Here is a 288358-nt window from a genome sequence, read left to right as displayed (position 1 = left end):
TCATTACCATCATCACCACCATCATCACCATATGCAGGTCACTCAGGTACATATCAACATCTTTAGATTAATTTATTTATGCACCTAAAAGAGTTGCCAAAAAAGTGTTGTACATCTACACTCAACAGTGAGTGCCCACTTTTCTCAGTAGACTGGGTTCTGGATGTAGGTTTCCCATTTCTTTTTTTCCACAGGTATTTCACAAAAGAGTTGGAAAGAGTTTTAACAGTATGCATCAAACGCATTAAATATTTTGCGTGAAATAACACTCTCTGTGACAGCACTTCACTCTGAAAACAGCACACAAGAGTCAAGGGAGCGGCCCATTCTTTTTAAAGCCAATCAGAAACACTTTCTGCCTAACAATCTTTGTGCATGTTCAAGTTTGCTGACATCTGGCTTGTTGCCATTACTTTGGAGGGCTCAATTATAATGTTGTTGATTTATTAAACATTTGTGTTGTTTCTTAGCTTTGATGACAATCCCAATTATTCTAAAATGTGGAAAATAATCATAAGACAGAACGAGTTGGTGTGTCCAAACTTTTGACTGGTAGTGTACATCTTGTTGGATAACTTCTGAGATTGTAATAGAACCCTAAAGAGCATGAATTTTCCATCACTTTTCCCTGCTATTGATGTGGGCTGTGTGAGGTTTGGATAGTGATATTGTAGTAAAGAATGTTGATGGCTGTGACTGGTGGATGTCTGTCTAAATGTGGAGCATCGCTATGAGATTATAATAATATCTGCTATTATTGTGATGTAATCCTGATCAGTGTCACTGTCACTCAGTCAGATTATGCTGTATGGAAATGCACTGACAAAATCACTGATGCACAAAGACATGCACACACTATAGCTACATCTATATCAGAGCAAAATATACACCTGCAAATAGTCATATCATCTCCATTCATAATTATCAAAATTTCACAACAGATAATGAAAATGCATCACCATCAGTCATGTTCCTTATCTAAACTTCCTTACATCATTAATTCTCAAGATTAGTTCTTAAGCAAATTGCCATTCTTAAACCTTAACCTAAAATGTACAGTATATCCTGCTGTTTTAAAACTTAGGGGGGAATTCACTAAACACCTGTGTCACTTTTGCACACTTTATTCCGGTGCAAAAACCAGCATCTTATTCATAAACCTTCCACAATCCAGTTTCTCCAGGTGGTATCTGTACTAGATTAGTTCTGTGCCATGCATTTTTAGATTAAGTCAATGCCATTCTTTTAAGCATGAACACACATAATTCCTTATTAGTATATTAATAATATATAATTATTTTAGTCCTATTATTGCCTAATTCACCTGTTTCAGTCACATTACTTTTTCCTCACAGCCACCATATTTATGACCATAAGTGGCAATGGCTGTGAATTCAAAAACAGCCAAAAAACAATTTCAAGAAAAAAAAATATCTGGCAACGAATATTGCAAATTCGAATTTCACTGACATTTACATATCGTACTACAGTAAGTCTGATGTGTGACCATTGAGTACTGCCACATCATTGACAACATGTCTCATTCAAAAATTACAAATGTTTTTGTGTTGTTTTTTTGGTCTGATTTGGTCACAATATTACAAAACTTCTGTGATGATCCAGTCTGTATGAATGTAAGAAAATAACAGCTAATGAAGAAAACACAGAAAGCAACCAAGCATAACACATCTGTTGATGAAGAATAGAGTTAAACCACATTTGAGTTCTACTTAATGTTGTTATGCATTTAAAAACTCTTTTAAACTCATATAAAAGTTCATGTAATTATACGTTTATTTAAAAATATACAGTATTTTAATATAAATGCATCATAAATAAGACCACTACTGCCTAGGGAAAGCAGACAATAAAGAGAATTTTGTTTGAAAGAAATGTTTGTGTGCATTTTATTTTGATCATGGCAGCAGTAATTCATCAAGTGAAACAAAAGAGCATTATAACCAAGCATATATCCAGTGTAGTCAAGCACACTTTCAGCATTTTTAAGAGTTGATTCAGGTGTCTGGATCGCAGTGGTGAAGTGATGCTGTACAGTCCCAGTCAAGCATACCAGATTTTTGGGCATGTTTGAACTGTTACCTGAGAGTTTGATTAACCTTTATTTGAAGTGCATATAACATGATGACACATGACCACTCTGTAACAATTCTCTCTGTGGCTTCTTTCTCTGTCTCTCTCTCTCTCTCGCTCAGTGTGGAGTGGATGAGCGTTTTTCCGATGAGCAGCTGGTCAGTCTGTCCGTGCGTGAGCTGAACAGACATTTGCGTGGAGTGAGCAAAGATGAGGCGGTCCGTTTGAAACAGAAGCGCCGGACACTGAAGAACCGCGGTTATGCTCAGTCCTGCCGTTACAAACGACTGCAGCACCGGCATGCACTTGAGTCTGAGAAACACATTCTCACACAGCAGGTACACTATACTATATATACTGTACTACAAACACACTGATGTGTGGCAAAACTGAGACATACACTCACCTAAAGGATTATTAGGAACACCATACTAATACTGTGTTTGACCCCCTTTCGCCTTCAGAACTGCCTTAATTCTACATGGCATTGATTCAACAAGGTGCTGAAAGCATTCTTTAGAAATGTTGGCCCATATTGATATGATAGCATCTTGCAGTTGATGGAGATTTGTGGGATGCACATCCAGGGCACGAAGCTCCCGTTACACCACATCCCAAAGAGGCCATTTGGGGGCCTCTTTTAGTACAGTGAACTCATTGTCATGTTCAAGAAACCAGTTTGAAATGATTCAAGCTTTGTGACATGCTGCATTATCCTGCTGGAAGTAGCTATCAGAGGATGGGTACATGGTGGCCATAAAGGGATGGACATGGTCAGAAACAATGCTCAGGTAGGCCGTGGCATTTAAACGATGCCCAATTGGCACTAAGGGACCTAAAGTGTGCCAAGAAAACATCCCCCACACCATTACACCACCACCACCAGCCTGCACAGTGGTAACAAGGCATGATGGATCCATGTTCTCATTCTGTTTATGCCAAATTCTGACTCTACCATCTGAATGTCTCAACAGAAAACGAGTCTCATCAGACCAGGCAACATTTTTCCAGTCTTCAACTGTCCAATTTTGGTGAGCTCTTGCAAATTGTAGCCTCTTTTTCCTATTTGTAGTGGAGATGAGTGGTACCCGGTGGGGTCTTCTGCTGTTGTAGCCCATCAGCCTCAAGGTTGTGCATGTTGTGGCTTCACAAATGCTTTGCTGCATACCTCGGTTGTAACGAGTGGTTATTTCAGGCAAAGTTGCTCTTCTATCAGCTTGAATCAGTCGGCCCATTCTCCTCTGACCTCTAGCATCAACAAGGCATTTTCGCCCACAGGACTGCCGCATACTGGATGGTTTTCCCTTTTCACACCATTCTTTGTAAACCCTAGAAATGGTTGTGCGTGAAAATCCCAGTAACTGAGCAGATTGTGAAATACTCAGACCGGCCCGTCTGGCACCAACAACCATGCCACGCTCAAAATTGCTTAAATCACCTTTCTTTCCCATTCTGACATTCACAAGCAACTGCCATGTGATTGGTTGATTAGATAATTGCATTAATGAGAAATTGAACAGGTGTTACTAATAATCCTTTAGGTGAGTGTATACTGGACTGTACAAACCCCAAACAACATAAGTTGAAAACCCAGAAGCTCTGTTACAAAACCTGGTGAGCTGCCAACAAGACAGCATTTCTAGGTATCATAGGCCATTCTTTTGGCCAAGGCAGGATTACATGTCCATTGATACATGCATGCCACAAATGCTGTTGATTGAGCTTAACATGTATTGAACCTGGAATATTAATTTAAAGACAACTGGACCCTCTGTTCTAAAGTAAAAAAATTACCTATTCAAGTTGTTGTTGTTTTTTAGCATTTATAAGGAGTATATATATATATATATATATATATATATATATATATATATATATATATATATATATATATATATATATATAAACAATAATTATCACTTATTATTGATTTTAATAAGAATTTACTAATTCATTGCTAAAAAAAAAAAAGATAAAACTGACCGTATTAAGTGAAAGTTTAACCTTATTGGTTTGCATTGCACTTTAGCTGGTATTTTACGTTTATTTAACTATATTAAGCCAGTAATTAAGGCTAAATATATTGTCTTTACAAAACTGTTTCTAATGAATTACTAAAATCATTAATTAAAAGTTATTAATTAATGTTTAGGTGTTTACAGTTTTTGCATTAAATTAAAAAATGTTTAGAGAGTTTTATTATAATGAAAACATGTGAAAAGCAAACCAATAACTTGGTAGTCAATTAAAAAAAAGATTTTAATCATTTATAAGTAATAGCTTTCTAAAGCCAATACTAATTAACTTAAAAGACTTACTTGATATGATCTCTGAACCATAGCATTAATTACATAATTTTCTCTACACAAAATTAAGATATTTAATAAGTTGCAAATTATGGCTTGGATAGCCTTACTATTCATTCAGCTAATTAGAAATATTGCATTAATTACATTACTTTCTACACAAATAAGATGTTTAATAAATTGTATGTATTTATTTAAAAAGCATCTGCCAAATGCATAAATATTTATGGCTAAGCTAGCCTTAATCTACATTTAGTTCATTATTAATTACCTTCTTTTTTATGCTTAACTAGTGAATTTTGCAGACCCTTAAAAACATTAACATTTACTTTACCATTAACAATTTTTCTTATCAAGTAAATGTATATTGTTTTAAGGGTGTTTTTGAGTGTTTACTAAAAAACTAAACATAAATACTGATCACTTTTTTCAGTGACGTAGTAGACGGTGAGACAGCTCACTAGGTTTTGAAATAGAGCTATTGTTTCTTGTGAAGTCAATATGACCATTTCTCTATTGAAATGATTAATCAATATACCATTATTTCAATATTTTTAATAAAGTCTCTCTGTTGATTTTTCTAGCTGGAGCAGTTGCAGTGTGAGCTGTCTCGCGTACTGCGAGAGCGTGACACATACAAAGCTCGTTACGAGAAGCTTGTGAACTCAAACGAGACTCAGCCTTCGCATCCCAACACCTCATCCTCTCCTGCTCCTCCAGATTACTTTTTGTGACAAAATGAACACTGAATGGACAAGAATGAAAGAAGAGCTTATTGCATTAATTAAATAGAGCTGTAACTTCAAACTGACTACAGAATGAGCTATTTAACCAAAGCGGGTTGATTGTGAGGTTGACTGGATCCTTGATTGTGACGTAACGGCGCAGTGTTGAGTGATGCTGATGCAATTTTGTTTTCTCCATTATGAGCTTGTGTAGCACCAACACGATATCATTAGTGTTCATTGGTATTTGTATGTAAAGTGTGGCACCAACAAACGTATAGTACTCTCAACCTACTGACAACATCTAAAATGTAAACCCTTTTATGTATGAACAATTTTATACATTTAAAAATGTTTAAAAATCCTTTGGGGTTCATATAATATTAATTTGTCAAGAGTTGATTTTATTGTATTTATAATAAATGACATTAATTAAACATCTCTAAAGGCAACACATTTATTTGACATAGTAAACACATTCAATTTGACATTACAATGTGTAATAACCAGTCAAAACCACAAGCGACAGGACATATTTTAAGAGTTGTCCGAGTCTGAGCCAGTGAAGCTCTTGGAGGTTCTCTATAAACATTCTCTATATTTTGTGTGAAATTTTAAATTACAATCATTAAATCTTTTAAATGATGTATTTTTGATTGAATGTTTACTAATGTTTATTGAAAGTAGTACTTAATACATTTAAAGTTAACTATTAGATTGATCAAAAAAATGCAAAGAGTAATTCAAACATAATCAGATGACTTTATAGTATATTTAAAAAATATTACATTACTGATTATAGTTTTAGTTTATGTGTAATTTTTAATCAGCACTGGATTACATTTCAGAAGTAATCTACCCAACACTGTATGTGTACACTTTATGTATATATCTATGAATAGTAATGAGATCACTACCAGCACAAAAGACTTGCTGACTCACTGTGTTAAGATATTTGTTATGAATTTCATTAGCAACACTCCACAATGAGGTTCCATTTGTTAATATTAGTTAACAACATTAGTTAGCATGAACTAACAATGAACAATACTTGTACAGCATTTATTCATCTTGGTTAATGTTAATTTCAATATAAACTAAAATGTTTTCAAAATCAAAAGGTGAATATGTTAACATTAGTTAATGCACTATGAACATGAACTAATAATGAAAAATGGTAGTATTTGTATTCACTAACATTAACAAAGATTAAGAAATTCTATATAAAATATATATATATATATATATATATATACCAAAAAAAAAAAAAAACAAACAATATATATATATATATGTTGGTAATTGTTTGTTCATGATACCTAATAAATTAACTGAATGGAACCTTATTGTAAAGTTTTACCATTTTGTTATCTCAAGAGATTAATGAATATGTTTTTTTTTTTTTTTTTTTTTTTGGTATTCACCAAAATGGCAGAGATGTAACTCTTTGAGGAAAAACATCTAAGGTTTTGAGAAGGAGAAAAATACATCTAATATTTATGAGTGTGAATAAGCCATCTGTGTGAATTGTGTGGTTTTTGTGGAGGGATTCATGCAATAGTAGCTACAGCAGAAAAACACAACACAAGGGGAAACGATACAATCAACAACCAAAAACAAACACAATCACTGAAAAAACATCATCGCTGCATGATGATGCAAGACTAGTGACATCACGAGTGACTGTCAAAATAAAATTAAAAAAAACATTGTAATGGCAAAATTTGTTGTAGTTAAAAACTTAATTGAAAATGATGTTATCATTTACTAACTCTAATGTCAGAACACAAAAGGAGAAATTTTAAAGTCTTTTCTATTGTGTGACTTTAGAAGACTGACAATAATAGCGAGTATGGACCACTTTTATGAAACTTTTGTTTAGTTTTTTTGTCATTTTGGACATAGATAGCCTCAACTGACTTTCGTTAAGAAAGGATTAAGAGGCCAGTGTATTCCTCAAAAGGGATTCCTCTCCTTTTGTGTTCCATGGAAGTCACAAAGTTTTGGAAGGACATGAGGGTGAGGAAATTATGCTAGAAAAATGAAAATTTGGTTTAATTTTGGTCCTATGTAGGTGTAAAAAAAAAAAGCATTCCATTTCACAGAGCTGGTCAGTAGATGCCTATTTAGAGAAGAGCTGACTGCAAAGACTTTTCTGGCAATTTACTTTGCTTGAATTAATCCAATCTCTCTGGTTATTATTTATTCACAGAATTTATTCAGTGTTAGTAATGTGATTATTGTTTTCAGTTGATAGTGTGTATTTATATAATTATTAAATTGTAGCCTAATATAACAAAGATTATATTTATGAAGAAAGACTATTTTTTATTTGTGCTCTGTTTGTAGTGGTTTCCTGTGAAATAAACATACCTTTAACATCAATATTTGCGTAAAGCATTTTGGACAGCAGGGGCAGTTCTAGGGTCATTGTATTTTGGGGGCTTAGCCCAGATCTCTGTGGATATGTGTGAGGCCATCATTTGATTAAATATCGGAATATAATAAAATGTATGATAAAGGTTTAAATGTAACATTTGTGAGGTGTCATTTATATAGTGAATCTACTGAAACTAAAACGCCCCACTAACTTTTGTTAATTTGGGCCAGTGGTGGCTCAGCGGTTAAGGCTCTGGTTTACTAACTGAAAGGTTGGTGGTTCAAGCCCCAGCACTGCAAAGATACCACTGTTGGGCCCTTGAGCAAGCCCCTTGACCCTATCTGCTCCAGGGGTGCTGTCTCATGGCTGATCCTGCACTCTGACCCCAGGTTATTTGGGATATGCGAAAACAACTGCATTTCATTGGCTCTGCACAATGACAATAACATTTACATTTACATTTATTCATTTGGCAGACGCTTCTATCCAAAGCGACTTACAAAAGAGGAGTTGAATCTTTATCTAATATGTGACTATTTTGTTCCTTCCAGCTTTCCGTAGTTCAACGAACACAGGCCCCTCTTTACTAAAGGTTTGCATGTATAAAAACACGTCCAAACAATGTCTGAGCTGATCCACTAACACAGTCTGATAAGGATTGCATCTTTCAAATGTGCAAAATAGCACGTCTTGGCAATTTTTGCGCATTTCCCCAAAATTAATATGCAATTAAGATGTGTACCTCCAAATGATCAGAAAAATGGTGGTGTCGATGCAAATGAACAGACACATGCAGAACCAGCCTGATCTCACATAAAATTCTGCAAGTGTGTGCCCATTTTTCCTTAGCCTAAATCGATATACGTTGACCAAATTTGAAAACACTGCCTCCATAGGCTAAAGTGGTAAGTGTTTCAGAGCACATAAACAAGTGTGACATCCATTTACACTATGTGGACAAAAGTATTGGGACACCTACACATTACACCAACAGGAGCTTTTATGACATCCCATTCTAAATCAATAGGCATTAATATCGAGTTGGTCCCCCTGTTGCAGCTATAACAGCTTCCACTCTTCTGGGAAGGCTTTCTACAAGATTTTGGAGTGTGTCTGTTTGAATTTTTTCCCATTCTTCCAGAAGAAAATTTGTGAGGTCAGACACTGATTTTGGACGAGAGGGTCTGGCTCACAATCTCCGTTGTGGTGTTAGGTGTTCGATAGGGTTGAGGTCAGCCCTCTGTGTGGGCCAGTCAAGTTCTTCCACACCAAACTCATCAAACCATGCCTTTATGGACCTTGCTTTGTGCACTGTGGCACAGTCATACTGGAACAGAAAAGGGACTTCCCCAAACTGTTTCCACAAAGTTGGAAACATAGAATTTTCTAAAATGCCTTGGTAAGCTGAGGCATTAACTTTTTCCTTCAGTGGAACTAAGGGGCCTAGGCCAACCCCAGAAAAATAAAACATAGCATTATCCCTCCTCCACCAAATTTTACAGTTGGCACAATGAAGTCAGGCAAGAAATGTTCTCCTGGCATTCGCCAAACCCAGACTCATCCATAAGACTGCCAGATAGAGAAGTGTGATTCGTCACTCCACAGAACACGTTTCCACTGCTCCAGAGTCCAGTGGCGCCGTGCTTTACACCACTCCATCTGATGCTTGGCATTGTGCTTGGTGATGTAAGGCTTGCATGCAGCTGCTCGACCATGGAAACCCATGCCATGAAGCTCCCGGCACACAGTTTTTGTGCTGATGTTAATGCCAGAGGAGGTTTGGAACTCCGTTATTGAGTCAGAAGAGCATTGGCGAATTTTACGCACTATGCACCTAGGCATTTGGAGACCCCGCTCTGTAACTTTATTTGCTGTGGTTCCTAAACACTTCCACTTTGAAATAATACCACTTACAGTTGATTGTGGAATATCTAGGAGGAAAGAAATTTCACGAACTGACTTGTTGCAATGGTGGCATCCTATTAAAGTACCATGCTTGAACTCAGTGAGCTCTTTAGAATGGCCCATTCTTTCACAAATGTTTGTATGGCTAGGTGCTTGACTTTATACACCTGTGGCAATGGGACTGAATGAAACACCTGAATTCAATGATTAACAGGTGTGGCCCAATACTTTTGTCCATATATTGTATATCCTGAGAGGTTGCCAGAAGCCAACTGTAAAAAGAAACAGTGTAAAACAGTGAAGAGAAATGCTTATTTTATTTAACCTATTGATACGCAATTCCCCACATGCGGTGGTGACGTCACTCTGCTTACATTTAATATATAATTTACCATCTATAAATGTAATGAATATTAGCAAATTATACATTTTTTCAAAGGTCTAAGGGAATTGATATTCGATCTCTATTTCACGATAGCAATGCACCAGAAACAGCAATTTAGTTATTTTTGCCAGGAGTACAAATGAAAACGGGATCAAAACGGGTCTTCATATCTTTGTTATGAAAACCATAACAATATCCATAATTGTTCTGATATATTTCAAGAGAAGAGTGTAATACACAGGTATTCTCATCAACTGCACTACATTTGCTAAATATAGAATAAATATTAAATACAAAAATAAAATATTATCTAGTGAGAGCCATCATGTAGGTGAGCATGCATTTGGTGCAATTATCCAATGCAAAAGTCTCCTTTTTGAGGGCCTGTCTAGTTATTTGCACAATTTGTCTTCGTAAATCACCTGCAACATGCCCAAGATGTGGACACGCAATTTTATAGTTTGCACAAGCTAATTGGTACTCTTTATTTGGGGCTTAGTAAATTGGGGCTATAGTGTACAATTTAGTTTTATAGCCTATTCAGTAGTTCACAAGTTAATGTAATCCTGATTAGAGGATAGTGTAAACGTGTGTGGCTTGCTGTCCTGGGCGAAGGGCTCAAGACTTGACCTGAGCTCGAATACCCTCCAGACTTAGATTAGTTATTTGTAAATAGATAGGAGGAGAAAGGGGAGGGGGAGGGATGCTGAAGACTTGACACCATGTAGAGGTAAGAGGCTGTTTATTTACACTTACTTTGGTGATGTGATTGGTCGGATTAAATTACCTTGCTCCTCCTGAAAAAATAGTTGTAGCAACATTTGCAAACGTTTGTGAGGTTCATGTTGAGATCTGTGATAAATTCCTTTAGCACACATTACTCTTGGGTATTAACAATACTGTAGAAAGAAGAGTCACGTGACGGTATGCGAAGTTCAGATGCGAGCTCTGCGCACTTTGCTAGTTTTAACACTATTATTTTCACAAACCAGTAGATCAGATACACCCTGTTCCATAACAGTTCTAGGAAGACAATATGTTGAAGAATTAAAAAGACACTTACGTCCCATTCAAGATGCTGACGCAGAAATACATTTTGGCATGCATCCAGCATCAAGATTGGTTCGCTGTGGTAGACCTGAAGGTTGCGTATATTTACGTCTCAGTTTGCTTTCAACGGCTGGGTGTATCAGTACAAGGTCCTCCCCTTCAGCCAGTCCCTGTTCCCTCGTGTCTTCATGAAGGTCGCAGAGGCAGCTCTTGCCCTGTTAAGGGAAGTGGGTGTATGCATACTCGACTATCTTGATGACTGGTTGATCCTAGCACACTCTCGAGAGTTGCTGTGCGCACACAGGAACTCTCGAGAGTTGCTGTGCGCACACAGGGACCTGGTGCTCATGCACCTTAGCCGTCTAGGGCTTTGGGTGAACTGGGAAAAGAGCAAGCTCTCCCCGGTTCAGAGCATTTCTTTTCTCAGCATGGAGTTAGATTCGGTGTCGATGATTGCATGCCTCACAAGCAAGCACGCGCAGTCAGTGCTGAACTGCCTGAACTCTTTCAGACCTAGGACAGCGGTTCCACTGAAAAACTGTCAGAGGCTCCTGGTTCATGTGGCATACTTGGCAGCAGTCATGGCGCTCGGGTTGATGCATATGAGACCAATGCATTGATGCATCTGTGACGCCATCGCATTGGCCTACCAGACCCAGGAAGTATAGCATCCTTGTGGGCACTGGCCAATGGCACCACTCTAGCAGACATCTGCAGAGCAGCGGTCTGGGCAACACTCGATACTTCGCGAGAATTTACAATCTCCGGGTTGAGCCAGTTTTGTCCCGTGTTCTTTCAGGTATGAACAGGTAGAGTTTGGTAATATGGAAAAGCTGGCCGCGTGTGTCGCTTGCGTATAGCGCCTTTCCCCTCCCCTGAGGTGAAAAAGTGCACTTTTACCCCCAGTCGAGTTCATGAAGTCGTGGACCCTGGATGTCCCTCATTCCTAGCCCTGTGGCTCGCGAATTTGGTGGAAGAGTTCGCTGCCAGACCCACTACGGGTACTAATATGCCCTGTACTGGGACAGGTGCATGTCACATTTAAAAATTTCAAATGTTAATATGAGTGGATTGTCTCTCTCCACGTGGAATATGAACGGGTTGGAGCACCCCATAAAAAGAAGGAAAGTTATTTCTCTTCTTAAGCGTAAGAAATATGATATAGTGTTTCTTCAAGAAACACATCTTTCCCCGCAGGAAGCTGACATTTTTTGGAAGATATGAAGTGGACAGGTTTCTTTAGTGCTGGCTCAATTAAAAGCAGGGGAGTCATTAATCTGATAAGTAAACATCAACAATTCAAATGTCTCAAACAGATTAAAGATAAATTAGGAGAGTCATTATTGTTTTAGTAGAAATTCAGGGGCAAAGTCTGACAATTCAGGGCAAGACAGTCATACTTTGAGTTGGGGGATAAGGCAGGAAATCTTCTGGCTAGATATACAAAACAGAGAGAGTTTTTTTCTACCATTCCCTCAGTGAAATCTGCTGGTGGTGAAATATTTACCTCAGCCATTGATATTAATAATGCTTTTAAAGAATTCTATCTTGATCTCTATAGTTCCATGTCTTTGTCTACTGGTGAGGATATTAGAAATTTTGTGGAACCATAAGATCTTCCTAAACTGACGGCTGAGCAAAACAATTCTCTTGATTCTGAGATAACCTTGGAGGAGCTTGGCGAAGTAATTAAGGCATTGCCTACATGCAAGGATCCGGGGCGAGTGTAAGAGTTACAGAGTCATTTAGAAGACTGGGTAACATAGATTTGTTTGTTGGGAAATGGGTCAACTATTTGGAGTATTTGGAGGGCAGTGGAAAGAGAGGTATAGGTATAAATGTGTGCGATTATTTTATATATATATTTTTTTTGTGCTGTTTTGTGTATACACATTAGTGACCACAAGAATGTTTGTTGAGGGTCAGGGCAGGGTTGGGGATTGGGGGGTAATTGTGGGGTTTAAATGTTGATTCCCCGTCTGTTGCTCTCTTCGACTAGGGGTCTTGAGCACCAAATATACCTCTGATCTATGAAAAAAGGCCAGTGAGAAGTTGGCAGATACCCCACCCCCAGACATACGGGGATACAGGCGAGGAAATTCTAGAGTTCATTCAGAAAATTTCTTCGCAGCCAATGGTTGTGCATGCTGTTCGCGCGAGATCATACCAGTTCCAGTAATCCTCTGACGCTCTGCATGCTGTTGGATTAACGGCGCATTACAGCGGCGATTTCTCCTTCTTTACACGGCAGTGCAATTGCCCCTGGGCGCTTCGACAGTGCAGAAACCCAAACTCTAAGAGAGTTCTTTAAAAGAGTGATTTCCTCTAAAAGAGTGATTTTCTCTAAAAGAGCAATACACAGCAGCGTCGAACGTCCTTTTTAGGACGCGTCTTTATAAAGATGCCCTTCCGCCCCTGTGTAGTTCCTGGATGCGGTAGAATGCTCTCCGCTTCAGACGGCCACAGGCGTTGTCTCGCTTTCAACCTAAAGCAAGCCACTCCAGCCGCCACCCGCATTGCTCCTTCTTCCCACGTGATTGAGGACGGTGCGAGTGGCGCTGGAAGCCATCTGGGGATGGCAGCGGGTGCGGCTCCGTCGGGTACCCCCCCTCGGACCACCCGGCAACAGCAGCTCGCCTCACAGTCAGCCTGCCTGTCCTCTGGAGCTCGGAGCAGATGAGCTCACCGCTGCATCAGAGAGCACGGCGTCTGACGAGGATGACTCCCTTGGGATGCCGCCTTTGGGCCAGCACGCCCAAGCTGAGGCTGACGCTCAGATGTCCGACATGCTTTCCCGGGCCGCCGCCAGTGTGGGCTTGGACTGGAACCCTCTGTCCTCCCCACAGCCATCGCGGCTGGATGACTGGTTCCTGGGGTCCGGGCGCTGCTCACGGCCGCACCCAACCCCCCCGGTCCCGTTTTTCCTGGAGGTGCATGATGAGCTGACATCACTGTGGAGAGTACCTTTCACCACCCGTCACAAAGCCACTCGCTCATCCGCTCTCGCAACCCTCGACAGCGGAGCGGCCCACGGGTACACGGGGACCTTTGGAAACTCCACTTCTGGTCCCTGGACGGGACACGGAAGATCTAGCTGGTCTACCACCTACCGTCGTAGACACGATCAACCAAGCCAGAGCCCCTACCACCAGGAAGCTCTACGCCCTGAAGTGGCGCTTGTTCGCAGATTGGTGTTCGTCCCGGGCCGAAGACCCACAGAGGTGCGCAGTTATGTTAGTGCTCTTATTCCTGCAAGAGAGGCTGGAGGGGAGGCTGTCCCCTTCCACCCTAAAGGTGTATGTCACTGTTATCGCGGCCCACCACGAAGTCCCTTGGTAAGCACAACTTAATCATCAGTTTCCTAAGAGGCACCCGGAGGTTAAATCCCTGTTCCCCTGACCTACCTTCGAGCCACTAGAATCAGTTGGACTCAGGGCCCTCTCCCTTAAGACTGCCCTGCTGATTGCGCTCGCTTCCATCAAGAGGGTCGGGGACCTGCAAGCGTTCTCTGTCAGCGACACTTGCCTGGAGTTCGGTCCGGCAGACACTCGTGTGATCCTAAGACCGCGACGTGCCCAAGGTTCCTACCACGCCCTTTAGAGACCAGGTAGTAAACCTGCAAGCGCTGCCCCGGGAGGAGGCAGACCCAGCCCCTTCATTGCTGTGTCCAGTACGTGCTTTGCGCACCTATCTGGACTGCATGCAGAGCTTTAGACATTCTGAGCAGCTCTTTGTATGCGTTGGGGGACAGCGGAAAGGAAATGCTGTCTCCAAACAGAGGCTTTCCCACTGGGTAGTAGACGCCATTTCATTGGCCTATCACACCCAGGCCGTAACCCCCCCCCTTTGCGGGTCCGAGCTCACTCAACAAGGAGTGTTGCGTCCTCGTGGGCACTGGCCAGGGGTACCTCCCTGGCAGACATTTGTAGAGCAGCGGGTTGCGCGACACCCAACACCTTTACGAGATATTACAATCTCAGGGTTGAGTCAGTTTCATCCCATGTTTTCTCAGGTCTGAGCCAGTAGAACTCGGTAACACGCTGATGGGCTGGCCGGGTGAATCGCTTGCATATAGCGCCCTTTCCCTCGGTTGAGGTAAAATTGTGCATCTTTTTTTCCCAGGAGATTCCACTCCTCGAATCCCAGGTCGATTCCTCCCTAGCCCTCATGGGTCCGCAGTTCAGCGGAGGAACTTGCCGACCCAATCCACTGCGGGTACTCAATCTACCCTGTACTGAAATAGGTGCTCCACAGGGTGAGGACTCCTACTCGGACTATTTTTGGATTGTTTTTGAGGACTTTGATGACTGAACTTTCCTGATATCTTTTGTATTTTGTTATTTTTGACTGATTTTCCACCAAGCTTCAAGAAAAGCCTTACCTTTGAGGATTAACATCTGTGTCAAGTGTTGCATCTGCACACTGGTACCTCTTCGCTCTGGTCATCTCTAGTAACATCTCATCTCGGGACAGACGTGCTGGCACACAGCTGGCCCCGGGGGCTGTGCAAGTACGCATTTCCCCCAGTGAGCCTACTTGCAAAGGTCAGGGAGGACGAGGAAGAAGTCATTCCGGTAGCCCCCTACTGGCCCACTCGGACTTGGTTCTCTGATCTCGTGCTCCTCGCGACTGTCCCTCCCTGGCGAATTCCCTTCAGGAAGGACCTTCTTTCTCAGTGACGAGGCACCCTCTTGCATCCGTGCCCAGACCTCTGGAACCTCCACGTCTGGCCCCTGAACGGTATGTGGAAAATCTAAGTGGCCTACCACCTGCCGTCATAGACAAGATCAACCTAGCAAGAACTCCCTCTACCACTTCCATCAAGAGGGTCGGGGACCTGCAAGCGTGCTCTGTCAGCGAAGAGTGCCTAGAGTTCAGTCCAGAAGACTCTCATGTGATACTGACACCCCGACCGGGCTATGTGACCAAGTTTCCCACGACCCCTTTTAGGAATCGGGTGGTGAGCCTGCAAGCGCTGTCCCCGGAGAAGGCAGACCCAGCTTTATTGTTGCTGTGTCTTTGCGCATTACTCTGAGCAGCTCTCTGTCTGCTTCAGTGGACAGCGGAAAGGGAACACTGTCTCCAAACAGAGGCTTGCCCACTGGATCGTGGACGCCATTGCTTTGGCCTACCAGACCCAGTCCATGCCCGCCCCCTTGCGGGCATTACATTTACATTTACATTTATGCATTTGGTAGACGCTTTTATCCAAAGCAACTTACAGTGCATTTATTACAGGGACAATCCCCCAGAAGCAACCTGGAGTTAAGTGCCTTGCTCAAGGACACAATGGTGGTGGCCGTGGGGATCGAACCAGCGACCTTCTGATTAACAGTTATGTGCTTTAGCCCACTACACCACCACCACTCCTATAGAGTGTGCTCTACTCCTTGTAGAGCACACTCTACAAGGAGTGTGGCATCCTCGTGGGCACTGGCCAATGGCACCTCCCTAGCAGACATCTGTTGAGCAGCGGGCTGGGCAACACCCAATACCTTTGCAAGATTTAACAATCTCCGGGTTGAGCCGGTTTCATCCCGTATTCTTTCAGGTATGAACAAGTTTCGTTACGTGGGGCAGTTGGCCGGGTGTATCGCTTGTGTATAGCGCCTTTCCCCTCCACAAAGGTGAAGCCTTGCGCTCTTCTCCCCCATGCGTGTTCCTGATCTTGAACCCTGGATGTCCTTCTTCCTAGCCCTCTGGCTCACGAATTCAGTGGAGGAATCCGTAGTCAGACCCAGTATGTGTGCTAACGTGCCCTGTTCTGGGGTAAGTGTTCCACAGATCATGGTTACCCCATTATCCTCATGTGATGTATCTTCCACGATATGGTCTCTCTTTTTTCCGGTAGACCCGCATCTCCCTTGGCAGATTCCTCTCTGCCCTGGTCGCTGCGTTTGTAGAGCTCCTCCCCTATGAAGGGCAGGACCTACCGCTGCGCCTCTCCCATGTGCACCCTTAGGCCTATATGGCGTATTCACTACTTTTTACCCTCCCCTTCAGGGCAGGGTGTGGCCTTCACGGGGTCTTTTCCCCCTGAAAGAATAGAAATGGAAAAGAACGCCTTCCCCGGCGCGTTTTATGAGCATTTAGAGGCTGACGCGGCCTGCTCCCATACTAGATACGTCCCTCCATCAGGGAACAGATGTTTCTACACACAAAAAAGAACATGTCCAATACATTTTCCAAAATTAACTGCATATTTGGACGTTTACGATATCCCTTCCTAGTTGTTCATTTTTATCTCACATATGGCCTAAAACATGCTCTGGTTCAACTGCTCATTCAGCATTTAAATAATCTGTTGCATCACCCTAAACCAATTACAGTACAGTCCTTCTAATTGAATCTGATGAGTCCGATTGATTACTTAAAATGTCTGTTCGCCATATCGCCAAAAGCAAAACTCAAATCAGGAAACAAGAACAGGAAATGTTTTATTGCAACTGAACTATTAAACTCATTCTGCAGGAGAAAAAAATGTTATTCTCCTGAAGGTGTCAATTGTTAATTAAATTATTACAGATACAATTTTAAATGCTCTGTCTTACAAAAACCTGGTTTAAACCAGATGAGTACATTGATACTCATTAAATCAGGATATAGTTATCCCACTACCAACTTGGTCACATAAAATCACGATAACTACATTTTTGCAAAAAAGGTTTTAAGTTCCTGGTGAAATTAACTCTAAAGGCATTACAATGACTGATATAGTAAAACAGCAGATTTATTTATATTTTCAGCCTTGTTCCTTACGCAATCCCATTTTATGACATCAAAACACTTTTACTATATTGCATAATTTGAAAGGTATTAATTTTTAATGTTTGCATTACATAACCAACAACATTTACAAAGTTTTTCCATCTTGATTAGGTTGCTTGGTAGCTTTACTGATAGACCATTGTACTTGCAATTTCAAAGACTGGAAGTCCAGCAGAGGACTCTCATCGAATTATTAACAAATAGTGTCATAGAAGTACCACGAAATGCATGTTTGCATCAGCAATTGCATTTTTCACCTCACATTTGTACCTCACCTCACACCTATATTATCATTTAGGTTTAGGTATAGGGTTTAGGGTACGGATGATGGTTTTGTTTATTTAAAACTCCACAGAGTATTAACATTTAGAAACATCTTTCTCACATTTGCTTTTTGTGTCTACTGTATATTTAGGTTGAAGGTTTAGGTTGTTGGGGTAGGTTTTGTTCATGTAAAACTCAGTGGAGCTTAACCTCATCTGCTTGGGTGAACATTTAACTCCTTCAGTGCCATACAGTGGACATTTCACCTTGAAACTGCATCGATACATAATGAGCCATGTTCACTTTGCAAATAATTTGCCAAAGTCATGTTATTTTCTTAAGATCAGGCTTCCCACTACTGTGTAGCAGTAATGAGTTTATGAATGTGTTCAATAAAAAAAACAGAGAACATGCAATTGCCAATATATTCCAGATAACATTCTACATCACAACCCAGGAGCAGCTTCAATCTTTTTCTATTAAAGGGCAGGATGAATTTATCACAATTTCAAATTGTTCCTATATGACCAGACTATTACAATTTTTGAGCCCTATTAAATATATCTGTTCCTCCCTCTCCCTATGTCATGTCCCTAAAACTTTTAAACTTGAAGGTCATGTCCAACTATTAGAGAAGCAGTTATTAAACCATTTATAAAAGAAAAAAGCAAAATCATGTCCCCAGTCAAATGAATAAGTATAAACCTATTTCTAATTTTCCTTTTAATGTAAAAATACTAGATTAAGGAGTGTCTACTTAGCCTCTACCTATTTGGCATGGAGGGTCTTCACCTCTGAGTGGAGTATTGGTGCTTCCCGCACTGAAATGATTGCATAACCATTCCGAATGGTTTTAAAACCCATTAGGAAATACCTGCAGCTCACCCAAGGCATCTGCGTGGAGCATGAGATGGTATAAAATCTCTGTTTCTATCTGAGAACATGTGGAAGATGTGTCTACAGCATGGTGAGGAAAAAGCTCTTTTTTTGAGTATGTGATTGCATTCGTCACAACATGCAACAGCTTTGCGATGTATACATTTTATTTGTATTCTTGAACATGTCATTGAATCTCTCCCAGCAGTGGTTGCGGGGAGAAAAGATGTGAACCGAGCCTTCTTCTGGGCTTGGGTAAACAGTGGCTTGAGCTCTGACTCCCTCTTTGCTGGACTGACACTGCCAGGAGTGCTTTTGCTGGCTTGGGAGGTTTCTCCCACCACGTCAAATCAAAATCAAATCAAATCACTTTATTGTCACACTACCATATACACAAGTGCAACAGTAGGTGAAAGTCTTGTGTGCAGTTCCGAGCAACATAGCATTCATGACAGAGACGAGGCATATACCAATTACAATAAACAACATATTTACACAACACAATTTACATATCAAATGTACACATACTTGCACAACACAATAATAATATACAAGGTACAGTAAACAATACACACAATATAGAATACACATACAATAAAAATAAAAAATAAGACTATATAAAAAATATATATATACAGTAGTTATATTGTGGAGAATATATTTGACAGTCCATTGTGAGATAAATCATTAATAAAGTGCAGTGCTGATTATTGATCGTCAGAGATCAAGTGTTCAAAAGTCTGATTGCTTGGGGGAAGAATCTGTCATGTAGTCGGCTGGTGCTTGTCCTGATGCTGCGATACCGCCTGCCTGATGGTAGCAGTGAGAGCAGCCCATGACTCGGGTGGCTGGAGTCTCTGATGATCCTCCGAGCTTTTTTCACACACCGCCTGTTATATTTGTCCTGGAGGGAGGGAAGCTCACCTCCGATGATGTGTCTGGCAGTTCGCACCACACTTTGCAGGTCTTTGCGGTTGTGGGCGGTGCTATTGCCGTACCAGGCGGTGATGCAGCCAGTCAGGGTGCTCTCTACAGTTCTGGTGTACAACCGTGTGAGGATGTGGTGTTTCATTCCAAACTTCCTCAGCCGTCTCAGGAAGAAGAGGCACTGGTGAGCATTCTTCACAACGGCCTCAGTGAGGACAGACCATGTGAGTTCCTCAGTGATGTGAACACCGAGGAACTTGAAGCTGCTGACTCTCTCCACCGGTGCTCCATTAATGATGATGGGGCTGTGTTCTCTGTCTTTCTTCCTTTGTTCTTTTAGTTTTATGCTGTTGGTTAAAACACACACAAAACAATATTATTACAAATATGTACTTCTCTGGGCACCCAGGGAACAGAATGTCATCTGCTGCACCTTGTAGCCAAAAACTTACACTGCTAGGCTGGAGGGAAGATGACTCTGTCCATCTGAGCACAACTCTCAACGAAGGGAGTGATCCACATAGAGAGAGAGAGATCCATTCTAGACACTGAAGACATTCTGAGGCTGTCTTCCGATCCACTTTATATATGCTCGCTGAACATGGAAGGTGGGTCTTCAAAAGACATCTGCCAATTAAATTTTTGTGATGGAAAAGCATTCAGAGAAATTGGGGATCTCGTGAGCGACACCTAGCACAAGTTCACTGACGTAACATCGAGTAACTGACTTGAAAGGGAACAATTCTTTATTTAAATATTTTAATAATTATTTTTTACAAATTACATAAAAAATGTAGCCTTCATGTGTTTATTAAGTAAACATTGCTTCAAGCATTAAAAGTAATTATTCAAGAGCCAGAAAAAAATAGAATTATAAAATAGAGAACAGAGTAAACAGTGCTGTAAATTGTTTTAGTAACAGCAGCAATCAAGCATTAAAAATCATAATAAAAACATTTTTAAAAAGTAATATAATCCTAAATAAAACTACTTGATTTATTGACATAATTTTTACTTTATAATTATTAGATATACAGTACATAAATACTGATTGAATGCAGTCAGAGTTTGAATGAGAACCAGACTTTCATTGTAATTTATTGGACTATTGGCTACTAAAGTCTAGCCAAGGAAAGTGGATCTCATTCTCTAATAATTGTATGCATTTTGCATATTTTATTCACATTAAACACATATTAGAAAAAGTTTTCATGCAAAATTTCCACCTGATTCACACAGATGCCTATGCACAGTTAGGGAATTATAGTGGCCCAGCTTTTCTTTTCTTGTCAATGTTGCTGTTTGATTAATATTAACAATAGACCTGTAACAGACAGCAACAGGTCTATTAAGCTGCATTTATTCATCTCACAGATCCGATATTTTGAGATATAAGATTTTTGTCCTGTCCACTTACACTCACGTAATACATTAACAGCTGTTTTTACATCAATATTTCATCAAGATGGTGCAGATCTTTGTCCCATACACTGTATATGGTAATATGGTAATAAATTAATGGGTGTGTTTATATTAATATTGGGTCACGGCTGGCATTTTGACTAAGAAGCGCTCAAAGTGTTGAGTGTGATTGTGTTTATTATGGGGACGTGAAACTCAAAATGCTTGCTCTTGACTTGCTTTTGTTCTAAAAGCCGAAGTCACTCTCCTTTTCTCCTGCTATACCCCTTCTGCGGCTCCCGAGGGACCACACATGGGAGGTGTGTGAAGGTGAGATATAGAGCATGGAGATTTGATGATGATTTGTCTCCAGCTCTGCTTCTCTCCTTTTCTCCATCTTAAAACAGCTTGGCCTGTCGAGTATGGCCGTGATGATACAATCACGTTTGGCAGAGATTATGGGGAGGTGGATGCTATATTGCTGACAATTACTCCTACCAGTCACGCTGTGCTTGATGAGATCAATTGTGTTCATGGAAAGCATGATACTCAAAGCGCTTGGCTCTCAGCTTGCTTCTGGGGAAGCTGACACCGCTTCCCTCTTCTCCCTATATCTAGCAAGGATGGGATACAGAGCACGGAGAATATGAGGATGATTGCTGGCGGCTCAGGAATATACGTCCTTACCAGGGATATAATTTAAGTGCAAGCAGCCAGAAGCACATGTTAATATGTAATATACTGTACATGGTATATCAAATGACAAACAGCTCCATATTTCCTCTAGACCAGATGAAATTTCCCAGTTTTCAAAGATTATGATTATGGATTGCGTGTAATGTCCTGTAATGACTTGTAATCTCCTGCTGCTAAATTTCAATTAAACAGAAGTTCTCTTCATGCGCCTATTGCTTCTAGAAATAAGCTCAATTGTAATCTCTGCTCTGCCTTGATGGCACAACTGATATGTCATCCTCTACATTTACCTACCTGGGTATCTATTAAAGATGCGGAAAAGTTAGTGCATGCATTCATAACTTTCAAGTATTTTAATACAGTTTTGGCAGGATCTCCATAAACAAACTGCAGCTTGTTCAAAATGCAACAGCTAGAGTTCTAAAATGTTACCATATCAATCCAATATTATTATCACTACACTGTCTACCTGTTAGCTTCTGCCAATATAACCAAATCCACTAGAGAAAGAAAAGCATTTTCATACATGGCTTCTAAGCTTTGGAATTGCCTCCTAACAATGTTCGAGACTCGAGATAATTTTTTCCACCCACACCATGTGCTGTCCACCCCGAGGTTTAAGTCAAGCCAAGTCATTTTTATTTGTATAGTGCTTTTCACAACATAGATTGTTTCAAAGCAGATTTACAGAAAATGATCTTGCAACAGAAAATGAAGCTGAAAGTCATCCTTGTTTTCCGGCTCTATGTCATGCCCAGATCCACCCTTGGATGTTATGGACCCTCACCTCTGCCCCATCATGAGTCTCACCCAAATTCAGCCATTAGTTTTGTCTGACATACATCAACAACAGCCCTAATAACCACACATATCGATTACCATATGGATTCCAATAGTGTCATGAATTATTTAACAAAAAATTAGTTTGTTAACAGATGTAAAGCTGAATTACATCTGTTAATATTAACATTGTGCAAACATGTGCACACATTGTCATTCCAATCAAAAATGAAAGATGGCACTACTATGATTAAGGTCCATTCCCTCCTAAGGCTGCTTTCAGTGCTTCTGGTGTGCACCCAAGTCCATTTGACATCAGAGTTTTTTTTTTTTTTTTGTCTTTCTTTTTGGTACAAATTGTGTTGTTTTATTATTATTAATATTATTCAGAACTGAAATAGACTTCAGAGAATATCTTAGATTCCTTGCATTGGTAGATAAAGCATGTGTTGTTCAGTGCCTGTAAAGTTGTGGTGGTAAATCCAGAGGGACAAAAACATGAACAAAACAGTAAAACATGTCTTTAACAAGTTACAGTGGTAAACAGCTGCTAGTTCTCATGGTGTTATTCACATTAATGGTGCAATTATAGCCACCTAAATATAATACTGAAGGGGTGGTGGAATCGAACTCAGGTATGAACTAAGAAACTGAACCAAATGTGAACACAGCCTAAATGTGGTTGTCACTCACAAAACTTTGATGTGTATACAGTGCGTGGCCAGTGTATTGCACAGCCTCTTGTGGATCACTGATTTATCTAATTTACGCTTTTATCAAGCATTCTTTTAAACCATACATTTGTATTTTTGCTTGCCTGCATTTTCATTTCAAACATTTTCTGTTCCTGTGTGATTGTGTCTCTTCCACCTCTCTCTCTCTCTCTCTCTCTCTCTATCTCTGTGTCTCTCTCACACACTCTTTCTCTCTTTGTGTGGATCTAGCTCTGATGAGAGTTGTTTAGGATGACCTCATGTTTGCACCCCTCCCTCTCTCTTTCAGTCTCTCGCTCTCTCTCTCTCGGCTGAGCACAATGTCGGGGGGATTATATGTATAATAGTGTGCAGTCTGTTCACTGCCGGAGCGCATTGTCAGTGAGAGGAGCACTATTGTGAACAGGACATGCACACACTCACCCCACCGCTGCGCTAAACACACACACACAACCACACAATACACACAACAACAAAACTCAGGTATACATATTATTACATTTAGAAAATACATCAGTATATGGGTATGGTGAAGCATTAGTCCATGAACTAGTTTTAAATCAATGTCAAGATTTTAAGATAGAAATTTATATTGATGTAAAAGAGAAAGTATATATGTTTAGATGTTGTAACTGGCCACCATTTCTTTTAAGTGTTTCAACATTTTTAAACACTGGTTCATTTTAAATGATCCTGCGGTGTGACACATATTATACATGTAGTCAAAACAAAAGTACAAATATCTCATGTAGTCTAACAAGTAACATGAGCTCATAAAACATGAATAATAAAAAAAGAAAAAAGAAAATAGAGATTGAAGCATATAAAAATTGTTTTAGAGTATAGCATATCAAACTGCAAGACATGTCAAAGTCCCCAATATATTTCATGTCAAACTATTTATATTAATGGCTAATAGATCACATGATAGTAAATTATACTTTATATATGATCTTTTCTTAAAACACATGGCAGAATGTGTTATTTTATACAAACTCTGGTCCAAAAGTCTGTGACAACATTGAAAATCTGATCATTTAAAACCTGGAAATAGACCGAAAGTTTAAGGATTGTCAAAGTGTTAAGTTATAAGTAAAAAATGTTTTTATCACTAATCAAACAAGCAAATTTGTGGCATTGATCATGTTAACTTATTAGATTTCTTTGCTTCCATTGAAGCACACAAGATGTTGTTTGAAATATTCAAACCTTCAGAGCTATTATCCATGCCAGCTCAAGTGCTTGTGGTCATTAAAGCAAAAGGGTGAAAAACCAGGGGTCAAGGTTTAGCTGGTTAGTTTCTGCAGTGAGCCCCTGCTGGTAAATGCTGTGGCTACACCGTTCTGTTGACATAAAAACAGTCTTTCTCCTTTGACAGCCATTCAAAATTAGCAGCGTATTCTAACAAATCGACATTTAGTTCAAGTAAAATATACATTTCTAGTATTTTATATTAAACAAGGTGTTTCCCAAATTACTTTTTAGATCATTTAGTTTTTGTGTGTTGTTGTTGTTTTTTGTTTTTTTGGAGGGTGTGAAATTAGCTGTGTTTGACTTCATGCAGTGCTGCACAGACCGATCGGCACCTAACTTGAAGCAGTGCATGTCAGTTAGAAATTTTGTTCTCACTGATGACGATATCTCTGATGACGAAACAACTTATTCGTAATTGGTGAGACTCTCTGATGACAATGAATATGTGCCTTTTTTGAGTTCAGAACGCCTTACTTCCAGGGCTGGCCTGGTAATCTGGAATTTTCCCGGTGGGCTGACACAATTTGGGCCGATAAGGGATGGACTGGCTATCGGGAGAACCGAGCGGGCCAATGGGTCAGTGGCGAAGTGGTCCGAATGAGTCGCAATAAGCTAAAATGAGCTTTCTGCAAATGCGCCGCAATATGCAGAAAAGGACAGCAAATTGTTTTAGAGAGATGAAGGCTATTCCATGCATTACTGTTTTGAAAAAGAATCTCTAACCAGGAAAGAGAGGGAAGTAAAAGTAAAAGTACTATTATTTATTTATACTTTAAAAAAGTTTAAAAATGTGAAAAATTTACTCAAGTACTATAACGAGAATAGTTGTAATTCGTTACTTTCCACCTCTGGTAGTATGCCATTACCAAGGTGTTTTTTCAACTTCAGTTCTGCTAAAACAATCTGTTTTATATCAGTACAAATCTCTTTTCATATAATCCTAATCTTATTTATCATGTTTATTCCTTAAAACAATATAAAATTATAAAAAAATATGAATTTATTTATTCTTTATTTATATTAAAATAATACAGGTTTATATCGGACTTTCTTCTTGTAAATACAGGCACTGTATTAAGCAGCACGTAAACAATTCAGGTGAATGTTATGGTTATGATAAAATTGAAACATCTGCCTATCTGTGTTTCTATCACATCCACATGCAAAGATTGCGTGATCTGCTGTAATTGTTGAAAGTTCAAAACACGACAGGAAACACAAAGTTTCTTGAAGGCTCTCTTTTCAACTCCTCCCAGTAATAGCTTAATGGATAGTTACCTTAAAATATACAGCAAAAAAACAATAAATAATAAAAATAAATTTTATATATATATATATATATATATATATATATATATATATATATATATATATATATATATATATTTAATTTAATTTAATATTTTTAAGATGTAAAAGGTATGATTTTCCAATATAATTTACAGTAAAAAATTATATTATGTTTAACAAGAGAGTACCTGTACTTTTTACTGTAAATTATTGTTAGAATTATGGTAAAAAACAAGAATCGGACATTACCAGACTTCTCTGCGTGACTCAGTTCATTTCATTATATTTTATGGGAATAGTTATGTTTCTTCTTATTTTTAATATCAGTTATGTACATTGGGGTATTCTGTGTTATATTCTTTGTAGTTTAATTAATGTTTATTGCATTATTTTAATTTCAGATGTGTTACCTTGATGGTTTGTGTGAGTGACACTATGCACTGTATCTACATGTTTATTAGGCATTGCTTCTGGAAGGGCCACTACTGATGAACTTCATCATGTGCCCTTCTGTACTTACTATGGTGATTAACAATACATTACAAAGTGAAAAGCAGATTTTTAGAGTTTCGGAATGCTAACATATCAAGTTTATCATTTAATTATATAAACAATGGTAATGCACCGTGAATATACAGGCATCAAAATTACATCACGTAAAGCCAGAAACATGGATACTGTATTTTTATGAGGAATTTCTGGCAATCACAGCTGCCAGTTTTTTACTGTAAATTTAACAGGATTTGTTTTCAGTGTACAGAAACACTACACCTGCACCTACCCCTAACCCTTATCTTAATCCTACCGCTAAATCTAACCCAAAACCTAACCTTAGTAACACCGAATGAGACTTTTGCAAGACTTAGGCTGCCAGTTATGGAGGAACAAGTCTGCCAATATTATAAATAAATAAATAGATTTGCAAATGTGACATAAATAAATATTTATACTTTTCTTTCCTTATTTATTTATTTATAAATGTATATATTTCCACATTTATATATTTCCAAATGTATTAAATTTTAAATTTATTTGTTTCCAAATGTATTCATTTCTGCAGTTCTTTTTCACAAGAATCGGAAACTCCGTCATTGCTGAGTGAATCTACTTCTGCTACTGTTTGTGGATATTGCTTTAGTTTACATTTGCCTCTAATTATGTTTCTTGCCTCTTCTGTATGGTCTGTTAATTTAACATAATTTCCAAACTGATTCAGCTATTCAATCCGCAGTCTCTTTAGAGTTTATTTGCTCAAATGCAGCGCTGCAGTGGTTTCTTTGCCAGTTCCCATCTCGGCAGGAATATTCATTCAACCATTTCCCTCCTTTTCTCGTCACCGTATCATGGAAATACATTTTAAAAAGCTATATATACTCCCAGCACAGATGTAAAAATACAAATACAATTAAATACATCTAACTGAACCTCTCATGAAACTCCCAAAAAATGAAATGCAGTTTTTAAAAGTAGAAATAATCAAAATTAGTACATTTACATTTACCAGACGCTTTTATCCAAAGCGACTTACAGTGCACTTATTACAGGGACAATCCCCCCGGAGCAACCTGGAGTTAAGTGCCTTGCTCAAGGGCCCAACAGTGGCATCTTGGTGGTGCTGGGGCTTGAACCCCCGACCTTCTGGTCAGTAACTCTGAGCCTCAACCACTGAGCCACCACTGCCTATATATATAGTACTGAAACACTAAAATGTGGTTACCTATTTGTTATTGTAACGTTAGCAGGAGGAGGCAGATGAGGGGTGAGGATCTAAATGCGGATTTTTATTGATCAAAGTGAAAAGAAATCAGACAGGAACAAAGGAAACGTCCACGATGGGAAAATAAAACCAAAACATGAAAACATCAAGGGTACACGAACAGGGTGAACAAGGCAAGACTTCTACTTCCAGATATCCACAAACAACGATCGACAAGGAATGGAGGAACAGCAGGGTTTAAATACACAGACACAATAACGACTAAATGACATGCAGGTGAGAACAATAACAAAGTGCTGGCAGTGATGAGGGCCGGGAATTATGGGAGTTGTAGTTTATGAAGGTGACACGAGAAACACGGGGCAGACAACTGGGGATTGTGACAGTTATAAATGATATACAATGTACATTAACCCCGCCATCTAAATGTAATAACCACTGTATTTAATACTAATTATAACAACATTGTGTACTTAACGTGGCATAAGCACTACATCGAATATTACAGTGCAGGTTTAAAGACTTTAAGAAGATGATGAGCTGTCAGAAGAGCATTACAGTTTAAGAGAGTAAGAATATTAGCTACATTTATATTTATATATATATATATATATATATATATATATATATATATATATATATATATATATATATATATATATTGACAAGAAGAACAAAAAAACAAAAAGAAACAGTTACGAAATTGATATTTTTCCGGAACATTTCAGTCATTGTTCCATTCTTTTATACAGTCAGGTCCATAAATATTGGGACATCGACACAATTCTAATCTTACTACATACTAGTCAAGCCCTGCAATCTACATTGTGTTTATGTTTGACACAGTTAAAACATTGCCTACCTTAAAAACAATTGAAGTTTTTAAACAAGTGTTTAAACGTGTTCCCTCGTACCTGAATTAATGGATCCTTTCCAGAATAAAATGAAATATTCTGAAAATCACAGCATTAAAGTTCAACTCACTTTATAACACATGGCTCAAATATCAAAATAATATACATGTTTTTATTGTCATTTTATCATCCTAATATACAGTCAGGTCCATAAATATTGGGACATCGACACAATTCTAATCTGTTTGGCTCTATACACCACCACAATGGATTTGAAATGAAACGAACAAGATGTGCTTTAACTGCAGACTTTCAGCTTTAATTTGAGGGTATTTACATCCAAATCAGGTGAACGGTGTAGGAAATACCACAGTTTGTATATGTGCCTCCCACTTTTTAAGGGACCAAAAGTAATGGGACAGATTAACAATCATAAATCAAACTTTCACTTTTTAATACTTGGTTGCAAATCCTTTGCAGTCAATTACAGCCTGAAGTCTGGAACGCATAGACATCACCAGACGCTGGGTTTCATCCCTGGTGATGCTCTGCCAGGCCTCTACTGCAACTGTCTTCAGTTCCTGCTTGTTCTTGGGGCATTTTCCCTTCAGTTTTGTCTTCAGCAAGTGAAATGCATGCTCAATCGGATTCAGGTCACGTGATTGACTTGGCCATTGCATAACATTCCACTTCTTTCCCTTAAAAAACTCTTTGGTTGCTTTCGCAGTATGCTTCGGATCATTGTCCATCTGTACTGTGAAGCGCCGTCCAATGAGTTCTGAAGCATTTGGCTGAATATGAGCAGATAATATTGCCCGAAACACTTCAGAATTCATCCTGCTGCTTTTGTCAGCAGTCACATCATCAATAAATACAAGAGAACCAGTTCCATTGGCAGCCATACATGCCCACGCCATGACACTACCACCACCATGCTTCACTGATAAGGTGGTATGCTTTGGATCATGAGCAGTTCCTTTCCTTCTCCATACTCTTCTCTTCCCATCACTCTGGTACAAGTTGATCTTTGTCTCATCTGTCCATAGGATGTTGTTCCAGAACTGTGAAGGCTTTTTTAGATGTTGTTTGGCAAACTCTAATCTGGCCTTCCTGTTTTTGAGGTTTACATCTTGTGGTGAACCCTCTGCATTCACTCTGGTGAAGTCTTCTCTTGATTGTTGACTTTGACACACATAAGCCTACCTCCTGGAGAGTGTTCTTGATCTGGCCAACTGTTGTGAAGGGTGTTTTCTTCACCAGGGAAAGAATTCTTCGGTCATCCACCACAGTTGTTTTCCATGGTCTTCCGGGTCTTTTGGTGTTGCTGAGCTCACCGGTGCGTTCTTTCTTTTTAAGAATGTTCCAAACAGTTGATTTAGCCACACCTAATGTTTTTGCCATCTCTCTGATGGGTTTGTTTTGATTTTTCAGCCTAATGATGGCTTGCTTCACTGATAGTGACAGCTCTTTGGATCTCATATTGAGAGTTGACAGCAACAGATTCCAAATGCAAATAGCACACTTGAAATTAACTCTGGACATTTTATCTGCTCCTTGTAAATGGGATAATGAGGGAATAACACACACCTGGCCATGGAACGGCTGAGCAGCCAATTGTCCCATTACATTTGGTCCCTTAAAAAGTGGGAGGCACATATACAAACTGTTGTAATTCCTACACCGTTCACCTGATTTGGATGTAAATACCCTCAGCTGAAAGTCTGCAGTTAAAGCACATCTTGTTCGTTTCATTTCAAATCCATTGTGGTGGTGTATAGAGCCAAACAGATTAGAATTGTGTCGATGTCCCAATATTTATGGACCTGACTGTATATTAGGATGATAAAATGACAATAAAAACATGTATATTATTTTGATATTTGAGCCATGTGTTATAAAGTGAGTTGAACTTTAATGCTGTGATTTTCAGAATATTTCATTTTATTCTGGAAAGGATCCATTAATTCAGGTACAAGGGAACACGTTTAAACACTTGTTTAAAAACTTCAATTGTTTTTAAGGTAGGCAAAGTTTTAACTGTGTCAAACATAAACACAATGTAGTTTGCAGGGCTTGACTAGTAACTCACTTTATAGGTCATGGCTCATATATCAAAATAATATGAGTTGGTTTGGCTTCATGTTTTGAAAAGCACAGAATTGTATTAATATTATCCCAAATATCGATTCAAACATTAACTTTATCACACTCAGTTTTATGATGGTCTCAGAAGCATGTGAATGGGATGAAATATCGGAAAGAAAGAGAGAGAGACAGAGAGAGAGAGAGAGAGAGAGAGAGAGAGACAGAGAAAGAGATGACAGAACTGTCACTGTTTATTTAAGCGTCCATGGTGCGAGTGCTCAGACGTGCTGTCTTATTCTGGAGCTGTACAAGGAGGGGTGCAGGAGCTGGCTGTCGATGATTTTTTCCACATACAACATGCACTTCACTTGCAATATGTGATATTCTCAGTTGACTTTTAGTTTGTGTACTTTTATTTTGAAATTTCCTGTTAAGTTCCTGTTTCCTAGTCTTGTCATTTCCTGTTTTCCCTTGTTCATGTGTCTGGTTTTCATTTGTTCATTGTTTGATTACTTTGATTCAGTTCTAGTTTGTCATTGGTTTTATTTAATTGTCTTGTTATCTTGTTTTAGAGTTCTGTTTGTTTATTGGCCTTTTGTTACCCATGTCTTGTGTATTTATACCCTCATGTTTGCCTTTGTCATTTGTCAGGTATTGTACGTGTAACCTTGTTGTTCTGCTATAGTTTAGTCTAGCCTTTGTATGTGTAACTTTGTTGTTCACCCATAGTTTAGTCTAGCATTTGTATGTGTAACCTTGTTTGTTCTGCCATAGTTTAGTCCAGTCAGTGTACATGTACCTTGTAGTTTTTGTTCAGGTTTAGTCAAGTCAGTGTACTTGTATCCTCGTGGTTTTGTTTTGCTTTAGTCGTAGCCATAGTCAAGTTATGTTATATCAAGTCTAGTTTTGTCATGTTTAGTTAGGTCCTTGGTTTCCTGTTTTTGTTTCCTTTCTTATTTATAGTTCGGGATTCTGGTTTCACATTTGGAAGAAATAAACTGCACTTGGGTTCATCTTCACTTTATCATCATCGTCTCTGCCTGTTTTGTCAACACCGTTACACAATAATGCAGAGCTGACCCAAACAGACACAGAGAAATTTAATTAGTTAATTATTATCGGTGTAGTAAATGACCATTAGCAGCTTGAATTTCTCACTGAATATGCTGGATTCAGTCACATTATGCCTTCCTTAAAGTTTTCAAAATGTTCTTTTACCATAATCAAGCTCGCAATTAGAGCTTTGTAGAGTCGACAACAAAGCAAAAAGTCAGATTATACATATAACAGATCTTGCTCACATTTCAATGGCCGTTGTTGATACCGGAAGTAAGTTTTCCCAGCGAGGGGCACCCCCGGAAGGGAGAAACGCAAGGGGGCATGTTTTCTAGGTTGGAGGTCACAGTAACTACGTTTCCATCCAAGGATTTTTTGCAAAAAAAGTTTTAGCGCATCAAAATAAAGCTGATGGAAACGCATATTATCGCTAAAATGTCACAAATGTGGACATAATATTTTTCTGTTTAACTAAAGTGCATAAACTATGTCGATACATCAAATGTCGCGAAAAAATGGTTTGGAAATACTTTTTGTCGATAAAATTTGCATTAATGCAAAAATTTAGTGTCATATGACAGAGTTTGCCCCAATCGTTAGCCTGTGTTAATTTAATGACAACAGTATTGAAAGCCAATTTATTGTACGCGATTATGGATTGATCTTTATGGCATATAGAGCAGATCTGCAAATGTGACACTTCCAGGAGTGCCAACACAAATATCTCCTGCACATTGAACAAATGAATGGCCACTGTTTGCGATTAATTTAATCACAATATTCATCTGTTTATTTATTATCCACACCATTCAGAATAATAGACGGCAGTCAAGGAATTAGCCCACAGTACAAAAAACATATCATTTCTGTGCATAAAGTTGTTTTAAATTAAGAATAAATACACAAAACTAGGTAAAAAGTAATTGTTTAGTCTACTTTTGAAAAAATGCTGTAAAAAGCCCCTGTATTAAATTAAATAAATAATTATTTATTATGAAAAAAGCATTCAATTAAAAAAAATTATTACCAAACAAAAAACAAATGTATACCTATATATGCCTTTTCTTCTCTCAAACTTAAATTAGCCGTACCCTGTTCTGTAGATGAATAAAGTTGGCTGAATGACATTCTCTCTGACTTTTTTCAAGACTATAAACTATCAGAACTATTTGTCCAGTGCTGACTTCACTTTCAGAAAACGAGCTTTTGAACATTTTTAAACGTTTAAATATTTTAAATCTAACCATCTTTACCTCTGATCGCATTCGCTGCTTCTTCAGAAAATATCAATTTTGAAGCTAAAATAAATTATATATGATAATCAAGTTCAGTTGGTCATTAAAAGTTGCTGGAGAAATATGAAGGACATAATGCAGTTGTGATGACGATGCTTTTGGAAGTCTACATACTTGAAATATATGTACCTTTGTACCTTTATTATTTTTTCACATTTATTTGGAAATATATTTATATTTATTTACTTTATTTATTTGGTATTTATGTATTTATGATATTGACAGACTTGGTCCTCCATAGCTGGGGTGTTACCTTCTAGACACAGTCCTACTAATGAGCTGTGTGTTAAACAACGGAGACATCTAAAATGCACAGTGCTGGTCTTTCCAGGACTATGAATGAGAACGGCTACATTAATTCACTATTAGGCAAGAGGGCCTTGAGACCATGTTATATTCTTAATATCGTCACGGCTTATAGTTGTTATGCACGACACACAGCAGAGTATTTTCACTGTATTCAAAATGTATGATTGAAAACGATGGAGCAGGTCAATACGCTTAAGGTTAGTTGGTCTCGTCTCTACGGCTGCTGTGCAGTAATATACACAAAAGCTTGCTGAACTAGGGTGACCATTCGTCGTTTTTTCCTCTTTTTCGAACCTTAAAAAAGCGTCCAGCCGGGATTTCTAAATTTGCGGAAATGTTATGATGTGCATCTGATCTAATACTTCATTGTGTGCGCGCGCATATTTACATTGCTTTAACCCCCCTGTAAGTCCCGCCTTCTTGCACACCAATTGGTCGATTATAAGAGATTTGCAACAACTATTGGCCAAATTCCTACCTGTCAATCTCTCCGCAAACGCATGAAGCGCTGTTGTGTTCGGCATCAAACGGCTGCTTGACAGTAGCAGCAAATGAAAGCTGAGTGGGAATAAAGCCCAAACGAAAGTGCAAATTTACAGAATACTTGCACAAAAAATGTCCATGCTTTCGTCCAGGTCGAGATCAGCGGGAAGCAGAATGTATGACATGTAAAGCTGCCACTTATGTGTCAGTTTTTAATAAAGGTGCTAGTGATTTAGAAGCACCCATTAACTAATTTATGTGAAGCATAAAGGGTCATCAAAAGTTGAATGTTCATCGGGCAAATTAGCGGACTTTTTGAGACCAGGTAAAAGTTTTATCACATTGCTTCATTTTCCATGGCCATTCAAAATAATAGTAATAGTAAATGAAAGTACACTCATGGCATCAAATATCAAATATTTTATTTTAGCACATGGGTATTCAAAAGAATGTTGGACAAAAAAAATATATATATATATATATATATATATATATATATATATATATATATATATATATATATATACAAAAATAGTACAGAATCTTATATATATATATATATATATATATATATATATATATATATATATATATATATATATATATAAAAATAGTACAGAATCTTATATATATATATATATATATATATATATATATATATAAGATTCTGTACTATTTTTGTGAAATTTGGTGAAGGATCAGTGATGGTCTGGGGAATCGCAGAGTCTTTTTTTAACCCTATTATTCCACAGCAACCCAATCCCCCCAGGTGTTTAAAGAAATAGCTGTTACTATTTAGCAAAATTTTTATTGTGTATTTTGGGTCGCATCATCATCATCCTCCTTTTATAGTAGACAGGGTGCCTCATGGTGGCTGCCATCTTGAGATCTCATAACCAGCCCTGTTATTGAACATTTTCATGCACAGAATAAATTAACCATGACTTGCAGTAATGTCATCAGTAACTGAAAACTTGCTGGTGTGATGTTGCATATACATCACTAGATGTCAGCGCAACACAAACCAAACAATTACTGAGGTCACCTTTAAGGTAAAACGAAGACCATTGGAGAACCTAAGTCTTCATTACAAATAAATACCATTGTACAGCTTAAGGTAATACTATGTTACTTTGATGTTAACATTGTTTTCAAATAGATTTCCCCAGTGCTCCCTCATACTGGATTGGCAAAACAATTTTTATTTATTTATTTATTATTATTTTATTTTTACGCAACTGGTCTGTTAAATTATTAGGTTTGTTATGCATGGATGATGCTCATAATATAGCCTACATTTATGCAGCAGTGCTCTACTCATTTCACTTTGGTATCTTTGTTTTCTAAAACTGCATTACAAGACTCAACTCAAACTTCCAATAATTTAATTATAAATCTAGGAGTTGAATAGTTTTGACTGCTCCCAATTGGATTACTATTAATGATATTATTAATTAATAACATAATAATAAATATTCAGATTTAAAACCTGTTATTCTAAATGTAATAAAAACTTGTGAATAAGAATTTAATCCTAAGAAAATGTATAGGGTAATTTTCAGTAATTTTCAGTAGTCCCCCAGACTTTTTAAAGGTGCACACAGTAATTTTTACCCCATTAAAAATGTACTCCTAAAGAAATTAATAGTAATTTTGAAACATATGTATAAAATCATGACCACTCACATGAGATGAGGACTCTTAGTCATAAGTAACCTTATAAAGCTGTTTTATTCTACAAGAGACAGGGGTGCCCTCATGGGAGCTGTCATTTTAGAATCACATGGCCAGCTGAATACTTCTCGTTTAATCTCAGTAACTGTCTTGTTATTGGACACTTTCACTCTTGGATTATATTAATTATGGCTGATTGTGAACTGTGAATTTGGCTACAATGGCATCTCTAACTGAAAACTATTGATTTTGTATGATGCTGCATCCACACCACTAGTCCAAGATGACATGAGCAAAACGATACTTAGTGCTCCTTTAAAGTGGTGGTTCACTAAAATTAAATGTTAAAAACTTTTTACAACATGTTGAAATGTCCATTGTAATTAATTAAATGAATTTTTGCTTTAAAATAATCTTTATCATGAATGAAAGTGTTCTATTTTATACCAAGCATTTTGTCATGTCTCTGAGGCACTTCACAAAATTTTTACCTAAAATTTTACCTATTAATAAAATGTGCACACGGTCTATAATTTTTGTCACTAATGTGTATATTAAATTGTGTTCCTTAGCTGAGAAAGATCATTTAATCAAAACAAAAAATGCATGAAAAAAGAAAAAAGAAATGGTTATGGTCAAGCTTAACAACTCAACCCTGTCACATGAAATTAAGATATTAAATCAGTACTTTTCCAAATTAGGGCTCTATTCTCGTGAGAGCACAAGTGGGCATGGCTGGGAGTGGTTGCGCTATCTGTGGGTGTATGCACACAAACTGTGGGGGGTATTGTATGTTAATAAATCGGCGCAAAGCGCAATTAACACATTTCCTGAGACATAGGTAATTGTGCTAAGATGTTTTAAAACCACCTCTGTTTTCAACGCAATGTCCAAACTCAGTTCCTACATTTGTAGTTTGGAGATTTCCTCAGCAGGTGGTAATAATGTTCAAACTCTGAAAATATAGTGGAACATCAAATTATATCCATGACGATCAGAGTTATAGCTGTCATATGAAACAAAAATTTAGGAGATTTTGTGTTAAATTCTCTATAGGTCTTGGTTTATTTTATTTTTTCAATTATTATTATGTTTATATTATTTGTTTATATCACTGGAGCTTGATTGAATGGACTACTGTATATAATTGGATGCATTAACCAGAGAAAAGCCTCAGAATGAAAATGCAATTGACCCAGCCCATTTGTCCCTAGACTTAGCAAATGCCTGCACAAAAATACCAAAACTTCATGGCCATGCCAATTGACTTTGCACTGATGACTTATAGCATAGCACTGGGCTTAGCACTAGCATTCTAATAAAAGGGTCCTTGGTGTCAAAAAAATTTGGTTGCAAGTAACCTAGTGGTGTGAGAGTGTGACGACGTTGAGACGAGAGTGACAATATTGGATAGTTAAAATGGGAACACAATTAAAATGTATTGTTTTCCAAGTACAGCTTGACAGTAAAGGGCTAGCACAAAAAAGTTTAGTTTTTAGTAAAAAATCTGAATTTAAATCATAAAAAAGAGAGGCTACATTTGTAGCTTTATCACATAAAATTAGAAAACTGTCATACATGCTATATTTGGAGTCATTCAATTACTATGAGGGACAGACAAGCAGTAGGGAGATGTTTATTTTGTAACCAGTATTGTGTAGAATAACTTTCAACTCCCCCCACCAAAAAAATTATAAAAGGGCTTTAATGCCTGAGGTGGGAAAATTATGATCTGTTAGAGGTCTAAAATGTGCCTAATGTTGTGGAGTATTCACACAATTAAAAAAATGTAGTTGAAATATTATAGAATCCCAATAATAGGGTGACCAGATGTCACAGTTTTCTGGGGACAGTCCCGGATTTTGGTGGTCCAAAAAGTACATAAAGGCAGCATTAAAGTACATTTATGCATTTGGCAGATGCTTTTATCCAAAGCAACTTACAGTGCAGTTATTACAGGGACAATCCCCCCCAGAGCAAACTAGAGTTAAGTGCCTTGCTCAAGCGCCCAACAGTGGCATCTTGGTGGCGCTGGGGCTTGAACCCCCAACCTTCTGGTCAGTAACCCTGAGCCTCAACCACTGAGCCACCACTGCAAACAGACCAATATTTGTCATTTTTTGTCATGTGAATCAAAGAAAGTCATACACTATGGCGTTTAATGTTGGACAAAACAGCGCAAGTGCAAAAACACAGCGCGCAAGTGAATTTCAACAGTGTGAGCATCATGACACAAATTAACAAGTCCCACACGCACGCAAGTTATTTTCTGCACGCGCGCAGATCTGTACACACGCGCAAGTTATTTTCTGCACACAACTCGGTTTTGACACTCAGGGGTGGGGCCCAATCCTTTCTGTTAACAAACGCTATTGGCTGCTGACCAAATACTGTATTGATTGGCTGCATCTCTTCGAATCTCTCGTGATTGGCTGTTGTTGGACGAGAACAGACAGAAAGCGGGAACTTTTTATTTTTGACAAGAATAAACGCACAAAACATCTTACAGCTAAAAGAAATTAAAGGGTAACTAAACACCTGCTCAGAGTCTGACTCCACCCACTAGAAATATTTGAAAATGCTGGAAAAGTGGGCAGACCCCGGCGGGGATAGAGGGAACGAACCGAGTGCGGGGCAGCGGGGGGGTGTTGGGGGGCACCTGAGACTCGTAGTGACGGATTAATTGACAGCTGCTGTCAGACTCTATGTTATTATTCCTCACACGGTCGCAAGACGACATGTACATGAATCTGGCGTGGTGAGCTGGAACCTGCTTACATCAGGGGCACGTTCAAGTTCAAAACGGTGCGCAACGTTTTGCTACGGTTTCCGGGTTGAACGTCATGTTTCCTGGAAACGGCGTGCACCGGTGTGCAACGGGGTTTGAGATGCGTTTTCTCTTGTTTGGTGGGTGTGTCAGAACTGCAGTCCAATCAGCAGCAACATGTATATAAAGCACGCGGAATTAAAGTGAACTCACACAATGGGTTCAAATAAAGTATTTTACAAATGTGTTCGATGCAGCTCGGTTTACGCATCAACTGAGGATATTAGAAGACATGTTTGTCGTAAGTTTTATTGTAAAATATAGGATATCAACATAATGATGTAGTTGTTTAGGCTATATTTTTAGCTTCATTGCAAGTGTATGACATTTGGTATAGAAATAAACAATGGTAATTAAGTGCTTTTCCTAAAAAATGAGAAAGAAAATACAGGGTATTAAAACAGTATGAACTACAAATCAAGTCAGTATGTGAGGCTAAATAGATGTTTTAGTCTGAATTAGGTAAGATGTGTGCTTCCATTTCAGTTTCCACAAATCCCTTCACTCGATTGGGAAGTTCTCTCGTGTTCTGGGCGGCAAGTGCAGTAACCGTAACATCGGGCATATTTTGCAGTATTAAACACATATTTATATCGACTTCATCAGGCTCCGAAAATTCTTCACAAAGAACACAAAGAATGGCCTTCTCAGCTGCCATAGTTGCAACTCTTGCGTCATCAGAACAGTGCGTTCAACGCATCACCGTTTCTGTTTAAAAAACGTTGTGCAACGTTTTGTCGGCGCTGAACGCAGCCCAGCTGTCACCGGTTATGTCACGAAGTACCGCAACAGCCAATAGGAAAATTCAACTGCAGTAGCCACCGTTCAACCTGAAGAGGGCAGCACTCAGACGTTTTTACACCATATATTGTAGAATTAAAACACTTTATACACAAATGTCAAAAAAATTACTTGAATCAATGACCAGTACTAATAAAGCCCCATGCTTACAGATCATTAACTAAAAAAAGTTGGTTTAGGGTTTAGTTACCCTTTAAGGAGGAATTTAGAAAGAAACCATAACCTCTTTACTGTCTGCCATCATCCGATTCCCAATCTTCCCAGTTCCCTCCTTTGTAAAAATAAAACCCATTATATTAGGAAATCACAGTTAGTGAAAGAGAATGATAAGCGTGGTATCAATGCCTTGGACTTTGAATACATTTTTGGGGCATTTACGTGTAAATGGTTGAAATCATACTTACTCTATGTGATAGATCTCTAGATTTCTATTTAATAAAATAGGTGGGCCTGAATTTCTTTTAAAATGTGATTGAGGTATCTAAGATTCCTATAAAATTATCAAACTTCCACAAACAACTTCTCCAATACTGTAAAATTATATTTACCCACAACTTTTTCCACCCTATGGAATAACAGGTTCATTACAATTAATATGAAATCATTGTTTAAAAATGGATGGATGGATGGATGGATGGATGGACATCCTGATGTTTGACTTATCACAAATTCTCTTTTGTATGGATCCATAATGTAGATTCATCCCTTTCTGATTTGGTTAATATGATTGACCTCATGTGTAAATAATATATAAATCATTCATTATAGTAAGTGGAGTTATTTGAATCCTTCTTTTTCATGGTTTATGAAGGATTATAAATTGTATTTTCCTCACTGAAATAAGTAAAGTCTAGTAAAATTGCAAGAAAGATGTGTAGTGATATATCCAGACAATTGTTTCTATAAATATCCACTTGTATGCTACGTCTAAAGGATGCTTTTATTTAAATTTTTTCTTTAATATTACATTTTTTTCTCAAGCATTTTGATCTCGAGACTTTTTTTTTTTTAAGCCAATATCCCCTTGTTGTTTGCTTTTTATTGTTCAGTATTGTGTAGGGGACGCTTTTTTTTTTTTCATTTACACTGACAATAATTGTATTGTTCCAATTGATGTATATCTCTTATTTCTCCACTAAGAGAGTTTTGTATGTTTTTTCTTGTCAAAAATAAAAAGTTCCCGCTTTCTGTCTGTTCTCGTCCAACAACAGCCAATCACGAAAGATTCAAAGAGATGCAGCCAATCAATACAGTATTTGGTCAGCAGCCAATAGCATTTGTTAACAGAAAGGATTGAGCCCCACCCCTGAGTGTCAAAACCGAGTTGTGTGCAGAAAATAACTTGCGCGTGTGTGCAGAAAATAGCTCGCGCGTGTGTACAGATCTGCGCGAACGGCAGAGCAAAAGGCATTTACACTTAACTTGGATGTTTACATGGATTTATACAGTTAATCCACCCGAAATAGCTGCAATAGTTTCCAGTGAAAAGATGTCATAAGAGCCCATATTTACAGAATCACCCTAAAAATGACCATCGCATTGCACAGAAAAGCACACGTTATGATTAGATCCACAACTCACCTCAGCGGTCTGCATTAAATTGGAGCTTCAATTTTAATCTTGAAATGTCCACTTGTCTTCGTGTTAAATTAAGCCATTGCATGACAAATAAAATAAATTTCATTAGAAATGTACTTGAGTGAGAGTAAAATGTACCCAGTTTTAAACCTACTCTGAAAGTAAATTTATTTCCAAAAAAGTTACTTAAGTAAATGTAATGGAGTAAATGTAGCGCATTGCTGTAAATGTACCCGCCACTGCAAACTAGAACATGCTGGTGAAGAGTATTCAAATTAATCCCTGCAGATGAACAAATAAAATCAACAATTGTATCTTTGTATTGGACTGTAAAACCAATCAGTGTGATAATCTCTCAGTGTGATCAGTGTAATATTCACACACTAAAGGAAGCACCTTCTCACATATTTTCTCATTTGTTGTTTTACCATATACCCTAAATACATTTCAAAGAAGAATTTGACATTAATAACATGGAAAAATAAATAAAAATGTAGAATAAAATATCTGTAAAGATATGTACAGTAATTCTGTACATTACAACATAGATTACATCACGCCTTGCAGGGAAACAAGTGACTGATAAGGAGCACCATAATGCATAAGACTTGATCAAAATAAATAAAAGGTGGTAATTAAGAAAAACAGGTCCATATGAGATACGCAAACATTTAGGTAAAATAGCATTATAATAATTATTATGATCATTATTATACAATATTGAATATCTTTGTGTAGTATGATAAAATATGTTTTAGATGCTAAATGTTTACATTCTTCATCGTATTCCATGTCATGATTAAGATGCTCAAAGTGCAGGACCCTTGTGATGTAGCGTCAGCTGCAATAGTTCCTCATTGTTTACACATGTTTGTGTAGTTCACTTTTAAGTCACAATGTCATCTGTACAGCATAGAAAAGAATGAACTCATTAAAGATGAAACAGAAGAGCATTCAAAATTATCAACTTTACCTCTGTGTTTTAATTTTATTAATACAAAGGCTACAGTATTAAGTAGAGCATGATACACAACACCATCAAAACTATTTCCATAAATGTGTTAACTTTTGTATGTTTTGCCAAATCAACTTAGATACAACTTAGAAGTTGTTCAAATAACATAAGATACATAACCATGGCAACATAACATATTTTTATTGAGTAAACTAATGTTGCAATGTCAATGTACAGATATAATGTTACATTAACATAACATGTTTTTATTGAGTAAACTAATGTTGCAATGTCAATGTACAGATATAATGTTTAAAACAAATAATAATAATTCCACATATTGTTATTTACTGTACCTTTTTATTCAAATTATTATTTATTTATTTTATTATCAAGGCAACCAGGTTACTTACTTTTTAAAGGTGCAATATGTAATATATTTACTGTACTAAAGCATAACATTTTCATAATATGTTATCAGAGATTTAGGAAACATGCTAAGTTGAAATACTGGCTTCTCCAAAAACAATACTACAGCCAGTATATTTTACTTAGAAATGTGTGTTCCGGGCCAGAATTTCTGTTTGTGTTTTGGCCTGTGTGATCCAGCCCACTGCCCATTTCCCAATAGTATTTAGATACCCAGGTTGCCAGATTTGAAACAAGTTAGCGGACAAACACAGTACGCTGCATCCATGGAAGCCAGCAATACATCTAGCTAACATTGACAGAGTTTTAAAAAAAATCCACATGAGCTGGTTTATAATTTGCAAACAATAAAAACATTGCAAACTTATATATTAGCTGATCAACATACAGTGTAAGGCTCGTCACTTGCCATTGTCAATTTGCTCATTCCTGTTGTGTGTCCTCAACCTGGCAACCCATGTGAGCATGAAGTCTGGGGAGGAGGGGGCAGGGAGAGACAACTCTCTCCAAAATGTTTAATTTGGACTGCAGTACCCATTTTAAATGCTTGATGTCAATGTTACATATTGCTCCTTTAATTTAAACCAAAATAGTTTCTTACAGTGCATATAGTTCAGCACATTATCACATCCACCATGGTCAAAATACATACAATCCGATTTGTCCCCTTTTTTAATATGTAACATGAAATTTCAAGTACCTGTTGACTGGAGTTATGTGATGGCATGTTCAGGGGAAGTTCGGGGTTTGATTGTTGCACTGATGGGGAATGTGGTTTTATAATTTTATTTTTGACACACAATCAATTTTTTCTAATATGTAAAAATGTCAAATGTTAATATGAGTGGATTGTCTCTCTTCGCTTAGAATGTGAATGGGTTGGGGCACCCCATGAATAGAAGGAAGGTTATTTCTTTTCTTAAACGTAAGAAATATAATATTGTGTTTTTTGAACAAAAACATATTTCCCCACAGGAAGCTTTTACTGCTTTTACTTTTACTGGATAGATTAAGTTACTTTATAGACACCCAGTAGCAGCAGTACAAACAAATTGATTAATTTCAGATTATTTTACTCTGGATAGGGGCACCCGGCAGGGTTGCCGTCTTTCCCCATTATTGTTCTGTCTTGCCCTGGAACCATTAGCAGCCGCCTGGAACCATTAGTAGCTGTGATAAGAAGGGAAGATGATTTTCCAGGGGTGGTGGTGGGAGGTATGGCACATAAGCTTTTGCTTTACGCAGATGATATTTTATTCTTTTTTTCCGACCCTACTAGATATATGCCTTGCCTCCATAGAATTATTAATTCCTTTTCTAAATTATCAGGATTAATTGGTCTAAATCCGAAGCTTTGACTCTGACAGCGTACTGCCCAGAAACGGCTTTTCCGGGTGTTTTTCAGTGGCCCAAACAGAGCATTAATTATTTGGGTATTTTATTCCCAGCAAATTTATGTGATTTAGTCAGAGTTCATTTTGACCCTTCAATAAAAACTTTTGAGCGATGTGGACGGGTGGGCTTCACTACATTTATCTATGACTGGAAAGGTTAATGTTATAAAAAGGAATTGTATTTAAAAATTCAACTACTTACTACAGTCTCTGCCCATTGAGGTAAGACTTTAAAAATGTCAAGTCTGCATTTAGAGCTGCAAGGGTGTGCCTCAATCAATTTAAGATTCTGCATAATTTTTATTGGACTCCCTCCAGATTATATAGGCTTGGCCTTAAAGACACACCCACTTGCTGGCGATACCAGTTGGAGGATAGGGACATAGTGCATATTTTTTTGTCCTGTACTAAGATTCAAGAGTTTTGGTCAAAGGTTCAGAATATTGTTTGTGAGGTCTTGGGCACTAGGATCTGATTTTGCCCCAGACTTTGTATTTTGGGTGATGGGGCAGGTATTAAAATAATTAATAAACATGTAATGAGCTGGGTCCTTACCAGCGTAATGATCAGCAGGCAGGTAATACTAAGGGGATGAAAGTTGGCTGATGTGCCCTCATTTCATGAGAGGTGCACCGAGTTGGGCAGAGTGGCAGTGTTTGAAGAGATGGGACATAGACGGCTGGGCAGTTTGTGTGCATTTGGGAAGAATTGGGGCAATTATCTGGACTTCTTAGAAGGTTGCCTGGGAGGAGCAGTGGAGAGAGATGAGTTTTATAAAAAATGATAATCTATGTTAATTAAGGGTCAACCTCCGAAGGGGCGAAAGTCCCCTATTGTTTTCATTAACTTGGGTTCCCAGACGAGCCCCCATTATAACCCCCAAATTATAATCCTGCACCAATAAAGACCAGATCATAATCCACTGACATTCCTCTCTCGTATGTATAATCATAACCAGCGTCTTAAGAGATGGTCTTTATTGGTGCAGGATTATAATTTAGAAATTAGGCACAAGAAGGGTATCAATAATGTTTTTGCCGATGCATTGTCTCGTGTCTAGTTTAGTGAATGCAAACCTTTTAAGTTTGCTCTTGTGGAAGGAGGTGTTACGCCCTCTAGATGTATGTGTTTTGTTTTCTCTCTGTTGCAGGAGCCTGGCCCATTGGTTCCTCCATTTGCCTTTGTTCCAGCCAATCACTGCCTGTCTTGTGTGATCAGCCCGTGCAGTATTGCACGTGGAGTCTTGAGATCACTTAGGTCTATAAAATCCAAGATGGCTGTGATATGAGGAGACCTGTTTTGTATTGCTTGTGGTTTTTATTGACAAGCCTCTCAGTTTGTTTTTGTGATTTGTTTTCTTTTCTTTCAACTTGTAAGGTCCTTGGACCTTTCAGGAATCATGTTATATTTTTGAATTGGGAACAGTTTAGGGGCCCTGCACATGTTGCAACATGTAGACCTTAACACTGTCTAGTAACACCAGGTAAGGAGTGGTTGCCACCAGTTTTAGCTAGAGTATGCAGATTTATTTTGTGTTTTTGTTTTCAGTAGGCCTAAGCCTTTTCTGCCTTTGGTTAGTTGGTTTTTGGTTTTCCTTGTTTCTTTTTGTTGGCAACACTCTCGTTCCCTTTTCACCATTTTTGTGTTTTCTTTTGTTTGATCATATGTATGTAAATGCATTTAATTATTCTCAGTAAATCCTGCTTCTTGCGCTTCAAGCCTTGTTGGTGGTATGCTTAAGCTTCTTTCTGTTTATTTATATAAGGTTGTTCTAGTTGGTTCTGTTCTGGTTTATGTTGATGTCCCTTCGATACCACTAGATTAATAGGGATGTAACATAAAATGGGGGCTCGTCAGGGATCATCTCTCTCATTGGCTTCTGCTGCTACTGAAGGTGATAGTGTCACATCAGGAGGGGCCATTTCACATAAGGGGGAGTCGGTGGAATCTTTTCCCGTATTGTGCCGGAATGCGAGTAGGAACATGGAGCGAGACTGGGACAATGGATCGACGGCTTCGTCCATCACTTCTGTAGCAGAATACAATGGTCCCAGGTTATTTAAGGAGCCGAGCTCTAAGTCCAACAAACCCATTATCCAGAATGCCATTTCTTACTGCTTGGGGGAAAGTCAACGAAGCCCAGAAGAATGCCATTCTAGAGGAAATCGAACGTTGTGAATCCAACCACCTGATAATCCTTTTTCGTGATGGTGGATGTCTGTTCAGAACGCTGTACTCATATTCCCCCGAAACGATTCCTATTGGATCACCATCCTCATCCTCCTGTAACAGCACCGCACCTGCACCAAAAGCACTTGCATCTACCTCAATCTTGAATGGTAAATCAAAATTAGGAGAAGCAAGTACAGGGGCAGTACACAGTAAAGCTTTCACATTCACAAATGCCTGCTGGCACTCAAGAGTCCACGCAAAGTTTTTAGAAGGGCTCAGTAGATTGGCTACTGGGCTATATTCCAGTCTCCAATTGAATTGAATTGCTCTTGAACTGCTCTTGCTGACGAGCAGGCCTCCCGATCTAATATTGGTCAATGAGCTTCTTCATGTCATGTTTCATACTGGATTCCTGCTTTCCTATTGGATCACCAGCTGCTGCGCTTCGATTGGCCACTGCGCTGTGAAACAGCAGAGCTGAGGAGATCCAGAATGGGTGGAACCTGTTTGATTGACATAGTAAATGAATGTGTTGTAGAATTATTTCTTTGTTCAGTGTTTTTAGGCAGTAAACTGCATGTGGCACTTTTCTGTTGGGAGAGCCCTTTGAGCATGTTATGGTTGATTGTGTGGGTCCATTTCCCAGGACTAAATCTGGTAATTTGTTCCTGTTGACAGTAATGTGTATTACTACTAGATTCCCAGAGGCTATTCCCTTACGAAAAATCACTGCTACTTCAGTGGTAAAAGCACTGACCAAATTTTTTCTCATAAAATTCTACCCTTAAGATTGAGTATCTTGATTAATAATCAAAGTAATCAAAAAGGGAAGAAGCTAGTCAAATTATTGCCATATGAATCCAACAGAAATCTGGTTACAGTTGGCTTCTAACAACAACAATGTAAAAATACTTAAGTAATACTGGACGAGGCTGGCTTCAACACAATATTCAAACAAACAACTAGGAGTACTTATATAATATAACAAGATTTATTATAATCAAACAGAAATGAATGAACACTGCCAATACTAGATGAATATAACACAAAAACATAAAATGGAAATCCTAACTAAATTGTGGAGCTATGTGCTAATGTATGTGTGTGTGTGTGGGTGTGTGTCTAGATTCGGTAACAAAGACACAAAATGGCAGACTAAACTCCACGTGTGGAACCAGTTTCAAAATGGTGGATCGGTTTCAACATTGAGAACTAGGTTCAAAATGGCGAACTGAATTCAAAATGGAAACTAGTTTCAAAATGTAGGCTTAGATCGTAAAGGGCGGAGCCAACGATTATTTGAATGTGTAGGGAAAGAAAGATGGCTGGATCAGATCCAGAACAACAGAGCTTATACCACATGTGGGTGGTAATGAGCAGACACTTAAAGGAACTGAACGAAACAGGCGGGAGAATTTGAAAACACCAGGCTGATTCAGACATAAACCGCGGTGCTGCTCGCTCCGTGAATATCAGTGAGTGTGAGAGAGAGCGCGAACAAACAGGGGTTCTGGTAACAGCGCGATTGAATCATTATTCAGATCAATCAATAAAATAACATTTCACACAAAAATTACGATCTCACAAATCAAAACAGCAATAAGCGATCGTAGTTAAACATAAAAATGTAAACAAAACATCAAACATTCAGCAATCAAATATATATGATTTAGTTTTATAAGAAAAATCACAGTTTCTAAACTAAATCTGCCCAGATATCAAGCCTTACTTGGGAAATCCTGTGTGATTTCAGCAGGGTTGTCCATTTGAATTCCTGTTGCTTTGAGCGGTCAGGAGAAAACGATCTGGATTCGGTCCTTTGTCTTATGGTTGTCAGCGAAAAGACGCATCTCTGCGTTATTTCTCGGGTCCGGTGATGGAGAGAAATGCAGGGAGGTAGTCAATGTTGATAGAAAACGATTGAGAAGGGAAGCTGGTCACATTTTCTAAATAAATTCACCGTTGTCTCGCAGTGAAAATGAAATGAACCGGTTGTAATAAGTATACTACATGACTGGAACAAAGCTAAGTTAATCTTACTCTACCGTGGTCAAATGGTGAGGTTAGAACAACGTGATCTCTCTTTGTCCAGAAGGAGGGAAATTCCTTTGTGTGTAGATACAGTCTCTTTAGACCGCATGCTGGAGCAGCTATAAGCAGAGAGAGCAAAATCAGATCTGTCTGCTGGTTTTGTTAAGAAGATGACGTCATCGTTCATAGGCCGCTTTTGACCAATGCCGTTTGAGATTGGATCCATGGGTGGGACTTCCCGTCCAGCTGTGAAGCATTCTGGGAAACCGACTTCATTGTCTCACCTTTGATCATAGAACAAAGGGCCATGCTGTCTCTGCTGCCATTTAGAGTGGGGCAAGGCCCTACATTCTTCTAAGGATTATTATTAGGGCCCAATCATTGAAAGTGCGAAGCCCTATTGTTCTTCTAAGGATTATTAGGGCAGAGCACTGAAAGTGCAAAGCCATATTGATCTTCTAAGGATTATTATTAGGGCCCGAGCACTGAAAGTGTGGACCCCTTTTGTTCTTATTAGGGCCCAAGGTCTGAAAGTGTGGAGCCCTATTGTTCTTCTAAGGATTATTCTTCTTTTCAAGGTTTTCGGTACTTTTGGGGTGCATAACATGCGTGAAAACTCTTTTGTTTGCACACACATCAGAGTTGTTGGCCATTAGGGCATGGCAGAGTTACAGGTGGGTGGTGTACTGAAGGGGCTCTTCGGCGCCACCTAGAACATGGGCATTATAGGGCCTCATGTATTCAGATACAAGACAAAGGCAGGCCTAACACAGTCGTAAAGCCTGACTGGGGCCCACAAAATCAAAGTCATAAATCATACTGATAAAAACCGTGCCAAAATCAAACAAAGGGAGTACAAAACAGACTACAGCTCCCAAGAAGCCTTGCTCACTTTACAACTCATCAAGTTAACGTCGCTGATTTCTCCGCCAGCCGCCGAGAATCAGCAGCCGCCCGCCAACAGAGCGAGATAACGGTCTCCCGTCAGTACTCAAGCCTAAAAGAACCGAGTCGGAGTCGAACGACGGATGAACACACGTTCTACATGCGCCCTCAAGCAATTCAAGTAAGAGGTTAACATCTGGGCAGAGATAGGATATTTAGGTGTGTTATTCTTGTGGATCAAGTTTATTGTTTGTACAGTTTACGGACCGCAAAGTCCGCTCATTTGTTGCTAATAATAGTCAAGCTATTGATGTAACAAACTGTTATCACAAAAGAGAGTTTTCTGTGTTGTAATCCAACTACGTTGGACTGTTGTGTTTTTACGCCATCGCGGATGAGACCGGCAAACTGTTTATCCATAACAGTTGCCTTCTCTCCCACGATCGCGAAACCGGCTTCGGCGCCACCACATTCTCTCTCTCTCTCTCTCTCTCTCTCTCTCTCTCTCTGTCGTACTAACACACACACACACACACACAGGACGTACAAGCTAAAGACACGCTGCACACGGGCAGACGCCATTAACCGGCTTCACTCCGCCCACATTCGCGGCCATACTCTCTGGCCGGAAATCTCGCGTGACGTACACTCCATGAGAGTCACGTCCGCCATTTTGTGCGCGTCACTCCTCTCACACACACACACATACATACCGTCCTCTCATATGTTATAGGCTTATTTTGTTTACTATATCTAATCATCTCACTGTTTAGTTTGTCGTTGAATGACGGAAGTTTATTGACTGCATTGTATTGATTATTAATTGATATTATATTTTCAATAAACTTTGTTATAATTAAAAGAGAAGTATTTTGGTTTGTTTTGCATTCACATGTGTCAAAGGCTGGCAGGGGATGCCAGTGCTCGAATTCACACCTTCGTTGTTCACCCATTCTTGATGATCTACGGACATCAGTCTTCCTAAGAGAACAATCTAACATTGAGACTGTTATACGGTCTGGTTATTAGTCCCTGATTCCAGGGTGGTGCCCCGTCTACATTAATCCTAATCAATATTCTATCAATTTTAATAATTAATTATTATCTTTGATAATAATTAATATTCTGTTAAATTTGATGATTGTTCATTTAAAGGATTTAAGAAGCTAACATTGATTCAAATCAATGTTTTATTGATTTTAATAATTAATATTATCTATGATAATTATTAATTATTGCTAATAACCAAACCCGCTCGTAAACTGTGAGCCCTACAGCATGTACAGGGGGCTTTCTAGCACATCCCTTTTGAGGTAAAGTCACCAAACTTTGGGGAGGAGTTGCTACAAACATGGCAACCAGGAGTCTGTGAGGACTGCCAAAGGGACCGTACTGCGGAAAATACACACAGGGGGATGAGTCCACATAGGGGCCCGTCCTGTGGAGCACCTATTCCAGTATTCCAGGATCCTGTGGAGCACCTATTCCAGTATTCCAGGGTAGATTGAGTACCCGCATTGGATTCAGTCAGCAAATTCCTCGGCTGAATGTGACCAGAGGGCTAGGGAGTAGTCATCCAGGAAGCCGAGTTAGTGGGATCTCCTGGGATAAGAGCACACGATTTTACCTCAACGGAGGGAAAGGGCTCTAGGAGCAAGTGATCCACCCGGTCAGTTGTCAGCGCGTTACCGAGTTCTACCGGCTCTGACCTGAGAAAACAAGGGACAAAACCAAATCAACCCTGAGATTGTAAAATCTCGTAAAGGTATTGGGTGTTGCCCAACCCACTGCTCTGCATATGTCTGCTAGGGAGGTGCCTCTGGGCAGTGCCCACGAGGACGCAACACTTCTTGTTGAGTGTGCTCGGACCCGCAAGGTGGGGGGGCACAGCCTGGGTGTGATAGGCCAATGTAATAGCTTAAACTACCCAGTGGGAAAAGCCTCTGTCTGGAGACAGCGTTCCCTTTCCGCTTTCCACCAAAGCAGACAAAGAGCTGCTCAGAACGTCTAAAGCTCTGTGTGCGGTCCAAGACACAGCAACGAAGGGGCTGCGCCTGCCTCCTCCCGGGGCAGCGCTTGTATGTTCACTACCTGGTCCCTGAAGGGAGTTGTAGGGACCTTGGGCACGTAGCCCGGTCGTGGTTTTAGGAGCACATGAGTGTCTTCCGGACCGAACTCCAGGCAGGTGTCACTGACAGAGAACTCTTGCAGGTCACTAACCCTCTTGATGGAGGTGAGCGCGATCAGGAGGGCCGTCTTCAGGGAGAGGGCCCTGAGTCTGACTGATTCTAGCGGCTCGAAGGGAGGTCTCTGAAGGACAGAGAGGACCACTGAGAGATCCCAGGAGGGGAACAGGCTTGGCCGGGATGGATTTAACCTCCGGGCGCCTCTTAGGAACCTGATAATTAATTTGTGCTTACCCAAAGACTTGCCGTCTACTGTGTTGTGGTGGGCCACGATAGCGGCTACATACACATTCAAGGTGGACGGGGACAGCCTCCCCTCCAACCTTTCCTGCAGGAATGAGAGTACTGACCTAACTGTGCACCTGTGTGGGTCTTCAGCCCGGGAAGAACACCAATTCTCCAACAAGCGCCACTTCAGGGTTGTAAAGTTGCCAGGTAGAGTGTGCTCTGCCTTGGTTGATTGTGTCTACGACGGCAGGTGGTAGACCAGCTAGATCTTCCACATCCCATCCAGGGGCCAGACATGGAGGTTCCAGAGGTCTGGGTGCGGATGCCAGAGCGTGCCCCGTCCCTGAGAAAGAAGGTCCTTCCTCAGGGGAATTCACCAGGGAGGAGCTGTCGCGAGGAGTACGAGATCCGAGAACCAAGTCTGAGTGGGCCAATAAGGAGCCACTAGAGTGACTTATTCCCCGTCCTCCCTGACCTTGCAAAGCACCTGTGCAAGAAGGCTCACTGGGGGAAATGCGTACTTGAGCAGCCCCATGGGCCAGCTGTGTGCCAGCGCTTCTGCCCCGAGGGGAGCCTCCGTTCGGGTGTACCAGAGTGGGCAGCGGGCAGTCAGGTCTACCTGAGCCTTGCTGAACCGTTCCCAAATCAGCTGGACCGACTGGGGGTGAAGCCTCCACTCTCCACTGGGCAAGTGTTGTCGTGATAGCGCGTCCACCACCATGATGAGTTTGCCCGGGATGTGAGTGGCATGCAGCGACTTGAGTCGGCGAGTTGTGACATGTGACGGGAGAGTACGCCGCCTTGGCGATTTATGTACGCTACCATAGTGGTGCTGTCTGATCTGATCAAGACGTGTTTGCCCTGAACCAGCGGGAGAAACCTCCGCTGGGCAAAAAGTACAGCCAACAACTTTAGGCAGTTGATGTGCCAGCACAGCGGGGCCCCTTTCCTACGGCCCAACCCAGTTTGGAGTTGTCGGTAGTGATCAGGACGCATCGGGAAAAGCAGAGGTCTGTCCAGGATTTGAACATTTGGTGGCAGGCGGGGGTGATGATCACCCGGCGCGATGCTCGTCTCGGGACTCGAGTCTCATATGCATCAACCCCAGCGGCATGACCCCGTGGCGTGGCTGTTAGCGCCGTGCAGACCCGAGGAACCAATCGTCAAGCCATGAAGGCTGTGAAGGCAGCCCGGGCAAGCATGTCGGACATCTGGGCGTCAGCCTCAAACTGGGCATGCTGGCCCGAAGGCGGCAGCCCAGTCGAGTCATCCGCGTCAGATGCTGGACCGCTATCCGATGCAGCGGTGAGATCATCCAGCTCGGGGGGCTCAAGAGGATAGGCAGGCTGGCCGTGAGGTGAGCCGCTGTTACCTCGAGCCCAGACAGAAGTCAACGAGCGTGCCGGGGGCGGGTGGTTCGTGGGGGCGTACCCGGCGGAACCGAGCCCGCTGCCATCCCCAGATCACCTCCATCGCCAGCTGGGTCGTCCTCAATCCCGTGGGAAGAAGGAACAATGCAGGGGGCGGCTGGAGGGGCGTTCCTTCTGTTGAAGGAAAGCCGCGACCGCAATGTTGCCATGGTAATATTCTCGCAGTGAGAACATGAGCCATCCACAAACGCTGCCTCGGTGTGATCGCAGCCCAGACACACGAGACAGCGCCTGTGGCCGTCAGAAGCGGAGAGCACTCTACCGCATCCAGGAACTACACAGGGGCGGAAAGGCATCTTTCTGAAAAGGCCAGCTGTGTTATTGCTCTTTTAGCGAAAATAACTCTTTTAGAGAAAATCAACACTTTCAGTTGCACTGTCGAAGCACCCAGGGGCAAACTGCACTGCCGTGCAGAGAAGGGAGAGAGCCACTGATATGTGCTGTAGATCCAACAGCAATCGCTCAGAGATGAGAGGAACAGTGTGTGACTCGCAGATCGCCGCAAACACAACCATCGGATCCAAAGAAAATTTCTGAATTAAATAGATGCATTTCCCCTCCTTTATACCCATATGTCCGGTGGCGGGACATGCAAATTCTGTCTGCCAATTTCTCATTGGCCTTTTCTCATAGATCAGAGATGCAAAAGGCGCTCAAGAGAGACCCCTAGTGTCGCTTCTTCGACACAACGTCGATGTGACCGACAGATGGGGAATCCCTGTTATGTTAGCCTGAATTGCTTCAAAAAAATACAGATTAATGTCAAGGCATTGCACATTTTAAATTCTAAAGGGTTTCTTGATATCTTAAATACTGTTGCCATGGCAATGCATTAAATGTCATGATTCCTTTTTGTGCATATTCACATGTTTTGAGTTATTTGGCATAATTTAATTTTAAATTTTTATGTTAATAAACATATTTATTACATTTTATATAAATAAAATATAGTAAAAATATCAACTGAAACGTAAAAATACAAGAAACCCCATGTCTAATCCACTGTCTGTTAATTCTCTGACTGGCAATTACAAGAAATGTCCAATAGAGGGAATCCAAGCTCCTTTGTTCTTAGTCTCAGTCCAGAATGGGCGGGGACTGAGTTCATGAGTTGGTCGAAGTCTTTTGCAGTCGAATCCCTTAAAAATGTGTCCCCACTCAATATATATACATCAACTGAGGTGCGGATGCAATCTTTGTTAATTAAAACATATTGTTTTATATGGACGGATTAGAACCTTTTACCTTTTCTAGCCGGAGCGTTCACATATGGGAACAATTATTCCCATGGTTCCTGTATCCTTGTCTGTATTGTCTATTGAAAATCAAAACGTTTTAGTTACAAATCATTTATTTGTACGAGAAATGCTGGTTATTTCTGGAAGAAAAAAATGACATGACCATCTGCGTTCATCGGACAGGCAGCTAGCCTCTATTATTAAGCACATTTCTGTGTATGTAAATATAACGAAATATAAATAAAAAATGTTTGCCAATGTTGTCGCTTGTAATAAATCCACCTGAAGTAATGTGAGGTAGAGAGCAGACGTTCAGTCCTTTTTTTTTTACGCTGTTCAGAATTATTTTTACGCTGTTTTTTAAACCCTCTTAATGCCCAGATGTTCGTGGTGTCACACGAAAATGAATACTGAAGAAACATCACCTGACACACGAAAATAAGCTGAAGAACAAGAGCGAAAAGAAAAGCACTAATCAAGGCACAGACTCAGTGTAAATATTTGATTTATTATGCTGATTAGACAGCTTTGCTTTTAATGAGAGCATTCGTGAGAGTGCAGAACATTGTGCGGAGCGTCACTGCGCTCGTGTCGAAATGCAGATCTCAAACAATGTTGGATCCCTCTTTCCATCTTGGATCCAAGATGGCATCCTGCTAAGTTTGCCTTTTTCGGGCTCCGCTGACAAATCTACTTTTAACAGCCAAACTTCACTATTTACAACCCTGTTACGTGTACTCTTTTACATAAATACTTCATAGTGCCTCTCGATAACTTAAAAATGAAATCTGCTGCAGACAAAAGGAAAGAAAAAGAGATGTCGCGTGCTTCACGTGTGTCCGATAGATAATGAGACCTTCCACAGCTATTTGTCTCCCGGTGGGATCCTCTTATCTACTCCGCTTCCGGAGAGCCCAGGTAAGCCCCCTTCAAAGAAAGGCAAAGCAGAAGACGACTCCGTGATTTCCACTCTCTCACAGCTGATTAATAATCGCTTGGATGCCCTGGAGAAAATAGTGGGTGACAACGCTCTTAAAATTGAAGGGCTTAAAAAGACGGTGGATTTTGTATGTGCCGAGTTGAATGATATTAAGGGGAAAGTCGGCCACATCGAAGCTAGACTAAATACTGAAGAAAAGAAGATGGAGATATGCGAAATAAGAATTGCAGAATTGGAGAGGTACTCTCGTCGTTGGAACTTGCGTTTGTATGGAGTACCTGAAAAGGAAAATGAAAATGCCAGAACCGAATCTATGCGCATTTGTGCGGCCATCTTTCCAGAGGAGAGCAAAACTCTTCCAGATAAGATCGACTCAGTCCACCGCATTGGGAAAAGGCTTCAGAATACTTCAAGGCCGCGCGCAATCATTGTTCAGTTTTCCTCACGCGTGATGAGAGATGGTGTGTGGAGAGCGGCAAAATCGTCAGAGTTCCTGGGGGCGAACGGTCTTCGATTTACTGAGGATCTCACTGCTTTTGACCGAGAAAGGAGGCAGTTGCTGTGGCCGGCTGTTGAAAAGGCCCGCAAGGAGGGGAAAAGGGCGCATTTTGTCGGACACCGCGCATTCATCGAGGGCTCTGAAATTAACCCTATGTAAGCCTGTTCCAACTCTTCTTCTCATTCCAAGTGAGCTTTTTGAGCTCTACCTTTTCGTTATGGAGCAGGACTATTGATGGCTGTAAGCGCACCTGACTTTGCCTTGTCGTCAGCTGCTTGTGCGTTGTCAACCTCAGTAAGCTCGTTTTTTTGCTGTTCTTTGTTAAAAGAGTTCGTTTTGTATGTCTATTTCTGTCATTTCTCTCAATGCCAGGGGTCTAAGAGACATTACTAAACGAAAGGCTTTGTTTCTGTATGCCAAATCGTTCAAGACTGATTTTTGTTTTTTTCAAGAGTCCCACTCCGTTGCCAGCGATACCGGTTTTTGGAAAAATCAGTGGAACAATGATGTTTGGATGGCTCACGGTTCGGAGCGTTCAGCTGGAGTTCTGACTTTGAAAAACCTTTTTGCTGGGGACGTTTTGCACTACTTTAGTGACCCGAATGGACATTTTATGCTTCTGATTATTTGTTTAAACAATACTGTGGTAATACTAATTAATATCTATGGGTATAATAGTTCTCGTGAGAATGATCTACTGATTGATGCGATAGAAGGGAAAATTCTGCTGTGGCTTAATGCATACCCAAATGCCTTAGTCTTCATTGGTGGGGACTTTAATCTTGTACCAGATAATAATCTTGATAGACTGCCACCTAAACAGTCTGCCTCTGCTAATCTTAAATTAAAAATATTAATGGATAAATTTGTTATTATTGATATTTGGAGAGAAACATTTCCGAATACTAAATCCTCTACTTGGAGTAACAAAAATTGTTCTAGACAGTCACGAATAGACCACTGGCTTGTTTCACAATCTGTTAGGGATTTTAATGTTTCTGTTAGCATTATCCCTTCACCCATGACTGATCATAAAGCAACTCTTATCCGATCCCCTCTATCTTCAGTTATCTTTTCTTCAAGACCTAGAGCCTCTTATTGGAAGCTCAATTCTTCTTTGCTTAAGCATGATCAATTAAGAATTTTTTTTTTTATTTTTGATTGAATTTTACTGGATCAAAGCACAAAAGGAAAATAAATACAGCCTCAATTGGGAACTTCTTAAACATGAAATCAGCAAGTGTGCTAGGAATTTTGTCAGCCTTCTAGCTAAACGTAAAAGACTTGAAGAAGAGACTGTCATTTCCAAAATAATGACACTCTCTGGGAAAATGCAGGATGGTTTGTCAGAAGTTGAATTGGCTGAATCGATTTATCTACAAACTCAGTTAGATTCAGTGTATAAGAATAAGGCAGAGGGCGCTTTTATTCGCTCTAGAAGAAAGTGGTTAGAGCAAGGAGAACAAAGTACAGCATATTTCTTTAGGATGGAAAAGAATAATTTTAGAAATTTAACTATTAACTCTTTAAATTTAAAAGGTACGGTTATTTATGATCCTAAGGAAATCGGTACATTTTGTGCAAACTTCTACTCAAATCTTTACAATTCTAAATATTGCAAAGACTCAGCTTCGTCTTTTTTCCAGTCTTTGAAAGATGTTAGGACATTATCTGATGCAGATAAGAGCACCTGCGATCGTGATTTATCCATTGATGAAATAATTGAGTCTATTGAAGCTCTTAAGAACAATAAGTCACAGATGGGCTGACAGCCGAATTGTACAAATGTTTTGCTTTAGAGTTAGCACCTTTTCTGCTTGAAACTTATTTGGAGAGTATTGCTTCTGAAACACTTCCTCCTACTTTATCACAGGGATTACTTACTTTAATACCTAAACCTAAGAAAGACATTCTTTTGATTGATAACTGGCATCCAATCTGTCTGTTAAACTGTGATTATAAGATACTAGCTTTGTTACTGGCCAAAAGACTTAAACAGGTTCTGGGTACTATAATAGACGAAAATCAGTCAGGTTTCATCCCAAAGAGGCATATTGCTAACAATATACGCCTTGTTTTAGATTTGTTGGACTATGATGAACTGATTAGAGATGAAAGTTTTATTCTCTTTTTAGATTTTTATAAAGCCTTTGATTCCCTTGAACATGAATTTATTTTGCAGTCCCTGTGTGAATTTGGTTTTGGTGATTTCTTTTGCAAAACTGTCCGAACTTTATACAAAAATGGAAATTGCTCAATTAATCTGAAATCTGGCACTTCTCCTAGGTTTAATGTGTTTAGAGGGGTTCGCCAGGGTTGTCCGGTATCACCTTATTTGTTCTTGATGGCCGCTCAACTTCTTACTACTTCCCTGTTGAATAGTCAGTTACAAGGGATTAATATAGCAGATAAACACATTATTATAACTCAATTAGCTGATGATACCACACTCTTTTTAAAAAAGGTCTCTCTTTGAATTTAGATAAATGTGAACTTCTTCCTTTAAAGTCTTGTTCTGCTCCATTCCTGCACAACATTCCTGTAAAGTCTCAAGTGAATTATTTGGGTATAACAATTTGTAAAGATGTCAATGCGAGAAGGAAATTAAACTTTGATCTAATAATTACTAAAGCTAAGTTAAATTCCTGGCTCCAAAGAGACCTGTCTTTACGAGGTAGGGCTCTCCTTGCCAAAGCGGAGGATATTTCTAGATTGACCTACCCTGCTCTTTCTTTGTATGTGGACAAGAAAATTTGTGTAGAGGTCGATAGAATGCTTTATGATTTTTTATGGAAACACAAGAGACATTATATAAAAAAATCTGTTGTCATAAATACCTTTGAAAATGGTGGTTTTAACTTTCTTGATTTTGCTTCTTTAAACAATGTTTTTAAAATCAATTGGTTGAGGCAGTTCTTGAATGATTCTGATTCCATATGGAATGCTATTCCCAATTATATTTTTTCTAAAGTTGGTGGTCTGTTAGTATGTAATTATAATATCTCTAAATTGCCCATCAATTTATCCAATTTCCATAAGCAGATGCTTTTGGCCTGGCACTTAATTTACAAACACAATTTTAGTCCCCACAGGTATTTTATTTGGAATAACCATGATATCCGATATAAAAATAAAACGCATTTCTTTTCAGATTGGTTTAATAATAATATTCTTTTGGTCTCTCAACTTGTAAATTCAAATGGTCATTTGTTTTCTTATTCTGAATTCTTAACTAAATATTGTATTCCTGTTACCCCACGAGACTTTGCCATAGTGATGGATGCCATCCCAAGTGGAGCTGTTGCACTTTTAAATAACTCCGCGGATTCCATACTCTCTTCTACCTCTTGGATACATCCTTGCGAGACAGCAATAGGGAAGATCTGTTTTTTATCTAATCCCTCTCTAAGGAATAGTAAGATTAGACAACTTTTTCAGAATGATATTATTACTGCAATATCATATTGGTCTCTATCCAACAAATATTTAATCACTAATAAGGTTAAAGAGGTATTTTTCAGTTTGTTACATCGATTTTACCCAGTCAGTATTTATATAAAAAAAATGTTTCCTGAGTTGGATCCCCTATGCTCCTTCTGTGGAGTTGAAGACGAGTCTGTACCTCACCTTTTTTGGGATTGTGTTTATGTAGCTACTTTTTGGAAGAAATTTTGTCTGTTTGTACGTGCTTCTTTATTAGTCAATTTTTCTTTGGTATTTAAGGATGTTTTATTTGGATTTTACAATTCTGACAAGAATCTAAAGGACAAGTATTTTCTTATAAATCTATTTATTTTTCTAGCCAAGTTTTTTGTACACAAGTGTAAATTTTTGTCCGTCAAACCTCTTTTTATTATTTTTTGCAAAGATCTGAAATGTTATTTGGGTACTATCTCTTCTTCTAACAATGCCAAAGCTTTATGGTCTGTTACATTGTGCACAAAAAATTATATTTATGCTTTTTTATAATGAAAACCAAAAGGGACTCAAGGCATTTCTCACTCTCTTGAATTTATTTTAAATTATATGTTACCTCTGGCTCAAATATTTTTTTTTTTTATTTATTTTTTTATTTTTTTATTTACATTTTTTTTTTTTTTTTTTTTTAAATATATTATTTACTTATTTATTTTGTTTTAAAGTTTTGTCTGTTTATTTTACTTGATTTTACTATCTTTTTTGCTTACTATTTATAAGTATGTTATTGTTTAATTCTGTTTTGAGATATATGTGCGGTTATATTTGTTCAATAAAAAATAAAAAATCTCAAACAATGTTAACCTGCAGTGAGTGACAGCAGTCATTGTAATGGGGAGTTTGTCGCGTTGTTCGAAAAGTTTTGTTTTATCATGTTATTAAGTAGGCCAGTATGAATTTGATTTGAACAAAATAGCAATAAAGTAATTCGGTTTAACTGTTCTAAGTGTGCCCGAATAGAATATGTCAGGAATCACCATCATTGTTATCACGCCTGCTCTAATGTGACCCATTTGCCACGCAGCTGGTAAGCTAATTGAAGATTGAACATTTTCACGAATCGCACAAACTCCGACAGCAAATGACTGTTTTTAATTTCAAAGTGCAACCACTAAGGCCAAAAATTATCTAACAATGATCTTACATGAACAAGATCACCATTGAAGATCTAACGGCATTAATGGGCACCCTTCTCGCCACCAAAGATCTTACTGAACAGAGTAACTTGGTCGATTTAAATAATATTTGAATAATGAATATGCCATATTATTTACTGTATGTGAACTAATAATTTAAGCAGTAATTTTAGCAATAATTTAATTTATTCCATACCATAGATATCCATTTAAAATATTTGTTTTTATTTGCCTTACCTTAACAAGCATTATTACAATATAAAATACAATACAATATAATGCTTAAAAGAAACTGGAGCGCACCTAATCTCCACCATTGAAATCTGGTACTCCGAAAAACCACACGGTTGCTTACTTTGTGACACCACGGTAATTTAATATTTTAATCGACATTAATAATCGCTATTACAATATCAAGTGCAATAATCGACAATTATGATTTTTGCTAAAATCGTGCAGCCCTAAACTGGGTATGTATGAATGTGTATGTATGGTTTGTTTCTATTTCTCATATGACTGATACTCACATTAACACTAACACTGTTACTCTTATGATTTGGGGTATGGCTGGCCATTCTCACACTGGTCCCAAATTCGTTAGAAAGTATAAACGCTTCTGCCGCATTCGCCCTAAGGGGGCGATACAGGCCATGCACAAAAGTCCCATTTTCAAAGTGATAACATTTCCACCCCATTTGTCCAATTCATCTGAAACTGGGTGTACATGTCTCATTTCTCATGGGGAACTAAAAATCCTCAAGGATCCATAATTTCCACCATGATGAATTTTTCTGTACAATGAACATTTGAGAAAACCCTACAAAAGTAACTTTGTTACTTAGCAAAAATAAATACAACACAAAATGGCTTAAAGGGGTGTATTTATGTAAATGTCTACATTGCTTCAATGTATGTGTGTAAAAAAATTAAATGTCATTTTGGCTGATGGTTTTTCAAACCTAATATGTTTCAAGATGACATCACTCTGAAGTACCGTGCAAATAATGGCCCACATTCGCCCTTAGGGTGCACTACATGCCATGTCCAAATGTCACATTTTCTGGTCAAAACTTTTTTAATTTTGTACATTGATACTACAGGCCAATGGGAACCCCTACACCAGGAATGGCCCACATTCGTCCTTAGGGGGTGCTACAAGCCACGCCAAAAATGATAATTCTCTGATAAAAAATATTCTAATTTGGTACATTGATACTACAGGCCAATGGGAACCCCCACACCAAGAATGGCCCACATTCGCCCTTAGGAGGCGCTACAGGCCACACCCAATTGTCCCATATTCAAAGTGATGTAATTTCCACCCCATTTGTCCAATTCTTCTGAAACTTGGTGTACATGCCTCATTTCTCATGGGGAACAAAAAAACGTCAAGGACCCATAACTTCCACCATGATGGACTTTCCTGTACAGTGAAAATTTGAGAAAACGTACAAAAACCATCTTCTCCTGAACTGTAGCTCCAATTGACTTGAAATTTGGTACACTTGTGCAGAATTGATGTCTTTCAAATCTTTACTTAGCAAAAATGAATACAATACAAAATGGCTGAAAGGGGCGTGTTTATGTAAATGTCCACAGTGCCACAATATATGTGTGTCAATAAATCAAATGTAATTTTGACTGATGGTTTTTCAAACCTAACATGCTTCAAGATAATATCACTCTGAAGTACTGTGCAAAGAATGGCCCACATTTGCCCTTAGGGGTGCTACAGGCCACGCCCAAAAGTCCCATTTTCTGGTCATAAGTTTTCTAATTTTGCACATTGATACCACAGTCCAATGGGAACCCCTACACAAAGAATGGCCCACATTCGCCCTTAGGGGGCGCTACAGTCCACGTCCAAATTTCCCATTTTCAAAGTGATGTCATTTCCACCCCATTTGTCCAATTCTTCTGAAACGTGGTGTACATGCCTAATTTCTAATGGGGAACAAAAAAGCCTCAAGGACCCATCATTTCTGCCATGATGGATTTTTCTGTACAATGAAAATTTGGGAAAACCTATATAAATCTTCTTTTCTTGAACCGTAGATCCAATTGATTTGAAATTTGGTACCCATGTGTAGAAATGATGTCTTTTAATTTATTACTTAGCAAAAATTAATACAATACAAAATGGCGTGTTTATGTAAATGTCCACATTGCTGCAATGTACAGGTATATGTGTCAATAAATCAAATGTAATTTTGACTGATGTTTTTTCAAACCTAACATGCTTCAAGATGACATCACTCTGAAGTACTGTGCAAAGAATGGCACACATTCGTCCTTAGGAGGCGCTACAGTCCACGCCCAAAACTCCCATTTTCTGGTAAAAGAATTCTGATTAGGTACATTGATACTACAGGCCAACAGGAACCCCCACACCAAGAATGAACAACAGGAACCCTTAGGGGGCGCTACAGGCCACGCCTAAATGTCAAATTTTCAAATTGATGGCATTTCCACACGAGATTTACGATTAAAGAGAAGAAGATTTTTGTAGGTTTTCCCAAATTTTCACTATACAGAAAAATTCATCATGGCGGATGTGATGGCCCACGAGGCAGCCACACATCAATGAGCGGTAATGTTACACACTCGCACATACATACCACATACACACGCACATGCATATGCTTTCTTTCATTTATCCGGCACATTCTTTGAGCTTCTCGTTTTCGTTCTCTTAATGGTCTCTGTATTCATGCTCGCTAATCAGAAACGCCATTGTCCAAATCGATCAATAGGGGGCGCTACATCGATCAATGAAGTTTAAAATTGGTATGCATCTTGTCGGTGCCAAATGCTAACATGTACTACAATATCAGTTGGGCAAATCAAAAACATGGCAGCCAGCAGCCAAACAAATTTCAGCAGCTAATAACATCAAATATGGCCGACCATAACGAAAATTTAGATATTTATAGACAGTGTCAGAATGAGGCTCTGTACCAAGTTTTATGAGAATCGGCCACAAGGTGGTGCTATAACAAGGACATTTATGTTTTCACCAACAACTCACTAATAATCTCAAAATAATTTTTTCCTCTAATTCCTTGTGCCAAGACCTACTTTATATCTTCGTTTTATTGCATTTTGTTAAATGTTTTCACTACTCTAATTTTCTAAATAAGCAATTTATTCAAACTCTTCCTAGGCCATATATCTGATTCTCACCAAAAATTGTGTGTGTCTACTATGAACCCTCCTGACAAAAATTTAACAAAGGAATTTTGATTCATCAAAGCATTGCGGAGATCAACAGATAGGTCAGGCGTCATCCATTTTTGTGCGTATTGACCAATATCTACCAAACGAAAAGGCCAAATGTTACGAAATTTGACACACATATACAACAGCACATTTTGAGACTTCATACACTATTGCAAAAAAAAAAAAAAATGCTTATAGGGGGCGCTACAAATAAAAAATGCTCATAACTCCGCAACTGGATTATCCAGGGCTAGGTATCGATCATATATATATATATATTAGGGTTGCAACGTATGAGATTTTCACGGTATGATAACCGTCTCAGAAAATATCACAGTATACGGTATTACACAATTACTATTATCAGTGAAAACAGAAGGGTTATTTTATTTATTTTTGAGCAAATACTTGAAATAATTGAAACTTGAAACCATTTATTTTATTGAAGTATGTGTAAAAAAAAGTCTCCCTTTTGAAAATAAAATAAATATAAAAAATCAGAAAGCTAACAGAATTATAATAATAAATCGAATTATAAACATGACAAAAAATAGCATGTAACTATAACATGTTATATAACTAAAGCATGTTAGTTTATATGTTAAATTAACTACTAAATGAAAAATAACATCAGCTGTGTGAGCGCATAACAGTGAAGCCAGACTGCTCTTGTCTGTCCTTTTAACTCAGTGGTTCTCAACTGGTTTTGCTTCAGGACGCAGATTTTACATTGGACATCAAGTGGCGACCTGCCATAGATTAAACATAACCTGTATTTAATGTATCTTGGGTTGCATTTCCTTTTATGTTGCATAGTTTTGGTTTTCCAGTACAAGGACAGGCATCAAGTGACATTATTTATGTTGTTGATGTCAACGTTTGACTTTCAGCACACAACTGAATAACACAGACAGCATGACTATGATAAATTAATACTGCAAGAGTTAGATTAACATACGTTGCGCGAAGGGACTTCAACATTTCTAAATTGCACAAATTATAAATAAATGTACATATTTGTCTCTGGCTTGCTTTTGCTCGCATGGCAGTGATTACTCCTCCGTGTGTCAATGATGTCAAGATCTACTTTTATATTTAATTTAATCACTGAGAAGGTTTACCTGCAAAATTAGCAGCACCAAACATCACAAGCAGCCTCAAGAATGGACACAGAGTAGCCATATAACACTTTTCCTTGAGCAGAATATTGCACAACAGAACGCTAAATTTGTTCAAAAGAGAAACCCAGATAGAAATAGCGCACTCGCGTGCATGGTTGCCAGATTGCACGAAATAAGTATAACATTAGGCGGAATATTTCCAATTTGCGCAAGTATAAATCTCAAACTGGGGGTGTTACGTTTCTTATTCGGCAACCATGAGCATGGTAAACGCTTGTGGTGACACGTTATGTCCCAATGCAAGTTAACTGAAATATCCAATGAAAAATAAAAACGCTTTTACGATAAATGAGCCGCGGGCCACATTAAACCATGTGGAGGGCCTGATCCAGCCCGCGGGCTGTAAATTGCCCATGTCTGCTTTAGCTGTTTGCGAGATTATCATTAAATCTGCCTCAGCCGCCGAAATATCTTCAATGGGAGAACCATGGCATTGCTCTTTCCCTGCTGTCGTGAATATTCTGAATAGACCAGTTGAGAAACACTGCTTTAACTCACACACACGCTTATGTCAGACCCCCTCGCCTCGCTTCTCTCTGACATTTTCTCCGCTGCATTTGTGAGTATTTGTGACGCAAGTTGATGAGTCTGACAGGCAGACAAGGAGGAAAGGAGATGCGCAAGCGCATGTGAGATTCTCCGTCTGGTTGCATTTTTTTCTCAATACCGTAGTAAGCAAATGTACATGGTATGATAACCGTCAATTTTCAAACCGTGGTATACCGTGAAACTGGTATACCACTGCAACCCTAATATATATATATATATATATATATATATATATATATATATATATATATATTTATTTATTTATTTTTTTTTTTTTTTTTTTTTCACGTAACCACCTTTCCATTTACCGTCAGGCAAGAATCCTTCTAAACATGCAGGCGGAAAATTACCTACACAAATGAAGACATAAAAACTATTATACATTTAAAAAATAATCAATGAAATATAAATAATGGTTAGAGTTGAACGTGTTTTTGTATTATTTTATACATTTTGTATTATTTTATATAGTTTGTATTACAAACAGGCTGCAGAGTTGTGTTCACAATAAACTGCTCTGTGGAAATAAAGTGAACTGAACTCAAAGCACCTCCTGAACTGAGATGTCTGAGGTCATTTGCAGCAAAAAAATAAATAAAAAAATCGGAAGGCAGAAACAAAGTGTGTGGATGCATGTGTTCCATGAGACTGCATACCTCTATATCAGCGCGTCATATATGCCCATATACTGCTTTTCTGTCATCTGTACTTAATAATATAATAAAGAGTGTTTCTTCAAATGCGTGTCTTTGTGTCTACGGGCGAATGAGTTGTAATATTATTTTGATAATAATAATAATAATAGTCTAATAATAATTGTCAGAGTCGGGACTAGAACTCAAATCTCTGTCGTGAAAGTCAGACTCTCAATCCCTGAGCCACTGAACCCAATCATTGAGACGCACTATCAAGAAGAGGAGATGCAGAAATAGTTTTAATACAAATAACAGAAGTCCACAGCTGAAGCAAATATCATCAAAATTAATTCTCAAAAAAACAAAAACAATCCAACTGGGCTTTTCAAAAAAAGATACAAAAAATGTTCCCACGGGTATTCAGCAAAAAAGGTCCAGAGGAGAAAGTCCACAAAAAATAATACAGAGAAGGGAACAATCCACAGGCAAGAGAAATTAAATGTCTCAGACTTAGAGGACACTTACTTGGGCAACCGGCTTAAGAACCTAATAACACTAATTACAAATAGAATAAGCAGGGCACGATAGCACCATGAGGACCTCTAGAGGCCAAAACATGATATAACAACCAAAACACTGACAAATAATAATAATAATTTAATAGATTAATGGGAAAACGAGCCAAATATCGTCATGACATGGTCAAAGGCATCAGCTATTGGCGATCCCTCTGACCATCATTGATCCTGAGATCATCGTCTGTTTGCTCAACCTGAATGTGCATTTCTCTCTATAAATTAAAAAAATGTTCAGACAGTCTCTTGCTGTTTTTTCCGATACATTTAGAATCATTACCATTTACATCCCTGTGTCACTGGTAAAAATTATATATTAAAGGCTCATTATAATGGTTTAGTATTTCTCTGTAATGTAGAACAGTGTTAGCAATGTTACTGCTAACATTCTTTCTCAGCCCTGGAACTCAAACCAGTGTTCATTTTATTTTGTATTATTATCTCTGTCTTGTTGCTGTGTTGTATTGTTGTGTAATGGAAGCTCCTGTCAACAAAACAAATTTATTGTATCTGTAAGCATACCTGGCAATAAAGCTCTGATTCTGATTTCTGATTTCCTTGTTTCCATTGAAGCAACTGCTGTGGCAACATACTGATATTATGCTGATAATATACACTGGTGGCCAAAAGTTTAGAATATTGGAATAATGTACAGATTTTGCTGTTTTGGAAGGAAATTGGTACTTTAATTCAACAAGGTGGCATTCAACTGATCACAAAGTATAGTCAGGACATTACTGATGTAAAAAACAGCAAAATCTTAAGTAATTTTCGATCAAATCTAGACAGGCCCCATTTCCAGCAGCCGTCACTCCAACACCTTATCCTTGAGTAATCATGCTAAATTGCTCATTTGATACTAGAACATCGCTTGCCATTATATCAAACTTAGCTGAAAGCTGTTTGGTACATTAAATGAAGGTTAACCTTGTCTTTGTGTTTGTTTTTGAGTTCCCACAGTATGCAATAGACTGGCATGTCTTAAGGTCAATATTAGGTCAAAAATGGCAAAAAAGAAACAGCTTTCTCTAGAAACTTGTCAGTTAATCATTGTTTTGAGGAATGAAGTTTATATGCTTGAAATTGCCAAAAAAACCTGAAGATTTCATACAAAGTTGTACTCTACAGGCTTCAAAGACAAAGGACAACTGGCTCTAACAAGGACAGAAAGAGATGTGGAAGGCTAGATACAGTATATAGCTAAACAAGAGGACAAGTTCATCATAGTCTCTAAGTTAAGAAATTGACACCTCACATGACAGCTTCATTGAATTATACCTGCTCAACACCAGTTTGATGTACAGCAGTAAAGAGAAGACCCCTTTTGAAACAGAAAATCAAAAAGAAAAGGATAGAGTGGGCAAAGAAACACAGACATTGGACAACAAATAATTGGAACCGAGTGTTGTGGATCTTAACCCCATTGAGCTTTTGTGGGATCAGCTAGACAGTAAGGTGCATGAGAAGTGCCAAGACAGCCACATCTATGGCAAGTGCTGCAGGAAGCGTAGGGTGATATGTCACCTGAGTATCTCGACAAACAGCTAGAATACCAAGGATCTGCAAAGCTGTCATTTCTGCATGTTGAGGATTTTTTTTTTTTTTTTTATGAGAATGCTTTGAAGTAGTTTAATAAGTTCTGAAATTTATTTTCAAATTGTAAAATAATATTTTCACGTTATTAATGTCCTGACTATAAGAAAAAAATCTGTACATTATTCCAAACTTTTGGCTGCCGGTGTAATTTGAACAGGGGGAAAAGCATTGTCACAAGTTGACTTAGACTTTTGAGGTCCTTTTTTATTAATATTTAATCTAAATAAATTGAATTAAATACAGTAGTAAATACGGACAAACGAATTTAGTGACTGATGTTGCACAAAAGTCCTGGCGGAAGTGACTCAGAATATGCCTCAATAGCTTTTCGTTGTGCTAAGTAACCATGTAAATCCGTTCAGTTTCATAAAGCTAATGTTTTATTAAGTTAATGTTGATCTGACACACAGATCGATTGATTATCTTTATTAATAGTTACCGCTGTAAGACGGATATTTTCATTTTTCACTAGAGTAAGAAGGATTTCTTTACGTTTGGACTGAAGATGGACTAAACACACACACACACACACAAAGCGATTTAATTTGAAATTATTTAGATTGAGATGTAAACACGCGAAATCAAATTAAAGTATTGTAGTGATTTAATGAACACCTGAAGTGAAGTGCGCGAGTTAAAACTCTGCGGTGATGGATGAATATGGCTTATAAGAAAAGCCTGTTTATTGAAGGTAAGACACGATTTATATGCGTTTATTTTATGTTTTTGTTTTGTGTTTGTGTGGAAATGTGTATGTTTTACCTCCTTTTTTATGAAATGTGTATTAGCTCATGTGCTAACCGAGAAGCTCCCTTCAAACTGTATTAATACAAATCTCTGAGGTGAATAAACATTATATGTGATGAAAATAATAATAAATACTATTGAATATGTGAAGTTTGATAGGTTTTGTTCATGTGTTAGCACCAGGTTCTGTACATGGATATTTGACTGAGGCCTGATGCTAATGTGCTATCAGACGATTTAAACAAACTCAACAAAACACTAAATAATAAAGCCGTAATTTCACAAAAAATATTAGTTTATAATGCGTTTTGTCTTCGAGTGATTTTGTTTCATTTTTGCATCGGCCACTGCTGTAATTTATAACATGTATTTGTCAGGTTTTCATTTGTTTAGCGCGGGCCTTAAACACGAATATAATATCAAATATATAGGCCCACTTTAAAATAATATGTTCCTATCAGATGCTGATATAATATATGACATGCAGAATGCATGAATGCTGATGTTTTATTATGGGAGAGTGTTCTGGTAACATAATGGTTAGTTGTTGGAAACTGGTCTAGATAGGCTAATAATGAAACGATGTTAATGACAGATATACAGTTGAAGTTTACATACACTTAGGTTGAAGTCATTAAAACTATTTTTTTTTTTTTAACCACTCCATAGATTTCATATTGGCAAACTAAGTAGTTTTGGACATCTACTTTGTGCATGACACCAGTCATTTTTCCAACAATTATTTAATTGACTATATCACAATTCCAGTGGGTCCGAAATTTACATACACTATGTTAACTGTGCCTTTAAGCAGCTTGGAAAATTCCAGAAAATGATGTCTAGCCTTGAGATAGTTAGCTTCTGATAGGAGGTGTACCTGTGGATGTATTTTAAAGGGCACCTATTATGGCATTTAAAATGTTCCTAATATTGTTTTGGGAGACCCCAACAACAGTTTTACATGCATGCAATGACAAAAAACACTTTTGTTGTCTTATAATATGCATTTATGTTTACCTGATTTGCTCACCGACTCCCAAATGATTCGTTCAACGACTCATTTTCCAAACTCCTCCTTTGCGTGACGCTAATCTGCGATGATTGGTCAGATGACCCAATCAGTTGTGATTGGTATACTCTGTGCAGAGATTGTCAGAAACGGAACGCCCATCACCGCTTTGTAGTAAAAAAATCAAAATCAGAGAAGGAATTTGAGTTGATTTATGTTAGCGATCATAGCCCAAAGTTCGGTGGTAAACACCCAATCAGTTATTGTTTGCGTTAGCCCAACGCATAAACATATTGATAAAGCACTGCATTACTACAAGTTATTGCTCTATTCTTTATGACTCCAATAACATCGACAAACATTTCACATATTTCAAAAAAATTGACATTGGAGACCTAGAAGCTGCACTGAGCGTAACTTACACAACACACACAAATACTTATTAAGCATGCTAAAAAACACATAAAAGCAACAATTATTAATAATACTTACAGGTTGTGATTCGGAGGAGGAAGCTGATCCAAATAACTTGGTACTGAACCTTACTTCAGTATCAACCGGCTCGCGAATCCACACTTGAAAGCATTCATGTTTGTAAAGCAATCGTCATTAAAATGACGCGAACACAGCACAAGGTTCGGGCTATACTTGTGTGGTATAGCCTAGTTGTAAATATAAACTCTAGCCACTGATTCTTCACATGCTCGTCCCTGGGCAGTGAAAAAAAGGTCGCTTTTGATATGCACTTCAGAACACAGTGTCTTGTTGTCGACATGATGTTTTCAAGTTTTCCCTGGTGTGTGCGCGCGCAATGAGTGGGAGCGGACAATTTGATAATTTTTTGTCTTGACGTCACAACGAAAAGGAAAATGACTCGTTGGAAAAACGATTCATTACATTGACTCAGAGTCGACTCCTACATTTGAGAGACAATAACTTTTTTTACGGTGAACTTTCATATATAAAACTTTGCAGGATGTTTTTGTTCACTTAAATCTATGTTACACACTGCATGAAAGGTAATTTAAAAAATTCCATAATAGGTGCCCTTTAAGGCCTACCTTCAAACTCTGCCTCTTTGCTTGACATCATGGGAAAATATATAGGGTTGGGCGATGTCCCCTAAATTGGCAGTTGACGATGTTGACAGTAAAACATCGCGATGGACGATGATATCGTCGGTGGAGGCGGTTTAATATAATTTCATATAATTTTCAAAAATGATATGAAAAATTATAATTTCACTATTTTACTAACCCAACTAATGACTCGGCGCTTTATCAGTAGGTTGCACGACACGTGAAGCATTTTTTTTTTTTTTAGCTTTCACTTAAGAGTTGTGCACTTTTTATTTTAATATATCTCTTTACATAAATACTATTTTCCACTTAAAAACTATAATTTCATTATTTTACTCACTGATGAGCAAAAGGTCGAGGCAGAAATGACCATGTACCTGCAGGAAATGGCCATTGATGGGGAAGAGGACCCGCTGACTTGGTGGAAAACAAATGACAAAAGGTTTCCGTTCATGGCAAGATTAGCACGGAAATATCTGTGCATATGTGCTACCAGTACTCCATCAGAGCGGGTCTTCAGCACAGCGGGTAGTGTAGTTACCCCAATCCGCAGCTTATTAAAACCAGATAAAGTGAATATGTTGGTATTTCTGGCCAGAAACATCGAAATTTAAACATGGTCTATGGTGAAAGATATTAGACTTCTTTACGCATTTTTCAGCCATCCGTTCTGGAGCTATTCGATTTTGCATATTATTTTTTAAACGTTCATTTGTGTAGTTCATATGACCACTTTACAATATTTCAATAACATAATTTGTTTTGTAGCCTGTGCTGAAGTTAATTGTGCTGCTAATTATAAGTGAAATGTTAATGCCAAGTTTCGGTCTGAGTGTTGTACCCATTTCATTTGTTGTTCTTCTATGTTTTAATAAATGTGTGTTATTCATATTCACCTTGTTTCTTTCATTTGATTTGACATTATGGATTTATGGCCAAGGATATTTTTCTTTAAAAGTATTAACCAGACAAAAGTGATTTGACGTTCGCTGGTCTGGGTTTATCTTAAACTGCCGCTTCAGTGTATATAAGAGCTATGTGACAATGAGCAAGATTTTCTGAGACACTACAACTACTAATAATTAATTAATAAAGTCTATTTTCTAGTAGCCTACAACATAAAATATTTTAATCTAAATGTACAGTGTAAGACATGTAAAAAAAAAGACAAGAAGCTAACAGTGTCAAGATCAATATTTGTGCAGCCTGCCTGACACGGTATTTTCACAGACTAACACGTCACGTCTCTGGCATATACTACAGTATTTAAAATAGCATATATGCATTCGTTATATTCTCAATTTAATTTACAGAGCAATCCCTGCAAAGGTTTTAGGTTAACTATAGAAGAGACTAGGATTAGTGAGTCACACTAGCAAGACTCGCAAAAGGGGGCGTGGCATCACGATGGTGGCTCGACATCGTGATGTTGGTCAGCCATCACGATGGACGATGATATCGTCCATCGGCACAACCCTAAAAATATATAGAAAATAAATCAGAACCTCAGAAAAAAGTGTAGACCTCCACAAGTGGTTCATCCTTGAGCAATTTCCTAATGCCTGAAGGTACCATGTTCATCTGTACAAAAAATAGAACGCAAGTATAAACACCATGGGTAGGGTTGAGATTTTCACGGTATGATAACCGTCTCAAAATGTCATGGTATACAGTATTACAAAATTATTAGTTACTATGACATTTACAGGAGTGAAAACAGAATGGATTTTTTTTTTTGGGTTGAGCAAACACTTTATTATAATTTAAATTTGAAACCATTTTTTTTTTAATTGAAGTATGTGTAAAAAAATTATCTCTTTTCAAAATAAAATGCATAGAATAAATACGAAAGCTAACAGAATTATAATAAACATGATAAAAATAATTGTATGTAACTTTAACATGTTATATACTAAAGCATGTTAGTTTACATGTTAGCATAGCATGTTAAATTAACTACTAAATGAAAAATAACATCAGCTGTGTCAGCTTTTAAAGTAATGTCATATGATTATTAATAATTAACATATACTGTAGGTGCGTGACTGCACAGCCAGACTGCTCCTGTCTGTAACTTTTTAACTCAGTGGTTCTCAACTGGTTTTGCTTCAGGACAGATTTTACATTGAAAATCAAGTGGCGACCCACCATAGTAAAAATGTAACCTGTATTTAATGTATCCTGGGTCGCATTTCCTTTTTATGTTGCATAGTTTTCTTCATGGTTTTCAAGTACAAGGACATGCATGAAGTGACATTATTTTTGCTGTTGACATCAACAACAAAATCTACAGGAAGTTTTCTCCCCCCTTTTAAAAATGTAATAGCATATTTAATTACAGTGCATCTGGAAATTTTTCATAGCGCTTCACTTTTTCCACATTTTGTTATGTTACAGCCTTATTCCAAAATGTATTAAATTCATAATTTTTTTCAAAATTCTACAAACAATACACCATAATGACAATGTGAAAGAATTTAGTTTGAATCTTTTCAAATTTATAAAAAAAAGAAAAACATAAGTGTTCACAGCCTTGCCATGACACTCAAAATTGAGCTCAGGTGCATCCTGTTTCCACTGATCATCCTTTAGATGTTTCTACAACTTGATTGGAGTCCACCTGTGGTAAATTCAGTTGATTAGACATGATTTGGAAAGGCACACACCTTTCTATAAGGTCCCGCAGTTAACAGCGCATGTCAGAGCACAATCCAAGCCATGAAGTCCAAGGAATTGTCTGTGGACCTCCGAGACAGGATTGTATCTGCAGAAATGTCTGCAGCATTGAGGGTCCCAATGAGCACAGTGGACTCCATCCGTAAATGGAAGAATTTTGGAACCACCAGGCCTCTTCCTAGAGCTGGTCGCCAAGCTGAGCTATCGGGGGAGATGGGCCATAGTCAGGGAGGTGACTCAAGAACCCGATGGTCACTCTAACAGAGCTCCAGCATTTCTCTGTGGAGAGAGGAGAAACTTCCAGAAGAACAACCATCTCTGGAGCACTCCACCAATCAGACCTGTATGGTAGAGTGGCCAGACGGAAGCCGCTCCTCAGTAAAAGGCACATGACAGCCCGTCTGGAGTTTGCCAAAAGGCACCTGAAGGACTCTCATACCATGAGAAACAAAAGTCTCTGGTCTGATGAAACAAATATTGAACTCTTTGGCCTGAATGGCAAGCGTCATGTCTGGAGGAAACCAGGCACTGCTCATCACCTGGCTAATACTATTCCTACAGTGAAGCATGGTGGTGGCAGCATCATGCTGTGGGGATGTTTTTCAACGGCAGGAACTGGGAGACTAGTCAGCAAAGTATAGAGACATCCTTGATGAAAACCTGCTCTGGACCTCAGACTGGGGCAAAGGTTCATCTTGCAACAGGACAACAACCCTAAGCACACGGGACAACTCTGTGAATGTCCTTGATTGGCCCAGCCAGAGCCCAGAATTGAACCTGAGTGAACATATCTGGAGAGATTTGAAAATGGCTGTGCCAGAGACTAGAGCAGATCATGATCGCGAGCTGGTTCCGTTACACTCGTGCAAAATTGCAGATGAGAAACCTTAAGCTGATTGCGAGATTATCATTCAATCTGCCTCTGCAGACCTAAATAAGCTATCACTTGGGCACCCGCCGAAATATCTTCAATGGGAGAACCATGGCATTGTCCGAATTGAACTATAACCAGTTGAGAAACACTGCTTTAACTCACACACGATCACTTATGTCAGAACCTATCGCTTCGCTTCTCTCTGACATTTTCTCCGCTGAGTGTGTGTGTGTGTGTGTGTGTGTGTGTGTGTGTTTGGGGCAAGCTGACGAGTCTGACAGGCAGTCGAGGTGGAAAGGAGATGCGTACACGCAGGTGAGATTCTCCGTCCGGTTGCATTTTTTTTTCAATACCGTAGATTAGCAAATGTACATGGTATGATAACCATCAATTTTCAAACCGTTGTGTACCGTGAAACCGGTATACCGCTGCAACTCTAACCATGGGATCACGCAGCCATCATACCGCTCAGGAAGGAGACGCATTCTGTCGCCTAGAGATGAACATAGTTTGGTGCAAAAAGTGCAAATCAATCCCAGATCAACAGCAAAGGACCTTGTGAAAATGCCACTTCCCGGCTGCTCAGCAGGGAAGAAACCACTGCTCCAGGACCACCATTAAAAAAGCCAGACTACAGTTTGCAAGTGCAAATGGGGACAAAGATCTTACTTTTTGAAGAAAAGTAGCAAAACACCAAATGCAAAATATGCATTATACCATTAAAAAATGGTATAATTTCATTATACCAGAGGACATTTGGTGTTTTGCTGCAGGAGGGACTGGTGCACTTGGAAATGTATGTGGATATATTAAAGCAACATCTCAAGACATCAGCCAGGAAATTAAAGCTTGGTCAAAATGGGTCTTCCAAATGGACAATGACCCCAAGCATACTTCAACGGTTGTGGCAAAATGTCTTAAGGACAACAAAGTCAAGATATTGGAATGGCCCTCACAAAGCCCTGACCTCAAACTGGGCAGAGCTGAAAAAGCGTATGCGAGCAAGGAGGCCTAAAACCCTTTTTTCAGTTACACCAGTTCTGTCTGGAGGAATGGGCCTTCAGCCTTATTAAGTTGCTGATCACAAAATTACTATTGTAATTATGGTCCGACTCCATCATGTTTTGCAGTTAAGTTTCAATAAAGTCAGTTCATCCAGAAATGTAATTTCTCTCATTATTTAAATTATTTACTTACTTGGTTTCCAAACCTGTTTAACTGTCATTCGTTTGTGGTACAAAAATTAAGAAATTTTGAATAGAGCTTGACCATCTGATTTTCTTCACGATAATACACACTGTTAAGCATATACCGATCAGCCACAACATTAAAACCACCTTTTATACTTTTTATAGAGATTATATTCTTCTCACCACAATTGTACAGAGAGGTTATTTGAGTTACCGTAGACTTTGTCACTTCTAACCAGTCTGGCCATTCTCTGTTGAGCTCTCTCATAAACTAGGCATTTCCATCCGCAGAACTGTCGCTCACTGGATGTTTTTTGTTTTTGGCACAATTCGGAGTAAATTTTAGAGACTGTTGTGAGTGAAAATCCCAGGAGATCAGCAGTTACAGAAATTCTCAAACCAGCCCTTCTGGTACCAACAATCCATGCGATTACCTAATCAGCCAGGTTTTAATGTTGTGGCTGATTGGTGTATATTATTATTCACTACGTCGCAAGCCATCACATTATAATCTAGATGCAGCAAATACACGTGAGGGACGAGCATCTCCACGTAAGTCATTGTATCAGCTGGGAGAAGTTTGAAATTCTCTTGTGCTGTTTTTCATGCGACTCATATAAGCTGCTCTGACCGTGCAGAGAAATGCCAGTTTCGGAGTGTGTGCTTCTTTATACAACCTGCTTCCTTATTATTTGAACTTTAATAAAAGATGCATTTCAAACTTCTATAATCATGTTGGAGAAAGAATCGTCATTGGCTAGTAAATTTTAGTTTTTACTCACCAGACTTTTGACGAAATGTCAGCAAAATGTAACTTAAAAATATATTAAGCAAAATGAAAGGGGGCATCTTCATATATATTCACTCAATATAGTATATTGTAAATTTTGCTTTGATTTTAATCACATTTTAGCTTTTTAAAAATGAAAACATTTCACATTCTATCAATTCATATGATGTCATGAAATCACATTTTTAATAATGATACAAGCTGTTGTCACTGTTTGAAATTCCGTACGCATTTTTAACAAAACATTTCACAAGGTAGGAGCCTAATAATTAAAATTAGGGGTCATGATTGTAAAATTTGGCTGACAATTAATTGTGATTATGATGATTAATTGTCTATTTTAGGTTTTTCACGAATATGACGATTAATTGCCATACTCACTATGTAATAATAATATTTTATTTGTGGATGCCTTTCAGGACACTCAAGGACACCTTTCATGTACATTAAAATACACAAACATTATCTAACATAATAAAAGAAACTAATACAAAATACACTAAGACCAACAAATGCAATTCTTAAAAAATCAGAAATAAGATCACCTAAAATATTGGGTTTTGATACGTGATTTAAAAGTTAGCAGAGTAGGGCTATTTCGTACATCTTGTGGTAGAGAATTCCAAAGACAAGGAGCAGTATAACTAAAAGCTCTAGACCCCATATTAGTCAAATGTATAGAGGGTACAGTAAGAGTAAGGGAAGAAGATCTAAGGGATCGGTTTGGTGAGTAAACATGAAGATCACGTAGATATGAAGGTGCTAAATTATGAAGAGTCTTGTAAGTAAAAAGTTCAATCTTAATTTCTATTCAGTTTTTGTAGTACCGGATAAATGTGCTCTATCGAAGGTGTTTGCATAATAATTCGAGCCGCAGAATTTTGGACCATTTGAGGTTTGTGCAGAAGTTTTTGTGCCACACCGCAAGAAGGGAAGTGCAATAGTCTATACAAGATGTGACTAACGTGTACAAGAACAGCAGTGCCATTAGCCGTTATAAATTCAAGGAAAATGCACAAATGGATTACTGATAATGCTGAAATGTGTATTTCTCAACTCAAACATACAAACTAGCAACAACAACAACTATAAATGCACAGTGTTTTCAAATTAAAATAATATTTTTACAAAATTAAAATATCTTTGCATTACTGCAAACATGTTATTTTCTCAATATTACACCTACATAAAATAGAACAATAAATAAGAACATACAAATTTTAATGAAAATAAGATTGTCCAAACAAACAGGGACATTTACGCAGGATGTAACATGTACTTTCTATAAACTCTTCTGAAAAGGAAACTGGATATAAAAGTGTGGTTCACTCAAACCACTAAAACTGTTGATGTTGTTTTTTTTTTTTTTTTTTTTTTTAAATGACCAACTGGTATTTCCAAATCCTCTTTCTAAAAAGTTCTACTTATCGCTGGTACCTCTTGTCCAGCGTGTGGATCATTTTCTGAAATCCCACTTTGCTAACGGTGCATCGTGTCTCTTTATATCTCTGTGAAGACTTGTCATATGGCGTGACACTCGCAAACACATCTGTAATTGTGCTTTGTTTTGTTTGTCTTACTGGGCTTTTTAATGTAGTTTTATTCAATGAAAACTGTTGACATTTTAGTCATATTTTAGTAACATTTAGTCATATTGACATTTTAGTCACTGAACACTGTAAAAAGTTTAGCCATGAGTATTATTGATAAGAATTTATCAATCTTGTCTATCAAAAAACAATTCAAATTCCTATATATATATATATATATATATATATATATATATATATATAATACAGTATCTCACAAAAGTGAGTACACCACTCACATTTTTGTAAATATTTGATTATATCTTTTCATGTGACAACACTGAAGAAATTACACTTTGCTACAATGTAAAGTAGTGAGTGTACAGCTTGTATAACACTGTAAATTTGCTGTCCCCTCAAAATAACTCAACACACAACCATTAATGTCTAAACCTCTGGCAACAAAAGTGAGTAGGTCCAAATTGGGCCCAAAGTGTCAGTATTTTGTGTGGCCACCATTATTTTGGGCATGGAGTTCACCAGAGCTTCACAGGTTGCCATTGGAGTCCTCTTCCACTCTATGACGACATCATGGAACTGGTGGACGTTAGAGACCTTGTGCTCCTCCACCTTCCATTTTAGGATGCCCCACTGATGCTCAATAGGGTTTAGGTCTGGAGACATGCTTGGCCAGTCCATCACCTTCACCCTCAGCTTCTTTAGCAAGGCAGTGGTCGTCTTGGAGGGGTGTTTTGGGTTGTTATCATGCTGGAATACTGCCCTGCGGCCTAGTCTCCGAAGGGAGTGGATCATGCTCTGCTTCAGTATGTCACAATACATGTTGACATTCATGGTTCCCTCAATGAACTGTAGCTCCCCAGTGCCAGCAGCACGCATGGAGCCCCAGACCATGACACTCCCACCACCATGCTTGACTGTAGGCAAGACACACTTGTCATTGTACTCCTCACCTGGTTTCCGCCACACACGCTTGACACCATCTGAACCAAATAAGTTTATCTTGGTCTCATCAGACCACAGGACATGGTTCCAGTAATCCATGTCCTTAGTCTGCTTGTCTTCAGCAAACTATTTGCGGGCTTTCTTGTGCATCATCTTTAGAAGAGGCTTCCTTCTGGGATGACAGCCTTGCAAACCAATTTGATGCAGTGTGCGGCGTATGGTCTTGAGCACTGACAGGTTGACCCCCCAACCCTTCAACCACTGCTGCAATGCTGGCAGTACTCGTACGTCTATTTCCCAAAGAAAAGAAAATCTAAAAAAGTAATCAATATTTTAAATAATTAAAAAAAATAATGTTTGTCCTCTGATTTAATGTTATCAATGTTAAAAGTTGTAGAAAATAACTTCCAAGGTCAAAGTTCAGAGGAAGAAAAGGTTGCTCAAATGTGCATACAGTGAAGATGTTGAAAGTTATTAATTTACATTTTAGATGTTCATATGAAAGCTTGAAAAAAAAAAGTATTGATTTTATGGTATGATTTCTTGATTTTAGTCTGATCAGTGGTGTATGTTTTGTGATGCTTTTGACATCATCTATTCATATAAATTAACCTTCATTAAAGGGATAGTTCACCCCAAAATGAAAATTCTCATTGTTTACTTACCCTTTGTCATCCCTGGTGTGTGTATGACTTACTTTCTTCAGCAGGACACAAATTAAGATTTTTAGAAGAATATTTTAGCTCTGTAGGTCCAAACAATGCAAGAGAATGGTGACTAAATCTTTGAATCTCCAAAAATCACATATATGCAGCATAAATGTAATCCATGCGACTCCCGTGGTTCAGTACATGTTTTCTGAAGTGATATGATAGGTGTGGGTGAGGAAAAAGATCAATATTTAAATAATTGTTACTACAAATCTCAACTTCTGACCAGTAGGTGCGGATATACACAAAAAATGTGATTCGACAAAAAACAGAATGTAGAAGTGAAAGTGGACATTTATAATAAAAATGACTTGATGTATATCTGTTTCTCACCCACACCTATAATATTGCTTCTGAAGACATATTTAACCTCTGGAGTTTTATGTTGCATTTGTGTGCTTTTTGGAGCTTAAAAGATCTGGTCACCATTCACTTGCATTATATGGACCTACAGAGCTGAAATATTCTTCTAAAAATCTTCATAAGTGTTCAGCAGAAGACAAAGTCATAAATATCTGGTATGGCATGAGGGTGAGTAAATGATGAGAGAATTTTAGTTTTTGGATATAACGCTGAGCACGTGCACTCAACTTCTTTTGTCGACCATGGCAAGGCCAGTTCAGAGTGGAGCCTGTCCTGTTAAACCGCTGTATGGTCTTGGCCACCGTGCTGCAGCTCAGTGTCAGGGTCTTTTCCATCTTCTTATAGCCTAGGCCATCTTTATGTAGAGCAACAATAATTGTTTTCAGATCCTCAGAGTTCTTTGCCATGAGGTGCCATGTTGAACTTCCAGTGACCAGTTTGAGGGAGTGTGAAAGCAATGACACAAAATTTAACACACCTGCTCCCCATTCACACCTGAGACCTTGTAACACTAACGAGTCACATGACACCGGGGAGAGAAAATGGCTAATTGGGCCCAATTTTGACATTTTCACTTAGGGGTGTACTCACTTTTGTTGCAAGAGGTTTAGACATTAATGGCTGTGTGTTGAGTTATTTTGAAGGGACAGCAAATTTACACTGTTATACAAGCTGTACACTCACTACTCTACAATGTAGCAAAGTGTCATTTCTTCAGTGTTACATAAAAATATATAATCAAATATTTACAAAAATGTGAGGAGTGTATGCACTTTTGTGAGATACTGTGTGTGTGTGTGTGTGTGTGTGTGTATATATATATATATATATATATGTGGATATTACACACACACACACACACACACATTTTATTGTTGTTGTCATTTTAGTGTTATTTTTCACATAAGATTGATCTCATCATGATGATGACGTTGCGAGCTGCAGACCGCAGGGTTGAGAGATGAGCGTCTCCGTGTTAGAGTGTGCATCACCCAGCAGAACTTTAAATCTCTTCCATTTCTCGACTCCCGCTCAGATTGGGTCTCTTCCGTGACTGATTGAAGCAGCTCTGACCGCACAGAGAATGACAGTTTTGGAGTTTGTGCTTATTTACATGTCACACTCCCGTATTATATGAACTTTAATTAAGGATGAAATAAAGACATATCGCCAAGCTGTGATCTGTGTTTCTGTGTTATATTTCTGGCCACCAGTTCAGTGTTGGTCTGCTCGGCGTCCATCTTCACCTGATTTCCACGCTGCACACCGGAAACTCACGTGACATGAATGCACGTGCCACTCCCTAAACTGAGACTGACTGGTCATCTTTTTATTAGCGTTGTAGAAAATGGGCAAACAGCTCTTAGAGAGAATGGGCTGTCACGTCCACACATGCACTTATTTATTTAATAAAATCGCAGCATTTTGCCGTCATATAATCGCACTGGCTGACATCGCGATTGTGATATTATTAATCGTTCAGCACTAATATATATATATATATATTTTGTGATCAGTTGAATGCCTCTTCTGTGAATAAGAGTACCAATTTCTTTCCATAAGAGCAAAATCTGTGCATTATTACAAACTTTTGGTTTGTATATATTAAATTGTTTTAATCTGAGTTGTGCGTTTGAATTCAATAGGTATGAACAGTTTGAACTGCAATCTGTCTTAACTCATGGAAGTGAAGCACTGTTGATGACATTCATCTCTGCAATGTCTTGGTCACACTTATGCATTTCTTATAGCTGCTTACTGTCTACATTATGCATATAAAAATTAGGTGGTAGTGACAAATTCGGTACATCAATAAGACTGTGAAACTGGGTCATGATCGAGCAACATTGATAAACAGCTGCCAGTGGTAATCACATTGATCGCACAAACACTGTGATTCAAAGCCAAATGTACAATGTGAAAAGAGGTAGCTCTGTACGAAGCACCACCAAGAGGTTACTGCCAAACTTCCTATTGGCCAACACAGCAAAAGTCAAAGTTTACCAAACTTGATGGGAATTTCTTTGCCACCGGAAGTCCATTGCGTGAAATTCATGGTTGCGCATATTCCCATTAAGATGGCTGTATTGCGCCCACAGAATTTTGCAGTGTGAAGGTAAATGTGACACGCTTCAAGGAACTCTGATTCTCTTGTTTTCCTATAGAGCTGCCCTTGTGACTATGGAGCGAGGTGGTTGCCAGCAGGAGCTTCCCCCCAAGGGGATGAAGGTATCAACTCCTCCCTCTTAATAATTTGACCTTTTGGAATAATCTAAAAACATGTCAGGAAAATGTTCTGGTAATACTTGACCACAAATAAACTTAAAATTACCTTTTGCATAAAAAGTGAAGCCTACATTTAGGGCCTTCATTCCATTAAACTCTGTGCACAGGGGGGTGCTATATTGTGAAAACATTTTTACACTTAAAACGTCAACGTATACGTAGGTCAGGCATATGAGGTATCATTTGAAAGCTTAGAATATGAACTTTTCACAGAGTACAATCACTTTTGCATTTATGTTACACAATAAGGCCTGGAAATATTTGCGTCACAATTTAGCACCCACAAGTGGTAATGGGGTAGAAATATGAAAATCTATTCAAAATTCTTTCACATGGCACTTAAGTCATATATCAAGGGAAAGCTCTCATTCTCAGGAATGTGACTGTACTATTTATTGGTGTCCCTGATACTACAGATCGGAAGATTTTCAAAAGAATCCCAAAACGAAATATGATTTCTATAAGTCATCAAATATATACAGTCTATGTAAGAAGTTTACATGCACCTTAGCCAAATACATTTAAACTCAGTTTTTCACAATTCCTGACATTTAAGCGTAGAACACATTCCCTGTCTTAGGTCAGTGAGGATCACTACTTTCACTAGAATGTGATATGTCAGAATAACAGAGAGAGTGATTTATTTCAAATTGTATTTCTTTCATCACATTCCCAGTGGGTCAGAAGTTTACATACACTTTGTTATTATTTGGTAGCATTGCTTTTCAATTGTTTAGCGTTGGTCAAATGTTTTGGGTAGATTTCCACAAGATTCTCACAATAATTTGCTGGAATTTTGGCCCATTCCTCCAGACAGAACTGGTGTAACTGATTCAGGTTTGTAGGCCTCCTTGCTCACACAAGCATTTTCAGTTCTGCCCACAAATTCGGACTGAGGTCAGGGCTTTGTGATAGCCACTCCAATACCTTGACTTTGTTGTCCTTAAGACATTTCCACAACCGTGGAGGTATGCTTAGTATTATTGTCTATTTGGAAGACCCATTCACGACCAAGCTTTAACTTGCTGGCTGATGTTTTGAGATGTTGCTTCAATATATTTTGAATATATTTCCTTTCTCATGATCCCATCTATTTTGTGAGTCACCTGACCTGTTACTTTATAAGTTCATGCTATATTCTTTATGCAGACTACACATCCAACACAAGCTGAGATCTGTTTAGCTGAATTACTAATTTGCTGTTTTATACATCAGTAAATCAACTTCACATTGTAGCATGACAAAATACAAAAATTTTTATTCTACTGAGAAAATATGCAATGAAACAGTAAACAGGCTCTTCCATTATAATGACCGTAGATGAACATTGTCATTCATCTGGGTGGGTCAAGTTGCTGAATACTGAATAGGCTTTGATATATAAATGTTGGTGGTCATATGTTAATGAGCTCATAGATGAGATGTGTGGTATCAGATATGTTAAGTTGTGACCTCATAACCTGATCACCCTGATCTCTCTTTGCCAGACTCCAACCGTCAAACGCTTTGTTCCTAATGCATCTATAACAACTCATGAACGGCATCCAAATCAATTAAAGCCACTCAGCAGAACCGGCAAGCTTAGGTATTGTAATGTTTGTTTGTTTGTTTGTTTGTTTGTTTGTTTTCAGGTTTTAAAGAAATGTTCCAGGTTTAATTCAATTTAAACTATGTACAGAATTTGTGACATGCTGTTAATTATTACTGAAAATTATTTTGACACTTCCTTGTGTACGAAAATGTTTGCATTAAACGTATATACGTTGCATTTAAATAAAGCAAAGATACAAGAAAATGGGGTGAGTTTAAGTTGTGTAATGTGCAGTAGGGACACTTGCCTCATAGACATCCACAGTAAAATGCTTTAGTGTAAACATGCTTTTTTTTTTTTTTTTCAAAACTCTAAATTATGTGTGTGGTAATCGACAGCATATCGAACTCAAACATTCCTTTAACAGTTTTATTGAACTGGCATTTTCCTTATCAACAAATACATTTTCAAACAATTCAAGAATTATTACATTTTATTGAGCTGCAAAGAATGGACCTCATTCATGTTACACATGCAGAAAGAACTAAATTGTCACAATCATGAAAGTTTTAATTTTTTCAAAATGTTATTATGAAATGTGAACCGGCTGACATTAGAAAAAAGTAGTTTTTTTTAGTTTTAATTTAGGTTTTACTAATTGAGAATACCGAATGGAGTGCGTACTCCAGGTAGGGAATGAGGTATTGCCCCAAGGAGTTGAAGTACCTCGGGGTCTTGTTCACGAGTGAGGGGACAATGGAGCGGGAGGTTGGCCGGAGAATCGGGGCTGCGGGGGCGGTATTGCACTCGCTCTATCGCACCGTTGTCACGAAAAGAGAGCTGAGCCGAAAGGCAAAGCTCTCGATCTACCGGTCAGTTTTTGTTCCTACCCTCACCTATGGTCATGAAGGCTGGGTCATGACCGAAAGAACTAGGTCGCGAGTACAAGCGGCCGAAATGGGCTTCCTCAGAAGGGTGGTGGGCTTCTCCCTTAGAGATAGGGTGAGGAGCTCAGTCATCCGTGATGAGCTCGGAGTAGATCCGCTGCTCCTTTGCATCGAAAGGAGCCAGTTGAGGTGGTTTGGGCATCTGGTAAGGATGCCCCCTGGCCGCCTCCCTAGGGAGGTATTTCAGGCACGTCCAGCTGGGAGGAGGCCTCGGGGAAGACCCAGGATTAGGTGGAGAGATTACATCTCCACACTGGCCTGGGAACGCCTCGGGGTCCCCCAGTCAGAGCTGGTTAATGTGGCTCGGGATAGGGAAGTTTGGGGCCCCCTGCTGGAGCAGCTGCCCCCGCGACCCGACTTCGGATAAGCGGTTGAAGATGGATGGATGCATGGATAATTCAGAATAGACATCTAGACAGGTGTTTTGAACACAGTCAATTCAAAGACCAAAAATAGAAAAATCCCCTTTCAAATCTTTATTAGATTATGTTTCAGTCAAAGACCTTCTTCAGACATTCAATTAATGGTGCTTAATGCTGTAGTGTGTAAATTTTTTGGGGTTAAAATCAGGGACTAAAAACTAAATGTTTTTTTACTTCATTCGCTCTGAGCAGAAACAGTTTTTTTTTTCGTTCTGTTTCATGTTCCTCAGCCTCCTTTCCATATTGTAACCGGTTAGAACTAAATAAAACAAGGGCATGGGCTCTTTTTAAAATGACAGTACACTGTGCTAAGGGTGGGTGTAATACCTGTTGCAGTGTTTCCAGATCTCACAAGAGAAACAAGCTCAAAACAACCCTTAACAAATTAACCCAAAATAAGCATAAGCAAAAATAAAATATTATTATGATTTTTTTATAAAGTAATGTATTTTAAATAAATATATACTTAACATTAAATATTTGTCCAAAAATATTTCAAATATTTACATAATATTTAAAATTAATTAATAACCATATAACTCTCATGCATGCACATACAAACTGTGTGTGCGTTGACTTAACGTCACCTTTGGTGGGTCGAATACATTCTATTAATTAAGCTTTTTTTAAACTAGCAGTTCTTGTTTTCGTTCCATTAACAAATTTTAGTCCCTGGTTAAAATACTTTCTCCAATCCCAGCTTAATATGCAGAGACAACTAATAAAGAAGCCATTCATAAGTTAATTTCCTCAAACTGTAAACAGTATATCTCTGTGGCACTATAAAATTCCTCTGTTTTTAGCATCAGTCCAGCCCGACATGACATCACTGACTCATGGTGTGATTCAGGGGTGGGATTATCTGTTTGTTCGATCAATGACAGACAGGGCATTATAAAAAAAGGCTGTATGACAACTAGAGCCCTACCGATATGAGATTTTTGAGGCCGATATCGATTTTAGAGGGGGAAAATTCACCGATTACCGATATGGTCGCCGATATAGTTTGTCTTTGAGCTTGAATGAAAACAGACCTTTTCTATGTGGATTGTGCACCGATATGATGGCAAAGGTACTCCAAAGGCTGCTTTCTTAAATATTTTTATCAAGGACTATTTTACATTATTATTCATTGTCAACAAAATCAAGAAATTAACACTGAGAAAGTAATGAATAAATAAAAATACAATAAATAGCTTATTAAACATTAGTACTGTCTGTTCAGTATCATTCAGTTGCTGACCATTTAAATAAAAATACACCTTACAATTACTGTTTAGTTATCATTCAAATGCTGACTATTTTAATACTGCCAGTTAATAAGGTTCAGGTTGTAAAACTAGAAGCATTTACGCCTGCCGAGTCAAGAGATGAACAGCGTCAGCGGTGTTACACTGTATTCTGCTATACAAGTTCAGGGGAAACTTTCAAAAGTGGAAAAACAGACTTTTAAACATTTTATAAATGCAATGACTGGAATTGTTCAGTTGAAGGGGGTACCAAACTGCGAATCCTGAGCAAAACAGTTTGCTGACCACTCAGTTCACAAGCAATGAAAGTAGCTACATTGTTAGCTAGTTAGCTATAAGCCCATTGTCACGGAGAGTAAAAGATTGACTGTTTATTTTACTTTCCAGCATTGCATTTCACCAACTAGATAACTACTTAGCATGAAATCAACACTCAACAGACACAATCCACCACCGCACCGTTGTCTGCTGAGCTGCAGAAAGATGCTCTGATGTTTACATTTCAATATGCTACTTTACTTACTGCACTGACAAGCTATAGCTGGCTAACAGCAAACGAATGTGATAAACATAAGTGACATGGTTGTCAGGGACAGGGTTAACGTTATATTAGTTATATTGAAAAGGCAAAATTATGGGGTTATTGTTTATTAACTTTCCAGTATTTATTTCACAAACTAGTTAGCAGCTAACTGAGAAGGCACTGCTTTACTCTGCACCGCTTAACTCCTCCCTGTCTGCAGAGCCACCGGCAGCTCAGCTATGTAAACAGTGGAGTCGGAGCACGTTCTGCTGGACAAACTGTTATGACAGCAATTCAAGCATTGTTTTCTGCATTATATGTTCTGAAAAAAAGTTTTCATATCTTCGCATATCAGTAAACGTATACGCCGATAACGATATATCGGTGAAAGATTTATATTGATAAATCGGTCAGGCACTAATGGCAACAGTAGGTCTACAATACGCTTTACAAATAAAACATTTTAGAATTATTAATATAAAGTGCTAAATAGGGTTTACAGAATGCTTGAGGTATGCGGGAAATGGACAGTGATTCTGCAAGAATAAATGTAAATTACAGGGAAAAAACAATAAACTATTTATAAATGGTTGGAACTCACTAACATACACAGTAGCTAAGAAAGTAAATTTAAAATTGTTCTCTTAAATATTACCAAAATTTTAATTAAATTCAAATTTGAAAGACATTTAGGATGAGTTAAAAGCTACAAGATAATTGTTTTTTGGAACTCAATTTTTAAGTTATTTTTGGAAATTCTCTTTGAAGCAATCTTACAGCATGACTATCATGTCTGTTCTCCCCTACAAAGTGCCCTTCAGAGGGTGATTTATCCCATTTGGAACACAGGGTTAGCCAGCTTAATTTCTAAAATCTTAAGTTAAAAAGTAAATTGGCAAAAGAAATGCTATACAATAAACATTTCTGTGTTACCATGGTGCACTACCAAAGACACAAGCTTCATAATACCGGCAATAATAACAAGTGTTTCTGATTAAATACAGTTGTATGTGCGTACCTAACGCTTATGCAGCGAGGCACTGATAAAAGAGCAAGACACAACAGCGAAAGACCTCCACCCAAGGGGTTGTTCACTATGAATGTGTATTTTTACAATGTAAGTTTGCACTAGATGGACTGTCAGCCTCTCGTTCAGGAGCGCTGCGTTGTTAGACATAGTGTCCATGTAAAATGAACATTCACCATTTTAAGCTCCTCCCAAGACACCTCCGTTCTGTTTTAATCAGATTTTAGCCCTAAAATGCAATTTGGTTCATTTTGTGTGTCGCTGTTGTCACTGCTTGGCACACATCCAAAATTCGAATGCACAATTTTAGCATTGAAGTGTTTTATTTTACATTCTACAAATATTCTAATTTTAATTTGACAGCCCTAATACACAAATCCCACAGAAAGTCCTGGAAGGTCCAATTTATGCACAGATTACTTCCATTTAACTTGTATATTTGCTTCATCAAGTTTCATTAAGGAGACCTAATGCTCTAGCATCGTTTGTTGTTGTTGTTGTTTTTTATCTAATGCAATTACATTCAGACATTTTTAAAGGAAAAGTTCACTTACCCTGATGCCATCCCAGATGTGGATGACTGTCTGTCTTCAGCCAAACACAAATAAATATTTTTAGAAACGTATATAGCTCTGTCAGGTCCTTATATTGCAAGTAAAAGGCTGCCAGCACTTTGACTGTCAAAATCACATTTTGGCAGCATAAAAGTAATCCACACGACTCTGAAGCGAATCGATATTAACTTTAAATAGTCGCTTCCGTCCAGGACTCTGCTGTTTGAAATGGCCAAAACACTCGCGTTACTTTCATTCTTCTGTTGTAAATAAGTGCCGCTTCCTAATTCTAGCGTGAACTCGCCGACATGCTTATGTCACTCAACTGCTACATGATGCGTCAACTGCTGGGAGGATGCGCTTTTTAAAAGTAAATAATGTTTTAACTTATTTATTTTTCACACAAACGTATCGATTTGCTTCAGAAGACATTAATTGATCGACTGGAGTTGCATGGATTACTACTTTGCTGCCTAAATTCGACTTTTGTACCAACACAGTGCTGGCAACCGTTTACTTGCATTATAAGGACCTGACAGAGCTCTGTCTTTTAAAAAACTTTATTTGCGTTCTGCTGAAGAAAGACAGTCATACACATCTGGGATGGCATCAGGGTAAGTAAATAATGAGAGAAGTTTTATTTTGGGTAAACTATTTCTTAAAGTGCAACAATTATTAAGTGACCAAAAAATGTCCTGGGCTTCTGAATATATTTGTCACCCAGGATAAACGGACAAAAACATCTATGTATAAAATGTATATAAAGATGTATATTAAATGATGGATTTTTGTATAATTCTCATACCGTTTGTTATTGTTGTACATGGACTCCCAGTGAAGCAACACACTCAATGAGTGAGTCGCCGCTCCCCAATCGAACAAGTTATCTGATCATGAGTCCAGCTCCAACACAGGGAGTCGTGGTTCAGGGCCGTATCTTCCAGCATGCACGCGTCTCTGCTCCAATCAGAAAGCTGGAACAAAGGTACAGCTCTGACTTTGCATAATCAAAATTAGCCAATTAAATGAGTGATAATTAAATTTCAGATATTTGATACCTAATAGGCTGTTATGTGCCCTACTAGAAAGAAGAGCATTGACAACAGTGCCATCTTGAACTTTAAAAAGTACAGCTTTACACTGTGTCCAGACTGCAAATTTTATTTTTTTTTATGTCTTAATTTTGTTTATAGAATAGTTTTTTACTTCATAATTGTTTTACTTTTAATTATAATGATTTTGTTTTTTAATTTAGAAAACAAACCCCTCCATGTGTTTTTTTATTTTTTTATTTTATCTGTCCATTGGTTACTGTAAATTGTTTTGGCTACTATATACTAGATAAATTGAGGTCATTTACTCTGAGGACACAGCAGTTTATTCACTTTTTTTATGAAGTTCTTCCTCACTTTCTCTTGGTGATGTTCATAGTAGCAAAATCTCTACCGGTTGACACTTTGGGTTCCAAAACCTAGTGAGCTGCCTTGCTGTCTCCTGCCTACATAGGCTACCTGAAATGGAGCCTCATAAGAGATTGATTTGGAACACTCTACTCTATATGTGTGCAACATTTCAAATAGCACTCCTCACACTCAGCACACGGGATGCCTGATTCGCAATTGTTTTTATTACAGGAGGCGCTAGAGGAGCAATGAGCATATTAAATAAACATTAAATAAACAACGTGCACACATTATGGTGATGGTCATTTTCAGGTTGAATCTGTAATCTGCTCTTATGACCTCATCTTTTAAGTGTACATTTTTATATTGGTGCTACTATATATCAGTGAATATGGTATAAATTCATGTAAACATCTGTGTTAAGTACAAATGCCTTTTGCTCTTCCTATCACATGCTTGTCTACTTGAGCACGAGTAGACAGCATTTCTGTGTGTGCACAGCAACTTAACGCATGATAGATGCGGCATGCTTTTGTTATGGACTACAGAGAATAAGCTCTAAACTTAAAAAAAAGCCTGATAAGGTGCAGTTTACCCTTAGTGTAAAGTAGTAATAATCTAAATTCTTTCAACACTGAAAATTCTGTAACTAGACTGAACCATGAATCAACGCATGACTTTAAATAAAGCTTTGAAATGGATACATTAGGCATTAATAAAGCATGATCTTGCTTCGGTTTAGAATTCAGCATTATATATAATTAGGGCTGTGGGACATTGTTCACGTTTTTCACAGTAATAATTACTAAGGTACCCCTGACCCTTTCCTAACCCTAATTCTAACCCTGTCTTCTAATTGACAGATTCATACAAATATGTCAAGCGTCCTTAAACTTATAGTTCAGCTGTAAACCATTTTCTGTCATAATTTTCCCACCTTCCTGTTGTTCCAAATTCTTGTGACTTTCTGTATTTTGTGGAACCCAAAATGTTAGGGACTGATAGTTTGTCACCATTCCCTTTCAAAATATGGAGGAAAAAATCTAACATTGTAAAAATTGAGGTTTCCATTTTACAGCAACCATTAAATGAAGGAAAGGAAAACCGTCATATAAAACCTTTTTTACATCAGAACAAAGCTAAGATGTATATACGGTCTACGGCAGGGTGGTCAAACACAATGGATGACATGAGGAAAACATTTCCTGAAGTGTATTTAATGTATCGTTCTTATGCTGTGTGTTGATGTGTGTCTCCTGCAGATCTGATTTGATCCAGCGAGTGGAGATGGAAAGCATTGTTCTCACCTGTCCTGAGATTATAGGTAAGTTTTTGAAGCACTCCTATGTGCTCTTGAGTTTCCATAATGGACAATGAGTACTGTAGTGAGTAGAGTAGTGTACGTGGATGGTAAGCTACCAAATTATTGTATGTATACTTCATGATGTTTACATTGCAAAGCCATTGAAATAATCATTAAATGCTGTTGAAAAGACCAGTTAAAACCAGCATATACTGGTTGGCTTGTTCTAGCTTGTCGCCCAGCCTGATCATAGCTGGTCAGGCTGGTTTTAAAGGGAGTTTTAACCCTTTTTTTTTTTTTTTAGCTGGTCAGGCTGGTCATGCTGATCTTAGCTGGTCAGGGTGGTCTTAGTTGGTCAGTCTGGTTTTAGGTGGTCAGGATGGTCTTAACTAGTCTCCCAGCCTGACCAGCTAAAAAGTTTTCAAACTCTCTCTGAAACCAGCTAAAGCCAGCCAACCAGCTTTAGCTGGTTTTAGCTGGTCTTTTCAGCAAGGATGTACAGCAGGAGTCTGCAACATTTTTGACATGAAGTAACATTTTTAAATTCCATTGTAAATCTCTGCCAAATCTCCTCCATAATGAAAGAAATAGATAGACATGCAGAATAAAACAACTTTTTTGATTCTTCATCTCGTGTGAGTGATCGATTTTATACTTGCATTTTAAAATGACTGTTGATTTCATTGAGTGCACCTTAAATTATGTTGATTTGAGTGTCACTGTCACTGTGTGTGTGGAGCGTTAAGGACCGTGTATGCCAGATTGATAATCTCAGCAGTTACCATTTATTTACACCAGGCAAGTAGGCTATAGTTCTGAAAGCAGGCTGTCATCTGCTCAACTGCACAGCTCGATCAATGCAAAGCAGATGCATTTACTCACACGACCCTCCACTGCAGCGCTGCTAAACCTGGTGTATGCCGCTCATTGAGTGGCTCATGATAAGCGGTGACCATGCTGCGAGCTTCTACTGACTAGCGCTGTTTAGTCACACTTTAATATTTGGCATGCAGCTACGAAGGACTTCAACATGTCAATAATTCATACTCTTGTGTGCGAGTGAGTGATTGTTACAAATGCAACCAATGGTGGATCAAACAATAATTTGCAGACCCACTGTGGACCCCCTGATGAAGACCCTTGATTTAAATTCAGCAACCTTGTGGTATATTATATATTAATTAAAATGTGACATTTTAATGCTTTTCAAATTTAAGGGAAAAATATGCACAACATTTGAATGCTAAAACTAGAATCTTGATATGTGCCAAGCACAGACGACTTCAGACCAATCACATTCTTGCACTATATAAGGCTAGACTCAAAGCAACAAATATGTTTAACAGAAAACATGTGCCTGGAGACCAGTTTTAAAGGTTGAATAGTTAATTTTTAACTCATCACAGCATCTAAAAAAAAAACAGTGCTCATGCACGTGACACTGAATAAACAACATGACAAAACAATCAAAGAAAATCAGCTGTAATGAATGAAAATCACTGTGGTAACACTGTTATTCTGAAGCTTGAGTCTGGGGTTGTAAACTGTGGCACCTGTGCAACACTATGTTAACGTTGCAGCCTCGTGAACTCTGTCAATGTCTATTTAGAAATAACAATTTTTAAAGACGAAAAAAATGATAATTTAAAGGAATATTTCGGGTTCAGTACAAGTTAAACTCAGTCGACAGTATTTGTGGCATAATGTTGATAAGCAAAAAAAAAGAAGCAGAAATCGAGGTTACAGTGAGACATTACAATGGCCGATTTTTTTTTTTTTTTTTTTGGGATGTTTTAAAAGCAGAAATGTGAAGCTTATAATTTAATGAAACCAATTTCATGCTTTTATAATTCGTGTATTTGAGCTGTTTTAGGGTTTGTTGAAATTTGATTGTCATGGCAACGAAGTTGTAAAATTTTATGTAACTTTACACAGAAAAGGTTAGTAAGTGATTTTATCACACTAAAATTATGTTTACAAGCATATTGTTTATGTCTTGTGGCTATACTGAAAAGTTAATATATTAAAGTAAAAAAAAAAAATTGGCACCATTCACTTCCATTGTAATGCCTCACTGTAACCCACATTTTTTTCTTTATTTATTTTTTGGTTTTATCTTTTTAAAGAAAGTCAGTCAAAATATATTTTTGTGTTAATCCATATTGTGCCATAAATGGTGTTGAATGAGCTTAACTTTTATTTAGCCCGAAATATTCCTTTTAATTCAAATTTTGGAAATATCAAAGGTCACTTGCATCGCCACCTGACCATAATAAAGAATATGGCTATGTCTCGTTTGGAAGGCTGCATCCTCCAGAGGTCGCATTTGTTGGCCGCATACATCATTGAGGCTGTCGAGTAGCACACTTTGTATGCGACCTTCTTTCACAGGAATTCTGAGGATGCATGAGTTGTATCTTTTGTGGGCACTCACAACCCACAGTTCTTTGCTTCAACGGAAATGTCTAAAATTTGCCCATAAATGTGATTTTCAAATGCAAGGAATGTTAATTCCCAAGTTGAAGTACCTCAGTAGATGAGTTCAGAGTATATAATATGTATAATTATATTAATATATAATTAAAATAAAGTATTAGACTAAATGTACACCTGTAAAGTCTATTTTCTTTTCTGTCTGTATCATTATAAATTTGACCTCATATATTCCCTTCCAAAGAGACTTTGTTACCTTCTCACTCAAAGCACTTGTGTTGTTAAAGTGTGGCGTGCTGTCATGGCAACTATGTACGTTTCCATTTTTTCCTACGAAGGCCGTCTCGTTAAAATGAGACTTGTTTAAAGGTGGACGCTCTGTATACTGCAGCCTTCAAAGGACACGTCCTACCTAGCACGCAGCCTTCGAAACGAGTGACGGCTTAAATCTGCCATCTGTGCAATTCAAGTTTGAAGTACCACCGGTTTTCACCAGGGGGCAGTAATCGAAACTCCAGCTGTATAGGAAACGTGCAGCTGTACTAACAACAAAACCACATCAGGCTTTCTTGTTGCTAACGACAGCACAAGAAGAGAATGCTCTGTTCAAACTCAGCTGGATGGAATGCAATTCTCAAGATTAGTTTTTCTGAGTTTCATAATATTTAACTTGACACAGTGACCTAAAAATGCTATTTTTGACACAACCAATGTGAGATGCTCCAAATGCGTCCATCTGACATACGTGTACATTGATATGTCCTTAGAAAAGCCCTCATAATAAATCTATATTGGACAGTTTGATGAATTCAGTCACAAAATGGGTTGCTGTGGACTGTAGGCCAATGCCAGACTTATGTTCAATAATTTGGAACTAAACAATATATTGGATTCCAAAGCCACTGGCTTATATATAATTATATAAATATAATTATATATAAATATGTAATCATATTATATTGAATTATTGTTAATTGGAGGCCATTTCGACAAAAAGTTTGTGATTTAGTTCAATGAATTAAGCAGCATATCATGTAATTAATTTGATTAAAAATGTATCAATTGACAGCCCTAATATTTGTAATACAGTGCTGCTTGAAAGTTTGTGAACTCTTTAGAATTTTCTATATTTCTGATTAAATATGACCTAAAAGTCCTAAAAGTAGATAAAGAGAACCTAATTAAACAAATGAGACAAAAAAAATTGTTTACATTTTCTTGAGTCTATCATCAGGAGAACACTGAACAACCATGGTGTGCTTGGTAGGGTTAACAGGAGAAAGCCAGTGCTCTCCAAAAAACAACATTGCTGCCCATCTGGAGTTTGCTAAATGTCACGTGAACAAGCTAGAATGGTATTGGAAACATGTTTTGTGGAAGGATGAGACCAAAATCTAACTTTTTGGTTTAAATGAGAAGCGTTATTTTTGGAGAAAGGAAAACACTGCATTCCAGCATTCCATTTGTGAAATATTGCAGTGGGTAGTATCATGGTTTGGGCCTGTTTTGCTTCATCTGAGCAAGAACAACTTGCCATCATTGATGAAACATTAAATTCTGAATTATACCACTGAATTCTGAAGGAAAATTTCAGAACAATTTGTTTAGTTGCAGTTATTGTTGCACAAGGGGGTCTCAAAGCCAAGGTTCACACACTTTTGCCACTCACACATATGTAATATTGGATAATTTTCCTCCATAAAGAAATAACCAAGTACAATATTTGTGTCTCATTTGTTTAACTGGATTCTCTTTATCTACTCGAGAAAATCTGATGGTGTTTTAGGTTGTATTTATGCAGAAATATAGAAAATTCTATATTTCAAGCACCACTGTATACTGGATATGTACAGAGTCTCCTGTCTCTCCTCAATAGTGTAGGAAACCTGGCTCTACTTAATGACTGTTCAATGCTTGATCTTCTGAAATAAGCCCTCTGAGATGCTGGAGATGTTTGATGAAAGTATGCATGTCTCTTTTTTTATGGTTTGTTACTAGATTCAGGAGACATCAGTGTGAAGAGACGTGTCCAGCAGAAACGCCGGCAGATGATTAATAGTCCTCCTCCTGAGGGCAAACCAGTCGAGGTGAGACCTTATACCCATGCATTTACCACATTCACTGAATGTGTTAAAGGGATAGTTCACCCAAAAATGATAATTCTCTCATTTATATACTATTATCACTGGCTTCCGGTAACGGCTGTCCGCACATTCACGAGAGAGTCGAGTTCTGGTGTATGGCGTAGCGTAAGCTCCGGTGAGAAATGACGAACGCGGGAGCACAGATGATAGATGAAGCCAGCGATTTATTGTTAATGAAGTTATAAATATGGATATTTTTCTTACAAAAAAGCATCGATTTGCTTCAGAAGGCCTTTATTAACCCCTTGGAGCTGTATGGATTACTTTTTTGATGGATGGATGTGCTTTTGTGGGCTTCAAAATCTAAGGTACTATTCACTCCCATTATAAAGATTGGATTATTTTTTAATATAACTTGAGAGAAGAAAGTCATATACTCCTAGGATGGCTTGTAGGTGAGTAAATTATGGGCTAATTTTCCTTTTTGGGTGAGCTAACCCTTTAATGTTAATCATTGTACATTGCAAAGGATAGGCTAAATGGAACTATTTACATGTGCAAAATGACACGTCAAGATAAATAAATTAAACCGATTAATGGGGTGGGTAAAAATTTAGATCTTGACACCGATTCTTAAATCCCAAGATCGATCTATTATTCTATGCGCAACCCTCTACTACTATGAGAGGAAATGACTCGCATTTGCAACCAAATTTCATGCCATGCTACTAACATGTTAAATAGGGGGCTGTTTGGCAACTGGGTGTTAAATATTAAGATTCAACTCATCGACGCTGGCTACCACCCCTGGAGTTTGCTAATTAGATTCCAAGGGCATGCTGAGTGACTTCAGCCAGGTCTCCAAAGCAACCAAATTGGCCCGGTTGCTAGGGATGTTCGTCACATGGGGTAACCACCTCGTTATCGCTATAATGTGGTTCGTTCTCGGTGGGGCGCGTGGTGAGTTGAGCGTGAAGTCTCCATACGCGTTATGTCTCCGTGGCTACGCGCTCAACAAGCCACATGATAAGATGCGTGGGTTGACGGTCATAGACGCGGATGCAGCTGGGATTCATCCTCTGCCACCCAGTCGCGTAGAGGCGAATCACTACGCGACAACGAGGACTTAAAAAGCACATTGTGAATTGGGCATTCCAAATTGGGAGAAAAAGGAACCCCCACCCCCCAATCATCTGTGATTGTGTAGTATAGTGGTGAATTATTCAGCATAGAGATCCTTTCACTGCATGTTAAGAGTAAAAGTTGTTCCGTGTAATGTCCAAAGACATTACAATGTCCCTCTGGTGTCCAAAGACGAGATCCACACGACCCGTTTGTCTCTGAAAAATGTCTGTTTTACTGTCTATCTGTTCTTTACAGTCAGTTAAAAACAGATAGATACCAACAAAAAAAGAGACATGTAATGCCATTCCAGCATAGCAGGAATGAGGTAAAGCCTTTAGAGTCCTCTTTTATTAACATATGCTCATACAGGTGCACTTAACCTAAATGCTGGTTTTCTTAAAGTGACACTACCAGTTTGTATCACGTGTTCAATAAATCAATGTATATACCTGTAAAATGGTCAAATTATGCATTAAACACATTTTTTTTTTTCACAAAAATAATATATGCTAAATGATATCATATTTATTGATTTAATAAATACATTTCAAAAAATCTAAAATGTGACAAATTATGAAACTAAAAAACAATTAGTAAAATAAAGATTCTTGTAATGTACCTTGTCCCCTGTGTTCAGTAATTACCAGAATTAGCTGGAAGAGAATTTCTTTCATATGCAAGCAAAAGGGAATTTATAACTGAAATAAACCTATTTGAATCAATATCGATTCGAATCAAGAGCTTGTGAATCAAAATCGAATTGAATCAGGATATCTGTATCAATACCCAGCCATACTGATTAATGTAGTTTTATGTAGCCTTCTGAACAAAGGGTTGGCTTTAAGTATACAACTAGTGACAATTTTGATCATGATTTATCTGTCGATTATTTATTTGATTTATTGATTAATCCGATAAAGGTCTAATTTTATTTCATGTCTTGTATTGACAAAGGATGTTTTTTTTTTTTTTTCAATCACGATTTTCCAATCTCCAAATTGAAGGCTGCAAAATAAGTATTGGATCAATGTATGCCATATATTGCGTGCTAGAAAGATCAAATATTTGTTTCAAATTCAATCCTTGCAATATCTTTTGCAGATAGCTTTTCATTATTAAAACAAAAACAACTGTTTGTCCACAATTTGGAAGCAGCAGGTCAACTTAAATTACTAAATTATAAATGGTATTAAAGAAAAAAACAAAAGCACACAGCACTCCATTTTGTTGTCACGAATGAAAACTCACTCACACTATAGAAGTTTAAAAATTGACTCGCTTTCTGTCAGGACAATCTGTTTTGAGAAATGGAAATTCTTGCTTTGCTTTATAACATTTACAGAAGAATGAGAGCAACAGCTCTCAAAATGCATTATACGTACTGCAGAAAGCACGTTGGGCCATATTTTCGTGGCATTTAATGCACTTTTAGCTCAAAAGATCAAGGAAAATGTGATTCTTCATGATATGAGCCCTGTTTAATGTTTAAAGTGTTTGTTCCTTTTCTCACTCAGAAGCACCCCCTTCTGCCTGATGATTACCTCTCCGTCTGTGGTAAATGTGGCCAGCCCAGTGAAGACCATGTCAAATGTGACTGCTGTGGATATGTCCTTCCCATTGAGACTCTGCCACCTCCTACCTCGCCCCTTGCCCCTCGCCCATCCATACGCTCGCAGCCCTCCCCTGCTCCACCCAGCCTTCAGATCAGCAAGACCTTCTATGGGCCCACCTCCGGGGGGCATTCACAGCAGCTGGATATTATGAACCCAGCAGTGCGGATCAGCCGCGGGAATATGCTCGTATCGCACAACGGAAGACCCGGTTCTGGCAGCTCGCCGTCTAATGGAGACAAACATGCCTCAGGCAAAAAACAACAGATCACCAAGTCGTGTGAATTAAACGACCCCAGTAAGTACACTATTCTTAAAACTTGTATTTTAGATTTTAGAGTTGTGACACAATAAATGACTTGCCAACATGTTTGCCTTTTTCTACTAATCTCTTTCTTGATTCATTCATTTGTTAGACTCCCAAATCTTAGTTTTAACAAAATTGAAATACAAATGCAAAATAACTGTTTATTTCTAAGATGGGGGGCCAGGCACAAAGGCGAAGCCAGATCCCCTCTGGCTTTTTGTGCCTTAAAAACTTTTAAAGCCATTAAAAATAAGTTTTAATAAGAGTTATGTCTGCTCTGTTGAAATCTGAAATTTTCTTATCATTTGTTAACAGGCTGTTGCAGTCAGTGATTGCAATAAAAATCAAATTTATTTCCAAATAAGTAAAAATCGGTAATGGAAGCAATAAGAAATCTGAATCATTGAGAGGAACTGGAACTAGAATCATTAAATTCTTTACAATTCCCATTCGCAAATTAGATAGAATAGACTCTTTTAACCTCCAGTGCTGTTAAAATATGATTGTGTTGACCAGATCAGCTACAATAGGATACGCTGAAATACTTAGCTACTCCTGAGGGTCCTGAGAAATTTAGGATTTGATCCGTGATATTTTTGTGTATTTATGAAATGCAGTCGTGCTGTCCAGTGATGAGGACGAGGAGAGCGATAACATCTGCAGCACAGGAACTGTTAACCGTTTGGACAGCGTCTCTCCACGGCCCGCTGACTCTGCCCACTCATCTCCAGCTCCCTCTGGTGGTCGTGTGGAGGCGGGGGAGGCAGCTAGTGAACAGGAGAACCATATCAGTGACTTCTTCACAGAGATAAATCACAGAAGCCTGGTGCCCAGGAGAAATCGCATGAGAGATCCAGTATGTTACGTCTGAAGGATTGAGATGCCTCTCATTAGCAATTGGAAGTAGCAAAGTTTAAGATCACAGCTGTAAACTAATGGCTATTGTTTATATAAAAATAGATTAGGTCTAGCCCTTCAATATGTCCCACCCCAACTTTGTGTTTCAATTGGAAGTACATCAAAACAGGAAATAACACTGAACACTGCATAAACTCATTTCATGGGGTCTTTAATGATAGGTTGAGGCTTGTAAGCGTAAATATATTTGTCAAGAATCTTAAAGGAATAGTTCACCCTAAAATAAAAATTCTCATCATTTACTCCATTTACTTTATGCCATCCCAGATGTGTATGACACTTTTTCTTCTGCTGAAGATTTTTTTCCACTTAAGATTTATAGATAAGATTTTCATATAGATACAAAGTAAATTTCAGCTCTGTAGGTTCATGCAATGCAAATGAATGGTGACCAAAATTGTGAACCTCCAAAAAACATATAAAGTCAGCATAAAAGTTATCTATGGAACTCCAGTGGTTTAATCCATTTCTTCTGAAGCAATCCAATCATTTTTTTTGGTTTGTTTTTTGAGAACAGACCAAAATTTAGCCTCTTTTTCACTGTACATAGCAATCCTGATTTCAAGCTCGATTACACTTCCTAGCACCATCTATCGCACTGCGCATGTGTCAAGCTCTGGGAAGTGTAACAAAGCTTGAAATTATGATTGTGTCTAGAGATGGCAATGGCAAGATGTACAGTGACAAATTTGTCTGTTCTTAACCCAAACAGATTAGTTTTATGTTGCTTTTATGTACTTTTTAGAAATTCTAACTTTTGGTCACCATTCACTTGCATTGTGTGTACCTACAGAGCTGAAATATTCTTCTAAAAACCTTAATTTGTTTTCTGCAGAAGAAATCAAGCCATACACATCTGCGATGGCATGAGGGAAAGTAACTGATGAGAGAATTTTCATTTTTGAGTGAACTATACCTTTAAAGCTTGCTCTTGTTAAATTATTTAGAAATACATGTAAATCACTCATTATTAGAGACTGGAAAGAATGTATACATGCATTCATTTACCATTTTCAAGCATGTATGGAGCTGTAAACATTGATGAGATGTACAGGATGGATGGTGGGATTATAATTTGCTTAAAGGGCTATAGAATGTGTTACTGTGGTAATGTATCCTTTTTGAAGTGTGCGTTTTTCCTCCGATAGTTTGGGAACACAGTGTGTGAAGATCCATCTCCGTTTAAAAAGATGAAGGTGGCCCATATGCAGAAATTAGACAGTATTATTCTGGAGTGTCGCAGCGTGAGGATCGGTACTCTACGCAGGATGGTCACCAAACCTGTTGTTGTGAGACTTAAACCAAACACACTTTATATATGTCAACCTGTTTTGTCACATTTAGGGGTGGGATTCTGAATTCTGCAGATGCAGGTCTTTTCATCTAGTGCAACCTGATTTGTGAATGAATGTCCACAGAGTTTGAACAGCTGTCGTTCTCAAAGTTATACCCGTCTTTTACATCTTTGAATTTAATACATTTTTTAACTGTTTTGCAATTTTTTTAAATTAAATAACAATTCCTATCTGTAACTACTATACATTTTAAATGTAAACTTAACATTGAGAATGTGTATTTCACATTAAAGTAATAATAATTATGGGGGGAGTGGGGGTGGATGTGATTAATTATTATCCTTAAAATAATCTTACACTGCAAAAATACAAGGGTCCTATTAGTAGACTTTTTTTTCCCCTTTATAATATAAATGGAATTGTGACCTGAACACACCTTCGTGAGATTAACCTATTACTCTCTGGTTGTTCAGATTGAAAAGAATATACAACATTTAAAAAAGTTAAGTATCATTTTTAAGCATATTTGTTTAATGTATATTTGGGACAAATTATTTAAGAGGTGGAGGGGTGCTTCCTCAAAAGTACACAAATAATCATATATGGAATTGTTAGACCCATAATCATTAAGTGGAATTGGAATCAAAATCGCTAAATTCTGTATGATTTCCATCCCTAATTAGATTATCTTATTTGTGAGATATGAAATTGATGAAATTGTGTAATATAGTTCACTGAACTATGCTTCTACATAGATACATTCTACAGGTGAAACTCGAAAAATTAGAATATCGTGCAAAAGTTCATTAATTTCAGTAATTCAACTTAAAAGGTGAAACTAATATATTATATAGACTCATTACAAGCAAAGTAAGATATTTCAAGCCTTTATTTGATATAATTTTGATGATTATGGCTTACAGCTTATGAAAACCCCAAATTCAGAATCTCAGAAAATTAGAATATTACATGAAATCAATAAAAAAAAGGATTTTAAATACAGAAATGTCGGCCCTCTGAAAAGTATAATCATGCATATGTACTCAGTACTGGGTTTTGGCCCCTTTTGCATTAATTACTGCCTCAATGTGGTGTGGCATGGATGCTATCAGCCTGTGGCACTGCTGAGGTGTTATGGAAGACCAAGATGCTTCAATAGCGGCCTTCAGCTCTTCTGCATTGTTTGGTCTCATGTCTCTCATCTTTCTCTTAGCAATGCCCCATAGATTCTCTATGGGGTTCAGGTCAAGCGAGTTTGCTGGCCAATCAAGCACAGTAATACCATGGTCATTGAACCAGGTTTTGGTACTTTTGGCAGTGTGGGCAGGTGCCAAGTCCTGCTGGAAAATGAAGTCAGCATCTCCATAAAGCTTGTCTGCTGAAGGAAGCGTGAAGTGCTCTAAAATGTCCCGGTAGACGGCTGCGTTGACTCTGGACTTAATAAAGCACAGTGGACCAACACCAGCCGATGACATGGCTCCCCAAACCAACACAGACTGTGGAAACTTCACACTGGACTTCAAGCATCTTGGATTGTGTGCCTCTCCATTCTTCCTCCAGACTCTGGGACCTTGGTTTCCAAATGAGATGCAAAATTTGAGAGGACTGAAAAGAGGACTTTGGACCACTGAGCAACAGACCAGTTCTTTTTTTCTTTAGCCCAGGTAAGACGCTTCTGACGTTGTTTGTTGTTCAGGAGCGGCTTGACAAGAGGAATACGACATTTGAAGCCTCAGTCCACTCCTTGTGAAGCTCCCCCACACATTTGAATGGCCTTTTCCTGACAATCCTCTCCAGGCTACGGTCATCCCTGCTGCTTGTGCACCTTTTTTTTTCCACACTTTTCCCTTCCACTTAACTTTCTATTAATGTGCTTTGATACAGCACTTTGAGAACATCCAACTTCTTTTGCAATTACCTTTTGAGGCTTTCCCTCCTTGTGGAGGGTGTCAATGATGGTTTTCGGCACAACTGTCAGGTCAGCAGTCTTCCCCATGATTGTGAATTCAACTGAACCAGACTGAGAGACCATTTAAAGGCTCAGGAACCCTTTTCAGGTGTTTTGGATTAATTAGCTGATTAGAGTGTGACACTTTGAGCCTACAATACTGAACCTTTTCACAATATTCTAATTTTCTGAGATTCTGAATTTGAGGTTTTCATAAGCTGTAAGCCATAATCATAAAAATTATATCAAATAAAGGCTTGAAATATCTTACTTTGCTTGTAATGAGTCTATATAATATATTAGTTTCACCTTTTAAGTTGAATTACTGAAATTAATGAACTTTTGCACGATATTCTAATTTTTGAGTTTCACCTGTATATCATCGTATGTTTTCTGTTCTTAAATAGCAAATTTCTTATGCTTTTTGTTTTATTTGCATAGTTTACAGTGGAGTACATTCAGCTTGAGACAGAAGGTAAGATGCTCCTTCAAATGTAAAAAACAAATATATATATATATATACATACACATACACAGACATTAATTCAAAATGTACTGTCCTAGTGAGTAACACAGTCTCTCCCTGTGCTACTTCCCTGCCATCAGCTCATCTCACGTATCTGTCTGTTTAAAAAGCCTCCTCACCAGCTAGAAGCTAAAAGTGCAAGAAGGATGGATGTTATATATTTATTAAGTTGATCAGGTCTGAGAGAACACAAAATCTAATGTAACCAAATGCTACAATCTTGTTAATAATAATATTAACAAATAATATCTGAATGAGTAACCTTAATGTTAAATAAAACATTATTAATGATACAATAATAATTTTACGTGAACCAGTTTTAGTGTTTGAATCATATCTCTGATTAAGTTTCATTATGAAATGTTTTTTTTTTTTCAATTGGCATGAAGGAGTTGCTAAGTTTTATGTAAAGGGAGAGTTGAGGCAAAAATTTAATTATCCTATAATTTACTCACCCTCATGCCATCCCAGATGTGTATGACTTTCTACAGCAGAACACAAGATTTTTAGAAAAATATCTTCGCTCTATAGGTCCAAACATTGAAAGTGAATGGTGATCAGACCTTTGTTGCTCCAAAAAGTATTTTTCTTTTTTTTCTTTTTTTTATCTAAATCTCTGCAATCATTTTCACGTCTGAAAATCACATATGTTACCTGTTGAATTTCACTTTCACATCTAAAAGCTACAAAGTTCAGATCACTACAGAGCTGAGATATTCTTCTAAAATCTTCATTTTTGTTGTGCTGAAGAAAGTCATACACATCTGGTATGGCATGAGGGTGAATAAATTATGAGAGAATTTTCATTTTTGGGTGAACTATCTTTTTAAGCTGCTCATTCCAAATCTGGAGAAATGCTGTCATCTCTTCCATGTCGATGCATTAGTTTTGTAGGCTATGTTAATTTAATAGCCAAAATATTTGGAAATATGTGAATGAGGAAAAAAACAAACAATTTCTAGTAACAATACACATACACAAAAATGCCCCTGGAAATCTCCCTAAAAATGGAAAAGTTGATTTCTGACCCAGGGTCCATCTGACCTATACAGGAATTGAGAAAAGTAACTCAAGTAGCTCTTTTGAGCTGTGTAAGGGGGGAATTCCTCTCCATTTTCATAAATTTTTGGCCTTGTGTGTGTGTATGTGTATGTATATATATATATAGATATATATATTTATATTTATACATTTTGTCGATATACTTTACTGTATACAATATACATTACTGTTAAATGGGACTTGTCATTTTCATAATGGTTCATTATTGCTTAGTCGTGCTGTAGTGATGTGTAACAGTGAGTTGTGCCATTTCTGCCATGTGTTTGAAGGTCATGAGGTGGACGTGTTGGAGAATGTGCGTTTGAGGTCTTCAGAGCTCATCAGATGCGAGTGGTGTACCGTGAGGAAGCTGCCGGTTCTCTTCCTGCAGACCAGCGATGAGGAGTGCCAGCACTTACGGGCTCAGCTGCAGATGATGCAGGACAGTGAGGGGTTTTGGTACGACTGCAGTGGCAATGGTGAGTATCACCACTATAGCATATCTCACTCATTTGACCCTAACAATTCAAGATTCATGTGATGTAAAGATTTAGAGCAAATTACATATTTCAGAGATGAGATTTGTATGACTTTACCACATATTTCCTAATCAATAACATAAATAGAACAGTGGTAAATCATTAAAGACTTGTGCTGATGCTGAAGATTGAAGTGATTAAGTTTATATCCCTATATGATAAATATATATATTAGGGATGCGGTTATGCCCATATCCGATTATTTAGAATGACATCTGCCGATAGTTTTGTGGTTTTGCTTTATTTATACCTTGTTTCAAATGACTGATAACACAACTTTGAAAGAAATGATAACTTTATTCTCTCTGTATCAACATGTTTTCCATGTTTCAGAGTAACTGGTCTCAGTTATAAACAGAAAACACATTAATTCACATTAACATTCTTAACTCACATTAACTGAATTCTGAACATTACATTTGTGAGATTTCTTAACTTTATATGATGTTCCTAACTCACATTAACTGAATTCTGAATAGCCTCCTGTTGTGCTCACAATCACTCATCATTTCCCTTATTTAAGTGTGTGGGGTAAATTTTTCTTTACAAACAAAAGCATCTCTGCTTTATCACAGCTCAGTCTGTTTCTTTTCTCATTCATTACATTAGATGCAGAGCTAAAAATCCTTTCACAATCTATGCTAGTGCAATGTGCCTAAAAGTATTTTCTCAAATGGCTTTGATTAGTGGCCTAGTACATAAGTGTGCTCTCTTGCCTGGGAATTATGGGCTCTGCCAGATAACCAACAACTTCCTGTGAAGACACACTCACCTTCTGCGTCATGGTACTGTTTTTCTGAATGATCTCTTTGAGCAGGTCAGAGAAAGATGCTGTATTTGATCCACTTGTGTCTATGCAAGCCTTCTTTTGCTGTTGTACGATGTCTTAAGTAAAGCATAACGTAGAAAAATATTTATAAAAACTCACTCACAGCAGACTACTGAATTATTGAATATTAATATTTCTTTATTAAAATGTACTTGACTAAAACAAAAGCCTTTTTAAGTGACTTTATACATTCTACACACCATCTCTCCCCCCAGCAGGATCGAATTTCAAAATCTCCGCAACTAGCATTGAGTTTGTCATTTCGTGTCAGCATCAAAAAACGTGTCTTTAAACTCATATCAAGGACCATTGCAATACAGAATAGGTGGTTGAAGTGTTTATAAACTGCCTCTAGTAATGTTTCTCTTCTGTTGTTGTTTTAACTCCTTGGTCACTGTTGGCTTCTTTGCTGAGTATTTCTCACTTGTTGCCACTGGGAGTGTAATAAGGGCTACACGCTTTCTCGTGAGATAAGCAAATGACTGGAGAATGGATGAAGAGGGTTTGTTTCTTGACTCCACAGGTGCTACTGTTGATGCTGTTTGCTCAGTAATCATTTAATAAAGATGTTTGAATTATACCTCATCTTTTATTCCACATTATTATGATACCTGTGCCTAGCGGAGACTGGGATGCTGCTACCGCAGATGATCATAAAAACCGCTTCACGCAGGACGGGCCGGTTTAGTGTAAATGAAGCGCTTGATGCATGTAAGCAAACTGAGCTCTGCGCTTTTCTGTTACTCTATGTTTGAGATGTAGTTTTGGAGCACAGAGCCGCTCTGAAAACACTGTAATAAACGTAATGTAGACTGGGCAGAGCAGCGCAGATAAACTTTGAAGTGAGCAGACTATTTATGCATTTAATGAAATCGCAGCACTTTGCAATTTAATAATCGCATGAGGTCATATCGCGATTTTGATTTTATTTCAATTACTTGTGCAGCCCTAAATGAAATATTTATGTTTAAATACTTATAAATCATATATATATATATATATATATATATATATATATATATATATATAATCACAAAAAATAATTCAGATAATTAAAATATATTACACTATTGTGGCTCATGAGTAAATCATTGATTAGACAATACAGAGATAAGCTTTAGAATCCAATATATTGTTTTTTTCACATATTATTGAACATAAGCCAGTCATTTGCCTACAGTTTGCAGATTTCCATTTTACAACTGAATCTGTCTGAGATAGATTTATTTAAGGATGCATCAATGTACACATGCGTCATATGGACACTTTTGTAGCATGTCACTTTGGTTGCGTTGTGTCATAAGCACTGTGTCATCTTAAACGGTGTGAATGGCACTGAAATAACGTGTTAAATCAACAGCCCTAATTTTAAGTTTGTTATGAGCTGGATCTTGGTTTCCTTAAAAAGGGTGAAGTGATTAAGACTAGATTATTCTCTTTGGGTTTCAGACACGTAGATCATGTTTAAGCATCAGAGTCTGTATTGGGTGCTTTAGGTGCAAAACTAATGTAGGAAACTTATCCAAGATGTAATCTTTATTTGTCTTATTTCGATGGGCAGGATCACTGAATGAAACATTGATGACAAATACACTTATTATTATAACTTCATTGAATAAAAGGTAATAATCAGCCATATCCGTTTACATAAGGCTTTATTTGAGTGTGTTTGAGAGTGCATACCACGATGCCAGGATGTTAGAATAACGTACAAGTGCCATCTTTAAGTTATAGCGTAAAAGAACAGCTGAATTGTTTTTCACCGGTTGTATAAAACAAAGCATCCGAAAGAACTGGTTCACGGAAATTAATGGGAATTCCCTTCAGCTTCTCAGAACTGCCAGCGAGGGCCACTTCACGCTCTTGATTTGGTAAAAGCCGTTGACAATTTTGCTACCAAGTATTTTGATAAGATCTGACTGTCTACTCTTTTGTTTCTTTTCTCATCCTGCTGTTATTCTCTAGATGATGAGAAGTATATCGTGTTAATTTTTGAGGAAGGCCCCACGATGACTGAGCAGATGATTCTGGAGGACATCCTTGGCGAGATTGGACGAAACAATGGACTGACAAATTTCCCTTCAAAGATCACATTTGATGAGGCCAACATCAGGCTGGTGGAGTACAATAAAGCCTCCAAAGAGAAGGAAAAGGTCATTTTGGGATACTGTTACTTAGGGCTGGGCTATATGGTTACAAAATATTATATCTTGATATTTTTTAGCCTATTGATGATATTCAATATACCTGTATATCTCTAAAAAAAAAATTAAATACAGTATTTACTCTTATATGGCTGAAAAGTGATTTTATCCAAACAGCTTTTGTAGCCAAATAGATTGAGTATTTTAAAGGCATTAAATAAAAAAGTATGCATAGCAGCTTAATAAAAAAAGAACAAGGTGTGCAAAAACTAATCTACTTTTTTTTGGAGCCCTGTTGAACATTGGGTCCCATAGTAATAATTTAGTTTATTATTATACTATAATACTGAATTATCATTAATATGTCAAAGATTAGATTTGTTTATTTAAAATGTAATGAGTCCTATTTACTTCAAATTCACCTGGAGCTTTTATTTTGACATTGAAAGTACAGCGTGTTGTTCACAATGTTCTGCATCGGGTGAAAAACCGTCATCGCCTTTTCTGTTATACTGTGCCAACTTTGGTTTGTATAATAGCTTTTTGTGGTAACTAATGTTTAGAATTGCGCAGATGCTTAAACATGCACTACTTTCCTTTCACAATGCATGTGAACTGCTCTAAAATCACTATACGAGCCCATGAACCCCACGCATGCACAGAACAGCTCGTCACCTGTTTAACCTGAAGCGCACAGACATGTTTATCTGTCTTTGATCACAGTCTTTTGCAGTTTTATAATCACATTTGACCATATTGTCATTTTGGTGTTATTTTTATTAATTGTGCAGTACTGACTGAAGGATTGTGACATTACAGGTTTCCCACATGTCCTGAAAAACCTGGAATTTTGCAATGCTGTTTTCTAGTGATGAAAAATTTGCTAAATACCTAAATGTCCTGGAAAATAATTATTTGTCCTTGAAATTATTTTAGTATAATTAAACAGTTTGACTGTTGCTAGCAAGGTTTTTGTTACATGTACAAAAACATAACAATCGGGACTCTGAATAGGAGTGAAATACACAATGCCGGCGGCTGCGGATTGTGAAGCAACATTAATGGTTAAGGGCGCTTACACCCTCGTGATTGATTACAGCAGCAGTCAATCTTGTGCTTTGCAATCACGGTCCAACCAAGGCAGATCACTTGATTGGTTATTGGCTACAGCAGTGCGTGCACAGTGAGAAGCGGCACTCGTGGAACTTCTCATTCATAAACAAACTGGTACATGTACCGGCCGAATGATTGAGAAAGGCATGTTGTTCGTTTACTTCATCATAGGCAAGTGAGTCTACCTTGTTCATCATGGAGAGAAAATGGCGGAAGAGCAAATTAATGTGTAAAAGTGACTGATGTTTATACATTTTGTGGGGCTTTCACATGACTCGCTTCAGCGCTGCTGAATACATTGAAGTCTATGAAGTGACACGTCAGCACAACCTCACCTCCAAATTCACACCAGTTTTTTAATGTACAATTAATCAAATAAAACATATGACCTAGTGTGATATTTAAACAAAAGTTCTCTGATTTAATTGAATAAATAATCTGCAAGTGATGCGTGCTTAAATTAATGTGTAGAGCTGTCTGCTCATACACCTCATCATGTTCATCACGCTCACACTTTTGTGTGAGATGACAGAGACAGTGCGCAGTGCATACAGACTATATATTTGTTCAATTAAATCACATGTTTACTGCGATTAATAATCACACTGGGCCATGGAGCAAACTGCTTATCTGGAGATGAGAAACTACCATTTAAAAAAAACAACACAAAACGCCAAAATAATAGGATGGACGCATGTGATTTTGCTTAAATATCACACTTGTTGGGCGCATAAAATGTTCTGTAAAATTGTGCATTAAAGAGTGTTACACTATTACTGTATTGATGCGCTCTTTATGAAATTTTAGCCCCTTAAAACTATTGCAATATTTCCAATTTTGCTTAATTTAATATCGTCTGCAAAATCATTGCGATTATATTGCCAATATTAAATATATCACCCAGCCCTACTGTTTGTTACTTGTGATAATTATTTTGCCACCTTGTGTTTAATTGACAGACAGACAGCCTCAGATAGGCCCATTCAGAGGTTGTCAGAAACACGTGACCACACTTTATTTGTAGTGATAACGTTCAAATGTTTTAGAACTACAGCAAAGGGGACTCTGAAGTGAGACTTATGGACTAATTATTAAATGTGTTAAGAGCACATGTACAGTATGTACATACATAAGACTTCACAGAACTATGCAAAACCCCAATGACTACAGGAGATGCATGATACAACCAGGAGTGCAAACTATCTCACCTGACTCCCAGATGACCTCAGATGGATTGTAATAACAGGTGTAAACGGGGCCATACAGGGCTAAAAGTTACATACTTTTGATTCAATGAGTGAAATTATTGTGCAGTAAGTCATCACTCTGCAGTACTATATAAAACGCAATAAATACAAAATAAGTACTAAACTAAGAAAATGACTAAAAAAGATGATACACTTTATATATAAATACTAGTGCAGACAGTCCATTTAAAATATTTTATTGCAGATTTTAAAAGTGCTATAAATTTGACTATAAAGTTGAAGTCTTAAGTTTACATACACTTAGGTTGAAGTCATTAAAACTAATTTTTTATTAGCATTTAATATTAGCAAACTATAGTTTTTGCAAGTCGTTTAAGACATCTACTTAGTAGAGTAATTATTCCAACAATTGTTTACAGACAGATTGTTTCAATTTTAATTTACTATATCACAAATCCAGTGTCTTTAAGCAGCTTGGAAATTTCCCGAAAATTATGTCAAGCCTTTAGACAATTAACCAATTAGCTTCTGATAGGAGGTGTACTGAATTGGAGGTGTACCTGTGGATGTATTTTAAGGTCTCTCTTCAAACTTAGTACCTCTTCGCTTGACATGTGAAAATCAAAAGAACTCAGCCAAGACTTCAGAAAAAACTTGTGGACCTCCACAAGTCTGGTTTATTCTTGGGAGAACTTTTCAAATGCCTGAATTTACCACATTCATCTGTGCAACATTAGTATGCAAGTATAAACACCATGCAGCCATCATACCGCTTAGGAAGGAGACACATTCTGCCTACTAGAGATGAACATAGTTTGGTGCGAAAATTACAAATCAATCCCAGAACAACAGCCAAAGAACCTTGTGAAGATGCTGGAGGAAACCGGTAGAAAAGTTTCTTTATCCACTGTAAAATCGACATAACCATTGTTTATCAAGGAAGAAGCCACTGCTCCAAAACCACCATTAAAAAAACAGACTACTGTTTGCAAGTGCACATGGGACAAAGATCTTACTTTTTGGAGAAATTTCCTCTGGTCTGATGAAACAAAAATGTAACTTATTAGAGGAAAAAGGGTGATGCTTGCAAGCTGAAGAACACCATCCCAACCGTGAAGCATAGGGTGGCAGCATCACAAAATAGATGGCATCATGAGGAAGGAAAATTATGTAGATATATTGAAGCAAAATCTGAAGACATGAGCCAGGAAATTAAAGCTCTGTTGCAAATGGACAATGACCCCAAGCATATCTCCAAAGTTGTGGCAAAATGGCTTAAGGACAACAAAGTCAAGGTATTGGAGTGGCAATCACGAAGCCCTGACCTCAATCCGATGGGCAAAACTGAAAAAGCATGTGCGAGGAGACCTAAAAACTTGACTCTGTTACATAAGTTCTGTCTGGATGAATGGGCCAAAATTCCAGCAACTTTTTGTGAGAAGCTTGTGTAAGGAAACCCAAAACGTTTGACCCCCAAGTTAAACCATTTAAAGGCAATGCTACCAAATACTAACCAAGTGTATGTAAACTTCTGACCCACTGGACATGTGTTGAAAGAAATAAAAGCTGAAATATATAATTGTCTCTACTATTATTCTGACATTTCACATTCTTAAAATGAAGTAGTGATCCTAACTGACCTAAGACGAGCAATGTTTTCTACGATAAAATGTATGTAAAAAAGTTTAAATGTAGTTGTATGTAAAATTCTGATGCACTGTATGCACTTCTTTTCCTGTCAAAATACATTTAGTTCCCTCTTAGGAAAAGAAAACGATATGGAACAACAAAGTTTATAAACTTTTTCCAAACAAAGCCTTCCACAGTGTAAAGATAGAAATGCACTGAAATAACACCAATTTAAGTGATATTAAACATTTCCCTAAGTGGAAGGATGACCTATTAAAATAACTAGTCTCCGTAGGTTGCATATTCATTGCAGTGCACATTAAATCTCTTAAACTCTCATCCTCCGCAATATTAAATGGTCAGCATGCTGTTACAGCAATCGTGAAGCCCCATCAACATGATTCAAGTCAGGGTGTCAACAAAAAACACTGAAGAGAATGCCGAGATCGGAATGGCATACTTATCCATATTACTCTTTACTATTCTTACATCTTATATTGTAGAAATAGCAAGAGTAGTATGGTGGTACGTCTTTTAAAACGTGGCCAACAACTTGTTCGGCTTTTAGCTCTGGCACTGCCCACGTAATGATACTTTATCCAAATTGTCCGGTCATTTAAACTTTGAGCGGCATGTCATGAGGTCCCTCATCAGTGCCTTGTATCATGTGGTTTGCTTTGAGGTGATCGCTAAAGGGATCATTCACCCAAAAATGAAAATTCTCGTATCATTTACTCACCCTCATGGCTTCCCAGGTGTGTATGACTTCTTTCTTCAGCAGAACACAAACAAAGATTTTTAGAAGAATATCTTAACTCAGAAGGTCCATACAATATAAGTGAGTGGTGATCAGAACTTTTGTAGCTCCAAAATCGCATTAAGGAAACCGAGAAGTAATCATAATACTACAGTTTTTAAATCTATAACTTCAGAAGTGATATAATAGGTATGGGTGAGAAACATCCATATTTAAGTACTTTTTACTCTAAATCTCCACTTTCACTTTTAGATGTGAAAGTAAAACTAAACCGGCACTATTCACTTGCATTGTATGGACCTTCAGAGCCGAGATATTTAAAAAAATCTTAATTTGTGTTCAGCAGAAGAAAGAAAGTGATTCACATATGGGATGGCATGAGGGTGAGTAAATTATGAGAGAATTTTCATTTTTGGGTGAACTATCCCTTTAAGATTTGACATGCCTCTCTAGTAATTCAATTTCGACTTTATTTTTGTTACAAGTCCCACTTGGGTTTGTTTTATAAGAGGTCCTTTCTCCAGCATTTGGTCATTGAGAAACATACACAGAATCCTTTTTCTTTTAAACATTTAAAATTAATTGCAAGCGTTAACATTAATAAATACATGAATTGCGCATTATCTGTGTATTAAGTGTAAATAATTCTTGTCCATTTCAGGCAAAAGAAGAGAAAGTTAAAACTGCTGTACCATCAACACCAACAATATCAGCCTCCGCATCCCTCTCACTAGTGACAGTTACCATGGCAACAGCAGATACAGTGGCGACAGCCCATGCCACTTCAGCAGCTACAAGCATCTCCACACGCTTGCCTGCTCAACTACAGGCGTTCTATGAAGAGGAGGAAGATGATGACATGGCAGAGCTTCATCCAACCTTTACTGGCCCTATAGTCAAGTAAGACTTACAACAGCTACATCACCTTCATTTGTCACAATTGCTTCCAATAATTTTCCACAAATCCACAAATGTAATATCTTGTGACTTATTTAATCAACAGAATTCACAAAACAACTGAAGTTTAGCCCACTATACTCAATAAAAAACACATTCTCTAAACCTCTTTTATTCAGACAATCATTTGCAATATAGGCTTTTATGAAGCAACATAAAATAATGTGTTGAAATAATGTCTGTCAGACTTGTTGAAAATTACGTAAGCAGTGAGGGACTCAAAAACACTCGTTTCAGCAAATTTGACTGAATCCTGACAATATAAGTTTACATTTATCAGTTGTTATGTACTTTTTGTATGTAAATGTGGTCTTCCTCTTCATGTAAATTAGATTTGATCTGGATTAAGTTCGTAATAGTTTGTAATGCTCCACTTATGATAATGATGTTAGAATTTATCACAGAAATCACAGGCAAAACTAGATGTGTGAACTCAGAAGACACATAATAAAAAATTAATAAAAAAATGTTATTACTGTGCTGAGCCTTGACTCTGTATGCTGTAGGTCAAAGCTCAACATGAGCCTGCCATTATAGTAACTCTGTTGTGTATCTCGCGCCCCGCAGACGTAATATTTAACAGGCTCACCTGAGGAAGTAAAGGTAGACATTGCATGAAAAGTAGTTGTTTACTCATGACAGAACTTAATGTCCAGAATCTTTTTTCATGGTACAGTATGTGGCAAGCGACAAGCTTTGCTTGTAATCTGAGCAGAGTGTAGCACAAGCACTACAAAGCCCACAACTGCAGTTTAACCGAAGAGAGTAAAAACATGGATCTTTGAATGACGCAATTGACTGTAAATATTGTATTGCAGGTAAGTGATATAGTAAAACAAAAAACACACTATCTGCCAAAAGTTTGGAATAATGTACAGATTTTGCTCTTATGGAAAGAAATTGGGACTTTTATTAACCAAAGTGGGATTCAACTGATCACAATGTATAGTCAGGACATTAATAACATGAAAAAATACTATTACAATTTGAAACATTATTCAGACTACTTCCACGAGTTCTCATCAAAAAAAATCCTTGACGTGCAGCAATGACAGCTTTGCAGATCCTTGCCATTTTAGCTGTCAGTTTGTCCAGATATTCAGGTGACATTTCACCCCACACTTCCTGTAGCACTTGCCATAGATGTAGCTGTCTTGTCGGCCACTTCTCACACGCCTTACAGCCTACCTGATCCCACAAAAGCTCAATGGGGTTAAGATCCACAACACTCTTTTCCAATTATTTGTTGTTTTATGTCTGTTTCTTTGCCCACTCTAAACATTTATTTTAGTTTTTCTGTTTCAAAAGTGGCTTTTTCTTTGATATTTGATATTCTTCCCATAATGCCTGCGCCCCTGAGTCTTCTCTTTAATGTTGTACATGAAACTGCTGTTGAGCGGGTAGAATTCAATGAAGCTGTCAGCTGAGGACATGTGAGGCATCTATTCCTCAATTTAAAGACTCTGATGTACTTCTCTTGTTTCGTTGTACATTCAACACCTCTTTCTGTCCTTGTTAGAGCCAGTTGTCCTTTGTATTTGAAGACTGTAGTGTACCATTGTATGAAATCTTCAGTTTTTTGGCAATTTCAAGCATTGTATAGCCAATGATTGACTGAGTTTCTAGAGAAAGCTGTTTCTTTTTTGCAATTGTTGACCTAAAATCGAACTTAAGACATCCCAGTCTATTACATACTGTGGCAACTCAAAAACAAACACAAAGACAATGTTAAGCTTCATTTAACAAACCAAATAGCTTTCAACTGTGTTTGATATAATGGCAAGTGATTTTCTTGTACCAAATTAGCAATTTAGCATGATTACTCAAGGCTAAGGTGTTCGAATCCAGGGCATGCTGAGTGACTCCAGCCAGGTCTCCTAAGCAACCAAATTGGCCCGGTTGCTAGGGAGGATAGAGTCACATGGGGTAACTTCCTCGTGGTCGCTATAATATGGCTTTCCCTCTCAGCGGGGCGCGTGGTGAGTTTTGTGTGGATGCTGCGGCAAATAGCGTGAAGCCTCCACACGCGCTATGTCTCTGCAGTAACGCACTCAACGAGCCACGTGATGCGCGGATTGACGGTCTGATACGCGGAGGCAACTGAGATTCTTCCTCCGCCACCCGGGTTGAGGTGAGTCACTACGCCACCACGAGGAGTGTATTGGGAACTGGGCATTCCACATTGGGGAGAAAAAGAAACAGGATAAAAAAAATAGATATGGTGTTGAAGTTGATGGCTGCTAGGAAATGGGTTCTGTCTAGATTTGATCAAAAATTACTTTTTTCAAATAGTGATGGTGCTGTTTTTTTTATATCAGTAATGTCCTGACATTACTTTGTGATCAGATGAATGCCCCTTTTGTGAATTAAAGTACCAATTTCCTTCCGAAACAGCAAAATCTGTACATTATTCCAAACTTTTGGCCGCTAGTGTAAGTCGGTGGCTTTTAATCCTGCATGAAATAAGTTTAACCACAAATATAACTCATCCTCAATAAACGTGATTGGTTGGCAGACATTGTTTCTGTAAAGGTAAAATATTTTATTTCCATGGCCCGTTTTCCATATTAACGTTCAACGTGATCAACTCATTTCAGTTTATAACAAGTTAATGGAAAAAGTAGATCTTGCATTTAAAAAAGTTGGAGTAGCAATTGTCTGACAGCTGCAGTTATTTACATTTTTATATTATAGATCTGCTTTGGGTGTGTGTTGGCTTTGCACAATAATTTTGTTGTCCTTCTCATTCAAATGTAGAGTACAGTCAAAACTCAGACATATGCATTTTAGGCAAACGTTACTTCACATCAACAACATTGGGCAATCAGAGTTAAGGATTCATCAGTTTACTTGATTAATTGTCAGGATAATAGGCAGATTACTACAGAAATAATAGATGGGGACAGCCCTAGCCATATGGGATTTAAATACATATTTAAATAAATAAGTGCATTTGTGGACATGACAGCCCATTCTCTCTGAGAGCTGTTTGACCATTTTCTACACCGCTAAAAGATAAAAAGATGACCAGTCAGTCTCAGTTTAGGGAGTGACACGTGCGGTCATGTCATGTGAGTTTCCGGTGTGCAGCGTGGAAATCAGGTGAAGGTGGACGCAGAGCAGACCGAGACTGAACTGGTGGCCAGAAAAAATAACGCAAACACATATCACAGCTTGCCGATATATCTATATTTCATCCTTAATTAAAGTTCATATAACACGGGAGCATGCCATGTAAATAAACACAAACTCCAAAACTGTCATTCTCTGTGCGGTCAGAGCTGCTTCAACCAGTCGCGGAAGAGACCCAATCTGAGCGGGAGTCGAGACCTGGAGAGATTTAAAGTTCTGCCAGGTGATGCGCACTCTAAAACGGAGACGCTCGTCTCTCACCCCCGCTGTCTGCAGCTCGCAACATCATCATCATGAGATTATGTGAAAAATAACACAAAAATGACAACGACAATAAAATGTGTGTGTGTGTATAAGTCTAAAATAAAGATATCACAATTAACTCTTTTTGTAAAAGGTCAATTGTAAAGTCTTAAAATCCAAAAGACTTAAACTGGTTATAAGTGAACTGCATTGGATCAGAGCATGATGACATTAGAGAGGGTTAATTTAATTATTGCCTATGCGCATTAAACCTCATAAACCCGTTCAAAGTTTAGTGATGACCAGGTATGTACCAATAATTTGGCTTCCGTGTCCTGACATTGTATTAACCTTAACTGTAACATTTACTTTGGAAATAATTTAATTCTCTGTGATACGACACAGCATTTTGATTATTATTTTTGTAAATGCTCTGCTCACTGATGTCATACAATGGATGGTGAACTATTTTTTTTTTTTAATCCAAGCAGTATTAAAAATGATGCTGCCTTAGCATACAGCACTTATTAGCATTGACTTCAGCAGTCTCTGCATTCAAGACCGAAGCTCCTGGATTATGGAGTCCAAAAGATTTTGAAAGCACTGTACATAAACCTTGTGAAACAACATCCAACAATAACCAGCTCATTTAAGTTGTTTTTTTGTTTTGTTTTTTGTAGGTTGATGGTTTATCCCCCACCGCCTGCTAAAGGTGGAATCTCTGTAACCAATGAAGATCTGCACTGTCTGAACGATGGAGAATTCCTCAACGATGTCATCATTGACTTCTATTTAAAGTCAGCGACATGACTTCAATCAGTATTGAGTGTATTACACATGAGCATGTGAAAGTATGTGACTTTGCCATTAATTGTATTTGTTAACTTTGTGTGATATCTACTAGATATCTGTTTCTGGAGAAGTTAAAGGAGGAAGATGCAATACGCAGTCATGTGTTCAGTTCGTTTTTCTATAAGAGACTGAACCAGAGAGAGCGCAGAAATGCAGCCGACACAACCAACTTACCGTAAGCTCACCACACTCACACATTCTTCTGACACTAGGTGGCGCTATAATAACAATGTAAATAAAATGTTCACGTATAATTTCAGAACACCAGAGCTGTATGGGAGGTATTATTCCTGTGATTCCCTGGGTTGTTCTGAATCTTTTGGTCACCCCCAATTAAAATGAGCCATTTTGAATTTTCGTGGGAAAAAAAAGAACTCCTCATTTCTGTTTGTCCAAGTCAACAAAATTTGGCCATGTATCATTGATAGAACGTCTTGACAAAAATGTTTCAAAATAATTTTTATTTTGTCATTGTTTTTCAGTGATGAGCTAATGAAATTTGCTGTTGTGGCCAACAATGGCAAATTAACCTTTATGTTCTCAACATCTAAACTTAACAAAACTTGGCACACATAGCCGTTAGGACATTCTTACGACACAAAATCAACTCTGTCAACAACAATAGTAGAATTAGTTCTTTCAAACTTTGACCATTTTGGTCAAGTTGTCCTCAGATGTGCTTGGACCAGATGACTGCCATTTGTGGCTATATTTGAGCTCATGTACCATGCTGTTTCTGTGAGTTGTTTGGTACTCAAGTGGGCAAGTTAATTTATTTTAGACATGACTTTGTGTTTCAGAATACAGAAGAGGAAACACAATAGAGTGAAGACATGGACACGTCACGTGGATCTCTTCCAGAAAGACTTCATCTTTGTGCCCATCAATGAGTCGTGAGACACTGTTTCTTTATCTCAATTTAACTATATAGAGAACACAAATTTAAAATGGGTATTAAATGTAAAAAGGGCCCGAAATTTAATAACTTTCAGTGCTAAATGTAATGACTTTTCTAGGACAGGGAAGTATCATTAAAGTAGTCTATTTGATTTGTTGCTTTATTACAAGTCAAACAATAGCTTTGCATGAGGTACAGACCTAAATTAAAAAGTTATACAATAGTATCGGTGAATAAGAGAATAAAAATGTTAAGCAGACATTTTTTTTTTCCACTAGAAAATATTCTGACATGTAAACCTATGGTTGATCTGCGCAGTGCAGTGTAGCACAGTCATATGGTGAACTGGTGTTTCATGTGGTTACCACATAATAAAAATATTAAGGAAACAAATGTTTATAGAAAAAGGAATGCTCTCTTTTTTTTTTAACAGCCAGGAATGTTCTTTGCAATAACTTAACACCGGGCTTTATGGTTTACATGAGCCCTCATGTGGACTAAGGAAACGATAACAATTAAAAATCTACTTGCTTTAAAATTCAAATATTGGTCATTTTTAAAAATTAGAATTATTTTTTTTTTAGCGAAGTTGATAGTACTAATTAAAAGTTACCAGAACATTGCTGTGCAACAAAAATATCAATTAGCTATGATTGCTGTGCAGTGATACAAATTGTAGCTGGGTGAAGAGGTCATAGCTGTGCTTTATCATAAATAAAACATGGCCATTGACCAATCCGCTTCCAGAATCATATCAGTTTTATACACATATGTAGGCAGTGTTATTTCCAATAAAGATATCACAGAAAGTGCTAAATTATGGCGCATTGCCTAATTCTCAGAAATCTGGTGTCCCAACCAGATTTCAGCGATCAAAAATGTGTCTGTCCCGGGAGACAACAGGGAACATTGGCCTGGGCCCTGTTATAAGGGAACCACAAATGGGCCCCTTGAATTTTAAGGGGGTAGTTCACCCAAAAATGAAAATTCTCTCATGATTTACTCACCCTCATGCCATGCAAGATGTGTATGACTTTCTTCTGCAGAACACAAATTAAGATTTATAAAAGAATATCTCCACTTTGGAGGTCCATACAATGTAAATGAATGGTGACCAAGACTCCTTTTTGTACCAAAAGGAAATAAAGGCAGCGTAAAAGTAATCCCATGGTTCAATCCATGTATTCTGAAGTGATATTATTTGTGTGAGTGAGAAATAAATCCAAAGTCCTTTTTTAATATAAATCTATACTTTCACTTCCACATTTGGCCACCTACTGGTTGGGGCTGGAGATTTATATTAATGAAAGGACTTAAATATTGATCTGTTTCTCACCCACACCTATTATATTGCTTCTGAAGACATGGATTAAACCACTGACATGTGGATTACATGTATACTGCTTTAAGGAGACTTTTGGACTTTCTCAGTTCTGGTCACCATTTACTTGCATTGTGAAGACCTTCAGAGCTCAAATATCTTTTTTTTCATCTTTGTGTTCAGCAGAGAAAGTAAGTCACACACATCTAGGATGACATAAGTTGTGAGTAAAGATGAGAGTTTTCATTTTTGGGTGAACTATTCCTTTAATGACAGTGTCAACGCGGCACAATCACAGCCATTTGAAACAGATTTGATGTATGATGCACTGTTATGAGAAGCTGGATTGTGGACCAATGAGAGTTGTGTGGGTGGGGCTGTGCAGAAAAAGAAACCAAGTGGTATGTCCTGTCGCTTGTTGCATGTGGTGCTGGTTAAGACAAAAAAAAATCTGATTAACATGAGAGATGACTTATCACTCTATAGCTTCTGGTTACGACATAACAGAGTATAGCCGATTGCTTGTTGAGTACCTTAACAATGTATTGTAATCTAATATACTACAGTACCTAGTACTGTATATAGCTAGTAAAATAAAGCATAAAATACTATTAAAAGCTTGACTTCAGTGACTCGAGCCTTTTATCCACTTTAATTTTAGGATCAACTCTCAACTAACTGCCACATTACTGTTTTTAAAATGTAATTTTTAAATGGACTCTGAATTGCTGACCTGTGTGTGTGGGTGTGTGTGTGTTTCTGTGTCTGTGTCAGTGCTCATTGGTATCTGGCAATAATCTGTTTTCCGGGTCTTGAGGGGGTTCATATGGAGCCGAACCCGCTGTATCAGCCGGCGACTCAAACCCAGAGCCCTGCGGTCTCCTCCTGCCCGCCTGCAGACACCAGTTTAGAGGAACTGCACACCACTGTCCCAACATGCACTCATACAGCATCTGACCTCCAGTTCACAGGTGAGCCCCATGATTAAGGAATAACTGAGGATGGGCCGAATTATTGACAATTATTACGGTTTCTGGAATACTCAATTCTGATTATTTTGTTGTGTAGTCTCATGTGGTCCTGTGTTGGTCCTTTGTTGTTTTTATGTAGCACCATGGTCCTGGAGGAACGTTGTCTCATTTTGCTGTGTACTGTACTAACTGTATATGGTTGAAACGACAATAAAAACGACTTGACTTGATTGGTCAATCGCTGCATTCAACGCTTAAATATTTCTGAATGACTGTTGTACTTGGCAACACTATTTGTCTGACCACTCATTTGGGAAACTGGACTCCTACCTATAAGTGCTACTTTCATGTCTGTCTTATCACTCTGCTGCCTCTATCTTTTTTCATAGATACTTAAGTTAGAAAGGGAATAGTCTCCGCTTTGCGTCAGGGTTTTTTCAGAGTTTATTTTGCGATAGTGCATAGCACATAATCAATGGAAAAATGGCTTACTTTTAGTTGATGCTGCATATTAAGCAGTGGCAAGAGAGATCATTTTTATATAATATACACTTATATTATGACATATATGGTGTCAAAAACAAAAAACATCCAGTGAGTGGCAGTTCTGCGGATGGAAATGCCTTGTTGATGAGAGAAGTCAGCTGAGAATGGACAGACTGGTTTGAACTGACAAAGTCTACTATTCTGAAATGCGGGTTGGCGCTGTTCTGGGGACATGAGGGGGACCCTCATTTTTCAAATCTAAAACATAATTTTTCATGTCGTTCATACGTTTTTAAAGCCTTTAAAGGAAATCATATCCCTACTTTTTGTAACTGCGTATCTGCTGGGATTTTCATGCAGAACAATCTCTAGAATTTACTCCGAATGGTGTCAGAAACAAAAAATATCCAGTGAGCTAAATATGTACAAAATTACATCTTAACGTGTATTAAGCACACGTGCACCTTAAAAAATATGGCAATTTATATGACAATTAATTGTGAATTTATATGACAATTAATTGCCTTAAAACAGACAATTAATCAGCATAATCGCAATCATTTGTTTGACAATTAATCGTCAGCCACATTTCATAATTGTAACTGCACTAGTCAAGTCAGTAACCTTATAAAAGCGGTTTTATTCTTCATGGAGAGGGTCTCCATGTTAGGATCACATGACCAGCCAAATACAACTTTCTTAATCTCAGTAACCGCCTTGTTATTGGACAAGCATGGAGTAAATTAATCATGACTAACTCAGAATAGTGCATTTCTTCTGTACATCAGTAACTGAAAACGTTGAATGATGCTGCATCCAGGCCACTAAGTGTCAGTGTCCAAGACGACATGAATAAAAAATTACTGAGTGCACTAACCTGAAATTGCTTCATAATATGGGTCAACCAATTGGAATCAAGCATTCAACAGTGTTGAGGTAGAAGTGATTATAGGCTCGAGTTGTCATGTGTTACTGCTTGATTTTCCTCTGTTTTGTATTTTAGATGGTTTACAGAGAATAATGAAGTCTTACGGAGGAAACGACTCGAGTCAAAACTCGGATGACCAAAGCTCATGCCCGGTAATTCCCTCCAGTTTAGACAATTTCTCTGCAGTGTTTGCATTAGCTAATATTAATTCCCTGTACATTCAGCTAGTGAAGGAAAAAGTGCTATTTTGCTGTACACTCAAGGCATTTGGAAATATGGTTCCTGATCCTGTTTTGTCTTTTGAAATAAAGATTTTCCTGCACATGAATGAGTAATTACAACAGCACAAAGAGCATGCAAAGAGCATTTTTTTCTTTACTGTACAGATTCTTATTAAGGGGACTTTATAAGTATACTTTTACTCTAATGAGAACAAAACTTTACTTTTCAGTAATAACAATTTTGGGTACATGTGCTTATTTGTTATCAAAATATGTTGTTATAATGAAAACAATTAATGTTGCTAAATGTATTCATATTTTTGTAATGAAATATGACCTGAACATGTCCATGATTGGTTTCAGGAGATTCACTCATTCATATTTTGTCATAACTCTATCTCTCACACGCAACGTGGTGATGTTCTGTGTTTACAGGATGAGTGTAGTGAAGACAGTACTTTGGTCGATGACTGTGCAAACTTTGACCAATCTGAGTGGACATCCAAACTCACCATCTGCAAACAGTGAGAGAAATATCACTCACACCCCCAAATCCTGAGTTACATTCATTGTTTGATTGGTCTTTGCTGATTCTGAATTGCAGTGTTGTTACATGAGCTGTAAGGCTGGGAATCAGCAGGGTCCTGTCAAAGATATTATATCAAAATCTGGATCATGAAATGATAAAGATTGCAATTGGGGACTGTCATATTTATGAGATTTGGCTGAAGATTAATTGCCAAACAAATAGCTGCAATTATGATGATTAATTGTTTGATTAATTAATCTTGTTTTAGGGCTTTCATTATATATATTAATAGTCATAAATTGTTATACATATGTTATACATTTGGTTATCGTCAGTCTTGGTCCATTTTAAATTCACAGTTATTTTTGTAACCCAGCCAACCTGACTAGCTATTATATGCAATAGTAAAACATTTCTGTTCTAAATTCTTCACTCTCCGATTTAACTCTATAGATCTTATTTCACATGTAAGAAGAACTGTGAGATTCTGCATGTATTTGTAAATGTTTATTCAATTGATTATCTTCACCGAAATTGAGGATATGGGTGTTTCCACCTCTGTCACTGTGTGTCATTAACACTGCATTTATAAACCCTCAATGACCAAGAACATCTGCCGTTACATGAATGTTAATTCAAAGTGAAACTGGAGTGCTTTGTGTTAACTATCGAAATCGTCGCTTGCTTTATATTTTTGCGGGTGTTTGAGGCAAATCTCCGTAGATGGTCTGCTTTAAATCTTCACCTGCTCTTCAGGAGCTGCTCTCAGTGCGATTCGCGGTGCATGCCATTGAGATGTGTCGACTTCATTAGAGTGCTCACATAATGCAATAAAACCAGAAAAGGAAACCTGAAAACGAGCTGTTCATGCAGGGATTTTCCTACATGGAAAACTTTTTGGTGGCTGCCCAAGTGAAAATCAGTGCCACAGACACAACTTCAGTGCTATTCATCTCAGTTTCTGTGCTTCATACCTGCTAAATATGCTTCTTATCTCGTCTTTCACATGAGTTTTGCACCCTTTCTGGAGCACTTGCATGAGTCCACCAGGCTTCCCGATATTTGTGCTCCAGTGACAGAGAAACGCAGAGGCTTCTCTCTGTATCGCGACATAGACCACAAAACTTGCGTGACCAATTTGAATTCTACTGTGGAGTTTATGTTACTTCAAAGTGCTATGGAAGAAGTTACAAAAACAGCTAGACACCCCCGACATTCTAATCACCACTGACAAGGAAAACGGTAAAAAAAAGGTCTTTGAAGACAAATTATATAATGATATATTCTTGGCTCACTGAAAGTTAGCATTTTGCCAAATATAAATAATTGAGTGTTTGTGATTTTAATGCAGCAGTACGTTTTGCCTTCCAACACACTTGTTCTTAGTTGTGATCAATCTGCTTTTTTATTTATTCTCAAAAATATTCATGTTAAAATTAACAAAAAATTATGCTTTTTTGGAATATTGATACAGCATTGTGAGGATAAAAATCATGATACTTTGAACTATCCATAACCTCCCCCTCCCCCATCTAACTGCTAACTGCTCAATAGAATTTAAGTCACCAATAATAATAGAAATGTTATAATAATTTCAGTGTATATAAATAATAACTTAATGGACAATAGAACAAGAGAAAATGTTTAATAATGTTGTGGTGTATGTATATTCTTGGTCACTCATTGTTACATTATTAAAATCTTCAGGCCGTGCATTTTGATCATGGACTCTTTACGTGGGCCAACCAGATCAACTGTGGTGAAAACATTACGAGAGTAAGTAACTAATTCATCAGAGCATTGAAAATAAAAACTTTACTTGGATGTTTCATGTAAGGATCACGGATGTTAATTCATGTGCTAGTTAAAGGAATGGTATACAAAACATTTGCAATTCTGTCATAATTTACCCTTTATGTCATCTGAAACCCATATGCTGGTTTTTTCCATGCAACACCAATGTAGCATTTTTTAAGAATCTTTACACAGTTTTTGTCCAATCAGTAACTCATTGAGACGTCTGTTTAGCTCCATATAGAGCAAGAATGACCACAGAAGTGACATTACTGTAGTCCATAGAACAAATGTGCTATATCCAAGTTTTTTAAAGTCATATGATACTGTAGCTTTGTGTGAGGAACAGACCCATCAAATGTCATTCTTGTGTGTCTCATGACCAAAACAAATTGACATCAAGCTTGACTTGGCATGTCTCACCCGCCATATTGGATTTAGGGATGGGTGGTTATGGTCAACGAGTAGATGAGTGAGGTCAAGTAGTTTTATCTAGATTTTTTTCTTATATATTGTTGTAGTTTTTATATTTTTAGCTGTGCACACCCGGGTTCATTTGACGCCAAAGTTTGGTTGCTGGGAATGTTGGTTTCCATATTGGGTGCACGCCTGCAAACCTAGGGTTCTTGTGAACGCTAGTACAGCTGCTTATATGAGCGCATTAAATCACGGAAGTGAACCTTTATTGATGACGTATAATTTTTATTCACCCAAATAAATCTACTTCAAATAGCAGCTCACATTCACATCTCCTAGGACGCATCCGCTGGCCCGCGGCAGACAATCACTAACATTCTGCTCATTTTTGCACATTCAATGCATCCGTGTCAGACAGACAGAAATGGCACTGTGCATGAAAAGTTGTGATGGTAATTTGTGGTATGGATGGTAAATTTGATGGTAAAATGTAGGGCTGTGAATCGATTAAAATATTTAAATGATTAATCACAGTTTGCATTCAAACTAACTATATACAAATATTAAAATATATTTACTTTATCCTTTGTCTCAAATATCTTCCAAGAAATTGATGAGTCATCGTTTACTTTAATTAAATATGTACACGTTAAATTGTTCAGGTATTTATTTTTGGCAGATAGAAGTAATCGACATACATTTACAGGTATAGATCATTATGGGATGTGTATGTATACTTCTATCAAAGTCAGTGGATATGCAGGGTATAAATCAGTTTTCCACATTCAAGGTCATAAAAAGTGTAGGAAGAAGAGGAATGAGGCCTAAAGTGATTACTATTTTGATTATTAACTGCTTTTTGGGGGGTTATTATTTGGATTTTGGTTGAAGGGGAAAAAAAAAAAAGAAGAAAAACTGTGCCTGAGATTTCATTCAGTTCTGACTCTTGTAGCGTCTATATCTGGGTTGCTCTGTCTCAGTAAGGAAAAACTAAGAACATATTTAATGCATTGAATTTTAAAAACTATCAGTCAATCAATCTGTTATTGCTTTGCTTTCAACACCTTATTAACAGTATCTGCAAAATCCAATATTTGTCAACCTCTAATTTGTATTTATTAATATATTGGCATTGATGTATTGTTACACCATCCATCCATCTCCATCCATCTTCAACCACTTATCCGAAGTCAGGTCACAGGGGTAGCAACTCCAGCAGGAAGCCCCAGACTTCCAAAAAAATCATCCCAAGGCACATTAATATAATGATATATAAATAATCCTTCCATTAATTTTTTCAGTGAAAAACTGTATGTGGAAAACATGTCTTGAGTATTTAATATATGTAGATACCCTGTTTTGCTGATAAGCAGTGATACAAGTTCTAAGGCCTTGTTGATTGTGTGCTCAATACTGTTTAAGTAAAATAATCTGTTATTTATTTTTAGATTTTCAAGGTTCAAAATCGAATTATTTGGTAGCACTTTTCTTTTACAGTACTGTTTTATGCACTATATAATTACAACAACTACAGTAATTACTAGCCTAAACCTGAGCCTAACCTTAACCCATATTAAGTACATGTATTTATCTAATATTATTCAGTACATTCTTGAGTAAGTACACTGTAAGTGTACTGGACACCTACTGTAAAATAAAGTGCAACCTTTAATTTTATTTGTACTGGTCTTAGAAAAAGCTTTAGATCTTAAAAAGCCTTAAATTTGATTTCTAAAACTGTGCAGCAATCCTGTTCGGGGCACAGTGGCATATTTAGGATCAGTCTTTAATCAGTTTAAAATGTTAAGTTCTCAATATATATCAATATGTCTGCGATGCTCCCTCCTACACAGCACCACACTGCTCACGCAGCCAGTGTGCATATTTCTAACCTTTTATTATTTGTCCCAAAATAAATATTTGCAGCTTACATGCTGCTTTCATGTGTGGTGTGAAACATATGAAAGTACATTAATTGCAAATGTCTTTGAAAAATAAATGAATTGCATTAATATTGCTTGCATTTTGGGGGGAATTCAGTGTCATATGGTTCTTTATTTAAGTTGTGAATATTTTAATTGAAAACATGTCTCACAAACTTTAGGCTAATCAGTCATTTAATATTTCATAATGAATATTCCAATTATTCCAATATTCACCTTGAAATATTCAGTTCCAAAAAAAATCGGAATTTGTTTTTATTTCATCTTTATTATTCAACAGTTAAAATCTGGTCCATTATATTTTACAAATTCCCTTCTGAAATTTCAGTAGTTAAAATTTGGTTAAATTCCTCCTTACAAATCCTGGCATTGCAGTAGCGCACAGAGCAGGGTTGAACCAGCTGTGCGCAAGTTCTCACGTAAGTTAGGACGTAAAGTTCACACTAAGGGCTTAGAAACTACTAGTTAGTTTGTAACCAAGTCAGTGCTTAATTTGGTTGCACCACCTGTTCTTAACGCAAGACTTAACTAGTAGGTTGGTAGCTCTTCGTAAAGTAAACATAGTTACATAATATGACGTTTACATAAATTGATCCAATAAGCAGCCTATAAATTTGTACACAGAAGTAATAAAAAGCCATGCATTTCAGTTTTACCTTGTTACAGTTGATGTTCAATCATTTTTTGCTCACGTAAGCTGTAATAAATGATATCCCCATTAAAATACGATACGTAATAAAACAAGATTTAATTAAAGGTATTTTTACTCTATGTAAATAACAATATTTAATAATGATCTAAAACAAATAAGAGACAATACATACTTATACAACAGGCTGGAAAAATAGGCATTTATTCATTTTAATACCTTATATCGTATATGTTGAAACTTGACATGCACCCTTAGATCGGTCTCATGCTGAAGACGTTTTTTACATAATATTTTCTCCCGTAAATGAGTGTAAATGCTAACACCGTCATATATATGTCGAAAGGATTGAAGCCTGTCAACCAAAACATGAGCTCATTGATGTCATAAAATATTAGTCTGCTTTTTATTCAAACCGTGACACCTGGTCGGAGACTTCCGTAAAAATTTAGTTTATACTTATGGTTATATCCTAAAGTTTAATGGTGCATCTCTCAAATATTTAGTAGTGCATAAATTGTGACTTGGTGCCCAATTACACCAAACTAGGCTAAGTTGTAATGTACGTATAGCTGGTGCAACCGGCCCCAGATGCACAATAAAACTGCACCCACTTCCTTTCAAATGCTTCAAATTTAGTAGTTGAAAAAGGACACAATTCAGCTATCATCGATTAGCAACTTCTATACAAAAGTACAACCATCAGCAGAGAGTAACATTTCAGCTTGTCACACCTGCTACTGATTAGAGTGCAAAAACAAGAGAGAAAAGGGCCAGTTGCAGTCGGGGGAGGAGTTGAAAAGAGAGCAGTCAAAACCGGATGCTTTGTGGTTTCCATCGTGTGCAACTTGCTTTATTTTTACTGAACCTACACCAACGTCAGACTAAAGTCGATTTCTAATAGACACACACTGTTTCAAGTCAGGCGCCTATCTGTCTGTGCAGCGCTGCATGAGGTTGAACACACCTAGAAACAAGGAAAAGCACACATGAACAAAAGACACTCCCACTCCAAAATACACAACAAAAACAAATGCAATTTTAAATGACATTTTTTATGAGACACGCAACAACCAATGACATTTAATGGTACTGAGATAGAGGGGAAGATTCACAGTGAGTAATGATATAAATTTGGATCTGTTTCTTACACAAAGCTACTGTATGACTTCAGAAGAATTGGAATAAAGCAAGTTGTAGTTGTATATACTAGGGATGCACAGGAAAGATTTGGTTGAAAATCCGGTTTCGGCAAAAAAAGGAAAAAAGAAGAAAATCTTATCTGAAAACATGAACAGAAACTTTTACTTAATCTGTTACTGTAAATAATTAAGAGGAAAAAAGTCATAAAGGTTTAGAACAACATTGGGTGAATTAATGATGACAGAACTGTCCTTTTAAGATGAGCCATTTCTCATTTGTGTATTGGTGCAGATAATTCTGTATGCGTGTTTGTAAGTGTTTCAGGCTATGGTGCAAGTATTTGTGTAAGTTAGTTGATTTGGGAGTGTTTGTAGGTATTTTATAGGAAGTGACAGTTTGATTTATTGATAAAAATCTGTCGAACAAAATTAAAGCTCAATGTTTTGTGCTAATTAGGCTCATAGCTCACCCTGGACATTATTCTGACGTTATACTATACGCTATTTTGAGTAGTGTTTGATGCTTACCTGTTGTAATAAACGTTCTTTACTCCCTAGTACCACCAACTCATGACAAATAACCAGACGTGAACCCTCGCAGTTAACCGAATATGAATAAATATTTATTTATTCATCATTTTTTTTTTTCATGCATATTGATCTTTTTTATTTTCAAAAAGAAAGGCAAAGTTTGTTGAAGTTAGCTTATTTTGATACTGTTCTTGGTAATGTTTGTGAATAAAACAAAATATGAATTTCTTGTACATGTCACACTTGTTGTTATAACTTTATAATTTATTTATTTTAATATTAATATTTATAACAGTTACTGATGCCCATCCTTTGCCTGTGGGCTGCAGGTTCGAAACCCCTGCATTAAGGCATGATTTTTTATAAACTATTCACATGTGACATTGAGACATTAAGCCATGACCTTCTGTAAAGCTACTTTGAAACTGTGTGTATTGTGAAAATAAATATACAAATAAAAATGATGTGTTTGTGCAGGTATCTGGAGGTGGAGTGGGAAGTAAAGAAAGGCTCTCAGAGGAGTTTTGGTAAAGACGTGATGAAGGGCTCGAGTCCTCGTGTGCCACAGCAGGATAACTTCAGTGACTGTGGAGTTTATGTGCTGCAGTATGTGGAGAGTTTCTTTCAGGTGAGGGGGCTGTGATGCTGGGCCTATTAACACCAGTTCCTTCACAACAACAACAACCACCACCATAGCGCGCACACATACCAGCTGATATCAATAGACCTTATTCACAGCAGCACTATTTTTTTATTTTCACGAGGCTGTGAGGGATAGACGTGCACAGTCGCTTCAATGGGCTATACTGCAGTTTAAATAGTTTTTGGATTGTTTCGCGAACAACATTTAAAAAAAATCTTTCCAACAAAAAAACTCCAGACAAAATGGGTTGTGGAAAATCAGATTGGATATACAGTAGGAGCTTTACACTGTGTGTGCCATTGAAGAGATGGTAAGTCTATCCCTCACAGCCTTGTTTTCATTACCATTAAAATCACAGATGGCGGGGGGGGACTGGGTAGCTCAGCAAGTAATGACGCTGATAATCGCAACTGTAGTCGCAAGTCCGAATCAAGGGTGTGCCGATTGACTTCAGTCAGGGTTCCTAAGCAACCAATTGTCCCGGTTTCTAGGGTTAGTAGAGTCACGTTGGGGTAACTATAATGTGGTTCTCGCTCTCGGTTGGGCACATGGTGAGTTGTGCATGGACACCGCAGGGAATAGCGTGAAGCCTCCACACGTGCTATGTCTCCACGGTAATGCTCTCAACAAGCCATGTGATAAGATGCATGGATTGATAGTCTCAGATGCGGAGGCAACTTAGATTCATCCTCAGCCACCCAAATTGAGGCAAGTCACTATGCCACCACAAGGACCTAGAGCGCATTGGGAATTGGGCATGCCAAATTGTGGAGAAAAACAAATTACAATTCAAAGATGGCGCTACTGTTAATAACCGATTACATGCACTTCAATTCTCTTTAAAAACCCCCACCCTCCAAAGATAACATTGAGACCGAAACCGAGCAGGAGAGCAGCATTGTGTTCCCATGGCTGTCAAATACAACAGTATCACAATAGCGCCCTCAACTGACAAACGTTATAAATCTGAAAATGGCATTAAGCCTCAATGATCCACTTCAGTTACATCACTATGAGAACTCACAATATGATTGTCAGGCAGAAAAAAGCATCAGAGACCTTGGCCCGTGTACACATTTTTGTTTACTGTTTAGTCTAAAGCCATCATGGAGACTGGTGAGATATCTCAGGACACTTTCATTAATATCTTTTAGGTAGACAGACATTTTTTTGCATTAAATCCATGAAAAAATCCCTTACAGCACCTTTTAAGGTGTTTCCATGTAATTGGAAATCAGCATAATGGGCGTTAACCGTGTCGATCGGTTTATTCTTACGCTTTTTGTCCTTACCCTGGTAAAAGAAAGCCATTAAATGCATTTACATGACCAAACACGTTGTCGGCTTATTAAGCATAATCATGTGAGAATGTGCATATAAACCTGTTCAGTTTCGTTCAGAAAGAGTTTGCAGCTTGTTTTGGGTATGTAGTCTGAAAAAACTATGTTTAAACTTTATTTCATTGTTGTGTAAGAAGTTATGCTTTTAATATTTTTGTTATAATTAATTTTACTTAATTTTGTTTTTTTCAGAATCCTCTTCCAAGCTTTCATTTGCCGATGAATTTGACAGACTGGTTTCCACAACAACGGATGAGAACAAAACGAGAGGAGATCAAAGAGCTCATTCTAAAGATTCAAACTCAGCAGGAGCTCAATGTGGAGAATGCTGAACAAACGGATGCCTGCCACAGTCCTTGTGAGGACACCTTAGAGTCAGCTGACCTCATCTCTCCAATCAGATCTTGAGCTCCACCCACGCAGCTGCACTTCATCACATGACTCATAGAAACACTACGAGCCAATAAGGGGCCTTGAGTGATTGTTCGCTGCTCCTACGTCATTTCTTATGAATGCGTTTCTGTTTCAAAGACATAAGTATAAAAAAATGTAGTTTTTTTTTTTAATTATTATTATTTGTATGAAATAAAATGTTTACATAAGACAGGCTTTTTTTTTTTTTTCTTTTTCTTTTTTTTTTTTACTTTTGACTCATTTATTTGCTACCTTTTGAGTATTAAGTAGTCACATATTACTTTTGCAACTTGCACCCATTACAACAGTGTTGATCTCTATGTTGTGTTCTCTTATGTACTAGGAGGGGTAAATGCACTGTACAATGTTCCGTTTGGAAGCAATTGACATTTTTTGTATATTCAGTATCCAAGCAAATTTGTGACCACAACTACATCAAATTCATTTTTCATTCAACTATTTGCCGTTTAAAAAGTGCACATTTGCCTTCCAATACAAGCATTTGAAGTGTCAAAAATAAGGCTTTGCTTTGTTTTTATGAATATGATATTTACATTATGTAATTGAGGTTATAATGTTTTCTCTAATCCAAGCCTAATATGCCAAGTCAACTATAAGTAAACCATTCAGAGATGGATGTCTCAAACTGTAAACACTGACTTGACCAATGATGCAAGTTTGGGGTGAGGCTGTCTGTTTGACAGTCTTTGAGAAACTGGTTTGAAAACAAAAAAATTTTCTGTTCTGTTTGGTGACACTAGTGGAATCTAAATTACATATAGGAGAACTTGCAAAGGATAAATGATGTGAGATTAATACATGCATTCAGATTCTAGTCATCTACAGATTCTAGATCCGATCTCAACAGTCTGACACAAGAAAAACCAGAAAAACTTTGATATATGGCAGCAGCTAAACAAACATACAGTGGCTAGAAAAATATGTGAATCCCTTGGAATAACCTGCATTTGTTTAAATTTCTTAAAATCAATGTTATTTATAATGAACAAACACAATCTTATTTAACTAACAACACACTTAATTATTGCATTGTTCTTGTACATATTGAATACATCATTCAAGCCTTCACAGTGTAGGTTGGAAAAAGAATGTGAATCCCTGGGCTAATGATGTCAACAGAAGCTCATTCGAGTCAGAGGAGTTGGCAAACCTGGCATTCAGTTATTGAAATCCACAGGTGTGGATTAGAGCTACTTTGATTTATAAAAAGCACTCAGATATTTTGAGTTTGCTATTCACGAGAAGCATCTGCTAACTTGGGCCATGACTAGCAATAAAGAGATCTCTGAAGACCTACAATCAAGAATTGCTGCTTTGCATAAAGCTGGAAAGGGTTACAAAGTTATCTCAATGAGCTTAGATATTCATCTGTCCACAGTTAAACAAATTGTCTATAAATGGAGATTTAGTACTGTGGCTACTCTCCCTAGAAGTGGCATTCCAGCCAAGAAGACTCCAAGGGCACACTGCAGAATGCTCAATGAGGTAAAAAGAACCCAAGCGTGACAGCTTAAAGGTCAAAATCTCAAGGTGAAATTCCACAGGTGGACATTGAGCATGTGTGAAACCAACAAAAACATTTGTCAAACAGCCTTTTTTAATGCACTTTATACTCACTGAGACTCAGTATAAAGAGTTCAATTAAAACCCACCACTAAAATGATATGTCCATTGTGAATATTCAGTAGCTGTTTATGAAGCACCACCCACACAGAGGTCACTGCCAAACCAAGCACATCTTATTGGTCAATGCGGATATTTCGCCTGTCAAAATTCACCAAACTTGAACTCCAGGCGAAATCAGCGCAAGGAAATTTTCCACACAGGAAGTCCATCGTGCAAAATTCACGTTCGCACGGATTCCCATTGAGATGACTGAGCAATGGTATGTTTGACCATGCCTTAAGATTTGAAGGAATCCTTGGAATTGGTTAACATCTCTTTTCATGAGTCTACTATATGGAAAATATTTAAAAGGCATGGTGTACATGGTAGGACTCCATGAAGGAAGCCGCTGCTTTCCAACAAAATCATTCCTGCGTACCTGATGTTTGCTTAAGACCACCTTGGTACTCCACAACGCTACTGGGAAAATGTTTTGTGGACTGATGAAACTAAGGTTAAATTGTTTGTAAGGTGGAGGAAGCATCACGATTTGGGGCTGCTTCAGAGCCTGGACCGCTTGCCATCATTAAGGGGGGAAATTATTTCCCAAGTTTATCAAGATATGGCATAGGGTTGAGCACAGTAGCCAAAGTCCATGACCATGAAAATAAAAAATGTCACTCCATGTCAAAAAGGTTGCAGACCCCTGTCCTAGAGAATAGTGTCAGGGTGGCTGTGTGCCAGCTGAAGCTCAGTAGAAGTTGGATGATGCAGCAGGACAATGACCCTAAACATAGAGGTAAATCCACTATAGAATGGCTTAAAAAAAATCCACCTTTTGGAGTGGCCCAGTCAGAGCCCAGATCTTAAACCATTGGAGATGTTGTGGAATGACCTCAAGAGAGCCGTTCACACCAGACATCCTAAGAATATGGCTAAACTAAAGCTGTTCTGTAAGGAAGAATGGTCCCAAATTAATTCTGAACGTGCAGGTCTAAACCGCAGCAACCGGAAACACTTGATTGAGGTTACTGCTGCCAAAGGAGGATCAGCCAGTTATTCAATCCAAGGGTTCACATACTTTTTCTACAGCACGGTGAATGTTCAATGGGATGTGTTCAATAAAGACATGAAATAATATAGTTAATTTTGTGTTAGCTTAAGCACATTGTGTTTGTCTATACTTTGATGAAGATGAAATCACATTTTATGACCAATTAATGCAGAAAAACAGCTAAATCCAAAGGGTTCACATACGTTTTCTGTGGGTTCCAGCTCATGTTGGTGTGGAATGAGAAAGCAGACAGACTGGCGAAGCAAGCTATGAAAAATAATGCATCTGACATGTTAAAAACAGATAGCAGATTAGAGCTAAAATCAATATTAAAAAGCGAATGCATCAAAAATGGCAGCATTATTGGGATACAGATACATAGTGAAGACAATTTAGGTCCATACAATGTAAGTGAAAGGGTGGCAAAATGTTGAAGCTCTAAAAGGGCATAATTAAAGTAGTCCAGATGACTCTGGTGATTAAATCCATATTTTCTGAAGCGATTAGATAGGTGTGGATGAGAAACAGATCAATATTTAAGTCATTTATTTATTTATTTTTGCTATAAATTCCCCTCTTCTGTTTTTGGTGATTCACATCCTTCTTGCATATCACCCCCTAATGGGCAGGGAGGAGTATTTATGACAATTAAATATTGATCTGTTTCTCACCCACACTTATTATATTGTGTCGGAAAACAATTATTTAACCACCGGAGTCACTTTTATGCATGTCCATACAATACAAGTGAATTGAATTTACATTTATATTTATTTGTTTAGCTGACGCTTGTTTTATCCAAAGCAACTTACAAATGAGGACAACAATAGAAGCTAATCATCCTAGGGAGGCAGTAGTAACACAAGTGCTGTAATACAAGTTTCAAAATTGTTTAGAGAAGTACCCCTTGCAAGGAGGATGAGAGAGTTTTTTTTTAAATATATGTATATAAGAAAAAGACAGTGCACTAAAGGCAGTGTGTCAAGTGCTCATGGAAGAGGCCTTTGAAGCTCGTAAAAGATAATGTCGCATAAAGGTAATCTACAAGACTCCAGTGGTTTAATCCAAGTCTTCTGAAGTGACACAGTTGGCTTTGGGTGAAAAATATAATGAGAGAATTTAAAAGCACACTTTTCACATTCTCATAGTTTCCCACACAGTATATACATGCATCACAGAAGAATTTGGTGATTTTTGTATTATTTTATTTATTTATTATAAAAGTGATGAACATTTCATCACAATATCATATTAGACACGTCTCAAATTATGTATTGTGGTAAATAGGCCAAAATTAAATTAAATTATATTTTCACACTTTTACAATAATTTGACAAAATTGGAAATGATGCATAATAAAAATTGTCTGTTCACAAGTGATATTCACCTTTTCTTCACACATCACAAGTCTCATACAGTATCTCTCATTCGTGCTCTCAAAGATTACTTTGCAGAGTCGGGCAAAATAACATATATACACTCACCTAAAGGATTATTAGGAACACCATACTAATACTGTGTTTGACCCCCTTTCGCCTTCAGAACTGCCTTAATTCTGCGTGGCATTGATTCAACAAGGTGCTGAAAGCATTCTTTAGAAATGTTGGCCAATATTGATAGGATAGCATCTTGCAGTTGATGGAGATTTGTGGGATGCACATCCAGGGCACGAAGCTCCCGTTCCACCACATCCCAAAGATGCTCTATTGGGTTGAGATCTGGTGACTGTGGGGGCCATTTTAGTACAGTGAACTCATTGTCATGTTCAAGAAACCAATTTGAGATGATTCAAGCTTTGTGACATGGTGCATTATCCTGCTGGAAGTAGCCATCAGAGGATGGGTTCATGGTGGCCATAAAGGGATGGACATGGTCAGAAACAATGCTCAGGTAGGCCGTGACGATGCCAAATTGGCACTAAGGGACCTAAAGTGTGCCAAGAAAACATCCCCCACACATTACACCACCACCACCAGCCTGCACAATGGAACAAGGCACGATGGATCCATGTTCTCATTCTGTTTACACCAAATTCTGATTCTACCATCTGAATGTCTCAACAGAGATCGAGACTCATCAGACCAGGCAACATTTTTCCAGTCTTCAGCTGTCCAATTTTGGTGAGCTCTTGCAAATTGTAGCCTCTTTTTCCTATTTGTAGTGGAGATGAGTGGTACCCGGTGGGGTCTTCTGCTGTTGTAGCCCATCCGCCTCAAGGTTGTACGTGTTGTGCCTTCACAAATGCTTTGCTGCATACCTCGGTTGTAACGAGTGGTTATTTCAGGCAAAGTTGCTCTTCTATCAGCTTGAATCAGTTGGCCCATTCTCCTCTGACCTCTAGCATCAACAAGGCATTTTCGCCCACAGGACTGCCGCATACTGGATGTTTTTACCTTTTCACACCATTCTTTGTAAACCCTAGAAATGGTTGTGCGTGAAAATCCCAGTAACTGAGCAGATTGAAATACTCAGACCGGCCCGTCTGGCACCAACAACCATGCCGCGCTCAAAATTGCTTAAATCACCTTTCTTTCCCATTCTGACATTCAGTTCGGAGTTCAGGAGATTGTCTTGACCAGGACCACACCCCTAAATGCATTGAAGCAACTGCCATGTGATTGGTTGATTAGATAATTGCATTAATGAGAAATTGAACAGGTGTTCCTAATAATCCTTTAGGTGAGTGTGTGTGTGTGTGTGTGTGTGTGTGCGCGCGTGCGCGTGCGTGTGAGAGTGAGAATGAGATTACTATTTGTGATTACTATTTGTTTCGGATGTAGAAAAGAGGTCCTGCCCAAAGAGCTAGTCACCTTTTAGATGCAGACATTGCCTGTCAATCAACTCGAGAATGCGCTTGCGCATAAGCAAAACAAGCCGTTAAAATTGCGTTCAGATCAGCGTGATCTGAAGCAAAGGAGCACAATTTATTATACCAGTGTTGTCTGATTTTACTTCTGATTTTAAACATGTAATTTTAACTAAAGTTCGGCCAACTCTTCTTGAGATTTCGGTGTTCCCCCATTCAAGTAGATATGTGCTGTACTGTCATGACTGGAAATATCCTCCCGTGAGGGTTCCAAAGATGGCCGACAGTGGACTGACTTGCAAGAAAGAACGTGGCGTACTTGTTGTCTGCTTGGTTACCATGCACACTAACTAATGCTGTAAAATTGTTGTTTTGATGGAAGTGACGCCACATCTGCATGTACTACTGTATTTCTGCATACACTAGAGTGCGCTGTCTTCTATTCATTTATTTTGATTTATTTGCCACTTTTCGACAAACACGACATTACATTAAAACAATCAAATTTATAATACAATTAATCAAGTTAAGATTAGCTCGAAGTGCAGTACGATCAATAAGGTAATAGCATTGTAATGAATTAATTTATTTTCTTTACGTATGTAGCAAAGGTGACTCGGGATGAAAACCACACTGTGACGTAGCAATCGGAGGCTGGCGATGGCGTCACAATGGAGCGTGGTGGACTTCATCCCGGGAGGCGAAAACTGATCAACATCCGGGACATCGGAACTCGGTTCACAGCGATAACCCCGACTGACAGTACGGACCGACAGTGCAGCGGAGGTGAGTTTCATCCATACATACACGACGAAGGCTTAAACGTTAGTGCTGGACGAGTGTGTTTGGGTCAGCCGAACCAGGTGGACTCTGGGCTAATTTTTGGTTTTGCCGTTGAAAATAGTAGAACACGCAGGGAACCATTTCAAGCCTGAGTGTGTTCCTTAAATGTTGTGTTCTGTTTGCGTTCATGTGTTTTTATTATGATTATATGATTGTATGACTGATGCCGGTGTTTAACTGGGGATGTGCGCGTGCACGTCAATAAATTCAGTTGCCTTTTCAGCAGATTCGTTCAATGTGAATTGTCATTGAGTAAAGAAAATACGTTTTGCACATTGTAAAAAAATGTCATTATTAACCCGCTTTGTTTGATCGATGTCTGTTCCAATAAATGTGACACAATTTTAAGGGCGATTTTAAGGGTTTCAACAGAGTAACATCAGGTGACCCATGTTAACGTGGGACGTTGGTGTCTTTTATATACAACACTAAAGCATCATAGGCTGAAATGTGTCAATAATAGGCATATACTCTTAAATTACTTCCATTTCTTAAATAATAATAATAATAATAAATAATTTTCTTAAACTTATAAAATGATGAGAACAATAGAAAAGCCAGTAAGGTCTGGTGGTATTGTGATAGTAACCATAGAAGTATACCCGGGTTAAATTCCCCTGTAATCATCTGTCAGTTTAATTTAACTGATATAATAATATCATTTACTTTTCAAAGGTTCTGTGCATGACAATGTCATGTTTATGATTGCCCATGACACTGCCAAAAGATGATCTTTCAGAAGTGCAATTTTGTTTTTGTGTGGAGACTGGAGAGCATGACCAGAGGCCAAACTGACCAATAATAAAAAATACTCTGAGAAAGCATGAGAAACTTCTTCAGAAAAAATTATTTCATTTGTTTGGCAAAATCTTAAGATTTTATCGTAAATAGATTGTTTACAATTACCAAAAAACCTGTAAACTATTGACAGCGTAGTTCATTATTTTCTTCTCAGTAATTCAAACATCCTTAGAACATTCAGTAGGTTATACTGTGATTGCTGGCTGTCAGATTCGGGTTAACGTTTAGATAGATTTGTTTAAAACAATTTAATAAATTATGTCTGTGTTTTACTAAATAGTTTTCAATAGGCCTAAAAAATTATATCATAACCTGAAGCAAAGATACATTTGCATTTAATGAATGAGGATTTGAACCCAGGTTGCTGAGTGATGTATCAGCATGACTTAACACTGAACCAACATCCTAGCTCTAATTAGGGGATCACTTTGTTTTTGGTACCAGAAAGTTACTAAATTTATCATGGTTAATTAAGCCATTACTCATTATAAAGAAAAGAAAAAAGACACTATATTTTTGACAGATTTCAGCCTATATGATGCTATGGTGTTGTTAATAAAAGAATTCCACTTGCGATTTAATGATCTTGACACGTTTAGTCGCCAATTCCCATTCAAACCAATGTCCCACGTCAACACCGGAAACCAGATGTTGCCCTGGAAAACCATTAAAATCTCTCTTAAACTGTGTCAAATTCATTAGAACAGACATCGATGAAACAACTCTGTTTAATAATGATACCAAAAAAAAAATGTTATGTGCAAAATGTCTTTTCTTTATTCATTGACGATTCACATCGAACGAATTTGCTGAAAAGGCAAGTAAAATTATTCACATTCACATGCACATCCCCAGTTATCATGATCCCCAGTTGATCCATAACACCAGCATTCATTCTCACACTGCTCGTAATAATGGATGCGCAGGGCTGTGCATGTCAGGGCATCTCAGTGCATCTTTTCTGGTCTGTGCCTTCATTTCAATCCCTTTATTGGGTCCTTATTGGAAATGCATCTGTATTCATATATTTTTGTTCACCTAAACCTCATTTACCTTGCAAATGTTGCTGCTTTGCTTGTGTGAGATATTTAAATTGTAAACCCATGTAAAACTTTCAGTTTCATAATAAATTCTAATCTATTCTGGAGTTATCTTAAAAACTCAAATATATGTATGCACTAGTTCAAGGGTGGTGAACCTTTTTTCCATTTAAGGGCCATTTGAGTATTTAGGAAATTATTTGCGGGCCATACAATTGCTTGCAATTACTGATTGTGAATTGAAATTAATGTACGCATTCTGTTACGTGCTCACATACCAAAACCACTAAAAGGTCTGTCTATTATACAATATTTTGTGTTGTTCAGTGGTGGGCCGTGCATTAAAAGTCTAGGCCTTCAGTGTGATTCATACCATTAAGAAAACACTTTCACAATGAATAAGACACCCTATGCCTTTGGGCATCATACATGCAGCTAACTAATAATACCAATTTACTTTTGAAAAAGGCGTCCACGCACGAAAGCCAGAACTTGAAACAACAATTAATGCTCAAGCAAGCCAAATTTTAACTGCAGCAAGACTGTTCTGTGAAATGAACATCTCCCGAACTGACATTCAAAAATCATAATTTTTCGTATGAATCTACCAAGGAGGTCTATAATACCTTGAAATAATAATATTTGCGATTTAAATGTTGCTTGCAATACATTTCATTTCGTCAGGGTACACAGTCATGCTGCGTTCCATTCAAGTTGGATGTGGGATATTCCTACTTGATATCTCCGACCATAATTGCATTCCATTCCCCGATATTGGGAATGACGTTTAAGGAAACAAAACTGCAATGCTACTGTTAGCTTAGCAGGGGTTTGACCCTCATTAGAGATGTGTCCTATCAACCCAACTGTTAAACAATGCTGCAGCGCTTGCATTTGAGCTTCAGGTGTACGATTATCAAAAGAGATTATAATGTTTTATACACCTGTTTCTGCAGGCGTTTATTAAACAGCTTTAATATCATGTAATGTGGAAAATAATTTTCAATATTACATGATAAACATTCACTTTATTACTTTGTACATTTCCCTGTGTTTCCACATGTTTGTGTGACCTCATGCCCCTGCATCTCGGCAAAATCGGTGTTGTGAATTTCTGCATGAGCCTACAAGATGTAATTCTGACTTCAAGATGCATTCCATTGCACTTTTCCCAAGTAGGAAGTTGTAAAATCCGACGTTCCGAGTTGAATGGAACACAGCACTACTTTTCAAAACTTTATCTAACACTGAATGCTCAAGCAGCCTAATTTACACTTAGAAAACTCCTGATGATGCTGTAACAATACAAAAAGCTCTTACCAATTTATTTGAAGTGAAAATCAGCCTTGACATATCCTAAAGATCATACCCACCAAGAACAAATAAATCAATCTGATTGGCTGATGAATCTGACAAACTGACTTTAGTTGCTCATTCATTTGCACTGTTGAGGGATTCTGAAGAAATTCTGAAGGCCTGACAGGGTGGAGCTCAAACTCATGCGCTGCTTCGGGCATGCAATTTGTGAAACAGTTGTCACACTTCACTTGTAAGCATAGGAATAAATTCTGACTGGATAAACTTTACATTTTTCTCTATTTGTTTGTAGATTAATTAAGAGTGGAAAGTGATTAAAATTTCATGGATGAAAAGGATGAAAAATATATATTTATTTGGCATGTTAGTCCAGCAGAGAAGGCTTTACTGGCCCTGAGGTTAATTGAATCAAAGCCATTTTTTGCTTTTCAAATGGTTTATCAAATTGCCTCGCGGGCTGGGTAAAATGGTCTCTCGGGACTTATACTGCCCTGAGGCCTGACGTTCCCCACTCCTGCACTAGTTAGTTGTCTTAACAGTGAGTTGCTCATGCTGGGTCACAAGAAGTTGTAAAAGTTGCAAGTGCAAAGGGCATTTATATGTGACCCGTCCAATCAAGGGCTGATGGTCAGATAAAGAGCATTTGACCACAATTTAAAGAAATCAGTTAAGATATCCTGCCCTGTGTCTGTCCATTATAATGAGAGAAATATAAGGGACATATATGTGTGTGGGGTGTGGGTGAAACAACCTTTCCACAATGACACACCTACAGGTGTGGCTGCCAGGGAATGTTGACTCACCTCTGTTGCTTTGAATGCATTTTTAAAGTTTGGACCACAAACGTGTTTGTAGGACAGCAGTTACACAGCATTCTTAATTTTGCATAAAAGCATCAGCTAAATGGCTAAATGAAAATGACTGGCGCAACTTCATTCATTATAATGGGAGTGATCTATTGTCTACCTTTAAAACTTGTAATTAGTTGGCATACATTTTGTTCACCTACCAGAGATAAGATGTGTGCTACAGGTGTTAGTATTGCACATAACCAGCCACCTCGTCTTTTCAGCGATTCATGCGTCTGTTTGTGGTTGCTTTTTCGGAGATCTAAATACTTCCATTTCTGTTAGTTCCAGGCATCCTGAAATCATCCAGTCACCGAACAACATGGTCCACATTTGAATAATGACATTCTATTAAAATCGTGTTAACGTATGTAGCACCTCCCGCTGCTGTTTTGAATGAGTTTGACTGAGTTTCTCCTGTGAATTCTACTCATAGAATGAGGCATGAAGTCATTGATAACTGTGATGGGTTGTGCAAGAGACAGACATAGTGGGTGTGGTGTCAGGCTGTGGAGAGGCATTTATTGTAAATAATATTAAACATAAAATTTTCAAAAAGTGGAATAAAGTGTCCATTGGGAAATAGTGTCCAAAATAAAGGGGGATCTGGCACCCTCATGGTGAATGGACCTATGTGAAGGAAAGTTGGTGATTAAATGGTAAGGCATTCTCAGTGCGCCTCCGCTTATTTTCCATGTAGTCTTGAGCGTCCTCCTATTTTAATGTACTGTACCTTCAAATTAGAGGTAGACCAATATATCGGTTTTACCGATTAATCTGTGCCGATAGTTGCTTTTTAGAACTATCGTTATCTGCAAAAATCTATGATGATATTTGCAGATAGTTTTTTCATTATTTTGTAATTTCAGCTTGTTTATACTTAAAAGTCCCATGTTATTTACATTTTACATTTACATTTATGCATTTGGCAGACGCTTTTATACAAAGCAACTTACAGTGCACTTATTACAGGGACAATCCCCCCGGAGCAACCTGGAGTTAAGTGCCTTGCTCAAGGACACAATGGTGGTGGCTCTGGGGATCGAACCAGCAACCTTCTGATTACCAGTTATGTGCTTTAGACCACTACTACTACGCCGCCACCACCACTCCGCCAACTATCGGCTGATTAATCGGTTATCAGCCTTTCCCACCACCTTAGTTATCCGTAGGGCTGAAACGATTAGTTGACATTATCGACAACGTCGACAATAAAAAATTGTCGACAAAAAGTTTAGTTGTTGAATAGTTATATAACTATAAACTTTGAAAGTGAACGCAAAGCACTCCGGCTTCACTTTAAACGATCATGTAATGGACATTTTCTGGTCGCGCGTACTCTATTTCTGTGGAGGGATAAAATTATGAAACAAATTCCCAAAGTTTTGCATTATGAGAAATAAGGGCTTGAGGGTTTAATCAAAGAGCATTAAAATAATATTTTAAAGTGAAGAAATTAGGACAGACATATTTTGCTATTGCATAATCTGCTGTAATATGATAGATTATAATCTAATAAAAAATAAGATATTTGAGGTACAAAAACAACAGTGTAAATGTAAAATTGACCAAAAAGAGAACCACTTTTGAACTATTTAGAAATATTTTGATATTTAAAACATTATTTTTTACATCATTAATACTTTTTTAAAGCCTTTAAAGGAAACCATATATCCCTATTTTAATATTTGATTTACATATTTGAAGTTAAATATGTAGAAATGACCTCTTAAGGGGTATGAAGCACACATGCACCTTATGAAATATGGGAATTTATATATATGAGACAATTAATCATCATGACCCTAAAACAGACAATTAATTGTCAATTTTTTTTTTTTTTACAATAAATCTTCAGCCAAATTTCATTATCGTGACAGCCCTGTTATTAACTTGGAATTAAAAGAGTGTGTTTGTTTAAAAATTGTTTTAATTTTGTGTGACTTTTGGCAGATATCTAGTGAAAATAGAGATGTTGAAAACTGTGACTAATATTACTTCTGATTCATTCATCAGACTGGAAATAGAAGTTGTTGTCTAGCATGTTGCATTACATGCCATACAGTGAACTGTACATGTTGGCAAATGTAGTAGTCCATGCATACAGAAAATTCAAATACTTGGCACATTGTGCATGCAATATAGTACAGAAAGAAAGTATTTCTCTGTGTGGTATTCTGAATATAGCTTTCCCAGTTCCACCTTAGAGAAAATGATTTGTTCTCAATAGCACAATGGTGTGTGTGTGTGTGTGTGTGTGTGTGTGTGTGTGTGTGTGTGTGTGTGTGTGTGTGTGTGTGTGTGTGTGTGTGTGTGGCCTTTCTTCTGGCAAACATGTCACTTTGACAAATTGTTCTTCTTTCATGTTGTCTATAAGAAAGAGTAAATCTTTGCAACAAAATCATTAACCATACTTTACAACTTTACAAAGCGTGTTAATGACTGTCAAAAAATTCTCAACTGCTGATTTGCCACCTAAACATTGGCCATGGGTCTGTTGTAATAGGGTCATGGACAGCAGAGAAAAAACAATGCTGAATGCAAATAATAAAATGCAAATAGACCCTAACCCATTTAATAGGACAAATCTGTGTAGTGCAGAATGAGTCTTCAAGAATTTTGAAAAAGTTTTCCTGAAAGAGAAGGACAGTACATTTTAAATGTGTAGATCTGGTAAAGGTTGATTTTGTCAACTTACATGAGCACATTTCCACGTAGATGACCTCAAAGATAACAGACATGAATTAAAAGCTGCAAAACGTATGATTTTATGGGGTCTACAAAAAAGTTCTTGTTTGATTTTTGTAATGCTTTGTGAACTGTGTTGGGTCATCACTTGATGTCCATTGTAAAATCAGGTTCCCAAAGCAAAACTAGCTGAAAAAACACTTTCAAGATCATTTGTGTGTGTCTTACGTTGTAGAAATTTCTGCCACTGATTAACTTTTTTTTTACCAGTCCTGTCACACTATGGTCAGGTCATTTACACTAGTCAGAGAGTTTGACCTGTGATCACAGACTATAGTCAATCTTTAAGCTGTTTTCATGTGTAAATCACCTAATACTGTTCCTCATATTGACTTAGTCTGAAATGCTGTATGCTGTGTGTCATAATGAACTGCACCTGACTGTTGTGTTGTCATGGCGCGAGTTAAAGCTGACTGCACTTAGACCAACCCTCACGATAGTCGCCTTACAACCCTTTTGTTTTCAGTCTACCTCAGCACTATTTATAGTTCAGGTCTTTCTCTTTGTTTTACCTGTCCTTTGATTCATTGCAATAGGGAAAAAAATACTTTTTGCAGCACTACTTTGTATCACTGTGAATATTCTGTTCTAGGTTGAGCTATAAGTTTGTTTCAGCTTTCAGATTTGTGTTACTACTGTTACCTAATGATAACAATAATATGTTGATATGAGATATGTTATGATATCCTAACCCATAAAAAAAAAGTACAATAATTATTGTTACGATTCTCTGTTGTCTGCCCTGTGTTTTGCCTCTGTCATCTGTTCCCCCCTAACTACACTTCCCATAATCCCCTGCTCTGATCACTTCTATCTGTTCACCATTGTTTTCACCTGTGTGTCATTTACCTAATCATCCCTCATAATGCCCTGTTTTTCAGTTCACCTTTGTCGGTTGATAATGTTTCTCCCTTGTTCATGCTCCGGTTTCAGTCCTGTTTGTTTTTATTGTTTTCTTTGTTTTTGATTCCTGGTTTCCTGCCTTGCCCTGTTTCCGTGTTCATCCTGTTTTGTATTTAGTTTTATTCGTATTAAAATAGCTGCTCTTAGATCCTGCCCTCGTGACCTCCCTCATTGCTACAGAACACCCGACCGAACCGAAATGGATCTAGCAGTGCCCTTCATCCAACTGACCCAAACGAACCAGAATATCCGTGACTGTTTTGTGTACTTGCCAAGTGCACAGACTTTTCCGATGCAACCCTGAAGTCCATGTACTCTATCGGTCTCATTGCACACCAGTGGAGGGAGTTACCGGCGACCAGATATTACGCATTGAAGGAATATGTTGAGTTGACATTCACTTCAGCTGATCCTCCTCAATCAATCCTGATCCCGGTTTTTGAGTCAGCCATGCCTGAGTCTGCTCCACACCATGTCACAGCCACTGCTGAGCCTGCTCCATGTCATGTCCTAGTCAAGTCTGAGTCTGTTCCACGTCATGTTATAGCCTTGCCGCACTCCCTACTCGAAAACTTTCTTGGCCCTTGTCTCCAAGTTGAACTCTCCACCACTGGTGTCAATGCATAAGGTCACGAAGACCCTTCCTCACAGCTTATCAGCATTCCTGCCTGCCACGGCCAACGAGCCAATGCCCAGGCCTTGGTCAAGGAGCCAATGCCCACGCCTGCCACGGCCAACGAGCCCACACCTGCCACGTCCAACTAGCCAACACCCATGCCTGCCATGGCCAACAAGCCAGTATTTTTACTATTCTAATATTTATTGCAGAACGAATATTCGACTACTCGTGCACATCCCTACTGAGAACATGTAATATTTAATGTATAATCATTCTCGTTGTCACAATAATGAGGAAAAACCATCATTACAAATGTGACATTTGAGAAAGCTGCACATACCTATACATGGTAAAACCATCCAAAATCCAACTTTGACTTCTTAGACATCGGTATGGTATCCATTAAGGCTACAGGATTGATTGAGGTTAGATTGAAATTGCAATATGGTCTATGCAATTACTTAAAATTTGTGCATTCATTTTTGCTTCAGTCAGCATTGTGTGAGCAAGCAGTGTCCTCTAGTGGTGTCTACGGCATTATCCATTGTCCGTCACACCACGATTGAACTTAAAGGGGTCATGACATGAGAAACCAAATTTGCCTTGATCTTTTGGTATATAAGAGGTCTTTGTATCATTAAAACGTCCTGCAAGTTTAATATTTTAAGACGTCCTCCCCATTCTAAACGAATCATTTATTTAATCAAGCTCAAAATACAGCTCGTTCTGGATTCATGGTTAGAAGTGACGTGACGGTTAGAAGTGACGTACCAGCGTTTGCATATGACCGCCTCCAGCACAAGATAACTACGCTTTAAGCGCAAGACAACTACGCTCATTTCGTATCGCCGTGCGCCTCGCAAGTGTTCAGTCGATGGACAGCGAGCTCTGACAGAGACTACTTGTGCACAGGAAAATTACGATGCCACACAGATGTGCTGTTCCTGGCTGTGGTCAAACAAAACCTCTGAATAAGCTGCCGAAAGATCCAGACGTCAGGGAAAAATGGATGTAGTTTATTTTTTGCGGACGTCCCAGTCAAGGCAGTGTTAACTTAAGTGTTTGTTCTGTACATTTTAAGGATGACTGTTTTGAGAACAAATCTCAATATGATGCTGGCTTTGCCAGAAAACTGTTGCTCAAAGATAAGTCCGTGCCGACTATTCTGGGAACAACGACGACGCAAACTGTAAGTAATCTATTTTAAACTTTAAACTACTTTTTAAAGCGCAATTTCATTCATTATGAATAATCGCAGTGTTTTTACTTAGTTTACTTGCATATTGTTCTGGCTGGGGGCGTCAATAATTGATACATAGGCACTGACGTTAGCCAATCATAACAGTGGGCGTTAACACTGAAGTCTTAAATGGAAAACGCCCCCAAAACAGACTGTTTGAATCAGAGGATGAGAAACAGGGTGGGAAAAGGTCATAAATCACTAGATTTTAAAAGGTTTTCTTAAAAAAAAAAATATATTAATACTATAATTGCACCTAAGGGAACATAATAATACAATAAAAAAAACCCATGTCATGACCCCTTTAAAAGGGTGTTTTGTTCCTTTTTGGTAAATTTTTATTTTTCCATGATGTGTTTGACATTTCCGTGGAATTGCCCAACATATAATGCATTATATGAATTTGTGATGTTCTATTATATACAGTACAAACATGTAAAATGTTCTGTTATTTTGAACTGCAAAAATTACCACATTTACATGCACTTAAGAATAAGGATGGGCACAAGTACTCGAGAACTTGGGTACTCGGACGCGGCAGCAATGATCGATCATGAAAACAATGATCAATAGTGATCACGCATGATGTGACTTTTCAATTAATTCGAAATCAAGTGACATTTACCTGACAACTAAACACAAACTTGTCAAAGAGGGAGCTTATTTTTAATTTTGAGATTGATTACGTTGTGACTGAGGGGGTACATTGATTATCAGAGACTTCTCATGGACAACAAACCGATACAACGCTGCAATGCTATCGTTACAATAACAAAAAAAAAAAGTGTGTGTAATTAACCATGATTTTGAACACCTGTCTATGCTAAAAGTTTGCTAAACACACTTTATTATCATTTAATGTAATAACTTTGACTCCTTAATGAATATTATTTAATAAAAGTAAATGGTTGTCACTGACTAAACCTCCCTGCCCTGCGTTACATAACACACCTGTATCTCGATGAAATGAATTAAGATTTTCACTCGAGTTTCCAAGTTAGATATCCGATATAAAATGTCATTCTGTTGCACTTTCCTCAGTTGAAAAGTGAAAATGCAGACTCTCTGAGTTGAATGGAATGCTTCATTAATCGAAGCAACAACAATACAGAGCATCACGACTTTCCTCACTAGATCAAATATTTGGGGACACACACATTTACACATACACACCAGGCGCATGTGGCAGTGTACAGCAGGCAAGTGTTTCAAACAGATAGATAGAGCGCAGTTAAATGGAACACAAAGCAACGTCTTCATAACTGAACTTCAACTTAACACGCATATTAAAACGTAATGGTTATGGCATCTCCTGTTATTTGAAAACAGATGGTTCAGGCAGTCACTAAAAAACTGGTGTGCACTAAGAATAATATGGTAACCTGAAGGAAGAGCAGACAGATGCGCGTTGTGCACATTCTTTCAGAATTGGGCAGTGAATCTTAACATAATGACAAAATATGATGCATTATATTTTGATTATGCAATCTTTTGTACATTTTGTAACATACTATTTTAGAACAGCCTATAGAATAGACTATATGTAACGGTGATATATTTTCACCAAGGGACTTTTATTTTAGTGGGTGGCGCTGTCTACGGTGTGTGCGAAAGAGAAGAGGAAGAAGACAGTCGCACCTTTGGCTTTGAAGAAGACAGACGCGCTGTGCTCGTGAAGAGAGTAACGCTGTAATAGCTGTGCGAGAGATCGACATTTTCTCAGCTGAAGTTGTAAAGGACGATGGAGGCACACAGTCAGTTTAAGATACGTGAGTTAAGTGTACTTTGACGTGAACGTGTGATGCTGAAGACGTAGATAAAGCGGAAATTCAGTTTATTACGCTTTTGACGGCGAACGGTGTTAAGAGACTGACCGAGAGCATGAAAGAGAGTTGCTGAAGCCGTGAGTTTCATTCAGAACATTGTTGTTCCTGTCGTAATATGGAATTTTAGTTTTTTATCAAACTGCGTTTTTGTAGTCTTCTGTGAACCGTGTCATAGTGATACGCTGTTTTCCCGCGCATCGCTTCAGTGCACTTGTAAGTGCGCTAGAAGGAGAGTTAGTTTTGCACGAGTGTTTTTCCCAAAGTATTTTTTGGCACTTAGAAGAGTCTGACAATAGTCAACGATCAAGTATCGCTTTCAATAAGCCTTTATCATATTTTTGTGGATCGACCCTATTTAAGTGGGCCTTGCGCGTGTTGTGACTGAGGCGCGCCATTTTTGATCCAGAGTTTTCCCGAACTGCGCTGAGCTTCTCTGGTGTTTTTGTGTTTGTTACCCTGCCAACCAGACGACATCTCTTCACTGTCCTGTCTCAGATGTTTTGTTTTGTTTTGTTATGTTTCATTGTTACAAGTCATTACAAGTGCTCACATAATCAGTCATCGCAAGTCAACGCATCGAGAGTCTTCGTGGAATCAGTCGGGTACAAATGTTCTTTACACACATCTATACGAACATTTTACGGAGTTGGATGGAACTGAACGGAGTGATTATTTGAACAGCACTTGAACTGTGATTTGAACTATTTGATGTGAAGCTGAAAGAGTCATCCGAGTTAATTGAATTGATTAGTTTGAATTGTACTATAAGAGTCTTCAACTTTATTCAGTATTTTGTTAAGTACCATCCAGTGTTATCGGTGACTTAATTCATGTCTATACATTGGAATTAATTTAGAAAATATACGTCTGAGTGTTATAGAGTGCTTAAAATTGATGTCTTGAAGTTTCATAAAGTCTATAAGACTAATTCAGAAAATCTTTTATTCTCAGTTTTATTATTTTGTTTCAGTAAACTGTGAAAATTATTTTCAGAAGAATTAATAGTTTCTTAAAAAAAAGAGAAAATAAATGATTAATTGTTAAAAGTAATACAGCTGAAGATTATTTCTGGAACTTACCTTGGAGTAGGGGCGTCTCACTTTCACTATTAGGTTTAGGTGGGTGGGAACGTGAGCTGGAGTTATCACTTTGCATCACCTTTTATTCTTCAGGAAGCCACCGTGTTGACATTTAATTAAACAATTCTTAAAACATATCATCATCGTAAAAAAAACCTGAAGCCCACACTTCTTATTCCTGCACTATATCAGACAATAGGTAAGCTAAAACATATACACACTAACTGTGTATCCTGAGACTCAAAGCACCGGGGGTGGGGACTAAGATCCTGTCACTTCTAGGTCTTCCAAGGTAACATAGTAATATTCCCCTACGAGGCGAGACTTACAGTCCCGTTACATATAGTCTAGAATATAATAATTAGTCAGAGTACTCGATTAGACAAAATTACCATAATGCCCATCCCTTCTTAAGAAAACTGTTTATTCCAGGGTTTTAGCAGAAAGCGGTGTTCTGAAATATCATGTAAACAAGAACGGTAATTTCCTTACCCCGTGTAAGGGATTAAGAGAAAGCGGTTTAACACACCTGGGTTTCTCTCAGGGAACGCAGCTTATTGTGGTCATGTAAATGCACAAGTGGCATTCTGATTGGTGTTTGGAGAGTGCACGTGCCTGGAAAAGACCTGGATAACAAACTTTATAGGATGGAGCCCAACAACAAAGTCAAAGTGGAAAGAATTCAGCATTTCTGGGAGTACTGTGGGAAATCACATAGACTATGAACTATACCCATTTATACACACCAATGTAAAATATCGTATGCCCGTATGTGCTGGTACATTGGGGGAATCCCGGAATTTTATGTAAGAGGGAAACCCCACTACTGCATCGCAATTCAGCTGCAGGTTGCGATAGAAAGTGAAGGAAACAAACACGGCAACAACTCTGGATTATCTGGAAATAAAGCGAAGAAACAGAATAAAATTGCAAAGTCTTCCTCGGATCCCAAGTTTGTTACTTAAACAAGTGTCGTGTGAAAATGACGTTGCTGTGGAGAAATCTGCTTACTGATCGAGTCACATGTATACGGGAGTAAAGAGTATGCATGTACATGTAAACCAGAACACTGTTTTCTCGCAATAACCTCTTGTTTCCACTGGTCTGTTGTGAGCGAGCGTTTTCAATTAATTGCTATGGAAGTCGAGTGCCACGCTTTCGAGGTGGATTGTGGGATTGACAGAGGCACGGAGCAAGCTGTTCCCTATTGGTGTGAGCGGCTTTGATCAGATTTCTTCTGTGCAAGTGGAAGCATGGTTAGCCGCTTTCTGGTGTCCATGTAAACGTAGTCAATGTTTTAGAGGTTGTTACGTCCCTTTTTTATCTTGTCTCGGGAATAAGGGAATAACACTTTTAATAATTGCATGTGTGTATCTCAATGGGCAGGACAGAGCAAGAAAAGAAACCGATCTCCAAACTCATCTCGAAAGGATTTATTAATCCTTTCTGCCATGATAATTGAGTGAAGAAAATCATATTTACAATATATACAAACAATAAATGAGAACAATAAACAAAAATAAACACAAACAAAAACCCAAGGTGGGAAGGCGAGCACGAGAGATGCCAAATCAAACAAATCAATAAAACAGAACAAACTAACTAAAGGTTAATTCAACTAAACTAATTACCAAACATAAAATGTAGAAAAGAAAAGTCTTCAAGGTCAAGACGCTCTAACCAAATCTACGCTAACTATATTATAACAAAACTTACAAGATGGGCACTCTCCTAAACTAGTGTTTCTAACATTCAAAACATCCTAAATGGTGCAAAGTGTATATCGCGCGACCTACTAACCTGCTCCCTCCTTCCCAGCCTTACACGCTCCGTGTTAACTGAGCTGGACGAACAGTAAAATGACAGAACACTAAACACCATGTAAGAATAGATTGAACAAACAATAGACACACAGACTGTCAGTGACAGCGAGTCAAACAAGTATGCCAAAGTGAGAAAATAAAACTGTCGACATGGAAGTGATCACGGGTATTTGAATGAAGTAGTGAGATGTGATTGGATAAGGTGAACCGGAACGTCATCGTCCTTCATGAAGATTGACAGATGGTAGATTGAACCAACGAACACCTGAAACACACGCAGCACAACAACAACAACAACAACCACCACCCCCACATTTCCATATTACAACACTTTGAATACGTACGAGTACGTAACAGAGGTACAAAATCATCTTTTTCACATAATCATCATGCTTTGATATGTAGTTATTTGTCAATATTTTTCTGTGTCTCTCTTTAAAGTTTTGGCCTGTCATGAGTTCAACAGATCCAATCCATGTTCAATGAAAATTATTTATTTTTAGAATAATAAAGAGCTTTTGTACCTTTTTTGTATATTTTTAAAACATAGCCTAACTTCTGAGCAAAGCAGTCAGGGTATGAAATTAGCACCCACCACCCCGATAAATGCGGATGTTTTATGTGCAGTGGCGGGTAATTCTACTCTTCTACAGATGAAGAGTTTTGTAGATATATTTCACCAGATGAGGTTTATCAGAATAGATTTTTGTTGATAACCTATAGTTCGAAAAAGCATCTATAGGCACGATGAATCCGTAATTGTAAATATTGTATTAATATAATACAATGAATATTGTTAATATGATATTCTGTGTTGCATGTTAGTGATAAAAAATGGCTTGTATATCTCTAGAAAATAATTTAACCTTGAATATAACTCATCCTCAATAAACATGGCAGACATTGATCAAATATGTTATTTCCATTGCCTGTTTTCCCATATTAGAGTTAATATAGGAATACTAAATCTGAATTGTTTTGAACTAGTTCATGAAAAAGTAGATCTTGCATTAAAAAAAAAAAAGTTGGGCACACCTGGAGCAGCCAGTGTCTGTCAGCTGGAATTATTAACATTTTGATTTTAAAGTTCTGCTTTGGGTGTCTGTTGGCTTTAGATATTGTATGCAAAATTGTTTTGTTGTCTTTATTATTCAAATGCTGAGTAAAATCAAAACTAAGGCTAATGAAGCCATTTTAGCCAAACATGTCAACAACCTCAACAACATTATGCAATCAGAGTTATTATTTTTTAGATTACTCGATCGTCAGAATAATTGTCAGATTACTTGATTACAAAATTAACGATAATGACAGCCCTAGTTTAATCCATTTCTTCTGAAACTATATGATTGCTTTTGGGTGAGAAACAGACCAAAATATAATTCCTTTTTCACTTAAAATCTTGACATCTGCTGACTCATAGGCACAATAATAATTTTGAAGCTTGATTACACTTCATTTCACTTCATACATTTGTAAAAATGTCTTTGTGTTCTGCAGAAGAAATAAAGTCATACAATATTGAATAAATTACTGAGTGAATGAGACAATTATTATTTTTTGGGGAACTGTTCCTAATGAAAGTGAAAGGGGACTGGGGCTGTTGAGGTCCAAAATTACCAAAAAACAACACATTTTTCAGTAAATAACGGCTTACATTTTGGTCTGTTCTTCACACAAAGTGATAACTTGAGAAAGGCATGGAATATAGTGAGCGAGTTGTATGAACAACTTTTTTATGGTGCTTTATATTTATTCGTCTTTTTTTTTTATTATTATTTTACTTAAATGGAAAAGAGTGCCCAGTACATTTTTTAGGGGGGGCAGGGGCTGTTCTGTTTTTTCAATTTTAGAAAACATACTTTTGTCAGAACTAGTGTAAAGTTTAAAAGAGTTTAAAAAAATTCTTCATGTCATAGCTTTCATTGGAAAAGTGCTAAACATTTGCTCGACCATTTTATTCTACCTTTTTTGTTCAGTCGACACAAAGTCCCTTCATGATGTCATGTGCTGTGACAGTGAGCTCTCAGTGCTCAGGCAGCTTTCCCTCAACAATCCAGATCTGTCCGGGTGTTAGACGAGTGGGCTTGGAGTCAAATAACTCAAACTCAACACACAACTTTCAGTAGCTGAAATCTCAATTCATAGCAGCTGTTGTTTCTCCTAGTTTTCTCTCTCCCATTCTGTAATTGCATTTTCCTATGGGCCTAAAGATGATATTTGGCACTTTCCATGAAAAGGATCCATAATATGTTCATTTACTTTTAAATTGTAACATATATTGATAAACTTCTATACATTTTTCTAGAATTTTACATATTTAAAGTAAAATATAAAATCAAATACTTTTTGTAATTGTTTATTTTCACAATTTAGTTGAATAATTGAATAAGTAAACAATGACAAAGAGGCAAATCAAATAACAGAATCCCAGTCAAAGAGATTAAGCTGAAAGGTAAACTAATTCAATGAATTATATACTGTCCAGGCCTATGAATATATACATATAAAGACACCCATATTTTTAATTGAAGGCATGTCATAATAGCAATACTATGAATATAGATTAAATTCCACTCAATTAGCCTATTAGGTTATAAGGAATAGAGAAGATGTTTGAAATATACATATAATGATGGAAGTATTTAACAATAACCCCATACATTTTTTGTGATTTACATTTGTTTTTATTGATTCATGTATTAAACAAAGAAAAGCAAATTATATGCAAACAGAACCAATCCTTAACACCCCCCCAAAAAATATTAATCGCACATTAACTGCTACACCTCTCTCTGCTGCCCCTCCCCGAGAACCCTCCAAAAATACCAGATATTTACTCCATTTTCCCACAAACCAATCCAAATTCCCCAGTTTTCTAGATGACCCTTCTTCAAAAGCCGCCACCCTTCCCATCTCCGGGCACCACTCTTGAAATGGGGGTGCTCCAGCCAACTTCAATCCCCTTAAATCTATTTGTCTGGCAATAATGATACTGGTTAGGACCCAATATTTTATGTGCTTATTCTCTATATTAATGACTGCCCCATCGCCTAAAATACAGTGTCAGGGGCAAAATTAAATTTGAGTGCCCAATACATCACAAATAAATCTCTGAACATTCAATGAAAATTCTTGGATCTTAACACACCATCAAAAGACATGGGTTGTGTCTCCATCTGATTGACATTGCCAGCAGGTGGGTGTGTCTTTAAGACCAACCATATACAATCTAGAGTGGGGTCCAATAGAATGTAAAATCTTGAGTAGCATACACTCCCTCCTCCAATACCAAGTTTAAATCTTTCTCCCATAATTTCTTTTTTATAGAAGTTAAAACTCCATCTCCCAGACCCTGAATTAGCAGGGCGTAATACACTGGTGCCTCATGACCTTTTCCAAAAGCAGTAATCACCACTCCCAGAATATCTGCCACTTTAGGGGGGTGTATGCTACTCCCAAAAATAGTACAAAGCAGTTGGCGCAGCTGTAAATACCTAAAAAAACTGAGATCTGGGAATCCCAAAATGTTGAACCAAATTTTCAAAGGATCTCAACATTCCAATCTCATATAGGTCACTGAGTGTAGCAACCCCCCTCACAATTCACTCTGACCAGCAGAAGTGGGACTTATTAATACATCATTTTGGGTTCAGCCATATGCTCGAGGCAACATTTAAATAAATGTCCAAATTAAACACTCTGGACACTTTTGTCCATACCGAGTGCAAATGCGAGATAACGGGGTGCAACTTAACATCTCTGGTTAGTTTGTTAAAAAGGCTTTGCAATGACAAAATAGGGGCAGATGGAAGTGACCAATAAGCCAAATGGCTGAGACTGAATAATAATAATAATAATAATAATACAAATAAAATCTTGGGTAGGCCTAGCCCACCTTTGTCTATCAGCCTATGTAACTTATTGAAATGTAATCTGGGATGCTTATCATTCCAAATGAAGGACTTCGCTATGCTATCAAATTGCTTGAAATAAGAGAAGGAGAGATTGTAGCAAGTAGTTGAATATTGGAATACAATTAATTTTAATAACATTAACCTTCCCAATCATAGATAAATGTAATGAATCCCACCTGCCCACATCACTTGCATTTTTTTTTTTATTAAGGGCTACAAATGAACTCCAACTAAATCAGACCAATTTTCTGGGGAAAAAAATGCCCAAACACTTTTGAAAAGCTGTTACTGGGCAGTATGCTGTCAGGGCCAAATCTTCAAATTTAGACCAGTTGACTCTGTATCCTGAGAACTTAGAAAATGAATGAATAATTCTGTGGAGGCAAGGCTTAGATCTAGTGGGATTGGAGATGAATAATAAAATATAATCAGCATAAAGCAAAATCTTATGCACCACATCTCCCGCCACCACCCCTGGAAAATTATTTTCCTTTCTTATCACGGCTGCTAATGGTTCCAGGGTAAGACGGAACAATAATGTGGTAAGAGGGCATCCCTGCTGGGTATCCAGAGTAAAATAATCTGAAATTAATCTATTTGTTTGTACCGCCACTACTGGGTGTCTATAAAGTAACTTAATCCATCCAATAAAAGTATTCCCGAACCCGTATAATTCCAAAATCTTAAAAAGATAATCCCATTCTACCATATCAAACGCCTTTTCAATGTCAAGTGAGATAGGAGCCACCAGAGTCTGATCATCCACCACTGATCACATGATATTCATGAAACGCCTAATGTTATCTGAAGAGCTGTGTCCCAGAATAAACCCCACCTGATCTATATGTATGAGATGTCATAACTTAATCGGTTAGCCAATTTTTTTTACACTATTTTAACGTCTAGCTGGATAAGTGAAATTGGACGGAAACTCTTAAACTCGCTTAGATCTTTGTCCATTTTAAGAATCAGACTTGTGTCATGGTTGGTGGAAGCTTTCCATTCTTTAATGATTCCATATAAACTTCTATCAAAGATGGAGCTAGTTCTGTAGCATAAGATCTTAAAACTTCAATTGCAAAGCTGTCTGGCCCCGGAGACTTGCCTTTGGCAAGGCCTTAATTACCACGCCAAGCATCTGTTTATCTGTTTGTCAAGTTTATCTCAGAATAAAGAGGATTATTTTGCTCAGTCGTTGGTTTTGGGAGTTCTAATGGTTCCACAAGGTTTCTAATATCTTCATCAGTAGACGAAGATGTGAGGATAGAATTTTTTAAAAGCATTATTAATATCAATGGCTATGGTAAATGTTTCACCACCAGCAGATTTACTGAGGGAATGGTAGAAAAAGACTCTGTCTGTTTTATATATCTAGCCAGAAGTTTCCCTCCCTTGACCTTCCTTCTTTTTATGGGGTGCCCCAACCCATTCACATTCCACGTGACGAGAGACAATCCACTCATATTGACATTTTGCCAAATGACAAAAAATAGATTGTGTGTCAAAAACAATATTATGAAAACCACGTTCCAACATTAGATTAACAATCAAACTCCAAACTTTCCCCAGAACCAAAAAAGAAAAACGTGCGCGTTAACACGGCACATGACAGTGCCGACTGGCGTCCATCCCTCTAAACTCAAACAGTCCACGTACACCTATGATAGCACAGCGACAACATTACCTAAGGAATACTCAAGTCTGGTGTTTTTATACAAATGTTTTGAGACAGAATTACACATCTAAAGATCATCTATAAAACAAATAGCCGAAATAAACACAAAGAATGCGTAGATTCATCCGCATAACTGTCCCAAAGGTGTGTTCCTTCACAAAATAAACTCCAGCCACTAGGTTGAACCAGCACAGAATAAAAGGCAGCTTTTTTCCTCTAATAGTCGTACGAATGTTCAGTGAGCCGGCCCATTCGGCTGATACATGAGTGCAACAAATGACCTAATCACTCCAATGTCCTGCAAGAAATACTCCAGAAAACGACTTTAGCCAATAGGAGGCATAAGCAGAAAGTACATGTAGATTCATCCACAGAACTGTCCTGAAGGAGTGTTTATCCACAACAAATTCAAGCCGCTAGGTGTTTTTTATTTATATATATATATATATATATATATCTCATGAAACCAAAGTGTAAATGGTTTATCACAGTAAAATTTTGGTTTCACAGCACTTCCTGTTGCCCCAAAATGAGGCTTCTCTCTTTTTAGTTGAACATGATAAGCATGTGCTTTGATTCTGAAGGAAACTACTGCATCAAACATTTCTTTACACTAATTGGACATTTTTGATGTAGCCTTGAATTTGTTGCTGCAGGGTTCTGATGAGAAGCAGATCTGTAATTAAAACAAATAATTCAAATAAAATAAATATATAATTATTAAATGTCTAAAATGAAAATTTTAAGGCCACATAAGATGACGTTTAATCCAGACATGCCCAAGTAGTGTTTGTGCACATGTAGGAGAGAACGATTTTGTCTATTATTTGATTTTTTCTTGTAAATTATTTCTATGCTGATAATTCCCCCACATGGGAAAAAATAAAATAGCTTATTTTCACTTATTTTTGTTGCGCCAAGTAGTTTACTTTAAGGTTGTTTTTCCAGACCATGTCCCAATTTGCAACTGGTCCCAACTGCAACTGGTATTTCACTTACTTTTAGCATGGAGTTCTGTCATAAAAAAAAAAAAAGACAACTTTATTAACCATTCTTTAATTTAGTTCTAACCAGTTACCATTTGGAAAGGAGGCTGTGGAACACTGGAACCATAACGGAAAAATGTATTTTCTGCTCAGAACTAACTGAAATAAAGAAGGAAAAAAAAAATAGTTTTTAGTCCCTGTCAAAAACATACATTTATTTTTTTTAAACAATTCAGTTTGGTGGTGCTAGTGGCACAGAAATTATGAGAAATTGTGACGCCTCCAGTTACCACACTGTCACTGACCACAGAGAGCTGAGCAAGTTGTCATTCAGTAGAGTTGCAGTGTGTGCGTGTTTGAATTTGTGCATAATGTCATACAATCTGTGATTGTGACATCCTTTACTACTCTCATATTGTGTTCCACTGAAGAAAATCAATAACATGAGGTTGAGTTCTTATTTTTGGTGAACTTTTAAACATATGACATTATTGAAATTTTTTAGTAAAGAAATTTGTTAATCTAACATATCGATAGTTCTCACTACATAGGAAAAACAAAAGATTTGTGCCTTTTAAAGGTAGGATAATGGGACACCAATATGAACCCCCATTGTGAAAAGTGAATTTTAAAAAGAAAGTTATTTTCCTTTATTAGTTATACTGCTGTCAGAGCATTGTGCACAGGTTATGAGTTATGAACAATTGCTTATAGATATTAAGTGATTGTTGATGCACGTCTTTGCTTAGATTAATGTGTCATACACCATGACAGACATTTGTTTTCTTCAGGAGATTAAAGTTATGCCATTAGAATGAGCATGGATTGAATGGCTCAATTATATATTAACAAAACTTTGTAATTACTTAAATTAGTAGCTAACACACAATATTATGTGTACTAATGCAGTATTATTATATGCATTATTTAATGTGCATTCAAATCCCTCACATACATAGAAATCAAAGGGTTACCATAGCAACTCTTAAAGGTGCTGTTACTTTTTGCTTGTCATCACTTACAGTGACACCTAGTGGTGTGGATGGAGCATAATTCAAAGTCAATAGTTTTCAGTTACCAATGCCATTGTAGAAATTCACAATCAGCCATGATTAATTTAATCCAAGAGTGAGTGTCAAAAAGAAGACGGTTACTGAGATTAAGCAAGAAGTTTTGAGATGGTCATGTGATTCTAACATGGCTTCCACCATCGGGGCGCCCCTGCCCTTATGTCGAATAAAACAGCTTTTATAAGGTTACTGATATGACTAGAGTTCTCATATCATGTGAGTGTTCATGATTTTATACATACGTTTCAAAATTACAATCAATTTCTTTAGGAGTAAAACTTTTTATAGTGGGGTGAAAAATTACTGAGTGTACCTTTTTAAGATGATTTGGTAGTACTTAAATTTTTATGGCTTTCATGCCTTCAGTGTAAAGTACACTGTAGATAAATCAAGTTATGATTTATAGTCAAATCTGAAAGGTATGTAAAGCAACATCAAAGTGTCAAGTCAAGTCAATTTTATTTGTATAGCGCCTTTCACAACACATCGTTTCAAAGCAGCTTTACAGAATATCAGCATTAACAGACGATAAGACTGTAATGTCTATAATGTCGATGAATCATCATTGTGTAATTTAGATAAAATACGATTTTTAATAGTGTTTAAGAATAATTAAATGATAATTGTATTAATAACCCCAGTGAGCAAGCTGTAGGCGACTGTGGCAAGGAACACAAAACTGCATAAGATGTAGATTAATGGAGAAAAATAACCTTGGGAGAAACCAGACTCACTGTGGGGGCCAGTTCCTGTCTGGCTAACATTATGAATGTAATGTAAATATTAATTATGTAAAATCATGGTTTAAAATTATTAAACTAAGTAAGGATTAAGGGTCAGTGTTTAAACATTGATTGTGTTTGAACTGTAAGATTAATGACCACAGTCTTTGAAGTCCATCTTGATTAATTGCAGAAGTTCACATAGATGCAATTGTCCTTGTTAATTGGCTGATGAAGCTTTTGTTGGCAATAGTTAGTCTAAGCATTTCATTTCAAGATCGTAGTTCATCAATAGACCGAGGTGATGCAGGTGGAGTTGGCATCATTTCATCCTCTGAATCCATCATAATAGACTGAAGTGCTGTTTGGCTGACACCGGCTGCATTTAGACATCATCATTCTGCGACATGTAGCAGTGGAGTCCAACATGAAGCAGGAATGGTGCTGGATCCAGCCGGTTCTGGTGACCTCAGGATAGGAGTCCCGAGGTTGAGACAGGGAAACAAATAAAAAGATGTAAGCATAGATGCCATTCAATTTATTGCAGAATTAGAGATCATAATCAATGTTTCTGGTTCCGGTAGACCCAAATAAAGCAGCCTAATTGTGGGTTGGAGGATAAATTAGGTGTATGCCTGGCTAAATAGATGAGTCTATTTGTTTATTATGAGTCAACAATATTTGTTTATTTATTAATTATATATATATTGTAACGGTTACCCTGTCTTGTTTCACTGTTCCCTCTTGTTTACCATTTTCGTCACTTTTTGCATTCCTTAGTTTTCACTTTTGTCCCTTATGTAACTCCACAGTCTCTTTGTTAGCGTTCGTGTTTTCCATCATTGCTTTCACCTGTCCCTCGTTAACTCGCCACTTGCCTCTGTTTCTTCCCTCGTTATTTTGTTTGGTGTTCTGTTTGTTCATTGGTCCCTTAGTTCTATGTTCATGTATATATATCCTGGTTTTTGGTTTAGTCCCTGTCTTTCGTTGATTGTATGTTGGTGAATGTAGTTAGCCTGGTCTGTGTTCCCTGCCCGAGTTCTCCATTTATGTTTATTTCCCCACTGAGGGTTTTCCTTTGTGTTTTGTTAATAAATAAGAAAGCTGCATTTGGATCCTCAACCTTCGTCTGCCTCCATTACCTTACACTCGTAACAGAACGAAAGACCAAGCTATGGATCCAGCGGTTCTCCGGGCGAGCTGTCTCCTACTGGACCTGAGGCAAGGAAGCCGCCCGGTGGAGGATCACGTTAGGGACTTCCTGATCCTAGCGTGTGCCACCGACTTCCCTGACTCTTCCCTGGTGGTATTTTTTAAGAATGGCCTGTCCGTTTCGCTCAGGGAGCGATTGCCACCGGCGACACACGGCTGGACGCTCCGTGATTTCGTGGCGGAGACGCTGCTGGTATGCGGCTCGCCAGCCCCTCCGGTCAGTGAGGAAACCCCCACGCCTGTCGCCGTCAACGAGCCAGCACGGCCAACTTCGTCCGCCCGAAGGAGGAGAAGAAAGGCTTCCGCCTCCCAGCCCACGCCTGCCTCGTTCAGAGAGCCAGCGCCTGTAGCCTCTACCGTCCCAGAGCCAGCGCCTGTAGCCTCTACCGTCCCAGAGCCAGCGCCTGTAGCCTCTGCCATCCCAGAGCCAGCGCCTGTAGCCTCTGCCGTCCAAGACCCAACACCTCCCAAATCTCGAGTCTTCCAGGGCCCCTCCTCTTGAGCCTCCCCGGGCTCCGACTCTCAAGTCTCTCGAGCCTTCCAGGGCTCCGCCTCCCAAGCCTCCCAGGGCTCCGCCTCTCGAGCTTTCCAGAGCTCCGCCTTCCGAGTTTCCCGAGCTTTCCAGAGCTCCGCCTTCCGAGTTTCCCGAGCTTTTCAGAGCTCTGCCTTCCGAGTTTCCCGAGCTTTCCAGAGCTCCGCCTCCCGGGCTTTCCAGAGCTCCGCCTCCCGAGCATTCCAGAGCTCTGCCTCTTGAGCCTTCCAGGGCTCCACCCCTCAAGTCTCTCGAGCCTTCCAGGGCTCCACCCCTCAAGTCTCTCGAGCCTCCCAGGGCCCCACCCCTCAGGTCTCTCGAGCCTTCCAGGGCTCCGCCTCTCAAGCCCCTCGAGCCTTCCATGGCTCCGCCTCCCGAGCCTCCTATGGCTCTTCTCCCTGAGCCTCCTTCGGCTCCGCCTCCAGAGCCTCCTACGACTCCACCTCCCGAGCCTCCTAGGGCTCTTCTCCCCGAGCCTCCTACGGCTCCGCCTCCAGAGCCTCCTACGGCTCTGTTCCCAGAGACTCCAGAACCTTCTAGAGCGCCGCTTCCCGAGCCTCCTACGGCTCCGCCTCCAGAGCCTCCTAGGGCTCTGTCTCCCCGAGCCTCCTACGGCTCCGCCTCCTGAGCCTCCTACGGCTCTGCTCCCAGAGACTCCAGAGCCTCCTAGGGATCTGCCTCTAGAGCGTCCTACGGCTCTTCTCCCCGAGCCTCCCAGAGCTTCGCCTCTGGAGCCTCCTGCGGTGCCACTGCCCTCGGCTCCACCTCCTGAGCCATCCTCGGCTCCGTGTCCTGGGCCTTCCTCAGCTCCGTCTCCTGAGCCTCCTACGGCTTCGCTCCTGAGCCTCCAGAGCCTCCCTCAGCTCCGCCTCCTGAGCCTCCCGAGCCCCCTACGGCTCCGCCTCCCGAGCCTCCTACGGCTCCGCCTCCAGAACCTTCCAGGACTCCGCCTCTAAAGCATCCTACGGCGCCGCCTCCAGGGCCTTCCAGGGCTCCACCTCTAGAGCCTCCTACGGCGCCACCTTCCCCGGCTCCGCCTCCTGAGCTTCCAGAGCCTCCCTCAGCTCTGCCTCCTGCTCCTCCAGAGCTTTCCATGGGTCCGCCTCCCTTGGCTCCACCTCCTGGGTCCCCCAGAGACTGCTTATCTGCCCTCTCGCCCTCCTTGGTCTGTCTCCGTGTCCCTTGTGCCCCCCGGGGACTGCCTGTCTGCCCCTCATTGCCCCCTGGACTGCCTGTCTGCCCTTTGTGCCCCCAGTCATTGGTCATTTGTTCTTCCTGTTTTTTGTTTTTGTTGATCGTCTGGAATCCGATCCTTGAGGGGGGGGCTATGTAACGGTTACCCTGTCTTGTTTCACTGTTCCCTCTTGTTTACTATTTTCATCACTTTTTGCATTCCTTAGTTTTCAATTTTGTCCCTTATGTAACTCCATAGTCTCTTTGTTAGCGTTCGTGTTTTCCGTCATTGCTTTCACCTGTCCCTCGTTAGCTTGCCACTTGCCTCTGTTTCTTCCCTCGTTATCTTGTTTGGTGTTCTGTTTGTTCATTGGTTCCTTAGTTCTATGTTCATGTATATACACTCACCTAAAGGATTATTAGGAACACCATACTAATACTGTGTTTGACCCCCTTTCGCCTTCAGAACTGCCTTAATTCTAGGTGGCATTGATTCAACAAGGTGCTGAAAGCATTCTTTAGAAATGTTGGCCCATATTGATAGGATAGCATCTTGCAGTTGATGGAGATTTGTGGGATGCACATCCAGGGCACGAAGCTCCCGTTCCACCACATCCCAAAGATGCTCTATTGGGTTGAGATCTGGTGACTGTGGGGGCCATTTTAGTACAGTGAACTCATTGTCATGTTCAAGAAACCAATTTGAAATGATTCAAGCTTTGTGACATGGTGCATTATCCTGCTGGAAGTGGTGGCCATAAAGGGATGGACATGGTCAGAAACAATGCTCAGGTAGGTCGTGGCATTTAAACGATGCCCAATTGGCACTAAGGGGCCTAAAGTGTGCCAAGAAAACATCCCCCACACCATTACACCACCACCACCAGCCTGCACAGTGGTAACAAGGCATGATGGATCCATGTTCTCATTCTGTTTACGCCAAATTCTGACTCTACCATCTGAATGTCTCAACAGAAATCGAGACTTATCAGACCAGGCAACATTTTTCCAGTCTTCAACTGTCCAATTTTGGTGAGCTCTTGCAAACTGTAGCCTCTTTTTCCTATTTGTAGTGGAGATGAGTGGTACCCGTTGGGGTCTTCTGCTGTTGTAGCCCATCCGCCTCAAGGTTGTGCGTGTTGTGGCTTCACAAATGCTTTGCTGCATACCTCGGTTGTAACGAGTGGTTATTTCAGGCAAAGTTGCTCTTCTATCAGCTTGTATCAGTCGGCCCATTCTCCTCTGACCTCTAGCATCAACAAGGCATTTTCGCCCACAGGACTGCCGCATACTGGATGTTTTTCCCTTTTCACATCTTTCTTTGTAAACCCTAGAAATGGTTGTGCGTGAAAATCCCAGTAACTGAGCAGATTGTGAAATACTCAGACCGGCCCGTCTGGCACCAACAACCATGCCACGCTCAAAATTGCTTAAATCACCTTTCTTTCCCATTCTGACATTCAGTTTGGAGTTCAGGAGATTGTCTTGACCAGGACCACACCCCTAAATGCATTGAAGCAACTTCCATGTGATTGGTTGATTAGATAATTGCATTAATGAGAAATTGAACAGGTGTTCCTAATAATCCTTTAGGTGAGTGTATATCCTGGTTTTTGGTTTAGTCCCTGTCTTTCGTTGATTGTATGTTGGTGAATGTAGTTAGCCTGGTCTGTGTTCCCTGCACGAGTTCTCCATTTATGTTTATTTCCCCACTGAGGGTATTCCTTTGTGTTTTGTTAATAAATAAGAAAGCTGCATTTGGATCCTCAACCTTCGTCTGCCTTCATTACCTTACACTGTAACATATATATATATATATATATATATATATATATATATATATATATATATATATATATATATATATATATTAGTTTATTATATGCAATTTCCAGTTATTCAGCAATTGTTCACAAATGTACAGCATTGTTTCAATATACAGTTGAGAATGACTAATATTCAGAAGTTCCGTGTTATGAATGAAGTAGGTGTGAATAAATGCAGCTTTAGTGGAAAATGTGCCAATTCCCACTTGCATTTTATTCTTGTTGCAATATCAGACCCATTTTAAGACATATGGGTGTCTATGCTACATTATAATTTGATAGAAATGATAAGCATTTCAACGCAACTATTGGTGCATGTAATGAAACAACATGTGTAAAGAACAACATCAAGTTGCTGTCCTCATACGTTCATGTTATTTGGTCAACAAGAACAACAGTTTGAATCCTCATTGAAAACTAACAACTGTGTCCTAAAAAAGTTTAAACAAATGCTCCTCATTCCCTGAGTATTACGTATTGATGTTTACATATGTAAATTTTGTATTTTTGTGATAACCAAATTCTTCTTGCACACAGCACGGGCCAAGCTCCTAAGAACTCTTCACTCTGAAATTAATCTTAGAGAATACAGTATTTTTTTGTATTATACCACACTAAATAAATGATGTATTGGGTTTACGTAGAATATGCTGTAATGGATAATTTTTGCTTCAGGCTTTTAAGTAAATTCATCTTATGATAATTTTTTGTCTGCTTAACTAGAAAAGAAAATCTTTGTTTCATATGCACTAGTGATGGTTCGTTCATGAACGATTCATTCATTTTGAAGAATAATTTATATGACTCGAAAGAACGAGCACTCTCAGAGAGCGATTCATGAATTTTTGCACAAAATCCGTGCTTGTGTTTCGTTCATTTGATGCTTTACAAGAAAGAGAAATGAATAGTTGACCTCAGGAGTCAGTCTTCTGGTCTGAATCTTTCGTTCATTTTTTACATGACAGCTGCGTAGATTCTGTATTGGAAACCAAAATTAGTTCATACTCCCAACCTTCCTTAAATACAAGCAGTTTAGTTTGATATTTTTACCTTTACTGATTCACAAAGCATTTCTGGTCTCAAATGTTTGCATCTTTATTACTTGCAATGTTTAACTTTGTGAATGTTTCTGTTATGATGGTTCTGATGGTGTTAGTTGAAGCTTTAAGCTTTCTGAATGATTGGAAATACAACATTTATAAGCAAGATGCCTTAAATTCAAGCCCAGTCCCAAACTTTACAACTTTTATCTTCATAAAATATCATAGACTATAAAAGCTATTAGAAAACACCATATTATTGACTTCTGAATTGATTTTGAATTAACTGTAATTTATTTTTCCCTCATGAAGAATCCTCTTGTTGTATTATTTATGTCGTTATTGTGAACTTTAGACCCAAATCAAGTATGCCTTAAAGAATTTCCATTTGAATTTACTGATAGTCATCTAAGACCATTTTACTTGAATTTTACACTTGGCAGAAAATATCTTTTAAACACTTCCTGCATTAAATACATGAAAATAGCTCATCATGACAATTCTTATGATTTAAAAATTATTTGATTGTCAAACTACATGTATTTATCACAATAAAAACAATGAATTGTTAGCTGTTAAGAGAAAAATGAACATAGTTTGTCTTCTATGCAGAGCCTAGTAGTCGCATGACAAAGGAACGAAAGACTCCGATCTGAAGACCCATTCAGGAGGTGAACTAATCAATTCTGTTTCATGTAGAGTCTATGTGGCTGTCACTTCACTAATGAACGAAATTACTTGAATAAAGATTCGTTCATTTTGCTGAACGAAATTCAAAGAACCATGTCAGTAAAATGATCTGATCTTCCCATCACTAATATACACAAATGTATCAGTTCTCTCATTTTTATTTACTTTGTTAAAAAGGTATGTAATGCAATACGATTTAAAAACTTATTGCACACTGATTCAAATGAACATTTATATTACTGTTTCTACTTAAGTGGCCCAAAAGAAAATAATGACTGCAGGTTAGTCATTAAACTTGATTCCCCAAAGAATTGCAGATGAATCTGCTACACTTCAGCTATGCACATTCACATCCACATGGAAAAATGACTTCAAAATCCAACTTCACCGAAAGGAAAAAGGAATCAAACTAATGGTGACTTTACATAAAACAAATAAGTGCAGTAAAAGCTACATCAATACTACTTAAAAGAGCTAAAATCTCTATGGATTCTTAAGCCCCAAAAAGTTTATTTTGACCAAACAAACATGCATAATTATTCAAGCTCAAGGGCTTATTGGGTATTCTCCACAACCTCCGTTCTGTACTTGATCGTTTGAGTTAGTAGTACTTAAAATCTCTATTTAATGGATTTTTAAGCCAAAGAAGTTCAAGGAACTCAAAATTATTAATTTACTTTATATATCACTCAGTTCATCTTATAATTGATATTTTGTGTTCATGCAAATTAAGTAAAGTTAGAACATTTTATAAATATGTATGTTTCTGATTGAAAGCTATTTCTTTTCATACATTATGGTTGAGCCAAAAAAATACAAATAGTTTTTTTTTTTCTTCTTTCAATACACTTTTGTGTTCTACCATTAATGTAGGCCTAATGCTTTGTCAAATTCTGGGAAACAACTCTCCATCCTTGGCTCCATTTTCTCTAAATTGCACATTCATTGAAGAAATGAAGAAAGTGTTAAACTACTCATTGATCTATGTTAGTCTTTAAACAGGGAGAGTTAATAAGATACATGATGTTTATGCTATCACAGTATTGTGTAAGAGAAGATTTTATTATCTGCATTTTGCATGGGTTTGCAACCACCTACTAAATTATTTTGGCTGATTACTAAACTAAGATGTAATATTTTCCTAAACATCACAAAAAGTCATAAAAAAAAAAAATGGTATGAAAAGTTAACATTAAATGACTAAAACATATTTGATCATTATTTCCACAATTATTAGGTGATCTAATTTTAAATATGTGAATATGAATAGTTGCCCTGCTCGTTTGTGGGTGAATGCAGACATGAAATTGCATAAAATTACAAACACATCTATCTTCCCCATGCGTGGTGCACTCAAAGGTTGCACGATGCAAGGGTGTTTCCAGCCTCCAGTGGTTGTAGACAAGAATAACCGACAGCTACTTCGGATAACAGCCAATAGGAGACAGAGTCTGTGGGATAGATGCGAGGGAGGGAAGACTGGGTCATCTTGAATCAATTGTTGATGCCTACTGTAGTAAGACTACTGCTGCTCTGCTGGATTAACCGTAAACACACCGGAATATGTTCACACAGAATGAGGCACCTGAAGATGAATGTAGTGCTGCCTGAATTAAATTCGCTGCCACTCTTAAAAGCTCTAGACAGGCTTTTGGTCTCCATCTTTTCCACAGACTCTGTCTTCTTTTGGCTGTTATCCTAAATAGGCAGGAGAACCATTCACCCAGTCAGTTAACTCGCTCAACTTTGGTGAAAGTGAAAGTTTACTTTTCATGGTATATTTCAAGTCTCATTTCATTTCAAGGTGCATGTTGTGTATCATTTGACATAAATAAAGTAAATGTTCACACCCTATTTATGTATTTGAACTAACTATCCATTATATTTTTAATCATTGATTGCAACATTTTATAATGTATTTAATTATTGCTAATGATGAGGCTCACCTGTAGTTAATGGAGCCTCATCCGAGTGCACCTCTTTTCAAGAAGCCGGTCGCTTGTCCCTGTTCATGTACGCTGGCATCCTTGCTGATCTACAGATGGAAAGATCAGAGTTAGATGTGCCGCCGTGAGGATGTCAGATCCCCCCAGCTTATTTTGGAAGCTATTATGTTCTTTATAAGTTGAATTATTAAACGCCATCCTGAGGCTTGACACTTTCCCTGACAAGTGTGGCTCAGTGGTGGCTCAGTGGTTGAGGCTCAGGGTTACTGACCAGAAGGTCAGGGGTTCAAACCCCAGCACCACCAAGATGCCACTGTTGGGCCCTTGAGCAAGGCACTTAACTCCAGGTTGCTCCAGGGGGATTGTCCCTGTAATAAGTGCACTGTAAGTCGCTTTGGATAAAAGCGTCTGCCAAATGCATAAATGTAAATAAATGTAATGTAAATGTAGGATTGTCCTGGTGAAAAACATATAGTCAGTGTTTTGCAAGTGTTGTCCCACCAATGGAATGGGGGAGTGTTTGGGAAACCGGTTTCAATACAGTCATTTTACATTTGTGTTGTTTAAATTCAATTGTTACGATTTTTTGCCATCTTGGATTGTTCAGTTCATCAAAGATCATCTTGGAGTTGCTGTTATAGCAACAGGTCCGTAAACTCACTCCTGCTTGGGAGCAGGTTTATTTAACGTAAATGGGATATGATTGTAGCTTTTTAAGCCAGATTGATGCATTCTTATGAATGCATGCTTTTGAGCAATGGGTGATGAAAGTTTAGTAATATAATATTAATTTGATAAAATATGAATGGTGGCTGAAGATTTTTAGCCACACCACATTTTACTCATTGGGAGGTTAGGCTTTAATGGTTAGGAAATAATGTACCCTATACATTTATTGTAGCCTTACTTTCTGGACAGTTCATATTAGCCATACTTGAACTCTGCAGTGAATGTTTTTTTGCACTCAACAGCCTAAAGGAATAGTTCACCCAAAAAATTTAAATTCTCTCATGATTTGCTCACCCTCATGCCATCCCAGATGTGTATGACTTTCATTCTTCTGCTGAACACAAATGAAGATTTGTAGAAGAATATTTCAGCTCTGAAATATTACAATGATAATGAATGGTGACCAAAACTTTAAAGCTCAAAAACAGCACACAAAGGCAGCATAAACATATTCAATAAGACTCCAGTGGTTTTATCCATATCTTCAGAAGCGATATGATAGGTGTGGATAAAAAAACAGATCAATATTTAAGTCCTTTTTTACTAAATATTTTTTCCTCACTGCCCAGTAGGTGACGATATGCATGAGGAATTCAAACTGCCAAAAACAAAAGAAGAAGAATGTGAAGGTGTATATTTATAGTGAAAAAGGACTTAAATATTGATCTGTTTCTCTCCCATCATACTTCTGGTAACATGGATTAACCCACTGGAGTCTTATGGATTACTTTTATGCTGATCTTCAATATTTTGTTCACCATTCACTTGCATTGTTTAGACCAAAGTGTACCAGGCTTTCTAGGTCCAAACATTTTTGGTAACCTTCTAAAGTAACTTTTTTATTTTTTTATTTTTTCTAACCGGTGTTGATATTTTGCCTACTCTACACACATTCTTTTGACAGTTTAGTTTGAATATCATAAATATGGTGGTGTGTGAAAACTGGAAAATGCTACCTTCGGAGACTGTTCCGAGACCAGTTTCCTTAAGAGTTCCATTCATTCAAAAACGCTGTTGGTTATGCCACTAGCTGATTAGGCAACAAGGCAGCAAGTCAGCTGCCTATGTTTTCAGATGCTGCCTATGATTTAAATTTGGCATTTAGTTTATAAATACAGTATATGTAATATTAAATATATTTTTAATTAAATGTACAAAATAAAAATGTTCTTACGTACTTTTATGTAAATAAATGAAATATATTGATACAATTTATATATAACATTAATTATATTACATAAATAATATCATTTATATAATGATATAATCTAATGGGCCCCTGGTTTTCATACATTTGTGATTTTTCAAAGTAGAACATCGAGTTTATTTGCTGTCTAACCAACTGTAGATGCATTGTATTTTATTTAAGTATTAAAACTGTCAGATTCAAAAAAGAATTTATACAGTCAATAGGCACAGTCAAGCTTCAATTGACCATCCAAGTCATATGAATAAACATTAGTATATTTATTTTAAGAAATATGATTTTAAATGCCGTTTGACATCTCTTCATATATGTGGATTACTGTTAGGGGCTCTAGTTTTGCATGCTATCAATATAAAGATAGGCTTTGATTTTTATTGTCATTTGATTAAATCTGTTCCAGTGATCTATTTGGGTCAGTTTGATAGTTAGTCGATTATATTTTTTAAGAACTGAAAGGAAAGAAAAGAAATGAGGAACAAGCATATTTGAAGACACTAGTAAGATAAGTGGGCAGTTGAAGTGACGTGTCATTTTACTGTTCTTGAATTGAAAAGCCATTCACTTTTTACTCTTATTATAATTATTATTAATATTTGGCTAGACAGCAAAGAACAGATTTAGTACATAAACATAATATAACATTATCTGTACAATTTATATTTTTGTTTAGTAATTTCAAATATATTTCAATCTTTTCATGTCTGGCATGTTGGTGTAGAAGTTTCAAAGAAATGTGAAGTTGCCACTGAAAATAACTACAGTAAAAACAAAGTAATAAGACCCACACAAGTGTGTAATGGTGATTGCATTGAAAACGTGTTGCGTGCACATTTGTCTAGTTGGTGGTTTGTTCATATAAATGCAAATGATTATACAGCAACTCACTGAAGTGAAATGATAGGCTGTTTGCACAGATCCAGTAATGCCCTATAAACTTTACAACCATGACAATTACTTGTCAGGAATGGTGTGAACTTTGCCTTTGTTTGCTCTTTACTGTGCTTGACCTCGAATGATTCCTGTACTTTCAGAGAGTGTACATCATTTGAACTTTTCGACCATTAATGTTCTTTTGGCATTTTCCTTTGACCAATGACACACTGTAATTACAGCAACAGCAAAAATGACTTTCTTAATACTTATACATATACGTGCACTTACAGTTGAAAAGATAAGCTCATGATTCTCTGCCATTTGTTTTCTTTATTTTCACCTTTTTGTATCTGACAGCTCCTCAACTCCCGTAGTAAAGTGTATAGATTGCTCTATATGCTTACACACTTCAGAATCAGCACCTGACATTTCTTTATATAAAGTTCTGAACCGGTGTCAGTGTTGCGCTTAATATTATTATTATTATTTGACAGTTAGGGTAGTAATTTTTTAAGTAAGGGAAGGAAGGATTCTTTATATTCTTTTATATTTTTATGGCCTGTGGGCTAAGCTCCGGATGACACTGAAGTCTGGTGACACCCTGGTCTGCACTTATATATATATATATATATATATATATATATATATATATATATATATATATATATATATATATATATATATATATATATATATATATATATATATATATAAATTTTGGAGCACAGTCAAAACTTTAGGAGCACAGATTTTTTTAGAGATGGTAACGTTAATCTGCCACAATATAACATGCAATAACGCAATTTATATTAGATTTATTGTGCATTCATACAATCATTTTATTCCAAATATTTAAAATTCTGTGAAATTTATTTTATAGTTAATTCCATTTTTATGACAGGATTGCAATTTCGTCCACATTTTCCACATTGTGGAAATGGCAAAGCCCAACTGTTGCACTTTTTTATATGCATCAGGTGCCTACAGTAGCAAAGCTTTGAAGTGGGATAAAATCTACTCGCTCAGAATGACCAGTTAGTATTTAAGGTTGTTGTGTTGGCTAAAGATGTGCACTTCTTGTAGGGTTGCAAAGGGGTGGAAAACTTTCCAGAAACTTTCCATGGGAAGTTAAGATGGAAATATTTTGGAAATATTGGAAAAAAAACGTTGGGCACTTGGCTATATGCTGCTGCATCTTTGTGGCATTCTTAACACAGGTCTTTGCACAGTATTTGCAAATGTACACCGTCTTTCCTTCTACATGGGCTGAGGTGAAATGTATCCACACATCAGATGGAGCACGTGGCATTGTTCTGTAGAATAAAAAAAAACTTAAAAAAAAACAGTAATGCAATGCCATGCCCAGATATATAAATAGTTAGTTAAACAATTTGAATATTCTGCAATGCTATAAATATTTTACAATTGATGTGAAAAGATGAACACTCCTCAATCAGCATGCTAAATCAAACTATAACCTACGTTCATGTATGATAACAGAAAACTGGCTAGCAGAAGAAATGGCATCACAGTTTAGCTAGCTAGCACCATGTTAGCTACCCTCTTAAATTGTCAATGAAATGGTGTTAGCTAGCTTACATTTAGCATATCTGATTTACTGGCTGGCTAGCTACTGTATAAGCACATTTTGATTTAGTATTTGCTAGTTAAACATTAATACCATAGATCAAATGTATTTACCATAATAATATCATCAAACTTGGATGTAGTCCTTGGGCTCAAATGCAGTAGTGTGGCTTCAATAGTCCGTCTGTAGTAAGTAGTGTGCTGTGTGCATGTGATTGAGGAAGGCGCAGGGTAGACCAGAGTTGCATTAAATCTGGTTGTTTTAACCAAAATTATGCTTAGTTTTAATTATTTTTTTATAATTACAATTGTTTTTTTTTTTTTCAACTACACTTAAGTTTCCTGTTATAGGCTAACTTGCAAATTTGCAGTTTATTCCCTTTAATTACCATATATACCTGTTAATTCCCACAGAAAGTTTCCAACTTTGAAAATTCCCAATATTTTGCAACCCTAACTTCTTGTAACTATGAAAATGTGGGTAGTACATCTTGTCAGGTAGGAAACACCTATATAAGCCTTATCCAACCTTAACCCAAGTCAATTTTATGAGTAAGCCAGCAAAAAGCAGACTGATTGCACTGTTAAGTGCTGTTTCTGAAACCTGTCTGTGCTTACCGAAATGTTGAATGCTGCACTTACATTATATGCTCAGATCTGTTCTCTGTAGTGCATTACACATACTAAAAGCATGAGGCGTGATGGCTATGAGCTGAGCATGTTATATTGTCAGTGCTGTATATTCACAATTATTATTACCGTATACAGATATATATACTTCCATAATAATTAATTAACTTAATAGTAACTACTTATTGGGTACACAGTGAAAAAATACAATGTGAAGATGATGAGAATCTGTCCCAGTGGAGGAAATGCATAATATATCCCTTTGAGATGTGATTTAAAATAGTTGGCATTAGCATTTGACAGCATTTTACCATTATTTACAGCCCCAATTCTGAAAAAGTTAGAAAAATGCTAATAAAAACAATAAGGAGTGATTTGTAAATTATATTCACCCTTTGCTACATTGAAAGCACTACATCTACACATAATATGATGTTTTACCTTGTGATTTTTTTTTTTGAAGATGTACAGTAATTTCAAATCTGTTGATTGCAACACGAGACAGGGGCCAATTTAAGGCTAATAACAATTTGACGAGTTAAAATAACAAGGCAATGTGAAACAGGAGATGTTAAACAGGTGAGGCAATTGTGTCAAAGTACATAAGGAGCCTCCAAAAACAGCCTAATCCTTCAAGAGAACGGATCATTCAAGACTTGTCAATTTGCCAACAGATGCTTCAGCAAATAATCCAGCACTTTGATAACAATGTTGCCCAAAGACAACTTGGAAGGATTTTGTGCATTTCACCCTCTACAGTGCACAATATAGTTAAAAGATTCAAGGAATCTGGTCAAATCTCGGTGCGTAAAGGGCAAGAAGGAAACCACTTCTGAATGCGCGTGATCTCCGATCACTCAGATCACTGTCTTAAAAAAACATCATTCATCTGTAATTGATATCATGAACATGGGCTTGAAATATCTTGAGTAAACCTTTGTTAGTCAACACCACTAGCTGCTGCATCCACAGATGCAAGTTAAGGCTTTACTATGTAAAGCAAAAGCCATACATCAACACTGTCCAGATGCGCTGCTGACTTCTCTGGGCTCAGTCTCATCTTAGATGGAAAATAGAACAGTGGAACTGTGTGTTTTGGTCCGACGAGTCCACATTTCAAGTTTTTGAAAAACAATGCTGTCGTGTTCTTCGTGCCAAGGAGGACAAGGAGCATCCAAGCTGTTATCAGCATCGGGTCCAAAAGCCAGTGTCTGTATGGGCCAGGGGTGTGCCAGTGCCCATGGCGTGGGTAACACACATCTGTGAGAACGCCATGAATGCAGACGGATATATAAAAATTTTGGAGCACCTTCTTTTCCAGGGATGTCCCTGCATTTTCCAGCAGGACAACTTCAAACCGGATTACAAGTGCATGGCTGTGTAAGCCGAGAGTGCTAGATTGGCCTGAGTGTAGTCCTGACCTGTTTCCAATGGAGAATGTGTGGCTCATTATGAAGCACATTAGATGGCAATGAAGACCCTGTACAATTGTGCAGCCAAAGACCTACATAATGGATAAATGGGGGAAAATTACACTTTCTAAACTTAACAAATTTGTGTCTTCAGTGCCCAAATGCTTAATAAGTGTTAAATGGTGATGTTTCACAGTGGTAAACGCTCGACTGTCCCTACTTTTTTGGAGCGTGTTTCAATTATCTGATGAAATTACCATACATGTAAACAAAACAAAAACAAAAAAAAATCTATGGAACACACAAGGTAAAACATCATATAATGTGTTGTAGTTGTGCTTTCAAAACAGCAAAGGGTGAAAATTATTTACAAATCACTCATTTTTGTTTATTTTTTAGCATTTAATTGCCATCCCTACTTTTTAGAAATTTGGGCTGTACATGTATTTAGCAGATGCTTTTATCCAAAGTATCTTACACTGCTTTGAATCTATAAATATGATCATTTGTGCATTCCCTGGGAATTTAAACTTCTGTGATTTGCCATGCTCCACAAGTTGAACTGCAAGAACAAGTATTATTCTACTTTAAATTTCAGAGCTATATATACTCCAAGATGACGAGTAATACTGGGGGGAAAATCAACTAAAGGTCCTATGAAAATTGTATTTACGTGTTTAAGTGTACACCAAATGTGTGGCTAGAGAAATACAGTTTTTCATGATGTGATCACCTCTTCCATGGAACACTAAAAGCAGATGTTAGGAAGTCTCAGTTACCATTCACTTTCACTGTGGACATAAAAGATGCAATGGAAGTGAAAAATGACTTAGGCTTGCAATCTGCCTACTTTGGATATAAACTGGTTTTGAATGACATGAAGGTTAGTAAATTATGACAGAATTTTCATTTTGGGATGAACTATGCTTTTAAATCAGTTTAATTATTAAGACAATTTAGGCTCTCATAGGGGATTGCTACAGCTAATTCTGAACAGTTTTTCAAGATCATGAAGTTTAGACAATTGAAAATAATAATTTTATGATAATGATTGTAATATTTTGTCTTTTATATATGAAATATGGAATTGTTCGGTTTGGCACTTGGTGTAAAAAACAGCCAATAGAATTACCCTCAGAAAAATATTTTTGCCTATTTTTTAAGATTTACGCATTTCATTTCATAGTAAAATTTCATCAAATTGAATTGTGTAATGTTTAATAAAGGTAAATTAATAAAAGTTCAAATATTTTTTTATTTATTTTATTTGATTAAAGATTACTCCGTTACATTTGATGGAATTTTGTTATGCAACTGAAATGCGTAAATCATAAAAAATATTTTTTTCTAAAGGAAGCAAACCTTGTCTCTTAAAATATCTGCTATGCTGTAGGCCTACACTGCCAGCTACTTTGTCACTGCATGTCACCAGTGGCTGGCAGTTAGGTCGGTAGTGGTGTGTATGGAGAGTGTAAACAGCACGGTTTCTTTACAATTAATATTATTAAAATAATAGGATCACGTGAGCTCTACATCTTCTCTCATGTTGGCTGTCGCTCCCGAAAGTTGCTCTTCATTTACATAAAGTAAAAAATTTCACAACTTTGTCGCATCGCTTGACACACCCCGCATCCTGTTGTCAATGGTTGCCATCGCTCGTGTTGTCGGATGTCACCAACTCTCATTGAAAATGAATGAGGTTGTTTTGTCGCTGACAGTGTGAATGCAGCTTAAATAGGTACAACTTTTACTGAATCAGAATCAGACCCAAGCTCTTTTTCTTCTTCATTATCTGTGATATTCTCTGTGAATAATAAGAGCGATTTTTCTCTTGTCTTCAGTGGTAAAATGGATGATGGGAAGCCAGTGTGGGCGCCCCACCCGATAGACGGGTTTCAGCTGGGCAGAATCATCGACATCAGCGCTGACAGTCTGACCATCGAAACTCTCAACCAGAAGGGGAAGGTAAGAAGGAACCTCTGCTACACTACACAGTGCCACAGCAAGCCCTGAAACATACTCTTTAGGAAACATACACAAACCAGTGTTGTGGAATAAGGAACTAAAAGTAGCAACTTAAATTATAAGTAGCAGTGGAGTAAAACACTACAACATATTGTTAATGTCACAATGTATTTTGCTACTGCCCGAAATGTCTTTTCTCTCTCTCTTTCGAGTAGTGTTAGGAAGTCCAATTGCAGAGGTGTGCCACTCTGTTAATTTTTGTCACAAAATATTTAGTACAATACTGTATGCTGTCACCCTTAAAGCAGGGCTCCAGACTGCGACTAAAATGGTCGCAAATGTGACCAAATATAATTGATTGCGACAATAATTAAAAATGTAATCGCTGGGGCCTGGGTAACTTAGCAAGTAAAGATGCTGTCTACCTCCCCTGGAGTTCGCATACTCGAATCCAGGGCATGCTGAGTGACTCCAACCAGGTCTCCTAAGCAACCAAATTGTCCAGGTTGCTAGGGAGGGTAGAGTCACATGGGGTAACCTTGCAGCCACTGTGGACGGTGTGAAGCCTCCACATGCGCTATGTCTCCACTGTAACGCGCTCAACAAGCCACATGATAAGATGCACGGGTTCAATACATTTTCAATCATTCAATCAATTTATTATTTGTAGACAGGGTTTCCGCTGGGCATTGAAAAGCATTAAAAGTAATTAAATGTATTTTGCAAAAATTAAGGCCTTAAATGGTATTAAAAAGCAGTAAATGTTATTCCTACATGCATTAAAAGGTAGATAGTTTTGAAAAAATTATATTACCAATTTATTTTGAAAATAAACTTCATAATTAATCATTTCGATTTGATGTCACAAAATATGTCCATTGGTGTGATAAACACGCAAACCAGTTTGGTAATTGCCTCCGGCCGTCTCAAAGAAATGGGGTAGTGCAAATTCCAGCAAAAGTGACTGAAGACAAAGAATGTAGGACATGGTTGCAGCCCGTTGGTTGTCAACATGGAGCCGTTAAAAATCACATGCAGTCCGATGGCCACAAATTGGCTGTAAAAGGCAGACAGCAATTAACTATGTCTACCTCTTCAGCAACTACTACTACCACCACAAACACCACAACTGCTGCTGTAGTTACCACCGCTTCCAGCGGAGCCACTACCGAAGGAAAATAAAGCGACCTTCGAGCAGCGTTTGGTTCGAATGCGACGCTGCAGGCAGAGATGCTCTGGTGTCTGAACACTGCCGTTCAGCACCAGTCATACACATCCATTCGTATGTTAAATTAAATTTGAAATATCTGCAAATAAATGTTGACATTTTAAGCTGTCTCCTGAGCCATTTCTAATTCAGTTCAGAGTGATACAGTTTATTTAAATTATGTAGATTTTCTCAAATATCCAAGATTATCATCATTGCATCATTGTCAAATTGAATGGTTTCAATTGGGACATGTTTTTTTTTTAAATGTATAGTTTGAATATATATATATATATATATATATATATCTATCTGTGGTTAGTCATGGGTCGTGTATGGCATGACATTTTTTTTAAATTGCATTAAAAAAGGTATAAATTAGATTTGATGATACCTGCAGAAACCCTGATAGAGCACTATTAAAAACAACTACCATTGACCAATGTGCTGTACAATAAAACATAAATTACCATCAGATACAATCAGCACAGTCACACATAATACCAAAAACAGCAAATACAGTAAAGCATCACATCACAAATTGTAGGCCAAATCAAATAAAAATGTTTTTAGCTTGGATTTAAAAATAGGTAGTGTGGGGGCAGTTCTAATTTGACTTAGTAGGCTGTTCCAAAGTTTGGGAGCTGCTACAGTGAATGCCTGATCGCCCCTAGACTTTAACTTTGATTTTTGAACCATTAAAAGATTTTGATTAGCAGACCTGAGAGCTCTCACTGGGTGGTGATCTATCAACAGTTCAGAGAGATATGATGGTGTTAAACGGTTTCTAGACTTATATTCTAGACCAATATGAGCACTTTAGAATCAATTCTATAGAGAACAGGTAACCAATGCAAAGACCGTAAAATAGGGGTAATATGTTCCCGCTTTCGATCCCCTGTTAAAACTCTTGCAGCCTCATTTTGAAACATTGATTGCGACCTAAAGAATGGCTAATTCCCAGGTATAGAGAGATGCAGTAATCAAGCCTAGTGGAAATTAACGCATGAATCACCCTTTCAAAGTTCTCAGAAGAGAGAAAAGACTTTTGCCAAGGCTCGCAATTGATAGACAAATTAACCAGGTTGTAAAAACAGTTTTTTATCAAGTTTAAGTGCACTGTCCAAAAGGACTCCCAGATTTTTTATGTAGGACTTAACATACAGAGTTAAGGCATTCAAATTTAAATTGCCGTTACTCTTGGTGTTAGAAGAAGTAAATGCCACAATCTCTGTTATAGACTCATTTAAACTTAAAAAATTGAAAGACGTCCATGCTTTAACAGCCACAAGGCAAGCTACCAAGGGGTCTAAACTGCTCTTTTGAGTCAGTGGAAGATACATTTGTGTGTCGTCTGCATAACAGTGGTAAGATATACCATGTTTATAAAAAATAGCCCATATAGAGTGAGAACGGTATGGGAGCTAGAGTAGAACCTTGGGGGACACCGCAAGTCAAAGGAACAGACTCTGAGTGGAATTGGCCAATATTGACTGAAAAACTCCTGTTTGTAAGGTATGATTGAAACCAACTTAAGGCTGAACCCTTTATGCCCTCAACCTGTTCTAGGCGAGACAAAAGAAAATTATGATCCACAGTGTCAAAAGCAGCACTCAGATCTACCAATATTATCACTACAGAATCTCGGAGTCGGTGGCTAATAAAACATAATTTAAAACTTTTAAGAGAGCTGTCTCAGTAGAATGTGATTTCTTAAATCCTGATTGAAACGTTTCAAAGATCTGTTTTCAACCAAGAAACTCTGAAGTTGGTGGAGAATTACTTTCTCCAGTATTTTAGATAAAAAAGAGAGGTTAGAAATGGGTCTAAAATTCGATTAGGCCTTTTAAGTCTGGGTTGTTCCAAGGCATGCTTCAAATAGTCAGGGACAACTCCTGATTCAAGACACCTATTAATCAAATGTAGAAGAGTAGGTCCAACTACATCAAGCACTTGTTTAAGTAGCCATGGAGGAATAACATCTAAGCCAGTAGGCTTTAGTTGCTTTACAACATCATGCAAGTGAGTAAGATAAATAATTGTAAACTGGCTAAAAACACCAGTATAATTTGATCGGACAGCAGGGTCATAAACAACAGGGTGAATATTCTGCCTAATCTCAGTTACCTTATTAATAAAGAACTTGCAGAAAAGTTCACACATAGCTATCAACTCTGTAGGATAAATGCAAACAGCCGGGTTTAACAGAGCATTAACTGTATTAAATAGTGTTCTAGGGTTGTGATGATTCTTGTCTATAAGAGCCGATAAATACACAGACTTGGCTGATCTCACAGCCGCCTTCTGTGTATAAATATCTTCTGATATTTAGAAAGAGAATGCTTTAAAATTTCATATGAAATCTGTAGCTTTCTTTCCACCCTTCTACAAGCCTGTCTCAAGGCACGAGTCATGTTGTTCAACTAAGGCTCAGGTGTAGGTTTCTGATGTTTAGTCCTCAATGGGGCCACAGAGTCTAGGATGGTAGCGCAGCCAGAGTTAAAACAATGAAGAACTCATCGGGACTTAGATCAAGTGACGCAAAGTCTGAATATTTAAAAACAACATGAGTGGTAGGGGTTATCTTCTGAGTCTGGATAGCCAGAACATGAGATTTGTCAATATTTCATGACAGAGATATGTTGGGTTGACTGTCATGGAGGCAACTGAGATTCGTCCTCCGCCACCCGGATTGAGAAAAAATACACACATAAATATCTGTAAATGTCATAGAAGTGGTGTACCAGATGAAGGAGATGAAGGGTAAGTTATAGAATGATTCTTTTCAAATTGGGTTTCTTGAGTGTGTGTGTGTGCGCGCGCATGCTAGCGTTTGTGTGCAGTGTGATATCGCCGGGCTCTGATTACACAATGGACTGTCTGTTCACACGCTAAAGCTTTGTGTGTGTGTAATACACATTACTGTCTTCTATCAGGACACAAGGATGTAACCCCTTAAAGGGACCACAAGCATTGGTATTACTAATGATCCAACTGATTTAAACAAATACCTAAACCTAATTATTAAACTTCAGCATTTACATTGTCCTGCACTGTTTGTGCTACAGAGATGAGCAAAACCTCAAATCATGCGGCTTGTTGAGGAGAGATGTAATATAACTTTTTTTTTCTCCCCAATTTGGAATGCCCAATTCCCAATGCACTCTATGTCCTCATGGTGGTGTTGTGACTCACCTCAATCCAGGACGAATCCCAGTTGCTTCCACGTCTGAGACCATCAATCTGTGCATCTTATCACGTGGCTTGTTGAGCGCGTTACCGCAGAGACATAGCGCGTGTGGAGGCCCACACTATTCTCCGCGGCATCCACGCACAACCCACCACACGCCCCACTGAGTGCGAGAACCACACATTATAGCATCCACGAGGAGGTTACCCCATGTGATTTTACCCTCCCTAGCAACCTGGCCAATTTGGTTGCTTAGGAGACCTGGCTGGAGTCACTCAGCACGCCCTGGATTCGAACTCTCGACTTCAGGGGTGGTAGTCAGCGTCAATGCTCACTGATCTACCCAGGCCCCCCGATATTACTTTTCTAAGTGACTAGACTTGCGATTTTCACCTGACGAATCATGAAACGGATAAAAAAAAAAATCCCATAGACTTACATTAAATGTGCCTCAGGTCTCTCCTTTAGAGACCAGAATATCATAGAGACTCTTTTGGGGTCTTTTGACTGAGACCAGGAAGCAACCACTCCGAAAACCTTAACAACCACAGCAACATGCATTTTGCACGTACATGTCTAGTTTGTGATCATTTAAATCACATTAATACAAATTATTATAAATGGGTTCACTGACAAGCAGAGAGCATGTTCTTTATGTACATTATGTATGTTCATGGACGATTGGATGGGTTTGGAAGTGATGTTTTTCCAGGATAAGCATGTGGCCTATCACATTTTACAATTCACTAATTCATACTAAGTTATCATGCTGTTATGTGCTGTAATGTGTAAATGTGACATTTAACGTGTTTCTAGACCTTTCAAGCTCCGGTCAATCAGGTGTTCCCTGCTGAAGATGATGTCAGCAAACAAGTGGAAGACAACTGTAAGTGTCATTACGTGTGAGTTGGATAAAATGTGCTGGAGAAAATCGCACTGCTCTCTGTTGAGAGTAATGATTTCATTTGTGTGTCACAGGCTCGCTGATGTACTTGAATGAAGCCACACTACTAAATAATGTGCGTGTGCGCTATAGTAAAGATAAGATTTATGTAAGTATTCTCTTTGTCTTTTACTCTCATTCAGTCTAGATGTTAGTTATGCATGTTGGCATGAAGACATTATGCTATGCACAGTTTTCCTGACAACCACTGGGTGGTGCTGGACTGTTTTCTCTTTCCACTCTCCATAAGAAGCAAAGTAAATCTACCGAAACGAGTGATGCAGATGGAAAACAACAACCATTTTAATTGTTAGTTGGAATAAAATTTAGTTCAGGCTTAACTTTCATGGTTGTTGGTTGTATTAACATCTCAAAGCAATAACATAACCAACCTCGAGCCATAGCTTCATTTCAGCTGCCCATGTCATCGGGTAAGGCACTGTCCAAAAACAGTCATAGTGACTTTGTAAAGTATTGGCACAATGGAGCTGTGGTAAAATGAACCAGACATACGTTTTGAATCGAGGCACCCTTCCACATTCAGTAAGAAGATTGAAATGACCCAAAGATGAACACAATCATTATTTACTCATCCTCAAGTCGTTCCAAACCCATATGCTGTCCATTTTTGTGGAATGCAAAATTAGATTTTTTTTTTAGGCAGTTCTTTACAATCCAGTGCAATCTCAATTCAGTTTTTGGAGCTTGACCGTAAAAAATCTATATTTTATAAATGATAAAAAAAAAAATTAGACTTTTGAAAGACTTGGCTTATATAAAAACTTGGGTTATTAAATGACCAAATTTTCATTTAGGGTAAAATATTCCATTTAATTATGTCTTTTAATGTGACTGTTGTCCCTGTTGATCCTAAATGACAAGACATCTTACTATCATTAGAAAACCTCTTCACTTTTTTTAAGATATTGAGTTCTTTATAGAACATTAATTGTGTATTTCAAAAATGGTACATTTCTATTACACACTGTATATGTCATTACTTAAATGATCAAAAATGCATTCTTCGTCAGAGCCGTGGTGCAGCAGTAATGCCATGTGCTCGCTACCCAGGAACAGTGATGCTTTTATTGATGCTTATGAATCCAAATATAAGAGCCATTAAAGGGATAGTTCATCCAAAAAAAAAATAATCTCATCATTTACTCATCCTCATGTCATTGCAGATGTGTATGACTTTCATCTGCAGAACCCAAATTATGATTTTTAGATATTTCAGCTCTGTTGGTCCATACAATGCAAGTCAACAGGGTTCAATATTTTGAAGATCAAAAAAAGCACATAAAGGCAGCATAAAAGAAATTCAGACTCAGTGGTTGAGAAACAGATCAATATTTAAGTTCTTTTTTACAAAAAAATCTCCACATTTAAACAGCCCTGCTAAGATTTTTTCTAAAGAGTTCTCCTTTTATTTTTGGCGATTCACATTCTTCGTGCATATCGCCACCTACTGGGCAGGGAGGATCATTTATAGTAAAAAAAAGGACTTGAATATTGATCTGTTTCTCACCCAGACCTATCATATCACTTCTAAAGACATGGATTTAACCACTGGAGTCATATAGATTACTTTTATGCTGCATTTATGTGGTTCAGAGTTTTGGCCACCATTAACTTTTATTGTATAGACCTACAGAGCTGATATATTTTTCATCTTCATTTGTGCACTGCAGAAGAAAGTAAGTCATACTCATTTAGGATGGCATGAGTAAACAATGAGAGAATTACAATTTTTGAGTGAACTATCCCTTTAAATACAGTACAGTAAAACTGCTTTCATTACTTTCATGTTGCTAAAGTTTTCTGTTGTGTTGCAGACATTTGTTGCCAACATCCTTATCGCTGTGAACCCGTATTTTGAGATTCACAAGCTGTATTCTCCAGACACCATTAAACAGTACCAGGGCCGATCGCTGGGCACACTTCCACCACACGTCTATGCAATAGGTTAGTATCACCTCAAAAAGAACAATCTTTTTCAGGTTATGAGCAAAGGCATCTACTGGATATGCCAGTAGACAAATTTATGGTTAATTGGCTTCTCTGTGATATTTGATATTATACAAAATTCAGTTGATTGTACTGTGACAAAATACTATAACTTTCAGAGCTCAAAATATCTTCCCTAGTCCAAAAGTAGCATTTTTTGAAACTCCCTGCAAAACGACTCATTCTGAACTCCTGTTACCTTTAAAATGGAGTGACGGTTGAATGAAAAATATGGAAGTTTCCATTTTAATTGCAAGTTTATATGATGCTGTGGAAAAGCAGCTGATTCTGTCTAATTTGAGCTGATTTGGATTTTAGGAAAATTCAGAAGAAAAAAAAATAACAACTTAAGATTCATGTAAGCGTGAATGAGATTTCACCGGTATGAAAACTGTCTGTTTCTGTGAAACCGATATATGCCTACTAACAATTTAAGAGTGACCTTTATAATAAAAAATGTAAATCACAATTCAAAAATGTATGTGACCCCTTTGAACTTCGATCTTAAAATTTGTTCTCCAATCCCTGCTTAATATGCCGAGTCAACAAGTTGATTTCACCTAAAATCGTAACACTGCGGCGCTATCAAAACATTACTGGATTTGTTTGAGCATCCCAACCTGCCCAATACAGAAACATTTGCTAAACTACTGCATTGGCATTAGCTTTATTTTTGCAATTCTGATTCCTGGCCCACACGACACCACATGCCGAAGTGTCCTTGGACAAGGCACTGAACCCCAGGTTGCTCCCAATGGCAGGCCTTGCATGGCAGCTCTGCAGTCATTGGTGTATGATATATATAAGACTATATAAGTGCAGACCATGAACAATATGCTGCACTTACAGTACTGACTGCACTGCATTTTTTCTTTTTTATTCATTTTAAAAACAAATGTATTTTATGACTTTTTTTTATGATTTCTTGTTCTTAATTGGTTTTAAAATGTACATATTTTTATATATCTTGTATTTTCTTTATCATTTTTATGAAAAGCACTTTGAATTGCCATTGTGTATGAAATGTGCTATGTAAATAAACTTGCCTTGCCTTACCTAAAAAAAACCTTACATAAGCAGAATGTTCATTAGTCTTGGATTGACTGCTCGTGTTGTAGCTGGAATAAGCATTGCTAGCTAATGTGATTGTTTGTTGTGTTTAGCGGATAAAGCCTATCGGGACATGAAAGTGTTGAAGATGAGTCAGTCCATCATTGTGTCAGGAGAGTCCGGAGCTGGAAAAACTGAAAACACCAAGTTTGTCCTCAGGTACAGACAGAGCACAGTGTGAAGAATACATATATATACATTCTAATGTAAACATATGATTTGCATTTAATTATGTTGTATTAATGAGGAATAAGACTTGTCCTGTGTTTATGTGTGTGTGTGTATGTATGTGTGTGTGTGTGTATATATATATATATATATATATATATATATATATATATATATATATACACACACACACACACACAGTGTTGTGAAAAACTATTTGCCCCTTCCTGATTTCTTCTATTTTTGTGTATTTTTCCTAATAATTTTTTTTATATTTTCAAACAAGATTTAACATTAAACAACGGCAACCCGTGTAAACACAAAATACAGTTTTCAAAAAAAAAAAAAAAATATATATATATATATATATATATATGTTTTTATTTATTTTTTATAAAATATTTAAAAATATATTTTTTTATTATTGAAGCAAAAAAGTTATCCAACACCTACACTGGCAGCCAAAAGTTTGGAATAATGTACAGATTTTGCTCTTACAGAAAGAAGTTGGTACTTTTATGCAAGTGGCATTCAACTGATCACAATGTGCAAGGACATTAATAATGTGAAAAAGTACTATTACAATTTGACTACTTCAAAGAGTTCTCATCAAAAAGATGCAGCAATGACAGCTTTGCAGATCCTTGCCATTTTAGCTGGCAGTTTGTCCAGATACTCAGGTGACATTTCACCCCACACTTCCTGTAGCACTTGCCATAGTTGTGGTTGTCTTGTCGGGAACTTTTCACGCACCTTACAATCTAGCTGATCCCACAAAAGCTCAATGGGGTTAAGATCCATAACACTCTTTTCCAATTATCTGTTGTCCAATGTCTGTGTTTCTTTGCCCATTCTAACCTTTTCTTTTTATTGTTTCAATAGTGTCTTTTTCTTTGCAATTCTTCACATAAGACCTGCACCCCTGAGTCTTCTCTTTACTGTTAAACTGGTGTTGAGTGGGTAGAATTCAATGAAGCTGTCAGCGGAGGACATGTGAGGCATCTATTTCTCAATCTAGAGACTCTGATGTACTTATCCTCTTATTTAGTTGTACATCTGGCCTTCCACATCTCTTTATGTCCTAAAGCCAGTTGTCCTTTGTCTTTTGAAGACTGTAGCGTACACCTTTGTATGAAGTTTTCAGTGTTTTGGCAATTTCAAGCATTGTAATTCCTCAAAACAATGATTGACTGATGAGTTTCTAGAGAAAGCTGTTTATTTTTTTGCCCTTTTTGACCTAATATTGACCGTAAGACATGCCAGTCTACTGCATACAGTGGCAACTCAAAAATAAGCACAAAAACAATGTTAAGCGTAATTTAATGAACCAAATAGCTTTCAGCTGTGTTTGATATAATGTCAAGTGATAGTACCAAATTAGCAATTTAGCATGATTAATCAAGTATAAGGTGTTTGAGCGATGGCTTCTGGAAATGGGGCATGTCTAGATTTGCTCAAAATCGACTTTTTTCAAATAGTGATGGTGCTGTTTTTTACATCAGTAATGTCCTGACTATACTTTGTGATCAGCTGAATGACATTTGGTGAATTAAAGTACCAATTTCTTTCAGAAACAGCTAAATCTGTAAATTTTTCCAAACCTTTGGCCGCCAGTGTATATCACCCATGTGAAAAACTAACTTCCCCCTTAAACTTAATAACTAGTTGTGCCACCTTTAGCAGCAAGAACTGCAACCAAACACTAACTGGAGGTAAGTATTTCACTGAAGTTTGGCTCACTCTTCTTTGCAGAACTGCATTAGTTCAGCCACATTGGAGGGTTTTTTAACATGAACAGCTGTTTTAAGTTCCTGCCACAGCATGTCAATCGGGTTCAAGTCAGGAATTTGGCTAGGCCACTCCAAAGCTTCTTTTGAGTATTTCAGCTGGACTTACTCCTATGCTTTGGATCATTGTCTTGCTGCATAATCCAGCTTGAGCTTCAACTCACGTACTCATGACCGGACATTCTCCTTTAGGATTTTCTGGTAGAGAGCAGAATTCATGTTTCCCTCAATTATTGCAAGTTGTCCTGGCCCTGAAGCAGCAAAGCATCCCTACACCCTCACGCTACCACCACCGTGCTTGACCGTAGGTATTATGTTCTTTTTGTGGAATTCTGTGTTTGATTTACACCAGATGTAATGGAGACCCCTGTCTTCCAAACAGTTCCACTTATGACTCATTAGTCCACAAAACATTCTCCCAAAAGATTTGAGGATCATCAAGGTGTGTTTTGGCAAAATTCAGACAAGCCTTAATGTCCTTCTGGGTTAGCAGTAATTTTCACCTCACCACTCTTCCATGGATGGCATCTTTGGCCAGAGTCTTTTTAATAGTGAAGTCATGAAACTTTAGTGATGCGAGAGAGGTCTGCAGTTCCTTAGATGTTGTCCTTGGATTTTTTGTGACTTCCTGGACGAGTCGTTGCTGTGCTTTTGGAGGAATTATGGAAGTCGGCCACTTCTGGGAAGGTTCACTACTCTTCGGAGTCCTAGAGCCTTTAAATAGCTTTGTAACCCTTCCCAGACTGATGTATTTCAATCACATTTTCCCTCATAATTTCTAGAATTTCTTTCAACCTTGGCATAGTGTGCTACTGGGTGAGACCTTTTAGCCAAATTCATGCTGCTGAAAAAGTTAAATTTAGGTGTTGATTTGATTGAACAAGGCTGGCCTGGGTATGTCTATTCCAGCTGAACCCCATTACATGCTAAATTATTAGATTTGGGGATTTAGTAAGTAAGGGGGCAAATACTTTTTCACACAGGCCCAGTTGATATAGGATAAAAAAAAATTTACATTATCATGTAAAAAATCTCTATGTGAGAATGTTACGCTTTACTCTCACAGGTACCTAACAACATCTTATGGCACATGTCAAGACATTGATGAAAGAATAGTTGAAGGTACGTTTGTATGTACTATTATTAATCTAAATTCTCAGTTAAGAAAAGTATGACTAAAGAAAATGTAAGACCATGTTTATTTTTCCTTACCAAATCCTAGCAAACCCACTGCTGGAGGCATTTGGAAATGCCAAAACTGTCCGAAATAACAACAGCAGTCGCTTTGGAAAGTTTGTGGAGATTCACTTTAATGAAAAGGTGATTCAAATGAAAAACATTTCAAATTCAATAAGTCTACAATAAACATGATGTACAGCAACACACTATATTAGTTTAAATCTATAGTGCAAATCATGTTCTTATGATGTAATTTGAATGCTTAGCAGAACACCATGTGTGAAAACAGGATATCTGATGGTCCTTAAAACATATTCAAATGTCTTCAATTCGTTTTAAGCGTTTGAAACATTTTCTATTTTTATAGGTTTTCCGGTTATTTCCTGTTCCTATTATTACATATTCATTTTTTGTGCATATGCTGGTTTGTTTTGCAGAATGCAGTAGTAGGTGGTTTTGTGTCTCATTACCTGTTGGAGAAGTCTCGTATCTGCACACAAGGTCAGGATGAGAGGAACTATCACATCTTTTACAGGCTGTGTGCTGGAGCTTCTGAAGATATCCAGCAGAAGTTCCACCTCACCTCGCCAGACTGTTTCAGGGTGAGTTAATTACACTGCACACTGTTCACACTCCAGCCTGAAAAATACAATACAGAGCACTTGAGCGGAGCAGAGCATTGATAATTCCAACCGGAGTGGAGAACGCCTTTTTGAAGATGACGTTTTGCGCTTCAGCTCTTCCACTTTTAATATTCCCTTCCAACTCCACAAGTTCTTATGCTTTGGATTTCTTGATGAATGAGGCATACTGTATAATCCGACCCCTAAGAACCACGTTAAGTGCCTCCCAAGCCACTCACACAGAGGATACGGAGAACCAATTGGTCTCCATATAAACATTGATTTCAGCCTTTAACATTTGTTGGAATTCACTTTTGCTTCACTATGATCAAGAATGGAGTCAATCAAAATATTAAAGTCTCCTCCCAATATTATATAATGAGGGGTGCCAACGGCTTTGCAACATCCTATCTATAAAAAAGCCCTGATCATCAGCGTTAGGTGCGTAAATAATAGCAAAAATCAACCTTTGCCTCTGAATTTCTGCTAAAACAATAATGACTCTTCCTAATTTATCTTTAATATTTTTGAGACACTTGAATTGTAAATGTTTACTTATCAATGTAATGACTCCCCTGCTCTTACTTGAGCCAGCACTAAAGAAAACATGTCCACCCCATATCTTCCTAAATTTTACAGCTTCCTGTGGGGAAAGATAAGTTTCTTGAAGAAACGCTATATCAAATTTCTTACATTTAAGAAAATAAATAACCTTCCTTTTTATGGGGTGCCCCAACTCATTCACATTTCACGTGGAGAGAGATAATCCATTCATTATTAACATTTGACATTTTGACATGTGAGAGAAAATATATTGTGTTTCCATAATAAAATTATAAAGACAGCATTCCAACATTGGTGCAACAATCAACCCCCGAACATTCCCCAGTACAAATAAAAACAGAAAACAGAAAAACGTGCACATTAACCTTGCGCACGACAATGCCAACTGGCGTCCATGCCTCTAAACTCAATCAGTCCACATACGCCTACGAGAGTACCCGTGGCAACTTTACCAATGGATTGCTCAAGTCCTTTGCTTCTATACAAATTTTTTGGGACAGAATTACACCACAGAAAATAATCAGTAAAACAAACTCCAGCCAATAGGTGGAATCGGCACAAAAAAAACAAATAGATTTATCCACACAACTGTCCCGAAGGTGTGTTCCTCCACAAAACAAGCTCCAGCCGCTAACAGAACCAGCACAAAAAAAAAAGAAAACTTACTGTTTCCTCGGGCAGTCGAACAAATGTTCAGTGAGTCAGATGCCCTAATCACTCCAATGTTTGCAAGAAATATTCCACAAAAAAACTCCATCCAATAGGATGCATAAGCACAAAGAACGTGGAGATTCATCCAAAAACTGTCCCGAAGGAGTGTTATTCCACAAAACAAACTCCACAAAACAAACTCCAGCCTCTAGGGGGAACCAACATAAAAAGAAATGCATAAAGCGCTCAGTTTCCTCTAACAGACAAGTGAATGTTCAGGGAGACAAGGTTCACTTGACTGCATCTAGCGCATCACACAATGACTTGCTCATTCCATTGACTTTATAAAGGACATCGCTTGCTGTGGGCATGTAAATATTTTGTGGCCATCCTTAGCATCTATTTTCATCTTGGACGGGAACATCAGTGCAAAAGCAACCTTCCGTTAATGTAACAGTTTCTTGTATTCCTTGAATTGATCATGCTTCTCTCTTCTCGAATTCAGAAAGTCTTGGAACAAGAAAATGCTGTGGTTCTTCCAAGAAAGCCTTCCTTTACACCTTGCCACATGTAACTCGGGATCCTTACCGGATAATCTCAGAAATTTGGTCAGAATTGATGGGGGCCTGTCTCCCTCAGCGGATCTCTGAGCCGGAACCCTGTGAGCTCACTCATTTTCCATCTTATGGCCCTTTATGTCGAGCAGACTCGAGAAGCGTTCCTCTAGGAATTTCACCATATCTCGGCCTTCTTCGTCTTCAGGAATTCCAACAATTCGAACATTGTATCGCCGGTTATGATTCTCCATATCCAAATCCATCTTGGTCGCTAGCGGATTAGCAGCTAATTCCCTCGCCAATGACTCCAGATAATCAATCCATTTCTCAGCATCCAACACTCTTGTAACCAAAATTCATCAATGACCTTCGTCAGCATTGCCATCATGTTCGACGGTTGTCGCTGAATCTTTTCCACTACACCAACCAAATTGAGTCCCGGCCATTCGGCCTGTTGTTCAGGGGCCTCAGCTTGAGCACATAAGTGTCTTTTAATGTCTCCAGAGCCCATGGATTTAGAATTCTTTGACATATTGTCTTCATAGAACAGTTATGGAACAGGGTGTATCAAATCTCACCGGTTTATGACACAAAAATACAAAACTAGCAAAGTGCGCAGAGCTCACCATTCACACATCAGAACCTTGCATAGCGCCACATTTTCAACATTGTTTTGGGATCATTAAACATGATTTCTTCAAAATCTCACTTTATGGAGGATGAATATTTGTTATTTGTTAAATCCATGGTTAAACCCTGCTGTGCACATAAAGATCGCATGCACAACACATGATCATTTGATGCATAAAAAGTCCAGATTCACTTTATGCTGCTTTAAAAATATCAAGGAAAAACAAAGGGGACACATGGTATCTACTAATATAATAAATATTATATAATTAACCACAGTCCTTCAAATTGCATACAATTCCTACATCTAAAATTGTAGTGAATATTAATCAAGCAACAATACTGAAAAAGAGAAAAACATTCACTGCTATTTTCTATATTTGCCCTTTAAAACTGAACACAAAATTAGGATGAGAAATTGCTTATTTTAATTTACAGACCTAAAGTTTGATAGCAATAAATCAGTAGCCTATTAATGTATCGATCTACAGTTCCATCTAATCATTCCAAGGAGACAACTGAAGAACAATTACAAATGTAATTTTTACCATGTTTGTGTCACTCAGATCTGATTTAAACTGAAAAGCGTGAATTTGCGCATATGCCAGTTTCACCACCATACATACTGTATGTTTTATCACTTGTAGAGGCATGTTTGATGACTAGTTTTAAGTAGCCTAGATAAAGGTAATTAGAACTGGTAAAAAAATTGGTACGGCATTATTTGACGATGTTCAATGGCATATGTGCTAACAGAGAAATAATTGACTGATTACAAAAGTTGAAATCCAAGATGTATGCGCGGTAGCACGCAGCGGCCACTCCGGATCCACAATGGTGCTATTTTTGTTAAAAAAGCCAGACTTTTGCAACACATGGACATCGGAGCAACCGGTGTTCGTGTCTACCATCGCCAGACACTACTGAAATATAAGACTCATGCAAAAACCAAGCTGCATGATGACCTGCAGGAGGCGCTACGCGTACTCGGCTTGCTGCGGAGACCAGGCCTCCAGCCCTCGGCATCGCCTGATGCCGGTGGCCGGGGGAGAGGACGTCGTAAGCGGTGTGCGAGAAAGCGGAAGCGCGGAAAGAGGGCGGGGATCCATGCTAGACTAAAAACAAACCCTAGCCGGCCGGCTCTCCCATCTATCCTGCTCTCAAATGTTTGCTCCCTGGACAATAAACTGGACTATATCCGACTTCAGCAGGCTACGCAGCGTGAGTTTAGAGACTGCTGTGTCTTTGTTTTCACGGAGACGTGGCTCAGCGACAGAGTTCCGGATGCCGCCATTCAGCTAGACGGGCTCGCCTCGTTTCATGCCGACAGAAATACAGCTCTCTGCGGTAAGACTCGCGGTGGTGGCTTGTGTGTTTACATCAACACGGAATGGTGCAAGAACTCTATGCTAGTCTCTAGTTACTGTTCATCGCTGTTGGAGCTTGTGACTGTTAGATGCAGACCTTTTTATCTACCACGGGAATTCACCACTGTTTGCATAACCGAGTTTACATTCCCCAGCGCTAACGCTAAGGAAGCTCTGTGAACTGTATGGGGCTATGAGCTGAACTGCAGAACGCTCACCCCGACGGACTGTTTATTGTCGCCGGAGATTTCAACCATGCAAATCTCAAGACAGTGCTCCCTAAATTCCATCAGTATGTGGACTTTGCAACGAGAGGGCTAACGCGCTTGATCTTGTTTACACAAACATCCCAGGCGCTGCATCGGCGGAGCCCCGCCCCCACCTCGGCTACTCAGACCACATCTCTGTTATGTTAATTCCAGCATACAGACCGCTCGTCAGACGCGCAAAACCGCTTCAGAAGCAGGTGAAAACCTGGCCAGCAGGAGCCATCTCTGCTCTTCAGGACTGTTTTGAGTGTACTGTTCAGGGAGGCTGCAACATATGGCGATTCTACCAACATGGAGGAATACACAGCATCAGTGACTAGCTACATCAGCAAGTGCATTGATGATGTCACTTTCTCCAAGACCATCACCACACGCTCCAACCAGAAGCCGTGGATGACTGCGGAGGTGCGCACGCTGCTGAGGTCCCGAGACTCCGCCTTCAGAGCAGGCGATAAGGCAGCCCTAAGAACAGCTAGGGCCAAACTGTCACGGGCAATCAGAGAGGCAAAGCGCGCACACGCCCAGAGAATCCACAGTCACTTCCAGGACAGCGGTGACATGCGCGCATGTGGCAGGGCATCCAGGCCATCACCAACTACAGGACAACATCAGTTGCCTGTGACAAAGATGCCTCCCTTCCAGATGCGCTGAACGACTTCTACGCTCGGGTTTGAAGTGCAGAACGACGTGATGGCGAGGAAGTCCACCCTCCTCCCAATCGACCAGGTGCTCTGTCTTACCACGGCAGATGTGAGGAAAACTCTACGTAGAGTCAACCCACGGAAGGCTGCTGGACCAGACAACATTCCTTGCAGAGTGCTCAGAGGATGTGCAGACCAGCTAGCAGATGTTCTTACCGACCTCTTCAACATCTCTCTGAGCAGCCCGTTGTTCCAACGTGCTTCAAGGCCACCACCATCATCCCCATGCCAAAGAAGTCTTCAGTGCCCTGCCTCAACGACTACCGTCCCGTCGCGACTTACACCCATCATCATGAAGTGCTTCGAGAGGCTCGCCATGAGGCAGATTAAGACCCAGCTGCCCCCCTCACTAGACCCACTGCAGTTTGCGTGATCGCTCAAACCGCTCAACGGATCGATGCCATCACCACAACCCTCCATCTGGCCCTCACCCACCTAGACAATAAGGACTCATATGTTCGAATGCTGTTCATAGATTTCAGCTCAGCATTCAACACAATCATTCCACAGCACCTGATTGGAAAGCTGAACCTGCTGGGCCTGGACACCTCCCTCTGCAACTGGATCCTGGACTTCCTGACTGGGAGACCTCAGTCAGTCCGGATCGGGAACAGCATCTCCACCACCACCACACTGAGCACTGGGGCCCCCAGGGCTGTGTGCTCAGTCCACTGCTGTTCACTCTGCTGACTCACGACTGTGCAGCAATGCACAGCTCGAATCACATCATCAAGTTCGCCGATGACACGACCGTGGTGGGTCTCATCAGCAAGAACAACAAGTCAGCATACAGAGAGGAGGTGCAGCGGCTGATGAACTGGTGTAGAGCCAACAACCTGTCCCTGAATGTCGACAAAACAAAAGAGATGGTTGTTGACTTTAGGAGAACACAAGGTGAACACACTCCGCTGAACATCGACGGCTCCTCTGTGGAGATCGTCAAGAGCACCAAATTCCTTGGTTTTCACCTGGCGGAGAACCTCACCTGGTCCCTCAACACCAGCTATCACCAAGAAAGCCCAGCAGCGTCTCTACTTTCTTCGAAGGCTGAGGAAAGCACATCTCCCAACCCCCCCCATGCTCACTACATTCTATAGAGGGACTATTGAGAGCATCCTGAGCAGCTGCATCACTGCCTGGTTTGGGACTAGCACCGTTTCGGACCGCAAAGCCCTGCAGAGGATAGTGAGGACAGCTGAGAAGATCATTGGGGTCTCTCTTCCCTCCATCAAAGACATTTACAAAAAACACTGTATCCGCAAAGCAACCAGCATTGTAGACGACCCCACACACCCCTCACACAAACTCTTTACCCTCCTCCCGTCTGGCAAGAGGTACCGAAGCATTCGGGCCCTCACGGCCAGACTGTGTAACAGCTTCTTCCCCAAGCCATCAGACTCCTCAATACTCAGAGACTGGTTTGACACACACGTGTCCTGAGTTGCACTTTAATTACTGTCACTTTATAACTGTCTGCTACCTCAATAACTGCTATGTGCATAGAACATTATCTCATAGTATGTTATGTTTACATTTTTAGAAACTGTCATCTTTTTGCACTACTGAGTACTGGTCGGCGCTGCACTGTCTATTGTCCTGTTCATTGTCAGTAATTTGTTGTACTGTCCTGTACTTTTTGCACATGTTTGCACGTGCACTTTATATAGGTAGTTTATATAGGTATTTTATTTCGTTGTGTAGTCTCATGTGGTCCTATGTTGGTCCTTTGTTGTTTTTATGTAGCACCATGGTCCTGGAGGAACGTTGTCTCGTTTTGCTGTGTACTGTACTAACTGTATATGGTTGAAACGACAATAAAAACCACTTGACTTGACTTGACTTGATAGCGAATGTCTGGTAGACCCGATTATCTAACAGTAGTCCTAAACCAGTACAAAATAAACAGCATTTTTTTTTATATACTAAAACACAACAATACAATCACATAATTTCAGATGTGTACGTTACTAAGCATTTGATAATTTCCTATATTTCAACCAAAGGGGTTCCTCAGCCCATGTTGGCAAAGGGGCAGTTGCTCTGGACAGTGTACCTTCCTTAGAAACAAGTATACTACAGAGAAATTTCACGTCGGAGTGAGATTTGAGCAAACATTTTATTTATTTTTTACTGGTGAGCGCACTTGAGCAGAGAATCACACCGCTCCGCTTCGCTCACAGGCTGGAGTGCAGTGAAAAGAAATGAAAACAATTAATTAATTGTTATTTTTAAATTAGTTCAATTAAAATGCAGTTTAAAAAAAAAAAAAAAAAAAGGTGGTGAGGAAGCCTTTTACCTCACACCTGGGGTAAAAGTCTCCCAAGGGGGTTTAAAGTGATATTGTGTAGAGACCGGGGCAATAGTTATAGGGCACAATTTCTCAACTAACACAAATCATTTTGAGACCGCAAGATGCTTTTTTTGAGTAACAAATTAAGATGATGCTTACTCAAAATATCCTACTTCAGAAAAAGTCAACCATTTCCGGTTCATTTCATTTCATCTGAAGTATTCTATAAACAAACTAATCTCTTATGAATGGATGAGTCAATGTGAGCCCACTTTGAACATTTTTCATAACAAACCTGTTCGCCCCCACTTAATAAAAACAATGTGTTTAGAGCTACCTTTAGCACCAGCAACAGGGGCTTTAAACAAAACTGAAAATGATAAATATGTTGTCTCAAAAGAAATGTGTTAATTTCAGGGATTTGTATTAGCTACATAAATTTGCAACATCTTTTGCAACATTTTAATAATAAAATTAGATAAAATTGCCTCAAAATAATCCTTAATAGAGATCCACCAATCAGAGGAGTAGCTGCGAAATCATGGCTAAAGAGCTCAAACCATCCACTGCCATGAAGCATTGCGAATGACGTAACTGAGTTGGTGTACCTGCACTCAATTATATACTGTAGTTGTATATATCCGAATAGTTTTCATATTTAGAAAAAAATTATAATACTTAATAATATCTATAGTTCAGTAGTTTTATGTTGCACCTTTTTCATTCGCAATGATTCTTGGGAATATTAAAATATTGTCATAATTTTCTCAATCTCATGTTGTGCCAAACCTGTAGGACTTTCTTTCATCTGTAGAACACAAAAGGAGATTAAGCAGATTGTTAGGTACTGTACAGTAATTGTAGTCAAGGATGACTAAGGCTAACATTCTGCCTGACATCTTTTGTGTTCCACAGAAGCATTGGTCAAACAGGTTTGGAAAGACGTAACAGTGAAAAGCTTTATTTTTGGTTGAGTTACCCTTTAATTTTGGGAAGTATGATGTAAAGTGGGTAAAGTAGTAATAATTATTTAAACACCTTCATATTCAGTATTCTTGACTGTCTGCTTGAAGCAAAAGTCTACAATTCAAGACTTACAGAGCTGAAATATTGTTCTAAAAATCTTTATTTGTGCTCTGCAAAAGATAAAGTCATACACATCTGGGGTGGCATGAGGGTGACTGATTGGGTGAAATGTTCCTTTTAGGTTCTGTTAAAGCGTGTTTCTAAACCATTATAAATCTTATAATGTTCATCATACAATTTTTTCTTTTCAATCTAGTATCTAAGTCGAGGATGCACACGGTACTTTTCCTCCAAGGATTCAGACAAAAACATACTTCAGAACCGCAAGAGTCCAGAGGTAATACATTTATTTCTAATTTTGTCTCACACATATGTATTAAGAACTGTGAATGATGGTCATGTCAGTGTGTAAAGTTGACCATGCATTGTTGATGTGAATTACAAATCTACTTATATTGTAAATGTGTACATAACAAATCCTTAATTATCATTAACTTTTGTTTTACTCCACTAAATGTAGACCCCCAAACAATTTATTAATTAGGATAATGTACATCAGAAAAGAAACACAGAGGTTGATCAGTGGAGGTGTCTTGTGTCACCCTGAAGGGGTTTATGTTGGTGTAATGATTGGCTGCATCATGCTTATTACATGACTACTTATAAAATAAATGAATATACTGACATGTAATACAGATTTTAACTGAAATGATTTTATTTTGTAATCCGAAAGAGAGGAGTGGAGTGTCAAGGAACAATGAACTCAACCTTTACTTAACGTCAAAGTGCTGATCAATCTGGCAGTGTTTATTTTTTTGATAATGACCTTCTGACTTTATCTCACTTTTTTCAAGGCTTCTCAACTAATAAATAAATACATGGACATGAAATATTGATTTTAAGTTGAAACTGAGTTTAAATGATTGTATTAGCTTATTGTAGAGACTGTGTAGTGATATGAGAGACACAACATGAGCTAAGCTATGTTAGAATGCCCTGATGAGTGGACGGTTATACAGTAAAGCTATGGACAACAGTCCATGTACTTACATAATGTAAGTGATAATGTACAGTTAGCCAGTTGGTATCGCAAAATAAATCAGAACTTGTGTCATCCTGAAGGGGTTTATTTTTTGATAACTGGCCGACTGTTCATTACCTTGCTTATTACATGGCTAATAACAAAATAAATAAATACATGGACATAAAATATTGATTTGCATTGATATTATGTAATTAAGTGAGATGAAAGAAATCAGAGAACAGCTGAAATCCACCTCCAGTTTGCGTCAGAGTTCTGTTGGTGTTTATTTGGTCATTAATGAACAGCTGACTCCTCGTTATCTAGCTTATTACAAGAATACTTGCCAAATAAATAAATGCGCATGAAACTTTGATTTGAAATGAAATAATTTTATTAGCTTACTTGTAGAGATCGCACATTGATCTGATAAGTAGTAAACATAGCTCACAATACCCAGATGAGCAGTCTAATACGTGGATGTGTGGTTTTTACTGAGAAATATCAGACCGCTAGATGGCACCAATGACAAGTATTTCAGAGAGCCGTTTTGTATTAACACAAAATTATTCACAGTTGGTGAAAATATTACAACAGTTTTCAACATTCATTAAGGCTTGTTTTGTATCCATTTTCTCATACATTCTCCTAGACATTGTCTTTGCCATCTGTGCCTATGGACATTTGTGTTTGCTTGTTGTTTGATATTCATTTACAAATACACAGTGTTCTTTTAATGGCCTTGTATGTTAAATTATAATTTATTTTTGCATGTGATCATACTTATCTAATCTTTGCATTAATCATTTATAACATGATTGTGTATGGTTGGGTCTCTGTGTGTGCACTAATCATGTGTAACATCGTGTTTGCTTGTGTGTGTTTGTGTCACTGATCACGGGATGAGAAGGTGATTATGGGTGGTTGGCACAATCAGGGGTGGCTTTATTTATATTCCTTTATTTTACCATATGAATACATGACCTGGTCAAGTATACTGTATACTGAATATTAGTGGACAATCATATGCCTATGCTTGAATTGTTATACATAAGCCCAGGACAAAAAATTACAATGTTTAATTGTTAATTTTTTATAATATTGTAATATATTTCTTGATATAGCAATCGTGACCATTAAGTATAATGCAAATCCTGAATCCTGTAATCAAGACTTATCACAATTGTAATCTCTATTATTTGTCCGATTAATTGAGTAGCCCTATGTAAACCACACTTTATGGAAGTATGAACCGCATTGAATGTGCTATTTACGTACATATTCTAACATATCCCTCATTGTTTCTTTGTTCCTTTTGTTAATAACGTTAAGGATTTGAAAGACGATCGATCATATAAATATTAAATATATTTTACCCAGTTCTTGTAAAAATGGGAAGCTACTTCACATCTTGGGAGCTAAGCTGCTGTTTCATTGTTTTGCCTTGGCTTGTCTGAAGGTAAAGGAATCATTTCCTCTATTTTCCTAATTTTCCTGTTCACGGTTTAACACAGAATGTCACAGTACGTCTGTATGCATCTCCAGTGTGCTTTTGAAGATTCATCACATTAATCCAGGTTCATGCTAAAGACATCAGAATCTGATCACTGGGATTCCCAAATGTACTAACAAAATGAAATGGTCAGTTAGACTTTTTAATCAGAACACCTCAAACTAAGAACTTGCAGTGTAATTATAACCAGCTGACTACACACTGTATTTAGAATTGGAGAATGCTGTGAATGCATTGATTTCAATGAGGATGGTGTCTTGCACAGACTTACAGGGTCCAGTTGTGCTTCTGGAAATTCAATTTGCAATATTTCCACTAGATTTCAAACTGATCTGGCTCTTTCCACACCCTTGACTTACTTTTGCCAAACACCAAACACTTGTCTTAACAAAGAAATAGATATGCTGTGATAGTAAACTTATATAGATCTGAAATAATCATAAAAAATATGATTTAAGGAAGCATAAAAAAGTGGCACCATTACATATCTGGAGTCTTAAAAAACCCTATACACTTTTATTCAAAAATAAAAGATTTATTTTTGTGCAATTTTGCCATTTTCTTTGTTACACTATTCAAAATAGAAATGTCGAGGAATACTAATGAGGTTTGGGCACAAGTCCAAGGTCACTAAAGACCCGAGGTATGCGTTAAAGAGTTACAATGCAACATACAAGTAGAGTGTTCTCTTATGTGTAAGTGCCCTTACTCTCATTGAATGATTTTAAGGGGCTGTGTTAGTGAGGCTGCATGACAACATACTGTGACACTCTTGCTGTTTATTCTGTAAGTTTTTATTTTCTTCTAGCAGCTGTGTTTGCATTCCAAAGCAAGCCCATCAGGTTTCTTTGAAATACAATTAAAGAGAAAGTTCACCCAAAAATGAAAATTCTTTCTTCATTTACTCACCCTCATTCAAACCCATATGGTTTTCCTTCTTTAGATGCACACGATTAACCAGTGCACTCTTTTACTATTCACTGAAAGCGAATGAGATTTGGGGCTGTGAAGCTCCAAAATGGCAAAAATGCACCATAAATGTAGTTCATACACTTCGTGCACAATCATACAAGTGTTTTGAAGCCATATGATGTGAGAAACTGATATAAATATAAGTTGATGAGTATGTAAGGGATAATAATACAGAAGGATTGTCTCAATCTGAGGGGGTTTATTTAGTAATAATGACCACCTGACTGGAAGTTATCCCACTTATTACACAGCTACTTACCAAATAAATGAAAACATGCATTTGAAATTACTGTATTATCTTACTTGTAGAGACCAGACTAATACGAGAGACAGAAAACACAACCTCAGCTATGCAGAAAACATACTGTAGATTGCACTGATGAGCAGTCAGTCATACTGTGTTGCTGGGGACAACGACCATTATTCAGACATTTTTGACCGCTGAATGTTGTGATTGACCAATACAAACTGATCTCCGAAATCTCCATTTTCTGGATGAAATGTCCACAGCAGGGTACCAAAAAGGAGTTGTAAAACAAGCTGTATTCAGTTGTACAGGTTGTAATACAGTAAAGTGGAATGCATGTTTTCTAAACTGAACCCACCAACCTAAACCTTACCATCAATGCAGTAAAACTTTAATGAGAGAGGGAAAAATTCAACCTTCGAATCACGCTCGTTACTGATCATGCGAATGTGATTACTTGGGTTTCAAATCAGGATTTGAATCCGGGTCTTCCACACTATTGATGTAATACTTTTCTGGGCCTGCTAAGACAAGGGAAGGGAGATATGCTGGAGCCGATGCAAAAATGTCTGATAGGAGATGTGGCTTGTCAGTGAGTTGGTATAATGTGGCTAATGCCAGGGTAACAGAACTCTCGGTATCAACTTGCTAACTTCCCATGTAATCATTTTGACCAATCAGAGCGGTGTATTAATCATTGAGAATCTTCTCCTTCGCTGAAGCTCTGACTACAGAAGTTATATGGACTAAAAAAAATGGTGAACTTTTCAGTATTTTTTGGTGAACTATCCCTTTAATAGTGTTGTTCAGTCAGCTCATGAGCACAGCTGTCATTGTCTAAGATTGCGACTAACTTGAGCATTGTTCCTCAGCATCTGAAGGCAGGTCCTCTCAAAGACCCATTGCTGGACGATCACGGGGACTTTAACAGAATGTGTGTTGCCATGAAGAAGATCGGTTTGGATGACACAGAGAAACTGAATATGTTCAGAGTGGTGGCAGGAGTTTTACACCTGGGAAACATCGATTTTGAAGAGGCGGGCAGTACGTCAGGTAAACACAGCTAGTGCACAGGACAATAAATATGTGGCATCTGCATACAAATTATGAGCTAACTACACTGTTCTGAGCCATTTTTGCAACAACAGTTGAGGTGATTTTAGTGGATGTATGAGGTCAGTTCAAGTCAAGTTCACACAGGTGTCCTAGCAGAGTAACCACAGGTGGAGTTCAGCACAATAATATGAACATGTTCCATGAACCTTTGACAACCACAAAGTGTCACAATGCTGCATGTCTGTCTTTCTTTTCAACACTTTATCTTTTTTGTTTTACCATTTCAAACTTTTTGTGATTATTTGGCTTAAAAAGTTTGCTGATGCTGTCTTTCATTGAAATAGATGCCAAAAGGCCGAAACATTCACACATTTTAAAGTGTGGGCCAGATTGAAAAGAAACGCTTTGATAAGATTTGTTGTTTTTGACAGTGTACACAGTCCCTGTGACAAAAACCTGCTTCGTAAAGGGACCAAATTTCTTAATACAAGGTGTAGGTTTGGGGAAGAGCAAATTAACTTTATACAAAAATAATAGAAGTCAAAGGGAAGTTCCTACCATTATATAAAAACAAATGTGCAATGAAAAAAGTTAATATAGCAGAAAAGATTAAGTACTAATACATTCAATGAGTTGGTGTTAACTTAAAAATATTAAGTTAATTCTACATTTGAACTCAATTCAAACATGTAAAAATTAATGCTCTAGCTTAAAAATACTATGTTTGATTGTTTTATATATTTACAATGTGTCATCATATATCAATCCTAAAGTAGAAAACCTTTTCGTATTTATCTGCTAATTTGAGTAAATTTCACAGGTAAATGATAATACATTTGACTTAACATTTCAAAGCTGTTGTTCCCAGCATGCATCAGGTTTGAATAGTTCATGAGCTTGCATGGTTTATATTTACACATTTTTTTAATGTGAATTCTGTTGTTTCATTTGGTAACTTCTTGTTTTCTGATGTCTAAAGTTCATGTTATACTCAAAATGACCTGTTCATGATAAAAATTTGTGTTTTATGCAATATAAGTCTTGAGGTCTGCTTGCGGTCTTATTTTGTTTCTATTGCCAGTAATGCAAGGTAAAGTTGTTGTAGGACTCTCACTTCGAGAGAGGGAAAACACACGAAAACAGGGTTGTGATAACTCCCCCGGCAATGGGGTTTTTTAATCTCCGTGACACACTGGACATATAATGCTTTTTCAGTCTCTCTTGGGAACACTGAGTTCCCTTGTCACTCTCGCTCCCCTCTGGAGGTTCTGTGGCTGCTTTTAAGCCGCTCTCCCCGTGCTCACTGGAATTAGAGACAGGTGTTAGGCATAATTTAGCTCAGGTGCCAGCGCCCTTACCGCTTTCTCTCCCCGACGGGCGCTTGACCACGCCCCCGCTGCCACAGTTGTATAATAGACTATATAGCATGTATTCCATTTCCCTGTGGAAGGCTTTCATATGTTATGTGGTACAGCATTTGATGTACTTATAAGGAAAGTTCAAAATGCAAAAAAGTTTCTGTGAGGTTTAGTGGTAGGGTTAAAAGATAGAAATTATTGTTAGATCTGTATACAATCAATAAAGCGCATGGAAGTCTATGGAGAGTTCCCATATTGATATAAAAACGTGTGTGTGTGCGTGCGCGTGCGTGCGTGATTAAACTTGCCCATTTGTCTATCTGTATGAAATGTTGCCATATTACTGTAGCATTCATTACTACGGAGACTGAACAGTGAAAATAATAATAAATAAATAAAAGAGATGGAACAATTTAATCAAGTAATGTGAGCTCTAATGAATCATGTTTATTGTTCTATTTACACTCAGCACACAGCATTGTCTTTATTTTTAAGGTCAGTCAGTTGGTCGGTCACGCTTTCATCCATACATGCATACAGGGCCATATCCAGTGGGGTGAAAGTGGTAGATTGCGATTTGTGTTTATTAGTACAGTGTAGGTTGAGGATATTGTGGACTGATTTCCTCAACCCAAAACAAAGTGGATGAAAGTCAAAGATATGGAAGTCTTCATATTCCAGGAAATTCACATGTTATTAATAAAAATAAAGACAATGCTGTGTGCTGAGTGTAAATAGAACAATAAACGTTATTCATTAGAGCTCACATTACTTGATTAAATTGTTCCATCTCTTTTGTTGATCTAAATTCAAATTGTTAAAAACTCTTGTCACAACACTTCTTTCATTAATTGTGTGCTGCGTCTAGATTGTTTTTAGCACAGGTGTCACAAAGATTACAAATTCTGAGCAAGTTCAGGCCTCAGAGAGGAAACTGTTGCATTGTTTCATATTATTATTATTCCAGATTGTTCTGCACCAAGCAATGTTTCATTGCATATACGGTAAGGCAACATTTTTCCCTTCTGCTCTAGTGTGCTGAGGGGCTGTCGTGCCTTGTTAAAACTGTATGTTTACTGTTTCAATATTGATACGAATGTTACCTATATACCTACTTTAAAAATAGCCTATGGCAACAGCACTTTCTAGGAGAAGAAATTATAAAAATAGTGAGCGATTTCAGGTCTGATTCGGTCTTCTAATCTGACGGTATTTTTCGGCCTCGGGTACGGGTTGGGTTCGGATTTCGTTTTAAGGCATGTGCAGACCTCTAGCTCATGGGCCAATTTTACCCTTTTACATTATTAACAAAATTGACATCAGTTTAACTAAGTTTTCATTCTGAAACTTCATGACTTAAACAACAGAGGTAATCTGAACCTGGCAATGCCAGTTTCTTTTTTTTCTTTTTTCTTTTTTTTCAAGTTTCATGTATTTATAAACAAAGCAACAAAAAGTAGTCCCTACTTTGTACCTCAGGGTCAAATTGACCCCTTTTTTATCTTCAGTTTCAAAAGCTTTTAATAAAAGCTTTGTTTACTCTATCTCTCTACTTTTGGTCTTAAATTGTTCCTCTTGGTGGCAGCAAACACTAGAATTAGTTTTTCTTTATTTCTAAACAAGTTTACATTGGTTTTTATATGAATTTGTCCAAAAGTTGCTTTACTGTTAATTCAGTGTTCATTGAGTGTTTATTAAATGTTTGACATGTTTAAACAAACACCTTTTTTTTTTCAAAAAGGAGAATAAATTAAAATGATTTGTTGTTGGATTATTTTCTTCAAATAATCATCCAAAGTATTTCAAAGTGAAATTGTTAGAGAAAACAAGAATAAAATCTCTGATCAGTGCTTCCGTAAGCCCCAAACTCTATATCAGCTCTTACCTTAGGTTGTTTTCTTCAAAATGAGTCTATTTATCTATATATACAAAAAAAATATAAATTGCACAAATTGAATATAGATTATAGCCCTATTGTATGTACCCAGAAGAGCAGAACCAAATAAAACAAAAATTATATTTGTGTGTTTTCAGGTGGCTGTAACATTAAGAAAGCCTGCAGTCAGTCACTAGAGTTTTGTGCAGAGATCTTGGGTCTGGATGAAGAAGATTTGAGGGTCAGTCTGACCACTAGAGTCATGCTTACCACTGCAGGGGGCGCTAAAGGCACAGTCATCAAGTAAGAGACAATCACGTTAATCCCTTTTTTTAATACTAAACTAAAACACTAAACCTAAAATTCTCATGTTGGTTGGATGATCTTTAACACACTTAAAAAAAAAAAAAAGGACATGTAACTGAACCATTATTGCTGTAATGGACAAATGATAAATGAATGATGACTGGCAATGCCATGGGTTTGTTTCCCAGGGAACAAAAATTAATAAAAAATTAAACTTAATGACCACAAGGTGCTGCAGCATATGAAACATCTTTTTATGATACGTTTGTTATGTTCTTCAGGGTTCCTCTGAAGGTGGAGCAGGCCAGTAACGCTCGTGATGCTTTAGCTAAAGCCATCTACAGCCGTCTGTTTGATCATGTAGTCACCAGGATTAACCAGTGCTTCCCATTCGACTCCTCTGCTCATTTCATCGGTGTGCTGGACATCGCTGGCTTCGGTATGACAACGTATTCCCTGATCACCCTCAGACTCTTCCTCAGTCTCCTGTCCAACAGTGTTATTATTGTCAGCATTTTTGCATATTCATTTGCATTTGATTTATGGGTGCCTTTTATAGGAGATCTGAATGTACAATATAATAGTCAGTAGTACAGTGTGATGGCCACACATACAGTGGTATGTATAAACCTACAAATATATGGGAATATATTATATATTATTATAATATAAAACTAACATTTTAGTTTTTCACAACCGTTTTTATGGCCTTCACACGTAAAATCAGTAACACTGCTTTGCTGCACTTGCACACAAGCTGCAAATACGCGGTCATGTCAAATTAATTTTTTACCAGCCACATTCTTAAATTGCAACCTTTTTGCGAAGCTACATTATATTGTGATTGGATTCATAAAATCAACAATGAATTTAAGATCAATAATGATCCAGTCACTCGTTTTTAACATTGGGATTCCACGGAAGGATATGCAGAGCATCAGGTGCTACATGCAACCAGAAACATCACAAGATTTGATTCCTCATGATATGAGCCCTTTAAATCAAACCTTTTTGTGTTGTTGTTGTCATCTTCAGAGTATTTTGAACACAACAGTTTTGAGCAGTTCTGCATCAACTACTGTAATGAGAAGCTGCAACAGTTCTTTAATGAACGCATCCTCAAAGAGGTGAGTCAAGAATGTAGCGCGCGCGCGCGTGTGCGCGCGCGTGTGTGCGCGCGTGTGTGCGTGTGTGTGTTTTACAACAGCTTTTCACACACCTCATCCAATCACAACTTGGATGAGCACAACAATGTTGCACAACAACAGAACGTCCAGTCTAATTTCATGGAACGAATGTTACTATAACTAAATCACAGCAGTTTCCTGGTGAAATGAACACTAGACTACAACAACTGTGCGTTTTATTCCCATTCATAGAAATCACGAGTACAACAGCTGATTATGACTTTAGAAACACTTATGTCACACACTGCAATGTTATGATATTGAAACACTTTCACTTTAAAAAATTTGGCATTTTAATGCTTGCATTACAGACCCACCTACATTTACACACATATTCCAGTGTGATTGGTGCGGTAGCTCAGCTCATATAATGTTGAACTTTGGACTCAAAATATCACGGTTTGAACCCAGTCAATCACAAACTGACAGGAAGACAAAAGTGTCATAGAAGTGACAAGAAATTACATGGTTGCTTCAGAAAATGTGCTTTTAATGTCGGATTTACTTTTAGAACACTGTAGGTTAGGTTTAGGTGTTGGTTTAGGTAAAGATGTCTCTTTTGTTCACCTCTCATTTTAGATCACTATTGGTTAGGTTTAGGTTAAAGTTTTATGTTAAGGAGGGATGTTTTATTCATTAAAACCTCTATCTAACATTCACCTTTACAATCTTGTCTGATTACGACACCATTTCACTTGCTGTTGGGGCCCCCCGCTGGACATTTCACTGGGAAACTGCAGAAAAACGTATCAAGAATCATGTAGTTTGTTTTGGAACAATGTTGCTACAATAGTGTAATTTTCATGAGATCAGGCTGATAATTTCAAAATGGACTAGATGTTGCACTGTCTGAACAATTAGTCAATGTTATAGAGCCCTGTGTGATAACGTTAGTTTTGGGTCATGTCCACCAGACACAGATCAGACTGTTTCTTCAGGGGTGTTCATAGGGGGCGCATTCTTGCATTAAATGTAAAGCTTGATGTAACTTAACGGAACATGTATTTAAAAGTTGAACTACTTGTACATCAATGCAGAAATGCTTATAGCGTTAGATGAGAAGCAAAGGCCAAAGATGTTTGTCTGCATTGTGTTCATAGACCAGACTGTAATATTTTTCAAATTAATAGTTGATGGTGGTGAATTGTTAAAAAGTGCTGCTTTCATGGCTCAAGCGGCTGTATGGTTATGCGCAGTGGCGGTGTTACGATTTCCAAGTCCCCAAGCAACCATCCAGCCGGGAGCCCCATTTGGCATACAACCAGGGAAAATACCTACAATTAGTTTTAAATCATTATTTTATAATAATTTCTAAAAGCCACTGTAGCCAAGTACATTTAAAATGTTTAATGAAATAAAAAAGTAGTTAAAGTTAATGAATGCATGTTTTTCACTAAATAAAAAAGGAAGAATGGTATTTAATTTAGAATTGAATAAACAGTATGTATTTGTACCAATACAGTATATATAAAAAGCAAGATGTAGCTAAATATATTTTAACAAAACATACATTTACTCAAAATGTATATTAATGGGGCATGCAAAGACTTCAACTTCTTACTACTATTTTCCAACTCAGATGAATATTATTATTAATGATGAATAATATTATAATTAGGTTTGCTTGAAAGAGCCAACCTACTGATCTACTATTTAAACATATTATTAGTATTATTAGTGGTGCTTGCGAAGCAAAGCATCACTATTATAATATCACCTTATTATTCTTCTTCTGTATGAGGTGTAAAATCGACGGCCTATGGAGGACACCTGTTCTATGACTTTTCTAAGGGGTGGGGGGGTATGGTCCCCACCTGGGAGGTAAAAAGACTGTCTTGAAAAGTCCCATAGATTACTATGGAAAGGGATTTGTTTTTTCTCCTACTATGACAAGACAATGACAAAAATTCGTCTTACTGTATATCTCCCAATCAGAATCTCGTAGAGACATGGGGATGGGCTCAGTTCACTCGGGCTACCGATCAGCCTTTAAGTATTATAGCAACCATTTACGGCACACTAGCAACCACCCCCATAGACTTTCATTCAAAATGGCCAGCAAAGAGCCCATTTAGTATCACCCTGGCAACTGCCTAGCAACCAGATAAACTTACCCTAGCAACCATATCTCAATGCCCATATCTCTGCACCACAACATTGTACATACTTCATCTTTGGCTTTTTTAAATCAGACTATCAAGCAGCCTTTAAGGATCACCCTTAAAACTACTTAGCCATGCCCTAGCAAACATTTAGTGTACGCTGGCAACCATGCTTTATTTGCATGACTGTTTTTACAATATCTGTCTGTCAGTCAGTCATTTACAACTTTCAGACCAGGCTTTTTCAAGCCAACCTAAAGAAGGACAAACTTGATCTAGTTATAATGTGATACTAAATTATTCTTTTGAGGATTTGTTTAAACAATATACATATATTTCTGTCATATTAACTTCTTCACCCAGAGTTTTTATTTTGAAAGAACAATGATAGTGCACTCCAGCGTCAAATTCTAATTGACAGTTTCCTCATTACAAATCTGGTGAAATGCAGTTACCACCTACATTTCTGTGATGCTTTGTTGCATTTTTAGATTTGTGAAAACAACTTTAAATGGCATCAAATATTTAGAATTGCACAAATGGGTGCACCTGCTGCACTTTGCCTTTAAAATCCACATGAACTGCTCCTTTTTAAAAAAAATTTTTAAAGTGAGGCTTTATGGAATCACTCAAAACAATCTTAAAATCTTTCCAAAGTGATGTGCTGGTGGTACACAGATACACATTGCTGTGATGTCAGTGAGACTGGACTGAGCCAGAATTATTCATCAGATAAAGACAATGAACTGTACTGATATTGATGTTTGTGTTTGGTTCACAGGAACAGGAGTTGTATCAGAAAGAAGGGCTTGGAGTGAATGAAGTTCATTATGTGGATAATCAAGACTGTATCGGTCAGTGTCTCAACATTTGAGTTTTTAGAAAACTACACTGACTTTATTGAGCATATTCACTGCTGTTATTATCTATCTGTCTGTCTGTATATCTCTATATTAAAGGCTTTTTAGTTCTTTGAGGCAAAGCTTTTTCGAGCCAACATCAAAATTTGCCTCAATGAAACTTTCCTTCTCTAGTTTGTGCTGTAATTCAATCCAATAAAGCAGAGCACAGAATGAAACAAACAACGTGTTTGTCCCAAAAGATGATGGAAAGGTTTTGGTGACGTACTGTAAATGTGCTTAATGTGTGTATGGACCTAGCTCTCTGCATTTGTTGCCCTGTCCAGACTTGGTGGAGTCTAAGTTAGTGGGGATCTTGGATATCTTGGATGAAGAGAATCGTCTACCTCAACCGAGTGACCAGCACTTTACAGAAACTGTCCACAGCAAACACAAGGAGCACTTCCGCTTGACTGTGAGTCACACTGCACAGTTGGGGTGGACAATATGATCAAAATCTTATATCACAATATAAATAATTTTATATCACGATAACCCCATATTACCATATCACAATATAGTAATTTATTTCTGGAAAAAAAATGGGTTTATATATTAAACAACTATATTTTAATGTCTATTTTTGGATAATCCAATCAGTGAATTAAATATATAAATGAAAACTGCTTCCTATTTTATAATTTTATCTTTGTTTGGAATTTGATATACTGTATATAGTCAAAGTAATAAAAAAAAAACTCAACAGTTTTAATTTAACCTTACCATAAGTCTACATTTCACATTATGCCAGATTTCAGTCTGATATGTTGTTGACCAATATAATTATTATTATTATAATCTTCAAGAAAGATCTTCTCTAAGCAATGCAACAAAGAAAATGATATATAAGGGGGAAATAAAGTGTATTATCCAATGAAAATAAGCACTTAATGATTTAGGTCATCTCTATAGAGAATAAATTAATATCTGAAGGCAAACATGGCTGAAGAATTCAAATAGGTCCTGCAAGTTTTGTGGTCAGTGTCACGATTTTGTCTAGCACTAGTGAACCCACTCTACAAATAACAGGAAGCCTGCTGGATAGCGTGAGCGACACTCACGTGAAACACAGATACGCATGTCAGAAGAGAAACAAATTAAGCACTTATGAATTAGGGATGGGCACGAGTACTCGGGTACTCTGACGTGGCAGCAATGACCGATCTTGAAAACGATGATTGATGGTGATCAAACATGATGTGACTTCTCACTTAATTCGAAATTCAGTGATAATTACCTGCCAACTAAACACAAATGTGTCAAAGAGGGAGCTTATTTTACATTTTCAGATTGGTAACATTGTGATTTTGAGGGGTACATTGATTGTCAGAGACGTCTCATTGCAACCAAACTGATATTCGATGCTGCAATGCTATCGTTACGATAATCAAAAGAGAGTGTATTTAACCGTGTTTTGTACACCTATCTCTGCAAAACGTTTGCTAAACATGTTTAATTATCATTTAATGTAAGAACTTTGAGTCGTTAATGGATATTATTTAATCAAAATGAATGTTTGTCAGTGACTGTAAGCCTCCCTGCCCTGGGTGACGTAACACACACCTGCATCTCGACGAAACGGGAGTTGAAGATTTCCGCACAAGGTTCTAAGTTAGAAGTCCGAGATAAAATGTCATTCCGTTGCACTTTCCCCTGCTGAATTGTGGAAATTCTGACATTCCGAGTTGAATGGAACGCTTCATAAATCATCACAGCAACAACAATACGGAGCATCGCGGCTTTCCCCACAGGAGCGAACACTATGGGAGACACACGCGCACACACCGGCCATGTAGCAGTGGACTCAACGCACTGCGAGTGTTTCAAACAGCTATATAGAGTGCAGCTAAATGAAACAGAATGCAGGGTCTTCAAAGCTAAATTTCAACTTAACATGCATATTAAACACGCTATGGTTATGGCTCTCCTGTTAAGCCAACAGTGATTTGAAAAAAGACTGTTCAAACAGTCACTAAAAAAACTGGTGTGTGCTTACTTAGATTACTATGGTCACCTGAAGGAAGAACAGATAGATGCGCATTCTTTCATTGAGTTGGGCAGCAAATCTTCACATAATGATTCATATAAAATATGATGCATTATATTTTGATTATGCAATCTTTTGTACATTTTGTAACAGATTATTTTATAACAGACTATAATAATGAATAAACAATACACTAAAACAACAAGACACAATGCAGCAGCCAAAGACGTTTGTCAGACATGTTATTATATATACACAGTTATGTACACGTCATTCCCCTCAAGTACTCGACGAGTAGACAAAATGACCAAAATGCCCATCCCTATTATGAATGCAAGATGAATTTCATTGAATTTGCTGAATATAATCTATATTTCAATGTCTGAAATTTCCTGTCCGTGTCTCTTCAGTTTTCTCTGGCTGATAGATACGCACATGCGCATGTGGATATTTACATATGATATACACGGCAGTACAAAATCTCAATCGATTGACTTTATATCATCGATATGATATATATCGTCATATTGCCCAGCCATGTTGCACACTGGATCTTATTTCAACATTGATTTCTAGTTATATCTGCTGACAGCTAAACATTTTTTACCAAAATGACAAACTTTTGTTGTTAAATGTCTCGTCTCATAGGTTCCCAGGAAATCCAAGCTGACTGTGCACAGGAATGTCAGAGATGATGAAGGCTTCATCATAAGACACTTTGCTGGAGCAGTCTGCTATGAGACAGTATGCTATGAGACAGTTCTCACACACACACACACACACACACACAAACAATGTGTCTTCCCATTCCAAGCTTTTTGTTTATAAAACAGGTTGTTGCAACTCAATTCTGATTCCATGTTCTAAAACCTTTGTAAAATGACTATAACTGCACAACTGCGACTACATATTGTATATTAATAAATCTTAAAGGAAATCATATATCAATCGACAGCATTTGTGGCATAATATTGATTACCACAAAAAAAATATTTTGACTCAACATTGCAACAAATGCAAAAATCGAGATTACAGTGAGAAGTGAATGGGGCCAATTTTTGCAGGGTTTAAAGGCAGATATTTAAAGTTTATTATTTTATAGAAGCGCACATATATTTTTCTGTTAAAACTCATGTATTATTTGAGTGTTAAAATTGTTTAAATCATCAAAAAATTACTGTCGTTTTAGGGTCTGTTTACATTATATTGTCATGGCAACGAAGTTGTAAAATTGGCTATAAATTAACATAGAATAGGTTGGTAAGTAATTTTATCACACTGAAATCTTGTTTTTCACACATTATGTCTTGTCTATACTTTTGAAACAGTGAGTATTTTAACATTCAAAAATTGGCCCCCATTCACTTCCTTTTTTAGTGCCTCACTGCAACCCATTTTTGCTTTTTTTTTTTTTTTATATAAAGGAAAAACAAATTTTGTGGGATTCAACATTATGCCACAAATGCTGTCGATTGAGCTTAACTTGTATTGAACTCTTTTGGGTAAAAGGATGGGTATTTTACCTAACATATTTTACCTACCTCGTGTCTTTAGCATCCTGGCATATATATCTATCACAAATAGATGTACAAAATGACTAAATAGTGTCACTTTTATAAGACAATTAGAAAATAATAGAGTAGACTATATTCTGTTATATTTTGGTGTTTATTTCTCATATATCAAAGGGATGATGCAACAAATTATATAACGGGATTCATTACATTCACGGCAAAATTTTAGGCCATCAAACACATTTTGAGCTACACATAATGCATAAGCTACATGTAAGGTGAACATATGTATTTTCTCAGGCACTTTTTGAGTCTAAATAGATGCACAACTTAAAAATAAAACTTAAAATAGCAATGTCAAATGTAAATCAAGTCAATCACTAAAATATCAGTACCACCTTGAGGAAAATGTAACATGTATAATATGCACGTGTACACGCTTATGGGATACTGATCATTTACCATCATTGCGTGGAAAATCAAAACGATATAGTAGTATTTTTTTATGAATATGGCACAAATTTTTCTTGTAATTGACAAATGAATAGATTGTCATGTGACCGTAAACTTAAATAGATTTGAAATAATCATAAAAATATGATTTATACAAGTGGAAATATATATTGCTATACAACATATCTCAGGTCACTAAAGAACACATGCACTTTTGGTAATGACATTTAAAAAAAGTTTGGGCATTTTTTTGTTGCATGTCATGTTGTTTTGGCACCAAATTCACTTGAGAAATTTAGCAAATCTGTTAATGGTGCAAACATGGCCACAAAATTTGTGCTGAATGCAATTAGCAACAAAGGAAACAGAAGGTATAAGTTTACTGAAGTTCTAAACATGCAAATGCACCCAGAGTAGCGGCTGTAATCAGAGTACTTCAGTAACATTTTAGGCCAGAAAATGTGCATGTTTATAGAATATTTTCTTGATACAAATTGTTCAGTGCTTTAATCAGGATTATCATCACATATTAAACATAAGACAAAAACAACTGATTTTTAAATGTTTTTGTAAAATAAAACTATTAGTGCTTGTATTAAGCAAAATTACAGTCACTAGTAGTTTTGTTAAATATTCTTTGAAATTCAATAAAAAATATTTGAAAACAATAACCATGCCAGAAAAGGATCTGATCAGGCACTGGTAATCAATCTGGAGATGATAAAATAGGCATTTAGTCTTGTTTTAGGAATTTCTTGAAAATTCTTATTCTTATGTACTAGCCTTAGATGTCAATATATTTTCCTGAGTATTTAATGTTTGTCTTTCAGACTCAGTTTGTGGAGAAGAATAATGATGCCCTTCACATGTCGTTGGCATGTCTGGTAAGCGAGTCGAAGGATAAATTCATCGGAAATCTCTTTGAAAACTCCAACAACTCCAAAGTCACCAAACAGAAAGCAGGGAAACTCAGCTTCATTAGTGTGGGCAACAAATTCAAGGTATGTCTCAAAGTGGCATATTAGATGTAATGTGATGTATTTTCCAGCTGTGTTCATAAAATGTTTGTTAAGCATCCATATTACTATTGCTCTCAGGGATTTTAAAGTCTTAACCCTAATTATGTTAATAATTGCTAATAGAATGAATCTTGTACTGCACAATATGTTCTGCAGACATGAATAATGGCCTACCTCAAATTATGTGGCTTGTTTAGGTTTTAGGTGTGCTGTTACTTTTGTAAGCGATTGGATATTTGATTTGTGCTTGGTGGACAATAAAATGGGTGGAAAAAATCCATAAACTTAAACAATGAGTGACACAAAATATATCTATAGACCATAATATCATAGAGACTTGGAGCTGGACTCTTTTGAATTTAGCCAGTAAAAACAATCAGAATGCCGTTGAAACCACATATAGCACCTGAGAATTGTGGAGGTGAATTTTAGTTTTAGCTGTGTGTTTATCTGTGTAAATGTCAAATACTCTTTGTACTGGTAGACTACTCTGTGGGCACATGGTTTTAAGAAAGTTGATTGCGAAAATCAACAGGCATGTATTGATTTGTTTTTGTCATATTTTTTCACTGTATCTCACAGACACAGTTGAATATCCTTTTGGACAAGCTGCGCAGTACCGTGAGTTATCAAACCCCTTTTTTTCTTTCAATTTGAGCTAAATCAGTGTTTCTAGACAGTATGTAGTAAGAAATATTCTAGCTTAGGTGATACATCATAATACATAGAGTAAACATACAGTATACACAGCAAAAAGTTAAAATATTGAAACATTCTTAAAACAAAATACATTTACTTGATTAGCAAAAATACTTATGCTGCCGAAAGATATTTAGGTTTTATAGTAGAATATATCTTGAATTAAGTTTATTTTTCTTGCCCCATTGACAGATAATTTTTTCTTGATTTTAACCTAAACCTCACTAAGTGTTAATTAATATAGGATTGAATATAAAATAAAAAATAATACCTTTCTAATGGGTTAAGAAAAATAAACTTAATTTAAGAAACAGTGTAATCTCTGAAAAAAAATCTTACTGTCTTTTAAAGGGATAGTTCACCCAAAAATGAAAATTCTCTCATCATTTACTCACCCTCATACCGTCCCAGATGTGTATGACTTTCATTCTTCAGCAGAACACAAATATTTTTAGAATAATATTTCAGCTCTGTAGGTCCATACAATGCAAGTGAATGATGATCAGACCTTTGAAGCTCCAAAAAGCACTTAAAGGCAACATAAAAGTAATCCATACGACCTTGGTGGTTAACACTCAGGGGTCGACGGCCGGCACGTCCTGCTGGATTTTTTCCTCATAACAGCATAAACAACTTAAAATACATTTTTGGGCATTCAGATAAGTGTAAGACATCATTAGAAACTATAAAGGGTCATTTTTATTTGTGTACTCTAACAATAACAACAAAACCTTGTGCTTTTGTAAAATAAAGAAAATAAACTGGGTGCGCTTTCAGCAGTATCTGTTTCCGTGACGTGAAACACGTCACAAAAATAAACTGAAACTCCGCGAATGCTTATCACACAAATGTGAAACATATGTCTAAAGAAAGCTTAATTTCTACTTTTAAATAAAACAATTCAAATATATATATATATATATATATATATATATATATATATATATATATATATGATGTAAAGCTGAATTTTCAGCATCATTACTCCAGTCTTCAGTGTCACACTGATTTGCTGCTCAAGAAACATTTATTATTATTTATCAATGTTGAAAATAGTTGTGTAAACATTTGTTCAGGATACTTTGATGAAAAGCTCAAAATAACAGCATTTATCTGAAATAGAAGGCTTTTGTAACATTATACACTACTATTCAAAGGTTTGGAGACAGTAAGAATTTATTTTTACTTTTTTTAAATTTGGAAAGAAATTAACACTTCTTTCAGCAAATATGCATTATATTGATCAAAAGTGACAGTAAAGACATTTATAATGTTATAAAATATTTCTATTTCAGATAAATGCTGTTGAACTTTCTATTCATCAAAGTATCCTGAAATTTTTTTTATGTATTGTGTATATGCCCCATATCAGATATTAAATTTTATTCTGTTCCCAGGGGAGGGGTCTTTGTCTCATCAGGTGTGAATCACATCAATATTCATGATCATTCACGCTTCCTCACATATGGCTTTTCTAACACTAAAAGTGTCCTACAAAAGTTAAATGACTATATTGTTTTTTATGAATGAGTGATCAGGATGGTTTTCACATCATTTTGTATCAAAAACTACTACAAGATCCAGTTTTCAAAAGTCTTGTGGACAAATGTTTAGTATGTGTTATATGGCCTTATTAAAATTAATGTTTTTTCTAAAACCATGCATATACGTTATTTTCTCAAAAATACAAACACGTACACACATGTTGCTCACATATTATTGTAGCCTAGTTTGTGCTGAATACAGTGGTATCAGACTTTAGGCATTAATATGTTTTAAGCAACTGAAAAAAGCACGTCAAAGGCATGTCAAAACATCTCCAGGGCCCAATAACACCCTCAGGCCCCAGAGGGTTACATCCATGTATTCAGAAGTGTAATGATAGGTGTGGGTGAGAAATAGATCAATGTTTTGGAGAACTTTTTTCCTATTTACCATCAATTCTCCTCCCTGCTCAGTAGGTGTCAATATGCATGAAGAATTCTTAGGAGGGCTGTTTGAAATGAGAGATTTATAGTAAAAAAAGGACTGTTGATCTGTTTTTCACCCACACCTATCATTGTGCTTCTGAAGATTTATCCACTGGAGTCATCTGGATTACTTTTATACTGCCTTTATGTACTTTTTGGAGCTTCAAAATTTTGGCCACCATTGCACTTTTATAGACCTACAGAGCTCTACAGAGAAAATGTTTATTTAAAGGCGTACACACCTGGGATGGCATGATGGTGAGTAAATGAGAGAATTTTCATTTTTGGGTGAACTATCCCTTTAAGGGAGCATAAGTATTTTACTACTCAATTAAGTTCATCTTGTTTGAAGGATTTTTAAATATTTTAAAGGAAAACAAGAAATAATTAATTGATGAGAAAATATTTTACATTGTGAAGTCTTTTTGTATTTTCATAGCTGGTAATGATTGTGTGTGTGTGTTACAGGGTTCAAGTTTTATCCGCTGTGTGAAGCCCAATCTAAAGATGATAAGTCATCAGTTCGAGGGAGCTCAGATACTGTCACAACTTCAGTGCTCAGGTGAACACACACACACACACACACACACACACACACACACTGCAGCATCATATACCAGTACACATTTCGTCTGATTAAACAAAACTGCCTTAGCATGTCACAGTCAAAATAGATTGGCCTATATATCGCATATTCTGCAGATTGTGAGTTCTCAAGGACTAAGAATGAGCCTTGTGCTTTTAAAAATCACAAAAATATATATAAAAAAATCGAACTGACATTTAAGTTAGTTTGTACTGTAAGAGTCATTTTACTCCCTGAAGTACACACCTTAGCTGTGATAAAATCACTGGTCAGGCTCAGAGTACCTCTAGCTAATCACCAGCTAGGCCAGCAAACCATCATGGGCTGGTTTAAGTTATCAGATCTATCAGTCCACTTACTTGTGTGTGTGTGTGTGTGTGTGTGTGTGTGTGTGTGTGTGTGCTATGTGTATTATCTCTGACCGTGTCTGACTTTTTTTTGTGTGGTCAGGTATGGTGTCTGTGTTGGATTTGATGCAGGGTGGCTTCCCCTCACGTGCACCCTTCCACGAGCTCTACAACATGTACAAAGAGTACATGCCTGCCAAGCTCACACGACTCGACCCACGACTCTTCTGCAAGGTGTGTGTGTGTGTGTGTGTCTAGGTCAGCAAACAACAAGGTGTTATTACAGTGGGATGTGTATGTGAAGAATCAGATTGTTCAGTGTTTGTGTGTGTTAGTTGACTTTTACCAACAACCTCTCAGTATTTACCTCGCAGTACTTCTAATAAACACAACTAAATGTGAAAGCTTTTTTACTGTATTGGTGTGTTTTTTTTCTCCAGGCTTTGTTCAAAGCTCTCGGCCTGAATGAAAACGATTATAAGTTTGGTTTGACGAAGGTTTTCTTCAGACCTGGAAAGGTAATTATATATCTATACTGTTTATTTGAATAAGTTTAATAATTTAATAATTATTTAAACATTTAATAATTTTCCATTGATGAACTGCTGTAATTAAACAGGCCCTCGATAGTCAATCAGTGAGAACTGTACAGATTAATTGATTGTTGTGGTCTTGGTCTGATGTCAGTTTGCAGAGTTTGATCAGATCATGAAGTCAGATCCTGATCATCTGGCTGAGCTTGTCAAACGTGTTAATAAATGGCTCATCTGCAGCCGCTGGAAGAAGGTGCAGTGGTGTGCGCTGTCCGTTATTAAACGTATGTAACCTACAGTTCTGTTCCCTTTGATTATGATCTTAAGTGTTAGAATGCACTGGCTTAAATTATTTATTATGGAGGACCAAATGTACACAAACAAAAAAAACATTTCTGCCAATATTTATGCTTGAATGTGAAAGCATACCCCATCATTATATAAGGGAAGAAATATACACTGGCAGCCAAAAGTTTGGAATAATGTACAGATTTTGCACTTATGGAAAGAAATTGGTACTACTTCACCAAAGTGGCATTCAACTGATCACAATGTATTGTCAGGACATTAATAACGTGAAAAATTACTATTACAATTTGGAAAAAAAAATCAGAACTTGAATATCCAGAATGTTCAGAAAAAACAAAGAGTTCTCATCAAAGAAATCCTCCATGTGCAGCAATGACAGCTTTGCAGATCCTTGGCATTTTAGCTGTCAGTTTGTCCAGATAATCAGGTGACAATTCACCCAACGCTTCCTGTAGCACTTGCCATAGATGTGGCTGTCTTGTCGGGAACTTTTCACACACCTTACAGTCTAGCTGATCCCACAAAAGCTCAATGGGGTTAAGATCCATAACACTCTTTTCCAATTATCTGTTGTCCAATTTCTGTGTTTCTTTGCCCACTCTAACATTTTATTGTTTCTTCAAAAGTGGCTTTTTCTTTGTAATTCTTCCCATAAGACCTGCACCCCTGAGTCTACTCTTTACTGTTGTACATGAAACTGGTGTTGAGCAGGTAGAATTAAATGAAGCTGTCAGCTGAGGACATGTAAGGCATCTATTTCTCAATCTAGAGACTCTGATGTACTTCTCTTGTTTAGTTGCACATCTGGCCTTCCACGTCTCTTTCTGTCCTTGTTAGAGCCATTTGTCCTTTGTCTTTGAAGACTGTAGTGTATCTTTGTATGAAATCTTTTTGACAATTTCAAGCATTGTATAGCCTTCATTCCTCAAAACAATGATTGACTGATGAAACACGAAGACAATGTTAAGCTTCATTTAATGAACCAAATAGCTTTCAACTGTGTTTGATATAATGGCAAGTGAAAATGACCAAATTATAGCATGATTACTCAAGAATAAGGTGTTGGAGTGACGGCTGCTGGAAATGGGGCATGTATAGATTTGATCAAAAATGCCTTTTTTTCAAATAGTGATGGTGCTGTTTTTTACATCAGTAATGTCCTGACTATACTTTGTGATCAGTTGAATGCCACCTTGTTGAATTAAAGTACCAATTTCCATCCGAAACAGCAAAATCTGTACATTATTCCAAAGTTGTGTATGTGTGTGTGTGTGTGTGTGTGTGTGTGTGTGTGTGTGTGTGTGTGTGTGTGTGTGTGTACTATGGCCCTCCATAGTATACACCATGTCATACAGAAAAACTACACTTGCAGCAGTTATATGCATTTTTTTGAGATTCATTCCATTCTTGTTCCACTTCATTAAATTAAAATCCAAATAACAATTCTGCATCCTGCATGCCACCTCAATACAAATTCAATTGTCAGGGACTAAACTGAAATTTAAAAGCATTCTCAGTTCAATTCTGAATGTTGAACAACAAGCTCAAGTCCTCAAGAAATGTTTCAGGAGAAACAAAAGATGTTTCTTAGAAGTGATTCTTTACTTTGGTTCTCTTGCTCTATCAGTGAAGAATAAGATGCTGTATCGAGCTCAAGCGTGCATCCAGATGCAGAAAAATGTTCGCATGTGGCTCTGCAAGAGGAAACATAAACCACGGTGAGCGGCACCTTCACTCCTCTACACTGTCCTTTACTTCATTAAGTTTGTGGCGTGCTGTACTGTAAGGACGTGAATGTAACTCTCTGTTAAGCACTTTTAATGCAGAAAACTCTGGAATTATATCAGTTATGCATCAGTTATGCATAACCAAAAGTTCACCAGCCTAGAAAAGTTGTCTCACTTCAAAACAGGCAATTTACAGCTCAAACACAAATTTTTACTAAATTGTTGGGCCTTTCACAAAAATACAATCTTCACATTTCTGCTTTTAAAACTCCCCAGTGCACTTGCCCCATAGACTTCCACAGTACATGCATTATTGTAAAGTCTTCCTTTCATTTGTACAAACTGAAGGATGAGTCACATGTCTGTGTTTATAAACTGCATGTAACAGATGCTGTACATAGAGAATTGTAAAAACCTTGGAAATACTCTAGCACAGAAAATGCACAGCAGCAGCTTTAAACATTTGATCGTTCTTACTTACGGTATGTAATTGTGTGTTTGTTAGTATTGAAGGGTTGGTGAAAGCTCGTAACCTGAAGAAGAGGATGGAGAATTTGAATGAGGTGGTTTCAGGACTGAAAGAGGGCAAACAGGAAATGAGCAAACACATGCAGGAACTAGATTCCTCTATAAATGCACATATTCTCAAGATTAAGGTGTGTAAATCTCGTCAATGAAATTACTGACGAAAATGTTTATTGATGAAGGTGTTGTTTTGTCAACGATAGAAAAACTTGCAGAATGAGGATTATCACACAGTTTTTTATAAAAATTCCATAATGCAGTAACCTAAACTCTTTACAAATAACTTCTAAAAAGTAGTTAATACTTCAAAATTCATTATATGCTGTTATTTCAGGAGATCAAGTCTTTAGGAAAGTTTCTCAAGTTATTTTATTTTACATACTTAACATTAATCTTTGATATGTTTTATACATGTTTAAATAACTGTAAGTTCCCCTTCTGTCACTCACTTGACGTTGTGTCGAATGAAGTGACACAAGGGGTCTTCCTGGGATGCCAAACGTACCTCTGAACCTGAGAAAAGGCCAATGGCAAGTTGGAAGACAGAATTTGCATGCCCTGCCCCGGACATACGGGTATAAAGGGAAGCGGGGCAGCGAGTGCCAGTCAGAATTTTTCTTCGGAGCCGAACAGTTGTGCAACAGCAAAGCTGAGTTCATCACTGTTCCATTCACCTCTGTTGGCCAGAATCACTGCTGTTGAATCTACGGCATGTTTCCAGCTGGCGTTCTCTCTCTCTCTGCACGCTGTGCACTCCACGTCCCTGGGCGCTTCGACAGCGCTTTCATTGCCTGAAAGAGTCCTAAAAAGAGTTTATTTCCTCTAAAAGCGTTTGAATTCCCACTCATAAAAGAGCAAAACACAGCATGCGTTAAACATCCTTTTCAGGACGCATCTTTTTAAAGATGTCTTTCCGCCTCTGTGTAGTTCCTGTATGCGGTTGATTTCTCTCCACTTCTGATGGTCATAAAAGCAGCCTCGCGTGCCTGAGCTGCGATCACACGCAGGCAGCGTTTTATGAACTGTTCATGTTCTCAGTGCGAGAACATAGCCATGGCAACATTGCGGTCGTGGCTTTCTTTTCTCAGAAGAGAAAGCCACTTCAGCCACCCCCCCGCGTCGTTCCTTCTTCCCACGGGATTGAGCATTACTTCGGCGTCTATAGCTGATGACTCGTCTGGGCTGCGAGCAGACCCGAAGGTGGCAGCTCAGACGAGTCATCAGCTATAGACGCTGTGACACTCTCCGATGCAGCAGTCAGCAGTCTGAGGCTGATGCGCAGATGTCCGCTATACTTTCCCGGGCTGCCATGAGCGCAAGGCTGGACTAGAAACCTCCGTCCCCTCCTCACGGCTACTCGATCGGTTCCTCGGGTCATGGCACCACTCGTAGTCACGCCCCCCCAGTGAGCCTTCTTGCACCGTTGCTGTGCAAGATCAGGGAGGACGAGGAACAGGTCATCCTAGTGGCCCCTTACTGGCCCACCCGGGCTTGGTTCTCGGATCTTATGCTCCTCGCGACAGCACCTCCCTGGAAAATTCCCTTGAGGAAGGACCTTCTTTCTCAGGGACAGGGCACCCTCTGGTACCCACACCCAGACCTCTGGATCCTTCACGTCTGGCCCCTGAATGGAATGCGGAAGATCTAGTGGATCTACCACCTGCAGTCGAAGACACGATCAACCAAGCCAGAGCTCCCTCCACCAGGCAACCGTACACCCTAAGGTGGCGCTTAATCACGAATTGGTGTTCTTCTCGAACCGAAACCCTAAAACGACAATTTAAACAACTTTACAGCTCAAATAATACATGCGTTTTAACAGAAGAATTAATGTAAGTGTTTTTATTGTAAGCTTCACATTTCTGCCTTTATACCCTCCAAAAATTGGCCCCATTCACTTCCATTGTAAGAAAAGGAGGGACAAGCATTTTTGCTTTAATCAACATTATGCCACAAATGCTGTCAATTGAGCGTAACTTGTATTGAACCCAGAATGTTCCTATAAAGTTTGATTCAGTTCTGTACTGCATGTGTCATCCTCTAGAGCATTGTGATGAGCCGTATTGACATTGATCATGAGCATCAGGCACTGGTCACACGCTCACAAGAGCTGCTCAGCAACATGCAGAAGAAGAAACAGGAGGAGGAGGAGATGGAGCGTCTCAGACGAATCCAAGAGGAAATGGAGAAAGAGAGAAAGAGACGTGAGGAAGATCAACAGAGACGCAAACAAGAGGAAGATGAAAGACGCATGTGAGTATACAGCAGAAGTCAACAGACCGATAACTAAGGTGGTGGGAAAAGACGGATAACCAATTATAATCGACTGCTAGGTTTTAAAATCGATTTATAAAATGTTAAAACATTGTCCTAATCTTTCTTTACTATGATGGGCACAGACGTAGAGGCTACAAAAGTCCAAATAACTAAAATACTAGATGCAGTTTATTTTTCAAAAATATTCAGTGCATAAAGTGGTACTTTTATAGGTTCATTCAGTCATTTTCTATGTATTTTGTCTTGGACTTATACTGACACTTAGGGATGTGGATGAAGTATCATTCAAACACAATTGTTTTCAGTTACAAATGCCATTGTAGAAATTCATTATTCACAGTCAGCCATGATTAAATTAATCATATATGACTGAAAATGTCCTATACCAGGGTGGTTACAGAGATTAAGCGAGTAGTATTCGGCTGGTCATGTAATCCAAACATGGCCGCCCCCACGAGGGGACCCTCTCCATGTTGAATAAAACAACTTTTATAAGGTTACTGATATGACTGGAGTCTCCATCTCATCTGAGTGCTCATGATTTTATTCACATGTTTCAAAATGACAATTCATTTCTGAAGTAGTACAACTTTTAAAAGTAAAAACAGTGAAGTATTTACCACATTAAGCTTTATATTCACCATATGAGGTTTAATGAGGAATAAGGTTTATTACAAGATTTATTCACAAGATATGAAGTTGGAGACACAATGTATGTGTTGACGGGGAAGGTTTCCATAATGTCGCGTTTTTCTTTGCATGCCCTTAATTATCTAATCAAAATAACAAAATATGCATTGAAGTGAGGATAAAAATATGGATGAATATTGTCAATGATAAAAGATATAGATACAGCAAATCCCAACATGATTGTTTTTATTTCTCCTCTAGTAATTTTCTAAAACCATGCTGTTTTAAATGTAGAATCCTCCAGCACCGGCCACAGAGGAATAATAATAATAATAATAATTAAAAAACTATATGCAAAGATTTTTACAGATAACCAATAGTCCCAAAAGCAACTATCGACACTGATTAATCAGTGAAACACCTATATCGGTTCTACCTCTATACAGCTGCACACTTCATGAAAATGTGCCTCTAAAGGATACTTCACCTGAGAATAATTATTACGCCATCAATTTCTCACCCTTATGTGTTCCAAACCCAAATTACTTTCTGTCTTCTGTGGAAAATGATGGAAGTGAAATAAAAGTGAATGGTGTGTCAGTGTGTCATTTTCCACCCTCTCTCTGACCTTTAAAATGACTGTTATTGCTGATACACCTTTAAGACTTCTATGTGTAAATGACCATTGATCTGTGTCTCTCAGGAAAGCAGAGATGGAGTTGAAGAGGAAACAGGAAGAGGAAGAGCGAAAGAAAAGGGAAGAGGAGGAGAGGAGAATGCAGGTGACCTCAGATTTACACTTCACTATATCACTCCATCACTTTTACCCACAACAGGTCCACAATTCATGTTCGGCTGAATTGAGAACATACACCAAGCATAATTATCTTTAAAGCCTTTAAGTATTTCCCTCATATGGAGGGAACTATTATTAACATTAAAGTAGAGCTCGACCGATATATTGGTTCTACCAATTAATCAGAGCAGAAAGTTGCTTTTTGGAAAGTATCAGATATCTGCAAAAATTGACAGCAATAGTTGCCAATCTTTTTTTTTTTTTTTTACCAAAAACATTTATCTGGTGAATATAAAGGCTACAAAAAGCTTCCTTTGGTGAATATTTCTATATACTGCATTGTAATGAAGCCAAGACACTTTCACCATCACTGTTTACGGACTAATTCATAATTATTAAAGCGAAATGTTATACAAAAAAAACAAAAAACACATGACAATTGACAAGCTATTTCTGATGATTTACTATTGATGAACAATGATCAGCTGTTGATAAATAACTGCTCATACAGCATTAATTAGTCCATATGACATTGATTTTAATAGCTATTCGATTGTAATGGTTTAATTAAAGAGCACATGTTTACTTCCCATGTGTGTTTGTGTATTGGAAGCATAAACATTTCAAAATAAGAATGCCGGTGTATTTCGGCTTGTTTATAATTAAAAGTCCCACGTTATGCACCAAATATGTTTTTTTCTGGTTATTATTGGGATTTTGGTTGCACCACAAACACACATCTGGGATTTGACCCATTTTGGACTCTTGTAGCCTCTATGTCCTTGCCAATCACAGTAAGGAAAGACTTAAAGCATGTTTTTAACATTAAATAAATTGATTTTAAAAACTATTGGCCAATTAATCGGTTATCGTCCTTTTCCACCAATTTAGTTATCGGTATCGTCAAAATCGACTGTCGGTCAACCTCTACAGTGGGTACGGAAAGTATTCAGACCCCCTTACATTTTTCACTCTTTGTTATATTGCAGCCATTTGCTAAAATCATTTAAGTTCATTTTTTTTCCTCATTATTGTACACACAGCACCCCATATTGACAGAAAAACACAGAATTGTTGACATTTTTGCACATTTATTAAAAAAGAAAAACTGAAATATCACATGGTCCTAAGTATTCAGACCCTTTGTTCAGTATTTAGTAGAAGCACACTTTTGATCTAATACAGCCATGAGTCTTTTTGGGAAAGATGCAACAAGTTTTTCACATCTGGATTTGGGTATCCTCTGCAATTCCTCCTTGCAGATCCTCTCCAGTTCTGTCAGGTTGGATGGTAAACGTTGGTGGACAGCCATTTTCAGGTCTCTCCAGAGATGCTCAATTGGGTTTAAGTCAGGGCTCTGGCTGGGCCATTCAAGAACAGTCACGGAGTTGTTGTGAAGCCACTCCTTCATTATTTTAGCGGTGTGCTTAGGGTCATTGTCTTGTTGGAAGGTGAACCTTCGGCCCAGTCTGAGGTCCAGAGCACTCTGGAGAAGGTTTTCAGTCCAGGATATCCCTGTACTTGGCCGCATTCATCTTTCCCTCGATTGCAACCAGTCGTCCTGTCCCTGCAGCTGAAAAACACCCCCACAGCATGATGCTGCCACCACCATGCTTCACTGTTGAGACTGTATTGGACAGGTGATGAGCAGTGCCTGGTTTTCTCCACACATACCGCTTAGAATTAAGGCCAAAAAGTTCTATCTTGGTCTCATCAGACCAGAGAATCTTATTTATCACCATCTTGGAGTCCTTCAGGTGTTCTTTCATGTGTCTTGCACTGAGGAGAGGCTTCCGTCGGGCCACTCTGCCATAAAGCCCCGACTGGTGGATGGCTGCAGTGATGGTTGACTTACTACAACTTTCTCCCATCTCCCGACTGCATCTCTGGAGCTCAGCCACAGTGATCTTTGGGTTCTTCTTTACCTCTCTCACCAAGGCTCTTCTCTCCCGATAGCTCAGTTTGGCCGGACGGCCAGCTCTAGGAAGGGTTCTGGTCGTCCCAAACATCTTCCATTTAAGGATTATGGAGGCCACTGTGCTCTTATGAACCTTAAGGGCAGCAGACATTTTTTTTTGTAACCTTGGCCAGATCTGTGCCTTGCCACAACTTTGTCTCTGAGCTCTTCAGGCAGTTCCTTTGACCTCATGATTCTCATTTGCTCTGACATGCACTGTGAGCTGTAAGGTCTTATATAGACAGGTGTGTGGCTTTCCTAATCAAGTCCAATCAGTATAATCAAACACAGCTGGACTCAATTGAAGGTGTAGAACCATCTCAAGGATGATCAGAAGAAATGGACAGCACCTGAGTTAAATATATGAGTGTCACAGCAAAGGGTCTGAATACTTAGGACCATGTGATTTTTCAGTTTTTCTTTTTTAATAAATGTGCAAAAATGTCAACAATTCTGTGTTTTTCTGTCAATATGGGGTGCTGTGTGTACAATAATGAGGAAAAAAAATGAACTTAAATGATTTTAGCAAATGGCTGCAATATAACAAAGAGTGAAAAATGTAAGGGGGTCTGAATACTTTCCGTACCCACTGTACATTAAAGCTTAAGTGTGTCATTTCTGCACCACTAGTGTCACCAAATAGTATTGCAAAAATAATAACTGTTTCCAAAGAGTTTTCCTGAACACTCTCTCAGAAAATCTAATTTGCAGCTTGTTATTTTTTACATGCAAATGAGCCTGTGATTTGCCGCAAATGTTTGCCAGAAGTTTGAACAATTTGCCACAAGTTTGCCGCAATACTCATTTGCATGTGAAAATATCTGTGGAGAGTTTGCAGCAAATTTGCAGGGATTTTGTAAGGGCGCTCCTCCCATCTGCCATTGATCAGCTGAAATAGACAGTCCTGCCCCAAACACAAGTCATTGGTTGAGCCATTGTTGCTGTGTCAGACTGGTTGCACCACAAGTTTTTTAGTATTTTAACGTAAAAAAAAACTTCATATTTAACTTTTAAACCATGTACAGGCCAACTGGTAAGATTTTACTTATGTTTGCAGCATGGTGAGTGTTAATTTCCCACCCCAAACAAAAGGGTTCTGCAGCTGTTTCAAAAGTTTAGCCACTTGACAAACTCGATTTTTGCTGTTTTTAAAGAAAAGTAGGGATGAGTCAAATACATTTTTGTGGCAATCAACATTATGCCACAAATGCTGTCGATTGAGCTTAACTTGTATTGAACCCGGAATATTCCTTTAACCAGAAGAGCGCTTGTAACATCATGGATACATGGACTTCTAAAGTGTGTACTTTGAATACACTGTTGCATATGATAAAAGTGTCTTCCAAATGCATAAATATAAATGCCATTTATGATGGAGTGGTTGATGTGTGACGTGTATTACTGTGTCTGTCAGGAGGAGATGGAGCTGCAGTTGGATGCAGAGAAAGAGCAGGACGCGGCACGGCAAACCATGCTGGAACAAGAGCGGCGAGATCGTGAGCTCGCCCTGCGGATCGCCCAGAGTGAGGCAGAGCTGATTCCAGAGGAGATGCCCGCAGACGCAGGTCTGCGCAGGTACTGTCACACCTGCACATTTGGTATCCAAGCATCTGACAAGACTCAAAGCTGTTTTTGTTTCATTTCATTTCGATGTGACCAAAAATCTTTTCACCATATGAGTCATTTTACATAACAGTAAGAGTTTTGTTCCAACTCCGCTCAAACACGCCTGCCTTTCAACCTTGATTTAACTGGTTCAGGTGTGTTTTTAAATAGAGGGTTGGAGCTGAACTCTAGAAACAGAGTTTGACATCCCTTATAGATACCATCTTACCTATACAATTCCCAATGGGCAGAGCAAATAAAATGATCAATTTTTGAGTCATTTGTCCCTCTATAAGGCAGAACCATATGTTCATTCGCCTAGAAAAGTAGTGCCACCTCAAATGATTAAGACAACTTTACAGCTCAAATAATAAACAGGGTTTTTACTGAATAATTCACGTAAGAGCTTTGACAAAAATGCAAGCTTTACGTTTCACAAATGCCGTGGATAAAGCTATAATTGTATTAAACACAGAACATTCCTTTAAAGCATTACTGGTGGTGGTATTGTCCATTTAATGATGGAGATTCTTTGTCTCCATCACTCTATTTAACACTCTTCCTCTGTGTTTTTACAGTGTTGCACCACAACAAAATCTCAAGAGCTTGACCATGTATGTTACATTTTACACTATGTCTCCTTTTGAAAATCATCATTATTGTATATTGCTAATTATTAGATTATCATAGTACACAGTAGTGTTAAATATCTACAGAAGTAATTATTGGGAATCTAGATGATGGGGACATAAATGCGGATATCAGGGGAGTATTCTGTTATAACATCCTGATATAAAACACATGCTGTACATAAATTAACACAAACATACATATACTAACATTTGTACGGTCCAATCATCATGTCCTATAGGGAGGAAATGGCCAAGGAAATGTCTGATCTGCTGGCTCGGTGGGTAGAGGGGTTTGTTTATATCACTACAGATCTGTTTGCAACCAAAAGGCTGTATCTTATCCTCTGAAAAATCACTTCAAAAACTATAAATTGATACATAATGGTTTATAATAATGTTTTGCACAATTCAGATAATCCAATTCAATCACAATATTTCATCTTGCTCAATTATTCCAAATTCTATAGTTTATATTAATAATTATTAATAACTACTTTATAGGCTATATAGTTATTGTATTAGTCAAATTATAGTTTCATTTCTGCTCAAGAATGAATCTGTTTCCTTCTTTAATCTGATTACAAGTTGCTATGCTTTTGTTCTGTTTCTGTAACTGATCGTGAAAGATTTCTTATTATTGAGACTTATTGTAATTTTTATTCTGAGGTTCTTTAAACCAGTATTTCTCAACCAGTGTAACCATGGTGTAATTGCAGGGGGGTCTGTATAATCGTTTAAAAAAAATATTTCACTGATGATGGTATTATGTGAAATAAATATTTTTTGATACAGGATTTTTTAATTGGCTATATTTTGGCACCACAATCTAATTTTCAAAAACAGAAAATCTCAGTTTTTATTATACAAAGGTATCTTGTTTTCTACAAATAAGACCAATTCACTCACTTATGTGTCAATTGTATCAAGCCATGTAAGTAAATTCAGTGTTATAATACTGTTCTGTTACTGAAATATAAAGTTTTGTTTTTGTTGAGACTGGTTTGACATATGATGGGGATCCAGTACTCAAAAATGGTTGAGAACCACTGGTTTAAACCATTGGTTACTCTGACAGTAACATCAATCCTTAAAAATAATTTTTTTATATTGAAGTTTATACAGTAGATGTATTTTGTTGCAAATCATGTACTGCACACTACAAGTCAAAAGTTTGGACACTCATTCTCTATTAAAATATATATATATATATATATATTTTCCCTCCATATTCTAGAATAATAGTTGATAAAATAACACAATTGGAAGTACAAAAATGTTCAAATAAATCAAAACAATCTTCTATTTGAACTTCTTCAATGTGCTTTGTCTAGAATACAGCTCTGCACCCTGTTCATTTTCTCTATTCATTCTCTCAACCAGCTTTACAAGGTGCATCCTGGGGTGCTTTTTAAACCGCATTGAAGGAGTTCCCATGTATGTTTTATGGTCAGAATATTTGTAAGATTATGAGATCAAATTAATGCCTGTCTAAACTTTTGACTGGTGGTGCATGTTTGTAGTGTAAATGTAGTGATGCTATTAATGATTATTTTTTAGTAACATTAGGAAGTCTGATTCATTTCAGCAAATTAGTAATTAAAATAGACCATTTTCCTGAGAGGTATTTTACATTTATCTTTATGTATTTAATGTATGTATAAATATTGCTCAGATATGTTACTCAAATGCCCAGCTCTAATTAGATGGGAAATTCTGTTACAGGCATTGTATTGTATTTGATTGTGTTCTCTGAAAGCCATTTGCATTTTTAATACTGTTCATTAGCATTTTTGTCCCCTTATTTTTTAATTTCTTCATTTGGTTTTGTTTGGTTTTTCAGAGGTCCACAGGTATCGGCCACTAACACTCAAGCTGATGTCAAGAAATATGGACTGAGCAAGTGGAAGTATGCTGAATTACGAGATGCCATCAATACTTCCTGTGGTAAGAGATTTCATTTAATATTTTTTTTTCTAGGGCTGTTAATTTAGTACAACAGCTGGATGGAGAGCAACAGAATGGAACTCGAAACTGGGGTCTTGATACACATTTTAAACAACCCCAATTCTGAAAAAGTTGGGACAGTATGGAACATGCTAATAAAAAGGAGAATGTGTCTTCAGTGCCCAAACACTTAATAAATGTTATTAGAAGAAATGGTGATGTTACACATTTTTTTCTGTGTAAGTCTCGACTGTCCCAACCTTTTTGGAGCATATCGCAATCATGTGATTTGAAATTAGTATACATTTTCAAAAAACATCTATATTCACATCATAGGTAAAACATCAAATATTGTGTTCTTGTAGTGCTTTCAGTACAGCACTGGGTGACTAGAATTCACTCCTTTTTTGTTTTTATTAGAATTTTCCATACCTTCCCAACTTTTTCAGGGTTGTACATTGAACGAATAATAACTTGACACATAATCTTAAAAATGCAACACTCAAGGCCAGATGCATCGCAATGGTCAAAGACAGCCATATAATAAATAGACAAACAATTAAAAAAAAGGTCAGACAGAGCACAAGAACACATCCTGTGCAAATGGTCCCTAAGTCTACCTTAGACAGATTTACAAACTTGCAAAATGGATTGCTGTGGACTGTAGGCCAGTGATAGACTTGTGTTCAATGAAATGGAAATAAAACAATTTATGGACTTCTCAAGCTTCTTTTTGTATGTACAATGCTTCACTCATCTGCCACAGTAATGTGCTAATGTATTTATCTTCCTTTGGGGGTTTTACTCAGTACATTGATATAAGCAGTACTTTTTCATAATGAATCATATTTTAATAAATTAATAAATGTAACAATTAATTGTAATTATATCAATGAAATATTGTCAGTTTCATTCATAAATGGGAACAATATAGATTTCATTAGTTGGTTTGTATTAGTCTCTTTTGATTTCAGAACAACAATAAAAATGGAATGAGCATTGCTAACCTTGTCATAGCAATTGGAAACTGGTTGTTGTTTGTGGTTATGGAAATTTTTTATTATGGAAATGTCTTGTTTTTAACTCTTTTTTAAAAAAAATTTTTAAATTATTATTCCAGATATCGAGCTGTTGGCGGCATGTCGTGAGGAGTTTCACCGCAGACTGAAGGTTTATCACGCATGGAAGTCAAAGAACAAGAAACGCAACGTTCAGGATGAACAGAGAGCTCCAAAAGTCGTCATGGACTACGGTTAGAAATACCACAGCTTCATATTTATAGAGTGACTAGACATGCCGATTTTCGATCCATGTCCCACATCCAAACAGAATTATGGGATGCCATTTGTCCTGATAGATAATCTTAAGGTTATTTTGATTGCTATCAATGTGACTGCAACTGTCTAATATCTTATAAAAACAAACCTATTCACTTTTAGTAATCTGATAAACCATTTCCATTGTCTTAAAAACATGAAAAAAGAGAAAGGGATAGTTTCTGTCAATATTTACTCGCCTTTGCGTTGTTCCGTTTGATGTTATTTCTTCTGTGTAACGCAAAAGGTGAATTTATTTTAAATAATAAAAATAAGTGTTCGTTTTTTTATCCTGGTCATTTGTTCACTGTATTAAATTCAGGAGGTCTCATTATAACATTGAGACTGGCTAGGCGTACACTCATTGTAAGAGTGTAAGGGTGCAACATAAATGGCACACTGTAAACAGAATCTCTTTTCTATTTTATTATGAAATAGTAGGAATAGTTGGGAGCCAAGGCTTCAGAGGTAAGACCAAAGTAATAAACCATCAGCTAAATAACTCCCCAACACATAACTTAATGACTTATGAAAAATGACTGTAAATACAATAATTACCTTACCTTAAACAAGCACTGCTCACCCTGTCCAGCTTTCCTAATTATAATAACTTTTTACAATATGCACAGAATGGCATCGCTCAAATTAACCCAAATAAACAAATAACACACGCTTCAACAATATGAAAAGCAGACAGTGTTGGCCACTTAAAATGTCATCACATTAGATGCAAAATGACAAGCAAGTTTTCAAACAAAGGATGAATACTTTTTGGGCCATTGTATATAAAGTGTCATCAATTACTTAAAATAAATTTAAATGTCTATAAAAATATTCAGATTTTTTAAATTAGTGTAAAAATTTCTAACTATATATTGTGATCTTATAATATAAGTGTTTAATCTCATAATTTTTTGTAGTTAACAAAGGAAACGAGAGCTTTTTTCAGCAATGCAATTACATTGATGACAGTTTGATGGGCATATATGCATACTTGCCATATAACTTGAATGTCATAATGCAAAAGTCTTAAAAAAACAACAACAGAAAACTCATCATATATATTATTTCTTAATGTTTTTGTCATGTTTTCGTGAGATTCACCCATTGTGAGAGACATTTTCTCTCGAAAAATTTAAAAATGTACTTTTAATTAATAGTTGGGTGGTTTCCAGACACTACAGTATTAATGAATGATGTGTATTTATCACCCTGTAGCCCAGCAGAACCCAGCTCCACCCGTCATGCATCAAAAGCACGAGATCATGATGAATCGACAGCAACGATTCTTCCGCATTCCCTTCATCCGCCCAGGGGACCAATACAAAGACCCCCAGAGCAATAAGAAAGGATGGTGGTATGCCCACTTTGATGGGCCGTGGATCGCCCGACAGATGGAGCTGCACCCAGAAAAACACCCCATTCTACTGGTGGCAGGTCTAATTCACTTTAAATACATTTCTTTAAAGCTGAAGGGACAGAATGACATAAATGAATGTTTTCAAACAGGTTTCCTAAACACTCATCCATCTTCCATTGGTTGAAAACAGAAACTCCTGCCCAAAACTCACACCATTGGTTGAGTCAGTGTCGCTACTGTGTGACAGGCCGGTGGGGATGTTTTGAAATGTTTTTACTCTGCATATTAAACTTGGATAAAAGAGAGGATTATCATAGATAAAAGTACACAATCCACCTTTAAATACATTAAATATTTTAATTATATATATTTATTTATTTATTTATTTATTTATTTACAAAAAAAAATTTGTCTGTTTAAGTGCTTCATGTGTTTATGATATGTGATATATCGGTTACCATGTCATTGTCGGGCAATGTGTTTTTCTTTCAGAATTATCAGAATATGAAATATAAAACCTGCTTTTATCAGGTCCTGAATTGTGGAGTAACTAACTATAATTAGTGCTATCTCAACTACATTTTTCAGTAGTGTGACATTAGTTTTAAAACAGTGTTGCATTCCCACTATTAAGATTTTTCACTTTTTCCAGTGCATAGCAGTGTAGCATAACACATGAGTAGATGTCGACCGATATATCGGTTTTACCAGTTAATCTGTTGCTTTTTAGAACTATCGGTTATTGGCAATAATCGACATCCGTGTTCCTCTGTGGCCAAAGCTCTTTATCTGGTGAATATATAGGTTACAAAAAGCTTAATTTGGGGAATATTTACATACAGAGCATTGTGATTGAGCCAAGAATCTGTCACCATCACTGTTTATGGATTAATTCATGATTATTAATATGAAATGTTATAAAATGGACACACAGGACAATTTGCAATGTTTACCTTATAGTGATTCTTTTGTAAAACATTCTAGATAAGAGCACAGGTTTTGTTTCCCATGTGAGTTTGTTTGATACATTTCAAAATAAGAGTCCTCGGCGTAAATAGCATCTGCCACACAGTGCAACTGTTTGCACCCCACAGAATATACGATAAACTGAACAGTAGATGTGACGTGAGGTGTGAAGATGGAGTGTGAATGCATACTGTTGTCCTACTGACCGCGGTTCCAATCCATGTTTAGTCCCACTCTTTTTCCCCATTTGATTTCCGGTTTCCACTCTTAATATTTCCTTTAATACTACTTAAAATAATAGATAAAAATGAATACAAAGGTTTATTTCATCTCAGTGATTTGGTCATGGTGAATGACAGTGAGGGGTTTGATCTGGAGGCGGGGTCTGTTGATCGCACTTGTTCCCTCCCTCGGTTCGGCATTATGTGTAGATTGCATCACTGTATTATTAATATTGTAGTAACCATGTTTTTTTTGGCAGAAACCATAGTTTTAATGCAGTTAACCATGGTGTTAGTACAATGATATGATGGTAATATGGTAACCATGGTTAATTTTGTGGTTATTTTAAAATACTGTGATGAAACCATGGTTACTGTAGTAAACACCAAGGTTAATTTTTCTATGGTAAGGTTAAGGTTAGGTTTAGGGGTGGAAGTTAATGTAGTGTCTGTGGGACTCTAAATAAACAAGATAAACACACTGCAGTGATGGTCATATACTGTATGTTAGTATTTAAATATGGGTGCAAATATTACCAGTGTGCAATTAGTATCTGCCATTTTTTTGCACCAGGGTTGGGGTGCAAATCATTTGTGCCACTATTTGCACTGGGGTGTAAATAGCATAAACCATTATTTGCATTAATTGAGTGCAAAAAGTCTGGCATTATGCACCAAATCCTAATTTTGTTCTGTATATTATATGGATAGGTTTTTAAAATTGGCCACCCTATACGTTATCGTCCAAAATATGTTTTAATTCTATTTGCCAAAAGTTCAATATCTGTGCCTCCCTATTCTGTGAAATATGTTATACGGGTTTGTAAATGAATGTTTATCTGAACTGTTGTACATGTTTGTCTGTATAGGTAAGGATGACATGGAGATGTGCGAGTTGAGTTTGGAGGAGACCGGTTTGACACGGAAGCGTGGTGCTGAGATTCTCCCCCGCCAGTTTGAAGAGATCTGGGAACGCTGTGGAGGAATTCAGTACCTTAGAAATGCCATCGAGAGCAGACAGGCCCGGCCCACTTACGCCACTGCCATGCTGCAGAGCATGCTCAATTAAACACACACACACACACACACACACACACACAAACACACACACACTCTATATCTGAAGAGCATCTCTAATGCAAGAAAGAAGAATTTCTTAATCATATTTTTGTCTTGTTTCCCAGGAAAAACAACAACATGCTTGCAAAATTGTGTACAATAGGAAGACTTGTTTTCAGAGGATATATCTTGATGTTTATTTGTCTTACCACACTGGCATATAGTTTGATTAAAGCAGAAATCTCTCAGCATTTAGTAAGGTTTATGCTTTAAACAAGATTAGATTTGTAAATGGGGTTGAAAAATAACTTATTTCAAGATGTATTTTCTGATTAATCTGAAAATTATGCTTCCCAAATAAATGTATTTTGTTTTGAGGAAAACAAGAGACAAAAACTGATTAAGAAAATTGTCTTTTTTGCTGTGAAAATACACTGGTCTGTGTGTACACAAACTTAGCTCTGTAATTTGATTTGAAGGGAAGACAGCCTGCTTAACAAGCATTCATTTAAAAAAAAAAATTTTTTTTCTTTTTAGTATTTCTTTAGTAACTGTCTCATATTTTTTTTTTTTTTTTTTCATATTTTAAATTCTGCCACATTGAATCATTCCATTGATTTGACTTAAATTACTGTTCTTTACAGTGTAATTTTCTCTAAACTGCCTCTTAATATAGTCTAAGTAAAACATTTTGGTATATGAATAATCCACAAATAATTCATTGGGAATGTTCCTTAGAAGAAATTCAATAAGTGTGTCTTTTCCTAACATTTAATTGAGTCTTGAATTGAAATAAAGACATGTAGACGTAAATACTGAGATGGTTCAGCACTTTACACTATTCTGACTTTTGATATTCACTGTCAATTTAACAGCTTGCAATAAGCTATAATACAGTAAATACAAAACTCTGGTATGTAATGACCACTAAATGTGACTTGAGTGGAAGAAAAATGTTTAATAAAAATGATTTTAATAATATATTTTTAATGATATATTTAAAGCCCTAATTATATACACACACACACACACACACACACACTTACAAATAATACCATGAATTATTTTTATTTAGAATTGTATTTATTCAGGAAGCATTATAAAAAAAATAAAAACCCTATGTCAATATTTGGTGTGACCACCATATGCCTGTATAACAGCACCAATTGTCCTGGGGACACTTGCACAATTTTTAAAGGTCATTGGCAGGTTGGTTGTTCAAAGCTTGGAAAACCTGCCACAGTTCTTTGTATTTAGGCTTCTGTCTCTTCATGTAATTCCACACTGACTGAATGATGTTGAGATCCGGGCTCGGTGGGGGTCATACCATCTGTTGCAAAACACATTTTTCTACTTCTATTCTATTGTAGTTACAAAACAAACATTTGGAAATGTAAAATTAATATTTCCTCTTGACACACTACAGCAGAAGATATAAAATTCCCATTAGAATGAGGAATATTCAAAAATATGCTAATGACTATTCATTCTAAGTAATAAAATAAATATGAAATAATTAATGACTACATTTTTTCAAATAAAAACTAAAGCCTTAATAATAGTTTCTGTTTCAGTGCAAATAGTGGAAGAAAAAACAAAACATTTATACAAGTCATTCATTACAGTGAATCTGTTATGCATACAAATGTAACTAATCTAGAATGGTACTAATAAATGTTAATGTAACATTACATTTGGTGCCAAATATAAAATAAAGTGTTACAAAAAAAAGGGTCCAGATTTGGCAGGAAAAAAACCTGAACAAGCATTTAATAAATAAAATAATTTTTTACCAAAAGTTTTTTTTATTATTATATTATATATATATATATATATATATATATATATATATATATATATATATATATATTATTTTTTTTTATTTTTTTTTTTTACAAATAACGGTAAAATATATGTAAATTGAAACCTTAAACTAACCTTTTAGAAAACATGCAAACTAGTGATGCCACTGGGCGGTCTTAACAGTAAGAACTTGATGCCAGTCACACTCATCTCATTTGCTTTGGAAATTCGCATCCGATTAAGTGTGGCTCAATAATGAGATTTACGTTTAGCAAGTTCTATACTTATGATTTACATTAGAATTTTAGCCAAAATTATAGACATTTTATGAGTCATTTGGGCAAATGTGACATTTTTAAATGTTTATTTTTTTATGTTTTTGCAACCTGACTTATTTTACATTCGGCACCCCATAGTATATCAATCAAAGAATGTTTCCAAAGAAGTCTGTACTTTTCTGCTTTTCACAGGACAACCATGCTAAATGACAAAAATGCCTTCACTACGCTTAAGTACGCTTTAATTTATAATAATTAAATACCAAATCACAATATGTTCCCATTTTAAGAATGTTGAAACACATTATGTATTCTCTGAGAATGACTAATAATTTCCTCATTGTGAGGAAACTAAATAATTTCTGCAATCATGTGCAAACATTCACTTTTGACATTCAGTGTTTCTGATGGGTCAAATATGAATCAACAGCGTCTAGACTTGACCCATTTGTTCAGGAAGTTTTGCTGCTCATTCTGAATCTGGAGTCTTCATGAGTCAAGCATCATTGGAGGAAAACATAAAATGCATCATCCCAGCTCTGTTAATAGACAAACAAATAGTTTTGCATTGATGTGACAAATATTTCAGAGTGACTCGCACCCAAGTGTAAATAACACTTGCAACACAGCAATTGTTTATACCTCAATAGTCTGGTGGAACACAGAAAACTACAAAGACTACAAAGACACTGATGTTGAAATGGAGTTGGTAAAAAACTATATGTAAATATACTTTATATTCATATAGTCGGGCAATTCAAGTTCAAATCTCTTTTAATTAATTTTTTTAAATAACATTTATTTAAATTAAAATAAACATCAAATATTTAAAAGGGTGAAATAAAGTGCCCAATTGAATTATAACTGAAGGAGCATCTTCTGCACCTTGTGCTTTCAGTTGAGATAACAAGTATGGTGTCTTAAAGGGTTAGTTCATCCAAAAATGAACTTTCTCTCATCATATACTCACCCCCATGCCATCCCAGATGTGTATGACTTTCAATCTTCTGAAAATTTTTGGGGCAACATAAAAGTACTCCAGAAGACTCTGGTGGTTAAATACATGTCTTCTGGAGTGGTATGATAGGTGTGGGTGAGAAACAGATCATTATTTAAGTCCCCTTTCCTTCACTTTGTTCTTCTGTTTTTGGTGATTCACATTCTTTGTGTATATCGCCCTCTACTGGACAGGGAGGATATTTTTTATATATATATAAAAAGGACTTAAATATTGATCTGTTTCACACCTATCATATAGTGTCTGAACACATGGATTTAACCACTGGAGTCATATGGATTACTTTTATGCTCCCTTTGTGTGGATTCTTCAAATATTTGGCACCCATTCACTTGCATTGTATGGACCAAACATTTTCAGATTTCTCTAAAAATGTTTACGTCCCTGGGAATTTGTGCATGTATGGGGAAGAGCCTGGAAGAGCCCACTATGTATTTAAAGGCAGCAGTGATGAGGCACCACTGACCTCAGGTGCACTGTGTCATGCTACCAGTGATGCCCCTCTTATATAAAACAATTTTAAAGTATAAAACAGGTATATTATTGTACAAATACAAAAAGTGTATGCTAGTTTTTAAACTAAGGTGCGAACAGCATCTGGCACCATTTACGCTGAATGGACCTACAGATCTGAGACATTCTACTTAACATCTTTATTTGTATTCAGCAGAAGAAAGTCAGACATATGGGATGGCATGAGGGTGAGTAAATGATGAGAGAATTTAAATTTTTGGGTGAACTGTTCCTTTAATGTGCTTAATTTAAATGTGGACTGATAGTTTGGTTTGTTACCTCACAAACAGCCAGGTATTCTAATGTGTGAATCTTCAGTGATTAACTCATCAGGCCTGGTATTGTGGACTGCTGTCTGTCTCTATAAAACAAAACAACACAGGCAGCTGTGTGAAGGACTGATGTCAAATGTTAAAGAAACACATCAAGATCACCTGAATGAAAAATAAAACATTGCATTGAATTATCCAGGAAAAACTCACAGGGGTGTCAAGCAGTTCTGTAAGAAAGACATTAGTACATTTAGACATTCTTTTGTACAAAACAGACATTTGTTTTGTAGTGGAAAAATGCTGGAAATTGTATACTTTTTTCCCCATTTGCAGACCTGTTATGGGGAGCAAAATGTTTTCTATTGCAATTAATATAATTACAGCATTATAATGTCATAGTAAAAACAAGGTTTAACTAGGTTTGTATAACAAGAATGTGTTTGCAAGGCAGCCTTTATGACATCATCATGTACCCAAAGGATATTTTGACATCATCATGTACTGAAAGGCAATTGAGATGTCATCAGGTCTCCATGAGACATTATGACATCCTTAGAGAGCCTAAGGTTATTATGACAACATCAGGTATCCAAAGGCCATTATGATGCCATCACTGTCAATTTAGGCATTCTAACAATGTGTCAATAAGAGATTTTGAAACTGTAATGTTGTTAATGATCACGAACAGATGGCATACCTAAGACTGAAATTATCTGCAAAACAAAGATCAACAAATATTGAAAATATTGAAATAAAAATAAAAGGCACAGAATAACATCGAGAAATTCGTTAAATCTGAGAGGGGTAAGGTCAGAAACATACTGTGTACAAGAAGTTGACAAAAGCAGAAGTAAATGCTTGGTCAACATACCGCAAGCACAGAGTTCTGTTGAACATACTTAATGTTTCTTTGGTGGTAACAAAACTCAGAACTCAAGGTGACAATAGAGTTACCTTAAAATTTCTGTGCAAAAACAAAATGACCATAGTAGGTTGAGTACAGATCGGGCCAGTGAAATACGTTTGTATGTTTCTACACTTATAAAGCAAATACTTGCACATGCCAGTGCAATTATTAATTGTCTCACTACTTGCAACATTATACATCTTTAAAGAACGCAGGATGATTATGACTGTAACCCTGGTTCCCTGATAGGTATGGAAACGAGATGCTTCTTCAGTTGCTGACGCTACTGGAAGTTTCATCTAGGAATAATGATTTCTGAAGCCCTTTAGAATCACGGCAATTTATTGGCACATAGCGCTTGATGCTTTCTCCCCTGATGCATGTGTCATTGCAAGCATATGAAGTGGACCACAGTGCTATTTAATAAGGAATTTTGACTGAAGGTAAGAGAGTGCATCTCTTGGACCCTTTACAGAGAGAAATCAGTAGTGTGGCCAGCGCCCGCAGCGTCTCGTTCCCTCTTTTCAGGGAACCAGGTTTCAGTCGTAATCGCACCATTCCCTTTCATGTCGGTCATTTTGACACTGCCTCAGTTGCTGACGCTTTGGGAACTTTATACCATCATGCCGTGCAACTGATCCACATGCAATAGCGATACCTACTAGCCAGTATGGTAGTTAAAGGAATTGACAGAACTTCCCCTTCATATTGCTAATAAATCTTTTTCTAAACGTGGATTTGTGCGTTTTCAACTTCCAGTGTTGTCACTTGCATCGGCGTATAATCTTAGCGGGTCAAGTGATTAAAGTAATACTTTTGTAAAAATAAAAAACGTGGCTCTGTGAAGTATATGCACTATAGTGCATATACTTCACAGAATCGAGATAATTAGGTAGATGACATGAAGTGATGGTCTGAGGTTATTTGATATCATTAACTAATTCAACCTGTTATGACTGCAAAAACTTGAAAAAGCTGAGCCTGAAATTATTGTTACACTTAACTTAAACACTTAAATGGTTGTTGTTCTCCATCTGGATTGCTCTTTTTGGTAGGTTTTACATTGCTTCTTGAGACCAGAAACAGAAAACAGGCAATAAGAATCATCATGTCATTGCCCAGTGGTTGCTCAGGAAAACTGGGGAAGGAAGAGGGAGGATAAAACAATAATTTTAATGTGGCAGTGAAATTAACCAACCCAGGTAGTGAAGCATCGCAAACTATGTCAATTCAAATTGTGCTGAGGAAGACACAAGGTAGTCATTGACTGCCAGCTGACATATTACCACTATCCATCAGGGTAATAGGACATTCAACATACAACACTCGATAGAGGCTGATTAAAAATGGCAGAGTCCAAAGACCAATAGTCAAGAGACAATGCACTAGCTTGCAAGTTAGTAGCACTGAAAAATTAGCCCTCCTTTACAGCAAGAACCTGAGAAGAAAGGGGGGAACCACCAAGTTCTAAAACCAGGCAAACCAGGTTTTTTTTTATCTGGAAATGCCTGGAAAACCATTGCATGCGTCCACGTAATGGGCCAGAGGATACCTGTGACCACCGGTACCGAACGCCATCCACCCTCAGGGAACGGCCATACAACATTTTAACATTGGGTATTGGACATTTTTGTGAATTAATGTTTTATTGGAACATGACAATTTTTTGGCATGAAACCAACAACAGAACAAACAGAAAAAGTGTTGTATCCCAGTAACTAGCGGGGATATTGAGGGAAAGTCTGTGGGGTCACGAAGGAGTTGTCAGTGCTTTCTTTAGATCTGGAGCGATCAGGTCTGTGATCCATGGTTCTCGCTTGGTACTAGCACCGTCATGCTGGCCTGTCCCAGAAGCAGTCTTTTTGCTGGGATGAGGGTGATTTGGAAGCACGATCTTCCACTTAGGTCAAGGCCACTGGGACCTAACCGCTGGGAGGCAGAGTACCAGGAATACAGATTTTAGGGCCTCTGCAAGATGTGTTTGTAGGCTTGTGACTTCTTTTTGGCTGCTTAGAACCGCTTGGTGAAACCACTCATGGTGTCACCAAACAGGCCCTGTTGTGACACTGGAACATCAAGAAACACAGCTTTGTCCTTGTCACATAGCTCTATAGCCCTTGCTTAAGAATCCAGATGTAAGTCTGCAAGACTTGGATGGGTGCGTGGGCTGGTCATCCAGCCCGTTGCAGAGGAGGGGCACAGGAGGGCTGCCACTACCTCTTCCACCAGGGGAATCTCAGTATAAACCTTCTTCGAAGCATGGTCAAGCATTGTAAAGGCTGTAGCTCTAGAACTAGTGTTCACGCAAAGTAAGGTGAACAGCATTTTTTGTGAGCTGTTCATGCAACTCGTTGAGAAACAGCAAAACCGATCATCAAGTCGAGAACGCATGGGTGCACTCTGAGTGGGCCACTCAAGTTGAGCTTGTTGAGCATCCCCGTCTTTGTCGTTACCACAAAACGTGATTGCAATACGCGTGCCGACAGTGTCAGCGCAGGCAAACTCAATGTGAGAAGATGCTTTAAATGGAGACCTGGAGGCAAGCAAGGCTTGTACCAGTAACAAATCCTCCTCAAACTCTCCTTGCTCTATATCCCACCCTCTGCACACCTCCCTTGTGTGGTCCCTCAGGAGCCACAGAAGGAGAATGGTGGGAGGGCAGGGGACTGGCATAATCCTTCATAAAAAAGGCAAGATGAGAGTGAACCATCTTGAGTACCGTGTGCTTGCAATGAACACAATCAGTCTCACCGAGCGCAGCCTCTGTGTGAGCTTGGCCTGGGCAAATAACACAGCACTCGTGCCAGTCAAGCAGAAGAATATATTGTTCGTATGGTGGGAAACATTTGCGAAACGCTATGTTGAAAAAGATGTTGTAATGCAAAAGGCTCTTTTATGTTCTTTTGTACCATGAAGACACACACTCAAATCACAATTGCAATTAGCATTATGAAATGCATTAAATCAAATGATACACTGTCATTTGAAGCACAACAGGAAGCTGAAAATAATCTTCTCGCTGATGAAGTGCAGTATCAACAGCGAAGTGAAGTCTTGTCTGTCCAGTAACATACAGGAAGCAGAAAATAATCCACTATCTGAGATGTACAAGCTCAACGGCGAAACACAGTGTTATGTTGTTTGTTGAAGCACCACAGGGAAGTGAGGTTGTGCAGAATCAAATGACGGAGTGAACAGTTGGGTGCCCAGTGTACAAGAGATGATATTGCATCTAAGGGTGTGAATGGATAATCGACATTCATTTAACAATTCGGTGCACCATTATTCGAATAACAAAATCACTATTTGTTATTCTACATGCGCAATAGAGGTCTTCAAACCGACCCAAACTCAACAAGTTCCAACAAACCGCTGTGATTTTGGCCAGGCTTGGGTCAGTTTTTCAATATATAGGGTGAGTTAGGGGCCAATCAAACATGCTTTTGTGTGTGTGTCTGCATTTTACTTCTATATACTGTTAATGCGCTGGACGTATGTCTTTGTGGCACAGGATCAGCAAATTTTTAGACAAAAAGTAAAGTTAAAAGAAATGTTTCCACATTTTCCCTGTTGTCCGACGCACTGTGGGGCTGATCAGGGGCAGACTGGCCATCGGGAGAACGGATAAACGTGACGCGATATGCAGAAAAGGACTTCGATATGAGAAGTTTTCATTTGATGATCTATGTATTGTGTTATTTAGGCTCATAGATCACTATGCCCTTTATTTGCTGCTATTTTCAGTAGTATGAGGAAATTTAATTGCAATAGACATTCTTTATTCCCGCATCCCAACTCCGTAAGAAAAACAAATTAATGGCTTATGAAACCATGTGGTTAACCTGAAAGTTTAAAACAGTAACCATGCACATCCATAATTGTGACCCTGAAGGATGTCTGATCAAATAGCACTGTGCTTCACCTTATATGCTCGTGATGATCAACGCACCAGGGGTGGAATGTCTAGTGCTGTCTGACAATAAATTATTATGATTCTATAGGGCTTTAGACATCATCACTCCTGGGCAGAGCTTTCCATAGTGTCAGCAACTGACACTATGGAAGTGACCGACTTGAAAGGGAATCACATTTAGCATGCTAACATGTGCTAATGTTCTCTAGATGTTAAATAAAATAGATTCAATTGAGTTATTTTGACATAAAAAAAATATTATAAATGATCAAGTTCCAGTTAAGTCCTCAGTTAACATCTGGAACCAACGTAAACAATTTAATTAAGTAATTTCAACAAGCAATTTTTTGGAGGAGACAGTTTATGCTAATGTCCACTAATGTTGCGCTAATGATAGTGTCCCTTGCGACAATGCTGAGAATGCAATTTATACTTGTGTTGCATTATGAAATGTGCTCTGATGGAATGCATGTACTTGCATAGAGCATGTTTATGGTGTAAAGAAGTGTGCTCATATAACAAAATGACATGAAGAATAGACAGAGGAATCAGTAGACAAATTGTTAAAATACCTGCAATTACATTGTTACGTTGTCCCATCACATTACACTGCTATAATTCCAATTTACTTACTTAATAATCAACCCAAGGCAAGGTTTTACATAGCCTAAGTTATATGTCTTAAAAATATTATAATTCACATGCTTTTTATCAAATCCATAATTATGCATTAAGCTCTGAAAAAGCATCTGTAACATGATGTTGATTACCATAGAAAACAATTTAGACTCATCTGTCAGTTTGTAAAAACAGTAAGTGCAGTACTCTAATGCAATTTGTATTTGTTTATGCTGAAGGATAAGCCAAAATAATTTTCCATTGTAATCGAGGATATGATAACTTAACTTGTATTGTGCCCAGAGCATTACTTGAAGTGTTAAAGACTTAAAAATGTATTACACAAACTTGACTTACAAATTTACACACAGATTATCCAGATTGCCTTTATTATATTTTTTGCTTACATTTAAATATCAAGTTGTCTTGTTGAATCTTCAGATAATTAATTATGTGTACGTATTGTCTATGTGATCTTTGATAAAACAACAAATGATCTAAATGCAAATATAAAAAATAAATAAATCTGACAAAAAAGACCTGCTTACACTAGAGTTAGTGTCTTTCTGGTCCGTACACATTTCCTGCACATAGATAACATGAGAGAAATTATGGCATAAAGAAAGGCGAGCGCCCCCACTAGGCAAACTAGGGAAAGAAAGGGGTCTAGAGGCAGCACGACCAGTTCTGCACATCTCTCCCCGATAAAGTGCCAGAATTTACCTACAGGACATCTAAAAGGGTCAAGAGAGACAGTTAGAACATATACAAAAGGACTTAATCTTAAAGAGCTCTTGCACAGTTAAGGCCAAAGTATACTTCGGTTGTTCCTGTTACTGATCGGAACACGCACAGTATGTCTGAAGCAAATTTCGTCATCAGCACAGTATGTATGGACTGTCTGCGTGGGGCCCAGATTTTCTCAACACCTGGACAGTCCTCTTCTATGCACATTGTTACCATATGAGTTTACTCTTGAAATTAATAAAAGAGTAGCGGTCATAGTGTGTATGAGTTGAACATGTTGATATTCGTTTGCGGTCAACAGAGTATACTGTACTTAAAAAGGCTGAGACTGTCTGTGAGATGACCCAGAACACGGGAAGAAGTATACCCGAGCCTTTACACAGCAACATCCAAATGTTTACATGTTTCTAAGTCTGGAGTAATTTCCTAAAGGTGAAGGGTGTAATTTTTTGGATGTTAAAACACTTTCTTCTCTCCTACCTTAATATGGAGAGACAACTAGAGTATAATCGAGCAATTCGTAGATTGATTCGGTTCACAAGCAGTGTGGCTCTGTGGTTTGTTATAGCATTCTCACCAGCCCAACATAACAACATTTCCCAACAAATGGCATGAGCTTGGGGCATAACTCCCTGTTTTTTTTAACCAACGGCATAAGGGGGAGAGTACAAGAAACTTCTTTGAAAGCAATTGTTATTTTTGCAATTCCTTTTGTGATGCTAGTAGCACATAAATTACATACTTCACCTTTAAATAAATTACCACAAAGCACAACCAAAACTACTGAAGTGCTGAAACAAATTGTCCCACTATCATAGTAGTAAACAGGTTTGCCAACATACAGTCAGAAACTTGATTTAGCTAAAAACTAAAGCAACAGTAGAGAGAATATAATAACTTTTATTCAAATATATGATAGAATTGAATTTAGAGACTTGGTTAAATTTTAAATCTAACTGTGATTGTTTGCTGAGGTACCTGCAAGCAGCACCATGCCCTGGTAAAATCTCACACTTTCCTCCATTCAGACAGAAATCAGGCTGGACAACACAGAGACTTTGACATGGCAGTCCATTCAGCGTTACGTAGCCAGGCTCACACAAACATTGAGCTTCCTTTGTCCACCGGTTCACCACACATTTGGAAAACTCATTGCAGGCAAGAAACTTGCAAGGATCCGCTTCATCAGCTAAAATTAAAAAGAAAATGTAATCTAATTTGTAGCAATTATTGACCTTTTGTGAGTAATGCTATCCAACCATACTGATTCAGTTTGAAATGAATAGAAATGACCAGCAAACCCCTGTGCACCAGTAACTCTTACCTGGTTCTATATCTAAGGAATGGCTGTCAATCTTTATGTCCAGACGCTGGGCCGCAGCATCACAGAAGTCTTCCAAGACTCCTTGGACCGCCTGAGTAATGTTATATGGCACAGACTTGGCAAATTTCATCTTGCTGTTGACCACCACGCTTCCATTTCTGAAGTTTAGGATTTCTAACTGCTTAAAGCCTGTTAGGTTAGACTGTAGGTACGGGAGTAGCTGTGCAAAAAGACGAAAAAAGCTTGGTTTATGTATTTACACCAATTGTAGTAGACTTAGAAGGGCCTCCCATTAGCCTAAGCACTAATCTTGTTTTCCTCTATAGTAATTCTTTAAACAAAGAGGTCTAACACATATTATCAGGCAGGGCCAACGCTAGCTATAGGCAGACAAAGAAATTGCTCCTGTTTATGTCTCCTGTTCTTAAAAAATAATGTGTAAAACTGTATGTAGGATGCAACGATAAACTTACAATAACTGCAGTGTTACATTAATAATAATATTGTATTTGTATATTTCTTTTCTAGAACCCAAGGTCCTATTACATTCTGATTTATCTTAAATGATTCAACTAAATTATTTTCACATGACCTCAATTCATTGCACGTTTAATTCAGTGAGTGACTTCCAGTTATCATCTCTGAAGAAAATATGGTCCATTTTGGCAGTTTAATAAAATATTGTTATAATGGGTCATGAATGAGAATGAGATGTTAAGATTGATGTTGGTGTTACTTCTGTTTAATAAGCTCTGACGAATTAAGAAATTAAGAACTACACAATTATATAACAGGCACCGTAAAATCTCAAAGTGAAGAATCCTTAGATAAAAGATCATGAAAATGTTATTTGACAAAATTAGGTAATCAATAGTTGCACTCACCAGTTCTAAAAATCTGTTTTCCAATGATCTATATTCTGCGGAGCTCCTATTGAAAAGATCTTCTGAGAACATCACGTTTGTAACACGCAAACTGAAAAACACTACTAGCTCTTTGCCTTTGGTAGCTGTGGTCATTGAGGGAGTTGTCATGTACTTCAGTGATGGTGCTTGTGTTGTCTGCAATGGATGTCCTTCATTTGGAAAAGAATATCCACCATCATAACTCAACAAGTCAATGGTCTCTGTACTTACTACATCCATTTGGTCTAAATCAGTGGCTAGAACTTCTGAATTAATTGAGGGGTCCTCATTTTCCACTTTCTGAACTCTTACAACTTCTAACTCCTTAGGTACAGTGTCCTGGACAACAGGTGATTCCACTCTTTCAGTTGGCGAACCAGAATCCTCTTCCTCTTCCACAGGTGTTGAAGTAATGACAGGTGCATCTGTTAAAACTACTTCAAAAGGTCCAAGGTCTGCAGACATAGTTGTCAAAGGAGAATCAGTTGCAAGTGTTAATGATGCAGTCTCCTCCTCAGGTAGTGAAAAAGTCTCTGCAATATTTAATAATGCAGTCACATCCATAGGCAATGAGACAGTTTCCTCCACAGGTGATTTTGCAGTTTCCACCACAGTTAATGATGGAGTCTCCTCCATAGGTAATGATACAGTCACCTTCACAGGCAGTGAAGCAGTTTCATCCATAGGTAATGATGCAGTCACTTCCACAGGTAATGATGCAGTCTCCTCCACAGGTAGTGATGCAGTCACCTCCATAGGCAGTGAGACAGTTTTCTCCACAGGTGATTTTGCAGTTTCCACAACAGTTAATGATGGAGTCTCCTCCATAGGTAATGATACAGTCACCTCCACAGGCAGTGAAGCAGTCTCCTCCATAGGCAGTGAAGCAGTTTCATCCATAGGTAATGATGCAGTCACTTCCACAGGTAATGATGCAGTCTCCTCCACAGGTAGTGATGCAGTCACCTCCATAGGCAGTGAGACAGTTTCCTCCACAGGTGATTTTGCAGTTTCTACCACAGTTAATGATGGAGTCTCCTCCATAGGTAATGATACAGTCACCTCCACAGGCAGTGAATCAGTCTCCTCCACAGGCAGTGAAGCAGTTTCATCCACAGGTAATGATGCAGTCACTTCCACAGTTAATGATGCAGTCTCCTCCACAGGTAGTGATGCAGTCACCTCCATAGGCAGTGAGGCAGTTTCCTCCACAGGTGATTTTGCAGTTTCCACCACAGTTAATGATGGAGTCTCCTCTATAGGTAATGATACAGTCACCTCCACAGGCAGTGAATCAGTCTCCTCCACAGGCAGCGAAGCAGTTTCATCCATAGGTAATGATGCAGTCACTTCCACAGGTAATGATGCAGTCTCCTCCACAGGTAGTGATGCAGTCACCTCCATAGGCAGTGAGACAGTTTCCTCAACAGGTGATTTTGCAGTTTCCTCCATAGATAGTAATGCAGCCTCCTTCATAGGCAGGGAAGCAGTTTTCTCCACAGGTAATGATGGTTTCTCGACCATAGGCACTAATGCTGTCTCCTCCATAGGCAGGGAAGCAGTTTCCTCCACAGGTAGTGTATGTTGTTTAGGGACATCCTCTCCCTTAGTGTCTTCCTCTAGGAAAACAATATTGAAGTGTTAAAAATAAAATTTGGAAAAAATTTGTGGATCAAAAACACAACCAAGCAAAAATTTTCATACGCTCAGCTCCATTTACAATAGATGACTTCCACCTAAAATAACTGCTTCCCCACTTAGTTTTCCTGTTCGGCATTACCTTTGGCTTTGCACCTCATCCATTCTGAACTCTATCACTATCACATTAATAAGACCCTGCAGTTCTGCAGATCAGATCTGTGACTGTCAACTACTACACACTAAAGGGTCAATAGCATGTAGACACCCCCTTTCCAATGAACGTGTTTGGTTATTTAAGCTACGCACATTACTAACAAAAGATTACAGCTATTCAATCTCCTTAGGCAAACATGTTCAGTAGAATTAGGTGTTCCAAGGACCCCATTGACATGTAACTTAAGCACTGTCATAGGATGCCACCAATTAAATGAATTAGTGACTCTGGTGTGAAAGACTGGCCTACAGCCCAAAACACATACTGCATGCCATTGGCCAACACTGGTGCATCACATTACTAATGCTCTTTTATCTGTATTGGAGCAAACTCTGGAGCTATGCTCAAGTGAACAGCCTTCCCAGAAAGTAAAAGCTGTTTGGGCAGGATAGAGAGGACCAGCTTCCTATCATTGTCCATAGTTTGGTGTGGTGTTTGGTTACACCTGCGGCCATAAAGTGTAGTGTATATTCCCCAGTAAATTGTCAAGTTAATTCTAAAAATTGTTTGACCAAATATTTATATGAAGAAATAGACTCTCACCCATCACTATGAGTTCTGGCTCCTCTTTTTTGCCAATAACAAATAGTAAGGCTTCATCTTTCTTTGAGGCTAATTCTTTGATAATTTCTGGTAGAGACTCAGTAGGATGAACATCAGTCACTGTCTCTTCTGGTTCTGTGGTCTTGTCCTCTGTAACCATATCTGAAATCTCAGGAAATCCCTCAACCTCAGGTTTGGAGAGTTGGTCCTCAAGGTCAGTGTCTTCCACATGTTCAAGTTTACTAATGTCTATCTCTGGTTGAACACCATCAACTGGCACAAAGGGCAAATTACCTGTTTCTTCAGGCTGGTAATTGTCCATGTGTTCAATCAGGTACATTTCTGTTACAGAGGATCCTGGTGGCTTAATCTTAATCATCTCTGCAGGAGGTTCTGTAGATCCTTTAGTAGATTCAGAGACTTCACTTGCGGTCTCCACATCAGAATCATCAAGTTTGATGTCTTTTCCATATTCTGTTACCTCAGAATGTTCTGATACATCAGCCTCTTTCTGAGGTTCCACCACCTCAACCTCTTCTTCTATTAAATGAGGTTCCTCTTCAGGTCGTATTTCCTCTGCTATGGTTCTTAGTTCTGTTATCTGAACATCCTCCTTTTGTTCCACTTTAACTTCTTTGTCAGTGTTATGTTCCTTAACTTCTACTTTTGATTCTTCTTTAACTACTTTTTTGTCTGGTTCTGCTACCTCAATCTTTTCCACTTGTTTTGTGCCCTCATCCTTTTCTCTTGGTTTTGCAGTCCCATCTTCATCTGGTTTTGCTACCACATCCTTTTCCTCTTGTCCTACTGCCTCATCTTGTTCGATTGACTTTACAACCTCATCTTTCTCTGATCCTGCTACCTCAACTGTTCCCTCAGTTTCTAATGTATCATACTCAGCTTGAAGTTCTGTTACAGTAGTCACTTCTTCAGGTCTTAATACCTGATCTTCTAAAGGCACAGTGTCTTGCAGTACTATAGTATCTTCCTCAGATCCAATTACTGCTACAGACTCTATTGTCACAACCTCAGGTATATCAACCTCAGTTTTAGTATTTTCCTCTGGTTCAGTTGTCAGTACTTCAGTGTCCTCTTCCTCCCTTACAACTGTACTAGTGTCTACTGTTTGAACCACATCTGGAATTTCATTAGAATCCATTACTTCGGTTATTGGATCAATTGGTTCAGTTGAAGGTTGTAGGGTGATGGCAAAGTCAGTAGTGACAGGCAAATTTGGTTTGTCAGACCTTGGACTAAACGTTGTTGCAGTGGTGAACAAAATGTTGGTGGTAGTTACTGGGTTAAATATGATGTCATCCTCTGGAATTGTGTTGAGATTAAAGTCACTATCTAATGAAAGTTTCTCTGTAGTTCTAGGCAGTTTGTCACTTGGGTTTAATGTTGAGAAATCATGTGAAGATGATGGAGCCAGATTCTTGTCTTCATCAACAATGACTAATGATTTGCTGTCTTCCACACTTGGAGCTTCCTCTACTGGTGGAACATGTAAAATGTCTATTATGAGCTCACCAGTTTCACCTTGAATAGTTTCTAGCAGATGTATGATGACGGCCCCATTTTCTGGTTCAGTTATTGGCTGTGTTGGGTTATGGGTTGGGGTGATGGCTATCTCTGCGGCAGTTGTTTGATCCCAAATTTTATCCAGAGCATTCTGATCAGCATCTGATGAACGATGAACTTCAACCACTGTTTCTTTTGTTGTGAAACTGATGTCATCATATGAGTCTTCATCAAAGGGCTACAAATTAACAGGTGTACAATTATAAGTTTGCTTCATACTACTTTTTAATGTAATACACATTAAAGGAGGCTATGTGAGTGGTCTGCTCTGTATCAGCAAGATAAAGAATAAGTTGCATAGAACAAAATAATATGGTAGCTTAGCTGTAATGTCTTCAGATACCTCAAAAACAGGCGGTCTGGTTGAGGATTGGTCTTTGCCTGATGAAAGAATATATGCACCAAACTGACATGGAGTCCATGACCTTGTTTTTTTATTTTTACTGAAACATGAATAAATATGCCATTTAGAATTTTTTTCTCCAAATATTTCAATTACCTGTCTCAAATGTCAGTGAATCAAGATCAAGAAGAGATGACTTTTCAATCAGTGCTTTAACTATTGTATCCTTCAGACTTGGTCCTGTAGATGAAACCACTGTGCCAGTGTTTAAACTTTCATCAGCAATGTTAAGTGTAGTAGTCTCAAAAACCACTGTGTAGATCACTGATATTCCTGCAGCCCTGGAGAAACAGATGCAATAGACACAGCTTGACAATAAAATGGATGGATGGATGGTTTGAGCCTATACTGCATATCTGTTATGACTGCGGGAAGCAGGAGAAGGCAGACGGGTGTTTAGGATCCAAATGCAGTTTTATTTGAGACAACACAAAGTAAACAAACTCAGGAACAAATGAAAAGATCCACGATGGGAAAACACAAACTAGAAATACTGGATTTAACACAGGAGGGGCGCAGGAGTGACTGGGCAGAGAACATCCACAGTGGGCAGGGTAATCCACGATCGACCTGGTAAACAGTAGGGAACACGAACAAAGAGCAGTAACGGGCATAGGCACGAACATGAAACTCCAGACATCGACATGAAAACGCCAATGAACGACAAAGGGAAGGGGAAACAGCGGGGTTTAAATAAAGAGACACGGTAATGACAAAACAACAGACAGGTGCGGACAATAATGCAGAGAAGGGCCGGGAAAGACGGGAAGTGTAGTTTACACAAGGACAGTGAGACTCGGGGCGGACAACAGGGAAAACGTGACATGGAACGTGATCGGTGACGGGTGAAACGGAAAACCCGGGGCAGACAACAAGGGATCGAAACAAGAAACACGGTGCAGACGACAAGGGATAGTAACATAACCAACTCCCAGACCTCCTGACCCAGTGCTTGCCTTGTGGCCAGCTCCCGGTCCACCCAGACCTGTCCCCACACTGTGGCCACCTCCCGGGCCTCCTGAACCTGTCCCTGCCCAGTTGATGCCCCCCTTTTCATTTGTTCCTGAGTTTGTTTACTTTGTGTTGTCTCAAATAAAACTGCGTTTGGATCCTAAACACCCATCTGCCTTCTCCTGCTTCCCGCAGTCATAACAGTATCTTTCCAAAGTATGGTATCCTTTTAGTAATTTTGCTTATGTGATCCAATCAAATCAAACATCACATCACACAATGGACCACAAAGGTGTGAACAAGTTGTAAAACCATAGGTGGTACATTATACACATTATAACACGATTACCCTTCAGATGGTTCTGTCTCACTTGCATGCAAAAAAAGAGAAACAAAGATGGAAATCAAACACATCTGAAACAAGAAGTCAGTCTTACTTAATATCAACAAACAGGACACACACATGCAATTCAGTGTGAATGCAAATAACTATTTCTCATGCAGCAATAAAATTGTCAGGTGATCAGGAATTAGTCACTGCCTTTATAATGAACTTGATGATCAATTCTGATTATTCTTTTTGTGAGTAGACCTACCTAATTCTTAACACTTGGACATCCATAAATCCAGGTAGGCCATCCAAAACTTGTTGCATCTGCAAAAAATAAATAAACAAAAACAAATAGAAAGATAAATATGCACATGAAGCTGAACATGTTATTTGGACATATGTGGATACTATGGTTGACAACTATCCTGTACTAGCTGGGACATCGTATATTTTGGCAAACATTAAGAGGCCCTCCCTGTCAGAATGCTCGAGAGGGACCCCTTAGGAAGTAAAGCTGACTCTGGCACTAGATGCCCCCAATGGTGTCTATCATGGGCGCTGCTGGGATGGGCTACCGGGGTTTAAGGTATTACCAGTACATTATAACCATTACTTTGTTTCGAGGCAGACTTATAAAAAACCTGTATGCCCTTGTTCCCATATGCTGTGTAAAGACAGTCAATCAGAATAGAGAAAATTCTTTCCAGTTTTGTGTGCAATATGCAGATAGTCTTCAACCAGACAGTGGGCATCCCATTATATGGACACAAGGTCCATATAGTCTCTCCAGGCAGAGTTAAATACTCAAATATTTAGCATCCACAAGACTCTGGGACAGATGCCATCAGATCCTGCAGTCTTACCTTGGTAAAGCCTCTTAACCTGTTTTGATTCCTCAAAACATTGCAAAAACATTGCGTTCAGGTATATTATTTGTTCACATACCTGATCTTGGAGATGTAGTGATAGGTCATGATACTGAGGTGAATCTTTGTCACTCAGTATCTCTTGGTACCCAGAGTCCATCAGTGTAATGGTAAACTCTATCACCTGATGAACTGGATTTTCTGGAACCACATTTTGAAGGTCCAACTCCTGCAAATGTAGTACAGATACCATTTAAAGAATCACGTAGGTACTGCATCAGGGCTGCCACACTCACAAAGTTCTGATGTAATGTTTGACAGTTAGGAATGCATTTTGAAATGCTTCATGTGGGACAATCTGTTTGAAAATAGGGGGAGTGTTTGGGAAAAAGTTTGGTGAAGCTAGTGCCAAATTCCACACTTCATAATGCACTATGACATCATCATCAGTCTAGAATCAATCTAGAATAATTTTCTCTCCAAGAACAACCTTATAGACAGTGACCAGTTTGGCTTCAAAAGTGGATACTCTATGGAAGCGGCTCTGCTGTCCATTACTGAATCTCTAAGATGGGCAAGGGCTGCATGCAATTGTTCTCATTCTTCTGGATCTGTCTGCTGTTTTCGACACAGTAAACCACCACATTTTACTGTCAAACCTCACAGCAAAGGGTAACGCAGTAACCGCGCTCTGCTGGTTCAAGTCTTACCTCACAGGAATGTCTTTTAGGGTGTCTTGGAGGGGAGCTGTATCCAAGTCTCACCAACTAGTTACTGGGGTACCCTTGGGTTCAGTGCTAGGACCCCTCCTTTTCTCCATTTACATGCCATCACTGGGATCTGTTATTCGGGCACATGGCTTCTCCATTCATTGCTACGCCGATGCACACAACTCTACCTCTCATTCCAGCCTGACAACCATATGGTAGCTGCTTGGATCTCAGCCTGCCTTGGACACATTTCAGATTGGATAAAAGAACACCACCTCCAAATCAACCCTGCAAAAACTGAGCTTCTCGTGGTTCCGGTGAGCCCAGTGGTTCATCACAATTTCAACATTCAACTAGACTTGTCAATGATTACACCATCCAGGACAGCCAGAAATCTTGGTGTTGTTTTCGACGATCAGTTGAACTTCTCGTACCACATTGCAAGGACTGCCCGATCATGCAGATTTGCTTTGTACAACATTAGGAAGATCAGACTCTTCCTCTCTGAGCATGCTACACAACTCCGTGTCCAGGCTCTTGTTTTATCCAGACTGGACTAATGGTCTTCTGGTAAGTTTACCTGCATGTACAATCAAATCTCTGCAAATGATCCAGAACACGGCAGCACAATTGGTCTTCAACGAACCCAAGAGTGCGAACGTCATGCCTCTCTTCATTGAACTGCACTGGATGCCAATGGTTGCTCGAGTTAAATTAATGGAATTGATGCTTGCTTACAGTACAACCACTGGCTCCACATCTCCCTATCTTCACTCACTACATCAGGTCTATGTGCCCTCCAGAAGCTTGCGTTCTGCAGGAGAACGACGCCTCGTTGTGCCATCTCATATAAACACAAAATCACTTACCTGAACTTTCACTTCACTTCATGAGCACTTGGCCCCTCCCGAATAATTCTCTCTCTACTTAAATTTTTTTTTTTTTATATTTCCATTCTTCCTTTGTCTCTCACCTTCCTCACTATGTGTACTTCTCTAAGAAATTTGTAAACATGTATTACAGCATGTTTTTACCTACTGTCTCCCTTAGAATATATTGCTTCTACTGTTCTCCACATTTGTAAGTCACTCTGGATAAAAGTGATTGCTAAATTAATAAATGTAAATAAATGTAAATGTAGAATGTCCTCATCCTCATAACTTATGATAATGTTAGTCAACATGATGGCAAGAAATCCTTATTCTCATTGACTATTGGCTCTCTGTACAAATGTCATTTGTTGTCCATGCATTTACCTGTGAGGCAGTGGAGGTGTGTGTTGTAGTGCTGACAGAAGTAGATTCGGATTTGGGAACCGAATCATCTACGGCTGCTTTAGTCAGATCCTCCACTGGACCTAAACAACATAGATTGAGTTAATCACTTTCCCACAATGATAAAAGAACAACATTAAAATGAATAGTTCACCCAAAAATGAAAAATCTGTCATCATTTACTCACCCTCATTTAGGTCCAACATATATAACTTTCTTAAGTGAATCACAAAAACAGTTTGGCATAATGTTAACACTACTTTTTTCCGAATTCCGTGTTTAAAATTGTATTTTCACTGAATTTCAAGTTTTAAAGTTTAAAGATAAGACAGGTTTAACAAAAAAACCTGTCTTATCAAAGGAATTCATAGAATTTTTATCAAATGAATACAGAACAATCACTTTCAACATAACATGCATTATTTTAATAAATGAAGAGCTTATATATTCATCTTTACAGTGCAATCAAACACCCAATATTTGAGTTTTTTTAATGTATTTATTTAATTTTATCCATTAATTTTTGCACAGTAGAGCATCACAGTATTAATGAAACCAGTGATGAAACTCAGGCTTGTAATATTGCTTTTAATACAATTTATATATATATATATATATATATATATATATATATATATATATTATTATATATTAATACAATTATATATATAATATATATATATATATATATATATATATATATATATATATATATATATATATATATATATATATATATATATATATATATATATATATATATATATATATATACTGTATATATATTATAATTAATAATACAATTATAAATTGATTTATTATTATTATTATTATTATTATTAATATTATTACTAATACTACATTGAATACTACATTATACTATTAAGATGTAATATGTTTCTGTTGCATTTTTTAAGTTTCAGGCTGTGGCAGGGCGGAGGGCGGGGCCGGGTCGTGATTATACACACCCGGTCCCTTATCAGGCTAATGAAGCCTCCGAGAGGGATAAAGGCCAACTGCGGAGGATTGTGCAGGAGAGAGAGATAGTTTACGGACATGTCCGTCATGTGTGTTTGTGTCTTCTGTTTATGTTTTTTATTAAACTATTATATGGAAAAGCCAGTTCTCGCCTCCTCCTTTCCATTGACTTCTTTACACTCACATTCACTTACTGTTGAAGCGTGCAGCTCATCCAAACGATAAGGTTAGGACTGTAACCATGGTTCCTTAAAAGGAGGGAATTAAATGCTATGTCACTTTAAACTGACGCTATGGGTTATTGCCAGGGCTGGATTGGTAATCTGGAATACCGGCATTTTCCCAGAGGGCCGACGCACTTTGCTGCCATCGGGAGAACTGGGCTGGCCGGGAAACAGGCAGAATGTGCCGCGATAAGATTAAATGAGCTGCCGTGTTGTAAGCAAGCCTGAAGGGTAATAATCTGCGTCCTGATGGGAGTGGTCAGAACTTTCTCCTGGTAGACTTTCCTGGGTTTAAGAACAGCTTTTGATAAGCCTGGTCCAAACTCTAAGCAGGAGTCATTGACCGATACGTTTGAAGGTCCAGATGCATTTTATTGAAGCCAAACCGAGATGCAGCTCAGTCTTTAATGAGAGTGTGTGTAAACTTACTGTATCCGATGGCTTAACTCAAGCACCAAGTTCCAAACCTGCCTATTGATAGACCACCTAGTGTCTTGTTGCCATGGCAGATACACTTTGAGCATAGATGGGGTGAGACCCACGTCTAAACTTTCTTGCAGAAAGTGAAGTATAGGCTGTATGGGTCATTGTAAAGTGTCTTCGCCTCAAGAGTAACATCAATTAGTGAACACCCATCATTTCAATGTGTATAAACATCTTGAAAGGGCTCTGGCTTTAAATATGGTGTTTAGCACCAGTACTGTTCAGTGGCCACATATGAAGTTTCAACAATTCTGGTTGTGGATGCCAAAGTGTAGCCCCCTGCCTGCTTGAGAACATGAAATCCTCTGGTTGGAAAGCCATTAATGCTAGAAATACAGCGAGTAGTTCCAGACAATTTAACAGTTCAAGCATCTCAGATCCAAAATGGGATGTAATCCTCTGCCCTTTTTGGTGACTACAAAATAGCAGCTGTAGAATCTGCTGTGGGCATTGTCCATTGATACCGTCTCTATTGCATTTTTTGAAGGAGATTCAATATCTCTGATCGGCAAATCGGCGAGCCCAGAAACAAGTGTGTTGGCATTGAATCCAAATAGACTCCTCTGTGTCTGACTGCACACCGCTCATGGATGTGTGTATGCCAGTGACTTCAGAAATGCTTCTCCGGATTGGCAGGAGGTCTTCCGCCGTACAAAGGCACCTCAGGACCACAATCTTGCACTTTGGGACCTCACCGGGGATCTGACTCCCCGTCATCCTACAGGGCTTGGACAGATGAGCATGCATGGATTTCCACGCCGGGGTCGAGAAGGGGCACTGGGCCATTTCCACCTCTTCAACCGGGGTAATCAATGTATATCCCACTACGGCGAAAGCCATGTCCTAGAGACCTCTTCATGCAGCTTGGGGAAGAACATTACTGGACGGCGGGACACGTGCCCATAGGATAAGGGGAGAAAAAGCTCACACGGCAGGAAACATTTATGAAACGCCATCTTCAAAAAGATGTTGTTAAGTAAACGGCTCTTTTAGATTGTGCACAGTATACAGATGAGGGGGTGATAACGGTGAAGATGCTGAAGTCTGCCTGCTTTCCCACAGGAGAAAAATTCCAACACTGCTGTTCAACAGTGAAGGCAGTAATCCGTGATTACTGGAGCACCACAGGGTGTAGAAGAAAACTTTGGTCCACCTGCTGTGAGAGGTGCAATCTTGATGGTGATTCTAGTAGAAGAAAATAAATTTTTTGGGCAAAGTATGAGAGAGATCGCTACCCTTAGGGAGAAAATTCTGAGGAGATAGCGCTGTGTGCTGCCATATAATCCCACGAGAGAGGCGGAGGACAAAGTGTTATCTGCCAATTCAAATTGGTGAGATTTTAAAGAGGTTCAGAGATTGGCTACGCCTGCAGGGATAACCCCTATCGTCAGCTTAAAGTGAACCATACATTTGTTTAATTAAATCTCATGATTTGTCCTGATTCATGATTTTAATTTGATTAATAGTGCATTTATACATACATTTTATCTTAAATATGTAAAAATTCTGTGACATTAAATGTTTCATAGTTAATTCAGTTTTTATGACTAGATTCCATCTGTGTTTTCCACAACGCAGAAAACATAGGGCCCTACAATTGAAGAAATGGTGACCATGGGATGTCAAGTTCCATAAATGACAAAAAGCACTAAAAAAGGATCATAAAAACTGGTCTGTGCTATATTAGTCCTCTGAAGTCATACAATAGCTTTGTATGAGGAACATATTCATTGAATAAAAACGTAAATTGCCTGACATCCCCTGGTAACAGCCTGCCTAACATGTCCTTTTGTGGGATATGGAAGAAAGAAATTCATATGGTTTTGGAACAACATGATGGTGAGTATATAATGATAGAATTTTAATTTATGGGTGAACTATCCCTTTAAATGAAGACCAAAATCTATTCACTCTCTACCTTCCGTTCCTTGTGTTCCATCTGTTTCTGGCTTTTCAGTTACTTTTCTGTAAGTATAAAATGAATAGGAATCATGTTATTAAAATATACATAGTTCATCATTTTGTTATAGATGGATTGGAGATGGTTTAAGAATACTGTATGTTTCAAAGGCAGACTCACCGTTCTAGCAATTTTTCATTATTCAGATTAACCCTCTGAAAAGCAAAAGGAAACTTATCAAACTCAAATCAAACTGTGCTACATTGGTTGTAAATGTACGTTTAAAGTTTAATTTATAAGCACCATGTGTGGTTATTTAGTTTTTGTGGCTCTCAGCTTATAACTTACATTTCACACTCTTTTATTTCAACACTTTTGCCAATACAAGATCACAACTAAATTTTGTGGTGGTCATTTTGGACTTATACAGTACACTGACACATAGAGGTGTGGATGCATGTGTCATGCAAAACTAAAGTTTGGTTACCAATGGCATTATAAAAATATGTCACAGCCAGCCATTATTTCATTATTTTTCTGAGTGAAATTTAGAGATAAAACAGATCTGACTGTAATGGCTGATCTTATATGGAAGAAGAAAAAAAACACACACACATTGATGTATTGTATAGTAGTATGAGGATTAGTTTACCCTGTAGACCATATCAGTATGTTCCTGAGAATTGCTGAAGTTCATAGCAAGATCAGAGATGCACAGCGACTCATGCTGACATGACTGGACCCATTTCTGATATTCTGAGCTGCTGGGAATTCTGTCTAGAAAGATTCGAAATGCCTCCCACACTGCCTCCTGACAAACTGACAAAAACAAGAAATAAATCATTAAATAAAAAAATGTGCAGGTGATAATTATGGTAGAATACACACAATCTTACTTTGTGGATCTGTTTTGAGTTAAAATCAGGGGTGTGCATCTTTTAGAATTGAATTGAGAATTACTTTTAAATTCTTACATTTGAATAGAAACTGATTTGAGGTAGCAAACAGGAAGCATATTTATTTTCAATCCTAAATAATTCTGTTAAGGAAATAGAATTAAAATAAAATTACATTCAACAAAATTCCTATATAACTGCTGTAATTGTAGTTCCCCTTCTGTCACTCACTCGAAGTTGTGTCGAATTAAGTGACTCAAGGGGTCTTCCTGGGACACCAAACGTACCTCTGAAACTGAGAAAAGGCCAATGTCAAGTTGGCAGACAGAATTTGCATGCCCGCCCTGGACATACGGGTATAAAGGGAAGCGGGGCAGCGAGTGCCAGTCAGAATTTTTCTTCGGAGCCGGTTGTGCAACAGCAAGCTGAGTTCATCACTGTTCCATTCACCTCTACTGGCGATAAGCACTGCTGTTGGATCTACAGTGCATTTCCAGCTGGCGTACTCTCTCTCTGCACGCTCTGCAGTCCACGCCTCTGGGTGCTTCGACAGCACTTTCATTGCCTGAAAGAGTGTTTCTCCTCCTAAAAAGAGATTATTTCCAATTCCTCTCCAATTCTGACAAATCAGCCTTGCATGCCTGGGCTGTGATCACATGCAGACAGTGTTTTATGAATGGTTCATGTTCTCAGTGCGAGAACACAGCCATGGCAACATTGCGGTGCGGCTTTCTTTTCTCACGAGAAAAAGCCACTTCAGCTGCCCCCCACGTTGTTCCTTCTTCCCACGGGATTGAGGACGACCCGGCTGGCAATGAAGGCGATTTGGGGATGATGACGGGCTCGGTTTCGCCGGGTAAATCCCAAAGAACCACTCGCCCCCCGGCATGCTTGCTTGCAGATGTCCGCTATGCTTTCCCCGGCTGACGTGAGCACGAGGCTGGACTGTAAACCTCCGTCCCCCCCTCAAGGCTACTCGATTGTTTCCTCGGGTCAGGGCGCCGCTCATTTCCACCGCAGGTAGGTAGCCTCAGAGCCTCCAGAGCCTGTAGAATGACGTCATCACTGACCTCGAGAGTCTACAGCACCACCGGACAAGCCGCATCTGCCCTGCCATGCCATGGCTCTCTGGTTTCTGACAGTAATCCGGGGCAAGCACGTCTTGATCCAGTCAGACAGCACTGCGACGGTAGCGTACATAAATCGTCATGCCGGCGTTCGCGATCTAGTCATATGTCACAACTCGCCCGCCATCTCCTCCTTTGGAGTCAGCCGTGACTCAGGTCGCTGCACACTACTCAAGGCACACATAGATCTCTTTGCCTCCCAAGACAACTCCTACTGCCCGCTCTGGTACTCCCTGACAGGAGCTCCTCTTGGGACAGACGTGCTGGCACACAGCTGGTCCCGGGGACTGCGCAAGTATGCATTTCCCCCAGTGAGCCTTCTTGCACCGGTGCTGTGCAAGATCAGGGAGGACGAGGAACAGGTCACCCTAGTGGCCCCTTACTGGCCCACCCGGGCCTGGTTCTCGGATCTTACGCTCCTCGTGACAGCACCTCCCTGGAAAATTCCCCTGAGGAAGGACCTTCTTTCTCAGGGACAGGGAACCCTCTGGCACCCGCACCCAGACCTCTGGAACCTCCACGTCTGGCCCCTGGACGGGATGCAGAAGATCTAGTGGATCTACCACCTGCAGTCGTAGACACGATCAACCAAGGCAGAGCTCCCTCCACCAGGCAACCGTACACCCTAAAGTGGTGCTTGTTCGCGAATTGGTGTTCTTTTAGAGCCGAAGACACGCAGAGGTGCGCAGTTCGGTCAGTGCTTTCATTCCTGCAGGAGAGGCTGGAGGGGAGGCTGTCCCCATCCACCTTGAAGGTGCATAAAACTGCTATCGCAGCCCACCATGACACAGTAGATGGCAAGTCCCTAGTAAGCACGACTTGATTATCAGGTTCCTGAAAGGCGCCCGGAGAACCCTCCCAGGCCTAGCCTCCTGGGATCTCTCTGTGGTCCTCTCGGGCCTTCAGACACCCCCCTTCGAGCTGCTTGATTTAGTTGAGCTCAAGGCCCTCTCCCTGAAGACGGCCCTCCTGATTGCGTTAGCATCCATCAAGAGGGTTGGGTACCTGCATGCGCTCTCTGTCAGCGACATCTGCCTGGAGTTCGCTCCAGCACATTCTCACGTTATCCTGAGGCCGTGACCGGGCTACGTGCCCAAGGTTCCTACGACCCCTTTCAGGGACCAGGTTGTAAGCCTGCAATCAAGCAAGCTGCCCCGGGAGGAGGCAGACCCAGCCTTCTTGTTGCTGTGTCCGGTACTTGCTTTGCGTATCTATTTGGACCGCATGCAGAGCTCTAGATGTTCTGAGCAGCTCTTTATCTGCTTCGGTGGATGGCGGAAAGGGAACGCCGTCTCCAAACAGAGGTTAGCTCACTGGGTTATTGATGCTATTTCCTTAGCTTATCACACCCAGGCCGTGCCCGCCCCCTTGCGGGTTTGAGCACACTCACAACCCTCATGGTGTATTTGCCACATGTTACCTCCCCCTAGACGGCAGGATGTGGCCTCCGCAGGGTCTTTTACCCCTGAAAGAATAGGCGGCTCTTTTGTGACGTCATTGTTTATGTTTGTCGCGTTGCATCATGGGAATCGTGTGGCAGGAAACACCGCTAGATACCTGTAATTTGATTGTTTTGCACGTTTGGAGGAGGATTTAGAGAAGAGGATGGTTCACTCTTGCTGTGTGGTCGATTGTACGGCTCGTTGGGGGCCTGATAAAAAGTTTTTTCGAATTCCCTCCGAAAAAGATCGCGAAAAACGAAAGAAATGGTTGTGTGCAATTACATTCTGTAGCTGTGCTTTGATACCTGCAAGCCTCACTAGTACATGCAGCATTTGTAAGTCCTATCCTGACAGCTGCTTCTACTTTAAACATTAAAGCTGCTACATGACTGCATGTTTCTCCAAGACTGGATTTGAAAGAAGGAGAAATGTGTAAGCTGTGATATACAATTTTTCACCATAGTACAGACGCCATTGAAAGTCTCACACTGAACACAACTGAATTGGTAGAACAGTCACTACATATTCAATAAATAAATAAATAAGAACACTGATCAATGAAGACTTACCTGGCTTTGCAGTCGCAGTGAGCAGTGATTATTTCGCCGTTCTCTTTGGCGATCACCCACGGGAGATGCGAATCACGCTGTGACTCTGCTTGGCCAGGTCGAACCTCTGCTTTTAGCACGATCACTGCTTTCTGTTTGGCAGAATAGATCGGCCCAACTTTTCGAGAAACAAAATAATCATAGGCCTCCAGACTTTTGAAAGCCTTTAATCTTTCATGAGTGAAGGGTCCAGGGGTTTCTATTAAATAAGAATGAATGTCTCCCCAGCAGATTGGTGGCCAAGACACGGGCGAGTCGGACCAACGTTTTTTGTCATCCCAGATCTCATATGGGCTTTGAATAACTTCGATTTTGTCACCAATACAACTTTTGAGCTTCTCTCCAAACCTCCTCCGGTCTTCAGATGTTAAAGTGCTTATATATTGTGGATTTCGCCCGCTAACTCTCTTGAAAGTGCTCGTCGCGTCTTTACAACCCGCCATACTGTTTGTTTTGTTGCCACACAACCACTCGCGCATGCGTACAAAGATGTCAACAAAGATCCTCCTATAGGACCGGTAAAGACCGCCTTCCCCGACGCATTTCATAGCGTTAAGATAGCCCCAGCCACTTCACGTCCTATGTGAGAGACATAGTGAGAGAAAAGGCGCAGCTGCCGGGCTTGCTCCCATGCTAGTCATGTAGCGCCTGTTCCCCCCCTCAGGGGTGCAGGAAACCTAAGGTCTGTATGTGACACCTCTTTGGGGGAATTGGGGAGGGCTACGTGCAGCCTACACAGTTGCCTCTAGCACTCAGTAGCCTGCTTGCACCTGTCTCTGCAGTTCACGTAACATGGTCAGTGCGTGGCGTTTTTATATGGGACCTCTTGTGTCACTTCATTCGACACAATGTCTAGTGAGTGACAGAAGGGGAACGTCATGGTTACTGTTGTAACCTCTGTAACCTACTGTGTACCTTCTTCCACATTTAGATTTACATTTATGCATTTGGCGGACGCTTTTATCCAAAAGCTTACTTACATTGCACTTATTACAGGGACAGTTCCCCCGCAGCAACCTGGAGTTAAGTGCCTTGCTCAAGGACACAATGGTGGTGGCTGTGGGGATTACAAGTTCTGTGCTTTAGACCACTACGCCGCCACCACTCCACACAGTACTAGACCTACCACTGTAAATGGCCATACCTTATTTTTGGCTCCTCAGTTCAAAATCCTGACTGGCACTCGCTGCCCCGCTTCCCTTTATACCCGTACGTCTGGGGCGGGGCACATAAATTCTGTCTGCCAACTTGACAGTGGCCTTTTCTCAGGTTCAGAGTTACGTTTGGCGTCCCAGGAAGACCCTTGTGTCACTTCATTCTATATAACGTCTCGTTCCTTCCCTCGGGGAACGCAGGTTACAACAGTAACCATGACGTTTTTCATAAAACACTTAAATGGGCTAGTTTTAGAAGCATTAGATGATCAATGTTTCAAATATTTTAAATAATGTTTGAAATTGTGAGAAAACAATGTTCTGGACATTTTGTTCTGCTGTATAGGAGAATACAAAATGTTATGATGAATGTGTTAATTGTTTGGACAGTACTGAACTTAGCTAAGAGAGATGTAGGATAAAAACTATTCTACATACAGGGCATATTTCGTCAAAATGAACATGAATATAACATATAATAAATGTATAGAAAATAAAGACATGGGAAGCCATATACTTAAATCTGAGTTCATATTTTGTTCTTGGGGAAAGCTTGTAAACTACACTCACAGCATTTATGAATTTCTTTGAATTTTACTCGCTTTTAATTCTACTTCCTTAAATTCAGAAAATTACAATTCTACATCATGTTTGTTACCCCAATTTAACTTCCAATCAAATTCAGTATTTTGAAATGTAAAGTAATTTTCAATTTAGCTCTGAATAGCATGCAACCCTGATATTAACACAAACATACAGGGTAAAAATTATCCTTCTTTAAAAAAAAAAAAACATGCGTTACCTCGAAGTGTGTAGTACGCTTTATGGCTTGCTATGACCTCTCTCACTGAATCCTGTGGACAAACTTTCACCTCTGAGTGGAAGAATTCTGACCTCTTGATTCGATGTCGTTCCATTTCAAATAAAGATCTGACCCCTGAATTCTGCTTTGATGGGTTTGACATGTTTGTTAAGTTGATAGCTTGAAGGGTCTCTAACGGGGTTTCCCCTCTTCCGTCTGAAAATAATAATGCAAAATAAATAAATAATCATAATTCTGATATTTTTCAACAAAATCCCCTTTTTTTCTCATTGTCTCTCACCCACACAGGCATATACCAATAACTGGATTCTATGCCAACAGACTTGTTTCTGGGCTTGTTCTTTATGGATCTTTGATGTGCCGATTCCATGCATATTTAGAGAAATATTTTTTACTGCATGCAACTTTCACATTTGAGAAAGACAAAACCTTATTATTCTGATCATATGGGCTAAAATCTAAATGCATTTTTCCTCTGAATCTTAGTGCTTAGGAATCAGTCATTCCATTTGAGCCTATTCATATTTTTTAGCAATTTTGAACGTTCTAAAAACATACTTTTCGTACTTGTCTCGCTTGTACCGTCATGTATTGATGTGTTTGACAAATCCATTGTTCATGTATTGTCTATTCACCCCGCAGCAAAAGTAAAACAAAAATAATCAAAAGAATTTTCAGTTTGCAGAAATAAGCTAAAACAATTATTGTTTGTGGCCCACAATGAATAATTAATAAGAAAATTAAACTTAACAAAACTCATGCACATACAGACATCCCAACATTTTGAGGACTTATCAAATCCGCCTATAGGTGACGTTACGTCTAAACACCAAGCAACATGATCACACAGGAAGTCGGCATGTTGTTTCCGAGAGTTACGCTACCCTAGGATCGGCCACATAACGCCGACTCACTGACAAGTGGCATCTAATATTAGACATTTTCACATCAACTTCAGTGTGTTTACCTTCCCCTGTGGCGCAATCAGAAGTGTGTCAAGTCAGCAGTGTGAGAGACTCAGGCTAAGATCCCGCATTGAAACCAGGTAGTAATCACATTCACAAGCGTGATTAAGAGGTTGCACTTTTTCCCTTTAACATTACATTTTTACTCCACTGATTTTTGGGTTTAGCTTTGGGGTGTGGGGATCAATGTGTAAAATATGCATTCCTCCTCACTGTTACATCCTCTACAGCTGAAAACAACTTAATTCACAACTCTCTTTTGGCGCCCCTCAGTGGACATTTCACCTGAAAAAAAGGAGCTCACACGTACCCGTTTCACATTTTGGTTAGCACAAATCGATTTGACCAAAAGAAAAGTCAACCTACTATTTCCGATTTCCCAATGAGATCAGTCTGCAACCAACACAAGTAGTGCAATTTACAACACCGCTTGTTTCATCCATATAGATTTGAATAGATGTTTTCAAATAGGTTTCCCCCGAACACTCCCCAGTCTGCCACTGTTTGGAAAACCGATAGTCCCTCCTCAAATTTAAACCACTGGTTGAATCAATGTTGCCAGGCTGGTCGGGATACTCAAACAAACAAAGCAATGTTTTGATAGTGCCACAGAGTCACATGTACTGTTAATGTCTCTGTATATTGAGCTGGAAAAAATACATAAATAAATAAAAAATAAATCATAATTAAATACACAACACAAACATTTGGTTGCTTTCTACTTTACATTGCAAGCTGTTTGGTGCTTGGATGAGATCATAAATTCATATCTTTCATTAATTTATAAAAAATATTCATGATATGTGTCATAATCAAAGTGCACTTTCTTTATGGTGTAGAAAAAGATAATAGTGTAAATGGATACACAAAGAGTCTTTCTTCATGCCGAAGAACCTTACCTTTGATTCCTGTGACAGGCAGAATAAAGAGCAAAAGTGTGAAGAGACGGCCACATTTCAAAGACATGATGACTTTAAGTCGAACATGTAACCCCATACTGTATTTAGGCTGCAAAAGACGTTCAGGTGCAAAGTCCCTTTTCTTGGATATATCTGTCAGATGGAGGAAAAACCATTATGGTCCATGATACGCTAGATATCTATTTCATTGTCAAACACTGACACCCCAAAAATCCTGGCCATCTAGCCAGACTGTCAATCACTTACAGAACACAAAGTGAAAAGTGCATAGAAAGCAAGAGAGAGGGACGAGAGAGGATAGCGATTTAGTCCAGGCGTGACCGTTTACAGTGAAGTAGTTAAAAAAGCAAACTTCGTTTCTGGAATAATCTGATTATCTGGGGCTCAGACATAATCCTTGACCCACCCACCTCATCCAATTAGTGGCTTTTCCATTCAATCTGTCATCCACCGTGTCAGCTCTGTCACCCGCTCCAGCCTGACGTGTCCCGCAACACAGACTCTGACCTCGGGATTACGTCCTGATCGTTGCACTGTGGCTGGTTCAATCTCCTACATTTTTAGGGCAGATAGTTGAGTTTGCTGTTGAGTTTTAAGAGTGTAATCTGCAAAAATGGATGTCCATGCTCAGAATCCCCTGTAGTGCCCGTCCAAAGTCTGTTGAGTCTGTATGCTCCTGAACTATGACCACTGTGACAGGGATGAGCAGAGGAATGTATTTACAGGTGCCATTGAGGCTTCAGTGGCTTGGACTATAAATACTAAAGCCCCATTGGCAGCACATGAATTGTCCGTGCCATTGCTGTTTTCCTGATCACACAGCAATGAGTATCTGTCTTGTTTTCAAGGAAATACTGTGTATGTAAACATCTTTAAAACAGGATTAATTTACTTGAGAGGCAAAATTGTAGTCTAAACAATATGTTTGTGCACTGTGTATACCCACATTTGTCTGTGTGTGTGTGTGTGTGTGTGTGTGTGTGTGTGTGTTTGGGGGCACAGGGCAGCATACAAGCTAAAACCGCCACTGATAAAAAGCTTAATTCAGCCCCTAATTACATCCCAACACAAAGCTACAAATTTGACAAAATTCATACGAAATTTTGATAACCTTAATGATTTTTTTTTTTTTAAAGAAGTCAGTCTTTTACCAAAATTCTATCTTATTCATTTTAATTTAATTGCATTTTAGATACCAGTTTCTACAAATGTAGCAAAGAGGTGGCATCAAAAACTCTTCAACTGATCAGAGGTAGATCAGATCAGACTGGGGCAGATTTACAGGAACACGTTAAATGACGGCCAGGTTGTTACATCATCAGATGCTGAGGATCTCAACGTGACTGTGACCCAGACTCCTCCGTTACGTTGATTTTAATTGGCTCTAATGCTCATATATCCACTTCCATTAACACATAACTCACATTTATTATTTGTGCACACAATGTACATTAAGATCAGAATAACAACACAAGATTGTTGTGGTTGTATTGCATAAATCTACATCTGCAATAATGTAAATTAATAAATGAATAAATGTTGCTGTTGATTTAATCTCACTATGTTAACAGAATTCACGATAAAGGACTTATGACTTTTTGTCAGTAAATCTAATCCGATTAGACCATCTTGTTTTGATAACTGGAGAGCTGCTCAGTCTGGTCAATGCTTTATCACTCAGTGGAGTCTTTCAAGTAATCTGTAAGAATTATGTGTCTTTTATACAGTGGCAGCCAAAAGAACACATTGAAAATCTGGAATTCAGAATAGAATTTAAACCTGGAAAAAGGGGAAATTGGGGCTACTCGTCACATGTGGTAGTTGTCATAAACGGAAAGTCACTGTTAGGTTCTGAGTCACGATTTATTAACTACAAAATCTTTTGACCAAAACATTTATATTTTTATAAAATTTGCTTAAAATCATATAGGCTGTTTAATAGTAGTTTCTATTGTAACACCTTATCCCAACTATGTAAAATCATTCTATCCATTGTATGTGAAAGCAATTCGATGCAGATTAAAGCAAACCAATATATAGTTCAGCAAAAGAATTCACAGTGAGTTTCAACGGTTTCACCTGGTTCCATTTTTCAAGGGAAAATCCCCTACAACAGGATCTTCTACAAGTGTTTAATGATTTTCGATTTTCAGAGTATTAAACTGAGAGGTAGCTATCCAAAACATCCTGCAGTTTTCTCTAACCTGATCGTCAAATGCACTGTGACTACCCAGCCAAGGTCCCTCCAATGAATCTCAGTCATTTCTGCCACTAGATGCCACCTGTCACTCATTTCAGGATGCAGGTGCTGCTCACAGAGAAAATAATGATTAACTTCACTGTTGTGAGACATTTTTGCAATAACTTTGAAGCAACTAGTGTCAAGGTGTCAAGCAACAGCAGGTGGAGCTCAGCACAATAAAGGTGCAAAATGTAATATATTTACTGTACTAAAGCATAAAATTATCATAATATGTTATCAGAGATTTACTGGCTTCTGCGAAAACAATGCTACAGACAGCATATTCTACTTGAAATGTCTGTTCCGGCCAGAAATTCTGTTTGTGTTTTGGTCTGTGTGATCCACTGCCCATTTCCCAATATTATTTCTACACCCCGGAATGCCAGATTTGAGACAAGATAGCAGACAAACAAAACGCTGCAGCCATGGAAGCCAGCAATATATGTAGCTAACATTGACAGAGTAATAAAAAATCCACATGAGCTGTTTTATAATTTGCAATCAATGAAAATACTGAAAACGTATACATTAGCTGATCAACTTAGGCAGAGTTTACACTACACAATTTCAGGCCCGATTTTCACTCGCTGACAATTTTGTGGAGATCGCCGACAAAAGCCCGAAATCATAGGCAATTCGGAGCAATGATCCCAATGTATAAATTATTAAAGATGTGATTTGAGAGAAGCGCCGACACGTCCCTGATGTCAGCAAGATATCTAGAATTTTTAATATCTGGACATGTCTGCGATTCCAAATCACGCAATGTGAAATGATTTTTGACTGAATACAACTGCAGTGTTGACCTACAGCCAATGAGAGAGCAAGAAACTGGGCACGGGAAGTTTCAATGGGAGGAGTCCTGATGACGGAACATCTGCATGATGACAGTACCTGCAACAGAACATCAACTAGCATGGCTGCAGTGTCAAGAAAGTCTCATTGGACCGAAGAAATGGAAGAAAAATGTGTGGAACATTGGCAGGAGCACCAGTGCCTATTTGATGTTTCATCTGAACTGTACCACAACCGGGTGGAGAAAGAGAAGAGTTGGAAAGAAATCGTCTAGGTTACGAATGTAACTTCCGTTCCCTGATGGAGGGAACGAGACGTTGTGTTGAAGAAGCAACACTAGGGGTCTCTCTTGAGTGCCGAATATACCTCTGATCTATGAAAAAAGGCCAATGAGAAGTTGGCAGACAGAATTTGCATGTCCCGCCCCCGGACATACGGGTATAAAGGCTGGGAAATACATCTGTTTGATTCAGGATTTTTCTGAGGAGCCGGAAATGGTCCATCAGGGAACGGAGGTTACATCCGTAACTTGGAGGTTCCCCGTCTGTCGTTCACTTCGACGTTGTGTCGAAGAAGCGACACTAGGGGTCCAATTTAAATCACGCCATGCGCTGAGCCGTGTACGTGTACTGCTGACACAGGAGCGGGCAGGTACTTGATGTGCCAAAACGACCAGCTGTATCAGACTGCACATACCCTTCCCCAATGCCCCATAAAGTCATCAGAATCCTTATAGTTACCCTAGACAGGGGAACAAGGCGACGCTTCCCAACCTGGGAACGGGCCAAGCCTAGCCGGCCCTCTTTTCCCTCTATGTTTCTCGCATAGAGTCAACGGTTGGGGCCCTTATGCGCATTGGGGAAGGGGGTCTTACCCAGTTTCCTATTCTTTCAGGGGGAAAGGACACTGCAGAGACCACACCTGCCCAGAGATGGGGAGGTAAGTGTGGTGACATACACGATATGAGCTTTTAGGTCACATGTGTGAAGTGGCGTGGTGGTAGATCCCGCCTCTTCGGAGGGAGGAGTTGCTACAGACACGGCGACTGGGGGCCAGTGTGAACTGGCCAAGGGAGACGCGGGATCACTCGTAAGGGGACCGTACTGCGGGGGAAAGTCCACGTAGGAGCCCTGACCTGTGGAGCACCTATTCCAGTACAGGGAAGATCTGAGTACCCGCAGTGGATTGGGTCTGCAAATTCCTCCACTGAATTGCGGACCCAAAGGGCTAGGGAGGAGTCATCCAGGGAGCTGAGTGAGTGGGATCACCTGGGAGAAAAAGCGCACGGTTTTACCTCAGCTGAGGGAAAGGGTGCTAGATGCAAGCTATTCACCCGGTCAGTCTGTCAGCGTGTATTGGACAGCGCTTGCAGGTTCACTACCTGGTCTCTGAAGGGCATGGTAGGAACCTTGGGGATTTAACCTCCGGGCGCCTCTTAGGAACCTGATAATCAAGTCGTGCTTACCCAACCTTTCCTGCAGAAATGAGAGCACTGACCTGACTGCAGACTTCTGTGGGTCTTCGGCCCGAGAAGAACATCAATTTGCGAACAAACGCCACTTTAGGGCGTAAAGTTGCCTGGTAGAAGGGGCTCTGGCTTGGTTGATCAGGTCTACGACGGCAGGTGGTAGACCAGCTAGATCTTCCACGTCCCATCCAGCTAGATCTTCCGCATCCCATCCAAAGACGTGGAGGTTCCAGAGGTCTGGGTGCGGATGCCAAAGTGTGCTCCGTCCCTGAGAAAGAAGGTCTTTCCTCAGGGGAATTTGCCAGGGAGGGGCTGTCGCAAGGAGTACGAGGTCCGAGAACCAATCCTGGGTGGGCCAATAGTGAGCCGCTAGAGTGACTTGTTCCTCCACCTGTGCTAGAAGGCTCACTGGGGGAAATGTGTACTTGCGCAGCCCCGTGGGCCAGCTGTGTGCCAGTGCGTCTGCGCCGAGGGGAGCCTCTGTTCGGGCATACCAGAGCGGGCAGTGGGAGTTCTCTTGGGAGGCGAACAGGTCTATCTGAGCCTTGCTGAACTGTTCCCAAATCAGCTGGACCGACTGGGGGTGAAGCCTCCACTCTCCACTGGGCAAGCATTGTCGTGATAGCGCGTTCCCCACCACATTGAGGTTGCCAGGGATGTGAGTGTCACACAGTGACTTGAGTCACTGCTGGCTCCAAAGGAGGAGACGACGGGCGAGTTGTGACATGTGGCGCCGAGGGGAGCCTCTGTTCGGGCATACCAGAGCGGGCCGTGAGAGTTCTCTTGGAAGGCGAACAGGTCTACCTGAGCCTTGCTGAACCTTCCCAAATCAGCTGGACTGACTGGGGGTGAAGCCTCCACTCTCCACTGGGCAAGCATTGTCGTGATAGCACGTCCCCCACCACATTGAGGTTGCCGGGGATGAGAGTGTCGCGCAGCGAATTGAGTCACTGCTGGCTCCAAAGGAGGAGACGACGGGCGAGTTGTGACATGTGGTGGGAGCGTACGCCACCATGGCGATTTATGTACGCTACCGCAGTGGTGCTGTCTGATCTGATCAAGACGTGTTTGCCCTGAACCAGTGGGAGAAACCTCCGCAGGGCAAATAATACAGTCAACAACTCTAGGCAGTTGATGTGCCAGCGCAGCGGGCCCCTTTCCTCTGGAAAAGTTTTAAAGGGACCACAGTGCCTGGCCTGAAGCAGCGAGGCATTCCAGCACTGACTGCATGCGTTCGTTGATGAGGCATGCTGACATTGAGACTGAGTGTAACTCAATGCCGAGAAAAGAGATTCTCTGAACCGGGACAAGCTTGCTCTTTTCCCAGTTGACCTGAAGCCCTAAGCGGTTGAGGTGTCTGAGCACTTGGTCCCTATGGGCGCATTTTAACTCTCGGGAGTGGGCCAGGATGAGCCAGTCGTCGAGGTAGTTGAGTAAGCGGATGCCGGCTTCTCGGAGCGGGGCAAGGGCTGCCTCTGCGACCTTCGTAAAGACGCGAGGGGACAGGGACATGCCGAAGGGGAGGACCTTGCACTGCTACACCTGGCCGTCGAACGCGAACTGTAGAAAGGGTTGATGTCGAGGCAATATTGAGACGAGGAAGTATGCGTTCTTCAGGTCTACCACTGCGAACCAATCTAGATGCTGGACGCAAGTTAAGATGTGTTTTTGCGTGAGCAATTTGAACGGGAGTGCAAAGCCCGGTTGAAAACTCGCAAGTCCAACCCGCCGCCTTTCTTGGGTATGATGAAGTAAGGGCTGTAGAACCCTTCTTTATCTCGGTTGGAGGGACAGGCTCTATTGCGTCTTTGAGTAAGAGGGTCGCGATTTCCGCGCACAGGGATTTGGCATGTTCGCCGTGTACTGCGGAAAAGCGGACTCCCGGAAGGGGTGGGGTGGGGGTGTGGGGGGACTGGGGGCCTTGGGAAGTGAAAACCATGCATCCAAGCTACGTGCGCTAGAGGCACTAACGGGACGATTATTTTTGCCGTACCCCACGGGGCTTCGCAGTGGGGCGGAGCAGGTAGTACGGCGTCGGGAGGCAAAGGTGCGATCTGAGGCTCTGGTGCTGAGAGAAGACTGGAAGCACTTACCTTGCTCCGCACACGCGGCAGGGGCGGGTTAGTGACTGAGGAGGAGGTCCGGTGGAGGAGTCCTCTAGACTCTACAGAACCGGCCAGCCGGGGAACAGTCGTGGGGCTGAAGGTGGGGGGTCCATGTCCAGCATGCCGGGACTGTTGAAGTGTGGCGGCAGAGTGCCGTGAGAACGGCATTTACGGGCCAGGTGACACAGAGACAAAGGAAATAATTATTTTAATGAGAATGTGGGAATGTGGGCAAATGAAATAAATTCAAACAAGGATTCTCCTCCCGGCCCTCCACTGGCACAACTTGATCCTGGAGAACTGGCTAATTATAGACCGATTTCAAATCTACCGTTTATGTCAAAAATACTAGAAAAGGTAGTATCCTCCCAAATATGTTCATTTCTACAGAGAAATAGTATATATGAAGAATTTCAGTCAGGATTCAGTCAGGCCTCATCACAGTACAGAGACTGCACTTATCAGAGTTACAAATGACTTGCTCTTATCAACTGATCGCGGCTGCATTTCTCTTCTAGTGCTTTTAGATCTTAGTGCTGCATTCGACACGATAGATCACGACATTCTCTTGAATAGGCTAGAGAATTATGTTGCCATTTGTGGAGTTGTATTAGCATGGTTTAGGTCATATTTAGCAGACCGCTACCACTTTGTCTATGTAAATGAGGAATTGTCAAATCAAACAAAAGTAAAATATGGAGTGCCACAGGGATCAGATTTAGGGCCTCTGCTTTTCTCCATGTATATGCTTCCTATGGGAGATATTATGAGGAATCGTGGAATAAGTTTCCACTGCTATGCCGACGATACACAACTTTATATTTCTTCAAAACCTGATGAGATTTCACAATTCTCGAAATTAGTAGAGTGTATCAATGAAATAAAAGATTGGATGACCAGAAATTTCCTTCTACTCAATTCTGACAAAACAGAGGTACTAATTATTGGACCAAAAATCTCTAAATATAAGCCACTACAATATAATTTGTCTCTCGATTGATGTACTGTTACATCATCTTCAACAGCGAAGAACTTAGGTGTTATATTTGATACCAATCTGTCTTTTGAAAATCTAATTATCAATGTTTGTAGAACAGCATTCTTCCACCTAAGAAATATTGCTAAATTAAGCCATGTGCTCTCTGTTGCTGATGCCAAAAAACTAATTAATGCGTTCATGACGTCAAGACTAGATTATTGTAATGCATTACTGGGAGGATGTCCTGCAAGATCAATAAATAAACTTCAATTGGTTCAAAATGCAGCAGCCAGAGTGCTAACGAGAACCAAAAAATATGATCATATTAGCCCCATTTTATCATCGTTACATTAGCTACCTGTTAAATTCAGTATTAATTAAAAAATTCTGTTAACTACGTACAAAGCTTTGAATGGTCTAGCTCCGCAGTACTTAAGTGACCTTCTACCACGCTATATTCCAACACATTCATTAAGATCGCAAAATTCTGGCCTGTTAATAGTTCCTAAAATATCAAAATCCACAAAAGGAGGTACATCTTTTTCATATTTGGCTCCTAAACTATGGAATAGTCTCCCCAACCCTGGTCGAGATGCAGACACACACCCTCAGTTTAAGTCTAGACTAAAGACTCATCTATTTAGCCAAGCATACACCTAATTTATCCTCCAACCCACAATAAGGCTGTTTTAGTTGGGTCTTGCGGAACCAGACACCAGAAACATTGATCATGATTTATAACTCCTATCCTGAGGTCACCAGAACCGGCTGGATCCAGCACCATTCATGCTTCGTGTTTAACTCCACTGCTATGTGTCGCTGAATGATGATGACTAAATGCAGCCGGTGCCAGCCAAACATCACTTCAGTCTAGTGTTGTCACGGTACCAAAAGTTCGGTAGTCGGTACCAATACCATTGAAATTTCACGGTACTCCATACCATTTTCGGTACCAAAGCAAAAACAGGTTACTAAACAACACTCTTTTATTAACAAAGTTAACAAAACATTAGCAGCAGAACTAAGAACAGAAATATGCCATTGAGCAACACTTTAATTTAAATATATTATTTTTGAATTATAACAAAACTGTACAATGTATGCTTAAAGTATTTTTGAAGACTTATACAAGATTTGCTTAAACTTTTGCAACTTTTACTTTAAGTTTTTACCAAGTACAAAAACAAAATAAACAAGCATACAATGGAATGAATAAAAAACAATTTCCAAACTAATATGCAAAGTGCTCTTGTATTAATAAAGCTGCATATTGCCATTTTTCTTCACGATAAGAAATGCACAGTGACATATATTATGATTAAATAAGTCACAAGCCATCGTATTCTAATCTAGCTGCATTAAGTGTGCGCGCTCGAGGGATGAGCGTCCCCGAGGCAGAGTCTCTCAGCCGGGTGCAGTTTCAATCTCTCCCCCTTAGATCGGGACATTCGCGCAACTCATTGAAGAGGCACTTACCACACAGAGAAATGCCAGTTTCTGAGTTTAAAGTTATTAACATGAGCTGGTCCTGTATTATTTGAACTTTAATAAAGCTATAACACATTAAATATAACTGTATTTGTAACGCCAGGATGTTTCCTTTAAAGAGCTCCGGCTGCGCTTATTCCAAAACGAGACTGCTTCTGAATTTCCTTTTTTTTTTTTTATAATTCCCTAATACTTTGGGATCTACATAAGAAGAAGCTGTGCAAGTTTAGAGTGCATCTGGACTGTGATCTGTGTAATTATTCCTCTCCTCCGTCAGGCGTGAACTAACCTAACCTAAACTAACCTGCTTTGGTTGCTTGAATTAATCCGGGTGTCTTGTCTTTCAGGTTCTTTATTAAGTTTGATGTGTTTCCTCCTTTCGTCAGAAAATTGCGAAAGCAGCGTTTACAAATAGGTTTTTCGTTCAACGCCACTGTGTATTGCTCTTTTAGAGGAAATTATGTTTTGCTTTTCATCAGCCTCAAATACAAAGAATTTCCAAACCTGGCTTTTTCCACTTTTCTTTTCGACAAGATTTAGTTGAGACTCTGCAGCAGCTTTGCTTGTTGCCATCTTTTGCTTGTTGTGAGAGTTCAAAAGTTCCCGACTCTGCATGGGTACCGGGTAGACCCGATACTTGGTACTCCGGTACCTTCAGAAATTCTGGTATCGTAAAAATGTATTTGTTTCAGTACCGACTTCGTACCGGAGTACCGGTATTTTTGACAACAGTACTTCAGTCTATTATGATGGACTTCAGAGGATGAACTGATGCCAACTCCAACCATAAGACATGGGATACTTCATATGCCATTGTCTGAACCTTAGGATTTAGGATGGACCACACCAAACCTCACTGAAATTACCGGCCAGGTTGAACTACATTTCACGTCCCTGATCTCTGCCTGCATCACCTCGGTCTATTGATGGACTACGATCTTGAAATGGAATGCATAGACTAACAAATTGCCAACAAAAGCCTTCATCAGCCAATTAACAAGGACAATTGCACCTATGTGAACTTCTGCAGTTAATCCAGGATGGACTTCAAAGACATTGGTCATTAATCTTACAGTTCAAACAAAATCGATGTTTAAACACTGACCCTTAACACTTACTTAGTTTAATAATTTTAAACCATGACTTTAACTATACATAATTAATATTGGCATTATATTCATGATGTTAGTCAGAGGGGAACTGGCCCCCACAGTGAGTCTGGTTTCTCCCAAGGTTATTTTTCTCCATTAATCAACATCTTTGTTGATTAATTTGTTTTGTTGTTTTGTGTTCCTTGCCACAGTCGTTTTCAGCTTGTTCACTGGGGTTATTAATACAATTATTATTTAATTACTTATTTTTAAACATGATAAACAATCGTATTTTATCTAATTACACAATGATGATTCATCGACATTATAGACATTACAGTTTTATCGTCTGTTAATGCCTGATCTTCTGTAAAGCTGCTTTGAAACAATGTGTGTTGTGAAAGGCACTATACAAATAAAATTGACTTGACTTGACTTGACACACGAGACAGCGCCTGTGGCTGTCTGAAGCGGAGAGCACTCTTCCGCATCCAGGAGCTACACAGGGGCGAAAAGGCATCTTTATAAAGACGCATCCTAAAAAGGACATTCAATGCCACTGTGTATTGCTCTTTTAAAGGAAAATACTCTATTAGAGTAAATCACTCTTTTATAAACTCTTTTAGTTTGCGCTGTTGAAGTGCCCAGGGGCAAACTGCACAGCCGTGCAGAGAAGGAGGAAGCCGCTGAAGTGCGCCGTAGATCCAACAGCAGATCATCAGAGGTAAGAGGAACAGGTGTGTGTGACTCGCAGCTCGCTGCATACACGACCATCAGCTCCGAAATTTCTGAATGAAACAGACATATTTCCCCACCTTTATACCCATATGTCCGGGGGCGGGACATGCAAATTCTGTCTGCCAACTTCTCATTGGCATTTTTTCATAGATCAGAGGTATATTCGGCGCTCAAGAGAGACCCCTTGTGTCGCTTCTTTGACACAACTTCGAAGTGAGCGACAGATGGGGAATGCCAATTCTCTTGCACAGTCAGGTAAGCAAATAGGTATATTTTTCAGTAGGAGGTACTTTTTCATATTGTAACCAATAAAATACAGTGCATCCAGAAAGTATTCACAGCACTTTACTTTTTCCACATTTTGTTATGTTACAGCCTTATTCCAGAATTTATTTAATTCATTATTTTCCTCAAAATTCTGCAAACAATACCCCATAATGACAAAGTGAAAGAAGTTTGTTTGAAATCTTTGCAAATTTATAAAAAAAAAAAAAAATCACATGTACATAAGTATTCACAGACTTTGCCATGACACTCAAAGTTCAGCTCAGGTGCATACTGTTTTCACTGATAATCCTTGAGATGTTTCTACAACTTGATTGGAGTCCACCTGTGGTAACTTCAGTTGATTGGACATGATTTAGAAAGGCACACACCTGTCTATATGAGGTCCTGCAGTTAACAGTGCATGTCAGATCACAAACCATGCCATGAAGTCCAAGGAATTGTCTATAGACCTCCAAGACAGGACTGTATCGAGGCACAGATCTGGGGAAGGGTACAGAAAAAATTCTGAAGTTTGGAACCACCAGGACTCTTCCTAGAGCTGGCCGCCCAGCCAAACTGAGCGATCGGGGGAGAAGGGCCTTAGTCAGATAGGTGACCAAGAACCACTCTGACAGAGCTCCAGCGTTTCTCTGTGGAGAGAGGAGAACCTTCCAGAAGAACAACCATCTCTGCAGCACTCTACCAATCAGGCCTGTATGGTAGAGTGCCAGACGGAAGCCACTCCTCAATAAAAGGCACATGACAGCCCGCCTGGTGTTTGCCAAAAAGCACCTGAAGGACTCTCAGACCATGAGAAACAAAATTCTCTGGTCTGATGAAACAAAGATTTAACTTTTTGGCCTGAATGGCAAGCGTCATTTATGGAGGAAACCAGGCACCGCTCATCACCTGGCCAATACCATCCCTACAGTGAAGTATGGTGGTGGCAGCATCATGCTGTGAGGAAGTTTTTCAGCGGCAATAACTGTGAGACTAGTCAGGATTGAGGGAAAGATGAATGCAGCAATGTACAGAGACATCCTTGATGAAAACCTGCTACAGAGCATTCTGGACCTCATACTGGGGCAAAGGTTCATCTTCCAACAGGACAACGACCCTAAGCACACAGACAAGATAACAAAGGAGTGGCTACGGGACAACTCTGTGAATGTTCTTGAGTGGCCCAGCCAGAGCCCAGACTTGAACCCGATTGAACATCTCTGGAGAGATCTGAAAATGGCTGTGCACAGACGCTCCCCATCCAACCTGATGGAGCTTGAGAGGTCCTGCAAAGAAGAATGGGAGAAACTGCCCAAAAATAGGTGTGCCAAGCTTGTAGCAGCATACACAAAAAGACTTGAGGCTGTAATTGGTGACAAAGGTGCTTCAACAAAGTACATTCACATTTACATTTATGCATTTGGCAGATACTTTTATCCAAAGCGATTTACAGTGCACATATTACAGCGACAATCCCCCCGGAGCAACCTGGAGTTAATTGTCTTGCTCAAGGACACAATGGTGGTGGCTGTGGGGATCAAACCAGCGACCTTCTGATTAACAGTTATGTGCATTACATTGGATGACAAAATTATCTAACTAACAGCTTGTCTTTTGCCTGTTTTGCCATAACAGTATAATAGGTTCAAGTGGGGTAATGGCGACCTCTAGTTACAAATCTCATCATAACAACACTTTCCAACATCTGTTTTGCGCTTTTCTTATACAGTGTCATAAAACTCACAGTAGTCCTTTGGGTTACAGATCTGGACTGATGGCTGAAAAAAAACTGTCTATTCAAACCCCAAACCCACCATCATAATACGCATTGTACTGTGATTGGTCCATCCTGAATGTGCTGAGAAAAACAACAGGTACTAGATTACAATGGTATTTGATGACCACGTTCAGGACAATAATTTACACCTCAAAAATAAAAATGACAACATTTATTAAACATAAGAATAGCGAAGAATTAAAAGAGGAGAATAGAGACTCATCGTAACTGACCAATTAGATGTCAGCATTCTAGTGGGGCGGGGCGATTCCTCTGATTTGCGGTAAAGTTTCACTGATGGCAGCCGTTAATTAGCGCTGTTTTTTTTTTTAACGAAAGTTCAATTAAATTACGTTTATTTTAATAATTTAAAACGAGAATACGGCATGTAAACGTGTCAGGTTTATATCCTGTTGTTTTAAGGAGAATGGAGGAGAAATCTGCCTCCTGTTATGAAGGTAAAATCCCAGATTACCCACACGTTAATGTGCGAACTGTATTAACATACACTTAATTCATTGTATACTATAATCATCGTCGTAATCATCACTACTATATTTACTACATTAAACTAAACTTACAACTTTAATAAACTTCATATTTGACCGATCATTGAGGTAAATGGCATTCTAGCAAGGGCTGATAACGGTTAATAAAAAAGTACTTTGCTTATATCTTTGTGCTTTGATGTAATTTGACATTTTCTAGCTGATGAAATTAGATATTTTATACACACATTTTTAAGTATGACTTGAGTGTCCAAACGTTTTAGGGTCACTGTATACTACGTTGTTTTCAATGTACTTCAAACTGTACAAATCGCAAAAAAGTGTTTTTGTTAGTGAAACAAGTCATCTGCGGATGCTGTCCTCTTATAAAGCTCAGTAGTTAATTATGATGTTAGCTTTAATAAATGTCTGTGGTTAATGGCTGTATGATGGAATTATTTCCCAAATTATCAACAGAAAGGCTTTATAAATTAACTGTAAATTAAATAAATAACTTTAGCTAATATTCCCATTTTATTGTTGCATACTGTATGTCCAATTACTGATGATAATTATATTGACCAATGAGCTGCTAAATAGTATTCTATTGATACCTCAAATCATGCAGCTTTTTGAGAGGCGTTCTATTACTTTTCTAAGCGATCAGATTTGTGATTTTCACCCTGTGGATGATAGAACATTGTGAAATATTCCCATAGACTCATCACATTAATTATTATAATGAATTAGATTATAGTGAGTTCAGTAGTAATAATTTTTTAATTAATTGTTGTATGATGCATGTAGGAGCGGTGAGCTGGTACATGCGAGTGTGCAGACTGGCTGTAGCTGTGGCTCTTATTAAGATCAGACCATCAGGAGGTGTCAGACTCTTTACTCAGTCTCTGGCCAACAGACTCAAACAGCAGGACCAAGACTGGAAAACTAAAGCTCAAGGGCTTCATGAAGATTTGCTGCGTCTCAGACAAGAGCTGCTGCTCACACGCTCACTGCTGAAGACCAGCGCTGGGGCAGAACAAGGTATGGATTTATGTGCATGTGTATTAGACATCAGAAGAACAGAGATTTTATACAGAAATTTTCATTCACATTTAAATGGTAAAATGATAAATGGTCTGCACCTATATAGTGGATTTTTAACCTTAGCAGATTTCAAATCGCTTTACTCTGTGACTCATTCACCCATTCACACACACACTCACACACACACACCAATTACGGTAAAGCTGCCATGCCAGGCGCTAGCCTGCCATTGGGAGCAACTTGGGTTTCATTGTCCTGCCCAAGGACACTCCGGCATGTGGAGTCATGTGGGCCAGGAATCGAACCGCCAACCCTGCGATTAGTAGCAAACACGCTGTACCACCTGAGCCACAGCTGCCCCAAAGAACCCATGAAGTGGCTTGACAAATGCCATTTTATCTGTATTTTCTGTTGAAATGAGATGTTGGGGACATATCAATAAGCTAGTCATTTCGTAAATAACTAATAGCCTTAATATTACAACATAGCCTTGAACTTAATATTGCAAAGAGTTCCTTATAATATCTGGAGCTTTCTATCCATTAGCATTCCCATTCACTGCAATGGCAGCTGCTCATGCAGTACCTGGGAGTAAATGACCTGCATGCTGCCATCTCTGCTCATCTGCTCTGCTCCGTTCTGTGTTTTTTGAGCCAATTACCTTCCCTTAAATGCCATGTAACTTATCACTTTTGAGCTGCTGGAAAATTATGTCATGACATTCATACACAGTCCCAACCTTTTTTATTTATTTATTTATAAAATTTTTTAATGTAAGGATGCCAGGTTTACAGAGTAAATACAAAGACAAAAAAAACAAACTATGGATTCCATCAATAGTGAAATGAATAACATTGGATGACATTGAAAACAGAAAGAAAATAAGCAAAAGGAAAAGATAAATAACTAAAAAATTATAGTGCTGTCCACGTTAACACATGCAATTAATTAAAAATATTTTAACTTGTGAAAATGTTTTAATCTTGATTGAGGCATGTACCGATTTGTCATTAGATTCTGACATTTTATTCAGCTCTGTGTGAGTTGATAATACTATTAGAGAGCGGGTCCTTTGCAATGTGTTTAGTGGGGACATTAAACTCAAATACACAACAGTGAGTCCATGCCAATGATCAAGTGCTGGAGAAGGAACCTCTTATAAAACTAACAACCCGATCTCATGAAAATTCGTACATAATTTACGAGTTGGCAGATATTATATTCACCCTAAACTTGGTGCAAATAATGGTAGATACTAATAGCACCCTGGTGCAGATATTGTTAGATACTAATTGCACCCATATTTAAAAACTAACATACAGTATGTGTATCACTGCAGTGTGTTTGTGTTTTACAATCCCACATACACACTACAATAACATCTACCCCTAAACCTAACCTTAGAAAAAAATTACCTTGGTTTTACTTTAGTAACCATGGTATTTTTATTTTAAATTTACTTATATTACCATCATAATGCTGTACTAACATGGTTAATAGCATGAAATCTATGGTTTATGCCAAAAAACATGGTTACTACAATATTACTAATACCATGAAGCAGTGTACACATAAGCGACGCCGAGCTGCGGGAACGAGTGTGATCGCAAGGCCCCGCCTCCAGATCAAACCCTTCTCTGCACTCCTCAACATTGACTGTAACCAAATTATTGAGATGAAATCAACATTTATGTAAATTTTTATCTATTATTATATATAGTATTAAAGGACATTTTAAGAGTGGAATCAGGAAATCGGATGAAAAAACCCCCAAAAGAGTGGGACAAAACGTGAATTTGAACCACGGGCACCAGGACGCCACTGCAGCGACAACTCTTGATTAGTTTGTCATACATTTTGGTGGTTTCACCAGTCTATTGGAGTGCAAATAGCTGCGCTTTGTGGCAGATACTATTCAGCTATCCCAAAGTGTCAAACTACGGGATAGCTGATGAGAATTGACATTTATGAATAAAATATTTTGTCAATAATGTTGCTACATCATATGTGTAACAAGTAGTTGCTGAGATGTGATGGGAGATGCTTGATCTAATTGCAGGCTTTTAATGAAGATGAAAGATTGTTTAGATGAAAGTAAAACAAACAAACTTGAACTTACTAAGAGGGAACAAAACTAGAGGGTATTTATACACACACATGGTTTAATGAGGGAATGGAGAACAGGTGAGTACAATTGGGAACAGATGGCAGTGAATTATGGGGAATGTAGTCCGGGGGAAACAGAAGACAAACCCACTTCAAAATAAGAGTCCTTGGAAACACGACAGAAACACACTGTGTCATTTAACCCCCACTTGAAGGGGCGACTTCTGGTGCACCAAAAGGCAGATGAGGAGGGTAGGATGATGCTCAGGTAGGAGATCCCAGGGCAGGGATAGAATAGGGAGGCAGCCTCAGGGCTGGGATAGAATCAGGAGGCCTGAGAGGCGGCCGCAGGGCAGAGACTGGATCAGGAGGCCTGGGAGGTGGCTGCAGGGCAGAGACTGGGTCAGGAGGCCTGGGAGGCGGCCACAGAGCAGGGACTGGGTCAGGAGGCCTGGGAGGTGGCCACAGGGCAGGGACTGGGTCAGGAGCCCTAGGAGGCAGCCACAGAGCAGAGACAGGAGGCCTGGGAAGCGGCCACAGAGCAAGGACCGGGTCAGGAGGCCTGGGATGGGTCCGGAGACGGAGCGGGCCAGAGTTTGAGAGTCAGGAGGTGGAGCTGCTGGAGGATCAAAAACTGGACACTCAGGAGAAGGACCTGGAATGGGGTCGGGCGGAGCCACAGGTGGATGGAGGATTTGGGTCGAGAGGAGGAACCGGAGGTGGAGCAGGATGAACCAGAGTAGAATTGGGGATTTGAGACTCAGGAGGTGGTGATAGTGGCAGAGCGGGCTGAACCGTAGGAGGTGGAGTTTCAGGGGGTAAGAGTGAGAGATGGAAGATTCCGAGCGAGGCCTTTTGGGGCAGAGCCAAGGAGGGTGACTCTGAGAATGGAGATGTTAGTGAGCACTGGCAGCGACTGTGGAACGACCACCTTGAAGGGCGGAGCTGTGGTGCCCCCCTGAAAATTCCACTAGGGCTGAAACAGGAGTGAACGCTCTGTCTGGGACAGACGAGGCTGGCTCGTTGGCCGGGTGCGGGCATTGGCTCATTGGCCGCTGAAAACGAAGGAGCCTTGGGAGGCTTGGAGCAAGGAGCCATGGATGCAGGGTTTGGCTCGGGGTTCCTGCCATAATCCACTGTGTAAGGGGAACTGCAATGTTCCAGAGCCTTGGCACATACTCTGAGTGTCCAGTGAGGATCAGCTGGAGGCATCAGTTCCTTCAGTGCACTATTCAGACCGGTCTGGAAAAAACCACCAGAGAGCGGTCAGGATAGTGCACTAATTTCGCTAGTTCTAAAAACTCACAGACGTGATCCTCAACTGGACTGTCCCCTTGCTTGAGCAGAAGAATCGGACAGCCGCTAGATCCATGTTGGTCAGTTCTTCTGTAACGAGTAGTTGCTGAGATGTGACGTGAGATGCTAGATCTAATTGCAGCGTCACAGAACAAAACTAGAGGGTATTTATACACACAAGGGCTAATGAGGTAATGGAGAACAGGTGAGAACAACTTGGAACAGATGGCAGTGATGAGGGCAGTGAATTATGGGAAATGTAGTCTGGGGAAATAGAAGACAGAGGACAAAAAACACTTCAAAATAAGAGTCCATGGAAACAGTATGTTATGATTACGATTAGAAAAGTAATATTACATCACATAATGTTAAAGCTAATTTGTTTTTAAGGTAAAAATAAACTGGTCCATTCAACACAAAATTCTGATGTAAGGGGACACTTAAAAAAAGATGGTTTGCTGACTCATGATTGATTTGACAAAAGTAGCAATTCAAATGAACATAACTAAATTTAGGGGTCATTAGTAGGGTATATACTATGAAAGATTTTAAGGTGTACTTGATTGACTTTATTGGAGAAACAGAATTTGTATGGTAGAAGCCATGTCTTTTTCCAATAAATATTATCTGTTATATAATATTAAATGAAAAACATTTCTAATTTGTTTATTACTACATTTTGGATCATAGATACTGTACTTACACCTTCGACTAAGAATTCGTGTTCTGTCTTTACAGTCTCTCCAAATGATAAGTGACTTCTCATTATTTGAACAAGACCAAGAGCATCTGTTGCTCCAACTGTTAAGAAAAATTGATTTTTTTCTTTGTGATAAAAGAGTTTTTCCATATCTTTGCCTTGTGAGGGGACAAATTGTGAACAAAACAAAGTTTACATGACAGGACAGCCAGTTCATGGAATCTTAAGACCTTCCACCTTTTTAAAGACTTGGGATGAAGTGCCAAATAGAATCTGGTGACTTCAATAAATCTACAAAAAAATATAAAAATAATCTGTCGTCTTTTTTGCCACATAAAACCTCTTTCATTTGGTGCTGGTATATGTTTTTACAAAATAAATGTTACTTGATTTATTAGTTTGCAGTTAGTATCATGAACAAATAATGGAATTGCAGGGTAAATAAAGTGAGATAAACCTGCTTTTGCCAGGATAGGAAAAATCTCTTTAAAGCTAATTATTGTCCATTAGCTTCGCCTTAAGTCTGGGTGAAAAATTAATGTCTTGTCTTATGGCTCCTACAACACTACACGACTTTCAAAGATGTCGGATCGTGGTACCGTTCATATTACATAACTGTCTGTCTTGTCACTGAAGTCGTAGCATTTTCAAATTACACAAGGAATCTGCAACAGGGGTGAACACATTACAAGACATTTTACTATTGATGAATCCCCGACGACTCTGCCTGGACTCAAAATTACGTTTCACAACAGAATACACGCGAGAAGTGATACGATTCGCTTACCTGACTGTCCAAGAGAATTGGCAATTTCTCTCCAGCTCTTCTCTTTCTTCACCCGGTTATGGTACAGTTCCGATGAAACATCAAATAGGCACTGATGCTCCTGCCAATGTTCCACTAATTTTTCCTCCATTTCTTCGGTCCAATGAGACTTTCTTGTTATCTAGTTGATGTTCTGTTGCAGGTACATCAGGACTCCTCCCACTGAAACTTCCCATGCCCCGTTTCTTGCTCTCTCATTGGCTGTAGGTCAACACTGCAGTTGTATTCAGTCAAAACATATTTCACATTGCACGATGTGGAATCGCAGACGGGCC

General features: G+C 38.3%; 4 protein-coding genes across 10 annotated transcripts in view; 3 read left to right on the top strand and 1 right to left on the bottom strand.

The window, feature by feature from the left end:
• nrl (neural retina leucine zipper) overlaps positions 1 to 5436 on the top strand; it is a 10597-nt gene extending 5161 nt beyond the window's left edge. The window contains exons 3-5 of the mRNA XM_052098627.1: positions 1 to 46; positions 2214 to 2429; positions 4982 to 5436. The exon at positions 1 to 46 is cut by the window's left edge and continues 236 nt beyond it. Coding sequence (XP_051954587.1) covers positions 1 to 46; positions 2214 to 2429; positions 4982 to 5131 — 412 coding nt within the window. The 3' untranslated portion in view covers positions 5132 to 5436. The remainder of the gene's footprint in view (positions 47 to 2213; positions 2430 to 4981) is intronic.
• Positions 5437 to 67550: 62114 nt separating this feature from the next.
• senp6a (SUMO specific peptidase 6a) lies at positions 67551 to 131858 on the top strand. Of its 5 annotated transcripts, none has more exons than XM_052098575.1 (22): positions 67551 to 67936; positions 81341 to 81404; positions 82949 to 83046; positions 88551 to 88700; positions 90381 to 90442; positions 94853 to 94941; positions 97581 to 97971; positions 98598 to 98836; positions 100047 to 100187; positions 102583 to 102616; positions 103999 to 104187; positions 107042 to 107229; positions 112589 to 112827; positions 116940 to 117056; positions 117164 to 117286; positions 117912 to 118004; positions 120105 to 120301; positions 121791 to 121867; positions 122372 to 122460; positions 124173 to 124241; positions 129419 to 129569; positions 131117 to 131858. In XM_052098575.1, the coding sequence occupies exons 2-22, from the start codon at positions 81357 to 81359 to the stop codon at positions 131330 to 131332; spliced, it is 3000 nt and encodes a 999-aa protein (XP_051954535.1). In that variant the 5' UTR covers positions 67551 to 67936; positions 81341 to 81356; the 3' UTR covers positions 131333 to 131858. The 5 variants fall into 5 exon arrangements, with proteins under 5 accessions (XP_051954535.1, XP_051954533.1, XP_051954536.1 ...); XM_052098573.1 differs by having other exon boundaries at positions 97578 to 97971; XM_052098576.1 differs by lacking the exon at positions 81341 to 81404 and having other exon boundaries at positions 97578 to 97971.
• Positions 131859 to 137481: 5623 nt separating this feature from the next.
• myo6a (myosin VIa) lies at positions 137482 to 238049 on the top strand. 3 transcript variants are annotated; one of them, XM_052098568.1, is made up of 34 exons: positions 137482 to 137610; positions 176980 to 177103; positions 182317 to 182386; positions 182479 to 182552; positions 184279 to 184408; positions 185614 to 185719; positions 188582 to 188637; positions 188738 to 188835; positions 189132 to 189296; positions 197629 to 197709; positions 201998 to 202178; positions 205574 to 205718; positions 206003 to 206160; positions 206757 to 206848; positions 209792 to 209864; positions 210197 to 210324; positions 212545 to 212640; positions 214694 to 214864; positions 215465 to 215503; positions 218020 to 218113; positions 218588 to 218718; positions 218925 to 219002; positions 219172 to 219301; positions 220954 to 221044; positions 221559 to 221709; positions 223623 to 223831; positions 225189 to 225267; positions 228653 to 228813; positions 229422 to 229457; positions 229715 to 229753; positions 231316 to 231419; positions 232540 to 232671; positions 233954 to 234172; positions 236152 to 238049. In XM_052098568.1, the coding sequence occupies exons 2-34, from the start codon at positions 176987 to 176989 to the stop codon at positions 236349 to 236351; spliced, it is 3834 nt and encodes a 1277-aa protein (XP_051954528.1). In that variant the 5' UTR covers positions 137482 to 137610; positions 176980 to 176986; the 3' UTR covers positions 236352 to 238049. The 3 variants fall into 3 exon arrangements, with proteins under 3 accessions (XP_051954528.1, XP_051954529.1, XP_051954530.1); XM_052098569.1 differs by lacking the exon at positions 229715 to 229753; XM_052098570.1 differs by lacking the exons at positions 229422 to 229457; positions 229715 to 229753.
• Positions 238050 to 238251: 202 nt separating this feature from the next.
• LOC127624323 (interphotoreceptor matrix proteoglycan 1) lies at positions 238252 to 268843 on the bottom strand. The gene is made up of 18 exons (XM_052099103.1): positions 268653 to 268843; positions 266768 to 266983; positions 261391 to 261557; positions 260919 to 260953; positions 260757 to 260803; positions 257136 to 257236; positions 255249 to 255398; positions 254569 to 254627; positions 254322 to 254342; positions 253118 to 253302; positions 252923 to 252999; positions 252568 to 252796; positions 248619 to 250258; positions 247735 to 247954; positions 247389 to 247599; positions 246212 to 246397; positions 240233 to 240314; positions 238252 to 238961 (listed from the first exon to the last, which is right to left on the bottom strand). Exons 1-17 carry the CDS (start codon positions 268747 to 268749, stop codon positions 240275 to 240277), a joined length of 3681 nt encoding a protein of 1226 aa, XP_051955063.1. The 5' UTR covers positions 268750 to 268843; the 3' UTR covers positions 238252 to 238961; positions 240233 to 240274.
• Positions 268844 to 288358: the final 19515 nt, after the last annotated feature.

Source organism: Xyrauchen texanus, chromosome 30, assembly GCF_025860055.1.
Source record: "Xyrauchen texanus isolate HMW12.3.18 chromosome 30, RBS_HiC_50CHRs, whole genome shotgun sequence".
NCBI classification, from domain to species: domain Eukaryota; kingdom Metazoa; phylum Chordata; class Actinopteri; order Cypriniformes; family Catostomidae; genus Xyrauchen; species Xyrauchen texanus.
This window is presented reverse-complemented; position numbering and strand designations above follow the sequence as displayed.

What these genes read in the sequence shown, in the direction of transcription:
- myo6a (XM_052098568.1), top strand. Translation starts at nt 176,987, where the DNA reads ATGGATGATGGGAAGCCAGTGTGGGCGCCCCACCCGATAGACGGGTTT. An exon ending in TGGACAAGCTGCGCAGTACC is followed by an intron (nt 215,504 to 218,019) that starts GTGAGTTATCAA and finishes TGTGTGTTACAG; the next exon opens with GGTTCAAGTTTTATCCGCTG. An exon ending in CACATATTCTCAAGATTAAG is followed by an intron (nt 221,710 to 223,622) that starts GTGTGTAAATCT and finishes GTCATCCTCTAG; the next exon opens with AGCATTGTGATGAGCCGTAT.
- senp6a (XM_052098573.1), top strand. Translation starts at nt 81,357, where the DNA reads ATGGAGCGAGGTGGTTGCCAGCAGGAGCTTCCCCCCAAGGGGATGAAG. An exon ending in GAAATCGCATGAGAGATCCA is followed by an intron (nt 98,837 to 100,046) that starts GTATGTTACGTC and finishes TTCCTCCGATAG; the next exon opens with TTTGGGAACACAGTGTGTGA. An exon ending in TTTGTGCCCATCAATGAGTC is followed by an intron (nt 118,005 to 120,104) that starts GTGAGACACTGT and finishes TGTCTGTGTCAG; the next exon opens with TGCTCATTGGTATCTGGCAA.
- LOC127624323 (XM_052099103.1), bottom strand. Translation starts at nt 268,749, where the DNA reads ATGGGGTTACATGTTCGACTTAAAGTCATCATGTCTTTGAAATGTGGC. An exon ending in TGGAACACAAGGAACGGAAG is followed by an intron (nt 257,237 to 260,756) that starts GTAGAGAGTGAA and finishes TATGTTGTTTAG; the next exon opens with GTCCAGTGGAGGATCTGACT. An exon ending in AACTATTCAAGGTGAAACTG is followed by an intron (nt 250,259 to 252,567) that starts GTGAGCTCATAA and finishes TTGTTTTCCTAG; the next exon opens with AGGAAGACACTAAGGGAGAG.